General features: G+C 40.9%; 2 protein-coding genes and 1 pseudogene across 8 annotated transcripts; 1 reads left to right on the plus strand and 2 right to left on the minus strand.

Moving 5' to 3' along the window:
- Positions 1-19232: 19232 nt before the first annotated feature.
- Positions 19233-33364, minus strand: LOC311602037 (non-histone chromosomal protein HMG-17-like; the record flags this gene model as incomplete). The annotated part of the gene is made up of 2 exons (XM_084789745.1): positions 19233-19478; positions 33287-33364. The coding sequence occupies 2 exons, from the start codon at positions 33362-33364 to the stop codon at positions 19236-19238; spliced, it is 321 nt and encodes a 106-aa protein (XP_084645871.1). The 3' UTR covers positions 19233-19235.
- Positions 32449-184372, plus strand: KLF8 (KLF transcription factor 8). 6 transcript variants are annotated; one of them, XM_084791097.1, is made up of 7 exons: positions 32449-32546; positions 32946-33052; positions 162369-162442; positions 172424-172982; positions 174869-174980; positions 175621-175760; positions 183094-184372. In XM_084791097.1, exons 3-7 carry the CDS (start codon positions 162371-162373, stop codon positions 183273-183275), a joined length of 1065 nt encoding a protein of 354 aa, XP_084647223.1. In that variant the 5' UTR covers positions 32449-32546; positions 32946-33052; positions 162369-162370; the 3' UTR covers positions 183276-184372. The 6 variants fall into 6 exon arrangements, with proteins under 6 accessions (XP_084647223.1, XP_084647224.1, XP_084647222.1 ...); XM_084791098.1 differs by having other exon boundaries at positions 32450-32468; XM_084791095.1 differs by lacking the exons at positions 32449-32546; positions 32946-33052 and adding exons at positions 149576-149706; positions 150159-150404.
- Positions 159948-160441, minus strand: LOC311602682 (cytochrome c, somatic-like; annotated as a pseudogene). Its single transcript has one exon. The product of its transcript is annotated as a cytochrome c, somatic-like (transcript).
- Positions 184373-288358: the final 103986 nt, after the last annotated feature.

Below are 288358 nucleotides of genomic sequence, written 5' to 3' on the forward strand. Positions count from 1 at the left end.
TGAGTTCGAGGCCAGCCTGGTCTACAAAGCAAGTCTAGGACCGCTAAGGCTACACAGAGAAACCCTTTCTCAAAGAAAGAAAAAGAAAGAAAGAAAGATAAAAAAAGAAATTTTTTTCAAATTGTGTTTACTGAATAAATACCGATTTTTGTTATTATTCTCTTAGCACTAAGCTACAAAAAAGTATTTATATAACATTTACATTGTATTAGCTATAATGAGTCTAGAATTAAGGATTGCCTAGTGGTTAAGAGTGCTTGCTGCTTTTCCAGAGAACTCTACTTTGGTTCTCAGCACCAACACTGCGCACTTCACAACTGCTTGTAACTCCAATTTCAAGAGATCCATACTTCTGGCCTTCTCTGGCACCTGCACACAATACACACACACACACACACACACACACACACACACACACACACGTTTATAGTTACTTTTTATTTTTTGCTAGATGAATTGCTCATTTAGATGTGTAGTAAACATTTTCTTTTACTACCAGTAATCATTTACTGGATGCAGAAAATATCCTCTAAACCTCATATACCTCTAAACCTTGTTATACAAGTATTTTCCATCTGTTGTATGGCTATTTTCTTCTCACTCCAACCTTGCATCCTGGAAGAAAGAAGGAGCTATGTAAAAATCAAGAACCTGGGGCTGCAGTGATGACTCAATGGTCAAAAGTATTTGTCTTCTTGTAGAAGATCCAGGTTTGACTCCTAGCTCCCACATGGTGGCTCGCAACCACCTATAATCCCAGTCCCAGGGGATCTGATGCTCTCTTATAGTCTTTGTAGGTACTGCATGCACACGGTGCACAGACATATATGCATGGACATAAAAATAAAGAAATGAATTCTTTCTTAACATAACAGAAACCTAAAGAGAGTAAGCAGGCTCACCTAGCTCAGAAAAGTTACCCGATTCAGAAGGTGTAAATTACTACTTTGAAGGAAGAGCCTCTTTGGTGGAGAACATTCCAAGTTATACTGAAAGCTCAAAGGACACCGATTTGTGAATTATCAGCCATGCTAGGATGGGGTTTTTGGTGATTCAGCTGCCTTTGGGTCACCTATAGTTCTGTGAGTAACCCTTCCTCATTCTTCTGTAAGTAACCTCAACGTGTTTACTGTTCACCTATTTAGTCTAGGTGGGGGCATGTTTCTTTGGTCTCAATTCTCTATCTGGGATGAATAGCTTTTTGCTCATGTTTCCCCAGGGAAATTCACCCAGCAACACTCTTCCTTCCACATACCCCTCCCCACAATGTAGGACTAATGAAAGAGAGGATTACACTTGCTGTAAATTCGAGAAGGCAGATTCCTTAAAAGGGAGCAATCGTGTCACAGTTTTCTCTGAGACTGAAACATTCCATCCTGCAGGAAACTCCTTTAATACAGAAGGTAAGCAACTCAAAATAGCTTCAGGAAGCCCAGGACACTGGCCAGATTTACTAGGAACCTCCATTTCAGAGTAAGCAATAAAAGCCAAGAGCCCTTCCTCAGATGCAGCAGAGCCCAGCTGCAAAGACTCTCAGACAACAAAGCTGCAAAGAGACTGTGAGACCAGACCAGCTGCCTGAAAGAAGAAAGAAGCGCCGAGCTGCCTGAAAGATGTTTAGACTAACTGAGGCTCCTGGGAGGGACACATCCCAATCTGGTCATCTGCCTGCAGGCTGTGCAATGTGCTCCATTCTTCCAGCTTTCTTGAATGGTCCCTCCTTCTGGGATGGGCTTTGTGGATGCAGCTGCCTTTGAGTCATTTCTGCTCCTGTAAGTAACCTCTCACCAATACTCCTATAAGCAAGCCCAATAAAACTTGTTGGTTTACTAAGCTTGGACTTTTGTAGTACCCATACTTTGGTCTGTCATGTGTTCCCACTCTGGGGTGATGAGTAGATGTGTGTTGCATCTCTCCAGGAGAAGTCGTTACCCAACAGAAGCTAAGAAGAATTTACCCTTCACATGACTTTTGTTAAGGAAAGAAAAAGATAGCATCAAGGCCACAAGCGTTCACATCTGAAGGGAGAGAGAGCGCGAGCCTTCAGGTCAGAAGCAGAGATGTTGTGGGAGCAATAACCACCAAGGATAGTGTGCAATAAGGTCCTGAAAGAAAAGATCCTTCGCTTCCCACCAATTGGGAGAGTTAACATCAGTGCACAGTGCAATGGCGTTTTAAGGGGAAATAGAATGACCTTTCTTTTGCGAAGAACAAAGGGTGTATCTTGCTTTCACAGGTTCGGGGGCGGGGCGGGAGGGAGGCGTTCCATGCCACCTGGCCTAGTCTGTGTGCCGGGAAAGTACTGATAAGAGAAAGCTACAATTGGGTCTGGACAGTGGGAAGAGAGACAGGCCTTGCCTGCAGCTGTGAAATGGAGGGAGGGAACTAGGCTCTGTGAGAGCGTCAAGGTCCTAGCAGACAGCAGGGGCCAATGCCTGATTTCTGGGAGGGAAGAACAGCTAGAGTGGGAGTTCTCAACCTTCCTACTGCTGCAACCGCTTAATACAGTTACTCATAAAATGATTTTTATTATTTTATTTTTGGTTTTTCTTTCTTTCTTTCTTTCTTTTTTCTTTTTTCTTTTTCTTGGTTTTTCGAGACAGGGTCTCTCTGTGTAGCCTTGGCTGTCCTAGACTAGCTTTGTAGACCAGGCTGGCCTTGAACTCACAGTGATCCGCCTGCCTCTGCCTCCTGAGTGCTGGGATTAAAGGTGTGCGCCACCACTGCCGGCAGTTATTTTTGTTGCTACTTAAGAACTGTAACTGTGCTACTGTTATGAATTGTGATGTAAATCTGTGGTTTGTGATAGTCTTGGGCCGCCCTTTTAAAAGGGTCATTGGATCCCAGAGGGATTGCTATGCACAGCTTGAAAACTACTGGGCTAGAGCATCTAGAATGTACTGGTGGTGGCGGCCTAGGCCTAGCGAAGATTATGTAGGTAAGACAACTCTGAGCTGAAATCCCATGGTTTAGCTCAAAGCTATGCATTTCCATTTCCTGCTTTATCTGCTTAGCTTAGACAACGTTACATGTCTCAAGGAAATGCTAACTGGAGCTGTCTGCATGTTATAGCATGATGTTCTTCAAATGAAATCTTTTTTTTTTAATGCTTTAGTGTGGGGATGTCAGATCCCTTGGTACTGGAATTACAGACAGTTGTGAGCTGCCATGTGGGTGCTGGGAATTGAACCAGGGTCCTTTGAAAGAGCCGATGGTGCTCTTAACCACTGAGCCATCTCTCCAGCCCCATGAAATGAAATCTTATCACATACCAGGCTCTAATGAATTTCTCATTTCATTTTTTTTTCTCAAAGATTTTTTTGCTCTAGCACATGCACTGCAGGCCGTTGCTCCTTCCCCAAGCTGCTCTCTCAGTTCTTGGTTTTTTGTTTTGTTCTGTTTTGTTGGTTGTTGTTTTTTGAGACAGGGTTTCTCTGTGTAGCCTTGGCTGTCCTGGACTCGCTCTGTAGACCAGGCTGGCCTCAAACTCACGGCGATTCACCTGCCTCTGCTTCCTGGGATTAAAGGCGTGTGCCACCACTGTCAGGCTTTTCAGTTTTTTCTTACTGATGTTGTTCTCACGGTCTCTTGAAAAAATTTGCCCCGGGGCACTGGGATGGAGTGTTGGCCTAGTTTTTTTGATGTTGACTAAAAAGCCAACTGGGGAGGAAAGGCTTTACAGCTCATCACAGAGGGAAGTCAAGGCAGGAAGCTGGGGCAGACACTCAAGCAGATACCCAAGAGGAATGGTGCTAAATTACTGGCTTGTTCCTCCTGGTTTGATCAGATAAGATTCCTTTCTCTTGGGACTCTGGGCCACCTTCCCAAAGGTGTCACCGCCCACAGTGGGCTGGGCCTTTCTATGCAAATCTTTAAGAAAATGCCTCCACAGACATGCTAATAGGCCAATATAATGGATGTGATTTCTCAATTGAAATTTCCTCTTCCCAGCTGGATGTGGTGGCCCACGCCTTTAATCCCAGCACTCGGTAGGTAGGCAGATCTCTGTGAGTTTGAAGCCAGCCTGGTCTACAAAGAGAGTTTCAAGACAGCCAAGGCTACACAGAGAAACCCTGTCTCCAAAAACAAAAAAAAAGAAAAGAAAAAGAAAAGAATGAAACTTCCTCTTCCCAAGTGACTCTAGTTGACAAAAACTAAGTAGCACAGGTCTTGAATTTGATAACACTGGGATCAGCAAGGCGCCTAAGACCACACGAAACCTTAATGTCTCTTTAGAAATGGCTGTCATCTTTGAAATACTCCCATGTAGACAGAAGGAGCTTTGACGCTAAAGCATAAATCCCTTATCAGCAGATTGTCAGACCCCATGAAAAATGGACTTTCTCTTTGAGTCCTTGAATTTTCCTTGATTCCTTTAACATGCCGTCAGTAATTTGACTTATTTACCCCAGGAATGAATGGTATCATCACTGAAGTGACTATCATCAGGGGCTGCGGAACATCTGAGGCTCCCCATTTCACTTCATGCGGTCTCTGTGTTTATGTCATCTGTGTCCTCTTAACTCCAGAAGCCTCACTGACTACAATCCTTGTGTATAGCATACAGGGCTCTAATGTTTGGTCCTGCTTCATGCCCGTTGCCTTTAATGAAATGCTCTTGCCTTGAATTTAACATTCTGTATCACAGGCTGATCTTCCTGTGTGCACTCACTGTGAACATGCCTCTTCTCCATTCCCCGTTTCTTTTCTTAACATAAAGTAAAGGCTAGATTTTTATTTCATGTTAATTTTTGGTAAATATTTAAGAATGGGCTATTAAGTCGGGCGTGGTGGCGCACGCCTTTAATCCCAGCACTCGGGAGGCAGAGGCAGGCAGATCCCTGTGAGTTCGAGGCCAGCCTGGTCTACAAAGCGAGTCCAGGACAGCCAAGGCTACACAGAGAGACCCTGTCTTGAAAAACCAAAAAAAAAAAAAAAAAAAAAAAGAATGGGCTATTGAATGAAATAAATTATTTAATTATTTTTTCAAACAAATTAACCTCCATGAAGCCTATACCAAATGAAACAGACACTGATTGTTTGTGGCAGTAACTATTTTTATAAATGTAGCAATTTTATTCCAGTGTTTAATATTTGTCAGTCCTATGATAGAAATGTGACTTTTGTTTTGTTTTGTTTTTCAAGACAGGGTTTCTCTGGGTAACCTTGGCTGTCCTGGACTCACTCTGTAAACCAAGCTGGCCTTGAACTGACAGCGATCCACCTGCCTCTACCTCTGCTGGGATTATAGGCGAGCACCACCACATCCTGCTATGAAACCCAACATTTTATTATGAATGAAAAAAAAAGAAATAAAAAGGAAAGGAAAGGACTGCCCCTAGATATGGTGGAGGAGAAAGTTTATTGTAGATAAAAGGGGCCCATGGGCAGAGACATCTGGGAAGAACCCAAAGTGGTCATGACCCTGAACCATGTGAGGAGTGGAGAGAGAGCAAGGGAGAGAGGGAAAGGAGAACCCAGGTGCAGCAGCCTAGAGGTCAAAGGTACAAAATGGATGGATAACCAAAATGTTTGGGTTATATAGAGAAGAACCTCTGGGGGAAGGGTAGCCCAACCTCTATGCAGGAGAGTTCCAGGTAGAAGGTTGGGGGATAGGGGTTGGGGGCTGGGGGTATATGCCAGCCATGCACTGTATTAGGTTGAGATTGAGGGATGCTGGGAGAACCTGGAGGCCTGGTCCTCTTTGATATATTAAATAGGTGCCTCAGCTTTTTGTCCCAGGTTTGAAACTTAACACCTTGTCCTCTTAATTTGGTTTGCCTCTGACAGGCACAAAAGGAAGGCTAGCTTTTTTTTAATTTTGTTTTTTTTTTAATTGCCCATATATTTAAAACTCTTCATTTGCTGACCCTTGGGGAATTTTAAGGATATCTTCCCCCCACCTCCCGCCCCAGACAGGGTTTCTCTGTGTAGCCTTGCCTGTCCTGGACTCCCTTTGGAGACCAGGCTGCCCTTGAACTCACAGCGATCCATGTGTTTATTTCTAAGTATTTTGGTTTCAATACTATTGTAAATGAAATTATCTTTTTTAGACCTAAAACATCTTTTTTATTAAAACTTTTTTATTTTTTCACATATACATTTATATTATTACACATATATACAATAAACTACCTATACCAAGAAGAACCATGACACAATCAGAAATTATATAAATGCTACATTCTTAGTGTTTTGTCTATTTGTATTTGGCAGCCTTGAAAAAAAATCTTTCCTATCTTGGTGCATCTAAAATTCTGAATGTAAATCAATATCTATCATATCTCATCATTATCATCTTAAAGCATCTATTTAGACCTAAAAACATCTTAACCCCTAAACAACTAAGCTTAATTGTAAAACTAAACTATCTGGTCTTTAACCCCATCAGAAACTTGAGAAGGAATAAAATTGATTACCTGAGTATGCAAGAAGTGCAGGTGAAATTATTATTTTTTTGTTTTTGTTTTTATTTTTCTTGTTTTCCTTCTTCTGTCAGCTGCCAAGCATTTTTTTTTCCGAGACAGGGTTTCTCTGTGTAGCCTTGGCTGTCCTCGACTTGCTTTGTAGACCAGGCTGGCCTCCAACTCATAGGGATCCGCCTGCCTCTGCCTCCTGAGTGCTGGGATTAAAGGCATGTGCCACCACCACCCAGCAAAATTATTATCTTAAATGATCATTTTTTTCATTGCTGTATTGAAATACAACTAAGTTTGTATTAATTTGTGTATTGCAATTTGCTAAACTTTTATTGCATCTTTAGGGGTTTTTACATATAAATCACTTCTGCAAAAATTTTCCTTTCCCAGTTCCATGTTCCCTGTCTTGCCTAATTGCTCCAGCTGGCTCCTAGTGCCATATTGAACAGAAGTGGTGAGAAAGGGTTCCCTTGACACGAGGTTTTAGTCTTTACCACTGAAGTCTTACACAGCCTTTGCTGAGTTTCAGTACTTTCCTCCCTTTCCCAGTTTTCCTCATAAATGTATGGTAATTTTTTTCCATTGCTTTTCCCTCTATCATTTGGAAAAAACACACAACGTTACATTCCCTCCCCCCTTTATTCTATTCATATGATGTGTATCATCGATTTCTGCATAGTGAACAATTTATGTCTACTGGGAATAGATCTCAGTTGGCGCATAATATTTTTTCCCTGTATGTATGTATACATACCATGAGTGTATGGTGCCTGAGGAGGCCGGAAGACGGGGTCCAAGCTCATGGAACTGTACTACGGATGTTTGTGAACTGGTGTACGATGGTGTGGGTGCTGGGAACCAAACTCAGGGACTCTTCAAAAACAAGTGCTCTAACCCTATGAGCCAGGCATTCCTCTAGCCCCAGCATTCAATCTTAAATGCCTGGTAGAATTCAACAGTGAGGCTGTCTAATTCTGAGTTTTCCTTGGTGCAGATGTATTAATACTGATGAAACCTTTTAATTTTTTTAAAAAAACATTTATTTATTATTTATATAGTATTCTGCCTGCAGGCCAGAAGAGGGTACCAGATCTCATTATAGATGGCTGTGAGCCACCATGTGGTTGCTGGGAATTGAACTCAGGCCCTCTGGAGGAACAGTCAGTGCTCTTAACCTCTGAGCCGTCTCTCCAGCCTCTTTTTAATGTTTTTTTTATTTAAATAATTTTTTAACTTTTATTTTTAATTATGTCTATGCATGTGTCTGTTTGGGAGTATGGGCACCTGAGTGAAGTTGTGTGTGGAGACCAAAAGAGGCTGATAGTTCCCTGGAGCTGGAGTTATACGCATTTGTGAGCCAACCAGTGACTTGAGTCCTAGAAACTAAACTGTCTCTGCACTAGTACTATACACTCTTAACTCCTGGGCTATCTCTCCATTCCCACTAATGGAACCTTCTTACTAGTTCTAGGATTATTCCCATTTCTTCCTCTCTTTCTTAAACTTTATTTCTGTTCTGGCTCCTACAATCCTCTCTCTCCTCTTTTCTGTGGGTTTCCCCTAGCTCTGCCTAATGTTTGACTGTGGGTCTGTGCATCTGCTCCCATCAGCTGACAGAGGAAGCTTCTCTGGTGACAACTGGCTTAGGCACAGATATACCTAGGATAGAAGAATACCATTACAAATCATTTCATTGGCGCTCTCTCTCTCTCTCTCTCTCTCTCTCTCTCTCTCTCTCTCTCTGTGTGTGTGTGTGTGTGTGTGTGTGTGTGTGTGTGTGTGTGTGTGTATGATGTTTGATTCTACCCTAGATCTCTGAGGCATCCAGCTTCTGATTCTTGGCAATCCAAGCAGTATGGGGTGTGGGCTTCCTTTTGTGGGTTGGGTCTCAAGTTGAACCAGTCATTGGTTGGCCATTCCCATTGCCCCAGCACATCTGGCAAGCAGGACATATATGGGTTGTGGCTGGCTTGGTGTCCCAGTCCCAGTGGTGCTGGAAACCTTGCCTGGTAACAGGAGATGGCCAGTTCAGGCTGCATATCTTCTGTTAGTAGAAGTCTTCCCTAAGGAGGTTACCCTCGTAGGTTCCAGGAAGTTTCCACTGCACTAGGTTTCCATATCACCCTCTAAATGCCTCCCAGCCCAGTTGTCTCACTCTGTCCCTCCCTCACCCCTCCTAGCCCCAGTGCAGCAAAAAAAAAATCTATTCTATTTCTCCTTCCCAGGGAGAACCATCCACTACCACCCCATTGGCTTTGATCCCTCCTTGTTACTTAGCCTCTCTGGATCGTAGCAAGATTTATCCTTTACTTTACAGCTAATATCCACCTTTAAGTGGGTACATACCATGTGTGACTTCCTGGGTCTGGGTTGCACTCTGATTTTTACTGCAGGCATTTAAAGGTCTAAACTACCCTGGAGGACTGGATTGAGGGCCTGGTGAAATGGCTCAGCAGTTAAAAGCCAGCATTGCTTTTGCAGAGGACCCAGGTTCCATTTCCCAGCATCCACAGTAGTTTACAGCTATCTGTTACTCCAGTTCCAATCTGACTTCCTCATTTGACCTCTGTGGCTACCAGACACACAAGCATGCACATAAAATAAAAATTAAAAAAAACCAAATATATCCCTAAAACATTGCTTCTAGAATTGCATTTATCCCACAAGTACTGGTATGTGGGTTTTTATTTTAAAGTCTCTCCCAAGTTCTTTGATGAGAAGAGCAGTGAGCTGAAGACCGGCCACTGTAGGGATCCATTATGGGCTAGATGAGGGTGAGGACATCCTGGACTGCCATCAGTACGGAGATTAGTGTAGAACTGTGGCAGAAGAACCTGAAGCTAAGATCCTGCAAGGACACCCAAAGTGAATAGCTTGAAAAGGCACCAGGCTTGCCACTGTTCAGTCAACAGCAATATGGTAATGGAAGAAGTGTGTTGAACTCAGCCCAGACAACAAACCAAACCAACCCTGACAATCTGACTCATCCTTGGAAGAGACTATCCAGTTACAAAGCACAAGAATAGATAGGTGGTCGGTCCCCAAGTCTCCCTAAATTATAAAATGAATTAGTTTTACATGGGGGAAAAACATGTTGGACTCTATTAAGTATCATACTAAGTGTAAACAAATTATTTTCATCTGCCCAGAATGGCTATCATCAAGAAAACAAGCAGCAGACAAAACGTCAGTTTCTGTGTGAATGTAAATCAGTCCAGCCACTCTGAAAATCCATGTAAGAGTGTCTCACAAAGCTAAAAATTCAACTACAATATGCCATGTGTATACTATTCCTGGGAATATACCCAAAGATACTACACAGACAACTGCACATTTATGTTTACTGCTGGACTTTTCTAACCAGTACTAAGATTTGAGCTAGCATATTCATATATATGTAAATATATTTGCATATTTCTGATAAGGAAGATTGACTTTTGCACTTTTGCAAGAAAATGAATGGAAAAAAACTAGATTCACAAAGAAAAGTATTTATAAGTATTTGGTGATATTGATTGTATGCTTAAATTGTTAAGATTTCCTGATAGAAAACGCCAGCACTGAGAGCCAGACTCAGTGGCATATGCCTGTAATCCCAGCACTCAGGAGGCAGAGGCAGTTGGATTGCTGTGAGTTCAAGGCCGGCTTGGTCTACAAAGAGAGTCCAGGACAGTCAGGGCTACACAGAGAAACCCTGTCCTTGAAAAAAAAAATACAGTATATGAATTTTGTTTTGTTTTGTTTTTCAAGACAGGGTCTCTCTGTGTTAGCTTTGGCCATCCTGGGCTCGCTTTATAGTTCAGGCCAACCTGGAACTCACAACGATCCGCCTGCCTCTGCCTCCCAAGAGCTGGGATTAAAGGTGTGCACTACCATGCCCAGCAACATCTCCAAATGACAGTCTCCTCTTATTATTACCAGCAGAGATTTGGGAGGGAGCAGATCAAAATGGAAAGTGTGGCAATAGATCATTTTCTGGATATACCGGTCCCTCATTAGGTACTAGTGTCATTGCCTTGCCTCTTTGGCTTTTGTCCCAACATCCGATGCTTTTGTATGAGTGCAGACATGAGTCTGCCAGTTAGGGTACAAGGTAGGGAGTAATTTCTTTATCTGGCTACTCCTATGAAGATCCTCTATCATCATCATTACAATTGTCTCCAAGTCCTTCTCACTCTCCATAGCCAGTCTCCAATGTGGGCAGTTTACTGCAGCTAGTGCTACCTCTCATGTTTTTCATGTGTTTCAGACTTCACTTCCTCGTTCAGTCTGAGCTCTTTTATCCTCAGACTTCCAGATAAATGTTTAGTAGGCAATACAAATATCAAAAAAGGCATATCAGTATTTATTTTGCGTAATACTAAAACAACAGCATTTCATTTTAAGTATTGGTAAAATATATAAGGTGGTGGGTGAATCCAACATTCAGTATATTTACAACTAAATTGGTTGTATTAAGCATGAAACAAAATATTAAATATGCATTCTTTTTTTTTTTTTTTTGGTTTTTCGAGACAGGGTTTCCCTGTGTAGCGTTGGCTATGCTAGACTTGCTTTGTAGACCAGGCTGGCCTGGCTAAATATGCATTCTATTTATTTATTTATTTATTTATTTATTTATTTATTTATTTATTATGTATACAGTGCTCTGCCTGCATGTACACCTGCAGGGCAGAAGAGGGCATCAGATCACATTATAGATGGTTGTGAGCCACCATGTGGTTGCTGGGAATTGAACTCATGACCTCTGGAAGAGCAGTCAGTGCTCTTAACCGCTGAGCCATCCATCTCTCCAGCCCTAAATATGCATTCTTATTCAAACAAATTATTAATATAAAATTTGAAAAGAACTGGGATTTAGGGGTCATCTCTGGGACAAACTAGAAACCTAGGACAAGGGAAACTCCCAGGAATCTATGAGGGTGACCCTAGCTAAGACTCCTACCAATGGGGGATAGGAAATCTGAATCAGCCATCTCCTGTAAGAAGGCAAGATTTCCAATGGAGGGATGGGGACACCAACACAGCCACAAAACCCTTGACCTACAATTTGACCTACCTATAAGAAGTTCAGGAAAAAGCACGGCATGGTGGCGCACGCCTTTAATCCCAGCATTAGGGAAGCAGAGGTAGGCAGTCACTGTGAGTTCGAGGCCAGCCTGGTCTACAGAGCAAGTCCAGGACAGCCAAGCCTACACAGAGAAACCCTGTCTCAAAAAAAGAAAAAAGAAGTTCAGGAATAAAACCGGGTGTGGTGGGGCACGCCTTTAATCCCAGCACTCGGGAGGCAGAGGCAGGCAGATTGCTGTGAGTTTAAGGCCAGCCTGGTCTACAGAGTGAGTCCAGGACAGCCAGGGATACATACAAAGAAACCCTGTCTTAAAAAATAAAAGATCAGGAATAAAAGTGGGGCAGAAATTGAGGGAATGTCAAACCAATGACTGGCTCAACCTGAGACCCACACCATGAGAGAGAGCCAACCCCTGACACTATTAATGATACTCTGCTATACTTGTAGACAGGAGGCTAGCATAGCTGTCCTCTGGGAGGCTTCACCCTACAGCTGATGGAAACAGATGCAGAGAATCACAGCCAAACATTAGGCAGAACTCTGGGAAATCTTGTGGAAGAGGGAGAGGAAGAATTGAAGGAGCCAGAGAGAACAAAGACGCCACAAGAAAACATACAAAATCAACTAGCCTGGGTCCATAGGAGCTCACACAGGAACTAGTCCCTCTGCACATGTGTAACAGATGTGCAGCTCAGCCTGCATGTGGGTCCCCTAACAACTAGAGCAGGGGTTGTTTCTGTCTCTGCTGCTGACCTTTGGATCCCTTCCCCCTAACTGGGCTGCCTTGTGTAGCCTCAATAGGAAAAAATGAATCTAATCTTACTGCAACTTGATATGCCAAGGCAGGTTGATATCCATGGAGCCTTCTTCTTCTCTGAGGAGAAGGGGGCCTGGGAGGTGAGATGGAGGGACTGGGAGGAAAGGATGGAGGGGAAACTGTGATTGCAATGTAAAGTAAATAAATTAATAAAAAAGTAAAAAGACAACATATTATTTTGACATAATGAGCTTATGAAAAATTAAGCAAGCTGGGCATGGTGGCGCATGCCTTTAATCCCAGCGCTCGGGAGGCAGAGGCAAGTAAGTTCCAGGCCAGCCTGGCCTACAAAGTGAGTCCAGGACAGTCAAGGCTACACAGAGAAACCCTGTTTCAGAAAAAAAAAAGAAAGAGAGAAAAAGAAAAATTAAGCAATCTTAAATAATTGTGACAAGTCAATAGTAGAATAAACTTGATATTTAAAATGGGTGAATTTTGCTGTATGGTGGCACACGCCTTTAATCCCAGCACTTGGGAGGCAGAAGCAGGCAGATCACTGTGAGTTCAAGGCCAGCCTGATCTATAAAGCAAGCCCAGGACAGCCAAGGTAACAGAGAGAAACCTTGTCTCAAAAAAAAAAAAAAAAAAAAAAAAAAGAAAGAAAGAAAGATAGAAAAAAAATAAATGGGTGAATTTTAAAGCAATTTTAGTGAACTATTTTTAATAAAGAAAACCTGAAATGTAGAACTATATATCATATTCATGACTGAGACAATGTAATATAACAACAATATTAATTATCTCTCAAATTATTTGTAAATTTAATGAAATTTCAATAAAACGTTCTTATAAATAATGGAAAGTTAAGCTGGGTGTGATGGCACAGGCCTTTAATCCCAGCATTCGGGAGGTAGAGGCAGGCAGGTCTCTGTGAGTTCAAGCCAGCCTGGTCTACAAAGTAAGTCTGGGACAGCCAGAGCTATTACACAGAGAAACCCTGTCTCGAACAACAACAAAAACAAAAAGAAAACCCAAATTAATAATAATAATAATAATAATAATAATAATAATAATAATAATAATAATAGCTTGGAAAGCAATAAATCAACCTTGCGTATCCATTAGAGAATATTTATAAGCAGTTTGCCAACTGGTACACCCATCTGGCTATGTTATGAAAAAGTTTTCAGCTTTACTATACTCAGAAATACATGTAGTTCAAGCTACATGGAGGGATAATGCCAGCATGATGGCAGAATAGGAGGTCTCCTGCTTATCTTCCCCCGAGAGCAGCAGTAATGTCACAGACTTCCATGGACAAAGTGCCTTTTGAGAGTTTTTTAATTGAAGTAGGCATTTCTGGTATCTTTGTAGCACCCATGACCTAGCAGATGTCTTTTGAGAGAAGAGAAATCTAGCCCAGATGACAGGCTCATTAACTGCTGTCCACTCTCCAGACGCAGAAATAGCTATACTGTGGATTGAGTTTTTCCCATTGGGCCTTAGTTCTTCTATGAGAAGTATCTGCCAAGGCACCTGGTAGAAGCTATGCTTATTTATGCCTTAAGTGACAGGCACATAAATCTCAGTCCTAGCAATCACCTTGAATATTGACTCCAGTGTCTGTGATCTGCAATCTGAGAGGATCCCTGTCCATACAAGAACCCAGATGAAGCAGGGCAGTGGTGGCGCACACCTTTAACCCCAGCACTTGGGAGGCAGAAGCAGGCAGATCTCTGTGAGTTCAAGGCCAGCCTGGTCTACAAAGCGAGTCAAGGACAGCCAGGGCTACACAGAGAGACCCTGTCTCGAAAAAAAAAATCTTTAAGTTTATAAATAGGAACTCTGACATAAGTTTGTATTCTAGAAAGACAACTTATTTGGGGAGAATGTTTTATTATATATTTATTTGTGTGTGTGTGTGTGTGTGTGTGTGTGTGTGTGTGTGTGTGTGTGTACTGATGTGACTATAGGTGCCTGCAAAGGCCAGAGGCATCGAATCTGCTGGAGCTGGACTTGCATTTGGTTGTGATTTGCCTGATGTGGGTGCTGGGAACTGAACTCAGGTCTTCAGAAAAGCTGAAAGGGCCTTAAACTTCTGAGCCATCTCTCTAGCCCTAGGAAGACAAATCTCCTGAGTTATTTACAGCTTTAACTATTTAGGATTCTACTGTCGGTAATGTTCTGTATTGTATTCAATAAAGATCAGCTAAGAGAGATTGCTGATAATATGATTGTCTTCAAAATAGAAAAATATTGTATTTGATATTATCCAAAAATTATATTTGAAGCACAAAATTATTGTATCATATTCAAGGTTATGAATGTTCAGTTCTTGCGCACAATATTTCTCACTTTACTTCCCTCAGAGCAGATGCATAGACGTGGCAGAGCTGAAAAGACAAGGGTTATCTGTATTCAAGGCTCATTTCACATTGTCAAATGGGCCTTGCTGTTACTACTGTCTGTAAACAAGCAAAATCTCCCATGCCTTAGTTCTTTAAATAAACAAAACAAAACCAAACCAAACTTTAATCAACAGGTCAGCACTGGAATCTGGAAGTCATGTCAGGATGCCTAACTGAGTGAGATGAGCAGAAATACAGACAGAATCGGCACAATCAACTAAATGCCTATTCCTTGAAACTGGAAGATGTCTGATTATTTTGGTCATTGATGTTAAATGCGAAGAAAAAAAAACTTCATACCGGGTGGTCTTGGTGGAGCATGTCTTTAATTCCAGCATTTCTTTAATCTCTGGAGGCAGAGCCAGGCAAATCTCTGTGAGTTCCATGCCAGCCTAGTTTATAGAGTGAGTTCCAGGAAAGCCAACGCTACACACAAAAAGCCTGTCTCACAAAAAAACAAAAAAGAAAAGAAAAGAAAAGAAAAGAAAAGAAAAGAAAAGAAAAAAAACCAACACATCTTAAAGTCTAGTTCGTTCTCTAGTAGATTCTAAAGGTAAAGAAGCTGAAATGGAGCCGGACGTGGTGGCACACGCCTGTAATCCCAGCACTCGGAGGCAGAGGCAGGTGGATCACTGTCAGTTCGAGGCCAGCCTGGTCTACAAAGCAAGTTGAGGACAGCCAGGGCTACACAGAGCAACCCTGTCTCCAAAAAACAAGAACAAAACCAACCAACCAAACAAAAAAACCCTATCAGATATAATTCCAAATTGTCTTGCAGCATAATGGCATTTATGACCACTATACCATAACAAGTATTAAACATGAAAGACCCTGGGTGGCTGAACATTTACATTACGTATAGACCAGGCTGGCCTGGAATTCACAGTAATCACCCTGCCACTGCTTGCTGCCCAAGTGCTGGAATTACAGGTGTGCACCACCACTTGACTCCATTATTTTATGTTTTGTTCACGATCATATTTGATCCTCTCATCAAGTTCCTCACAAATCATAAAATTTGGGATATATGTACATTTATTTGAAAAGATCTCAAAATGTATCATTTCTTTTTCTTTCTTGTTTTGTTTTGTTTGAGACAGGGTATAACTTTGCTGTCCTGGACTGGCTTTATAGACCAGGCTGGCCTTCAATTCACATCAATTTGCCTGCCTCTCCCTCCCGAGTGCTGGGATTAAAAGTGTGCACCACTACAACCTGGCCTATGTATGTTTCTAAATGATGATGATGATGATGACGATGACGACGACGAGGACGACATAATATTTGGTGATCTGAGATATCCTTATATATATTTGTGAGGATCAGAGGAACTCTTGAGCAATTGTGTAGCTGCTCTTCCCAAGGACCCAGGTTACATTCCCAGTGCCACATGCAGATGGTACAGTGATATTCATGCAGGCAAAACATCCATCTACAAGAATGAAAACAAAATATAGTCTGAAAAAAAGGCTGGGATTGAGGTATGCCAAGGCTGATTCTTTTTGATAACAGGCCTGGCTGATGCTCCAAACCCCCCTCCCCCCACCAAATGGAAAATTTCCTCCCAGATCATTTAGCTATCAGAGAAACTTGTCTGGGTAGATTGGAAGGAAAACTGACTGCCACCACTGCTTTGGTGGAGACACAATTACAGGTTGGACACATAGAAAGCTCCACTCCAGTAGTTCTTAGAACACCCCAAGCTTCATCAGAGAAAAGAAGATTAAGGAAATGTAGGCAGATACTTGGTTTAAGAGCTCTAAACAAAGTCACGCAGGCAATGGGATCCCTACAGCCAGGACTGTTGTCATCTGTTGCTAGACCATCACGTTTATAGTTGATTTAAAGGGTGGACTTTTCACCATTCTGCTACATGCTGACATCTTGGCAATGTCGGCTTTACCTTTCTCTTGCCTAGCTCTTCCAATGGAATGCTCTTTCCCAGGGTATGAAAAACAGCCCGGCTACGTGTCAGGAATTTGTTACCAAGGCTATCAGGCCCATCCATATGAGGTAAAATCCCTAAGGCTTGCATTATCCCTTATATGGATAATATTCTAATCAGCCATCTGGACTCTTCTTAATTGAAGTCAGTCACTTTTGTCTACCTCAGAAAACAGTCTTTGGGCCTACGGTCTTAAAATTGCTTTAGAGGAAGCTCAAGAGACGTTTTACCAATATTAGGTAAAATTATAGAGGAGTGAACTGCACACCCTCAGAAAGCTAAAAATGTATAAGTATTGTCTCAAAACTTAATGATTTTCACATACTGTTGAGTGCTCTTAATTGGCTCAAAGCCTCACTTAACCTTACTACTCAATAATCTTCTCCACTTTTCCAGCCTTTAAGAGGAGCTGCTAGGCTGGGTGGTGGTGGCGCATGCCTTTAATCCCAGTACTCGAGAGGCAGAGGCAGGTGGATCTCTGTGAGTTCGAGGCCAGCCTGGTCTACAAAGTGAGTCCAGGACAGCCAGGGTTACACAGACAAACCCTGTCTTGAAAAAAAACAAAAAGAAAAAAAAAGACGCTAAGAAGAAATATCCCTTCTGAGTAGAGGATGGCTCTACTAGAGTGACAGTGACCATGTCCAATAATACAGAGATGGAATCTGGCAGTGCCTCTTTCATCAGTAATCCTGAAACTACCTACCCATGACCCCTCACGGGTACTCTGGCAACTTTATGGTGCTTGGGAATGGTTACATTTGAGATTTTCCTCCCACCAGGAGTTTGAATACTTATTATGATTTGGTGGCAAAATTAATCTCAAAGGGACACAAAAGCACTACAGAATGCTAAGGAGCAGACACAATTGTCCAATACTTAGGAGCTCAGCAGCATTGGCTCTGGCAACAGTCTACCACCTGCTGATGTTCTTTGGCTCATTACCCTGGTCAGGACTTACTTCTTGCCTCCTGCCATCCAAGATATTGCACCGAGCATCCAGACATTGTGTTTGTTTTTTTCCCCCCAAGGTCAAATAGTCTCAATCCCTTGCTTTGGCTAAAACTGTCTTTTTGTTTGTTTGTTTTTCGAGACAAGGTTTCTCTGTGTAGCCCTGGCTGTCCTGGACTCACTTTGTAGACCAGGCTGGCCTCGAACTCACAGTGATCTGCCTGTCTCTGCCTCCCAAGTGCTGAGATTAAAGGCATGCACCACCATGCCCAGCTGGCTAAAACTATCTTTATAGATGCTTCTGGCAATGGCATAGTTGCCTATTTACCACTCCTTTTTTTTTCAAGACAGGGTCTCTGTGTGGCCTTGGCTGTCCTGAACTCTCTTTGTAGACCAGGCTGGCCTCGAACTCACAGAGATCCACTTGCCCCTGTCTCCCAAGTGCTGGGATTAAAGGCGTGCACTACTGTGCCCAACTTACCTACCACTCTTACTCAGGTTCTAAAGTGCAACCACCATCCTATGCCTCACTTCAGTGACAAGAACTCCTTGTAGTTTTTATAGTTTTAGAAGGTCTGGCCTTTTGCCTCCATCAGCATTTACAGTGACAGCTCCTGTGCAGTAGGAGTAATACAAGCCTTGGAGACAAGTATAATGATCAATAGTGATACCAGCTTTTCCTTAGGACCCAGGAACTCATGTCATCACTGGAGTCCTTGCTTTGTTGGCCATATCCATTCACACTTGTGTTTCCCTGGGCATTGGCTGAAGGTCATGCGCTAGCTGGTGCTTCAGTATCACGGAGTATGCACTGCTCCCCTGCTGCTCCAAAGCCTGACTTCATCAAAGCCCACACAAGTCATCCTGTTCTGTACCATCCAAACTCCTCTTTTTGCAACAAGGAACTTTCCATCTCCAGAGAATGAGCTAGGCAATACTTAAGCATGGCACCCACTATGGTCTTTTCATGCATGGTGCTGTGAACTCCAGAAGGTTATGCTGCAGTGCTCTGTGGCAGAAGGATGTTTCTCATGCCTCCTCCTTTGGGAAAAGTGAAATGTGTGCATGTTTCTGCTAAGACTTATGCCCGTTTTGTTTACGACTCTGCTCACACAGGGGAGGAGGCTACAGCACATATCCTTGCTCATTACCTTACCGAATTTGCCTTCACGAATCTTCCCCAGTGCCTTCTGATGGCTGGTGCTCTATTTGGGAGATGTCCCAGGGAGGCCTGGCCCTTTGTTAAGGGAAAGGAGGAGTGGATCTGGGGGAGAGGGGAGAGGGTGAGGAGGGACTGGGAGGAGAGAAGGGAGGAGAAAGTGTGGTCAGGATGTAACATATGAGATTAGAATAAATTAAAAAGAAGAGGAGGAGGAGGTGGAGGAAGGCAATGCTCCTACTTATAACTGCATTTAAAAACGTTTGTGTCCAACATAAAATGGCTCCAAACATGGGCATTCCTTAAAACCCTCAGGGAAGCCAGATGTGGTGGTACATGCCTTTAATCCCAGCACTCGGGAGGCAGAGGCAGGGGGATCTGTGCGAGTTCGAGGCCAGCCTGGTCTACAAAACGATTCTAGAACAGCCAAGGCTACACAAAGAAACACTGTCTCACAAAACAAACAAAAAAAAGTATTTCAAACTGTACAGTCACCAGAAATACACAGTTATCAAAAATGCACACATATCACTTGGCATCTCCAGCACCTTCGGCTTCCTGCGCCTGGTCTGTTTTGGCGTCTCCATTTTCTGCAGGATTATTCGCATCCTTACCAGCATCAGCTTTCCCCTTCTTCCCCTTGGGTACCTTCTCTCCCTTCTTAGGCTTGGGCTCTGGCTCTGGAGGAGCACGTTTAGCAGACATCCCTGCAGATCTTCTCTGTGACTCCTCCTTCAGCTTGGCTTTATCTCCTTTAGCACCGCCTTCAGCCTGATTACAGTGGGAGAGCAGAGGAGAGATCTAAAGGCCTGGGGTTGGGAAATAACCCAGGAGCTATACTTCTGATGTGTCTGGTAATTATACTCATGCAGGTCAAGAAGGAAGCCTACTGGACCTACATCCCCGGGCCACTGTTTTGCTTTCTTCTTTTTCCTTCCTTCCTTCCTTCCTCCTCTCCCTCCCTCTTCTTTCTTTCTTTCTTTCTTTCTTTCTTTCTTTCTTTCTCTCTCTTTCTTTCAACAGGGTTTCTCTGTATAGTCTTAGCTGTCTTAGACTCACTTTGTAGAACAGGCTGGCCTCGAACTCACAGAGATCTGTTTGACTGCCTCCTGAGTGCTGAGATTAGAGATGTGCGCCACCACAGCTGCTTGCCACTGCTTTTCATTAAGTGGTTTGATCACATTTTCCCATACCGAATGACTCTTTCCGTTTTGAGGGAAGCCCTCTAATCACCTGGGCTCCATTTAATTATTCAGGGTGGGGTGCAGCCTTGAAATTTGGACAGAATTTGATATATCACAAGGATTACCAATACATACATATGACAGCAGCTCCTGATAATGAGAGCAGACTATATTTTGGAATTAGCTGAGTGTTTGCATCCACAATAATGATAGATAGCACAGATGTGGCCCAATTATGTCAGCATATCCTAGCAACCCAAAAGGCCTATGATCACGTTGTTTCTCTTGCTAATATTGTAAAAACGATCTTTGAGGAGTTTCAAGGCTCCCTCCCTTTAACTTGTTAAAATATTCTTTTTGTTTTTCTTGGGCACAGTGGCTGGTATGCTCTTCCTTCTTATTATCCTTACAGTGTGGTGTCAAGCATTGCATTCAGCTGCACTGGACTAATATGAAGCTTGATCCTGAACAACTAAGGATGGGAGATGTGGGGAGTGCAGGAAGCCCTGAGTTTACATGTGTTGTTAATATGAACACAGTCATGTCAAGGACCCCAGTGCCTCGGACCCATGGAAATGACATCAGTGAAATGGTGTTCAGTTACCAATGCTGACAGGTACAGAAAGCATCAACAGCAGCTTGGTCCTCATGCTGCCAGGTGTTTACAGCCTGAGACTTCAGCACTGAGAGACATTAACCCCCTCCTCATTCTGCTGTGCATAATAGGTGCACTGAGTCTGGGTTGTGCAGTGGATATCTATCAAAGCCAGCATAGTTCATCTGATCCCAGCTCTCTGTACGTATTTCTGTTGTTTCTTCATTGTGTCCTTTCTTCTCTCCCTCGCTGTCCCAGACATATTTCGAGGTCCTAGCTGTGCAGGACCTGGCATATATTCATATATTTACTTCTTGCAGCCACTATATGAATAGACATTGTTACTGAATATTTATATATATTGGATATATAGAGAGAGAGCGAGAGATAAGACACAGGCATGAGACAAATGCCTCTTCCATGACATTTAGAAAAACAATGATTTATTGTGCCTGAAATATAGGGCAAAGGGGAGCCCTAGGAAGATAGAGTTGAGGACTTACTGCCTTTCCTCCTTTATGAAAGGATCAAGTAACTGGGAGTCAAAAAAGAAGAGCCGGATTTCAAAACTATCGGAAGTGAGTTCAGGGAAATGACTCAGCAGATAAAAGCACTGGCTTGAAAGCCTAGCAACCTGAATATGAGATCCAAAACTCACATGAGAGTAGGAGAGAACCAATTATACAAATATATCCTCTGGCCTCCATAGGCACACCATGAAACACATCATCGTCATTGGCATCGTCCTCATCATCATAAATTTTATGTTAAAGTATTGGAGGTGAAGTCAAAATGACTTAGTAACTCACTGATTGCTCTCTCGTGAGACCGAGAGAGTACCCTGGATGGTACATACAGGTTTAAAGCAACTGAGTAATATAAGGCCTGGGTAGAGCTATGAAGGCCAGGAAAAAAGCGTGAAGTCAAGGAAATTAAGATGCGACAATAAACACATGAAGCAATGACTACCTGAAACCATGGATTGAGTGAGCTCTCCAGAGGCAACGGTGTAAAGAAAACATCATGCTAAAAGGACAGATGGAGAGGTTGTCAGCCAAGTGTGCCACACGGGACATTTTAACGTGTGCGTTGGGAGCAAGTTTTTAACCGTTCTGAATCTGTTTCCATATGCTTAAAGGAGACACAATAAGACTACCCACCCCTTTTCTTCAAGAGACCACACTCAAGATAATGCACGATTCCTTGTTGGAATTCACGTGAATTAATTACAGAGTTCTTTAGCTGCAGTGCTACTGCCAGCCACTCTTCGGCAGTATTGGCTCCAAGAGTTTGTTAAGAACATGGACTGTAGCCAGGCATGGTGGCGCACACCTTTAATCCCAGCACTCCGGAGGCAGAGGCAGGTAGATTGCTGTGAGTTTGAGGCCAGCCTGGTCTACAAAGTGGGTCTAGGACAGCCAAGGCTACACAGAGAAACCCTGTCTCGAAACAAACAAACAAACAGCATAGGAGCCAGGCATGGTGGCACACAGCTTTAACATCAGCACTCATGGGGCAGAGGCAGGTGGTAAGTAGTTTTCTGTGAGTTCAAGGCCAGCCTGGTCTACAAAGTGAGTCAAGGCAGCCAAGGCTATTACACAGAAAAAAACCATCACAACAAACCAACTCCCACCACAAAAAAGCACAGATTGTGCTGCTGATGGTATGCAGTTCTTCACAGGGTTTATTTGCTAATTACTCTGCTGTCTACTGTAACATTAATGATTTCTTCTCCCACTCCCCCCCTAACCCCCAAGACAGGTTTCTCTGTGTAGCCTTGGCTGTCCTGGACTCACTTTGTAGACCAGGCTGGCCTCGAACTCACAGACATCTGCCTGTCTCTGCCTCTGAGTGTTGGGATTAAAGCCGTGCACCACCATTCCCTGCTATGTTAATGATTTTTTTGCCATAAAAATATTTCTTAAAGCTGGGCGTGGTGGCGCACACCTTTAATCCCAGCACTCAGGAGGCAGAGGCAGGTAGATCTTTATGAGTTCGGGGCCAACCTGGTCTACACGGCGAGTCCAGGACAGCCAAGCCTACATAGAGAAACCCTGTCTCGATATACCCCCTCCCCCAAAATATTTCTTACCCGGCGGTGGTGGCACATGCCTTTAACTCCAGCACTTGGGAGGCAGAGGTTTCTTCTTATAGGTTTCTAGGACCCTCTGGATCCTTCTATTTCCCCATTCTCCCATGCTTCTCTCACCTAGAATCCCAATAGGATGTCCTCCCCTCTGTCCCACTTTCCTGGTAAGTGAAGACTTTCATGGGACATATCCCTTGGGCTAGTGTCCAGATATAAGTGAGTATATACCATTTGACTCTGCTTCTGGGTTAACTCACTCATTATGATCATTTCTACTTCATTGCTGGTGGGAATGCAAACTAGTACAGCCACTTTGGAAATCTATTTGGTGCTATATCAGAAAATTGGGAATAGGGCTTCCTCAAGACCCAGCTATTCAACTCCTTGGAATATACCCAGAAGATGCTCCAGCACACAACAGGGACATATGCTCAACCATGTTCATAGCAGCCTTATTCATAATAGCCAGAACATGGAAACAGCCTAAGTGTCCCTCAGTAGAAGAATGGATAAAGAAACTGTGGTACATATACACTATGGAATACTACTCAGCTATTAAAAAACAAGGAATTCCCAAATTTTGTGACATAATTACTTCTTAAAGCAACATCTGTCCTTAAAAATATAGCAGCAGGCTGCCAGGCGATGATGGCGCTCGCTTTTAATCCCAGCACTTGGGAAGCAGAGGCAGGTGGATTGCTGTGAGTTTGAGGCCAGACTGGTCTACAAAGTGAGTCCAGGACAGCCAATGCTTCACAGAGAAACTTTGTCTCGAAAAACCAAAAAAAAAAAAAAAAAAGCAGCACGCAAATAAAACTTATATCTTAGATTGCTTCCAGTTCAAAGTATAAACATGTATCATTTTTCACATTTTTCAAATCATATTTTAGGCAGTTTAACTCAAAATACATAAACAGTAACAGAAATTTATTCACCGTTATTAATTAAATGGAAAACTCCAATTTAAAAAAATTACTCGTGGGTCAGACATGGTGGCACACGCCTTTAATCCCAGCACTCAGGAGGCAGAGGCAGGTGGATCACTGTGAGTTTGAGGCCCATCTGTCTACAAAGTGAGTACAGGACAGCCAAGGCTACACAGAGAGACCCTGTCTCGAGAAACCAAAAAACCAAAAAGAAAAAAAAATTACTTGTATGAAGCACACATAAAAAATGAAAAGTCAAGTTTACTTTTTTTTTTTTTTTTTTTTTTTGGTTTTTGAGACAGGGTTTCTCTGTGTAGCCTTGACTGTCCGGGACTCTCTTTGTAGTCCAGGCTGGCCTTGAACTCACAGCGATCCGCCTGCCTCTGCCTCCCGGGTGCTGGGATTAAAGGCATAGGCCACCACGCCTGGCAAGTTTACTTTTTTTTGTTTGTGTCTTTTGGTTTGGTTTTTCGAGACAGGGTTTCTCTTGTAGTCCTGGCTGTCCTGGACTCGCTTTGTAGACCAGCCTGGCCTCCAACTCACAGAGATTGGCCTGCCTTTGCCTCCCAGTGCTGGGATTGAAGGTGTGTGCCTCCTTGGCTAAGTAAAGTTTACTTAATGGCAACAATTTAGTATCTGTTAATCAGTGACAGGCTGTGAAAATGCCTTTATCTAGAGTACTGAAGAGAAGAAACATCCTGCTACTTTGCACACTTGAATAGCTGCAAGGATCAGCACTACAATCTTGAATGATATTCTTAGCAAACAAAAAGTTTATCAGATTTGCCCTTTCAAATGCCTAACACAAGTCAATAATTGTTCGCAGCTCTCCTCAGATCCTTTTTTCCTAGGTAGCTGACAATGGGTGTCCTAATCAATTCTGTAAGGCTGCCTCTAGACAAGGAGCCTCCCCAGCAGAAGGGCTTGTTTGATCTTTCTCTGGCATAGCACTCCATCACAGATGTATGTGGCGTTGACTCATTCCTTAGATGTGGTCCATAGCCAGAAGTGTCCATGGTATGCTATTACTGATTACTATTGCCGGGTTGGGGTTTTTGGTGGTGGTGTTGTTTTTGGTTTTTTGAGACAGAGTTTCTCTGTGTATCCTTGGCTGTCCTGGACTTGATTTGTACAACAGGCTGGCCTCGAACTCACAGTGATCTGCCTGACTCTGCCTCCCAAGTACTGGGATTATAGGTGTGTGTCACCATACCTGGCCTATTGCTGGTTTTTTGTTGCCTTTTTTTTTTCTGGGTAGAATTTTGAAAATAATGTATCATCAGTAATATTATTTTTCTAGAATTGGTTTTCTCTGAAAGCTACCTACTACGTTCTCAGCAGTTTATTCATTTAAGCGTGTTTTTCTAAAGCTTTTTAACCATTGAAGATCTGTGCTTGCTTAAAATTTAACTTTTGGATGGGGTGGTGGCGGCGGCGGTGCATGCCTTTCATCTCAGCACTTGGGAGGCAGAGGCCGGTGGATCTTTGTGAGTTCGAGGCCAGCTGGGACTACAGAGCAAGTTCCAGGGCAGCCAGAGCTGTTACAGAGAAACCACGTCTCAAAAAACAAGCAAACAAACAAACAAAATTAACTTCTGGAGTTTGCAATCCTGGCATCTGAAAAAACTAACCTTTAATTCTGTATTGCTCAGGATGAAGTAAAAATGGCACCAATGTTTAGAACTCTTTGGGAATTGGACTTGGAACGTCATGTGTGCAAGGTAAGCTCTCTTCCAGAGCTGTAGTATTTCATATATTTGATTTTTGCTTCAGCACTAACATTTGCTTTTAATGTAGAATCACATTGTTTCAAATCTTTTCTTTCTTTTTTTTCAAGACAAGATTTCTCTGTGTAGCTTTGGCTGTCCTGGACTCGCTTTGTAGACCAGGCTGGCCTCGAACTCACAGCGATCCGCCTGCCTCTGCCTCCCTGAGTGCTGGGATCAAAGGCCTGTGCCACCATGCCTAGCTCAAATCTTATCTATAGTAACTATAATACCAAAAAAAAAAATACCACCAAGATCATTCCCAGAAGTCACAAGGTACACAAATCACAGGATACAGACAAAGAACAAAGGTATAGTATCTGTGTTTACCAGTCTTAGTGGAGTGACTGTGTGCAATAGTTTGTTTTTCCTTTAGGCCCTGATTTTGAGATTTAGGTTCTTGGATTCTTTTTTGTTTTGTCTGTCTGTTTTTCTCTTTTTCTTGCTTTCTTTCTTTCGTTTTGTTGTTGTTGTTGTTCTTTTGATTTGTTTTTTTGTGACAGGGTTTTCTCTGTGTAGCCTTGGGTGTCCTAGACCTTACTCTGTAGACCAGGTTGGCCTCCAACTCAGAGATCCTCCTGCATGTGCCTCCTGAGAGTGATACCACACTCTGCTTTTTTAAAGTTTTCAATGGGAGAAGATTCTATTATTGCAAATTTCATGCCTAACAATTTATATGCTGCTGTGTTAATTTTCACAAGTCAAATTTGCATGCAGTGCAACTTTGCTGTTCAGCTGTGGTAACTTTTTTTTTCATAATTTTTTTCAAGACAGGGTTTCTCTGTGTTTCCTTTGCTGTCCTGGCCTTGCTTTGTAGACCAGGATGGCCTCAAATTTACAGAGATCTGGCTGCCTCTGCCTCCTAGGTTAAAGGCATGTGCCACCACAGCCGGCTTTTATAATTTTTAAAAAAGATTTATTTATTTATTATGTATGTAATGTTCTACCTGCATGTATGCCTGCAGGCCAGAAGGGGCTACCAGGTTTCATTATAGATGGCTGTGAACCACCATGTGGTTGCTGGAAATTGAACTCAAGAACTCTGGAAGAGCAGTCACTGCTGTTAACCTCTGAACTATCTCTCCAGCCCCGTGGTAACTTTTATCACAAGAAATCATTGACAATTGTTGCCTGAGTTAACATTCACCAGGTGGTAAACGTTCACAAAGGCCATTTCAGCTCCTTCTCTCAAGCACTGCAGAAATGGTAGGTGTTTGGAAGAAGAGGCAGTTTGAGAAGTTTACGGCCTGTGAAAATAGCTGACATTTATGAATTCTTCATTTGAAATTACCTGAATTTCTACCCCACTTTTTAAATTAAGAACAATATTTCTACATTCTTCATTCTATATTCCCATCTAGTGGCCACATAGGCAACTGCCTGCAATTGAATTTTCTCTTGATTATATTTAAGTTATAGCCAGGCAGTGGTGGCGCACGCCTTTAATCCCAGCACTTGGGGGGCAGAGGCAAGCGGATCACTGTGAGTTCGAGGCCAGCCTGGTCTACAGAGTGAGTCTAGGACATCCAAGGCTACACAGAGAAACCCTGTATCAAAAAAAATTAAGTTATTTATTTACACCCTTATCCTAGCTCCCCTTCCCTTGTCTCCTCCCAGTCCATTAATTTCATCTCTCTCCCCGCAGCCCCCCTCCTCCCTTCCACCTCAGAAAAGGCAAGGCCTAATTATCAACCAGTCTCAGCATTATTATCTCCATTTTAAAGATGAGGAAAGTTGAGACTCAGTGACGTTAAGTAATGTGCCTAGGACTGCATAGTTGCTACAGAATAGAAAGGAACTGTGTTAAAATTGTTTACTTCATGTACTAGTCAGAATTCTCTAAAGGAACAGTATGGCTAGAAATTCATTTATTAGATTGGCTTACAGGATGTGGTCAAGGCAGTCCAACAGCAGCTGCCTCACACTGGAAAAGGCCTCAGCAGTTGTTCAGGCTGTGAGGCTGGGTGTCTCAGCAGTTCTAATCTGGTAGTGAAGGCCCAGAGGATTTCTAGAGAGCTGATAGTCTTCAGTCTATGTTGAAATCTTGAAGAAGTTGGTTCTAAAATTGTTGAAGGAATGTCACAGCAACAAGACAGATGTACTTGCCAGCAAGTGCAAGGACAAGCAGGCAAAAACCAATTTCCTTCTTCAATGTCCTTTTTATCTGGGCTGCCACTAGAAAGTGTAGACCAAATTTAGGGCAGGCCTCCCTAGTTCAAATAATCTGATTAAGAAAACTGCAAGCCAGGCGGTGGTAGCGCACACCTGTAATCCCAGCACTTGGGAGGCAGAGGCAGGCGGATTGCTGTGAGTTTGAGGCCAGCCTGGTCTACAAAGTGAGTCCAAGACAGCCAAGGCTACACAGAGAGACCCTGTCTCGAAAAACAAAAACAAAACAAAACAAAAAAAACCAAAACAAAAGCAACAACAAATAAAACAATTGGTGTTTTTTTTTAATGTCAAGAGCTATCAGAGGTCTCTATTTTTTTCTACAAGAAATGCTTTGTAGCCAAAGTCTCTACCCCCCCCCCCCTTTTTTTTTCGAGACAGGTTTCTCTGTGTAGCCTTGGCTGTTCTTGACTCGCTTTGTAGACCCCGCTGGCCTCGAACTCACAGCGATCTGCCTGCTTCTACCTCCCAAGTGCTGGGAATAAAGGCGTGCACCACTATGCCCAGTTAAGTCTCTACCTATGTAACTTAGGCTATACATAGAGAAGCCTGATAATAACATTATTTTCCTCCATATTCTTTTCTTTCTTTCTTTCTTTCTTTCTTTCTTTCTTTCTTTCTTTCTTTCTTTTTTCGAGACAGGGTATCTCTGTGTACCCCTGGCTGTCCTGGACTCACTTTGTAGACCAGGCTGGCCTCGAACTCATAGCGATCTGCCTGCCTCTGCCTCCCGAGTGCTGGGATTAAAGGCCTGTGCCACCACCGCCCAGCTTCGTTCCATATTTCTGTGTTACATGGCTAGTAAATGAGATTCCGGGCACCTAGAGATTTTCTTACAAATACAAACCCAGTCTTTTTTCTGAATGAAAACAATGAAATAAGAGCACATTACTCCTAAAGTACAAGATTTTTAATGTATCTCTGTATTAGTCACCAAAATGTTTGAAGTAAGGAAAGGGAAGAGTCCAGGCTGAAAATGGCTGGCAGACTGAGAGCAGACTAATAGCCTGGGCCAAGAGGCCAAGATAGTGTAGCCAAAATGGCTGGATTATATAGGAGTCAGGTTTGGGGAAGGGAAGTGAAAGACCAGCCTCTGGAAGGGAGAGGTTTAGTGTAGGGGGCGGGGTGAGAAGTTCTGGGAGGAGCCACAGGTACTGAGTGAGACTGGGAGAGCTGGGAGGAGCCACAGGTACTGAGTGATGCTAAGAGAACTGTCTGGCTCCACTTTGATATGTTACTAGCCACCTCAGTTAGCCATTTGCCTCAGGTATCTGAGACCTAACACTTTCCACTATAGCACAGCTGCCTTTCACATTGATCGGGGATCTATTTTTGTGTTTGCTACATGACTAAATGGAGTACCATATATAGTCAGTTCAACATGCCAAATCTCTGTATTAATCACTGCAAAGTGTTTGAAGATAAACAAGATATAGGCCAAACTCCTAAGGAGCTTATTAATAAGGCAGCATCTAAATATCTATAGTCGAAAACGTTGGAAAGTAAAGGAAGATCAGAAAAATCAGGATTTGAATTAGTCTGGGGCTACTAAATTGGCAAGAGAGAACTTCATTTTTCATTCATTCTTTTTGTTTGTTTTGCTTTTTTCGAAACAGGGTTTCTCTGTGTAGCCCTGGCTGTCCTGGACTCACTTTGTAGACCAGGCTGGTCTTGAACTCACAGAGATCTGCCTGCCTCTGCCTCCCGAATACTGGGATTAAGGGCGTGCGCCACCACATCTAGCCCTCAACTTGCCTTTCTTATCCTTTAGACTTTCTGTGTAGATACTTTACCCTCGGGTTAATTTAGGGTTAATTGGTAGAAGCTGTGGTTTGCTAGAGGCGTGCTTTTGGGTTGTCTTTTAGGATTTGCAGCTGGTAGCTGATTACTCACTTAAGGTTCCTAATAGTCCCAAGGAACACAGTTTTGTTTTATTTTTGTTGGTGGTGGTTTTTTTTCCGAGACAGGGACTCTCTGTGTAGCCTTGGCTGTCCTGGACTCGCACTGTAGGCCAGGCTGGTCTTGAACTCACAGCGATCCACCTGCCTCTGCCTCCCAAGTGCTGGGATTAAAAGTGTGTGCTACCACCGCCCAGCAGTTTGTTTGTTTTGAAACTTAGACCCATCTAAATATTACTTTGTAATCAGATTATATTTTTTCACACCCCTAGTATGTATTCATTTCATTGTAAAGCCTCACAATGACTTACCTGCTGCTATTATTATTATTATTATAGTTATTTTCAGATGAGAATATAGAAGCTCTGGGAGGTTGGATTACTTGTCCAAACCACAACACAGAAGAAATGTTACAGCTGGGATATGAACTTTGGTAGTAGGGCTGTGAAGACAAATACTTTTCCATTGTATTTCTTTTTTTTCCCCCTATACAAGGTTTCCCTTTGTAGTCCTGGCTGTCCTGGACTCACTTTGTAGACCAGGCTGGCCTCAAACTCACTGTGATCTGCTTGGCTCTGTCTCCCAAATGCTGGGATTAAAGGCATATGCCACCACCACCCCGCTCCCATTGTATTTCTTAAGTAAACTTGTAGTTAAGTATGATATTAGGAAGAACAAACAAGCCAACTTGCTGAATGTTAATTTGTCAGAGATGATAGGAAAACAAATAGTTGGACATGGTGGCATATGCCTTTAATCCCAGCACTCGGGAGGCAGAGGCAGGCAGATTGATGTGAGTTCGAGGCCAGCCTGCCCTACAAAACAAGTTCAGGACAGCTAAGATTACACAGAGAAACCTGTCTTGGGGGAAAAAAAGAATGGCCAATAAAGGTCATTAGGTATGTACAAGATGGACTTTTTAAGAGAATTTATAAACACTGACCTTGATGCAAGGTTAGCAAGGGCACCCACATTCCTTCACCAGTACAAGGGCATAAGGCTTGTTAGTCTCAATAAAAATAGTATTCTAAGAGCAAACACCCTGTATTTAAGACTTTACCTTGGCAGCCAGGCTTGGTAGCCTCCGCCTTTAATCCCAGCACTTGGGAGGCAGAGGCAGGCAGATAGTTGTGAGTTCGAGGCCAGCCTGGTCCATAAAGTTAGTTCAGGATAGCCAAGGCTACACAGAGAAACTCTGTCTCAAAAAAAAAAAAAAGACTTTACCCTGGTTGGGCAGTGGTGGCACATGTGGCAGAGGCAGGCAGGCAAAGCTACACACAGAGAAACCATGTCTCGAAAAATCAAAAAAAGAAAAAAACAAAAAACAAAAAAACACCTTACCTTGGGCTAACCTTAAGGTTAATTGGTAATAGCTGTGGCATGCTATCACTGTGCTTTGGGGTTGTCTTTTAGGATTTGCCGGTTCAAATATCAGTTTGTCATTTATTAAGCCATTATCAACAGGTTCACAGTTGCTCAGCCATCATATGTTGTGAACAGTATTATTTTGCTTACAGATGTTACTAGGCCCGAGCCGGGCATGGTGGCACAAGCCTTTAACCCCAGCACTCAGGAGGCAGAGGCAGGCGGATCACTGTGAGTTCAAGGACAGCCTGGTCTACAAAGCAAGTCTCGGACAGCCAAGGCTACACGGAGAAACCTTGTCTCAAAAAACCAACCCCCCCCCCCAAAAAAAAACCAAAACCCAAAACAAAACAAAACAAAACAAAACCAAAAAAACCCCAGATGTTACCAGGCCCAAGTCTCCAGGCCATGAATGCCTTGAATGTTAGCTAGTCTTCATCTAGTTTGCTATTATAAACTTTCAATGTACCTGGCCAAATTAAGGGTGTTTGGTCAACTCTCTTAGAAGAATGAATTAGCAGAGCAGGTGGTGGTCACATCTTTAATCCCAGCACTTAGGAGGCAGTGGCCATGTTGAAGGCCAGGTTGGTCCTACAGAGCGAGTTCCAGGACAGCAAAGGGCAACCCTGTTTCTAATAATAATAACTATAATAAATAAGCATAGATAAATACCCAATACATCTTCTAAGACACTGCCCATAATATTTTTAAACAAATTGGCTTCACACTATGTGGCAGCCACTATTCGGTATGCTAAGGATGGGTAAGTCCCTGCTGTCACCGAGCTGCTGCTGGTACAAACGTGCAAATCCCATTCATTGGAATTGTGATAAGAAGATGGGATTAGGTCCCACTTTATTGTCCTGTGTTCTGTGAGTTACTCTCGGCTGTCAGGTCAGAAAAAGGTTCTTTTGAGTTTCGTAGGATTGAGAGTTCACTACGGATAGAAACAAACAGAAAGGTAACACAGGCCAAAGCATGAGACTGATCTTAGCATACTGAACTAAAAAACGCCGGCGTGCCTATACCACCGCTTTGAACACCGTTACTTATAAATTAAGGAGGTGGGGAGGGATGGATCTTGCTTCCGGTAGAATTTGGATTCTAAATGCAACGGGAATTGAAGATTAAATAAAAAAAATATTACCTCTTGTTCAGATTTGCTATTTAAATCTGCCGCGTTTAGTTGAGAGACGGCAGTGGGCCAGAGCCTCAGAAGTAGTGGCATTGGTGAGAGGTGGTTGGCTCCCGGTCATAATTTGAAGATGGAGACAAAAAGATTTTGAAGAACTGAAAGTGACCTGGGAGGGTAAAAGGGTCAAAGTTGGCTCCAAGGTCTTTTGTCCTGAAACCAGGTGGTATCACGAACTGAAACGGAGACTAGCAGCAAGCATAATTTCTGGTGGGTCACTGTGGACTTCCACTTTATGCCAGCGGCATTGGGGCCTTCGTGGTCCTCTGACTTTGGAGTTGCCTGTTTGTCGAGTGGGGTGATGGCACTGGAAAGCTTTTTATAGCTTGTTAAAGGTTATCACACAGATGCCTGGGACTCACTACTGTCTCTTTTTCCATTCTAATCAGAAATCTGGAGACTCACAAGGATGAAAGGTGAAGGCAGGCAGAACTGGAGAAGCCCCAATGCCAGGAGAGCATTTAAGCCCCTTCAGTGCACGAGAGTGGGCGGTGCCAAGGAGGGCGTTACAGGAACTTTCTTGGAGTTCTGGCTGGTTAAGGAAGAGCTTTCACCAGAAACAAAGTTAAGAGCCCGGGTAGGGTGTGGTGGGTCTGGGCCTGGCTTGGCCGGAAGGAGTTTGGGTCGGGTAGAGTGGGCAAGCTTCAGGACTGAGGTAGGTAGGGGAGGCATTCACTAGGGACTAACCCCAGCTTCGTAAACCCAACAAAAAGGTCCGAGGCATTGTTAAAAAGGCTCCAGGATTCTGTCCGCCCATCAAAGAGGGAGAAAAGCCAAGTTGTGTGATGCAGCTTTAAAGGGGCTGGTGATTGACAGAATGTGTAGCAGTGGATGGGGTGGAGCCGCTGGGTGGGGTCTGGGACAAGCAGCTGGGAGAAACCAAAAGGGAGAAACAAGAAAACCATTGCCCCTGATATCGCTACGGCTGGGCGAGGGACGCTAGTGCGAATGAGGGGAAAGGAGGGTTTTAGATTTTTACCACCACTCCCGCCACTGGCTAACTCCCTCACACCCTTAAGATTAGTAATATCGAGTGTACCGGCATCTCCCTAAGTCTCCCCAGGCTCCGTTGGTGGCGCGAGGCAGCGAGGACCCCGTGTGCGCGCTGGCCCTGGCAGGGGCTGCAAGGAGAGGATGCCTTCGGAGGCGCGGAACCCCAAAGTAAGTCCCTTCCATTTTGCCGGGCCAGCACCTCGCCTTTGGCTGCCCTCCCGGGGTCTCGGCAGGGGGGGGGGGCGGGGACGTGGCCGCTTTTCTGCTAGAGCCTCACTCCAGGAGGAAAGAAGGGTGGGGCAGGGTGGAGTAGGGTGGAGGAGAGGGGTGGAGGGTGGTGCTCTCGCGCCCAGAGCACCCACGCGGCCAGCCCCTGCGCACTGAAGCGTGTTGTGTGTTTACAGCGTCTATTTCCACTCCCGGAGTTACAGCTTCGCCACCACCCTTCTGGCATTCTTTCTTTTTGTCACACTCCAGCATCCCTATCAGGTTGCTAGAAACCTCTAGCTTCGAGCTGGGAGGGCTCCATCTTGCCTGGCTCCTTAAAGAGACAGTGCACATTTTTTAAAAACCCAGGGGACCTCTATTCGTGGGCTAGAAATTCAGTTTCAAGAAGAATATCAGCGTCTTACCTTGTTATAACACTACCTGTTTATTGGAAGGAATTTACACGCAGATGACAGCCCTTTCCTCCCCCGGGTTACCCTTCAAACTTGGTTCTAACATCCAGTGGATTTTTAGGAGGTGCAATGTGTGGGCTTTGATGCCACTACGCACATTAGCTAGCCACAGAGTCAGTTGTCACTGCAGTTTTAGCTGAAGGGTAACATTTGCATCCAGAGACAACATGACAGTGTAGATGATTTGAGCAAATTAATTCGTTCTACAGATATTTAATGCCAACTTCATTGCCTGTGGCTGATTTTGCTGCGGGACAATGTGTGTAAAAGCTCAAGGCCCCTGCAAAATGTTGCTTCTGACCCCTTTCTTAGCTGATTGGTGGCCAAGATCTCCTCCCGGGATATGGAAAGGAATGTTGAATTTGATTCCAACATTTGCCAAGCACTTCGAACGTACACACTTCTAGTTCACATATTATTTTCTTTCCATCGGGGCTCGGAATCCATAGACTGACATCAAAGGAACTGGAAGCTTTTCGGGCTGGAAAACACATAACCAGTCAAAATGGCTTGTAAAGTGGCTGTGGTGGTGCATGCCTGTTGTCTCAGTGCTCAGGAAGCAGAGGCAGGTGGATAGTTCAAGGCCAGCCTGGTCTACATAGTGAAATCCAGGACAGCCAGGGCTACTTAATAAGACCCTGTCTCAAAATGGGGGCAAAAAAGGCTTTGGGCCAGGCCTGGTGTCGCCCGCCTTTAATCCCAGCACTAAGGAGGCAGAGGCAGGTGGATCGCTGTGAGTTCGAGGCCAGCCTGGTCTACAGAGTGAGTCCAGGACAGCCAAGGCTACACAGAGAAACCATGTCTCGGAAAAACAAAAAACAAAAAACCAAAAAAATCCAAAACCAACCAACCAAACAAAAAAGAGATCAGGACAGAATCCTTCGGTAGCTAAGGCTATCTTGAATGCTCGGGTGTCTGGTCCGGTCCATTGAGCTCTCTCCCATTAGATAAAGAAGAGTTGATAGAGCAAAGATTCATGAGAAAAGGCTTCTATGGACCAGTGGCATATTTTACATGTGCCTCTCTTTGTTTCTGCTTAGGGAGGGTGGTGAGATTGTGGATGAAACTTAATGACGGCTCCACAGAGCACAGAGATGAATTGTTTGAGGTTTTAGTGCTATGATTTTACCATGAAACACTCCGGGTGGGTGATGGGATGACCGTGTTCCCATGGGTCTGCAGTCCACCAGCTACCTGCCCCAAGGATTCAATGTAAAGTACAGAGTGGCTTTCTTCTTTAATATCTGGGGTTCCACTGCATCTCCTGGACCAGTTCTCATCCAGGCGAGGGGACTGTTCTAGGTTCAGTGGCAACACTTGAAAGCAAAACACAGCCCTCTATTCTGTGTCTCCTCTGTAGCTCTTCTAAACTTCAAACCAGTCTTATTCCAATCAGCCCATATTATTGACTGGGGGGCGGCAATTCAGATTTTTTAAAGAGGCTCAACGTTCCCCCTCCCCACCCCTGTGGCCTTCTGAAAACAAAGGGAAACACATATTCAACAGAAACACTCCTGGTTGTTGAGTCAAAAAGCCACTTGTACATGCCATACCTACCCTCGAATGAAGGGTGGGGAAGGACTTTTGTTGATTCCACATCCAGTATTCCACCTTTGCTATTCCCGTCATTTGTTAGGGCCCCACTATATTTCTGTTTTAACATTTGCTTGCCTCTTGGTGTCGATGTTGGTTAGATTATCTTTGTGTGGAATTTCTGGTTCTATATGTGAGAATTAAGGAACTCTGAGCTATTATATTGTTGTTGAAATATGTTTATTGCCTTCAGAAGACAAGGAAAATGGTATGAACCTACTAAGAAGTACTCAAGGAAAGGGTAGGCTTTTTCTCCAAGTGTTGTTTTTTAAATACCAATATTGAGCCGAGCGGTGGTGGGGCACGCCTTTAATCCCAGCATTCTGGGAGGCAGAGGCAGGTGGATCACTGTGAGAGTGAGGCCAGCCTGGTCTACAAATCGAGTCTAGGACAGCCAAGTCTACACAGAAAAACCCTGTCTCGAAAAACGAAACAAAAAATTAATTAATTAAAAAATACCACTATTGCCTAATAATTGTCTATTATCAGGCTTATAATTATTATTATTATTACAGCAATATAGCCCATCAGCAATCAATCAAGACACAGACACTTGTTATATTTTAAAATAGCCTTAGTTAACCTGGGGCAAGGCAGATATTAATCCTCTATAATCTACTTCCCATAATGGGGCAGGTATGGGATCCCTGCCGGAATCCCAGGCCATCTGCTTCTAATAACTTCTATCAAGCTACCTCCCATCCATAATCCCAAATACTTGCTAATGTTCTTCATCTGGGCCCACTCTCCATCCACGCTGGCCATGTGCTTCTCTTTTATCTAACCCATGGCAGCCTTCTTCTCTTCTCTCCTCCTGGGGCCTCTCTTCTTCCCAAGCTTCTCTCTGTCTCTCAGCTCGGGAACCTTAGCCACACCTATCTCATTTGCCCTGCCCCGGTGCTTTGGCTTTTTATTAATTAGCATCAAAATACATCAGACCATCCCCCAATATCCAAGGGTTTTAAGTGGCTTCTACACAGCACTTTGATTTATTTGGTGTCATTTTGCTTCCTAGAATTTTCATTTATGACAAGGAAACGTGGTTTCATGAGAGAGAATTGCAAAAACCAAACAAAATACTTTGGGGGATCTCTGCCTTGGCTGTCTCTTCCTCCCTCTCCCTTCCTCCCTCCTTCCCCCTTCCCCTCCTTCCCTCTTTAATCCCCTCCTTCCCTCTCTGGCCCTCTCTCCCTTTGACCCTGTTTCTGCCTCCTTTTGTTTCTGTAATTCTGTAGAACTAGTTCTAACCCTCAAATTGCCTGTTGGAATGCCCAGACTTTCCTATACTAGAAAACTTTGGACAGCTTTGGTTAAATCCTGTTCTGGTTCTTTTATTTATTTATTTATTTATTTATTTGTTTGTTTGTTATTTTGGATTTTTTAAGATGGGCTTCTCTGTGTTAGCCTTGGCTGTCCTGGACTCATGTTGTAGGCCAGGCTGGCCTCGAACTCACAGCAATCCGCCTGCCTCTGCCTCCCGAATGCTGGGATTTACAGGCGTATGCCACCACGCCCGGCTCCTGTTCTGGTTCTTATTCAGCCCCCAGGAGGAGAAAGCTGCCAAAGAGTCACTTTTAATGGAAAATTATATTGTATCATGATAGTCATTTAACAAATACATGCTAAGAATCTTCTCTGTACCGCTGTACTATATTGGAGGGTGAGGGGTGCTCTTGAAGGGGATCAGCAACAAAGCTAAGTGTTGAGTGAAGAGCTAAATTAGTAGGAAGACAGTATGACATGTTAGAGAGGACTAAATACAGACTATTCAAGAAAGGCCTCCTTAACATGGTACAGAAAAAAACGTACCTCATGAAAATAGGGAGATGGCCATAAGGATTATTTGAGAAGGGTGTTCTGCTTGCTGTGTTCCAGGAATAGCAACCGTGAGAGCAAATACCTGCTAACCCAGAACTTTTGAAACTGAAGGACAGCAATTTCGAGGCTAGGTATATAATAAGGCTGTCTAAGAAAGAAAGGGAGGGAGGGGGAGAGAGGGAGAAAGGGCAAGCATCACCGGACGGATGTGAGGTAAAGGAGATAGAGGAAGTTAGGATTATATGTAAATATTTTGGCTTTTATTCTGAAGGGGTTAGAATGCATTTTTCCTGTTCTTTGATATTGTAATTTCCTTTTTAAATTTTTATTTTATTTTATTTTATTTTATGTGCATAGATGTGAGAGTGTTAGATCCCCTGGAACTGGAGTTAAAGACAGTTGTAAGCTGCCATGTGGGTGCTGGGAATTGAACCTGTGTCCTCTAGAAGAGCAGCCAGTGCTCTTAGCCTCTGAGCCATTTCTCCAACCCAGTAATTTTCTTTTCTTTCTTTGTTTTTTGTTTTTTTGTTTGTCTGTTTTGTTTTTCAAGACAGGGTTTTTCTGTGTAGCCCTGGCTGTCCTGGCCTCGAATTTACATCAATCCAACTGCCTCTGCCTCCCAGAGTGCTGGGATTAAAGGTGTGCATCACCATGCCCGGATTCTTTTCTTTTTCTTTTTCTTTTTCCTTTTTTGGTGTTTCGAGTCAGGGTTTCTCTGTGTAGCCTTGGCTGCCCTGGACTCACTTTGTAGACCAGCCTGGCCTCAAACTCACAACAGTCGGCCTGCCTCTTCCTCCCAAGTGCTGAGATTAAATAAAGGCTTGTGCCACCAATGCCCAGCTCTTTTTGGTTTTTAATTGAAATAGAGCTACATCACTTCACCTGTCCTGTTCTTTTCTTCTTTCCAGTCCCTCCCACGTACCATCTCTAACCCCTCCCACAAATTGATAGCATCTTTTTCTTTTTTTAAAAATAATTTATTTAATTTTACTTTAGTGTGAAGGTGTTGTCATTGGAACTGGTATTACAGACAGTTGTGAGCTGACATGTGGTGGCTGAGAATTGAACCCGGGTCCTTTGGAAGAGCAGACAGTGCTCTTAACCACTGAGCCATCTCTCCAGCCCCCGCATCTTTTTCTTTGATTATTCCTGTTACATACAATATGTATGTGTATGCACAAATGCATAAATACAGCCAGCTGAGTACATTCTTTGTTGCTCATATGTAAAGTATGCATTTTGTGAAGAAAACCATCACCAAGCATTTAAAATTCTACTCCACTAAAGAGTGTTCAGCTGAGCCGGGCATAGTGGCACACGCCTTTAATTCCAGCACTTGAGAGGCACAGGCAGGGGCTCGCTGTGAGTTCGAGGCCAGCCTGGTCTAAAAAGCGAGTCCAGGACAGCCAAGGCTACACAGAGAAACTCTGTCTCGAAAAACCAAAATACATAAATAAATAAAAATAAACAAAAATATAGCCGGGCATGGTGGCACACGCCTTTAATCTCAGTACTCGGGAAGCAGAGGCAGGTAGATTGCTGTGAGTTCGAGGCCAGCCTGGTCTACAGTGTGAGTTCAGGACCAAGAAACCCTGTCTCGAAAAACCTCAAAAAAAAAAAAAAAAGAGTGTTCAACTGTTCATCTTGACAAAGTTAGGGTAGATTGTCATGGGTTTTTGGCTGCAATGCTCCTTGTAGAACATCTTAGGAATGCCTTCGCTGTGTTGTTCTTGCCAGCTAGTCCTTAATTTCCTAGTGGCTGTTATTAACATAATTATCTGACGATAGCTTCAAACACATGTGAAAATACTTAACTACAAATGGCTCCAGTGCATTTTAACAACAACAAAAAAATCACCATAAACTTATTAGCACTAAGAAAATTCTTAAGTTTAATTACAAAAGTGTCACGGATTTTATAGTGCTATTTATCATGAAAACATAAAGAATTTGCTTGGAAATCTTTTTAAGCGTTCAGTGCTGCCAGCAAATTATTTCTTTTAAGTTAGTTGTTCAATGTTTAATGTACTTTTCCTCAAGTCTTCTCTTTTTTTTTCCTTTTGGTTTTTCGAGACAGGGTTTCTCTGTGTAACCCTGGCTGTCCTGGATTCCCTTTGTATACCAGGCTGGCCTCAAACTCACAGAGATCTGCCTGCCTCTGCCTCCAGAGTGCTGGAATTAAAGGCGTGCGCCACAACTGCCTGGCTTCCTTAAGTCTTCTAAGTAGAAGCTTCAAATTTAGATATATCTCCAGCCTCAGGGAAACTCAGAAAGAGAGTAGGAGAAGAAAGGGGATTAAAAGAGACAGGGGGCCTGCACAAACTGTTGCACCAATCAATGACAATGCATGCAGTAAACTATACCCCCGGTCAGATCTAGCCGATGGATAGCTCATTCTCCACAGTTCTGGGGAGAGCAGGGACTGCCTCTGACATGAACTCTGGTGCTGGCCCTGCCATTTTGCTCACTTCCTCTTGGTGAGGAGGCAGGGAGCACACAGAGGAAAGGGAAGCAGGCTATCCAGATGAGACCTGATAGGCTGTGGTCCTATGGTGGGAGAGGAGGTCTCCTTCTGTCAGAGGTCTAGGGGAGGGGAATAGGGTGAAAGAGGGAGGGGGGTAGGAACGGGAAAATACAAGTGAGAGGATAATATTTGGGATGTAATCGGAATAAATTACAATAAATTTTTTAAAACTACACTTAAAAAAAGAAAAATTTAAAGGGGGGGGGAAGGGGGGCAGAAAGGACCAGAGTTCAGAGAGGAAAATGTAACAAGACAGTTTTATCATCTCCATTTTATAATTTGAAAGTTCCATAGCTTTTAGGCCTTGAAAATCCCTTCTCATTGTAGGTACACTTTAGGGGTAAGGTAGGTGTGTATGTTGGATGGCTGTGTGTTCAATATGCACGGAGGACTTTGTTTCTTTCCTAAATAATTCTGAATTGGCCTAATAGTGGACTCACTTGAAGAATATTTTCAGAAAATTTGGATACATTTGCCTCTCTGCAAAGATTCAGGTTAGGTTATTGGGGAGTGGCCCAAAAGAAGGAATTTTTTTTTTTTTTTTTTTTTTTTTTGCTTTTCTAGGACAGGGTCTCTCTGTGTTAGCCTTGGCTGTCCTGGACTCACTTTGTAGACCAAGCTGGCCTCGAACTCAAAGAGATCCACCTGCTTCTGCCTCCCAGTGCTGGGAATAAAGGCATGTACCACATGCCCGGTGAGAAGGGATTTTAAAACTAGTCTTCAGGTGATTCTAATGTGTAAGCAAGGCTGCCCAGCACTGTCTTAGACCTGAGGTTACTCTAGTGTGATAGCCAGGTCAGGCAGAAGCAATCTCATTACCTGAAAACCTTTAAGAATGTCAAATTTCAGCACCCGCCTTTAATCCCAGCAGTCAGGGAGGAAGAAGCAGGTGGATCCATGAGTTCGAGGCCAGCCTGGCCTACAAAGCGTGTTCCAGGACCTCCAGGGCTTCACTGTGTCTTGAACAACCAGGAAAAAAAAAGTCCAATTTCGGGCCATGCCTTAGAGGACCTGTTTCAGAAACTTTTAGGGGTGGAGCCTAGTAATATGAATTTGAACAAGCCATCCTGGTGGCTCATTGCTTTACGATTTGGAGGCTCTCAAACCTTTGTTCGAACATACTTGAGGAAACAATACTCTCTATGCTTGTATGTGAAAGGAAGGAAAGATGTGCTGGTTCCCATCCCATGTCAGAATCTCATTTCTATGACACCCCCGCCCCCCCAGTGTTTGTATTGCATGTATCATATGGCCACCATTTTTATTGTCTTTGTTGTTGTTATTGTGTCAGTTTTTTGAGACAGGGTTTCTCTGTGAACCCTTTGCTGTCGTAGACTCTCTTTGTAAACCAGGCTGGCCTTGAACTCACAGCGATTTGCCTGCCTCTGCCTCCTGAGTGCTGGGATTAAAGGCATGCGCTACTGCACTGAGTTTAGCCACCTTTCTTTTAGCTTAAACATTCTGTTTGCCGTGCGTTATTTTATTTAATCTTCACATTAACTCTGTAAGAAAGACACTGTTATCATCTCCAGTTCACAGATGAGACACAGGAAAGTAAACTACTAAAGACCATGCAGTTAGTTAGTGGAAGATTTATTTTCTCTTCTGGATCTTATGGGATTTTTGTTCTAGCAACTGATGTCCTCCTGTTCTGTCTTCTTCACCTTTTCTTCTTTTGTTCTCCCATCCATCCATCCATCCAGGCCTATATGGTATACTGCCATGTACCAGACTCTCTCTTAAGCACTTTAGAGGCATCAGTGCACACACTGGTCACAACAATTCCTCAAAATGGGAGCTATAATTTTTCCTGTTTTATAACTGGAGCACAAGAGAACCAAGCAACTTGCCCAAATTTTCAGAGCTTGTAAATGGCAGAGACATCTGGTGCACAGTGTGCCAAGTCTGTACACTGCTTTCTTACAGTGCCTTATCTTCTGTGGTAGTTTCGATGAGAAATAGGTATGCCCCAGGGGCTTGGGTTTTTGTACACCTGGCCTCCAGTTAGTAGCACTGTTCGGAGGTTGTGGACCTTTTAGGAAATGGACCCTTGTTAGAGGAAGTCCATCATGGGGAGCAGGCTCTGGGTGTTTATAGCCTCACCATACTCTCTGTTCACTCTCTGCTTAGTGCTGTGGTTCAAGATGTGAACTTGGAGCTTGCTCCTCCAACCACCATGCCTGCCACTTGCTGCCATGTTTCCTTACTGTGATGGACTCTGATCCTTCTGGAACCATAATCCTAAATAAACTCTCTCTGCTATAAATTGCCCTGCTCATGATGTTCTGGGACAGAACAGGATAGTAACTAACACATCTTTTCAGTGCATACTTTCCCGGTCTTAAGCAATCTTTCTTTGATCACATACAGATTAACACCCACTTTTTCTTGGCTTTCAATTTAAATCCTTACTGAAACTGCTCTTACCAATTACTAAAGGCTCTATCCTGCCTACTTAATGGTTACATTCAGTGTTGCAGATGATCCTGTCTTTAGAGCCTCCACTTCATTGTCTTTCATGTCAGTATTATTTCTTGGATTACCACTTGCCTGGTTGCTCTTTGCACTCTCTTCTCTTGCTACTGTAGAACCCTTAAACGTTTCTACTGCCACTTGTATGATGATATCTGTCTGCATGGCAAGTCTCTATTTTCAAATGGAATGTTTCTCCTGAGCCTAGACCATCCATCTGTTAACTGGACGGGCATTTCAGCATCTAACATGTGGTATGTCTAACACCCTTTATATATCATCAAACCTTCTATTTCTTTTTTTTTTAATCCTTTGATCAACAGTGACCTAACAGAGTCACTCACCACTTTCTTTTACAATTATGTTTAATTTTGAAAATCTTATCTAACCTGGCTTATTAAAAACAGTTCCTTTGTTGTCGTTCTCTCTGCCTCCAGGTTAGATATGATGGTCTAGGCTCAGGAGAAACATTCCAATACTTTTGTGTGGGGGGTTCGAGACAGGGTTTCTCTCTGTAGCCTTGGCTGTCCTGGACTCACTTTGTAGACCAGGCTGGCCTCGAACTCATAGAGTTCCACCTGTCTCTGCCTCCCGAGTGCTCTAAAACATTTTGGAGTCTACACATTCTCTTATGGGTAGAGTTGTAGACTCCAAGATGTGTTGGAACCCTAACTTTTTTTTTTAACTGAGACAATAAAGTTAAAATTAGGTCATCAGGACAGAGCCTAATTTAATGACTACAAGCATTATAGGATGAGAAATTTGGACACAAAACTCACATGGTGGAGCTAAGTGAAAAGACAAACAGTGAAGACAGTTCTACCTAATCCTCCCACATAGTCCTCAGAAGAATCCCCCTTTCTGTCGATTTCAGATTGCTTGTCTGTAGAACTGTAAGACAATGCATTTCTACTGTTAAAATAGTGTGTGGTGCTTTCTTATGGTAGTCCTGATAAATTAGAATGGAGACCAGTCTGTTCTAGAAATTAGACCACTTCTGAGATTTTTAAACCTTTCCTGTCCAATATTCAGAATCTTTTAGAGCTGCCCTGTCATAAAAGGATTAAATTCATGCCTCTTAATAAAACACTTCTGTTCTGTCTACCAGCTGTTATGTATATAGCCTGTGATTTTCCTTTCTTACAGGAGTCCTATTAAACTTATTGATATTGCTTGGTTAGGCCATTTTTTTTTCACAAATTCCATTCCTTAGTTTATGGTAGTCCTTTTATCTCAAATGTTTCTCATGGGCTAGGAGTGTACCTCTATGATGGAGGGAGTGCTTTGTGAGTATGAGCATAGTCCTGTGTTCCCACTCCAGCACTGCAAACATTTAAAAAGTCCTCTCCTCCATAACATTTTCTACTTCACCCCACTCTTTCATCTCAGTTTTCTCTTTTTGGCAAACTCCTCGGTATATCACAATACTCAACTTAAATTCTATGAAGTCTAGCTGGATGTTGAAGTATATGAAGGACTTGGATAGCCAGGTCAAGGGAAAGGTATATACCAATTGGAAAGAACAGAACCTACTTTTTTATGGTCCTCAGTTATTCTTTTTATTTTTTTAATTTGTTTATTGAAAAATGAAATCATTCATATTACATCTCATTTGCTATCCCATCCCATGCATCCTCCCATTCCTCCCTCCCTCCCACTTTCACCCCATTCCCCTTCCCTATGACTGTGACAGAGGGGGACCTCCTCCCGCTGAATATGATGCTAACGTATCAAGTCTCTTCTTGGTAGCCTACTATCCTTCCTCTGAGTGCCATCGGGCCTCCCCATCAAGAGGACGTGGTCAAATATGGGGAACCAGAGTTTGTGTGAAAGTCAGTCTCCAGTCTCCACTTAATTGTGGAGAATGTCCTGTCCATTGGCTAGATCTGGGTAGGGATTTGATGATGACTGCACGTATTGTCCTTGGTTGGTGCCATAGATTGAGCAGAACCCCTGGGCCCAGATCCTCCCATCATAGTGTTCTTCTTGTAGGTTTCTAGGACCCTCTGGATCCATCTATTTCCCTATCTCCTATATTTCTCTCACCTAGAGTCCCAATAGGATGTCCTCATCTTTCCTGGTAAGTGAAGACTTTCATGGGACATGCCCCTTGGGCTAGTGTCCAGTTATAAGTGAGTATATACCATTTGACTCTTTTTGCTTCTGGATTAGCTCACTCATTATGATCATTTCTAGTTCCATCCATTTGTCCACAAATTTCAGGAATTCCTTGTTTTTAATAGCTGAGTAGTATTCCATAGTGTAAATGTACCACAGTTTCTTTATCCATTCTTCTACTGAGGGACACTTAGGCTGTTTCTGGCTATTATGTTCTGGCTATTATGAATAAGGCAGCTATGAACATGGTTGAGCATATGTCCCTGTTGTATGCTGGAACATTTTCTGGGTATATTCCAAGGAGTGGCATAGCTGGTCTTGAGGAAGCCCTATTCCTAGTTTTCTGAAATATAGCGCCAGACAGATTTCCAAAGCGGCTGCACTAGTCTGCATTCCCACCAGCGATGAAGGAGTAAGAACAGAACTTATAAACAAAGGCGGCAATAAGAATAACTATACTATGAAAGGATGTTGGAGTAGAATTAGACAAGGAGAGAGTTTAAGAACTTCCTTCTACTGGTGATAATACATGTGAAGCAAAACAGCTGCTGGAGAAAAAGAGCACAGGGTTTTTTTTTTCTCTATAGTATTTCAGGGAAATGGCTGAGCTTCAAAGAGCATTGCTGATGCTCAATTGAGCCTAATCCTGACTCATTAATCATCTATATTTTATCATATAGAAATCTGGACTGTCTCTTTGTAAAATTTCAATTAATTTTGAATTTGAATTATATATGAAGACATAAAATTATTCATATTTATCCAGTATCAAGTGTTATATTAAATACATCTAGCACTTACTGTTTTTAAAAAAAGATAAATATATCTGGCTCTTCAAATCATGATCATTTTATGGTGACTCTATTCAAAATCCTTTCTACTAGACTTTAGAAATAACTAGTAGATGATTTTTGTTTATACTCACTCTAATGTGCAATGATATACTCAAAGTACTTACTCTTAGCTAATTACTACTGCGTAGTCATTAATAAGCCATGCTCCATCCTTTCCTCCTCCTTACCTACCCTAGCCTCTGGGAACTAACATTGAATGCTCAGCTTATATAGCATTAACTCTTTTAGATTCTACTTTCAAGTGCATGCTTAATATTGCTTGGCTTAGTTCATTTAATGCAACATCCTATAGACTCTTGCATGTTGCCACATATGCAGCATTTCATTCTTTGTAATGACTAAATAATTTCTTTTTAGGTATACATGCCACATTTTCTTTATCCATTCATTGGTTACTGTAGACTCAGTTTGTTTTCATTTCATAGATAATGACTTTGTACTACAATGAACGTAGGAATATGGAAGTCTTTTTGGAATGTTGGATTTAATCTCCTTTTAGTTTCTGGTCAGTAATGCTATTGCTGGATTATATGGGAGTTCCATTTAAAGAAGTTGAACCTCTATGACATTTATTCCTTTAGCTCATTCATTTCATTCATTCATTCATTTATTCATTCAGCGTATACCAGAACCCTGTTTAGTCAGTCTTTGCTACAGCTTACAGTAAGACTCTAGTTTTCATCAGATCTCCTCAGATGGGAGACAGACAATCCTCTAGCATTTCTTGTTTATTTATTTTATGCTGGAGACCATGTTAAGCTCTTTGCATCCTTTTCAATTAAATTTGCAATACAATTATACTCATCTTTTAGATAAGGATGTCACATGAAGGTTAGAAATTGTGGCAATTTCAAGAGTGGAATCCTGGCCAATGTGCCTAGTGAGCAGATCATTAATATGAGCAGGTAAGATGTAGGTATGTATTACTCAGGGAATGCAGGGTAAGAGAAGACCCTGCTACAGAAAATAATGCTTAAATCTTAAAGAAAAGGAGGATTTTTCAAGATCTGTGAATTAAGGAATGGCATTGTACAACAGATAGAAAAGATACATGTACTGGAATAGAGACCCTAATGTGCTCAGGCAGTGGTATTTCTTTTTTTTTTGTCCCCTCCCCCACAATAGTATTTAAGTATGACATGTAAACTATGGCAAGAAGACACAAACAGTAGGTATCCCAAAGCCATAAATAAAACAAGCCCCCCCTTTCCCCCCAAGACAGGGTTTACTGTGTGTAGCCCTGACTGTCCTGGACTCACTTTGTAGACCAGGCTGGCCTCAAACTCACAAAGATCCACCTGCTTCTGCCTCCCTGAGTGCTGGGATTAAAGGCGGGCGCCACCACGCCTGGCTAATCCCCCTATTTTTACAGATACAATACTAAGGGTACTTTATTCTTAAGATATTCTTCATCATTGAAAACTTTTGCATAAAGCAGTTACTTGTAGCACAGAGATTAAAGGTATCCTTGATACTGAGGAGTTATACCAGAGACCTGAAAAATTACTGAAGTTAGGTAGTACTCAGAAATCTGAGGATTAACAGGAGTCTCCAAAGGGATGATGTCAGTGCATTGTGGGAGACTGTATTACTAGCAATGGTATTCATTATGATTGGCACAGTTGCACTGACTGCTAGTACCTCCACTAATACAGTGAATATACCTATTACTGTTTTCAGAGCTGAGTTTGTTATTATTACTTGAGAAATAAGGAAGTCCCACCACCCCAGAACTTGGACAACAATCATAAAGAAACTGGGAAGACTCTCCTAATAATTGACAGAGTTTGAATTTAAACTCAAGTAGTTTGCTTCCATAATCGACAATTTTAGTCAGGGTCAATCATTGATGATTATTTTTGTTGTTATATATTTTAGATAGTCATTAAGACTGAAAAGGAGGGCTGGTTGTGTTGGAGCATGCCTTTAATCCCAGCACTCAGGAGGCAGAGGCAGGTGGATCGCTGTGAGTTCGAGGCCAGCCTGGTCTACAAAGTGAGTCCAGGGCAGCCAAGGCTACACAAAGAAACCCTGTCTTGAAAAACAAAACAAAACAAAAAACAAATAGGAAGTTGTGGAGTTCTGGAGTGGTGGCATTCCCCTGTCTCTGGCTCTTGGCCCATCATGAATAAGTGCTGTCTTCTATCATACCATGATGGACTGACAGCTCTGAGACCATGAGCCAAGATAAAGCTTTCCCTCTAATAGTGGAAATGGGGTAGGTACTAACATTTTAACTCACTCAAGTAAACTGAATATTACTTAAACCAAGGAAAAGCCAGATTACATGAAAAGAAATGGGAAACTGATGGGAATCCAAGATTTCTTATGAATCTTAGATATTTCTCCTTTATAACGCTCTTGATAGCCTCTCTCTTAGAAAGTCATAGTCCCGGGGGTGGAGAAATGGCTCAGTGGTTAAAGGCACTGACTGCTCTTCCAGAGGACCCTGGTTCAAATCCCAGCACCCACATGACAGCTCACAACTGTCTGTAACTCCAAGATCTGACACTCTCACATAGCATGCAGGCGAAACACCAATGCACGTAAAATAAAGGTAAATAAATTTAAAAGAAATAAAGATTTCTTTATATAAAGATTTCTTTAAATAAAAATGTCATAGCACCTAATGGGCAAGAGATAGTAGCTTCTTTGTCTGCTGAGTTCACCTTATAGATGTTATGGTTCAGTTACATAGAAGACACTGGATGTCATCATTCTGATATGCCTGGCTTCGAGCAGCTCTGGACTGCTGTGTGGTCCCTAGGGCCCACACCTGTGCTAACCAGCGAGGAGTTTTCAGGGGATAATTTCCCCATTCTCTGTTATTCTGTTATAGCAACAGAAAGCAGATGAAACTTAAGTCTGTAGCATAGACCATTCCATCAGTGAATTATAGACTCTTTTATTTTCAACTCTTTCTCTTGTTCTTTCCTATTGAAACATACTTGGAATTCGCCTACTGTATGCCTTCCAATCTCAAAGTAGACATCCTGACCACTGCATTCTTTCCCTCAGTGGCACAGTAAAAATTCGGAGGTATTTGTTGTTTCTGTCAAACTCGTTCAGCGTACTTTCAGACCGGACACTTTAATTTGCTGATGAACCCTGTGTAGTCCTTCATCTAGCCTTTACTTCACCTGGATGTGCTCTAACCTTAGTGCATCTAACCTCCACAGTTCTGCCAGTAATGCAAGTTGAGTCCGGAGATATGGGCTGGAACCTGGAGAAGCTCTCCTTTTTAATGTCTGAGTATTACAGATGCCGCTGATTAGACCACAGACTGTGTCCTAAGGACAGAGCAAAGATCATTTCATCAAATGTTTTCTCTACAGGTCAAGGGATTGCTATTTAAATCCGTTAAATGACTTTCTTTCTCAGGGTCATAGAAATAGAGACAGAATCCAACTTCAATCAAATAACTATTTCTCTTGGTGTATTTTATATTCTTTGCTTATGATGATTTCTTGAGGCAGATCCTTGATTTTGAATTGCTTTTTATGTCTTACCTTAGCCTCTGGAAGTACAGTTGGAGGAGCTTTAGTATGTCTTGGTTGAACACAGTTTTGTTTTGTTAAATTATTACTTTATTTACTTTCAAATTTCCTTATAAATAGATTTAAGTCAATTTCATTGAACATGTGTGACAACTGCTTTATGAAAGCTTTAAATAACTTAGAAGGCAACTTATTTATTTATTTGGTTTTTTGAGACAGGGTTTCTCTGTGTAGCCTTGGCTGTCCTGGACTCACTTTGTAGACCAGGCTGGCCTTGAGCTCACAGCGATCCACCTGCCTCTGCCTCCTGAGTGCTGGAATTAAAAGTGTGCGCCACCACACCCAGCTAGAAGGAAATTTATTACGTTACTTGCATGCTCTTTATTGGTCTAAAAGGAGAAATGAGGCTGATTCAAGTATTTGGACATAAGATTCATAGTTGCTGATGAGGGAGAGGTAAAAATGTTTACAATGCGCTCTCACTTAACTCACGCCTACTCTATCCGAATGAGGTTGAGCTCCTCACGTCCCAGTGCATAGAGGTAGCAATGGACAATTTAGATGAAGTAGAAAACCCATGGAGATCTACAGATCCATCTTTCCAACTATTTCTTGCCAGGCTCTTGCACTCAGAATACCTACAAGTTGATGAACTTATTTGCGATTCTATGATAGCCCAGGGATCTGACATTTGAGAGCCTGCAAACTCCTCCTCAGCATCTTGGGAATCTACCACTTGAGTTCTACCCTTTCAGCTGCGCCGTGGAGCACGTGACTGTGCTTATAATGCCCAGTGGGAGCTTTACTATCCTTCCAACTTTCTCTTCTTTTTAAAAGTGCATTTGGGACAGTTGTGTTAAATTTGTCCCTTTTGACTCTGCCAGTGAATGTAAAATATAATATTCAGGACTGGGCAGGGTTAACCTCGGGGATCTAATTTTGTATTTCAACCTCTGCTAGTCAGAAACCGTATATTCATGTAGTGGGAAAAAATATTCCAGCAAAACAGCCTCTTGTTGAGTAGTCAAGGGTCAGAGCAGCACAAGCGTCTGAATGGCCAGTATTGTTTTTATTCCTCCTCTGTGTAAATGTTATTTTGTTGAATCTACTTAATACAAACCTACAAAATATCATTTCCTATGTTAGGAATAAGTAAATATAGAATCACCAAAGTTAACTAAATTGCTCTCTCTCTCTCTTCTCTCTTCTCTTCTCTCTTCTCTCTTCTTGTCTCTCTTGTCTCTCTCTCTCTCTCTCTCTCTCTCTCTCTCTCTGTCTCTCTCTCTCTCTCTCTCTCTCTCTCTCTCTCTGTCTCTCTCTCTCTCTCTCTCTCTCTCTCACACACACACACACACACACACACACATGAGTAGTACATTAAATGATAGGCCATGCTACTTTTATGCACCGAAGTTAGCAAAGTGGCAGATTCAGCTGTGATAGGCCTCTTTTATACGTATTTGCCAGTTATTTACTCATTGCCTTCTCACTGCTTTACAGTGAGTGAAAATTAGATCATACAACTAACTATAGGAGCCTCTGGACTCCCATAACATTAGGCTCAGTTATCTAGGAATATCTTAGTCGTGTCTGCCCTCAGTGCCTACAATGGAAGAGAATACCAGAAAATACTTGCTGAGTGAAGTAGTGAGTGCACAGGTGATTGAATCAATCCAGTTTTGGGGAATTACCTACCCAGCTTGTAACTTTTTGGTAGGTTGTATATTGTCTTACACGTCTCTTGTCAACGCTATATAAATTATTTAATCGTCTACATGTCGTATGAATTCAGATATTGTTATCCAGACTTTTAAAGATATATCACATATAAATAAATATACCTGGTTTCCTCATGCTGTACAAATCATACCACAAATGCTATCTTTTTTTGTTTTAAGACAAGGTTTCTCTGTGTAGCCTAGGCTGTCCTAGACTCACTTTGTAGACCAGGCTGGCCTTGAACTCACAGACATCTGCCTGCCTCTGCCTCCTGAGTGCTGGGATTAAAGGCGTGCGTCACTACTGCCAGGCTCACAAATGCTATCGTAAGCTCCATCCATACTAGCGAACTTGACCTCCTAACTTTCTAATGGAACACATTCTTTCGTGCCTTTTGTACTTCAGCTGTGCCTAAATGACCCGTTTCTCTGAATACAGTACAAGTAGAAGGTACGGGGTAGAGCCTGAGGAGAGACTATCGGTGTCCGTAGAGTGGGTGGCTTGAAACAAAAGTTCGTGTTCGTAACTTTGTAATATAAAAACTTGGCATCAACATGCTGCTAAGGCCTGAGGCCCACACAGACCTCTATGCTCAGATCCTTCCTGGGCTTTTTTTCCAGCTTCTTCTACCCCTATGTATTTCTTAGCTTATAAGACTATAACTGATGTCTCTACTTTTTCATTTGTATGTTATGTTTCTCTCTTTCTCCATGTGTCATCTTTTTGTAAGGGCGTGATCATATTGAGCCCATATGACTCTACCTTAATCACCTTCCTCTTGATTTTATCCACAAAGACATTGTTTTCAAGTAAGGTCCCATTGGAAAGTACTGACTTCAACATATCAATAACTTATTTTGAGGGATACAGTTCAACCTGTAAAGGCATGTCCTCTGTTCTCTGAAATTTATGTCCCCCATATGGGAAAATACTTTCAACTTGTCCTAGTATTCTCAAAGATCTTAACCCAGTCCAACCACCAGTTCTAAGTCTAAAACGTCAACTAGATAAAATCAATACAAAAGTCCTAAGTTTCATCTGTCATTCATTTCAGTAAGATATGGTTGGTTGAGAGCTTCCTCCAGGGGCGGAATTCTTTCTCATTTGCAGACTTGTAAAACCTAGAAGAAAGCTAGGACCAGGACAAAACAGGCCTTGTCATTCCAAAATTCTTCAAACTAAAAGGGATCATAGGGTCAGAGCAGGTCAAGGAACATCATATTAGAGGTCAAAGCCTGAGAATAACCTGTGGTGTGTTTTCTTTCCCCTTAGTTTCGTAGCTTTGCCCTCCCAGCCAATAGGACGGTGACCCTGCTTTCCCGACTTAATGGAAATTATGTGTTTGGCCCAGGCCTATGTAGTCACACCTTGGCTCTTCACCCCCCCTCTTTCATTTCTGTTCTTCTCTGTTCCTTTAAATCAAGGCTAATAATGGTTCTGTTGACATGGAATTCTCATAAACCTGTTGGCCATCTATATATATTCTGCATATCCTTCTGTTTACACTGAAGGATACATGACTATTACATATTTATTTAGCTTATTGTTTGTTTCCCACTGGTGACTACCCCTTCATGAGGGCTGTACAGTCTGTTTGTTAGTATTCAATGTTGTTTTCCCCAGAGCTTGAAATGATACATAGCCCATTGTGAGCATTTACTGTTTGTTTATGCAGTGAATGCACACAGTGGAAGAGGGTTCTTCTGGAGCATTAATTTGATGATAGTTTTTTCCCCAGACAGGGTTTCTCAGTGTAACAGCCTTGGCTGTCCCGCTCTCGCTCTGTAGACCAGGCTGGCCTCGAACTCACAGCAATCCACCTGCCTCTGCTGGAATTAAAGGTGTGTGCTGCCACGCCCGGCCTGATGATAGGTTTTTTTTTTTTTTAAAAATCACACATCCTTATATTTATTGATTTCTTTTTGTTTTCTGTGTGAGTGTTTGTTTGCATGTATGTCTACATACCCAGTGCATGCCTGGAAGCCAGAAGAAGATATATTAAATTCCCCTGGAACTGGAGTTACAGGTGGTTGTAAGCTGCCATATGGGTGTTCGGAGCTGACTCCTGGTCCTCTGGAAGAGCAGCAAGGGAGGGCTCTTAACCCCTGAGCTGTGCTTGAGATATCTTATAGCACCAAATAAGCAAGGGAGGCTCAAGTGAAAGAAAGCATGTGTAGAAATCAGTTCTTTTGTTTGTCTAGTGGGACAGAGTGGCTTCAGCCTCTGCCATTATGTCAGTGACTGGTAGGACCATTCAATTGATGGTTGTATTATAGAGTTTCTAATTAAGAAACCACCTACCAGGTGTGGTGGTGTACACCTTTAATCCCAGCACTCAGGAAGCAGAAGCAGACGGATCTCTGAGTTTGAGGCCAGCCTGGTCTACAAAGCGAGTCCAGCACAAGCAAGGCTGTTACATAGAGAAACCCTGTCTTGAAACCACCCCCCACCAAAAAAAAAAAGTAAAAAGAGAAAGAAACCATGGTCCTCTTCCTCAAGGAGCTAAGAATTAAGAATTTGGTGCAGAGAGAGGGATGCATTTCACTTGTTTTTGAAAGAGGTGTGGATATTGGCCAGAGAAAAACAGTTAAGGGATGATAAATGTAAGGGTGTGGGTAGAAACCAAGAAAAGCAGTGGCATGCTATAGCATCACTATAAATACCCTCACAGTGTAGTATACTATCTTAATCAACAAGAGCAGCAGCGATTGCACCATCTGTTGCATTTACTACATGCCAGGCACTGTGCCAGGCAGTAGGGTAAGAATGGAGATGGCTTAATGTGTCCTGTGAAGATATTTATGGTCCACTTGGGTGGGTGAGGCCCATAAGGAAATAGTTACAGCAGGCCAAGTGCTAAATGCCCAACGTGAAGGGAGCCGACATATGATGCTCCAGGAACTCCAGGTTCAAGATGAGGGATCAGAGTGACGATGGTTGGAAATACACTTCAAGGACATTTAAAGGCTTGAGTTAAACTTTGAAGATGAAATTTTTGTCAAGGAAGCAAGTAGGAGAAGAACAGTTTTTGTGGGGACCAGGAGTGTTCAGAAGTTAACATGTCCATGAGGCCTAAAAGCACGCCTGCCTGTTTTAATACCACACTCTTGGTGCCTAATGCATGACTGGCCACATAAGAGAGAGTTGCTAAGCCGGGCGTGGTGGCGCACACCTTTACTCCCAGCGCTTGGGAGGCAGAGGCAGGTGGATCACTGTGAGTTCAAGGCCAGCCTGGTCTACAAAGTGAGTCTAGGACAGTCAAGGCTACACAGAGAGACCCTGTCTCGAAAAACCAAAAAAAAAAAAAAGAGGGGGGCGCTGAGAGGGAGTTGTTGCTAGTATTTTTGGTCACAGTGTGACATCTCTGAATTGAGAACTCAGGTTGAAGAACACAGTCTGCATAAGTGAGCACTTAGAAATAAGGGTTGGGTGTAGGAAATGTTTTGTATAGAATGCTCTTATCGGCAACTCCCTTAAGGGCACTCCTTTTACAAAGCCTGTGAGTCTGAGGAAACATTAGAGGAGCGGAGGGAGTACCCAGGAACTCAGTGAAGACTGTCTTTGTAAATGCATAGCATCTGTGATCTGTCTGTGCTTCTTATCCTTCTGTTTACACAGATGCTCAGTTTCATGTTTTTCAGAGAGAGACCAATTGCTTCCTTTGTATATAGGGGTTAAAAGTTGGGGTCAGAGTCTGGGCTTTATAGCCAAGGTAGCCTGTAGCCTGATCCAACCTCTTAAAAGTACCTCCTTCTTCTGAACAGTGGTGGCACATGCCTTTAATCCCAGCACTCGGGAGGCAGAGGCTGGCAGATTTCTGTGAGTTCAAGGCCAGCCGGGTCTACAAAGCGAGTCCAGGACAGCCAGGGATACACAGAGAAACCCTGTCTCAAAACACAAAAATAAAAACAACAAAAATGCTCCCTTCTACTATTAGTATAGCCAAGGTATCTGTCCCAAATTGGATTTAAATAAAAAGAATATTTTTTTCCAGGTTACAGGTTTCTCTTTTTACTTCTTTTTAAAACTATATCACATCATTCTATTATAGTGTTGTTTTGTGTTTTTGTTTTTCGAGACAGGGTTCCTCTGTAGCCTTGGCTGTCCTAGACTCTGTTTTGTAGTTCAGGTTGGCCTCAAATTCATGTCAATCTGATTGGTCTGCCTGCCTTTGCCTCCTGAGTGCTGGGATTAAAGGCATGCGCCATTATGCCTGGCAAATATTCTAGTGTTCTTTAATATATAAATTGTATTGCTATAACATAAAGTAAAATATTGTCTGAAGAAAGAACATTTTAATAACTTCAACTTTCGTGCTATGCTTTAGGATTAAGAGGCCCTTTGTTCTCCTTTTTATGACTTGATGGCTAACAAGGCCAGATCTTACCCAAATTGGAATTGTGGCTTACTTAAACCTCCTCAGACTGGGTCAGAGCCTCAGCTATACAGATGAGCAAGTGTTAAAATGAATATGAATTCCAGGGAGAATAAAAGCTGACGTTCAGGGAGGGTTAGGCTCACACACTGATGTACTGAGCAGACACTCTAACAGATTGGATGAACATGCAGATTATAGGCTAAGGGCTTCAGCCAATACTCTGTGAATACAGAAAAGTGATATGTGATATTATTATCTAAATTAAAACTTTCATTTGAAGTTCCCGGAGGCGTCAGCTAATGGACTGTTTTCTGTCCAGTTCAGAAATACATGCTACATTTAGTTTTCATTTTGTCACTTAATTTGGGATTGTCTGATGTTATCTCTCGATCATATTGAGATTGTGGATTGTGGGGCAGAATAACACAGATATGATAGACAGGCCCGTATTTTCATGTCATTTCAGAAAGCATGTGATATGCACCTGATATTACTGGAGATGTTACCCTGGATCACTTGGTTAAGGTTGGGTGTCAGTTTCTACACAGTTTTCTCTTTACCATCAGAATAAATCTAGTTCACTGCTCTAAATCTGGTCCACAGGGTAGCTGCAACATTATCTGGGAGTTTGCTTGAAATATGTAACATTAGACCTACCAAAGACCTACAGAATCAGGATTGAAAAGTTGACAAAATCCTCTTCTTTCTGTACATTAAGATTTGAGCCTTAGCCAGGTGTGGTGGCGCACGCCTCTAATCCCAGCACTCAGGAGGCAGAGGCAGGTGGATCGCTGTGAGTTTGAGGCCAACCTGGTCTACAAAGTGAGTCCAGGACAGCCGAGGCTACACATTGAGACTCTGTCTCAAACAACAACAACAACAGATTTGAGCCTTATCTAGAGAATACACACGTGCACCTTTCCAGCTTCAGTGTAACAGGGCAAGACAATATAAACCATCTAAATCTCAGGAGAAAACATAATTCTGTTATTTTGATAGTGTATATAGGCATACTAAACAATGAACTAGAGCCATGTGGATAAACTGGTATACACACACACACACACACACACACACACACACACACACACACACATGCATACACTCATGCATGCACGCACTCACAAATGAAAAGATACTATTCAGTGGGCTGATCCAAAGCACATGTACAATGCATTATTTTTCTGAAAAGGAGCTGAAATAAACATAGTAATGGGTTATAATTTGACACAATTTTAAGGCAGTTATGTGGGTTTTCATTCCTTAGTTTTTATACATTTTCAGGTGACTTACATATGATTGAATGCAAAATAGTGTATACAGGAGTAACCAGACAAAAAGTACCCTTCCTTTCAGAGAACTTTTGTTCTAGTGGTAGGAGACTTACATGAATCCATCTCTATCTGTCTCTCTATTTTTGTCTTACAATTACAATTATAACTGTTGAAAGCAGCAGTGGGTTTGTATGTCTGCCACAGTGAGCAACCGTGCCTTATTTCTGCATCTTAGGTGCTCAATACTTGCTGAGCTGAATCACATCAAAATGATTATGTTTACAGTATAGTTAAGAAAGTGTAGCAACAATTGGTATCATGTGGCAACATTGCCATTGACCTTTCATCTCACTGCTTTATAAGTGTTTTTTTTAATTAATTGATTAGGTGTGTGTTTGCCAGAGTACACCTTATGGGAGTTGGTTCCCTCTTCCCATCCTATGGACCCTGGATGTTAAATGCATGTTGTCAGGCTTGGCAGCAAGTGCCTTTACCCACTGAGCCTTCTCTTCCTTATTTTCAGAGGTTCATCTTTCCTCCTCCTCCTCCTCCTCCTCCTCTTCCTCCTCCTCCTCCTCTTCTTCCTCCCCCCTCTCTTCCTCCTCCTTCTTGTTTTTTTGTTTTTTGAGACAGGGTTTTTCTGTGTAACCCTGGCTGTCCTGGAACTCACTCTGTAGACTAGGCTGTCATCTAACTCACAGAGATCCAACTGCCTCTGCCTCTGAAATACTGGGATTAAAGGCATGCACTTACCACTGCCTGGCCTCATCCTGTATTCTATAGAGACAGTTCAAGATTATCTGCCATAGATATGGATTAGGAATTTCTGAAGTTCCTAGGAAGTGGAACAAAATTGCAATTACTATTGCCAAGTCAATTAAAGCAATATCTTTTGGCTTAGTTTGTGTTAAAAAAAAAAAGATTGTGGCAGGTTTATGGGGATATATAAAGCTTTGAAAGAAAGAAAGGAAATTATAACTATAACATGCTTGTTTTTATTTCCTGGCTCATAGAGGAAGCTTCAAGAAGTTCTGAATCTGGAGAGCTAACGAAAGTGAAAGTGGTGTGTGATATCCTTTAGAAACACCTTGAGAGTGGTTTAATGTGATGAAAGTGAGGCCCTGAGCCCCAGCCATTCTGATGTGACTGGTGTCAGGTAGTGTGGGAACTGTGCTTGTGTTAAGCCACTCCAGTGATTTAGCCCTGCAGCTGAAGTTGAAAGTCATTGCTGTAGAGTCATGTTTCTGTGAGGACCCCAAGTGACTTATTAGGTTATAGTCAGTCCTTCTTTCATTGTAAATAATAATAGTCAGTTGATTTTTGTCCAGGACATGCAATCTCTTTACTAGTGTGAAACACTCCCGTAAATAACAAAATTACTGTCACAACTCAAAGGCATTCATTATGTAGGCAATATTGACAGCGGTTATGTTAATCTTATATTGTTGCTGTCACGAATTACTACAAACCTAATACTTTAAACCAGCACAAATTTATTTTATTATAGTTCTCAAAGTTAGAAGAAGGCTTAAGATAAAGGCGTCAACAGGATTGCCCTTTGTGAAAACTTGAGTGCAAATCCCGTTTGCCATTTCCAGCTTCTAAAGGCTTTGTGTTCTTCAGATGAAAGGCTGCCTTACTCTTCTCACACTTTCTTCTCTGACCCCTGCCTTCCACTTAGAAGTAGCCTGTGATTACATTGGGCCCACTAGAATAATCTTATATACTAGCCTAATCTCCTATTTCTTAAGCGCTTCTACAAAGTTCCTTTGGCTATGTACAATAACAAACATGTTCCAGGGACTAGAGTGTGGGATGATGATGATTTTGATTGGTTTTTCAAGACAGGGTCTCTCTGTGTAGCCTTGGCTATCCTGGACTCACTTTGTAGACCAGGCTGGCCTCGAACTCACAGCGATCTGCTTGCCTCTGTCTCCCGAGTGCTGGCGTTAAAGACCCAGTCTGGCTGGGTGTGCGATTATTTAAGGATTCTCATTGACCAGGGTTAATGATGGTAGTACTACTAATACTACTATATTTAATATTTTTCCATGTTCTCTAAACTATGACACAAACACAATAATGTGTTTACAAAGTAATTGTAGGTCAAGGCGTGTTATGAACGTGTTAACACAGTTTAAGCTTAGGAGATAGGTGCAGTTATCTACAAAAGGGACTGGTTCAAAATCACGTAACAACTGAGTGGTAAAGTTAGATTTCAGGCTCCGATATATGTTCTAATGACAGTGTGTGACTCCTTTCCCTAGAAACCCTGACTTCTAGAGTTTCGCTGTTTATTCAGTAGATATGATAGTTGTTTAAGTGCACACCAAAATACCTTGATACATCAGTAAGTAAGACAATGCTGCTGATGTCAAGAGATTCAGATTCTTGAGGAGGATACTTGAATAAGCGTACAAAACAAAGTTAGTGATAAGTGCTGCACAGCAAATTAACGCGATTCAGAGTATACAAAATGGCAGGAGGTGTGGGGTTACCACTGAGCTATTTATTATAAACAAAGTGGCCAGAGATTGGTGTACATAATTTGCTGAAAGATCAGTCTCGAGTGCCATAGTCCTGAAGGCTGAACTCCTGATATTTTTCATGTCTAAGATCTTGAAAATCACAGTCTGGAAAGATTAAAATGCTGAATGTTAAAATGCTAAAAACAGGAATCCCCAAAGTGATGGTTCACGTGAAAAATAAAAAGCTACAGGATGGCACCAAACAGAATTCTGGGGTATTAGCCATGCACTACAGTAATAAAGGATGGATTATGTGGGTGCATTGGTATTCACTGTAGCCGACAACAAGTCTCTGGAAACCTTTCTTCTGCCCGAAGAAGCCAGGAAAGTGACTGACTTGATGATAATCGAGTGCGTGGTAGATTAAGATGACACACAGCACTGTTGCTGTTCAGTCATCAAAGCTGTTTTATCAAGTGTGTGGTTTGTGTATAAGAACATGCATGATGGATGTCTGTAAATTCACAACTGTACGGTCAGGGCACCATTGCTTCTATCACTTAACATATTTTAAGATTCATCTTGCTTATTACTGAATATTATTGCTTTGTATGTGACAGGCATTTTGTACATGGAGGTCTCGTTATAAAATTGTTCTGTGCGTTCCCTATTACTTTTTCCTATCTCCATCTTTTAAAAGTTTGATGATACATAAAGCTGGGCATACCACTGGAGATAATATGTGATATTGTAATGCATTGTTTCAAAAAAGAGTCACTGGTATTTTAACATGTTATTTGTCTCTGTTATTTAAAGAAATGAGTTCTTTTCTTTTTTTAATTGAGCTATACATGTATTTTATGAAATGATTATCAAAATTAAGTTAGTTAAAATCTGTGTCGTCTGTGGTTTGGAGAGATGGCTCATTGGTTAAAAGCACATGTGGCTCTTGGAGAGGACCCAAATTCAGCCCATAGTACCCCTGTTGGATAGCCCACAACTGCCTCTCACTCCATCTCCAAGGGACTTCACACCCTCTTGCTCTTTCAGGCACCCATGCACATGCACAGACCCACACTCAGGTACACATACGTAAAATTAAAAATGGTTTTCCAAACCTCCGGCTCCTCGCATCCACTATCCTACTGCTCATTGTCCACACAAAAACACCTCAATTGGAATAAAAGATAGTTTTCAGCTTGCCCTGAATACTGTTGATCAGCCTATTAACACTTTAGTGAAGTAACAACAATAATAATCATAGTAACAAAAACAATAAAGTAATTCACAAATCAAGATTTTTAAAAAATTAAAGCTAGGTCAGCACATCCAATAGGCAGGTTACATCAAAGTGAGTGTCTGCTCTAGGCCTCAGATTCTATCTGGTTGCCTTATTAACCTTGGGGTTGATGAAAGTTAAGTGTCTGTTTTTACATTTCAGAAAGGATTTGACTGATGGTCACAAGGCTATTGGGTCAAACACAGAAGTAGGCAATAAATGGCTATTAAGGGGCTAAAGATAGCCCAAGATAATTTGGCTCCAGCCCTGAAGCATTAACCTCACCAGAGTTACAGAAGTTCTTCTAATCAGGTAGTCTTGTAAAAATTTTCGCATAGGACTGGCTTTTCCCCTCTAGGAACTTCAGTTCATATTGCTTTTGTGTATTCAACTTTATAGATTCTATACATGAGATCATGCAGTATTTGTACCAGGTCTTTTTAAATTTAGTATAGTGTCTGCTAGGTTCATCCATGTAGCAACTTACAGGTTTTCCTCCTCCTCCTCCTCCTCCTCCTCCTCCTCCTCCTCCTCCTCTTCCTCCTCCTCCTCTCCTTTCCTCTTCTTCTTCTTCTTTTTTGCTTTTTTTGAGACAGGGTTTCTCTGTGTAATAGCCTTGGCTATCCTGGAACTCTCGTATAGACCAGGCTGGACTCAAACTCATAACACTCCTCCTGTATCTGCCTCCCTACTTCTGGGAGTGTGCCACCATGCCCTGCGGTGTTTGTATCAGTGTCTATGCACCTGCCATATCTATTTATTTGTTGATTGATACTTGGATTGATTCCATATGAATCAAATGAATAGTATTATAACAGAGACAGGAGTGTACCTATTTCTTTAGGGCCCTCAGCTCAATTTCTGAGAATGTCTAACCAGAAGTAGAGTGGATGACTGACATAGTAATTCCATTTTTATTTTATTTTATTTTTTTGAAAACGCTCCAAACTGTTTCATGTAAGGGCTATACCAATTAAAATTTGTATCAGTGGTAAATACTTGTTCCTACCTGACCTCCATCCTTGCAGAAATAACCCTTCCATCTTTTGGCTACTAGCCATTCTAAAAAGAGTGAGGCTCTGGGTATGTTGGTTCAAGGCTTAAAGAAATGCTGCAAGTTCAAAGCCAGCAAAGTGGTCCTCATAGAAAGCCAGCCAGGTCTACAGAGCAAGACCTTATCTCAAAAAACCAAAATGAATTAAAAGAAATACTGTGAGGTTATGTTTCGTTGTACTTTTGAGTTATATTTGCCTAGTATGTCTTCTTTTGAAAGATGTTTATTCAAGTCGTTTGGCCATTTTTAATTTGGTTATGTATATTTTGTTTGCATTCCTTAAATACTTTTGGTAGTAACCCCTCAGTAGAAGTGTGGCTTACATCTCTTCCATTTTGTAGGTATTTATTCACAGCAATAATTGTTTCCTTGTTTTTGCAAAAGCATTTTTGGTGCCTTGAATTTTTTAATGTTTGCTTGTGTTACATGTGCCCTTAGTGACATCAGAAAGAGTGCTCTCCTGTGCACTGAGATTAAAGGCATGTTCTGGTCCTCCTGTCCTTGTATGTTCACATCTTTCTCAAAATTAGGGAAGTTGAGCCAGGCCTGGTGGCACATGCCTGTAATCCCAGCACTCGGGAAGCAGATGCAACTGGATCTCTGTGAGTTTGAGGCCAGCCTGGTCTACAAAGTGAGCCCAGGACAGCCAAAAGGCTATGCAGAGAAATCCTGTCTCAAAACCTCCCCCCCAAAAAAGGAAAGTTGTCTGCTGTTATTTCTTTATTTACCTTTTCTCCACTTTTTACTTTATCTTCTCCTGCAAATACCCCAGAATATAGATATTTGTTTTTTTCCTTGTATCCTAAATATTTTTTTTTCTCGAGACAGGGTTTCTCTGTGTAGTATCCTAAATCTTAAGGCTGTTTTATTTATTTATTTTTGTTTTGTTTTGGCTTTTCAAGACAGAGTTTCTCTGTGTAGCCTTGGCTGTCCTAGACTCACTTTGTAGACCAGGCTGGCCTGGAACTCAAAGTGATCCGCCTGCCTCTGCCTCCTGAGTGCTGAGATTAAAGGTGTGTGCCACCATGCCCGGCTTTCTTTTTGTTTTATAATAACTTTATTGAATTTGTTCTTTGACAAAGTACGTTCTGATTACCGCCACCCTGTCTCTCATGCCCGTTCCATTCTTACCCTGTCTTCTTACTAGTCCTTTTTCTGCTTTCTTTTTATTTGCCAGATTGGTATTTCAATATGTCTACCAGCTTTAGGGGAAGGTCTGTCTTCTTCTACTTGATAGTCTCTTGTGGAGGCTTTAAACTGGGATCCTTCTGCCTTTGCTTCCTTCAGCAAATCCTACTGTATGCACCACCACAATCAGCTGAACTGTAATTTTTAAATTTGACTTATTGGTGGGGCATGGTGGTGCACACCTTTAATCCCAGCACTTGGGAGGCAAAGGCAGGTAGATCGCTGTGAGTACAAGGCCAGCCTGGTCTACAAAGTGAGTCCAGGACAGCCAGGGCTACACAGAAAGACCCTGTCCCAAAAAAAGCCAATTTTTTTGACTTATTAATCTCTTTTTAATGAGATTTGTGTGGTCTTTTTTGTTGTTGAGTATCTTGTTCCTTCTATTCATTATTCTCTTACTTTTCTCCAGTATATATTTGTATTCTTGAATACCATTAACCTTTTTATATAATTCTTTTAAATTCAATTTTATGAAGTTTCTTTTTTTGTATTTTATTTATCTTTCTGACCATCTTCATATTTCCTACGTAGTGGCCTCAGGTTATCTGTAATCCAGGCTGGCTTCCAACTGTTGATCCTCTTTATATCATCCTCCTAAATTCTGGGATTACAAGTATAAGCCATCACTACTGGCTTGCTTTAAATTCCCTTTTTATTTTTTCTTTTTGGTATTAATTCCCATTTACTGCAACAAGCAGCTTCTCTGGTGAGGGCTGTGTGAGGTACTGATCTATGGGTCTAGCAACAGGTCATTAGGAGCCATTTTATTGTTGAATTCCTTTGGCTCCTTTAAATTCCTTACCATGTTTTTCGTTGAGCTCTGTTCTTCCTCCTCCCCCTCCCCCTCCCCTCCCCCCTCCTCCTCTTCTTATTTTGGTTTTTCAAGACAAGGTTTCTCTGCTACACAGGCTGGTCTTGAACACACAGAGATCCACCTGTCTTTGCCTCCCCAGTGCTGAGATTAAAGGCATGTGCCACCATACCCTGGCTGGGCTCCTGTTTCTTGAGAGTTTGTTTTCTTTTGGAAATGTGTTATTTCACTGTTTCCCATTTCTTGTGCTACTGTGTTGAAATTTGCATATCTGGTGAATCAATTGTAAAGGAGTCTTTGTAGAATTGCTTTTCTCTGAAGGTGTATATTGAGGTGTTAATTTGGTATGAGTGTTACCAGACATATTTCAACTCAAAACCAAAAGGACTGTTTTGGCTCACACTTTTGGAGATTTGAATCCGTTATTGTTTGGCTCCTGCTTTGGAATTGTGACAGGGTATGGGAGCCATTACTCTGTGATCGAGTCAGTGACAGTGCTTATGTCATGCCCAGTGTTCAAAATTGAGGAAAAGAAGTGGGGTATCCTGGCCACTTTGATGTCTACTTGAAAGAAGGTAAAGTCATGTGGGAAGAGGAGACCTCAATTAAGAAAATTCTCCCGAGCCAGGCAGAAGTGGCAAATGCCTTTAATCCCAGCACTTGGGAGGCAGAGGCAGACAGATCGTTGTGAGTTCTAGGCCAGCCTAGTCTACAAAATGAGTCTAGGACAGCTAGGGCTATTACACAGAGAAACCCTGTCTCAAAAAACCAAACTAAACAAAAAGCAAAAAAAGAAGAAGAGAAAATTCTCCCATCATATTGGCCTGTAGGCAAGCCTGTGGTGCATTCTCATAATTAGTGATTGATGTGAGAGGTCCCAGCTCACTGGGGGTGGGTGGTAGCACTCTGGGCAGGTAGTCTTGGGGTGTATAAGAAAGCAGGCTGAACAAACTTTATGGAGCAAGCCTGGAAGCCACACTCCTCCATGGTTTTGGCTTCCTTTCCTATGCCAGGTTTCTTTGTTGACTTCCTGCCTGGACTTTGTTTAATAATGGACCATGTGATATGGAAGTGAATGTAAATGATATGTAAGATGAAATAAAGCCTTTCCTTCTCAAATTTCTTTTGTTTGTGGTGGTGTTTGTTTGTTTGATTTTGGTTTTTCCAGACTGGGTTTCTCTCTGTAGCCTTAGCTGTCTTGGACTCTGTGTAGACCAGGCTGGCCTTAAACTCACAGAAATCCACCTGCCTCTGATTCTCAAGTGGTGGGGTTAAAGGTGTGTGCCACCACACCCAGCTTGGTCAAGTGCTGTTTTATCATATCAATAGGAACCCTAAACTAAAGCTGGCCAGGGGCGGCCCATGCCTTTATTCCCAGCAGTCTTCAAGGCCAGCCAGGACAACCAAGGGTACACAGAGAAACCATGTCTTGAAAAACTAATAAAAAAATAAAAGAAAGAAAGTAACCCCAAACTAAGATATGACTTCACATTTTGCTTTGAGGGCATAATTCCCAATGCCCTAAAGATCATTCCCCTCTATTTATTATTTCATGATCTTTTGACACCTCTCAGTAGTCTTGAATTGGGAACAAAACTTCTCTCTGTTTTTTTTTTTTTTTTTTTTTTTTTTTTGGTTTTTCGAGACAGGGTTTCTCTGTGTAGCCCTTTCTGTCCTAGACTCACTTTGTAGACCAGACTGGCCTCGAACTTGCAGTGATCCACCTGCCTCTGCCTCCCAAGTGCTGGGATCAAAGGCATGAGCCACCACGCCCAGCGGGAACAAAACTTTTAACACATAAACCTTTTGGGGCACCTAGGTTCAAAGTATTATAGAATGCAATGTTCCATTTGATTCCAGCTCAGCACTGTAGTGCAGTGGTCCTATAGGTTCTTTGCCTGTCACTAGTAACTACAGGGAGAGTGTATTGTGTTGCTGAGCCATAGAGCTGCTACCTTCTTGGGACCTGCACATGTGGGGACATTCTTGTGACTTGGGAATTTGTAGGATAGAAGACAGAAGTTATCATAATATGCCTTCTGTATGTGACCACAGTAGGAATTCAAACAAGGGTCATTTCCTAGGTCACACTCCTAGAGTGACTGCTGATGTTTTCCAGTTCCTCTGGCCCTTACAACCTCTGTAGTTGATATAAGACTAAAGCATCTGCCCTCAGACCAGGTAGTAACATAGTCCCACACAGTGATTGGGACTCTGATAATAGTGGGTCCTGTGGTGTTCGAATCCTAGCTCTTGACATCAAGACCTTTGCATTTTTTATTCCCTCTATATACCATGATGCATGCCCACTTGTCAACCTTCTTCTTCTTTTAAATGTTGTAATTGTGAAAATTCACATTTTATTTATCTCCTTGGGTAAGTATAGTCACATTGCTCAGTTAAGAGAGAGCACGAAGTAGCCAAACTCTTGTTTTATCCACATCTGACCACTCAGTTATCCTCTTCCACATAGGTCATCACTTTTTCTTCTACATACTTTCAGAGGCATCTACATCATACGTGTTATACAAGTGGTAATCTAATACACACATGCTTCTGTAGACTGTCTTGTGTTAACAATGTAACTTTGAGATGCACACAAATAGTCCCCCTTTCTATCCCCTTCCGCACTTCCTCTCTCCCCTCATTTGCTGGCCTTCAGCTTTTACCCCGACTTTTGTTGACAAGACATTCCTTTCTCACATAATATATCCTGATTATGGTTTCCTGTCCCTCTGCTCACCCCAGTTCCTCCCCACCTCCTGTCATCAAGATCTGCATCCTTTTTGTTTCTCTTTAGAAAAAAAAATACAGAGTCAGGCAGTGGTAGTACATGGCTTTAATCCCAGCATTTGGGAGGCAGAGGCAGGTGGATTGCTGTGAGTTTGAGACCAGCCTGGACTACAGAGTGTTCAAGGACAGCCAGGGCTACACAGAGAAACCCTGTCTAGAAAAAAAAAAGAAGAAATAAAAAGGAAAAGAAAACAAACAGGCTTCTTTTGGGGGGGGGCGGTTTCTGAGACAGGGTCTCTCTGTTAGCGTTGGCTGTCCTGGACTCGCTTTATAGACTAGGCTGGCCTCGAACTCACAGAGATCCGCCTGCCTCCGCCTCCTGAGTGCTGGGATTAAAGGTGTGCGCCACCATGCCTGGCAACAAACAGGCTTCTAAGAAATACTAAAATATTAACCAAATAAAATATAATAAGGTAAAACAAAAGCTATAACAGAAGAAAAGAAAGGCACAAGAATCATAGACCTACTTATTTGCACACTGAGGAGTTCCATAAAATTACTAAACTGGAAGCCATGATACATGCACAGAGGACCTAGTGTAGACCCCTGCAGGACCTGTGCGTGCTGCTTCAGTCTCTGTCTTTCCATGTGAGCTTTGCTTATGGTGATTTAGAGGGCCTTCTTCTCCTGGTGTCCTCCAACCTCTGTGGCCCTTATACCCTTTCTACCTTCTTTTCTGTGGAGTCCCTGAGCTCTGAGGGGAGGGATTTGATTGAGACATCCCATTTAGAGCTATGTGTTCCAAGGTGTGTCTCTGTCTCTGTCTCTCTGTCTCTCTCTCTCTCTCTGTTTCTCTCTCTCTCTCTGTCTCTCTCTCTCTCTCTCTCTCTCTCTCTCTCTCTCTCTCTCTCTCTCTCTTTCTCTCACTGTCTCTCTGTCTATAATCTGGCAGTAGGTCTTTTTGTTTGTTCCCACCTGCTGCAGGAGGAAACTTCTCTGATGATGGCTGAATACAGTACTGATCCATGAGTATAGCAGAATACCATTAGGAATCATTTCATCGCTACCTTTTCCCCCCCAAGACCAGTAGTATTTGGTTTTACCCTATGTCTTTGTGCTGTCTAGTATCTGGTTCTTGGTCACTCAAGCAGTGTTGGGTATGGGGTATGGGTTCTATCTCATGGACTGGGCCTTGGGTCAGATCAGATATTGTTTCCTCCCACAAGCTTTGGTCCACCATTGCCCTAGCATATCTTGCAGACAGGGCAACCATTGTACATCAAAGGGTTTGTGGCTGGTTTGGTGTTTATGCTTCTCATTTGGCTGTGTGCACAGATACTTCTTGCAACAAAGATGCTTGAAGTAGGGGTGAAGGCTCTACTTAGGCACCAATGCAGCATCTCTATGTGTAGGTGTTGTCTTCAGCAATGGAGCCTTGCTGTCTGTTTGCGGAGAACAACCTATAGCCTGGGCAACAGCCTGGGTTGTTTGGGGATTCATGTGGGAATTCTTTGGCCTCAATTTGGAGGGAAGATCTCTATGATCCACTGGAGATGACTGTAGAGGCAAAAGAGGCTGCAGCAGAGCTGTGGAGGATGCTGTAGTATTAGATTTGGAGGAGCAGAGGTGATGATCTATAGTCAGCCTACTTGTTTCCCTGGCCAGAGCGGCCTGTGGGTTTCGAGTTGTATTTTCTAGAGCTGGGCCCTGGGATAAAGAAATGAGTTGTGGGAGGGAGGTTAGTAGGGGAAGTTAGGTGGAATGCACTGGCGATTGAAGATGGAGGGTGGGAGGCCCCAACAGAAGGTCTGCTGCAATGCAGGGGTTGCGACTGAGGGGATTGGATTTCGAGGATCAGAAGGAAAGGTGAAGATTTGGGGTTAGCCTACCTCTTTCCCTGACCAGAGTGGCCTGTGGGTTCCCAGGGACTCAACCTTCTTTTTAAAATTTTAATAAATTGGTGTGATTATGATAATTTCATATTTGTATACCATGTAACTTATAGACAGGGTTTCTCTGTGTAGCCTTGGCTGTCCTGGACTTGTTTTGTAGACCAGGCTGGCCTCGAACTCACAGCGATCCACCTGCCTCTGCTTCCCAAGTGCTGGGTTTAAAGGTATGCAACACCGTGCCTGGCTCAAATGTTATTTCTTTCTTTTTCTGTTTCTTTTTCTTTTCTTTCTTTGTTTTTGTTTTTTGAGACAGGGCTTCTCTGTGCTAGCCTTGGCTGTCCTGGACTCGCTTTGTAGACCAAGCTGGCCTCAAACCCACAGCTATCCGTCTGCCTCTGCCTCCTGAGTGCTGGGATTAAAGGTGTGAGCCATCACACCCGCCTCTCAAATGTTATTTCTTGATGAAACTGTTTCATATACTCAGAATAGATCAACTTTTTCTGTTGTCAAGACTCATTGATGTTTGTACTTCATACTTCTAGTAGAGATAATATTGAAGTTATGCTGTTTTAATCATTAACTTCTTCAGTAAAATATATTCCATAAGAACAAGGATTATTTATATTATAATTTCAACAAGTCATTATTAAAAAATAAATTTTGTAAACAGCGTTTACTCCAATAATATTGACTGGTTAATTGAGTTGAAATCCTGAAGCATCTGGGGGTTTAATCCATTTTAGTGTGTGTGTGTGTGTGTGTGTGTGTGTTTATTTAGAATCAACTTTAATTGTTCTCCCACCTTATTCACTGAGGCAAGCTCTCTTAATCAAACCAAGTTCTTGTTGACATGTAGACTTCTTAGCTTGTTTAGGGAATCCCCTGTCTCACCTTCTTAGGCTGGAGTTTTGGCAGGCTACCATGCTCTCCTGGCTTCTTTATTGGTTCTGGGAATCCAAACTCTAGGCTTCAAGTTTTTTTTTTTTTTTGTGCGAACTCTGGACTACTTGGCCATTTCCACTGCTCGGCTCCTGAGTTTTGATAAGAAATAAGAACTTAAATACTTGTATAGTGGGGCCGAGGGGAAGGCTGTCTTGGTAAAGTACTTGTATACCAACATAAGTACCTGGGGTTGGATCCCCTGAACACGCATAAATAGCCTGTAATCCTAGACAGAAAGATATCTGGGGCTTCCTTGCCAGCCCTGTCTGCTGAAATCATTGAGCCCAGGTTCAGGGAGACTTTGTCAAAAAAATAAGACTGAGAAATAATAATTAAGAGAGACACCCAGTTTGACCTGTAACTTATACACACACATGTGCACGCAGGTACAGGCATGCACACACACACACACACACACACACACACACACACACACACACACATACACACACACTTACACCCCACATGTGCACATATGCACACACAAGCAGACATTTGCTTAATGAATGGACAAGTCAATACATAAAGGATAAGTTTATGTTCTAAAGTACTCTGTTTTGCATTCGTTTTAGCCCCCCCCCACCAGTAACCTCAATTATATTTTCCACTATAGCTTTGAAGAATCCATAAGATGATTAGTCTAATTAATGAAATTAATTTTCTTTTCTGATATCTAATTGTTATTTCTACATAATAGCTGTGTGAGTTGGAGGCTAGCCTGGTCTACAAAGTGAGTCTAGGGCAGCCAAGGCTACACAGAAACCCTGTCTCAAAAAGAAGAAGAAGAAGAAGGAGGAGGAGGAGGAGGAGGAGGAGGAGGAGGAGGAGGAGGAAGGGGAAGAAGAAGAAGAGGAAGAAGAGGAAGAAGAAGAAGAAGAAGAAGAAGAAGAAGAAGAAGAACAACAACAACAACAACAACAACAACAACAACAACAACCAAACAAACAAACAACAACATATATGAGATAACTAAGCAATATTCTATGACTATAGGAAATACACAAACAGACATGGTGTATGGTGATGTGTTATCATTACAAAACACTACACAGAATGATAAAGGACCACATTTCTGATTAGATATTGATGATTTGCATTTCTAGCTAGTTTTAAGGTGCACTCTTTATTCCTTTTCCTAGTGACTAATTTTAACAAGTTGTTAAACCCATTGATACAATTTCTTTCTGTCATTCACTTATCAAATGCTTCACCACCACCCTTATAATTTGTCTTTCCTTTTACTTCTCTTTATTCCTTATAGTCTTAAAATAATTCTCTGTGACAGAAGGACAAAAAAATTCTCAGAATAGCAGGTGGGAAGAACCTTTAATGTTAATTGGTTTATACAATTGAGTTTGTGCAGCTTTTCTTTCTACTCATGTTTTGCTTATCTTGTTCTGAATAACACCAAAACATGTTCTTTCTGTTACCTTATTATTATTAGTTTTGTATTTCTTGGTAGATTAGGGGGCTTATCCTTTCTCCTCCTTTGAGCCAGGTGTGGAGATGTAGCTCCAGTTTCTTTTATTAGTGAAAAGAAAAGGAAAACATCTGCATTAAAAAGAAAGGAAGACTGTGATAATTTATAAAAAAAACATGTTTACTAATGTATATCCAACTGATTCACACGTTTTAAGTGCTCAAGAAGTGCTGTATAGTATTACTTGGATCGTGATCACTCTGATTATACCTATGCTAGTCCTATCAAATAACATAAGGCCAACTCTTCCTGGGTCATTTGTAGAGAGTTTCATATTGTAACTACATATAAAGTTCCAAGTAAGGGATAGGGAAGTTATCACACAGGCATTATCATTTCTGAAGCATAATACCAAATGATAGTGGTATTCTTAGACCTGATAGGGCATATATAGAGAATGATGCCTATGAAGCTCAGAATGAATACCGACATCTATTAGTGGCCACAGCCCAGAGTGGAGAGAGAGTTGAGATGCTCTGGGGGGCAGACTAGAAGATACTGATAGTCATGATTCTATGTATAGAAAACAATTTATGAAGTAGTTGTGGTATGGACAAATCACCTGTGTGCGCCCCTAAAGATTTCACTGGGAAGGTGTACATGTTGGTCTACAAATAAATTTATTCACTATATTGATGGCTTTTACATCACAGGGACAAACCCGACAGAAACAACATAAGGGAGGAAAGGTTGATTTAGGGTCAAAGGAAATGAGGCGTGGTGGCAAGAACAGGGAAGTGCATAGTCCCTGGAGTGTGTGTGTGTGTGTGGGGGGGGTAGACAGTGTAGATAGTGTCATATGATGGCAGAGAGGCCAGGATTAGAAATATTACTGGGCTCTAATTCTTAGAGCGTACTACTAGTGACCTACTTTTACCAGCATGGCCCTACCTGAAGCTCCCACAGATCCTTCCCATATCACCTGCAGACAGGGAACAAGTATCCAGGCATAACCCTTCAGGGGACATTTCAGATCCAAGATGTAGCACCTACATTGTTTCAGGATTACATTAGTGATCTCAACAGAAGCTGCTCTGATGAAGGCTTCCCTCCATTTTTATTCTGCATATACTTGTCTTTCTTTCTGGAATTATGAGGTACTCGTCATTAGATATATTATTAAAAAGTACTTTAACTCACTGTTGCGAAGGGTCAAGGGCATCACTGGCATCTATGTGGCAGTGGTGAACACTTCATAGAAAATAGAATCACCATGACAGTAATTGTATGCACGTGGAGTGGAAAGCATCACACGGAAAGACAGGAAGCCAAAGCAAGGAGGAGGAACCAGGCTTTTTTTTTTAAATCACTGCTGAGAACTATTTCAGGTTCATAAGAGCTACTTCCTTTCAAGAATTGTGTCTCCACTGACCTAATCAGGTTTCACTAGGCTCTGCATCATAAAGATCCTACCACCACCTCTTAACATAACCATGGTGGAAATCAAGCTTTGTTTTTCTTCTTTATATTTTTTTCTTTCTTTCTTCCTTCCTTCCTTCCTTCCTTCCTTCCTTCCTCCCTCCCTCCCTCCCTCCCTCCCTCCCTCCCTTCCTTCCTTTCCTCCTCCTCCTCCTCCTCCTCCTTCTTTTTTTTAGTTTTTAGAGACAGGGTTTCTCTGTGTAACAGCCCTGGCTGTCCTGGGCTCGCTTTGTAGACCAGGCTGGCCTCAAACTCATACCGATCCACCTGCCTCTGCCTCCCGAGTGCTGGGATTACAGGCATGTGCCACGATGCCCAGTGAGTATGAAAACCTTAAGGTACATAAATGAAAATATGTTACACATGCTAATCATAATCTTTTTCCTACACACATTGTGGCTTCTGGAATGTAGCCACATTAATATATAAAAAGCTAAGTCATTCCTCTGTATATAGTTGTTTAGCTATGCTATATTTTATTTTCTTATTATAGATAATAGTTTGTAAATTTTCTCTTGTAGATAGAGCATTTAAGATTTCAAAAATGTACGCTAATCAATTAAAAAATACAAATGAAAACAAGGTGAAATATCATTTCACAGCCATTAAAATAGCCTCTTAGGAATATTGTAAACAAGTAAAAAAAATTATTATTGTTGACTCAAAAAATAGCCTTTAGGAATATAACATAGATAACCAAATGTTGATGATGATACAGAGGAAAGGGTATGTTGATAAATTAGAGGTGGGAGAGTAAATTACAATAGCCATCATGGAAACTATATCCTTAAAGAATTTTTTTTCTGAGACAAGGTTTCTCTGTGTTGACTTGGCTGTCCTGGACTCACGCTATAGACCAGGCTGTCCTCGAACTCACAGAGATCCACCTGCATCTGCCTCCCAAGTGCAGGGATTAAATCCTTAAAGAATTTAATATAGAGCCACATATTATGGTACATATGTTCTAGAAGCTACCATAGTAATTTAGAGTTGTTTTTTAAACTACCAATTTATCTTCTTGTATTATAATTTGATTTTAAAAATAGTGATTCCCAGCACTTGGGAGGCAGAGACAGATGGATCTCTGTGAGTTTGCGGCCATCCTAGTCTACAAAGCGAGTCCAGGACAGCCAAGGCTACACAGAGAAACCCTGTCTTGAAAAACCAAAAAAGAAAAAAGTAGTGATTTTTAGTTAACTAGCCCATAGGGCTGATAGAACATGCCATCTATTTGCTATTGAGATGAAAAAAATAACAGGAAATGATAAAGTCTCACATTTAATACTATATCTACATACATTCACAAGTGTTTTGCATTAATTAAGTTTTTTGAGAATGAGATTGCTGGTATCAGACTGAGGTGGAGACTCGGGAGCTCCACAAGCCCATAACAATAGCAAAAGTGTTATATCCCTTTGTCAAGCTGCTGTGCTAAGAACAGCAGAGGAAGCAGGTGGATGTGCGAAACAGGCTAGCAGCAAGTCCAGTGAGACACAGGCCTGGCAGGGCTTTGCCTGAGGTCAGCACTGAGCTAGTGGCAAAGGATAGGGCTTCAGAGGCTGCCAAGGTAGCTCTGCCATTGCTGCCTTGACCACCAGACATCCAGCAGCAATTTTTCCACAGAATAAATGGAGTCTCAGATGATCATGGTGGAGGAATGATGTGAACATGAGAGAGTAAGCCAACCAACCTTTATTTTCACAAATCATATATTTACAAACCTTAGGTAGTAGGGAGGGGTTTGTGGGTGAATGTGTCTTATTCACTAGGGCTAGAGGTGCCAGGATACTTGATTAAATGTAGCGGTACAGTAGTACCTCTTTGCATGATCCTATCACAAGAAGGAGAACACAGTACTTAATTATCCAGTGGGTGGGGGAAGAACTTCTAGGTATGATTAAAGGTCATTTGCTGAAGACTAAGATCTCCTTAGCATAGGATGGGGTATTTCCAGGAATCCCCAGATGCTTGCTGAACAGGTTTTTATCAGTATAGGGTTGGACCTGTAATATTACCTGCTAGCTATGTGATACTCCTTAGAATTTCTAGTGGGACCCTGCTGAGTAAAAGGGGATTCTACTGAGAAAGGGAGTACTATCACTGTATACCGGAGCTCAGAGGCTCTCTGTAAGCACCAGACTTTGACCTCTCCAGCAGAGCCCCACAGTGGACTATGGATTAGTAATGTTGGTAATGGTAATGCTTGTGTTGTATATTTGCTAGTGGATGGTTGAGTTTTTAGAGGTATTAGTGAATATTAGTGTTATAACTGTTTAGGTTTTTATAGATCCTGGATCTTTATTGCCTGGATCAAACTAGAACTCCCCATATAGGGCAAGCTGGCCTCAGATTTGTCAGCTGCTTGCCTCAGTTTACCATGTGCTGGGATGACAGGTATATGCCACTGTAATCAGAATTGCTGCAATAACCTTTAAGTGGAATGGGTATTTGCCCCAGAGTTAGATATTGAACCTTTATTTAGTTCTCTCTTGAGTTCAAGGTAAATGAAAGAGGATTTATTTATGTACTTTATGTGGATGACTATGGGTGCTAGGTGTCAAACCTGGATCCATTGGAAGAACAACCAGTACTCTTAACTTCTAAACCATATCTACAGTCACAGAAAGAATTTTTTGTTTTTGTTTTTGTTTTTGTTTTTGTTTTTGAAACAGAATCTCTCTGTGTAGCCTTGGCTGTCCTGGACTCACTTTGTAGACTAGACTGACCTTGAACTCACAGCGATCCACCTGCCTCTGCTTCCTGAGTGCTGGGACAGAAAGATTTTTTTTAACAACTAACAAAGGCAAGTGAAAACAGTGTTTATTCTGAGTGAAAGAATAGAATCCTACTTGTGTTTTTGCTTTATTCCTATCCCCACTATTATTATTCTGTCTTAAATAGATTTTGAACTGTTTATTTGATTTTATTCATTTTAATTTCTATGTTACTAACTACAAGTAAAACTGTGCTGCTTAGAGGAGAGAAAGAAACCAGTCTTTAACATAGCTCTTGGTTGCTGTGATGCTAAAGGCTTCATGTTACGTCTGCTTGTTATTTGAGTGTTTTTCTTATATCAAAAGCCACATTAGACAGAGTTCTGCAGGGTAGCATCAGCAGTAGAATATTTATTTATACAATATGTAGTATATATTATATGTGTTCAAGTTTGTTAGATTGCCTTGCATGATAGGCTGGGTAGTCCCATGGCTGTTTGCACATTGGGGAGTAAAATAGCTTTAGCTCTAAGTCTTGGAAGCTCTTTGGAAAGCTGGTAGAGATCAGTTCACATTGGAAGGCCAAGGCAGCTGTACTCTGATAGCAGCAGAAGATGGCAGTAGTGGTTATAATTTCATGCACTCGTGAAGAGGAACTGTCAGAAAGGCAGCAATTTTTCGCTCAGACTTTTCATTCAGAAGTGATGTCAACTTTCAGGGTAGCCCTTACTCTCATAGGTAGCCTTCCCTGAAATGTCCTCACAGAGTCTTGGAGGTTGATTCTAAATCCTCTTAAGTTGACAATTAAGACAAACAATCACAAAAGGAAAATACAACAAGTAATTAATCTGAATTATGATGATATTTGCACCAAATTTAGTGATTTGACATTCATAGGAACTTACATTGTCTAAGTCTCTAGGAAGGAAAACAAATGGAGCTATCTATTTAAATATATATGCAGTATATGTTACTTTATTATGTGTGCATTATCTATATGTAGAGAGAGACACCTAGACCACAGGAAATGATCATTTTAATATATATTTTTATTGAAAATATTATTTTTCATATAATATATTCTAATCACAGTTTTTCTTCTCCTCCAATTCTTTCCAGATCCTTTGTACTTTTCCACCCACTGAACTCCATACCCCCTTTTCTCTCTCTCTTTAGAAAACAGTCAAACAAACAAGCCATAATGAAAAAATTTAAAAACACAAGAAGCACACAGACACACATGTGCGTACACATACACCTACAAACTATAAAACACAAAATTACTGTAATATACAAGCAAAAGACCAGTAAGGTAAATATATACACAAGTAATAGTAGTACTAATAGTAGCAGTAGTAGTAGCAGTAGGAGGAGAGGAGGAGGAGGCGGCGGCGGCGGCATGGTGGCTGGTGACTCTAATCCCAGTACCTGAGAGGCAGAGGCAAGTGGGTCTCTGTGAGTTTGAGGCCAGCCTGGGCTATGAAGAGAGTTCCAGGACAGCCAGAACTACTACTACACAGAGAAGCTCTGTCTCCAAAAAACAAAAACCAAGCAAGCCAAAAAAACCCAAAAAACATTAGGAGCTGAGGTAAACAGGGTAAGGATAAGAATTGATATTGTAATAGCCGTGAAAAAAAAAAAACTAAGGTAGGAAATTTATCTAATGGGAGGGGAAATTTGGGGTACTGTTAAAACCCATAGGTTTTAGAGATTATTGAAGCTATGACATGTTATAGTTAAGAAGTAAAGAGAGGAGGAAGGAGGGTAGGTGTGGTGGTTTGAAAGAAAATAGCCCCATAGGCTTATAGGAGTTGTACTATTTGGAGTAGATATGGCCTTGTCTCTGTGTCTGTCTGTGTGTCTCTCTGCATCTGTCTCTGTTTCTCTCTGTGTCTCTCTGTCTGTCTGTCTGTCTCTGTCTGTCTGTCTGTCTGTCTGTGTCTCTCTCTCTGTCTCCCTGTCTGTCTCTGTCTGTCTGTCTGTCTGTCTCTGTCTCTGCCTGTCTGTCTCTGTCTCTGTCTCTGTCTCTGTCTCTGTCTCTGTCCGTCCCTCCCTCCCTCCCTCCCTCCCTCCCTCCCTCCCTCCCTCCCTCTCTCTCTCTCTCTCTCTCTCTCTCTCTCCTGCTTGCAGATCCAGATGTAGAATTCTCAGGCTCTTTCTTCAGCACCATGTCTGCCTGTGTGCTGCCATGGTGATAATGGACTAAAGCTCTGAACCTGTAAGCCAGCCCTGACTAAATGCTTTTCTTTATAAGAGTTGCCATGGGCATGGTGTCTCTTCACGGCAATAGAAATTCTAAGGCAGTAGAGATGAGAGAGAGGAAAAGAGGTAGGAATGAGAGGGAAAGAATGTGAGTAGAAGCAGGCTGGTGGTGGCGCACGGTAAACAGAATTTTAAAGGTATACTCCCAGCACTCGGGAGGCAAAGGCAGGCAGATCTCTGTGAGTTCGAGGTCAGCCTGGTCTACAAAGTGAGTCCAGGACAGCCAGGGCTACACAGAGAAACCCTGTCTTGACCAAATAAAAAAGAAAGAAAGAGAGAAAGAAAGAAAAAAAAAAGAATGTGAATAGAGTTGAATAGTAGATACTGCACAATAGACTGGTTTGAGAAATACGGAGTACAATAGTAAAATGTAACCTAGTAATATACAGACTAAAACAAGACCGTTATGAGATCCTCATGCAAGAATGGGAGTAAAAAAACAATTTAAATGATAAAACGTTAACAAGAAAAATAAGACAAAGTACAATAAAGTACATTAAAGTACAGTGACTACATTGCTTGATATTATTTGGTGGAATGCATTTTGAATCTCCCCCATGATGGTTCCAGAGGGCACTGATGATGAAGGTATAATTTGTAATTGTAATTCAAGCCTGGAAGATCAGATTTGGGTTCTTTATTGCCCCAGCGGAGTTGTGATGGTTAGCCTCTGGACTTCCCTTTTGGCACAGCTGTGCTAGGTTGAGCAGTGTCGTTCTCAGGTCCCATGTTAGTGCTGTCTGGATCACTGCCGTGTTAGAGAAGGGAGCATGAACACCCTAGCTGACCTCAATAGCAGTCTTTTTATTTGGTTTTTCGAGACTTGGTTTCTCTGTGTAGCCCTGGCTGTCCTCGACAACTTTGTAGACCAGGCTGGCCTTGAACTCACAGCGATGTGCCTGCCTCTGCCTCCCTGAGTGCTGGGAATCATAGGTATGTGCCACCACACCCTCCTCTCAGTAGTAATCTTAGCAGGAGGTCTTCATAGATCTTGCAGTATCTCACTTTGGCCACATCTTCCCCAGCCAGGATGGATTTCTGTGCTTTTTTCCCTAGGGATGTGTGTAGGGCCCTTGGTTTCACTCCCATCTTGGATCTGTAGGAACGCTTCCCTGGGTGTTCTATGGTGCCTTTGTGTGTGATGGGGCTTACGACCTTAGCCATATGGTACCTATTGATCTCAGGCAATCTCTTTTCTGTGCTTCAAATTCTTCAGTTTCCAGGCCTTGCTGATAGTTATGTGTTTATTCTTTGCTCTTTCCTGCGTGTCTGAGGGGAGGCATTTCCCTAGGTTCCCTTTGACCTCAGTGGAGTCACTTGGTGCTGATTTGTAGCCATTCATGCCTGCTTCCCCATGGAGATCTCTTAGCATGCAATTTTAAGAAAAAAAATGGATTTACAGAAAAATCAATCATGTTTGTTCCACTCCAGTTGCCTCTGTCATTTACATCTTGCATTACTGTTTAATATTTATTTCAAGTACTGAACCAATAAAATGATACCAGTATTGAGCCAGTGTTAATAACTAAACTACTTATATAGATTTGTAAGTATTGGTAAACACATACTATTGAGTTTTCACCATTCTAGCATCTTCCAGAATAGATCCATACCTGAAAAACTTCTGGTTTTCCTTCTTTATTTTCTCTCATTCTTCTTCCACCCATGGTAACATTAATCATTACTGTGCACTGTGAACTTGCCATGTTTGTATGACAACTGGTATTGCCCATCAGAAAGCCCATATAATATATAGTATATGTGTATATTGTATATATATCTTAGGATGAGTACAAGGTAGAGATATGAGAAAAAATGGAGAGAGAAAAGGGTGTGTGTAGTTTATGTACAGATACAACTTACAAGTTATAGGAATTTGTAAACCTGTATTTAGGAAGGTCTCTCTTCTACCCATGCGTGTGATAATTGTAGACGTGACTGTCTTCTCACTAGCTACCTTTAAAAAACAGCATAACATTTGCTCTTCATATATTTTTTTCCCACTTTCCTCTTTTCTTTATTTTTAGGATGGCCTTGAGTCTTGGTAGCAGGGAAAGAGGTCAGTGGCAGACTGAGGGAGGAGGAAGTAGGGACGGCTTGAGGGTAACGGCTGTAGGTTTTAGGTAGTCCGTGTGATCACTTAGTGTCCCCAAGCAGGCAAACCAAGCCCTCTTTGCAGTTAACCTTAGAGGCCTTTATGGAATGGAGGCCCAGGAGGCCCAGAACCCTCTGCTGGGATGTCCAGAATCTTCAAGAGAGGCAGAAGGAGGCCCTTCCAAGACTGGAGGGGCTGCCGCAGCCTGCAGTCTCCTTCTACCCCATTGTCTTCTACCTTGACCATTGCACTTGCAGCCTTTGACCTTGAATCGGCTCTCAGCCAGACAGTGATCTCACCTGGAGCCAAGGATGTTTTTACCAGCCCCAGGCAATCCTGAACGTCCAGGGCATTTTCTTCCTCCCCTTTTAAACGTCATCTCAAAATGGAACTTATTGTGTCGGGCCAGCTAATCCCTTGCTCCTCCAGGAGTGCTTGCTAAGGGGTCTGCTGAATGGTACTGCAGTACTAGTCCTAGTTATGTCCAATATGTCCGAGGTATCTGGGCATCTGGGTGGGCGAGGTCTTCCCCAACCTCCCACTGCATGTATATGATGTACTTAGGAAAGCCAGATAACATGTTTGTTGCAATGAGCCTGGTCTGTTCCTAATCTCTCTGCTGGATGAATTTCGCCATAATGTGGCCAGTTATAGCTCCTGTGGGCGCAGAGTCTGGTGGGGTCACTGAGGTCTATAGAGTATGCCACAGTTTGGAGGATCTGGATCTGGTCTACATACATGTCCAGCATGAGGAGCCACGAGCTGGTCATTTTCTTAGTCTCCACCATGGTCTTTATGTCACTCAGGCAAGTCAAGTGCTCTAACATGTCCATGGGCAGTACCATATCAGTGGATGTCCATATTGTGTAGGCTCAGCTGCTTGCATAGCCTCTGTAGCTGGTACTTGCTGAGGTTATGGATGCTATCACAGTTCTCTCCCTGCAGCAATTGGAAGCCCATAATGAGCTGGCGATTCTCCAGCACTGATTTGTCACAGGTCGGATCTTACTCTTTCTATTGCTTTTTATCTTTATTTTTTATTACTTGCGTGGGTATTTTGCCTACATGTATGTCTATGCACCACATGCATATCTGGTGCCTGCAGAGGGCATTGGATTCCCTGGAACGGGAGTTACAGATGGTTGTGAGCTGCTATGTAGGTGCTGGGAATTGAACCCCGGTCCTCTGGAAGAGCAGCCAGTGCTCTTAACTACTGAGCCATCTCTCCAGGCTTCTTCACGTTGTAAAGGAAGGGTGGGAGCCTCTAACAGCTGTTGTTTGCTGTGTGTTTTTGTCATTTCTGGAAACTGTTCCTGCTTTGATTCTGTATTCTTACAGAATGAAAAAAGCATCATTAACATTAATAATATACAGCTGTATATGGCAGTTAATCTTGTAACTGCAATGGAAAAATTTGTACCAGATTATGTAAATGTGACCAAATCTTGGCAGACAGACCATTTTTATATACAACTCCATCCCTGGAGATGGACCCCTACTACCTCTCTTGGAGATTGTATCTTTTTTTTTTTAAAGATTTATTTATTATGTATACAGTACGCATTAGATCACATTATAGATGGTTGTGAGCCACCATGTGGTTGCTGGGAATTGAACTCAGGACCTCTGGAAGCGCAGTCAGTGCCCTTAACCGCTGAGCCATCTCTCCAGCACCCCGGAGATTGTATCTTTATTAAACCCATGGTTGATATTTTTCTTTTTTTTTCTTCTTCTTCTTCTTCTTTTTTTTTTTTTTTGTTCAGACAGAGTACTAACAACAACATCTGGGCATGAAATATACTGCTTTCCTAGCAAATTGATCACTGTCAATTTTTAAGGTTATCTTGATTGACATTCATCTGTTGTATTGTTCTTTTTTTTTTCACAATCAGTATCATTCTGGACTTCTACGTGCACTAAATAAAAGGGATTTCTAAGGTAGAATTTTTCGTTGATTTTGAGAATTTCATGCATATTTATGATCAAATATGATTATATTCACCCTCATTCCTTTTCTCCAACTTCCCCCCTACCCCCCCATCTCTGAACTTCGTGTCTTTTTTTTTTTTATAATCCCCTGACTCCAGTCAGTGCTTCCCATATGTGTATAGATTTGAGTCAACTCCATAGAGCATGAAAAACCATGTGGGACCACATAGGGGATCATGGGAAACATACTAGCAGCCACATCCTTACAAAAGAATGAGTCTCCTTCGCTCAGCAACTATCCACTGCCAAGAGCCTCTCAGATAAAGAATGGGGCCTGGAGATCCTCTGCCCCATATATTCAAGAGTGTTGCATGGTTTGATCTCTGGTATGGGCCTTGTATGGTAACAAAAGCTGCTGTGGGCTTATGATTGCGATAGCCATGTCACGTCCACATTCCTCCCTTATCCTCTTTTGCATTCTTTCTGCTTCCTCTTCTGTGATGTTCCCCGAGGCTTCTTATGTTTAGGGCAATTAGATGTCTGGTTTAGGGCAGAACATTCAGTCTCTTATTCTTAGCACTGTAAACAGAATTTTAAAGGTATAAACCCAGCACTCGGGGAGGCAGAGGCAGGCAGATCTCTGTGAGCTCTAGGCCAGCCTTGTCTACAAATGAGTCCAGGATAGCCAGGGCTACACAGTGAAACCCTCTCTCGGAAAAAAAAAAAAACGAAATGAATTTTAAAGACAATTGCACATTTTCAGCTGAAGGTGCTATTTAAAAGGATATCACTTTTATTTAGAGAAGATAGTAATAGTTGAAATATTCTGAATGAGACGGTAGTGGTAGTGGTGGCCACAGGAATGTACTTTTATTCCCAGCACTCAAGCGACAGAGGCAGGTGTTCCAGGCCAGCCTTCTGGTCTACAGAGTAAGTTCCAGGACAGCCAGAGCTATGCAGAGAAACCCTGTCTCAAAAACACAAAAAAGAAAAAAGAAAGAAACAGAAAAGAAATATCGTGAATGGCTGATTATATATAAAGCATGCTAAGGAATTTTGTGTTTTGAAGCAGTATGTTATATCACTTTGAGACATGTGTAGAATAGGAGGGAGGAGAGGAAGAGACAGAGAGAGACAGAGAGACATAGAATAGTAGTGTGTAGTGTGATTTATCTTGTAAGCCTGGCCCTTTTTTTTTTCAATTTATCTATTTATTTTGAGTTCATAATATATCATTTCCCCACTCCTTTCCTTCTTCTAAGCCCACCCATATATTTTCTTTTTTTATTAATTTATTAATTTATTCATATTACATCTCAATTATTAGCCCTTCCCTTGTTTCCTCCTATCCCTCCCTCCCACTTCCCCCCTTCTCCCCTCCCCTATGTCTGTGATTGAGGGAGACCTCCTCCCCCTATATATGCTCTTAGAGTATCAAGTCTCTTCTTGGTAACTTGCTATCCTTCCTCTGAGTGCCGCCAGGCCTCCCCATCCAGGGGACGTGGTAAGCCTGGCCCTTTAAAGGATCCCCAGTTACTAGTCAACTGGCCCTTCAAGAATTCTTAGCTCTTACAACTACTTGACCCTGTGATCTTCAGTGTTGGTGGTTTCTTGAATTTGTAGGAATGGGAGAGGATATAAAAGAAGCCAACTGTGCCAGGCATGGTGGCACACGCCTTTAATCCCACTACTGGGGAGGCAAAGCAGGCAGATCTCTGTGAGTTCCAGGGCAGCCTCATCTACAAAGCGAGTCCAGGACAGCCAGGGCTACACAGAGAAACCCTGTCTTGAAAAACAAACAAACAGACAAAAAGCCAGCTGAGCTGGCATAATGGTACTCATCTGAAATCCCAGCACTTGGGAGGCAGAGGCAGGTGGATCTCTGTGAGTTCAAGGCCAGCCTCGTCTACAAAGAGCATCCAGGACTACCCAGGGCTCTGTGGAACAGAGAAACCCTGTCTCAAAAAACCTAAATAAATAAATAAATAAATAAATAAATAAATAACCCAGCTGAGGCTGAGAGGAAGGGTTGGGGCTAACAGAACGAGAAGAGAAGGCAGTTGGCAGAGAAGATATTGGTAGGGGACGGTTGAGCTAGGAGAAGCTGAGCTGAGTAAATAGGCTAGAACAGTTTTTATTGCTTGGAGCGGCTCCTTTTGGGAAAGCTGGGAGAAGGGATTGTTTAAACACAATGTTGAGAAACACAATGATGGAGTAACAGTTGAGAGCAACGTTTGGAGGAGCTGGGCTGGAAACTGGGAAGGAGGGCTGGCAGGGAGTTAAGAGACCTGATTACTGTTCTAAAATAGCTAGCCCCTTTACGTTAGTGGGAGTGTCTTTGATTGTTGAACTGAAAAAGTAGGGCCTAAACTATGGTAGTAGACCACGGTGGAAGATATAAATGAGGCAAAATAGTATCAACAAGGTTGAGTAGCTAATTGTGGGCAAGAAGGAAGTGAAGATGCTAAGCTTTTACCCTGGACAGTGGGAGAATGGTGCAAAGTACCAAATGAACAGCAGCTCTTAGTGTATGACTAAGACATTTAGTCGCAGAGTGTATATGATGCAGTGTTCTGCAGTGTTCAGCTAGACGGCCCATGTTAATAAATATATAAAATAGTATTTCACTTTATTAAACACATTTACTCTGTTCCAGAAATAAAAGACCTCTGCCTCATGTCTCTTACCTGGAAATATAACTGGCCTCCTGCCCCTGCTGTCACCATTCCAGGAACACAGGGTACTTTCCTGTATCACAGCACCCTTGTAAATATTGTTTCCTTTCTCCCAAATAGAGCCTTTCTGGAGTCAGAATATGTAGGTTCAGCTGGGGTGCCATTTTTTTATTATTGCAAAGAGAAAGTGAGAGTACAAGAAATTATACATGCACAGCTGTATTGAATTTCCTAAACTGAACATGCGTCCGTAAACCACATCAGAGGAAACAGAAAATGACTGGCCTGTCAAAAGTCCCCACTACCCTCTATTAACTGCTGTACCCCAAAGGAAACCACTATGCAGATTTCTAGCATCATACATTAGTACTGTCTGTTTACATATATCATCTAAATGGAACCATCTGGTATGTACTCATTTATATTTAGCTTATTTCTCTCAACTTCATATGATGTATCAATGCTGTTGTATGCAGCAGTGGTTTGCTTCTTTTACATTGGTTTATAGGATTGCATTGTATTTATTTTCATATTATCACAAATTTCCATTGTACATCTATACCATAATTTAGTTATTATTGCCAATTTCATGGATATGTGAGCTATGTGAAGTTTTGGTTATTAATGATGCTGTATGATTTTATATTTTAATAGATAGTTTTTGTTGCAAGCACACGTATTTCTCTTGGGTATATATAGAAGAATTGAATTGTGTTACAGGTTACTCATGTGTTTATTAGTTAGTGCTGCCTCATACATCTCTCGTGTGGCTTTATTCATTCTCTTTTTTTTCCCTAGGTGAAAAACTATTTCTCTCATTTACATTTCTGGTAAAAGACAGAGATTTCAGAATACTGTTTCATGTTCAGAAACACAAAGTTTTGAAATGTTATTTAATAGGTGAATGAGTGCACTGGCTGATTTCGTGTCAACTTGACACCAAGTAGCATCATCAGAAGGAAAGGAGCCTCAGTTGAGGAAATGCCTCCGTGAGACCCAGCTATAAGGCATTTTTTCAACTGGTGATCGAAGAGGGGTGCCCCAGCCTATTGCATGCATGGGTGGTGCCATCCCTGGGCTGCTAGTCCTAGTTTCTATTAGAAAGCATGCTGAGCAAGCCAGTAAGCAACACTCCCTCCAGGACTTTGACTTATTGGAGTTTCTGTTCTGACTACCTTCAGTGATGAATAATAATGTGGAAGTGTAAGCCAAATAAACCCTTTCTTCCCCAACTTGCTTTTTGGTCATGGTGTTTCCTCACAGCAGTAGAAACTCTAAGACAGTGAAAGTGTGGAATCCAACATCATATATGTACCTGAGTTTATGGTCACCCCACCTTGGTACTGACTTTGACCAAGTGAATGCTTTGTACATGTTCAGGATAGTCCTCAGCACACACTTTTGTCACCTTACTCAGGACATTAAGAGTTGGGTATTAAGCCGGGCACACACCTGTAATCCCAGGACTTGGGAGGCAGAGGTAGGTGGATTTCTGTGAATTTGAGATTAGACTGGTCTACAGAGTGAGTTCCAGGATAGCCAGGGGTACACAGACAAACCTCAAGGATTTTTAGGTCCCAAAGATCTATGAAGAGGAATATGGAGTCAAATAATGGAGACTAGTAAAACTTCAAAGCAGGAGTTGTTATTAGAATAAACCTAAAGAATAAAACCTCACATAAAATATGTGAATTTAAGAATGTTGCAACTTGCTTATCATCAATGAAAATGTTGGAGCAAGCAGCTGTGTAGAATGTCTCCCATTATATATACACTATATATATATATATATTTCCATTATATATATATTATATTCATATATATACACACACATATATATTAGAATACTAGACTAAAAAGTCATAATAGATGTTTTTAGTATACTAGGAGTTAGCCTGAGGCTTGCAAAAATCCATGGAACATCTATTAAGGAAAGCATCTTTTGGTAAGAGCAGTGAGTTTGTAATTATAATTCGTCTCATTCCCATTTCTCTCCTCCAGCTGCTTTCAGTGAAAGCAGAAATCTGGCAGCCACTAGCAAGGGAAGAATAGGGCTGTCAGTTCTCTACAGTCCCATTTCCAGAAAATTGTCATTATGTAACTTTTGTGGCAGCCCTTTGGAAAGCCTCATGTGCAAATGTGTCTTTTATTGGTCTGACTGAGATCTTCTTCATGTTTAATACGCTATACCCAGGGAAATTTGTCAAAAGAACCAGAGAAAGATTTATCACGGACACCCAAGGTGATATATTCAGTATTCAATTAAAGAATAGGTTAACAAAAAATACTTAACAGGACAATTTGGGGAAAGTGATGTCTACAGGAATATTAATGAGTATGCAATACTCATATAATACATTTACATAACAAAAGATGAGGGAGGGAATTGGGATTTATAGCAGTGAAGTTGTCATAAATTAGTGAATTTATTTAAAAAAATAAAAGAAAGGAATTAAGATGATATGTTGCAAGTTATTTAAGATAAATGAAGTCAATAATAGAAGAACACAAAGACATACAATGTAAAAAATGGCATGAACCCCTCTGAAAAGGGTTTTGACAAAAATCAACATCCCTTTATGATAAGTCATGAGGAGACTAAGACTAGAAGGAGCATAGCTCAGCACAGCAGAGGATGTGTGTGTGTGTGTGTGTGTGTGTATGTGTGTCTGTGTGTGTGTGTGTGTGTCTGTGTGTGTGTGTGTGTGTGTCTGTGTGTCTATGTGTGTGTGTGACAGACCTTCCTAAAGACTATTAAAAGACATGCTAAGAAAGATAGCGGAAAAATCATCCTACTTATAATTGCCCAAAGCAACTGTGCAAAGCAAAAAATAACAGCTCTTGATCACAAATGAAAGACCTCTACAATGGAAGATTTAAAACCTTAAGGAAAGAAATTGAAGACGACACTAGAACAGGGGTTCTCAGTCTTCCTCATGCTTTGACCCTTTAATACAGTTCCTCATGTTGTGGTGACCCCACCCCTAAAATTGTATTTGTTGCTACTTCATAACTGTAATTTTGCTACTGTTATGAATTTTACTGTAAATATCTGATATGCAGGATAACTGACATGTGACCCCAGAAGGGTTGTGACCCACAGGAAGAGAACTGCTGCAGTAGAAGATGAAAAAATTTTTATTAGAAATATTAATACTGTGAAAATAGCTCTACTACCAATGCTCATCTATAGATTGAAAACAATCCCGTCAAAACTCCAATGGTAGTCTGTGTAGAAATGAACAAAACAATCTTAAAATTCACATGGAAACTAAAGGGATCCTTACCAATAAGATAAGTATAGTGCTTGGAATATCATGGTAACTTCTTTCAAGTTGCACTATTAAAATGAAATAACAAAGAGAACGTGGTGCTAGCACAAAACCAGACATAGTCAGTGGAATGGAATAGAGAACTCAGATAGAAACTCATACCACTGTAGCCATATGTTCTGAAACTTTCATTTATTTGTTTTTTTTTTAATTTTAAAAAATGATTTATTTTTATTTTGTGTGCATTGTTATTTTGTCTGCATTGTGTGGCATGTATGTCTGCGTGAGGGTGCTGGATTCCCTGGAACTGGAGTTACAGACAGCTGTGAACTGCCATGTGAGTGCTGGGTGTTGAACCTGGGTCCTCTGGAAGAACGGCCGGTGCTCCCAAGTACTGAACCAGCTCTCCAGCCCTTATTCTTTTATAGTTTTATGGCTATATAATTACTTTCATTGTATTTCAATCCTTTATCCTCTTTTCTCTACTCCCTCCCAGAGAATTCCTCCTTGCTAAGAAGCTTTCCCGCCACTTGTCATATGTTGTTGGTCACCCACTGTATTTAATTAGGGTTGCTTGTATGAACATGGTGGCAGTTACTTGAACAAGAGTGACTTCTAGACACTGTAGCACTGAGAAATGTGGCTTCCCCTGCCTCAGCAACCACGAGCTACCCATAGCTCCTCAGGAAGAGGTCAGGCCTAATGAGCCCCTCATTCATGATTCTTTATATCTCTTTGACACAATGTTGAAGTGTGTGTGTGTGTGTGTGTGTGTGTGTGTGTGTGTGTGCGTGTGCATGTGCGCGTGCGCACATGTGCTCACATAGATCTCTCCAGGTATTATTATGCAGTGTAATATATTACTAAAATTTTAATAATTTTTATTTAATTAAATACAACTATATAATTTTCCTTATTGTTAGATGTATATAAGTAAATAAGTATATAAATACAACCTGCTGACTATGTTTAGTGTTGTGTGTATATATGTATCATTTTAGTGCTGACCACTTGGGATTGGATAATCATTTAGGGTGGCCTATTCTAGGGAAGACTAATTCTCCCTCTCTGAGTAGTCTTTAATTACCTGTACCTCTTCATCTAGGGATGGAGGAACTGTGCAATTTCTCCCATCCACAGTGGCATGTCAATTGATGTGGTCATTGGTCAGGTCTTACTTAAGCAGGCATGTTGTTGAGATTTCATGCCATATCTAGAAAACACAGTCTTATGGAAGGCATCCTGGTCATCTGACTCTTTTTTTTTTTTTTTTTTTTTTTTGGTTTTTTCGAGACAGGGTTTCTCTGTGTAGTCTTGGCTGTCCTAGACTCGCTTTGTAGTCTAGGCTGGCCTCGAACTCACAGCGATGGTCATCTGACTCTTAATCCTCTTTTTGCCCCCTCCTCTGGAATGTTACCTGAGCCATAGGTATAGGAGTTGTGTTGTTGTAGATGTAATAAGTCTATCTGGGCACTCAACAATCACTTGCTCTCAGCATTTGGACTAGTTATGGTTTTCGGTGGTCTTCAACTGCTACAAAAATAAGCTTCTTTTATGAGGGGTGAAAGATATACTTATCTGTGCTTCTAAGGATAAGTATTTAGCTGGGCAGTGGTGGTGCATGCCTATAATCCCAGCACTCAGAAGGCAGGGGCAGGGGCATCTCTGTGAGTTCAAGGCCAGCCTGGTCTACAAAGAGAGTCCAGGACAGCCAGGACAGGGAGAAACCCTGTCTCGAAAAACAACAAAAAAATGACAAAAATAGGCTCTCCTCTGAGATCTATTCCCTAATAGCCGTGGGTTGTTGGTTAGTTTTCCAGTGCCAGATAGGATTTCCCTCCTGTTGAGTGGGCCTTAAGCCCAAGCAGTCAGCTGTTGGTAACAGTCAAGAGATGAGTGCCACTATTGCACCCGCCTCTTAGGGATATCTTTCCATGCTGATCATTGTTGTGTTTCATAGCTATTATAGCTGGGTAGGACCTCTCCATCACTTTTCCTCCCTTGATAGCTTGCATTGCTAGTCCTCAGGGAGGGTATTATTGGGTCAGATCCACCTAGATTGCTCCATGTCGTGTGTCCAAAGTGTGTGGTTTCTTCAGCAACAGGGACTTGCCTTCAGCTTCTGGGAGACAACCAATGCAATAGCAATAGTATATATTGTTCTGGGAGTCTCTTGGACTCCCCTGTCCAAAAACTTGAAAGGCGGTTTTCTATGCCTGGAACTGGGACTTGTTACTCTATAGCTCTCGAGGAGAGTATTGCCACCTGAAATGGTGTAACTGTATTTAAAACTCCCTCCCTCCCTCTCTCTCTCTCTCTCTCTCTCTCTCTCTCTCTCTCTCTCTCTCTCTCTCTCTCTCTCTCTCAATGTATTACTAGATTTATTATATGTAATCATAAGTGAATATCTTATGACTTCTTTTTTTAATTATTTATTTTTATTTTATGTGCCTTGGTGTTTGCCTGCATGTGCCTGTATGAGGCTGTCAGATCCCCTGGAACCAGAGTTAAACAGTTGTGAGCTGCCATTTGGGTGCTAGGAATTGAACCTAGATCCTCTGCAAGAACAGCCAGTGCTTTTAATCCCTGAGCTATCTTTCCAGCCCCCATATTATGACTTTTTAAGGTAGTTTCATCATCTTTGGCATTATTTATTCTTCCTACCTCTCCATCTGTATTAATCTTCCATTCTCCCCAAATAAAATTTCCCTCCTTGCTTTCCCATATCCTCCAGCATATCACTTGTATCCTGTCATTCCCCTCCCTCGCCTGCTCCACAGTATCTTTTTATTTTCCGGCTTTATGTGGTTATTCTGGGTTATATATACCCTCAGATGAGGAATTAGAAGGAGGAACTGCAGATGAGAAGAAACATGGTGTCTGTCTTTCTCAGTGTCACTTATCTCAATATAGTATTTTCTAGTTCTGTACATTTACCTGAAATTTTCATGATGTCCTTTTTTCTTTACAGCTCAATAGCACTCTGTTATGTCTATGCACCACATTTTCCTTATCTGTTCATCTGTTGAAGGACATTAGGTTGCTGTAAATAGAGCAGCAGTCACCATTGCTGAGCAAGTATCTGTGGAGTAAGGCGTTGAGGTTTTCGGGCATATGCCATAGAGTGATATAACTTGGCCACATGGTACATTTATTTTTAGCTTTCTGAGGATTCTCCATACTGATTTCCAGAGTGGCTGCATCAGTTAGCATTTCCAACAACAATGAATGAGGGTTCCCTTTTCCCCATGCCCTTGCCGGCATTTATTTTCAGTTATTTTGTTAGTTTGAGTTATTCTGGCCTGAGTAAGATAAAATCTCAAAGATATTTCAATTTGCACTTCGCTAATTACTAAGGATGATGAAAATTTCTTGTTTTTTTTTTTTTTTGCCACATTATTGACCTGAATCCCAATTTTTAATTTGGTTGTTTGTTTCCTTTATTTTTATTTCAGAGAGTGTGTGTGTGTGTGTGTGTGTGTGTGTGTGTGTGTGTGTGTGTGTGTGTGTTCCTTATATTTTCTTGTAATCTTCTGTCTGATGTATAGCTGCCAAAGATTCTCTCTTACTCTGTAGGATTCTTCTTAACTACAATGATTGTTTTCTTTTAGTTTCATGAGTCCCACTTGTCAATTGTTGGCCTTAATTCTTGGGCAGATAGAAAACTAGAAAGTCTTACCCTGTTAGAAAGCAGGAAATCAGCTGTATATTCACTCTTCCCTAGCCCCTGTAAAGGAGAAGGGATTTCTTCTACTAGTTTCAATATTTTAAGTCTAATGTTGAGGCTTTTGGAGTTGATACTGCCTTTTCTCTAATATATGTGTTTTTTTTTTTAAGTCAGGGTTCTCTAGAGTGAAAGAACTTATATAATGAACCTTTATTTGCAGAATGACTTACAGGCTTCAGTCTAGATAATCCAACAATGGCTATCTGTGAATCGACAGTCCAAGTATTCAGTAGTTGCTCAGTCCACAGCGCTGGGCGTCTCCACTGGTCTTCAGTATACTGAAGTAGTAGGCTGTAATGCTAGTGAAGGAAAGGACTTGTTAGTCCATTAGGGCAGTTAGTCCGTTAGGGCAGAGGGCAAACTGACAAAGAGCAAAGGCTTCCTTTTGTATATCTTTATATAGACTTCCAGCAGAAGGCGAAGTCTAGATTAAGGTTGGTCTTCCCACCTCAAAAAATCTGAATTCAAGATCCAAGATCCAGATTAGAAGTGGATTTTTCTACTTCACATTAAGCAAAAACCCCTCACAGGTGTGCCCTCAATTTTTGATTTCTATTTCCAGATATAATCACGTTGACAACCAACAGTAGCCATCACACTTGTCAACTATCATATGGCTGTGATCTTTCAATTTGTTTCATTGGCTACCATGTCTGTTTCTGTGCCAATTCCATACTGCTTAAAAAAAAAAAACTATGACTCTATAATATATCTTGAAATCTGGAATGGTATCTTTCCAGAATTTTTCTTTTTGTTCAGGATTCCTTTGGGTATCCATATTTTTGTGTAGATTTGTATGAATTTTAGAAGTAGTTTTTTTCCTATTTCTGTGAAGAATGGTGGGGGATTTTGATTGGGACTGCATTCAATCTGTTTTGGTAGAACAATCATTTTCACAATATAAATAAATTCTATTAACCCATAACAATGAGAGATCTTTCCATTTCCTAGTGTTTTCATCAATCTTTGTCTTCAGAGAGCTAAAATTTTTATTGTAGAAAAATTTCACTTCCTTGGTTAGGTTTATCCCTAACGAATTTGTTTTCTGTGAGGCTATTGTGAATGGCAGTGTGTCTGTGATCTCTTAGAGAGTCCTTCTAGTTGGTGTATAGGAAGTCTGCTGAATTTTTAAAAATTGACATTTTGTACCGAGCCCTTTGCTAAAATGGTTGATTATTTCTAGGCGTTTTCTGGTAGATTGTTAATTTTTGTAGACGATTTTTCATTTCTGGTAAAACTATTTCCTGTTTTCTTGTATAGCTATTGCGAATGTAGCTGCTTTTGAAGCTTTTATTTCTGATAATCCTTTATTAACATATAACAATGTTAGTGACCTTTTATTTTCATTTTTGATAGAGTTTCACTGTGTAGCTCAGGCCGACTTTGAACTCACATCAGCCCAATCAATTTGAATTTATTAAGTTAGCCATAACTGTGTATCTTTGTTATTTTTATATTGATATAGGGAAATTAAGTACCATACTTCAATAATCACCAGACTACAACAATACTAGACAGTCCTGATGAGAATTTCTCTGCACTTCAACTATCTAGCAAATTACTTGTGTTGAACACTATAAAGTACTTCCTGAAGCTATTAAAACAAGGAAATCCCGAAATTTGTGGACAAATGGATGGAACTAGAAATGATCGTACTGAGTGAGTTAACCCAGAAGCAGAAAGAGTCAAATGGTATAAACTCACTTATAATTGGGCACTAGCCCAAAAGGCATGTCCCATGAAAGTCTTCACTTACCAGGAAAGTGGGACAAAGGGAAGGACATCCTACTGAGACTCTAGGTAAGACAAATATAGGAGATGGGGAAATAGAAGGATCCAGAGGGTCCTAGGAACCTACAAGAAGAACATCGTGACGGGTGGATCGGGGCTCAGGGGGATCTGCTCAAACTATTGCACTCACCAAGGACAATACAAGTAGTAAACATCGAACCCCTACTCTGATGTACCCAATGGACGGGACATTCTCCACAGTGATGTGGAGAGTGGGAACTGACTATGACATGAACTCTGGTGCCCCATGTTTGACTACCTCCCCTTGGTGGGGAGGCCTGGTGGCACTCAGAGAAAGAATAAGCAGGCTACCAAGATGAGACTTGATAGTCTATGACCATATAGTAGGGGAGGAGGTCCCCCTCCATCATAGACCTAGGGGAGGGGAATAGGGTGAAAGCGGGAGGGAGGGAGGAATGGGAGGATGCACATGATCGGATAACAATTGAATTGTAATCTGAATAAATTAATAAAATAAAATTTTAAAAAATACTTCCTTAGTGATAGTAGAGGTGAGCTTTTAGTGATTTCAGCCATCTGGCTCCTTTTCAGTCCTCAAGCTGATTACCCAGCATTGGCAGCTTCTTCCCTATTTCTGTCCATTATTCACTTTCTTACAGTTTTCTGGAAGGCCAAGTCACCAAATAGTCACTGCCAATAATCAATGACTACATTCCCTAGTTGTCTTATGTAGTCAGTCCTCACAGTCATGGTAATCAGTGACTACATATATTACTGGGTTTGAAGGAGCATTTGAAAGTTTAATGGGTATGAAAAGATTCATATTCATGTTTTTAATGGTAATATTATCATATCTTGTCTTTTGTTTACTTGATTTTGTGCTTGGCAGTGATTTTGTGTGTGTGTGTGTTTGTGTGTACATATGTATTAAATGATTGAATATGCCAGCAATATTTTGTGGCATACGTCAAAATGATCATTAAAAATAATCCATCTGTATGCCAACTAAAGTTAGCTCACGTATCACCACTGACATACATGTCAGATTTGGCAATACTTAAGACACAGCAATTTTTATTCCTTAATTAATTAATACAAAATAATTTATTGTGTTTACTTTGTCTTAAGTAGTGTTTGTGCTAGTTGTACAGTACCCAGAAATTACGTCCCCTGTAGAGATTGTGTAATGTGAGTGAAGGAAGGAAACACATTTACAACATAATTTTCATATGTGATTAGATACTATTATACACCCACACTCACACAGACACACACACACACACACACACACAGAGTCACACACAATCAGGGTGGTAGGTTTAAAAGTAATGATGATAAAGAACAATCTCTTAGCTATGATAGTTATGCAAAACTGAGATGAAGATATTCTAAGAAAGAAGAGCAGAGAAGAAGGCCCTGAAGTAGAAATGAAAGAGAATATGTGACAAAGACCCAAGTCACTGGAGCATAGTGAATGAAGGAACATATTCTAGCTAGGAGGAGTCGATTTTGATGAAGTAGTATGTTAGACAGGATTAGGCTTTTAAAGCAAAACTCACCACCTAGTCTTGCTTCAGTTACAAGTACTGGATAGTAATTACCAAGGGATAACATAAGCTGATCTAATTCTTTTTGTCTTTTCTTCTTTCCATATGTATATCTAATGTGTGTATGCACACAGGTACATGTAGAGTGGTCCAAAGTCAAATGTAAGTCTGGCATTTACATGTGTTCTGGAGTTCCAAACTCCAATCCCCTTGCTCATTTAAAAACTGAGCCACCGTGTAAATGTACCACTATTTCTTTATCCATTCTTCTACTGAGGGGACACTTAGGCTGTTTCCGTGTTCTGGCTATATATGACCATGTCCCCTGGATGGGGAGGCCTGGTGGCACTCAGAGGAAGGATAGCAGGCTACCAAGAAGAGACTTGATACCCTATGAGCATATACAGGGGGAGGAAGTCCCCCTCAGGCACAGTCATAGGGGAGGGGAGTAGGGGGGAATGGGAGGGAGGGAGGAATGGGAGGATACAAAGGATGGAATAACAATTGAGATGTAATATGAATAAATTAATAAAATATTTTTTTAAAAAACTGAGTCACCTCCTCAGCCCCTGGTAGTTTTAAAGGTCTGTCTGGGTGTTCCACAGGGAATGAAATGTAGTGGAACTGAAAGATAAATTGAGGATCTGGAGTAGGTAAGAAATGAAGGTAGCCTAGAGTAAGCTAATCACCATGGAGATTCGGGAGACAGAGTTGTCACCATTTCATGACTGGTCGGATATGGATAGGGTCAGAGGGAAAGGAAGAGAAGAATTGAATGGCTCCACAAACTTAGATTTAAAGTTTTGTATAGTGGCTGCAGAGATGGATCAGTGCTTAAGAGTAACTGTTGGTCTTGTTAAGGACCAGTTTTGATTCCCAGCACCTGCGTGGCATCTCACAATGTCTGTAATTCTAGTTCCAAGAGAGCTGATGCCTTCTTCAGAACTCTGTGGGCACCAGGCACTTGTGCGCATGAGTACATGCAGGCACAAAGCACTTGTACACATAAAAGAAACGAATCTTTCTGTGGGGAAATGGAGGAGCAGTGGATCTGAGGGAGAGGGGATTGAGAGGAGTAGAGGGAGGGAGTGGTCAGGATGTATTATATGAGGGGAGAATAAAAGTAAACAAATTTGTTTAAATCAAAATTTCTATAAATGTGGACTTTTATATATGCATGTTTTTATGTGTATATTTGTAGGTCATAAAACAAAGGATCATGAGAGGGAGGAAAAGGTGAAAACCAGGGTAATGGAATACAGGGTAATGGAATACAGTACATGAAATAGGAAAGAAGGAGGATCTAACTGAAGAAATAAGCCAGCTGGAGATGTGCGGGAGGAGCACAGGAGATGACAGAAGGGAAGGAGTGTGAATGAGAACAAGACATGATAACACATGTGTATGAAGATGACATGATAAATTCCAACTTTGTATGCTAACCTAAAAAAAAAAAACCAACTGGCTCTGTAGTTCTAATCTGTGTACATAACAAGATGATGATGTTAATTATTAAAAGCTGCAAGTGAGCACTGCCAAGTTACTTATAAAGGTGAACTTATCAGAATCCCATCAGACTACTCCGCAGAAAGCCTAAGGGCCAAGAAAGCATGGGGTATATTGCAAGCCTGAGTGCATATCATTGCTAATCATGGTTACTCTGTCCAACAGATATTATCCTTTACAGTAAACTGAGAAGCAAAGACTCTCCAAGATAAGCACCAACTAGAGCAAGTTATGATGAGCACTAAAGCAGCATTTCATAAGATTACTGGGAAAAAGTCATCCAGACAAAGACATTCACAACTACCGAAGTAACAATGCTCACTGAATTCAACAACCTATTAAAAATATCATATACCATAATTAACGTAGTTTTGCTCCAGGGTTGCAAGGAGAGTCCAAAGTGTAGAAATCAATAAACATAGTCTAGCGCATAACTATGGGCTATATAAAGCCCATATAATTTTGATAGATGCAGAAACTGAATTTGAGAAAATTCAATATTCCTTCATGATAAAAGGTCTGAAAAAATCAAGAATAGTCATGCCCAATATACTAAAGGCTATATACTGCAAAACCCTGGCAAAGGTTGTAATGAATGTAATGAATGGGGAAAAAACCATTTCTGCCAGATTCATGAACAAAATATGTCCACTCTTCACCACTCTTGCTCAATGTAGGACTTGAAATCATAGCCAGAACGCCAAGGCAGGGAAAATGAAAGAAAAGGAATACATGTAGAAAAGGAAGAATCCAAATTAGTCCCATTTGTAAATTGTATGGTTATCATTTTAAAGCCCCAAAGTGTACCCAAGAAATCTTTTAGATCTGATAAGCATATTTAGCAAAATAGTGGATTTGATTGGGTTGTTTCCTCCTCCTCCTCCTCCTCCTCCTCCTCCTCCTCCTCCTCCTCCTCCTCCTCCTCCTCCTTCTCTTCCTCGGGTTTTCAAGACAGGGTTTCTCAGTTTTAGCCCTGGCTGTCTTGGATTAATTTAATAGACCAGGCTGGCCTTGAACTCACAGAGATCCGCCTGCCTCTGCCTCTGAGTTCTGGGATTAAAGGTCCAGCTCTGGGTTGTCTTCTTAATGTTTAGTTTCTTGATCTCTCTCTCTCTCTCTCTCTCTCTCTCTCTCTCTCTCTCTCTCTCTCTCTCTCTCTCTCTCCCTCCCTCCCTCCCTCCCTCCCTCCCTCCCTCCCTCCCTCCCTCCCTCCCTCTCTTGGTTTTTTGAGACATGGTCTCTATGTAACTGTCGCTGTCATGGAACTCTGTATATAGGCCAGACTGGCCTCAAACTCATAAACGGATTAAAGTTATTTCAGACAGGACATCAGGTTATAATTATTCTACTCTGAACTTCACCTTGGGTTTTCTCTTAGGTCAAGGATTTTCAGGGTGTCCCAAGGGTAGGACTCCATCATCAGCATATTGGTGTACAGTAAATCCCCTTTTGGAGTCTGGTTTCTGGGTGGCCATCTGTTGTCCAGCTCTACTACCACGTGGATTTTCCAAAAGTGTTGTCAACTTTTTTCTAAGTTAGCACATATCTCACATAAAAAGGGAGCGAATAAAGAATCTAGTCTTTTAAAAAAGTTGCTTGGGTTCTTTGCATAGGCTAGATACGAGTCCTTTGTTTCATGTAAAGCTGGCAAAAAAAAAAAAAATTACTCCTAATCTGTAGGCTGCCTTTTGAGTGGTAGTTCCCATTACTGTATAGAAACCTTTTAATCTCATGAGGCCCATTTGTTGGTTATTGGCATTATTTCCTGAGTGGTCAGAATCCTATTCAGAAAGCCCTTGTCTATACCTATCTCTGGATGTATAGTGTGCTTTTTACTCTGGCAGCTTCAGAGTTTAAGGTCTTATATAAAGTTCCTTGATCTACTTGGAACTGATACTTTGTGGAAGGTGAGAGATGAGGATCTAATGTCATTCTTCTACATGAGCATCCTCACTTTTTCCCAGCACTGCTTATCTAAGATGGTGGATTTCCTCCAATATGTATTTTTGGCATCTTTGTTTAAAAAAAAACTGGTGGCAGTAGTTTCCTGGCCTTTTATTTGAGTCCCTTATGCTGTTTTATTGCCCTGTACCTGTTTTGGGGCCAGAACCATGTTGTTTTTATTTAAATGAACCTTTAGTATAAGTTGTAATCGTGGATGGTGATATTTCCAATGGTGTTTTTCTTTTTTTTTTTTTTTATTTTTTTTTAATACATTTTTATTAATTTATACATATTACATCTCAGTTGTTAGCCCATCCCATGTATCCTCCCATCCCTCCCTTCCTCCCACTTCCCCCCCCTACTCCCCTCCCCTATGTCTGTGTCTGAGGGGGATCTCCTCCCCCTGAATATGCTCATACGGTATCAAGTCTCTCCTTGGTGACCTATTATCTTTCCTCTGAGTGCCACCAGGCATCTCCATCCAAGGGACATGATCAAATATGGAGCACCAGAGTTTGTGTGAGAGTTAGATCTTCTTCTCCACTCAACAGTGGAGAATGTCCATCGGCTAGTCCGGGTAGGGGTTCAAGGTTTTTACTGCCTATTTTTTCCTTGGCTGTTGCCACAGTTTGCGGAGGACCCCAGGGCCCAGACTCGCCTGTAGTTTTCCAGGACCCACTGGATCCTTCCATTTCCTCTTTCTCCCAGGCTTCTCACACCTAAAGTTTCAATAGGATGTCCTCCCCTCTTACCCATTATTCTGGTAGGTACAGTTTTTCATGGGGACGTACACCTTGGGCTAGTGTCTCGATATAAGTGAGTATATACCATTTAGCTCTTTTTGCTTCTGTGTGAACTCACTCATTATGACAATTTCTAGTTCAATCCATTTGTCCACAAATTTTGGAAATTCCTTGTTTTTAATAGCTGAGTAGTATTCCATAGTGTAAATGTACCACAGTTTCTTTATCCATTCTTCTGTTCCAATGGTGTTTTTCTTGTTCAGGATTGTCTTGGCTGTCTGAAATCTTTTGTGCTTCCACATTAATTTCATGTTTTTTCCTCTATTTCTGTGAAGACTTGTCATTGAATTTTTATTGGAGTTGTATCCAATCTATGGATTACTTTTGGTAGAATGTCCCTTTTTACAATTTTGAGTTTTGTAATCCATGAACATGGGCGGTTTTTCTGTCTTTTTGTGCATTCCTCAGTTTCTTTAGTCTTTTAAAGTTTTCATTGTCGAGGTCTTTCTCTTCCATCATCAGTTTTACTCTGAGGTATTTTGTTTTTGCTGTTATAAATGGACTAGTTCCCCTGATTCTTTTTTTCAGTGTGTTTGTTATTGGTGTGTAGGAAGAATACCGATTTTTATGGCAGTTTTGCATGCTGCCACTTTGCTGGAAGTGTTTATTAGATCTAAGTGTTTTCTGGTGGAGTCTTTACTGTCTCATATACAAGGTCGTGTCATCTGCAAACAAGGATACTTTTTTCCTTTCCTATTCACAGTTCTTTAATTTACTTCTGTTGTCTTACTGCTTGAGTTTAGGCTTAGAGTGCTATATTTTATAAATAAGAGTGCAGATAGTGGAACCATTTTCTTGTTCCCAATTTTAGTGGGAATGGTTTGAGATTTCCCACTTAGTATAATTTTATTGCATATACCACTTATTGAATATACCATTTGTTATGTTGCAATGTTTCAAATATGCTTCTTCTGTTCTGAGTTTCTTCAGGACTTTTTTGTTTTGTTTTGTTTTGTTTTTTGAGACAGGGTTTCTCTCTGTAGCCTTGGCTGTCCTGGACTCACTTTGTAGACCAGGCTGAGACATGTGCCACCAGACCCGGCTTCTTTGGGACTTTCAACATGAAAGGATGTTGGATTTGCTCGAAATCCTTTCTCTGTATCTATTAAGATAACCACTGTGATTTCTGTTGTTGAGTCCTTTTATAGCACTTTATAATTTATAACACTTATTGGTCATGTCCCTCCACTTGCTCACTGAGTTTGTGCAGCTGGCCTCATAGCCTGGGATTCCGCTTGCCAGTGTTCATGGTGGCTTAGCCTGTAGCATGGTGCCAGTGTCCATCTCTCTAACTGCTCCTGTCCCCCTTTCTCTTGCTTCTCCCATCCTTCCTGTCCATTTTATGGCTTCTTAGCAAGAAGGAGTACAAGTCGGCCTCTCCAATGTCTATTTCACCATTCCTTCATGTCTGGAGTAAGCCCAACTCTATCATGGTAATGATGTGTTTGGTGTGTCTTTGAAGTTGGTTCACAAGTATGTTGTTGAGAATGTTTTGCAAGTATGTTCACCTGAGAAATTGGTTTCTAATTTTCATTTTTTTGTGTGTGTTATGCTTTTACCTGATTTTGTTATCAGACCAATACTATTTTTATTTCTAAAAGCTTGGTAATGTTTCTTCATTTTCCATTTTATGGAATAATTTTAAAAGCATTGGTCTTGGTTCTTTGAACATCTGATGAGATTCACTGATCAATCATTCTGGGCCTGAACCTTTTTACTTGGGAGATTTTGAATTAATGTTTACGTCTCACAGCTTGCTATAGAGTTCTTTACATTTTAATCTCACCTTGACATAATTCTGGTAGGTCATATGCATTTAGAAATATGTCCATTTGTTTTAGATATTTCAATTTAGTAGAATATACATTTTGACTAAGACCTAATGATCTTATGTATTGTAATGGTATCTATTGTAATGGTTCCATTTTATATTTTGCTCTTTCCTCTCTTTCGGTTAGCTAAGTGTTTCTCAATCTTGCTTCTCTTTTGAAAGAATTAACTATTCATTTCATTAATTTTTATATTCCTCATTTAGTTTTGTTGTTATGAATGGAATATTGAGTAGAATATTGGATTAAGTAGAATATTTTTTATGAAATTGCACCTGTGTTCACTGCATATATGTTTAAACTGTAATAGACTCTCGATGGATTGTTCCCTTAATCACTGGTAAGTGACTTTCTCTTTTCTCACTAGTTTTGTTTGGATGTATGTTTTATCAGATATTAGTACAGCTTGTTTCCTAGTTCCTTTTTCCTGAAACACCTTTTCCCGTCCTTTTTCCTAAGGTAGTATATCTTTTGGGGTGAGGTGCATGTTTTGGGGACAGTACATAGATGGCTCCTGGATTTTGATGTAGTCTGCTTTTCTGTATCTTTTGATTGAGGAACTGAGACCATTAATATTAAGATTATATAAAATATGTTTATATATATTTATAATATAAAAATAGTAGATTCCTGGTTTTGTTTTCTTGATTCTGTGATGTCCACCTCCTCTTCCTTTCATGCTTAATTATTATTCTTTCCTGTGGGCTCAGTGATGGAATTACTTTTCTCTTCTGTTTGAAGAATTAATTCTTCAGTATAGCTGGTTAGTAGTCATAAATTCATTTAATCTATTTTTGTCATACAAAGTTTTTACTTTTCCTTGAATTATGACAAATAGTTTTGCTGATTTTTGAGTATAGTAGCCTGGGTCCGCACTTGTGTTTCAGAACCTGAAATATACAGCATTCCAAGCCACTCTGGCTTTTAAAGTTACAATTCAATAATCTGATGCTAATAATCTGATGTTAATAATCTGATGTTAATATGATGTTTCTCACTTACTACTTTCAATATACTCTTTGTTTGTTTGTTTGTTTTGTTTTGTTTTTCGAGACAGGGTTTCTCTGTGTAGCCTTAGCTGTCCTGAACTCGCTTTGTAGACCAGACTGGCCTCAAACTCACAGCCTGCCTCTGCCTCCCAAGTGCTGGGAATAAAGGTATGCGCCACCACCGCCTGGATAATATATTCTTATTTATTATATATATTTAGTGTTTTAATTATACTATGACTAGTGGAGGTTCTTGCCTGTTTAGTTCCCTAGATGCTTTTTATATCTGAATTAGCATCTCTTGTCCTATCTTTGGGACATTTTCAGTTCTGTCTGTTTTCTTTTTATTGCTAATTTGTTTTTTCCACATTAATTATTTGAAAATTTGTACAATGTGTTTTCATCATATTTATTCCCCTTCCTCCCCAACTCATGCCAGATTCATGCTGCCTTCTCAATCTTCCAAACTTTGTGTTGTCTTTTTAAAAACATATCAAGTTCATTTTGTGATGTCTCTGTAGCTTTTAACGTAGCGTGATCTACTCACCAGAGGCCACGTTCTTGAATAAAACTGACTCTCCTTCTTCTAGCAACTATTAATTAACAAAACATCCTCAGTGAGGTATGTGACTTCATGCCCACTTCCGTTCTCCGTGCTGGGGTTTTCTTTTGGCTCGACCTTTCATAGGTCTTGTGTATACCGTCATAGCTGCCGTGAGTTCATTTGTGCAATTGCTTGGCTGTGTCAAAAAACACTGCTTGTAGTCATCTGCCAGCCCTGGCTCTTTTTTTGTTTTTTGTTTGTTCGAGACAGGGTTTCTCTGTGTATCCTTGACTGTCTTGAACCCACTTTGTAGACCAGGCTGGCCTCAAACTCACAGCGATCCACCTTCCTCTGCTTCTTGAGTGCTAGGATTAATGGCATGCACCACCACTGCCCGGCTTCCGCCCCTGGCTCGTATATGCTTTCTCCTTCCTCTTCTGAAATGATTGCTTAGGCTTGGGAGGAAGGACTGTAATATAGATGTCCCATTTGGTGCTAAATAATCTATAGTCTCTTATTTTCTACACCTTCACTCATTGTGGATCTCAGCACCTACTATAAGAAGAAGCTTCTTCTATGACTATTGAAAAATTCATCTATCTATGGGTATAAAAATGTTAAGTCATCAAGAGTTGATTTAATACTATGTCCATCTAACAGAATAATGGTAATAATTTCTCCTTCTAGAGCCTATGACCTGACTAGCCATAGGTTCTTGGCCCTGTTAACAGTACCAGGTATGGATTTCATCCTTTGGAATAGGACTTAAACACAATCAGAAAGTAGTTGGTTACTTCTGTGATGTTTATGCTATCGTTGCACCAGTGAGCAGGCTATGCCAAGACAGAAATTATTGTTGCTCACAGGATTCACCGCTAAGTAAGACTGAGTATTACTTTTCAAGTCTGATAACACATGTATGAAAGTTAGCCAGTGGAGAAGAATCTTCTATTTGAGTGCCACCTTGACTTCAACTTCTTTCTGTTCTATGATTCAAGCATGTGGTGCCTTTAGCAATCAGGTCTTTTTTTTTTTTTAATTATTTTTTAAATTTGTTTATTTAGATCTCGATTGTAGCCCCCTCTTTCCTCAACTCCTGATCCCCCCTCCCTTCCTCTCCCCCCCCCTCTCCCCTAGTCCTCAGAAAGGGGAAGCTCTTCTCCCTTAACCTCTGACTTCAGCCTATCAAGTCTCATCTGCACTGCCTGTGTCCTCTTCCTCTGTGGCCTGGCAAGGCTGCCCCACCAGCAGGAAGTGATCAGTGATTGGGTTACAGAGTCCATGTCCAAAGTAGTCCCTACTCACCATATTATGGGACCCACAAGGAGACAGTGCTGCCTATTTACTACATCTGAGCAGGGGGTTTAGGTCCACATCTCACATGGTCCTTGGTTGATGTATCAGTCTCTGTATTGTATTTTGGTTATCCTGTATATTGTAGCTAATATCCACTTATAAGTGAGTATATACCATGTGTGTCTTTCTGGGTCTGGGTTACCTCACTCAGGATGATCTTTTCTACTTCCATCCATTTGCCTGCAAAATTCAAGGTTCCTTTGTTTCTTTTTCTTTTTGGCTTTTCGAGACAGGGTCTCTCTGTGTAGCCTTGGCTGTCCTGGATTCACTTTGTAGACCAGACTGGCCTCAAACTCAAAGCAATCCCCCTGCCTCTGCCTCCCGAGTGCTGGGATTAAAAGGTGTGCACCATCACATCTGGCTTAAATTTTTCTTTTTCTTTTTCTTTTTCTTGTCTTTCTTTCTTTTTTCTTTTTCTTTCTTTCTTTCTTTCTTTCCTTTTTTTTTGTGTGTGTGTGTGTGGTTTTTGAGATTCCTTTGTTTCTAATAGCTGAGTGGTATTCCAGTGAGTAAATGTACCATAGTTTCTTTATCCATTCTTTGGTTGAGGGACATCTAGGTTGTTTTCAGATAGTGACTATTATGAATAAAGCTGCTATGAACATAGTTGAGCAAATGTCCTCGTTGTGTGGTAGAGCATCTTTTGGGCGTATACCCAGAAGTGGTATAGCATCCCAATGACACGCCTCCTCTGACAAGACCACACCCACTTCAACAAGGCCACACTTTTTAATTCTTCCTAAACAGTCCACCAGGTAGGAGCTAACCATTTAAGTATATGTGGGGGCATTCTTCCCAGTACTTATAGGTAATATATACTGTAAAAAAAATAATAAAGGGTCAGTCTTTATCCCTTCTTTTCCCTGAGAGCTGTTCCATTAGTTCTCACCTCACAAAATGATGAAGCACGCTGAGTACATATGAATTTATAATACTGGGGGCATCTAGCTAGCTCAGCAGTAACATGGGGGCAGTGCACAGCGTGAAGACACTTTGGCAGTCTGAGCCAAAGTATTTTGTCAGTGTGATCCTGGCTGTGCACCTAAGCACACACACATGTTGTAATGTCTGGCAGAGGCAGGTGTGAGAATATAGAGCAAATGAGGAATTCTGACATGAGGGCTAGTTCTATTGCAGTACTGTACCTGTGTGAGAGAAAAAAAAATATAGTCTGAGAATTGGTGAATGAAAAGTAACTATCCTTATATCTCCTCAGTTAGGGGCTGATTCCTCCTCATTAATGAACTTCCTGTTCTGCCGCGAATCAATATTATACCCAGAGGTTCAGAAATTGCAATTTAGATCCTGGTCAAGTGGCTAATGACTGTAATCCTGGCTAATTGGGAGGGGAAAGTAGCAGGAGGACTGCAACTTGAAGGCTACCTGAGATTTACTGAGTGAGTTTCAGGCTATCCTGAGCAACACAGTGAGACCCTGGCTCAAAATAATAGAAGTGGTTTGGGGGTATAGCTCAGTGGTAAGAGTACTTAACTGTTCCAGCATTCTGGAAGGCAGAGGCAGGTGGATCTCTGTGTGTTCGAAGCCAGCCTGGTCTACAGAGTGAGTCCAGGACAGCCAAGACTGTTATAGAGAAACCCTATCTTGAAAAATAGAGAGAGAGAGAAGGGAGGGGGGCAGGCAGGCAGGCAGGCAGACAGACAGACAGACAGACAGACAGACACACACACACACACACACACACACACACACACACACACACACACAGAAGTTAGCTAGGTTCAGTCTTAAGTATTGTGGAGTGGGGAAGTTACCAAATATAGCTATGTGTCAGTGTAGAAGTTAAGAACTGGGGACATGGACCTCTGTTAAGGATCAGTAGTTAAAAGCACTGCTGGATGGCTGCTCTTCTAGAGGACCTAGGTCTGATCCCCAGTACCCACATGGTGGCTAACAGCCATCTATAACTGTAGTTCCAGGGAATTAGATGCCCTGTTTAGCCTCCACGGGCCCTGCATGTACGTGGTGCAGACACTTAAATGCATAAAAAATAAAAAATAAAATGTGAAAATTTTTATGTAGCACATTTAAGGCTTATGGTCCGTTTAAATGTCAGTTTGTGACAAATTGCAAGCAACTGAGTAGGGAGCCTTACCTGATGAAGTAGGAGTGCCCTCATTGCCTTGACTGATGTGGGATGACCCAGCTGGGCATTAGGCAGCACCTTCAGGTAGCAGTTCAGATAAACAGGGTACTGCAGAAGGCAGAGCATTTCCACCTGTTGTTTGCTTGGACTTTCCCCCTTGGTAGGAAGTTAATTCCCCCTGTTGCTGCTGTTGCTGATTCCTTGAAAGATTGTAGAACCAGCGTTTCTTTTCTTTTGCCCCCCCCCTCTCTCTCTCCCAGGTTTTTCAAGGCAGCGTTTCTCTGTGTAGCCTTGGCTGTCCTGACTCACTTTGTAGACAAGGCTGGCCTGGAACTCACAGCGATCCAACTGCTTCTGCCTCCCGAGTGCTGGGATTAAAGGCATATGTCATTCTTTGTGAATTTTATTGTATTTTATTGTATTTTTGGTTTTTCGAGACAGGGTTTCTCTGTGTAGCCTTGGCTGTCCTGTACTCACTGTGTAGACCAGGCTGGCCTCGAACTCACAGAGATCTGCCTGCCTCTGCCTCCCGATTAAAGGCATGCACCACCACGCCTGGCAGAACCAGCGTTTTCTAAGATTTTGTTGATCAGGGTCCTGCAGTTACACAGGAAGCTTTTACGCTTCTGTGCTAGATTAGGATTGCTAAAGCACCCAGCCTTGTGGACTGAGCAGCTACCATTTACCCAACCCCCACAAGGGAGAGACAGCCTAGATACATAGAGTGGGGGTAGAGAGGGAGAGATATTCCATCAGTGTAATGTGGATTTTTATCCCTCAACTTTGAAGCAGCATAGTGTTATAAAAATCTGTATATATTTTGGTGTACAGTGTGATGTACTGATATGCATATTTCTATATATAAATGTAATTCCCCCAGCCAAGCTAATTACCATAAGACACATAACATAGTTAGTATTTAATATGTATGTGTATGCTAAAAAAAACATTTGTGATCTACTCTCTTAGGAAATTGCATGTAAACAGTACAGTAGTATTAACAAATATTCCTAATGCTACTATTAGCTTGCCAGAAGTAGAGAGGCAAATTTTGGCTAAGTATCTGGTGTGTGCCATAGCCTGTGGATATTTTATGAGAGTTTTGTTTTGTTTGGGGGGGGGGTCCTTTTATAGGAAAAGCTACTTGGCTAGAATTTTGATTTCTCGGTGAGCTGCGTGATTTTGTGAGGATAACGCTGCCTAGAGAGGGCTATAGTCCAGTTCAGAGGGAACGAGCATTTGGCACTCAACTCCCAGAAGCCCTTCCACGTTGCTCATTATTCCCCTCAAATGCATTTGAGTTGAAGGACTGTACTGGGGCTGAGGTTGCTCTGGAGTAGAATGTTGGTGTGCAGTGGGCAAGAATTCGAAATATTCTGGTTTTAATATACTTTACAGTTCAGATGCATAATGTGTCGGAATTTGTATTTTCCACTTTTGTGGGATGGAATAACATGCTTTAGTAAATTTGGTAAATTCCTAGAATTGGTTCTTGTTTGTTAGTTTGTTTTTTTGAGACAGGGTTTCTTGGTGTAGCCCTGGCTGTCCTGGAACTGACTCCATCGGCCAGGCTGGCTTCGAACTCACAGAGATCTGCTTACCTCTCCCTCCTGAATGCTAGGACTAAAGGCTTGCGCCACCACTGTCCAGTCCTTCTTGATCACCTATAGCTCCTCATGTCCTAAAGTTCTTAGACAAGTGTAACTCTCACCCTCATTAAAGAAACTTCTCTTTGCAACGGACAGAGCATATTACTGAAGACTATAACCAGACAGAATACAGAGAACAAGCTACTAACATATGAGAAACACTTCTTTTTATTTTATTCTTTTCTTTTATAAATTTATTCTTATTACATTTCAATGGTTATCCCCTCCCTTGTATCCTCCCATTCCTCCCTCCCTCCCATTTTCCCCTTACTCCCCTCCCCTATGACTGTTCCTGAGGGGGATTTCCTCCCCCTGTATATGCTCATAGGGTATCGAGTCTCTTCTTGGTTATTTTATTCTTAAAATATATTTATTTTACTTGTTTTTATTAATTCTTTGAAATTTTATATGTGTTTCAATCGTATTGACCTCCCCCAATTCCTCCCACATCCATACCTTTCCTTGCTGCCCACCCAATTTTTTTGTCTACTGGTGTTTTTGTTTGTTTGTTTGTTTTTGTCACATCTAATTTCTGATGTCCATATATTCCTGGTTGTGTGGTCTCTAACTGAACTGTAGTCAGTGTGCCGGGGGCAACATTCTTGAAGAAAATTGACTCTGCTTCTCCTAATGGCTGTCAGTTGCTAACAGATCATCCACTAGAGGTAGGACTTCATGTCTGCCTTCCCTCTCCGTGCTGACATCTGGTCTGGCTTGTGCTTACATGGGGCTTATGTCACAGTCACAGAGAGTTCATATGTACAGCTGTGCTACTGCCTCTGGAAAACAGTTTCTTTGTAGTCATCCACCTCTGACTCTTGCCATCTTTCTGCCCCATCTTCCTCTATGATCCCTGAGCCTTGGGAAGAAGGGATTGCATTCAGGCCTGAGCACTCCTTAGTCACGTATTCTCTGCATCTGTGGATCTCTCTGTTTATCACTATGTACTGCTAATAGAAGCTTCTCTGATGAGGATTGAAAAGTGAGCGATGCATATTGATAAGTCATTAGGAGTTGGCTTAATCTATGTTAATTTAGCAGGATAATAGTAGTAAGTTTTTCCCCCCTAGGGCCTATGACCTGCCTTGGCACAGATTCTTAGCCCTTTTAACAGTGACAAGTTTTGAGATCATCCCGTGGCACAGCCTTTAAATCTAATTGGAAAGTTCTTCTTTATTTCCATAGTATTCATGTCTCTATTGCACTTGTGAGTATGTCTGACCAGGCCAGATGTTACTGTAGTTCATATGGTTCATAGCTGGGTAAAGAGAGATGTTTCTCTTTCTCTCCCAGTAGTGTGCATGGCAACTTCCAACACTATGAAAGCTACCCAGTAGGGCTGGAGTTTGCAGGTGAGTGCCAGCTTGATATCTCCATGCTCTGTGACTTGGTGGCTTCAGCAATAGGGTGTTACTGTCAAGTTTTTTGTGGGCAATCAATTAGAAAGGGTATATATGTACAAGAGACTTATAGTAACTGAACTTAGTTTATCCTGTTACAAAGAAGTTTTTGATGTATCTTGAATATGTATTTATTTGTTTGTGTATTTATTTTTTTATTTTTATTTTTTTTATTTTTTGGTTTTTCGAGACAGGGTTTCTCTGTGTAGCCTTGGCTGTCCTGGACTCACTTTGTAGACCAGGCTGGCCTCGAACTCACAGCGATCCACCTGCCTCTGCCTCCTGAGTGCTGGGATTATAGGCGTGTGCCACCACGCCCGGCTTTGTTTGTGTATTTATCTCTCAGCTTTCATCTCTTGTATATTAAGCACAGTGCTCAGAGCCTCATAGACAGATGGAGTAAGAGAAAGATGTAGAAATTGTCAAATGGGAAGAAATTCCAAATGGTGGGTATAAAAGCAGGTTGAGCATAACTGTGTTTTGCGGGACACAGGAGTTAGTCTTTGAGGGCTACTCCCGCCAGAGCCCTAGGATCACAGAACATTTGTGCTAGTTTAAGAGTCTTGTGTATGAAGCAGGAGGAAGTCAGAGACTAGTTCACTTCCCACAGAGCCTCCTGCCACAGTCCACCTTGACCAAAGGCTTTGGGTTTCTGTTGTTGAAAAGTGAAGCGGGGAGGAGTGGGGGCCACCTTAGAAGGCCTGGGTTCCTCATTCAATATCTCACCTTGGCTCTGTGTCACTTAATGTCTGAATAACTTTCATCAGTGTTTTTCAACCATACCAATGTTATCAGTATTGTTGATGATGGCATCTTTTTAAATGGTCAGATGGTGTTGTCAAGTAATGCAAATAAGATCATCTTTGAAAAAAAATGAGGTTTAATGAATTAGTAGCCTGCAATCTAAGGGAAACAATATACTTTCTTTTTTCTTTTTTTTTTTTTTGGTTTTTTGAGACAGGGTTTCTCTGTGCAGCCTTGGCTGTCCTGGACTCACTTTGTAGACCAGGCTGGCCTCGAACTCACAGAGATCCACCTGCCTCTGCCTCCCAAGTGTTGGGATTAAAGACGTGCACCACCACACCCAGCTAAACACTTGCTGTCTGTTTTGTTTTCTTTTTGTTTTTTGAGACAGGGTTGGTTGTCCTGGACTTGCTTTGTAGACCAGGCTGACATCGAACTCACAGCAATCCACTTGCCTCTGTCTCCCAAGGGCTGGGATTAAAGGCGTGCGCCACCACGCCAGACAATATACTTTCGATGCAAATACAACTTCATGTTTTGTAGCCCTCATATCTCTCTACCTATTTTCAGCCTCCCTCCCTCTTAAAAGAGTACCTTTCAGAGTTATTTCAGGCAGTGTGCAAGGCATCTGTGTGTCCTGATATTTGTATGAAGGCCCGAGAAAATAGCCCCCCCCTTTTATGTGACCTTTCCCCAGTCTCTCCATATATAGTGTCTCTGAATATGTTTCTGTAGTCCCTTGGGTTATTGTATGATATGAGATACCAGCTCCAGAAAAATACCTTTGGTCATCTCTTCCTGTGTTTCTCCACTATCTACAGCGAGCTGCTTCTCCCCTTGGGTTAAAGTCAGACAAAAAGAATCTAGTCCACCACTGTCCCCATGATGGCCAGGGCGTGATGGGCTTTGGAAGACAAGTTTCCAAGTGAAGGTTAGGGCTTGACCTTTGTTATATTTTCTCAAGGACCTCCTCTGGGTTCCAGAGTTGTGTGAGCCTAGCATGAACCACATTGAAGGAAAGCAGTCCATTTAGACCTCTCACATGTAAGGTTACTTGCTCAAGTCTGTAAAGTAGAAAAGGCACAGAGGCATAAAGGGGAAAGGAAGAAAAGAGAGTCAGACAAAACGAAGTGAAGTTTTTTTTTTTTTAATGGAACCAAAAGGAAAAGCAAATGGCTCTGAGAGAGGGCAGGGCTGCCTTGTCTGTCTGTCTGTTCTTTGTGGGTAGTTGAGGCTTTCAGTTTTCATGTGGCTATAATTCTGTTTGTCCTCAACATTTGGTTCTCCTAACCTAGACCTTCTATCCCCAAAGACCGAGCAGTAGAATTGTGACGGCCCGTGTGATGGTTCTGCTGTAGTTAGCTTTCAGAGGCAGTCTAGGCAGAGGATTTGTAGAGAAGAGCCACATGCCCTATGTTGGCTGTATTTTAGAGTTAGCTGGAGACTTGCTGTTCTAGTCAGGGCCTGATAGTTTTTGAATAGTGCAATAGCACCTACGTAGTTTTGAGGTCCGTTTAGTAGTTCATCAAAAAGCAGGTAGTACCTGGCCTCAAGTGGGAGGATCCCATCTGAAGAAAATAACTTTTTTTTTTATTCTGAGACAAGGTCTCTCTGTGTAGCCCTGGCTGTCCCGGACTCACTCTGTAGACCAGGCTGGCCTCGAACTCACAGCGATCCCCCTGCCTCTGCCTCCTGAGTGCTGGGATTAAAGGCATGTGCCACCATACCAAGGCAAAAAACCATTTTTTAACTGAGTGGGAACTAGCGGAAATATTTTTAGAGGTGTGGTTTTGTTTTGTTTGACAGTGTTTATTCCAGCCCAGCCTGGCTTCATACATTATATAGCCAAGGCTGGCCATGAACTCCAGGTCCTCCTGTTTTTATTTCTGAAGTGCTGAGATTGGCCATATACCTCCCCTCAAGAGAAGAGAAATATCTTTTTGTTTTGTTTTTTTTGTGTGTGTGTTTGTTTTTCGAGACAGGGTTTCTCTGTGTAGCCTTGACTGTCCTGGACTCGCTTTGTAGACCAGGCTGGCCTCGAACTCACAGTGATCCACCTGGCTCTGCCTCCCGAGTGCTGGGATTAAAGGCGTGCGCCTCCACCACCCGGCGAGTAGAAATATCTTGATGTGTGCTTTTATTATGCAGTCTTTGTACTTAGGTAATACTCAGTGGACAGTTATAGCTTGAGTAAAAGTTGATCATTTTTATAACTCCTAAGATTGTCATTGATTGACTATTTTCTGTATCTTGTCAGCTAAAGTGTTGATAATGCCACAAAGGTTTATAGCTCCCTTGCAGGAAATTAATAATATTGGTTGTGTAGTGTACTCTGTCATATGGCTATGGGACAAATGAGAAAAAAACCCTCAGTTAGGGTTCATTGATCTTCTGAAAAGGTAGGACTAACGTACAAAAAAGACAACAAAATGTGAAAAGGTTATTCTTGGAAGTAAACATACTAAATTGAAAAAGTTGGAGACTAAAAAATTGAAGTCTGAGTTCCAAATCTGCCTCTACTTTTATCAGCTGAATGCTTTGGGACGAGTGAATTAGTCATAGAGGATGAGATTTATGGTGTGCTATTGGATACAATTTGCTAGACTTGTGTTGAAAATTGGAGCATCTGTGTTCAATGTGAATATTGTTGTATAGCTTTTCTTTTGTTGTTCTTGTATCCTTACCTGGTTTTGGTATCAATGCAATGCTAGTCTCAAGTTAACCTGAAATCTAAACATATGACCTGAAGCTATGACGGAAACCTTTGAAAACATCTTAGGATATTTGTATAGCCAATGACATTTTTAAAAAATATAACCCCTAAAGAATAGGACACAAAAAAATAAACTAGACAAATAATATATACCGAACTAAGGGGAAGAAAACCGTGCTCAGAAAATGAAATACTTGAATGAGAAGAGCTTATAGAATAAAAAATATTTGACATTTATCTACATGACAAATATTAATGTTATCCAGAATATATAAAGGTCTCAGAAAGGTAGTAAGAATAAAGCACTCAATAATACAACTTTAAAAGGGCAAATTGGGCTGAGGGGGATGGCTCAGTTATTAAGTGCACTCTTTGCTATTTCAGTGGATCCAGGCTTGGTTCCCAGCACCCATATGGTGGTTCACAACATCTGTAATTCCAGTTCCATGGGATCTAATGTCCTCTTCTGGCTGCTGTGGACACCAAGCATGCACATGGTACACAGACATTCATTTAGGCAAAACACCCATACACATAAAGTAATTTTTTTGCTGTAAATCGAAACTTCTTTGATAATGGATGGTAGCAACACTTATCTGTGTGTAGCAGGCTAGACTGAGAATGTAGGACGAAATGAGGATGGTTTAGCAAAGTGATTGTATTGTAAATGGACAAAGTATTTGAATAGGTCCTTCTCGAGAGATACAATGGCCATGAGGCATAGGGAAACAGGCGATGATGGCATCTTTAGTCATCAGGAAAGTAAAAAAACAAACAACAATGAGGTTATAAAGAAACAAATTCTGGTGAGAATGTGGAAGAAAGAGCTTTGATGCAGTGCTGATGGGAATGTAAATGAGTATAACCATTAGGAAGATCAGTATGGAAGTTCCTCAAATGAAAAAAACAAACAAACAAAAGAAGAAAAATAATTATACCAAATGAACAAAGTAAACCCACTTCTGGGTATACACACTAAGCAATTGTAATCAACTTACCAAAGAGATAATTCAAGACCCATGTCTGTTGTAGGTACTATTTAGAATAGTTAGGATGGAGAATCAGCCCTGTGTCTGTTAACAGAATAATAAAGAAAATATGGTGTGCATCTGTCTGTCTGTCTGCCTCTCTGTCTAATGGGTTTTATTTTCTTTAAGGAAAATGAAATCATGTCATTTGCACCAAAATGGATGAAATTTCAGGACATTATGTCAAGTAAGACAGTCACAGAATGACAAGTTCTGCATATTTTCACTCATATGTTAAAGTTAAAAGAAAAAAAAAGCCATCCTGATGTAGAGTAGTAATTAGCAGAGATTGGAGAGACTAAGTGTGGGTAAAGAGAGGCTGGATTTGGTCAATGCATACATGTTTTGTACCATCCCACTGAACCCTATTAGCATGCATGATTAATACATACTAGTAAGAATAAAATATACTTAAAAATAAAATATGAAAGTAGTTTTCAGTCCCTCATCTCATCTGCTTTTCCGGACTTCCTTCCCTTCTTTACTTTTCTTCCACTGGCAGTTATAATGCCCTAATCTACCCATCTTCCTGCGTTCTCATCTCCCAACCCAGCAGCCACATATATTTGATAAGTGAATATGTCTAAGAGAAGCAAGAGGCTATGTATGAGTATACTGCTCTCCTGACATCTCAGAGTTGGAAGAGCACATGGCTTCTGTAATGAGAAGACCAACAGAACCAGCTTACCTGGGCCCAGAGGGGCTTGAAGAGACTGAAGCACCAACCAAGGACCATACATGGACTTGACCTATAGAGCCCTAGACAGATGTAGGGGATGGGCAGCTCAGGCTTCATGTGGGGCCTTTAGTAAGGGAAACAGGGGCTATCTCTGACATGGACTCTGTTGCCTGCTTTTTTGTTTGGTTTGGTTTTGTTTTTCGAGACAGGGTTTCTCTGTGTAGCCTTGGCTGTCCTGGATTAACTTTGTAGACCAAGCTGGCCTCGAACTCACAGCGATCCGCCTGCCTCTGCCTCCCCGAGTGCTGGGATTAAAGGTTTGTGCCACCACTGCCTGGCGTTGCCTGCTTTTTGATCACTCTTCCCTGGCAGAGCTACCTTGCCAGGCCACAGGGGAAGATGAACTCAGTCCTGATGCAGCATGATGATCTAGGGAGGGTGGGTGTGGCTCCCCTTTTCTGAGGAATGGGGGGGGGGAGAGAGGGAGGGTGGGACTGGGAGGAGAGGAGGGAGGGGCTACAACCAGGATGTAAAGTGAATAAATTAAATAAATTAATAAAAAAGAGCTCTTCACTTTGCTTTTTAAAAAAACATACTCTTTTTTTATTTCCTAAATGTTCTTGCCAAGTGTATTTGGCAGAGAGCCAGTACAATCCTCTTAATTTACAAAAAGAATCACAAATCATGGTTAGTCATGACCTAAAATTGATGAAAACTAGAAACAACCTCTGGCTTCTTTAATGATATAATTCCTCTATCACATGGAAGCAAGAAATTTGGGGAGAGGCCAGTAGTAAGCCTATAAGAAGAAATTGAGTTAAGTTTGGGATGGTGGGGCAGGCCTGTAATCCCTTGAGTCTGAAGCCAGCCTGAGCTATATAATGATACTGAGGATAGCCTGGGCTACAGTGTGAGACCTGCCTCAAAAACAAATTGGCCAGCAAGATGGCTTAGCAGATGAAGGCACTTGCCACCTAGGCTGATGCCCCAGATTCAATCCCTGGGAGTCAACATGGTAGGAGAGTACAGACTTCTACAGATTATTCCTTGACTTCCATATACATCCCCCCTTCCAGTACAATAAAAAGGCAAACAAGAAGAACATTGGCTAAGTGAAGGGAATGGTGAAGAGCCTTGTTAGTAATAGAGGAATGATGAGGTCTCACTCATATTTTCCAAAGTAAGACTCTTTGAAGTATCATTGTGCATATTAGGAGAGTAAATATGAGCTGAATATCTTGGCTGAGGCCATTCAACTTAAGCCTGGGCAACTTCAGCGCCCTCTCTAAGCCACTAGACTATATTAGCTTTCTACCTGAAGACTGTAAATTATTCATCAGTTTTATACCATGTAATACCTGAAACATAGTGCTTTCCACACCTGCCTCCATAAGCCATAAAACATTGTAGTGTCTCCAGGGAGAGGTCAGAGTGTTCTTCATCACTGTCCAGGTATTCCCCTGGAGCAGTCGCGTCGTACATTAGCGCCTGTGGGCTCAGATTCATGGACAGTAGAGTCATTCTGGGTGAAGAAAGATGACATGATAAGGTTTTCTGCCTTTTGTTTTGAGTCTTCACTGTTATTGAGCTCAGAGAAAATGATGCTCTTGTTCTTGCTGCCCCTTTCCGAGTCAGGGAACACTGTTAATGAACATCAGAAGTCAGAGGAAGTTCAGCTGTATAGTTCATTCATAAGTGGAAATACACTGGAGCATCTCTTCAGAAGCCTCTTTAGGTTTTTGAGACAGGGTTTCTCTGTGGAGTCCTGACTGTCCTGGGCTCACTTTGTAGACCAGGCTGGCCTCGAACTCACAGAGATCTGCCTGCTTCTGCTTCCTCAAGTGCTGGGATTAAAGGCGTGCGCCGTTACGCCTGACTCAGAAGCCTCTTTTTATACAAAGTGGGTTTTAGGCTAGCAGTCAAGTGAGCAGACTGCAGTGAGAAGAAGGCTGCTGAAAGATCCCTGGAGGCACAGTAGGCTAAGCATCTGGCCAGCTTTCTTGATGCCTTCATTACAGTAGTAAGGAAGGATATGATGGTAACTTCTGTTTGTTTGTTTTCTGAGACAGAGCTTCTCTGTGCAGCTCTGGCTGTCCTGGAACTCACTCTGGAGACCAGAGTGGCCTCAAACTCTGCCTTCTAGGTCCTGGGATTAAAGGTGTGCACCACCATGACCCAATTGATAGTAACTTTTTTTTTTAAACCTACAATTTGTAAGAAGTGTAAAGTACAAGAAGCGATGCTCTAGTCTGTAGGAGCTTTTAACAATGGATGGATTTGGGTCATGGAGTTTGTAATGACTGGTACTCTAGGAGGTATAAATAAACATGCAAACTTGTGGTTGTAGGAAAGAAAACGAGACCCGTTTGTGTTTACTCATTCGTGTCACTTGTCTTGTTTTTAGCTTGGCTAAGCACACAATTCAAGATGCCAGGGTTAGCACCAACCTACTCCTCTTACCTTCCCATGGAACTGCAATGTACTTTTACTCAGTCATCAGAGCAATCGCTGTCATCTACAATAAGAAATACATCAACAAAATGAGTATACACAATAAAACAAATATTGGCCGGGCGGTGGTGGCACACACCTTTAATCCCAGCACTCGGGAGGCAGAGGCAGGCGGATCGCTGTGAGTTCGAGGCCAGCCTGGTCTACAGAGTGAATCCACGGCAGCCAAGGCTACACAGAGAAACCCTGTCTCAAAAAACAACAAAACAAAACAAAAAACAATAAAACAAATATTAGACTGAATCCCTTCTCACTGCCGTGAACCTACAAGAGCTGTCCAGTGTGTCATTTTCTCTCCCCCACAGAATTATAGCGGTACCTTAATGAGCCTCGGCTCTTCTATCTTTGTTCCTAACACATTAGCTAGAGTGATCCTGTTATACCTGAATTTTTGATAACGTATCGCTTTTCCTCACAAACCTCTCTAATATTTTCCTCTCTGACCTCAACTGAAAGTCAGCATGCTTACCATGGTACACAACAGTTCTCATATTTTTCTCCCTTCTGACACCACCTTCTACCTTTAACCCATTCGCTGCCTGTACTCAACCCACTTGAACTTCAGACCTGGCTTTTTTTTTTAATTCTTGAATCCTCTTCTAATAGGCACATAACTTCATGTCTCCTGTGCTTGCCATCCCAGAGTGCTCTGTTTAATATGTACGCCATGTCTCATACATTCCTCATCAGACTCATTCTTACCTTCTCTGGAATATTATATGTTGGTTATTGTCCATTTTCTCTGACTAAAATGAGAGCCATAGGGAATTCTGTTACATGCAGGTGTGCCTCTGCTTCTGAAAAAGGTGAATTAAAGCTGACTGCCTGGTATGTCTTAACCCCCCCCCCCCCAATGCTAATTTCATGAGTAAAAACATCTCATTAGAGTAACACTTGCATTTATTAGTAATACATTACATATGTTTTCTTTTTTCTTTCTTTTTTTAGTTTTTTGTTTGTTTTTTGAGACAGGGTTTCTCTTGTACTCCTGGGTGTCCTAGACTTGTTTTGTGGACCAGGCTGGCCTCGAACTCACAGAGATCACCTGCCTCTGCCTCCCAAGTGCTGGGATTAAAGGCATGCACCTCCACTACACTCGGCTCTTTTCTTTTTTAAATTAAAGTTTTTATTGATTCTTTGTGAATTTCACATTATGCACCCCAATCCCACACATCTTCCCATCGCCCCTTATCCACCCTCTGCCCCTGCAACCTCCCCAAAAGAAAAGAAAGCACTCCCCCCAAAACAAAACAAAACAAAAATCTCTCCATAAAAGGGGCTGTGTGTTAAGGTGTGTCACACAGTATACTCTTTTGCCCCAACAGCTTTACTTGAAAATGTTCCTTGGGATGAGTCATTGGTCTGTTTCCAAGGCTTCTGGCTTCTGCCGCATTATCAACACTGGATCATCCCAGGGGCTCCATTGTTGCCCTGTGTCATGGAGATCTCACCGCTTTGATCTGCAGGACCAGCCCCTTCTTATGCTTGCTACAGCAGTTCATATATGGGGTGTGTATCTTGGGGTGGGCCAGCTCAGACCCTTGTTATGGTTTGTTAATTTGCTCTTTTTGAACTATAAGCCTTCGTCTGTGCCTTTCCATTGAAAAGGTTTGTGTGGCCGTCAGTCACTGATGACTTCCAAGTTAGTGTAGCAAAAGATAATCTTAGTCATTCCATTTCTGTGAAGTCATTTTCCTTATGTGGCACCCAAATTCTTATCATTCTCTTGTTTTCTCCCTTTAACCTCTGATCTCGTCCAACAGTCGCCTTTGCTAAATCACACATATTTTATTTACCTCTAAACTTTGGAGTCAATCTTTTATCTGTTCTATATGCATCCACTTTTAATGTCATCTAATACTATGACTTTCCAGGACTGTACATTCTTCCTTTTTATACACTCAGCTAGAAACCATACGCCTAAAAATCATAATTTTTCTATCTACTGCCTGCTTGATTCTTGTTTTCTTTGCCTTATCACCAGACCTGTAAACCTGTAGTCTTAAACATTTGACATGACAGTTCCATTCTTTTATTTCTTGAAGACAAACACCTCAAGTCTGTCTGTCTTTCTTTCTTTCTTTCTTTCTTTCTTTCTTTCTCTTGTTTGTTTGTTTGTTTGTTTGTTTTAGCAATCAAAGAAAGTGTTCACCGAAAGTGAGGAAGGACAAGCGTCCTGCTGCAGACACACAGAGAAAATGACCTTTTGTAAAGCAGAAGGGCACTTGGGAAGCTGACAGATCCAGTCTCTTCTTGAGGGCTGTGTTTTCTAAGTCTCTGAAAAGCTTTCCTCCCCTAAATTAGGGCTGGTCAGCTTGAAGAAGAGATAGGATGGTTGGTGTTGTGTAATATGCCCTGAGCCAGACGCAACTTGTTGAGCCAGTCCATCAGCAGGGGCTTGCTGGCAGGAGACAGAAACCTACAAAGCCTTTCTTTTAAGCTGCCCCCAGGAAGGCCAGGAAGAAGCCAGTCACCTTGGAAATGTGCTGCCTTTATTACTTAGTTATGGCCCCTCTTCCTGTTTTTCTGCCTACCAGGGAGTCTGTCTTAACTCCTTAGTCTCCTATTCTCCCTTCTCAGATGTCATCCTGATTGCTATCAGGGAGTTGGGTGGTGCTGATTGCTCTTAAATGCTTCACATTGTCTAGGGGGAAAGGGCTGGAGGGCAGCAGTCAGAGATGGGCAAACAGGGCTTGGTCTAAGGGGCTATGATAAAACATACCCAATGGTGATGATCCAGAACATAAGCTAGCCATGTGGTGGCAATGTCTATCTTTGAAGCTTACAGTCTAAGGGAAGTATCATCTGTGACATAGAGAAAGTGAGACGGTCATTAAGAGCAGTTAGAAAAATAGCTGGGACAGGTCTGCCCTTAATTGAGAAAGAGAGAATAGGCAGGAAAAGCATGCAGAGAATCCTTGGCAGGCTCTGTCATAGGTATCAAGGAGACTGATAATTTCTGTGCTAAAACTGTAAGGTTTAAGATGTACACCATGGAGGAAGCCATTTGTCTGGTTCAAGAGTTCAAGGAGCTTTTTTATTAGCCAATTTAAGTTCTGAAGTCAGCCATCAAGTTTATTCTACTGTAACCTCATGGGGGAACACTAAGAGGCAAAGTTAATGTGGAAAGTTACTCAATATCATGGTTAACATAAGTTTGGTTTAATAAGGTGAGGCATAATTGTGTAGCTGCTTGGACTGTGTAACAGAACCTTTGTATCAGAATCCTGTAGGAGGCCTATAGGCAGCGCCTTCCTAGCAAGAGATGCCTCGGCCCATGTGCCAGCTGTAACGTCCAGAGGAGGGAGGGATACAGTAGAGACCAAACCTGAACGGAATCCAGATTTTCTTTTTTTTGAAGTTACAAACCAGTCAAAGCATCTAATTGACCAATGTAAAGGGGAAATAGCTGTTTCTTCTTCTTCTTCTTTTTTTTTAAAGAATTGTCCAGCAGTGTCCCAAGGACATCATTTTGCTTTCGTGAATATTTTTCCAAACTTATGAGTTTAATAAGGTATCTGGCAGCCTCCTTTAATCAGGGAACAGGATTGGTTAGGATGTAGGAAGTGGTGTGATAGCTGTGAGGACTGCTCTTTTAGAGAGACGTAATGTTGTCAGGAAGAGATTAATTAGTGGGAAATAATTGTCCAGATAACATGTCATCCGGTTACGTGCACTTTCTAAGGACTGTTAAGGAAACATACCGATCATTTCAATCCTGCTTATCCTTTCCTGACAGGTAGTTAAGAGCCTGTAGGTAGGCTGGGCGTAGTGTCACACACATGCCTGTAATCCCCAGCACCCAGGAAGCAGAGGCAGGCGGATCTTTGTGAGTTTGAAGCCAGCCTGGTCTACAAAGCGAGTCCAAGACAGCCAAGGCTACACAGAGAAACCCTTTTTCCAAAAAACAAACAAACAAACAACAGCAACAAAAGAGCATGTAGGTAACTAAGATTAACTTTTTTTTTTTTAACTGTCAGTGCCAGTTGAAGGTCTGGACCTAAGGGGTCTCTTGTCACTTGTGCTTGGGAGGAACCTCTTTGGCTCCTCTAATCTCTTTCTTGTCAGTTTGGTTTTTTTGTGTTTTGGTTTTTCAAGACACAGCGATCGGCCTGCCTCTGCCTCCCAAGTGCTGGGATTACAGACGTGTGCCAGTTTGCCAGGCTTCTTTCTTGTCAGGTAATGCACCTGTGTGAGGATTAGTCTTTGTGGAGGGATTTTTTCCCCCTCGGTGTTGATCCTCTTCTTTGTGCACTGTTCACTGGTTAGTGTCTGCTCAGGAATGTTTCCTCTGAACTACTGAACAGGTGACTTCCTGTAGTTACAGGACATTTTGAAAGATGCCCCATAGTTCCCCGGGGACTTAGTTGATCTTGGAGACATAAGGGTAAAGTTATATGGTATTTGCCTTTTGTTTATTTTTTTATTTTTGGTTTTTGTTTTTTCAAGACCGGGGTTTCTGTGTGTAATAGCCCCGGCTGTCCTGGACTCACTTTGTAGACCAGGCTGCTCTGGAACTCACAGCTATCCCTCTGCCTCCCTGGGGGGCATTTGTCTTTTGTTCTGTTTTGTTTTGTTTTTCAAGATAGGGTTTTCTCTGTGTAGCTCTGGCTGTCATGGAACTTGCTCTGTAAACCAGTCTGGCTTTGAACTCAGAGAGAGGCATTTTTCTTTTTTTAAAAAAACATAAAACATTAGCAAAGACGGAAGTCACATGACATCTTGATAAGGAACCTTAGCTGAGCCACATGGTTGCTTTCTTTCAAAGTGAGCCCAGGTTCCTGATAAGGTGAGCCTACCATCTCCTGTCAGGCTCGCATCCCTGTGGGATTCCCATATCTCACAGTTTGATGTGGACTTTTACACTTTACACCCTTTTTCTTTCTTCTTTCCTTCTTTTTTTTTTTTTTTTTTTTTTTTTTTTTTGGTGAGACAGGGTTCTCTGTATAGCTCTACTGTTCTGGACTCACTTTGTAGACCAGGCTGGCCTCCTCGAACCCACAGAGATCTGCCTGCCTCTGCCTCCCAAGTGCTGGGATTAATACAACCCTTTCTTTCAAAAGACACTTTAGTTAGGTATGTGTGGATATAGAGGTCTATGGCCTCAGCAAGTAGACCCCCAAAAGCAAAATAAACAAGAAGAAATGATTCCATAGTTTTGTCTTAGAGTAGCTATCCTCAGTGTGAGGTCCCTCATTTAGCTTCTAGAGGAAGAGGAAAGAAATTTAACTGCGATCCAACTTTAGTTCAAAACAGTAGTGGGCTTCTCTCCCTCACAGGGCTACAGATAGGAGATAAGGGCACTTAGAAAAATCCAAAGGTCTGTTTGAGTCCAGGTAGAGAGGAGAGTCTCCAGATCTCCTTCTGGCACCCAGATCAGGTTTCGCTCTGACCAGAGTGAGGCTACATTGCTCTGGAGGCAAGCTTAGTAAGGAGTATAGCTTTAGTATCTGATCACGGGTCTCTAGTCACCAGTTTAGCTAGCTTCCTGGGGGTATCCAGACATCAGAGTTAAAAGGTCTGAGGAGACTTATCCTTGTTAGAAAAAAAGAAAATAGAATTACCAATCTCTTTTCAGAATGGGAGAAGGGTGCAGGCAGTTTTAAGGACACACCCTCTTTTCTTTTCAAGGTTGACCTGATTTCTTACCTTAATGAATTGGTAGCCCTCATACTATCCAGGGGGGCTTTGATTGGGTTTGCTTTCTCTGCTTTTTAAAGAATTAAGAGGCAAAAAGAAGAGGTAGCAGACAGAGTCAGCAGTTGAAGAAAGGCACTTACTGAGGGGAGGAAGTGCGTACATGCCATGGCACATAGAGAAAGCCACCTTCTGCAGAGCATAAGAGGGACTTAGGAAGGGGAAAAATCCTGAAGTCTTTCTAGAAAGTTTCTGTAATGCCCTGCATGCGATCAGAAAACAGATCAAGCACATCTCACTTCTGAATCCGACCCTCATCACTTATATTGATTGCTGTTTACCTGCGTTAATGCAGTAACCGACTTAATGCTCTCCTTACTTGCCTCTGCCTAAATCATTCCCTTTATGACATTGATCAAATATGGTTGCTTTTCTCTGTGAAACCCCTGTCAATAGGTCTCATATATCTCAGTTAAGGTTGTGTTTTCACGACGTATAAGGTAGTATGCACTCTGGCCTTCTAACCTCCCTTTACTGCTGCTATTCCTGCATTTCCGAGTTCTTGTACTTGAGTCCTATTTTTTCTTCCTCCTTTTTATCCTGGATGGTTTTAGACATATTTCCCCTCAAGTCTTAGCTGTTCCTTATCTGTAGAACTTTGCCCCAAAATCTTCCTGTGCATTTTACTGGATTCTTTCCTCCAAATGTGTGCTCAAAAGTAAATTCCCTTTTAAGGCTCGTTCTTCGTTCTAGCTGTGTACTGTCTTAAGAAGTTTTCTGGTGAAGGTTTTTTGGTATCATGTCTGTAATGGCATTTCATCTCTAAATAGAGATGATTTGATTTTTGTCTTTTCTTGTTTGTGTCCTTTTGCTTTCCCGTTCTTGCCTTGTTCCTTCAGCTTCAAGCACTATGCTGAACCAAGTGGCCATAGTAGACAGGCCTGTCTCATTTGATGAGATTTTTTTTCAGTTTCTCCACATTTAGAGGGGGCTTTTCCAGTTTAACAGATTTTTAAAAATAGTTCTTTATAATATCCTGAAAATAATTTTAACAATTCATACACACAAAATAATAAAAAATTTTAAACTTTAAAAACATCTTAGAACTAAATTTATGAGAGATTTCTATATCCATAATTAATATTCAAAAATTTGTCCTACATGACAAATCAGGAAATCAGTCTTATAGATTAGTATAAAAATGAAGAAATAAACTTAACTAGGGAGGTAAGAGGACCTCTATAGTGACAATTATAAACTACCCAGGAAAGAAATATATACTAGAAAACGGAAAGACTGCATGTTTGTGAATCCATAAAATTAACATTGACTAATCCATAGGATTAACTGACTGTACTATCAAAAGTCATGTACAGATACAGTGTACTACCCATGAAAATACTAGTGACATTTTGTTTGTTTGTTTTTGAGATGGGGTTTCTCTGTGTAGCCTTGGCTGTCCTAGACTCCCTTTGTAGACCAGGCTGGCCTTGAACTCACAGCGATGCATCTGCCTCTGCCTCTCGAGTGCTGGGATTAAAGGTGTGTGCCACCACACCCAGCCTGTTTGGAGGTTTTTAAGATGCAATATGAATTTTAGAATGCCTTTAGCTTTATGAAATATGCTAATTAGAATTTTGATGGGAACTGCATTGAATTGTACATTGCTTTGCAATATGATGTTTATCAATATTGTTTCTTCCAGTTAATAACAACAGTATCTTGCATTGTGTTGGAGAGCTATTTAATTTTTTGCACATATTTTATAATTTCATCGTAGAGACTTTTTCTTTAATCTCTTCAGTTAAATTTATTCCTACTCCTAGTTAGTATATTATTTATTTATTGGTTTGTTTTTATAGAATTTCCTTTATAGTCTAAAACTCTACTGCTATTTATATATTAAATTCCCGTTCTCCACTTCTGTATTGTTTTAGGAATTTTTTTTTTAACTGACAATGCTTTCGACCTCAGGGAGCCATGACAGCCTCCTCTCTTTTATAATTAATTAATTAATTAACATCCCAATTACAGCTCCTCCTTCTTCCTTCTTCCTCTCCTGCCAGTCCCTCCCTCTCCCCTCCTCTCCCCCTCCCCCACCATTTTCTAGTATTCCTTTTCTCCTTAATAAAGAGGAGGCCTCCCATGGATATTAGCCCAAGGCTAGACAAGGCAGCCCAGTTAGGGGGAAGGGATCCAAAGGCAGGCAACAGACTCATATTGCTTTGCCTCTTGATGATTGTGTTTCTACACTGGCCTTTAACCATCTGGGTTTTGTGGTTATTATGGATTTCTTTGCTGATTGCTGAGTTTATCTTTGATTGATGTGTGTGTGTGTGTGTGTGTGTGTGTGTGTGTGTGTGTTATTGTTGTTTTGTTTTTGATGTTTTTTCTCCTTGGTTTCTGTTTCCTTCCTGTCTTCTGACCTGAGTGGCCTGGGGTTCTGGTCATTATGTAGTCTTCTGGTCTAGTAGGGTAACTATGGGTTGGTGGGGTTTTTTTTTAGCCTGCATGGCCTCTGGGGTTTTGAGTGCTAATCTTGCCCTGGGGTCCTTAGTACTAGTGTGGCCTGGAATCCCTAATGATGGTGAGCCTCCAGGAAAACAGGCAGAGTTGTGGGGTTGAAAATGGAGTCCAGGAGGTGGGTTGACATTTTAAGGCTGTTGAGTGTGTTGTAAGAAGAGATGGTGGCCACAGGCTTGGGGGCAAGGTCTTTGGTGCCAGCAGGCCTCCAAGAAACCAGGTAGAGTTGTGGGTGCAGTTTAACACTGCTGGGTTTCCTTTCAGGGGAGTTGGTAGGAAAGGTCCTAGTGGAGAGGGAGACCCTTACCTGGCGTCACTGGTGCTGGTTGGCCTCCAGAAAGCAGGTAGAGTTGTGGGGCCAGAAATAGAGCACAGGATTTGGTGGGGAGTTTTGTTGGGTGGGCTTTCAGGCAAGTTAGTGGGCCGTTTTAAGACATTTTATTCATTTCTATGGTTAAAAGACATTTAACCATTACTATGTGTTTGGGGTACCTCATGTGCTGTGGCACATGTATGGAGACCGGAGGACAACTTTGTGGAGTTGGTTCTTCCCTTTGATCTTCATATGAGTTCTAAAAGATCATACTCTCATTGTTGGGGTTGTGTGACAGTGGTCTTTACCTAGCAAGCCATTGTATTGACCCTCCTGTACTAATTCTAATGGTTTAGTAGTATTTTCTTGATTTCTTTTCTTTTCTTTTCTTTTTTTCTTTTCTTTTCTTTTTTTTTTTTTTTTTTTTGAGACAGGGTCTCTCTGTGTTAGCCTTGGCTGTCCTGGACTCGCTCTGTAGACCAGGCTGGCCTCGAACTCACAGCGATCGCCTGCCTCTGCCTCCCGAGTGCTGGAATTAAAGGCATGTGCCACCACGCCCGGCTTATTTTCTTGACTTCTATACGATCATGTCGTGTGTGAACACTGACAGTTTTCCTTCTTTTCTAACCTGATGTACTTTATTTATTTCTCTTTCCTACTTGTTCTGCCTAGAGCTTCAAACACCATGATGAGTAAGTGTTGGAAGCATATGTGCTTGTTTTGGTTCAGATGTCTCAGAGAGAGTTTTCCTCTGTTTCTCACTTAGCATAATGTTCACTCTTGCCTGTCTATAAGTGGCCTTTATTATGCTAAACTATGTTCATAGTTTGATCATAAAGGGATGCTGAATTTCATCGCATGCTTTTTGTTATGAGTTAAGGTGATCATATGATATTTTTATTCTTCCTTTTGTTGCATCACATACATTTAATTCACACATATTATATTAACCATTGCATTCCTGTGAACTTAGGGAATTATCATTTTGTGGACTGATTTCATTTACAAGGTTTTTTTTTCGAGACAGGGTTTCTCTGTGTAGCCTTGGCTGTCCTGGACTCACTTTGTAGACCAGGCTGGCCTCAAACTCACAGTGATCCACCTGCCTCTGCCTTCCGAGTGCTGGGATTAAAGGCGTGCGCCACCACGCCCGGCTCTACAAGTTTTTTTTAAGGGGGGGTTTCAAGACAGGGTTTCTCTGTGTAGCCTCGGCTGTCTTGGACTCGCTTTGTAGACTAGGCTGACCTCAAACTCAAGAGATCTGCCTGCCTCTGCTTCCCGAGTGCTGGGATTAAAGGCGTGCGCCACCATACCAGGCTCGTTTACAAGTGGTTTGTTGAAGATTTTAGTGTTTATGTTCACTAAGAATAAACTATGAAGTGTGCAGATCACTCCACTGCTCAGCCCTCAGCAGAGAAGTTTTTTCGTATAGTAGATGGCCATTAACACCCATAACTAGGCAACATGAAGACAGTGTGAGACCTTGGAGCACTGAGCTCTGAATGGATGTGGGGATCACATTTGTTATCTCAAGGGTTAGAGGTCTATGTGGGAGACGAGGCGGAAATATTGTAAGAGCCACAGGTGGTAGTGAACTCTGAGGAAACAGTATCTTCCAAACACAGCAGGCAACTGATGCACTATGAACTCACAGAGCCTGTCAGAGCATGGAGAAGACATTCCCAAATTCAAGCCAGACAAAAAAATCTCAGCACAGAGAAAGGGGAAGTAGGCACAAAGTCCCACTCCTAACCAAGATGCCGTTTCCAATCACTGCCTGTTGAGAGAGGAAAAATTCAGTCTCTCCACTGGAGTGATACTGAATAGATAACGGCACTCCAGGTCAGGCCTCATGCTCACTCCTAGCTGACCAACACAGAACAGAATCCATGACTTTTTGTGTGCTTTTTGTTTGTTTGTGTTATAGTTTGGTGTATTTATTTGTATTTTTGTATTTTTATTTTTATTTATTTTTTTGTCTTCTTGGTCTTTGGTGTGTTTTGGGAGAGAGAAAGAATGTGAAGTCTGCTGGGTAGATCTGGCAGGATTTGTAGGAAGGAAAAGGATGTGATCAAATATATAAGAAGGAATCAAAATGTAAAAGTACTATTAGGTTATAACACTCATTGTATTCTTATCTGATTTTGGTAGGAAGCTAGTATTAGCCTTGCGGAATGTGTTTGGAAGAATTTCTCTTAAGGGAAGTATCTTTAGGAAAATGTATATTATTTCTTCTAATAAACATTTAATAGAACTTACTAGTGGTCCTCTCTGGTCCTGAGTTTCTCGAGTGGGAGACTTTTTATTGCTGATTGACTTTTATTTCTTGCTGCTAGCCTGTTTAGTTTTCTGGTTTTCCCTCTTATAACTTTGGTAGTGTTTCTGTTTCTGTGACTCTTTCCATTTTTAAGTTACCAAAATTTGGATATTTCTGTGATAGTCTCTAAGGAGATTATTTTGCACCCCTCTTGTCAGTTGTAATCTTTTCCTGTATTTGCGCCTTCTCCCCTTTTCTCTATTTCAAGGTTGGTTGAATTATTTTTTTTTTCTTAAGCAGATCTTTGCTTCTTTGATCTTAAAAAGAAACCACAACAAAAACATGGTTTTAATTATTTCAGCTATTCTTTAATTTAAAAAACTGTTGCTTTTAAAATTCTTTCTGTTTCTGTCCATTGTTTTTTCCAAAGAAAATTATTTTTCATATACTTGTACAGTATTAAAAATCATTTTCATATTATTCATTTCTAAGTTTTCTTTTTGCAATCTGAAAAATAGTGGTATAATTTCATTTTGAAAAAATATTGTTGGTAGGGCCAGGCAGTGGTGGTGCACACCTTTAATCCCAGCACTTGGGAGGCAGAGGCAGGCAGATCTCTGTGAGTTTGAGGCCAGCCTGGTCTACAAAGTGAGTCCAGAACAGCCAAGGCTACACAGAGAAACCCTGTCTTGGAAAACCAAAAACCAAAACAAAACAAAAAGCTTGTTGGTAGCCGGGCGTGGTGGGGCATGCTTGTAATCCCAGCACTTGGGGAGGCAGAGACAGGGGGATCTCTGTGAGTTGGAGCCCAGCCTGGTCTACAAAGTGACTCCAGGACAGCCAAGGCTACACAGAGAAACCCTGTCTCAAAAACAAAACAAAACAAAACAAAACAAAATAACCAAAAACAACAAAAACAAAACAAAACAAAAGTAAAGTTAAAAAACAGATTCCCCAGGCAGTGGTAGCACACGCCTTTAGCCCCACTACTTGGGAAGCAGAGGCAGGTGGATCTCCATAAGTTCGAGGCCAGCCTGGTCTACAAAGCGAGTCCAGGATAGCCACGGCTACACAGAGAAACCCTGTCTCAAAAAAACCAAACCAAAAAAAAAAAAAAAAAAAAAAAAAAAGAAAGAAAAAAGAAAAAAAAAAGATTCAAAACACATTGCAGGATAAGATAAATAAGTCACTTAATCACCAAGTAAAGGTGTAAGGGAGAGAGAAAGGCAGTACAATGAAACATGAAGACAACTGACGTGATTGTTGAATTAAGGCAATGATTGCCTTGAATGGAAATAAATTCAGTGCTTTAAATCAAGGACATTGTAACGGAAACAAGTTCAAAACTACTCAAAAGTAATTCACTTGTTCTGCAGAACAATAATCCTCGGAGCCCCAGACTCCAACTCCTCATATCAGACACAGAGCAAGATTTTAAAACCTTGGTTGGAGCCGGGTGTCGTGGCACATGCTGGGAATCAAGAAAATCTCAAAAATACAAGAATGACTCTTACTTACAGTCATACCAAGTCCATTTTGCTGTATATTTTTAGCTTATCTGTCTGTAAGCTTGTATAGTACAGCTCATGAACCATGTTATTTACTAAAGAAAAGAACTTCAGGTATATATAAGCGTACCAAATGATCCCTTTTAATCTTTTACGTAATCTGAGAGATGTAACTTCAAAACCTACCGAAATTGAGTATATATAGCTAGTAACAAGACAGTTAAATGAAATTTTGTTTTGAGAAGCCCACACTTTCTCTTAAGAAATTCTGTTGTTTCCTTAAGCCAGTCTCCTTCCCCTGCCTCTTTCTCTGCTTATGCTTAAGCCTATATTAAAACTTTTTTCTTTTCTTTTCTTTTTTTTTTTTTTTGGTTTTTTGAGACAGGGTTTCTCTGTGTAGCCTTGACTGTCCTGGACTCGCTTTGTAGACCAGGCTGGCCTCAAACTCACAGCGATCCACCTGCCTCTACCTCCCGAGTGCTGGGATTAAAGGCGTGCGCCACCACGCCCGGCTTAAAACTTTTTTCTTAGGTTTGAGGTGCACACCTATGTAGTCTAGCAGAGCTAATTATGAAATATCAATAAAGACTTTCTCTCAAGGACTCTGTTTAACAGGAAAGTTTAACACATGGTATATGTTATGAATTTGAGAAGATGGAGCCAGGTGGCACGTGAGCATCATCCTACAGACAAACCAAGTGGACCAAGAACATATGCAGCGAACAAGCAGAAAGAGAGTGAAGGGAGTGAACTTGTTAGGAAGGTGACCTAACATGTTTACCACTGTACATAATTGCTATTTTGCTTCATAGGGACAAGTCTTAGGAAAGTTGGGATGACAGTAAGAAGTTTCTTTAATTGTACTGTAGATGTTAACAAGGCTAACTTTTCTGAGACTGGCCATCCTGTTCCATTTGCTAGTGCTATTAAAGGGGTTTTTTGAAGGGTTGGTTAGTCTATAACCCTGAGGTAGTAGAACTGTGAGAATAACCTGAAGAGTCAGGATAGGGACTCACATAAGAATATTAGACCAGGTCTTCACAGTGGCTAAAGGAACCTGGAGTATTTACTGACATTCAAAGAATATTTTTAAATGAACTATCAAAAATAATGTACATAAACATAGTATGTTTTAAATGTTTACACTAAACAGTAAAATAGTTGTATATGTGAGTATATGCACACATCTGTGTATGGGCAAATACACCTGGGCTTGCTCAGAGGCCAGAAGAGAATGTTGGATACACTGGAGCTGGTGATATGAGCGTTTTCATACTAGTAAGATGGGAAAAAACAGGATCCATTCTTCTACTGCATCCAAGAAGTGCACTTTAACATCAAGGATAGGTATAACTTCAGGGTTAAATGTTGGAAAAGATATTTCAAGCAAATGGACCCAAGAAACAAGCTGGTGTAGTCATTTTAATATCTAACAAAATAGAACTGAAACCAAAACTAATCAGAAGAGATAGGGAAGGACACTACATACTCATTAAAGGAGAAATATACCAAGAGGACAGTGCAAAAAGAAAGGCGCCTAAGTGTGTAAAAGAGTACTACCACTGCTTAAATCATATATTGACCCTCACACACTGCTAGTGGGAGATAGTGTAACAAGGTCTGCACGGAGCTGCACCAGGTCCTTTGTGAACCTGTAATGGCTTCCAGTTTACTGTTTTTATGGGATTCCTAAGCCTGTGAATGAGGGGATTCTCCATTTCTTGTGCCTTTTCTTGGACTCTTTTCCTTCAATTTGTTCTGTCCAATTCCAGTGTGTTAAGATTTTGTTTTATTTTATTATTATCCCTTAGAAGCCTGTTTGTTTTCTAATGAGAGACAGAAAGGGAGGAGATCCTGATGGGAGGGCAGGTGGTGAAGAACTTGGAAGAATGGAGGGAGGGGAATCTGCAACCAGGGTATGTGAGGAAAAAAAAAACATCTATTTTCATTAAAAGGTTAAGAAAAAATAGGGCTGGGTGTGGTGGTGCACGCCTTTAATTTCAGCACTCGGGAGGCAGAGGCAGGTGGATCGCTGTGAGTTTGAGGCCAGCCTGGTCTACAAGTGAGTCCAGGACAGCCAAGGCTACACAGAGAAACCCTGGCTTGAAAAAACCATTAAATAAATAAATAAATTAATTAAAATAGTAAATAAGCCTTGAGGAACAAGTCAGTAAGTAGTGTTCTTCCTTTAGCTTCTGCTTTAGTTCCTGCCTCCAGGTTCCTGCCCTGCCTTCCCTTCATGATGGGTGTAACCTGAAAATCTTAACCTGCAATACCCTCCCCCCCATCTGTCGCTCCCACCCACCATGCCCCTCCACCCCCCGCCGCTGTGGCCGCCAATGTTGGAGAGATTACTATTCTAGATCTTAAAATATATTATAGATAGATATATAATAATAAAAACCACTCTGGTACTGGCACACAAATAGACATGTAAGCCAATGAAACAAAATTGAAGACCCAAATACGAGTACACAAAACTTCAGCCATTGAGTATTTGATCCAATAAAGAACCCAGGGAAGAGAAGGCATGTTTAACAAACAGTTCTGGGAGAACTGCATGTCTGCACACAGGAGAATAAAATGAGACTTGTATTTATCATCTTGCATAAAACTAACACAAAATGGGTCAAAGACCTAAATTTGAAACCTGAAAGACTGCTAAAAGAAAAGATAGGCAGTATCCTACGTGGTGTGTGTGTGTGTGTGTGTGTGTGTGTGTGTGTGTGTGTGTGTGTGAATGCATTTGCCCAGAAAGTAAAAGTAAAAATTGACAAATGGTGTTTCATAAAACTAAAAAGCTTCGGCACAAGTAAAGAGTCAGTCAAGGAGATAGGAAGCCTACAGACTGGGGAAGAATCTTTGCTAGCTGTATATCTGACAGAGGATTAATATCCAGAATATATAAAAAAATTTCAAAAAACAAATTGTCAAAAAAAAAAAAAACCCCAAACCCCAAATACCTACTCAAAAAAAAAAAAAATGGGCCTGGGACTTGAGAAGAACAATGCCTAAGAAATATCTCCCAAAGTATTCATGGTCCCTTGATATGGTGGTTTGAATAGAAATGGCCCCCATAGGTTCAAATATTTGAACCTTGTTCTTTAGGGAGTGGCACTACTTGAGAGAGATTAAGATTTGTGGCATTGTTGGAGAGGGTGTGGCCTTGTTGGAAGAAGTGAGTTTGTGTGTTGGGGGGAGGGGTGGACTCTTGGGTTTCCGAAGCCCATGCTGGGCCTGCCGCCTGCAGTTCGAGATGTAGAACTCTCCCTCGTGCACCATGATGTCTGCTCAGTGCTGCCATGCTCCCCGCCATGATGACAATGGACTAAACCTCTGCACTCTAAGCCTGCCCCAGTTACATGCTTTCCTTTATAAGGACTGCTGTACTCAGGGTGTCTGCTCACAGCAGTAGAACAATGACTAAGACACGAGGTATTAAGGAAATGAAAATTAAAATAACTCAAAATAACTCGGGGATTTCATCTTATTCCAGTCACAATGGCAAAGATCAACAAAACAGGGCAGACGGTAAATGCTGGAGGGAATGTGGAGAAAGACGAACCTTCCTTCACTCTTGGTAGGATTGCAGTTTAGTCTGTCCACTCTGAAAAATCAGTGTGGAGAATTGTCAAAGACCTAACCCTAACTCTACCATACGACTGAGCTCTCCCACCCTTCGGCAATGCCAAAAGGTTTTGACATCATGCTTCATGGATACTTGTTTATTCCTGTAGCTAGGGAATGGAAACAACATCAATGTCCTTTAACTGACAAATGGACAATGAAAATATGCTACATAAGGAATACTATTCAGCTGTCAGGAAAAATTAAATCATGGACACGGAAAGTAAATGGATAGATCTAGAAAAGATCATATTGAAGGAATTAGCCCAGACCCAGAAATGTTCTCTAGTAGCTGAGGCTCCGAGTTCTAAATATTCAGATGTGAGGACATACGCTAGAGCAACTACAAAAATCAGGGGAGCAAAAAAGAGACCATTGCTGGGGTAGGGACTTGGGGAAGCAATGGAGAGTAGAATAGGAGGGTACAAGTGATTTGATGATGAAAATGAGAACACCGAGGAGGGAGGACCTAATTAGGGAGGATCGAGGGAAGGAAGTAAAGAGGAAGGAAGGAGCACAGCTTTAAAAAAACAGAAGACCTAGAAAACACACAAACACACACACACACACACACACACACACACACACACACATACACACACGTACGTACGTAAATGTAAATATATAGTTTAAATGGAATTTTCCCATCTGCTCCCCGCCAAGAGCAAAAGACCATTTAACAAAAAGCTCAACACCAGACCTTTTGAGTTGTTGTGCAGGGTTGCCCAAGAGACTTCCAAAATATTGCATGCTATTGCTGTTTCCCTTAGTTGTCCCCCAGATGTGGAATGTAAGTTTCTATTGCTGAAAACACCATCCACTTAAGACACAGACTCCAGAAACCCCTAAACTGGAACAGACTCAAAAGCCTGTTCTCTGATTACTAGCTTTTGAGGTACCAGAAAGTGTCATCAGAATTCTAAAGGAAGGAAGCAACCAACACTCCTACCTTGTTATAACACCTATGAAATATATTAAGGACCATCAGGATGTAATAGTTAAGGGTGCAGTAGTGGCATTCATACCAGTGGCAGGAACCAGCAAAAGGGAAATCGTGTCCGGCACTGGAAACTTAGCCAGCTACCTAGGGCAGGTGAAGTCACGGATCTTGGAGGAGAACCCACAACACCACTTTACTAAGCCAGTACAATGCCTAGCTATATTACCGTCTAAGCATTTGCCCTTTTTTCCTGCCTTAGCTACTTTACTATTGTTATGCTAAGATCCCATGACCAAGGCAACTTATCGAAGAAAGCATTTAGTAGAGCCGCACAGTTTCAGAGGGTGAGTTTATGAGACTTTTGGCAGGGAGCATAACATCAGGTAAACAGGCATGGTGTTGGAGCAATACCTGAGATCTTTTTTTTTTTTTTGAGACAGGGTCTCTCTGTGTAGCCTTGACTATCCTGGACTCACTTTGTAGACCAGGCTGGCCTCGACCTCACAGCGATCTGCCTGCCTCTGCCTTCTGAGTCCTGGGAATAAAGGCGTGGGCTACCACCGCCCAGCTAGGCTAGTACCTGAGATCTTACATTTGACACACAGTCACAAGGCAGAGAGAGCTAACAGTGAATGGCTTGGGCTTCTGAAACCAGGCCACATCTTTTATTCCTTCTCAAATACTCAGGACTAAGCATTCAAGTATACAAGGCTAAGGGGGTATTCACATTCAAACTATGATATTCTAGTCTCTGGCCCCTGTAAGCTTGTGGCCATGTCCTAATACAAAATGCATTTAAAACAACCTGAAAAGTCCCTGTAGTCTTTCACAGTCTCAACATAGTTGAAAAGTCCAAAATTAAAAGTCTTAAGGCAATCTCCTAATTGTAACTCCCTATAAAATAAACCAAGCAAATTGCGTACTTCCAACATACAATGGCAAAGAATATACATTACCATTCTAAAAGAGAGGAAAGGGGGTATAGTGAGGAAATAGTGGACGAAAGTGTAATTAAAACACAGCAGGGCAAACTCCAAATCCTGTAATTCTTAGGTCAGATGTCAAAGGTCTTAGATGGCTGTCTCCTTCTATTTGTGCTGATTGCGGCACACTTCTCTCTCTTGGGCTGGCATCTCCAACATCTTGCATTCTCTAACGCAACCCATGCTTCACCTCCCACAAGGGCCTCCCTGGCCTCAGAGGCTCTCCTTAATCTCAGAGGAAGATCCCAAAACCTTTGCACCCCCATATCCTTCACCAGAACCAGGTGGCTGATGTTGCCAAATTCTGCTGCCTGCCTGAGGTGGACTCTGGCCCCCTCCTTGAACTGCATTTGCACAAGCTTTTCATTTGTTGGCTCTGTAAGAACAGATAACTCCTCAGGCCTTTTGTTTTTGACAAATTGGAGGATTAGCTGGGTGGGGTCTCTCCCAGAGAGCACCACTCCCTTAATTCCATTTCTCTTTATCTATTTTAGCAGAGACCATGGGTTCCGCATTAAACTTTCCACTCTCTTTTTCTCTTTAAATTATACCTTCTGTATTCCTTTTGGGAAACTTGCATAAGGATGTAAGGTCTCAGCTACCTCTCCAGTGCCCTGCCTGAGCCATAGGCTTATATATTGAATGCTTAGTCCCCAGTTGGTAAAAGTGTTTGGGAAGGATCAGAGGATGAGTCTTGTTGGCGGTGTGTCACATGGGTGGGCTTTTGAACCTCAGTCATAGTTAGCTTGCTGACTCATGCTTTTGAATCAGATTTAAGTCCTCAGCTACTGCTCCAGCACCATGCCTACAGCTCGCTGCCAAAACCGTGATAATTCCGGCCTCTAAGAAGCCCTCCGAAACTGTTAAGTTCCCCCAAATTCTTCCTTCTGGAAGCTGCCTTGGTCATGATGTCTGCACAGCAATAGGAAAAATAAACTAAGACATACTCTCTGCTAAGCGTAATCTTCACTCCTCAATCGAAGAAACTTCTCTTTACACTAGATGAAGACCGTTACAGAGAACCACAACCAATTAAAATACCCAGTTGTGGAGCCCAGCCCTAATTGATACATCTGCAACACAACTCCTGTACCTCAGGGAGTATTGTAGAAGATGGAGAAGAAAGATTTTAAGAGATAGAGGAACAGGGTGTTTGCTGTGAGAGGTGTTTGCTCACCAACATGACTATTTAAACATGAGTTGAACAAGGACAACAATAGTAGACATGTTAAAGTGGATGGGCACAATCCCATGAGGTATCAACCATATACAAAGAACTACAAGCAGTTAAAGGATGCTGAGACAGGGAGATATAGTCTTCTCCAAAAAAAGAGCACACCAATTGGTTATTCAATATCAAGTGGTCAGCCCTGAGAACATAAATGTAAGTACCATTATACAGTTGAGCAGATTATTCTTATGTATTTAGGAACACACACACACACACACACACACACACACACACACACACACACACACGTATATAACAGCAATTAACGAAATAAAAGAGGCTGTGAAATTGATATAGAAGCAAGGAGGGGTACATTGGAGGACTTGGAGAGGGGAAAGGGAAAAGAGAAATGATGTAATTATAATATCAAAAGGTAAAATACATAATTTTTTTAAATTATGAAATTCAAGAAAAATACATATTTACTTTTACATTTTCATAGTGAACTGTAGAAGATGTAACCTAATTATAGATTCCACGTTTGAATTTAAGTGATAAAGAACTCTTTAGTGGTACAATTTTGCAATAAGGGCATAAGTCTAACTTTGATGTATTTTGTGAGTATGAGGCCTTGACCATGTTATTTTTCAGTCTCTCCCTATGATAGGCTAGGACAGAATCCAGTATCATTAAACATATGATTGGTGGCCAGTTATCAGAGCTATGCTAGCAAGAAGGGTCAATTTATCAGATGTTCTATGTAGACAAACACAGTCTCAAAACTCTAGGTGTCAGCAACTAAAAATGGGCTTTAACTAAAGGTACCAGATTTAGTTTATAGCACTCATTAAAAAACAAAACAAAATGAAAAAAACAAAAAAAACAAAAAAACAAAAAAACAAAACCTGGGCCTGGTGGTGTAGGCCTTTTATTCTAGGTACTTGGTAGACAGGAGACTTGCAATTTTACTGCCTGCCTGAGATACAGAGTAAATTCATTGCCAGTGCAGGCAAGTAAGAGAGCCTGTGTCTCAAAATGAAAACAAAAACAATAACAAAACAAAAACTAGAGCATGAAAAGTACAGACATGCAAACAAAAATCGGGCAAGGCTGGAGCTATAGCTCAGTAATAGCGCGCTTGTTGAGCACACACAACTTCATAGGTTTGATTCCCAGGGACACACACAGAATTACATGCCAAAATGGGCAAAAACCATGAGCGGGAGGAGGCTGCAATCCAGGGATATTCTGAAGAGATGAAGACCAGCAGTATAGGTGGCCACTGATGTCCTTCTTCTGCCAGAAGCCCTTTCCTCCCATTTCACCCCATTCTTGCCTTTCTCCTCTACCACCTAACTCAAAATTGGTGAAAAGTTGAGGCTGACTAAATAGTGACGGACATTAAGGATGACGTGCATATATAATCTACAAAGTACTTTTGTTATAAAAATGGGAGCAACTTTAAGGATGACTTCGTGGATTAAATAAATGCATAGTATGCTTAGCATAACATTCAATTCATTTTAGCTGCTTCTTATTCTTCTTATTATTAATTCTGTTATTATTATCCTGTTGTGTCCTTCAGAGCTATTTTTGTCTTTAGTCATTTATCACTAGGTCTTAGTGTAAACTATGAATTTCAGTGTTGTAGTGGGAAGTAAATGGAGTATATAGTATATAGTGTGTTATTATGGTAGCCATTATTTTTAGCTGCTTCTGTGAAAAAGAATGCTTTACAATTAATGATGGAAATAATTCCTTGCTATGGATACCAACAAAAAGTAGTTGTGTATACGACAATAGCTTTTAACAGCCATAGAGCACAGTAACAGAATGCATGTTCTCATGGTCCCACAGTACTGCAAGTGTGGTCTCTGGACTAGAAACAGCAGCATTTCCTGGAAACATGCTAGAAATGAAAACATTTGGGGTCCTTGCAGTAATCTACTATCAGAATAATGCTGCTAACACCCCACAATCTGGATTTTAGGAAGACATTCAGATAAGTCTCTGTGCTGAAGTGTGAGGTCCATGATCCGGAGGTTTAAAAACTGTCACTAAATAGTTTTTTAATGTAATTTATTTATTTTTAATGTGCACTGATGTTTTGATGTTTTGCCTGCCTGTATGTCTGTGTCAGAGTGTCTAGTCCCTTGGTGCCCCTTGAGATACAGACAGTTGTAAGCTGCCATGTGGGTGCTGGGACTTGAACCTGCATTCTATGGAAGAGCACTCAGTGCTTTTAACTACTGAGCCATCTCTCCAGCCCTGTCACTAAATCTTAGTTCTGCATGAGATACTTATTTTTCACAAAGAGATGTTATTTACAAAAAAATTTTAGCTTATGTAATTTGTTCATGTTTCATGTAGAAATTTGTATACTATGGTGCTCTCCTCCTCCTCCTCCTCCTCCTCCTCCTCCTCCTCTTCCTCCTCCCTCTCCTCTTCTTTTCTTTTTAGGTTTTTTGAGACAGGGTTTCTCTGTGTAAAAAAAACTGGCTGTCCTGGACGAGCTTTTGTAGACCAGGCTTGACTTGAACTCACAGAGATCTTCCTTCCTCTGCCTCCCGAGTGCTGAGATTAAAGGCATGCGCCATGCTCTTTTTAAAATAAAATAATCTATTTTATTATTTTTAAACAAAATATAATATAAAACCATCACTTCAATGTTGGACAAGGCAAACTAACAAAAGGTAAAGAGTTTCAAGAGAAGACACAAGAATGAGAGACCCAGCCAGGCTTTGGTGGCGCACGCCTTTAATCCCAGCACTTGGGAGGCAGAGGCAGGTGGATTGCTGTGAGTTCGAGGCCAGCCTGGTCTGCCAAAGGGAGTCCAGGACAGCCAAAGCTACACAGAGAAACCCTGTCTCAAAAAACCAAAAAGAAAAGAAAAGAATAAGTAAATATAATAAAAATATTTAAAAAAAAAGAATGAGAGACCCACTTGTTTATACATTCAGGAATCCCATAAAAACACTACACTCGAGCCAAAATATATACACAGAGGGCCTGGTGGAGACCCACATAGGCCCTGTGCATGCTGCCTCAGCCTCTGTGACGTCATATGAACTTTGCTCATGTTGCTTTAGAGGGCCTTGTTCTCCTGGTGTCCTCCATCCCCTCTGGCTCTTACCGTCTTTCTGCCTCCTCTTCCCTGAGTTGCCCTGAGCTCTGAGGGGAAGGGATTTGATGGATTTCTGTGATCCAAGAGCTGTGTGTGTGTGTCTGTGTGTGTGTGTCTGTTTCTGTGTGTGTGTGTGTGTGTGTGTGTGTGTGTGTGTGTGTGTCTGTTTCTCTCTCTCTCTCTCTCTGTGTATGTGTCTGTCTGGCTGTCTGTCTAATGTATGGTTGTGGGTCTATGTTTGTTCCCATTTGCTGAGGAGGAAGTTTCTCTGATGATGGCTCAATAAGGTATTGGTTTATGACTATAGAAGAATATCATTAGGAGTCATTTTATTGTAAACTTCTTTTTATTAGACCAGTAGTATTTTGTTTTACCCTAGGTCTCTAATCTCTAAGGCTATGTAACCTCTGGTTCTTCTTGGTCACCCAAGTAGTGTTGGGTATGGGTTCCATCGCGTGGAGTGGCCCTTAAATCAAACCAGACATTGGTTGGTTACTCTCACAAGCTTTGGGCCACCATTGCCCTCGCATATTTTTCAGGCAGGACAGATTGTAGGCCAAAGGTTTTGCAGCTCGGTTGGTATTTGCAATTCTTTTTTGGTAGCTTGCAGAATACCTTCTCACAGGACAGGACAACAGAACATGTGGGTGAAGGTTAAAGTTGGATGCAGGCACCAGCTAGATTCTCCATGTTCCATGAGGTTCAGTGAGTTGTGCAGGTGTTATCTTCAGCAGTGAGGCATTCCTGTCAGTTTGTGGAGAGCAACAATCTTGGCAATGAAGTCAAATGCTTTGTTGTGTTTGTTTTGTTTTGTTGGTTTTTCGAGACAGAGTTTCTCTGTGTAGTCCTGGCTGTCCTGGACTGGCTTTGTAGACCAGGCTGGCCTGGAACTCACAGAGATCCACCTGCCTCTGCCTCCTGAGTGCTGGGATTAAAGGCATGTGCCACCACCGCCTGGCCCAAGTGCTTTTAGTTCACTTGTAACCCTTATATTTTAATTTTTAGGAATTATTTTTATTATTTTAAGTGTGTGGGTAAATGCAGGTGACCATAGAGGTCAGATGTGTCAGATCCCCCTGAGGTGGAATTATAAATGGTTACCTGATATGGAATCTGGAAACCAAACTCAGGTCCTATATAAGAGCAGTACAGCCAGTCGTGGTGGTCCACACCTTTAATCCCAGCACTTGGGGGGCAGAGGCAGGTGGATCGCTGTGAATTTGAGGCCAGCCTGGTCTACAAAGTGAGTCCAGGACAGCCAAGGCTACACAGAGAAACCCTGTCTTGAAAAAAAAGACCAAAAAACAAAAGAAAAAAAGAGCAGTACTTACTCTTATGCACAGTCATCTCTGTACAAGGTTACAATTCAGACAGTTATCTGAAAAAGGAATCTGGATTTTTTGGCTTTAAAAAAACAATGTACTGATTTATGTCTTCGGTAAAAATAATGTCAGTTAAATTATATCTTCTTATTGTACATAATAAGCCATAGTGATCATTTTATGCAGAAAAGCACATGCTTCTCTGGCATGCTAAAATGGGAGCGGTAACACTGTGGAATTACAGGGATTCTTTTAAGAAATCTCTACATTGAAAACGTTCTGTACTAAATGCCTCTTGGGTCACTATGAAAAAAATGCCTCTTGCTTTGTTTTTATTTTGTCCTTCAGTACAGGAATCACTCCCATTCTGTCATTCCAGCACAGCACAATCAAGGACAGATAATGGGCTTGCAAAAAGAATTGTCATTTTGAAAAATGTGTATAAATTTAAAAGTTTCTTATTTGATAGGAAGTACCTATGTCTGAGGATCCTATAGCACATCCTGATTTCTTTTTTTTTTTTAAACAGGAAGTTTCAAGTGAAACATTTATTCCTATGCTATATTCATCTTGGGTTTTTTTTTTTTAAGTTTTTTTTGACAAAAGTTTCTCTGTGTTATCTTGGCAGTTCTAGGCTCGTTTTGTAGACCAGGATGGACTCGAACTCATGGTGATCCACCTGCCTCTGCCTCCCAAGTGCTAGGATTAAAGGTGTGCGCCACCACTGCCCAGCTGTCCTGATTTCTTTGAATCAAAATACAATAAAGTAATACAAGTGGGCAAGGTGGCGCATGCCTATAATCCTAGCTGGGGAGGCTGAAAAAGAGAGTTTCAGGCCAGCCTGGGATGCATAGTGATATCTGCTTATAAAAACAATACAAGCAGTCAAGACTAGTGGAGTGGTGATTACAAGGAATCTGGGAAAATTTTACTTCCTCATGTCTCAGTTTTTACTCTGTAGTGACAATGGTGTTTACAGGGTTCTGGTAAGGATTGTTGTACTATTTGTAAACTGATTTAAGTGGTAGGCACATAACAGGAACCCAATTCAAATTAGAACTATTGTTATTATAGAACTTTAGACTGGTTTCTTTTTGAAAAATAATTTATTTACCTTTATTTTATGTACATTGGTGTTTAGCTTGTGTGTATGTCTGTGTGAGAGTTTCAGCTCTTAGAGTTACAGACAGTTGTGAACCGCCATGTGGTTGCTGGGAATTGAACCTGGGTCCTCTGGGAGAGCAGACAGTGTTCTTAACTGCTGAGCTATCTCTCCAGCACCAACTGATTTCATCCTCAAGTTCTTTCCCTAGTTCTCATTTTTGAGAAAGGAAGCATCTACAAGTGACCCTATTCCCATCAAAACATCATCCAAATATCATCAGGAAACTTTGTTGATCAGAGAAGTTAAAGATAAAGGTGGGGAGCTGGGCATAGTGGTGCACACCTGTAATCCCAGCACTCGGGACGCAGAGACAGGCAGATTTCTGTGAGTTCAAGGCCAGCCTGGTCTACAAAGCAAATCCAGGACAGTCTGGACTACACAGAGAGACCCTGTCTCAAAAAACAAACAAACAAACAAACAAAAAGATGAAGGTGAGGCATAATAAGTTTGAGATCACACTGGGTTTCACAAGGAGCCCCTTTCTAAAAACAAAACAGATGACCATGACATTTTTAAAAAATTGATGAATCGGTTATTAGTCAGTGAAATTAACAAATATTTATTACATCCATGAGTAAATCTAAGCTAGATACTGCCATCTTACAATGAGGTCTCCTGGGAGAAGCAGTCGTAGACTAGAACATCACACAGATGCATGGTGTGCCCAATTAGAAATTGTGATTATTGCTGCTAAGGAAAATTGATTTGGACCTTGTAAATGTGGAAGAGCATTTTGCCAAGATTTGTGTACTTTGGCTCACAAAGCAGTGTCTTATCATGGCGCAAATGATGGTTGAAGAAATCAGGGAGAAAAGCACTGGTCATTTCTGAAAGGAAGGCCTTTCTTTCTTTCTTTCTTTCTTTCTTTCTTTCTTTCTTTTTTTTTTTTTTTTTGAGACAGGGTTTCTCTGTGTAGCCGTGGCTATCCTGGACTCCCTTTGTAAACCAGACTGGCCTCAAAGTCACAGCAATCCATCTGCCTCTGCCTCCCCAAGTGCTGGGATTAAAGGTGTGCGCCACCACGCCGGCTCCTGAAGTCCTTTCTTATAGCTCCTACTTAATGACATTAGTTTCTGTCTAGAGACAGACACTTGAGAAATTTGTGACTTCGATGGCTGCAGTTCAAGAGGGCAAATGTCAGGAAAGGCAATTAGGAGAGAGTAAAGATTGCTTTACATCTATTTATTGTGTATATGTGTGTGCATGTGAAAACATAAAATTTACCACAATCTGTGCTACCTACAAAGATAGCTTATAGCCAGGCGTAGTGGTGCATGCCTTTAATCCCAGCACTCGGGAGGCAGAGGCAGGAGGAACAGTGTAAGTTCGAGGCCAGCCTGGTCTACAAAGGGAGTCCATACATGTACTTTTGTATCTTAGTTTTAACTCAACACTATTTAATATTTTATGTAGCCATAACTGTATTGAGAAACTAAATTTCCTTTCCTTTTCTCCCTCCCTTCTTTCCTTTCCTTTTTTTTTTTTCAGTTATGGGGGATTAAACCTGGGACTTGGTTTCTCAAAGTGAAGCAAGCCTATTCCCACTGAACTATATTCCTTTGTGGTTTTGTTTTGAGACAAGCACTTGCCCTGCAGCTAAGACTGGACTGCAGTTTGTGATTTTTCTGCCTGTTGAGTATCTGTGGTTATAGGTATGCCCCACTTTGCATAGGTAAAAGCACAAATTCTGATGTCTTTGTATTATATCTTTTATGCTGGTGTAAAAAATATCACATAGTGGCTAATTTACAGTGAGAGTTTATGTCTCATTGTGCTGAAAGCTGGTATGTGTAAGATCAAGGATCTTATACGATCTTGTAAGGGCTATTTTTCTGTTTCCGAGGTGATACCTTGTTGCTGTTGCTGGCCTTCTAGAAGGGGTGAGCATTGTCTTCCCACTGCCAGAGGGATGGAAAGAGAGAGGGGCAAAGCCTTTTGATAAGAGTACTAATAGCTTCTCAAGGGCCCTCCCTCGTCATACCACCACCTTGAGAATTAAGGTTCCACTGTATGAGCTTTGGAGAGAGGGCACACAAAATCTGACTGGCAGCGTATTATGCGGGCATCCTGCAATTTACTTACCTAATATCTTACTGTGGAGCACGGACTCTGTCCCATTTATAACTAAGTGCGGAGTAATCTTCCTTTGTCTTTATTTCTGTTTTTCTGTTAATAGACTTTCTTCTTGCACTTAATTACCTGGTAAACTAATATGCTAAAGCCTCTTGGTTTCTGTGAGATGGCATCGCTGATTCAGGAGTCTATAATTTGTCGTAACTAGCTGAGATAGCAGATAGCAAAGAGTGTGGAAATGATGTTAACAGAAGTGGATTGAGCCATTAGGAATGACAAAGGAAAGAAGGTGAGGCAGTTGAATGATCGTAAATGGAAAACGTAGTCCTGTCTGTGTTTCTCTAGAGTGGAGTCTCAGGACCAATAAAGTGTAATTGAGTTCAACACAAAATACAGGTTGTGAGTCCTTTACCTAAGTGCTTGGGAAAAGAAATGTTTTAGATTTCAAGTTTTTTTTCCCCCTGATTTTGAAATATTTATACATTTATACAATAATATATCTTGGTGTGTGGGTTTCATGCTTAAACATGAAACTTATTCTTGTCTCATCATTTTACATATTATTTAGTGAAGATATTTTTGCATTTATATTTATTTAAGGCGTGGGAATTGTGTGTGCATGTGTGAAATTTCCACACCTGGAAATCAGGGAAGCCATCGTGAGAGTTCTGCCTATGACTGTTCACCATGCATGTGAGTTCTGGGCATCACATTCAGTTCATCAGGTGTGTCATCAGCACATCTTACCAGCTCTAGTGTAACTATGGTTCAACTGTAATACTGTGAGGGCAGCTGAGGAAAGTTTTCACTTGTGCTATCTAAGCACTCAAAATGCATCAGAATTTGGATCATTTTAGATTTCCAGGTTAGAGATTTTTTGCCTGTAATAGCAAAATGTACTAGTACTCACTCTGTACCAGCTACATGTATTGTTACCTTATCTTCTCAGTGTCCTATTTGGCAGCTTTTTTTCATTATCCTCATCTTATGAATAAGGAAACTAAGACCCAGTAGTTTTATCTAAGTTGTCCAGTGCCACACAGCTCCTGAGTGATGAAGGCAGTGCTAATATGCAGACATGTAGCTCTAATTTGTAATTATTACACTGTACCAACTTTCACTGGGCATTTGCCACGGTACAGGCACTGTATTCAGAAATGAAGACATGAAGATAATTGAACTATGGTGATTAAACTCCTGATATCAAGGACCTAATATTCAAATGAGTAAGATTGAACATAAAAGATAAATTTAATAAAATGCAGTGTCCCCTACAAGAGAAGTATGCACCATGATATAAGAGCTAAAAAGAAAGCCTTTTAGGGGCCAGGCGGTGGTCCCAGCACTCAGGAGGCAGAGGCAGGCAGATCTCTGTGAGTTCAAGGCCAGCCTGGTCTACAAAGGGAGTCCAGGACAGCCAGGGCTGCTCCATAGAGAAACCCTGTCTCCAAAAACCAAACCAAGCCAAACAAAACAAAACCCTGGGTTCAGTGTTAAACAACATGCTCTATTAGCAGTTCTGCCATGGCTACAGGAGAAACAGACAAGTTTGATTTTTATTTGTAGATTAGGGTGTTAACACCCTCTAAACCAAGATGTCTATCCAATAAATGAATTGTTGAATTGGGTTAGTTAGAGTCACGCTGTCTTGCTAATGAACAATTATGTTTGAGTTACTTTCCTAACTTGGAACATTATCTGTAGCATTATTTACTTATTATCTTTAAATGAACTGGCATACTTTAATAAAAATAAAGTTCTACAAAAATAGCAGGACTGAAAATGGAAAGCCATTTTATTTTCCGCAAATAGAAGGTAGCCAGAAAAATAAAAACACACTATGGGAAAATATTTATCTGTGTGCCACCCAAAATGATCCTTCATGCCAGTATTGGTATATGTGGCACATGTTGAAAATACACTGAAATAATAGCATGGGGCCTTTTTCATTCCAACACTCTGTAACTAGGGTGAGCAATTCTTTCGAGGATTTGTGCCTCCCACGTGTTATTTTCAGCATCTTTGTGCCTATTTACTCCACTTGGCCACACAGCCCTGACCATTTCAGTTGGGTGGTTCTACCATGTAAACAGGTGTATCCCCATGGCATACTAATTAGAGCCTTGTCCCTGATCAAACCATTTATCTCATCTTAGGAAGTGAATTGCTGCTGCTAATCAGCCTGCCACCCTCATTTAAATTCATTGCTGTACTGACTTGAGGGAGTAATGCCCTGTCATTGTCACTCCCTGTCAGACTGCCTTAACTATATTTGTGGTATCGACTGGAGGGATCAGAACTACTACAACACAAGGCTATTTGGTGACGTGAAGAATGAAGGAAATAAGGGATCAAAAGTCAGTACTTTTCATAGTGTGTGTTAAGGAAGATTTCGAGAACGCACCATTGGCATAACCCCCTTCTGAGTTTCCATTTTAATTTCTGAGAGAAGTGATAGACTTCTCTGGTCTCCAGAGTAAGGGTCAATTTCTTAGTTGTTTGGGGACAATGAGCAATAGACCATACAGTTCTATAGGGATGTGATAACTGCTTATTGTGCCTTTGGGGACCTAGCACTCCTGGATTAGGTCAGTGATAAAGAAATCCCTGTCCTATTTATAAATTTCCTTAGATAATTTTATATGCTTATTTGTTTACATGAAAGCAGGAATCCATCTTATACTGACTTGGGAATATGGGAACATTCTAGGGACGGGGCCAAGGCTATTACCCCTTTCCTATAGGTGAGGCTGAGGCTCCCAGTCTTTCTGGTTTGACTTGGTTGCTGACTGTAAAGACTCTTCCTTCTTCCAATTTATGGGTGTGGTAACTTCTGTAATCTGGGTGCTGTGAAAAATCCATGGGAGCCCGAACTTCTTATCCTAACATATCTACCACCACCACCACCACCACCACCACCACCACCACCACCACCAATAACAACAATAACTACTACCAATTACCACCACCACCACCCACCACTACAGCTAATCAGGCTTTTTACTCATGAAGTTAGTAGCCTAAAGCACAACTAAATTTATAGGAGTTTGTAGGCCTGCTAGAGCTTGCCTGCCGTGGTATAATGCCCAGAAGATTTCCAATTCTGGCCACATGCTCCTGGCCCACTGGACTTTTCTAAGGTGAGCTTAATTGTGCCTCTGGGCGTCTTAAAGCAAACAGTTGGTTACTGTTTTTATAAATTGGTATGTTTATGTGCAAAAGGATAGGAAATAGAAAGAATACTGGCCGTTGCTTCAGCTTCTATGGCCAGAGAGGAGACTCAAAGTTCAGAGGTTCCACTGTTAAGAGTGCTACTAGTTAACCTTTGAGTTTCCTTTGTGCCAAGACAGTGCTTTGAAGGCTGTAATCTCACCTGAGCTGAGGTAGGTTTTTTTTTTTCAGGGACTGATTGCTGATCGAAATCTGGAAACTTGAAGCGGGAAAAAGCGGGCTGATTCCTCCCATTCTGGGAAAGAAGCCCTAAAACTTAAATTCACTAGTCACTGCAAAGCCTCCTCTGTGTCTTATTTAATCTCTTTGACAGTTCTGTGAAACAAATACTAACAGAATCTCTGTAAAAAAAAAAAAAGAAAGAAAGAAAGAAAGAAAGAAAAAAGAAAAGAAAAAAAAAGAAATCCGTATAGAAACTGCTGTCTAGGGACATGGAAAGCTTTGCTCAACTTTGCACAGCTTATAAACCAAAACTCCCTCCCAGTTTTCCACGTCTGGTCTTCTCAGCTACGCAGACAGGCTTCATCCACGTGTCTTTGGAATTCTTTGCTGCCAGTAACCTTAGTGTTGTCCTCTAAGACGTGGGAGGAACTCAACACTGGTTCAACACTAGCAGGAAGGCAAAAGGTCTCCTTCTAGCTGAGCTTCCAGGGAGACTTCCCACTAGGGAACTGCAGAGCAAAAAAAAAAAAAAGTCCCCACCTGGTCTGAGCTATGCACTGCTTTGGGCAATATTTTTGTTTGTCTCAGGAACAACAGTGACAGAAGAGGGCAGCTTTTTCAGTATATGTTCTACGTGATACCCCTCCTTGTCTCCAGGCTGTTCTACCCTGCTGGGTCCCAGAATCCTGTCCCTTGTCTTGTTTCCACCCTTCCCTGATCACCTTAGGCCCTTTTTCTGCCATGCATTCTCCTCAGCCTGAGCTTTTCAAGTATTTGAAAACTGTTGTTGTTGTTCTAGTGGGAACAGGGAGGGTGGACGCCTCCTCCTGAGGCTTTCCCTCTTCTTCTCCCTCTAGCCATCCTTCTGGGCTCCACCCTGGTAGTTTGTTGGCTGGCATTTGGGAGGAGGAAGAGAAGCAGGAGAAGGATGAGAAGGAAGGGCAGGAAAGAGCAGCATCTTCTGAGACCTGGGTGTCTGTAGGCTTCCTTTCAGTTCAGCATGGAATTTAACTCTAACCTTCCCGGCTTCTTTACACGTGTAGAAGAGAGTAGAAGGTTTGTTTCTGCAAGCACTCAGTCTGCCTTGTGCTTCAGATGCAATGGAAGAGGCAGATGCAATGGAAGAGGTTGAAGATCTTGCAGGTTACTATTTATTTCTTAAGCCGCCTAAGAAAAAGGGAGCCTGTGGTGCTTCCTCGAAGGAAGAAACATTACAACATCTGGTCCTTCATGTCTGTCCCCTTACAACCTTCCATCTGACATAAAGGACATCAGCCATGCTGATTATTGATATGACAAGAGGCCAAGAACAAGGGTGGGTACGGTTCAGTGGTTGAGTGCTTGCCAAACATACACAATGCACTGGCTTCGATCCACAGTATGGAAAAATAAAGAACCAAGACAAAGACCATCAAGGAAAACGCCTATCTTTCCCATTAACTTTACCACTGTGGTGCTGGGGTACATAGTTACTTGCGAGTCACTTTGCATTCTCATTCAAGCAAGACGGATATCATGTCTAAAAACTACAAAGGAAAACTGTGGACCAATAGACAGGATTATAATGAAGTCGAGGGATCCGAAACTGGAAAATCTAGGAGAGAGTGGGTGACTTTAGTTCGTCGTGTTGTAGCATAGGTGCTCAGCATATTTCAATGGAAGAATGGCTAAGAAAGAGTCTCGAGTTTATTCACCTAATATTTAATAATTTACTTGGTTTTCCCAAAAATCTACATTTGACAATCTGATACAGTGGTTCCCATATAATGCAGTTGAGGCAGAAAAATACTAGGGTGTAAAGTAAATCAGAGAACCAGAAAAACTCTTAGCAAGAGTATAAATTATTTGATTATCTTTAAATGGACACATCTAGCCGGTGGCATATGCCTTTAATCCCAGCACTCGTGGGGTGGGGGTGGGGGGCAGAGGCAGGTGGATCTCTTTGAATTCGAGGCCAGCCTGATCTACAAAGTGAGTCTAGGACAGCCAAGGCTACACAGAGAAACTCTGTCTCAAAAAAAAAAAAAAAAGTCAAATGGACACATCTTCTGGAGCCTGCATAAACTGGACAGAGAATTTCCCCATGACTGAAGGGTACACCTAGCCTAGATAAAGAATTCTAGTGGCTATTGATGTTAAATTTTATTACAGGAATCTACCTGTCTTCATTTATTAGTTTTTGATAGAAATAGTTTTATATCTTTGAATCTAAAAATCTTCCATCATTACTGAAGATAGCCTTGCACTAGTGAAATATCCACCACCCCCTGCCTTTTTTTTCTTGGTTTTTCAAGACAGGGTTTCTCTCTGTAGCCCTGGCTGTCCTGGACTTGCTTTGTAGACCAGGCTAGCCTCAAACTCACAGCGATCCGCCTGCCTCTGCCTCCCTGAGTGCTGGGAGGCGTGCGCCACCATGCCTGGCTTTGAAATATCCTTTTTAAAAAAGCAATAGTCTCCATATTTTATACACGAAGAGCAGGATTCAAGGGACAAAGTGACCATTTAAAAATATGTAGAATTGTATGTACATTGTATGTCTCTCTCCTAATAAGGGCGGGGGTGTAGGCAGTGATGGAAATATGGTATAGAGAGATAGCAAGGCACTTATAAAAACCCCTACGCTAGGGATATTCTTTCACATAGCAGGTGCATGTGCCTGGTGTTTAATCTTTGTCCCTTGGTTTCTACATATAGGAATGACAGTGATACTACTTACCTGTACCACTGCCACTGTCAGAATGATTCCATGGGGCTTAGAACAGAGCTCAGGACATACTTACTGCTCAGTAACTATTAATGATTCTGATACCTAGCATCTATATTATAGACACACTAACTAACACTTGATGCCTAACCTCCAGGACTTTCTAGTGTAGTAACAAGGAGACGTAGCTAAGACAACACATAGGTGCCTAGTGGTGCAGAAGGAAATGTTCAGTTCTTGCTGAATGAGTTAAATAGGGAGAGCAGATGACCTTTGCCTGGTCCTTTAAGAAAAGGTGGGCACAGGGTTTAAGCCACTTCAGAATGAGAAGGTAAGGTGTCTCGTGAGCCAGACGTTGGAAAAAGCCTAGGATTATCAGGGATTTCGAATCTGGGTAAGATCTAGTAGAACAGCAAAAACCCTGCTGCTTGAGATACAGGCAAGGGCAAAATCATCACAAAAGGTTACAGGAGTCTGAGGTGTTGCCTTGGACGGTTGGGTTGTTGGTAAACTACCAGGGGAAGAAGAGATTATTTGGGGACAGAAGAAAAAAATGAGATGTTTCAAACATATCTGAGCAGAAACAACAGTTAAGCAAATGGACATACATGCTGGGCACATACTGATCTGTGACCCTCAGTTTTCTTATTCTTTTTTTTTTTTTTTAAAGAAGCTGTGAGTGACACTGCATGCCTCTAAACCTAGAACCAAGGAGGCTGAGGCAGGAGACTGGTGAGTTTGAGAGACAGCCTAGACTACATTAGTTTGAGTTCTAAAGACTACTTCCCATCTCAAACAAACAAACAACATCAAAAAATGAGCTACGTACTCAGCTGACTGGTAGAGTGCTTACTTAGAATACACTAGGCCCTGAATTCAATCCTCAGTACTCCCAGACGGGGCATAAAATATAGTGCTACCTACTGTTCAGAGTTGTTATCAGGAATAAAGGAAAACTGATGACTATAATGGTACCTGTCTGAGTGAACTGCCCATATGAGATGCTGAATACATGGAACATATTATTTCTCTGGCTTGGCTGCTCTCTCTCATCCTATCTTTTGTTTCTTTTCTCTCTTTTGCCTTCCCTTTAACAGAATTGTGGTAGGGAAGAGACACTGGAAGGTGGCTGTGGTTGTCTGTGACTTCCTGGGTTTCCATTAAAATGAACTACAGAAGGACTTTAAGGCAAGGGCAAGAAAATGCTGGAAACGTGGCTTCTATTCTATGGGTTCAGTTCTTCAGGGATGTTAGCCAATGCTTGGCTGAGAGGCGGTCTCAGGAGGTTGAGAACTCTATTCTTAGAGAGCTGGTAGCTGGGAGACTCAGAAAGCCTTTCTGAACTCTCCCTACCAGGGCCACAGGGTGTTAGCAATTCAGGTTCAACTCTGCTTTTAGCCACCTTCTTCTCTATCCTCACCTTCTCTTATCTATTGCTAGAAAATTCACCCAGCTCCAATCTCCTTTCCTCTTAAGCATCATCCCTAAAAAGACACTGTGACCCCTCTGTCCTTGCTACTGCCACACGTTGCCATGGAGAACTGGGAGGGTAAAAATCCGCTTACAGTTAGCATTTTTTCTGGCACTCTCCATCCCTTTCTTCCTAGACATCCCTTACTCCTCACCACACCCTTTTCATCTTCCTCTGGAGAGCTTAAATCCCGGAGGATAGGTGACCAACTAGTGTGCCTGAAAACCTGTGTCAGGGACTAAAGATGCACTGAGATGGATTTCAGTCGTACCTGCTGCTGCAGGAGGCCCACAGAGACGGCCGCCACGGGCGGGCGAGGCCAGCTCCCAGCGCCTAGGTCTCGCCCCACCCCCTCCCCTGTCCCCCGCCTTTTCTGCCTTACAGATCTCCACCCCCTCCTACTCCACTCCCCCCTAGCGGCAACTTGTCCCTTTTAAGGAACTCCACCCTAGGTGGAGTCCTCGTGGTAGTCGCACCTCTCTTGTGGGCCTAGTTCTGTCAGAGAAAGAGCTAAAGCACTCCACCTACTCAGGTTGCCTGGCGGGCGCGCAGGCTGTGAGCTCACGGGCTGGGTGTACCAGTGGAGCAGCCAGGTACCACCGAGAAGTCTCTCAGGCGCGGTCCCGCGGGAGTGCCTCCCACTCAGGTAGAAGCCCCTGCCCTGGGCCGGTGTTTTCCTATATGTTTCGACCAACCCTGGCGTTTTTTTTTTCAACCTTTCTTTTTAGGAAGGCGCCTGGTGTGCAGCGCTAACCTCTGTGTGGAGGGGCTCCTCTGGCGCTCTCTTCCTTGTGGGTCTTGACTGACTCCTTCTGGTCTCAACTTTGCGTTCAAGTCGTGCTCTGAGCTTCGGGAGCTTTGCCGAAACCCCGCCCCGCCTCACTAGGCGAGGGTGTGAGGAGTTCTGAGGTGGGTGGAGAATAGGCTTGGCCGGAACTGAATCGGTTGAGGTAAAAGGGGAACGCAGGAGCTTCAGCGCTCGCCACTTCGCTCTGGAGAAGCAGCTGTATTTTTAGCACCGCGAAGGCTGCAGTGGGAGGATTCTTTTTAGGAAGTCGGGGCTTGGATGCTTAAAAGCTTTGTTTCCCTTGTTTCCAGGGTGGCCCAGCTGGGTCTGAATTGATTTCGTTCCTTTTTCGTGTTCCCCATCCTTTTCCAAGCTGGAGAAAACGGGGAGGTGGGGGATTAAGAAAGCGAAGGCTAAAGCGCGTTACCAGGCGCGCTGTCAGACATGGGCGGGTGCAAGGGGAACAGCTGTCTTGAGATCAGCTCTGGAGTACGAGTCTCCGGGAGGACTGCAAGAGCTCCGGACACTTCAGGAGTCCTCAGCTAGAGACGCGGGCGGTAAGTGACTCGGTCCTCCTCCGCTCTCCTGTCCTCAATCTAGGTTCCAACACCCCCCCCCCCACCGGCTGCTGCCGCCGCCGCTGCTGCCGCCACCGCCGTCGCCGCTGCCGCTGCCGTCGCCACCGCCAACCGCACACACCCACTTGGCTTTGGGTTTTAGCAGTGAAGTGAGATGGGGGGGCGTGTGAACGGAAGGGGTAAGAACATTATGTGGAATTAAATTAAACTCAGTGGAAAACGAGTTCTCTTAAGGATTCTGAAAAGAGACTAAGAGGAGAGGGGCAATTCAGGGGGCTTTGGGGGAAGAATTAGAAGGAGACAGGAATGGATAGATTTGTCTAGGTCAGTTTGTCCTGTTTCCAGTGCTACGGGTCTTCCTTAAGTGGTAAGGTTTGTTTTAACCCCGTGCGTCCAAAGTCTCAGCGAGAGGGGAGAGGGTTTGGAAGAACAGTAATCCCACTTACGTCACCCCCCTTTCTCCCCCCCCCAAGCAGTAGCAGGTACCTTGAGATGCTTCTAAAAGGGGGGGGGGGGAGAACCGGCGGTGAAGAGTTAGTCGGGTGCCTGGCCTATTAGTACTGACGGTAAGACCCCTTCTGCCAAGGAGCTGCATAGGGCGTGCCAGCTTAGGGCTGAGCTTGGTTGCTGGAGGAAGCCAAAGCATAGCCCTGGCTAGGCTCTTTAAGATGTGGCCAAGAGGTTAATTCGTGTAGATGGAAGATCAGCCGGAATTGCTGTGATTACCAGCACAAAAGGACTTCCTTAGCCACAAGGTGAAGCTTTTTGTACTTTGTTGACCCTAACAATCTTGTAGAAACTCAATCGCGTCCTAACAGGTGGCCAGGGGGACGATACTTCATTTTCTCTAATATTGTTGGTATTGCAAAAACAATTTATAAAGTACTTGTACGCTCTTAATCTAATAGTGACGGAGAAAAGAGAGGAAAAAAAAGAATCATCTGTAAATTTGGGTTTTAAACTAGAGATAGTTGGTTTGCGGTAATAAAAAGATCTACTTTGAAACCCTCCTGCCGCCACTAGTTGTGTGCCGGTGCTGATGTTCTGCTCCTCTGCAGGATTCATGTTAAAAATTCTTACTCAGAAAATATATGTGGCATGGGCTGCTGCTACTTGTCTGTTTTTCATTTTCTTTAGTTTTTTCTCTGGAGTGCTGCGGGTAGACTCAGTGTTTTGCTCTCCTTAAAGAACGTTCCCGCCGGAGGGAAAGAGGACCTGTGCGGGCCGAACAGCTTGCGCAAAGACAGGCTGGAATACATGTCCTATTTGTTTGCGATTTAACATTGTTCCTACTGGATTTTATCAGCTGCAAAAGAAAGGGCCACTAATCTGCTAAACTTCTGATTCTTTGGTTAGTTTAACTAAGCTGATGAAGCCCACAGGACCTTTGGACAGCAAATCAATGATTCATAAATGACTCCCATCCTCTTCAAAGTTTAGGGGGGTGGGTAACCCTTATGAGAGAGGCATTAATTCTTGGAAACTGTTGATGAGACAGGCTAGGCAGTGTCCTCAGGTTAGCTTAGAGGACAGATCGCTAAGAAAATGCAGGAAGGGTGCAAATCTAACTTCACATGTGTAAGTTACCAGTGTAACGACGCAGTCCGTTCTCAAGGCCACTTTCACAGCATTAGAATGCTATGGAACTGTCTTGCTTTCAGAGCACATGGGAACGAAAATTGGTGGGAGAAAATGATCAGGATGGCCACCTTCATTTTTCTAGTATATGCATTTCAGATATGAGACTCTTGATGGTTCTGCTGTTGGGGTGTTTTTTGTTTTTTATTGCCAAGGTACCAAGACTAGTTTTTTTTTTTTTTTTGGTTTTCCGAGACAGGGTTTCTCTGTGTATTCTTAGCTGTCCTGGACTCACTTTGTAGACCAGGCTGGCCTCGAACTCACAGTGATCCACTGGCCTCTGCCTCCCGAGTGCTGGGATTAAAGGCGTGTGCCACCATGCCCGGCCCAAGACTAGTTATTATTAGTGTTTCTAGAATGTCTGTTTCTTATGTGAGGAGGTGGAGATCGGCTACTCATCCTTTTTTTTTTTAAAAAACTCTGGCACAGGCTTTCTTTTTTCTTTTTTCTTTTTCTTTTTTTGGTTTTTCCGAGACAAGGTTTCTCTCTGTAGCCTTGACTGTCCTGGACTCACTTTGTAGACCAGGCTAGCCTCGAACTCACAGCAACCCTCCTGCCTCTGCTTCCCGAGTGCTGGGGTTAAAGGTGTGCGTCTCCACTGCCTGGCTTGCACAGGCTTATTAATGTTTGATACATTTAGGTGTTTTATGTATTTTTCTTTTTATTTATGTGTTTTTGTATGTGGCTGGATGGGTGAATGCTGCTCGTGTAAAGAAGCCAGAATTACCGGTAATTGTGAGCTGCTGGAAGTGGATGCTAAGAACTGAACCTGGGTCCTCTGGAAGAGCAGGAAGCACTCAACTTTGAGCCATCTCTCTACCCCAATACATTTATATGTTTACCTTCCTTTTGAGTCACTTGCTCTTTATGAGCCCACTTAAATTGTTGAATGAAGGAAAAACAGCCTTGGGATACAGAATTCATTTAGCGTATTGACATACTGGATGTTAGGCACGGAGGAAAAAAAGGTGCAGCTTAAAATACACACACATACACACACACACACACACACATTTGTACATTGAAGGATCTGGTATATTATTGGAACTTTAAAAAAATGGTAACAAAGAAAAAATGGTGACAAGGTCTTATTATGTAGTCAGGTTGCCCTTGAACTCTCAATCCTCCTGCCTCAGCCTCCTGAATGCTAGAATTATAGGCACGAACCATTGTAACAAGTGAGAAGTTTTTAAAGCTCATTTTCTGTTTGAATTTTTTTCTTTATCCTCCTACTGTATTCTTATTCTTATTTAAGTCCTACTGATGTTCCTGCCCTCCACAACAGATCTTCCTTATATCCTCAGCTATTGTTCAGACTCTCAGCTCTTAGATGTTCTTCTGTAAGACAAATAAACTCTTATAATATGCTTGATTTTTATGTGGTTCCTGGGCAGTATTTATAGTATTCCGTCCATCATTCGGCCCTACTTAAAAGTCATTACTTTGAGCCGGGCATGGTGGCTGTAATGTCAGCTCTCAGGAGGCAGAGGCAGGTGGATCTCTGTGAGTTCGAGGCCAGACTGGTCTACAAAGTGAGTCCAGGACAGCCAGGGTTACACAGAGAAAATCTTTGTCTCAAAAAAGACAAAAAGAAAAAAAAAAGTCAATACTATGAAACTTCCCTTCCTTTTGTCTCCATAAATACTGGTTTGAAGCACCACATCACTGTTCCTGAATTTTCTGGAAACTTTACTACCTTCTGCTGCATTTTTCGTTGTGTTCATAACTGTGTCCTTTTTGAGACTGAGGGCTACTTGATGACACTCAATATTATTGTCTCATAGTCCTTACCTAAATCACCTTTCCCTTATAAACACTTGGTATATATTTTTGTGAGGCCTTATTATCTTGGGTCTTACTCCCCCCCCCCAGACAGGGTTTCTCTGTGTAGCCTTGCCTGTCCTGAAACTTGCTCTGTAGACCAGGCTAGCCATGGAACTCAGAGATCACCTGACTCTGCCTCCTGAGTGCTGGGATTAAAGGCATGCGCCAACACCCTATCTAAGCTCTTATTCCAAACTGCCATATTTTTGGTAAGTGAAAAGAAACCTGATTGGTGTGATTGGCCTAAGTGATCATCCATTATGGTTACAATTGAAATACAAGGAGAGAATGAATGCCATCTCTTTATCCGAAAGTCAACGTGAGACCACATTTGATTTTCTTTCTGGCTTATGTATGGATATTATTTATTTAGGCTTTATAAGTAGAAGTTAGATTTCTGATCTGTTAACCCCAACTTAACTTTATCACCTAGCCTCTTTCCTTATTTCTAAAGTGATATGCTTCTTCTTGACTATAAATAATGTATTTAAGTGCAGGGTCTCACCAATTATGTTGTTTTGAGTGCTTTGTTTTACTTTTTTTTAAAAAAAGATTTATTTATTATTTATTACGTATACAGTGCACATTAGATCACATTATAGATGGTTGTGAGCCACCGTGTGCTTGCTGGGAATTGAACTCAGGACCTCTGGAAGAGCAGTCAGTGCTCTTAACTGCTGAGCCATCTTTCCAGCCCCTGTTCTACTTTTTAATGTTGTGTATCTGCAGGGGAGAAATACAAATTATTGGGCAGCAAGTTAGTGGTAAATCTTCAGAACACTCTAGATGCTCTATAAAATATACAAAAAGATGTTATCTGTGTATTTAGGCTTTTAAAAAGTACAATTTTTATGTTGTTAGGAATCGAATTCAGGGTCTTGCATATGCTTAAGTAAGGTTCTATCACTGAAACTTAGCCCATGAGAGTTTGAAGGTACAGTGATGTAACTCTAGTATCTTCTTAAGATTTTCTGATCTGCCTGGCGGTACCTGCAGTGAAGGCGGAGGCTACACATGCCTTTGATTCCAGTACCTGGGAGACAGCAGTAAGTAGATCTCTGTGTTCGAGGACAACATGATCTATAGAGAAAGTTCCAGGAAAGCCAAAGTTACACAGAGAAACCCTGACTTGAGAAACAAATAGAGATACCGTATTTTTTGGACTATAAGACACACCTGACCATAAGATGCACTCAGTTTTTAGAGCAATAAAACAAGAAAAACAGTAAAAACAGAAATTGGACCATAAGGCACACCCTAATTTCCCCCCACTCTTGGTGGGAAATGTGTCTTATGGTCTGAAAAATACAGTATTTCAAACCACTAACAGTTTGGCATTTTGTTGTAACTACCACCTTACCATTTTAATGTTCTCCTCAGTGAATTAGAGATTGCAGTAGAAACTACTTGATTGAATGGCATTGAGAAACATACTGCTTTAATGTTGTAAAAACACTTTAGCCGGGCGTGGTGGCGCATGCCTTTAATCCCAGCACTTGGGAGGCAGAGGCAGGTGGATTGCTGTGAGTTCGAGGCCAGCCTAGACTACAAAGTGAGTCCAGAACAGTCAAGGCTACACAGAGAAACCCTGTCTCGGAAAACCAAAAAAAAAAAAAAAAAAAAAAAAAAACCCCAAAATAAAACACTTTAAAAACTTATGAAAGTATAGCAAGCAGTGAGAAAATGTAGTTGTATCTCTAATGTCTTATGCACAAAAAACTAAGCTTTTCCTTCTTTCTCAGTTTCCTCATCCACCTAGTTGGCAAAATATTTTCCTGCCTGTCTGTTTCCTAACATCTTTCCTTTTATCCTAAAAAGTACTACAACCTTAATTTAGGCCAGAGGTTTAAATAATTAGCCTATATACCAATTATAGCTCTCATAAATGCTTTGTTTTCCCTAAAAAATTTAAACTCTCATTTAGCAGATTGTTTATTTTGCTTTTCCTTATTGGTTATATTTTAAATTGGTAACATTCCATATGGCTCAAGACCCAGCATAAACAAAAAGCTATACAGTGAAAATTCTCTCTTGTCCGTTAACCACTTGTCCTTCTTCACTGAAGGCAGCTGAAGTTAATAGTTTACTATGATTCGTTGTGGAGATTTCGAATATATCAAATAATGAATATACACACGTATACACTGTTTAACTTTTTTCCTTTGCTTTATTATTTTTTATCTGGTTTCATTTTGTTTTTATGCATTTAATTAAAATATAATTATATTATTTCCCCTTTCTCTACATGTATATTTGCCTTTTTATCCCTTAATATTTTAAATTTATTTTTGAGATTGTAATTTTTTTTTTCAAAACAGGGTTTCTCTGTGTAGCCCTGGCTGTCCTAGACTTGCTCTGAAGACCAGGCTGGCCTCACACTCATAGAGATCCACCTGCCTCTACCTCCCGAATGCTGTGATTATAGGCGTGCAACACTGCGCCCAGCCTTGAGATTGTAATTTAATTATAGTTTCCCTTCCCTTTTATATATAAATAGTAACATATTCTGCATATTGTTCTACTGTTTGCTTTACCTATTTAAAAATATACTTTGGAGATATTTCCCTATAGGTTCATAAAAATGCTTCATTGTTCTGTTTGTATAATTTTTGCTGTATGGTTAAGGACTGATTTATTTAGCCAGTCTTCTATTGATCAACACTTAGGGTATTTGCAAATGTCTATAGTATTTTTAATAGGAATGAAAACTCTTTAGTATATGTAGGGCTGTTAAAACAAAATCCCACTAACTGGATGCTTTAAACAACAGAAGTTCTGATTTTTTAGTTCCAGAGGCTAGACTTTAGGGATGGGGTCTCAGCATAGTCAGATGTGCTGCGCAGGCTGCTTACCTCCCTTCTTTGCTGTGTAAGTGAAGAGACAGAGAAGTCTCTTGTTTCTTCTTAAGGGATTAATCTTCTGTGATTAGTGTACTACCTGTATGACCTCATTTACTTTTAATTATTTCCGTGAAGACCATATCTCCAAATAGTCACCTCAAGAGTGAGGGCTTTTATATACAGATGGAGGGGGGCGGGAATCAAGCCACTTTGCCTAATCTCAGACTCTTAAAAATTGGCTGTTTGTCAACATTTTAAAGTTGGATTTCATTTAAAATCTAAGTTCCATTTTCTTTTCAATAATTAGATGATAGGAAAGGGTTAGATTTTATATGATATTGCAGAGCAGTGAGTCTGCAGCTGTGGCCTTTCTTTTTCTTTTCTTTCTTTTGGTTTTTTTGAGACAGGGTCTCTCTGTGTAGCCTTGACTGTCCTGGACTCACTTTGTAGACCAGGCTGGCCTTGAACTCACAGAGATCCACCTGACTCTGCCTCCCAAGTGCTGGGATTAAAGGCATGCACCACTACACCTGGCTCGTTCTTTTTCTCAACAGATTCTTAAGTGCTGTGTGCTAATTGTGATTGCTGCACATTTTGTCTTATGATTAATACCACAGTCAGTTGTACACTTTTTTTTGGTCAGTTGTACTCTTACTCTCTTTGTCAATAACAGAGCTTGTTGTGAAGGTATGAAAGTACCTCCATTATTATTTTCAACTTTACCAAACTATTCCAAAGTGCAGGGTTGTAGTATTTTTTTCATTTAAAAAGATTTTTTGAGAATTTTATACATGTATATAATGAAATATTATCATATCTGCCTCTCATTTCCCCCATTCCAACTTTACTTCATTTGTTTCCCCCCTCCCAAATTCATTTTCTCCTCCTTTTTGCTTTTTATAAGTAACCTTCTGAGCCTATTTAGTGCTACTTGTACACATGTGCATGGATGTGGAGCCACCTACTGGAGGGAGCATATGCAACCTAACTGATGGCCACACCCCCAAAGACAACAATAGGTTCTTAGCTAGAGGCGGAGCCTTGTGGGCTTCTCCATTCGTGCTGGACTTTTGCAGGTCCTGTGCCTGTAAGCACAGTTTCTGGGAGCTCCTGAAGAGTGAACCATGCCATGTTTAGAAGAAAGCATTCAAGTATTTTTAGGTAGAAAAAGAGCTTCTGTATTGAGCATCATACCTGGATTCAGATCCTGGCTCAGTCGTTTCCATTTGACGTGGCTTTAGCGTGTCTCGATCTCTCTGCTCCTCTATTTCCTTGTATGTATATGGCATCAACAGTAGCACCTGTTTTATTCGTGTATAAAAGAAAAGGAGGCTTGAAATCACCATGGGGGTGGGGGTGGGGGGTGGGGGGAGGACAACATGGATGAGAACACTGGAGGCTGTGCTACCGTGCTCCCTGCATGGCTGGGGACTGTACAGGTGATATTGCAGGATGTGAACCCCCAGAATTGTTAAGCTAAATTGATAAGTGGCTTAGACCTTTACAGTGTGACTGTATTTTTGTACCTTTTGTGATTTGTTTTTCCAACGGAAGCACCCAGATTAAAGAAGTAATCCTTAAAATTTACATGGAGATTTTATAATTGCATCATGCAAAGTGTGTGTTGTTATGCTTTATCTTGTTGACAACCATATAAGGGACAGGGTTAAGCTCACATATCTGTGTTTTGCACACAAGAAAATCCAGGTGTAGAAAGGATCAGTGATTCTCCTGGAGTCACCCAGCTCTTTTCTGGCATATTTTGTCACTTGTCTCTTCATTTCTTCACAGTGTTTTACTACTTGAAACTTGGACGCCTGCCTTACGTTAATAGCGTAATACTCAGTCTCATTTTCTCACAGTAACATTTACCCATGGTGTAGATTGTCAGCCTTCAGTAGTTTTGTATTGACATCGCTCTTCTTGAATCCCTGTTTTTACCTTCCTCCATGGCACTTTCTTTTTTGGGGGGGAGAGGGTGTCTTTCTGTTTGTTTGTTTGTTTTGAGACAGGGTTTCTCTGTGTAGCCCTGACTGGCCTGGAACTCATTCTGTAGACCAGGCTGGCCTCGAACTCACAGCGATCCGCCTGCCTCTGCCTCCTGAGTGCTGGGATTAAAGGCGTGCACCACCACACCAGGCCCTTTTGGGTCATTTTCTACATTGATGATCTCAGAGGGTAAGCTACTGCATCTCCCCCTGCCTCTCTCTCTCTCTCTCTGACACTTTTCTTATTTTTAAGATGGCTATGTGAGGCCTCAGCACTAAGTAAATAAAGGAAACAGTACTACTTACATTATAGTTGCCAGGATTAAATGAGCCAATCACAGAAGAGCAGTGCACTAGCTGAGGCTCTAGCTCAGTGCTACAGTACTTGCCTCGCATGTGTAAGGCCCTGACTTTGTCCTCAGCACTGCAGCACTCTCAGAAAGCAAATAAGCAAAAGAAAACCAAACCAAGAAGAAGTACGCAGCACTCAGTTTATACTGTTGTGACTGCTCTGTGCTGCTCCACCATCATTTCATTAGCACCATGCTATTGTTAAACAGTGAGCCTGAGTGATTTGCTAAACCCCCTTTCCAGCACTAACATTACTCTCTCTAGCCTTACAAGACATATAATGAAATGACGTGGAAAAAGGGAAAGGAAGAGAATATTTTCTGTGCTAAGTGTTGGTAAACACTGTATGCTTATTTACTTAAGTCTTACAATACTCCGTGGGCTGATGCTATTACTGTTGTCATAAGAAGCTCAAAAATCCTTGCCCAACCGATTGTTACTGTTAGAAAGTTTTGACCTGGTAGTGGTGGCACTTGTATATAATCTTAGCACTTCATAAGCCACGGCAGGGGGCATTGTTATGAGTTCCAGGCTAACTTGGGCAACAACATAGTGAGAGCCCATTCCCCCCCCCAAAAGGGTGCAGTAGGAAGAGGGTTGCTAACATATTTGGAGCCAAGATATAGCAACATAGAAAAATAAACAACAAATTTAAAATCAATTATTTTGTCTATTGGATATCAGGAAATGAGGAAACTTTTCCTAGTTGAAAAGCAGTAATATACAAAGCCGCTTACTTTGGGAATAAAAGGAAAACTTCTGAGACATCATCAGAATTTAGAGGGTTTTTTTTGTTTTTGTTTTTGTTTTTTTTTTTTTACTATAAGTCAGTTTTACTTGAATCAGGACTGTCCAACAAAAACATCGTTAGCCATTCATGATCTCAATTTGGGGGTATGAATTAAATTACGGTGTACATTAAAAGCCATGAGACAACTGTTTTGTAATAAATAAGGCAGTGGAATTACTCATTGGTAGCCTTTTTAAGATAAGCTATTAGGTCTGCCTTCTCTCCCTTCTTCTTAATTCCCGCGAAAATCATCTTTGTTCCAGGGATGTACTTTTTGGGATTCTCCAAATACTCCATCAGGGTGTCCTCTCCCCAGGTGATGCCTTTTGTTCTTGTTGGCATCTGTGTAGGAAAATCCAGCGGCCTGACCTGTCTTCCGCCCAAACAATCCATGGAGATTTGGTCCGGTCTTATGCTTGCCTCCCTTTTCCACAGTGTGGCACTGGGCACACTTCTGAACAAAAATCTTCTTGCCTTTCTCGACATCACCCATTTTTAAAAATTCGCTCCGGGCTAGTAGACACCACACACGTTACGACCCGAACACCGACGTCCCGCTCTCTCAGAATTGAGAGAATTTTGACAGGTGAAACTGTTGTCTTCAATTTCATTTGAAACTTCAGAGGCAATACTAGGCCTACCACTACCACCTTGGACTCCAGGCAAGTCAAGCATATGGGCACAAAGAAAATGCAGCAGAGTATTAATCTTAGAGTTAGATGTCTATGAGTCACATTGCATAACTTGAAAAGGTGTTTTGCTTTATCCAACTCTACTTGTCCATCTAGACTTACAGGATTTTACATTATCCTTTGCGGAGCCCTAGTATTATTCTATACAGCCTCCAAGGCTTAGAGTCGTGGAGGAAAATACATACTAAGGAATAAGAACAATTAGGGCCAAATGTCAGAAAACTTCAGAATTTAAGCTCTTAACACACTCACCTAGATGCCTAAGAACATTGTCTGAAATCATGGTAGATGTTCAACAAAGCCGGGCGTGGTGGCATACACCTTTAATCCCAGCACTCGGGAGGAGGCAGAGGCAGGTGGATCACTGGGAGTTCGAGACCATCCTGCCATCCTGGTCTACAAAGTGAGTCCAGGACAGCTGGGGATACACACACAGAGAAACCCTGTCTCAAAAAAGAAAGAAAGAAAGAAAGAAAGAAAGAAAGAAAGAAAGAAAGAAAAGAAAAGAAAGGATGTTCAACAAATTTCTGAATGTTTATCATGATACCAACAGAAAAGGAGCAAGGAGTAAGTATGGTATTTTATGCTTATAATCCCTATGCTTGGGAGGGTAAGGTAGGAGGAGGATTGCTTGTGTTTGAGACCAGGTTGAGCTGCAGTGGTTTTCCTAGAGCATCCTAGACCACAGTGCAAACCACCGTCTTACTCTTACAGAAGAAAAGGGGAGCAAAGAAGGGATGGGGGAGGGCTTTTTATTAAGAAGAAGAAGAATTGAGAAAATGTAGGAAAGCATAAAATAAAATTGAAGAGGTCATGTGTGAAACACACAAGTGGTGCAGTTAACATGAAGGAAGAGGTGTTAGAAGGGATAGCTAAGAGTTTTCCAATTCCCAAGTTGGGAAAAAAGTGTGATGCCAGAAAAAAAAAAAGTTAGGTCAGGTAATTCTCTTATACTCCAGAGGGGGGCACTCAAGAGCTTGATTGGTCACTGCCAGGAAAACTTGCAGGGGTGTTGAAGAATTTGCTTTTCTTCCTTTGCATCCATAGTGTCCTTGAGTTGCCTTCATTTCTAGTAAGGACACATTACAAGTCATCTACTGCCTGCTCTTCAGTTCCTATGGGTTAAGCCAATGCGGGGTTGAGGAAGCACAAGTGTAGTCTGAAATCCGACTAGCTAATTTGTAGGCGAGCTGTAGATTTGGCTTTCTTTCCTTAGCCTCGATTTTTCTCTCTAGTGGAACTGAACTGTGGGTAAATGAAACGAAACCTGTTGCAGAGGAAAACATGAGGTCCTTTTTATGGGATGACTGATGGCTCAGGGTATTTGAATGAAGCTATTAACACCATCTCTTCATAAGAGGAGCAGCTATATAGAGAGGAAGATGAGAACTGTGTTTAACCATGCTTGGTCTATAGGTTTGGCTTTGTACATACATTACTTGGGTAAATACCCTTGTAGTAGTTTCAGAGTCCTTTGCAAAAACAAGTGGAGCAGGAATGGACAGTTTTTGAAACTGTAGAACTAGGTTTATAATCGCCGAAATAGGACACGTTGGAGAGGCTGGAAGAAAAGGATTCACTTACACGAAAGAAGGGAGGTGTTTATATGGGAAGGTGGCCACTAGTGTTGGGGACAAGTGACACTCTTTTCTATGAGTAGATTAGCTTAGAGTCTTTTAATGACTTTCTAGTCTAAAGTTAGTCTGAAAAAGTGTTTATAGAGGACACACAGGCGAAACTTAGGTTTACATGTCATACTCTGTGCCTGTAATGGGGTCAGTATTGTTCTAATAGCTGTTTTTCCCTTGTATCTTTTCTAGGCATGGATCGACTCATAAACCCCCTGGGAGTTCAGATTAAGTCAGAAAGTGATTCAATGCAGGGATTCAAACAGGTGAGCGTTGTGTGAACATTGTTGAAATGAAGCCTCATTGTCAAATGCCATGTATGGGAAGGGAGAAGGGCTAAGGGAAGGTAGCTTTTCCAGAAGTATTTGAGTGACCGGGTGTGAGTTTCAAGGAAGGAGTCAACCTGGCCTTGCAGAAGCAGCTTCCTATTGTTCCCAACGTGTTCGGTGAGGAACTACGACCATTTATTTAGCACTGTCTCATATTTCAGGTTTGTTTATTACATTTCTTCAGGAGCCTTGTCAAACCATGTATTAGAGCTCTCTAAGAAAACATCCTATTAACTCTATTTCCCTGTTAACTGTTCTAGGGAGAACCTGGCTAATGCACGATTTTTAGTGTGTGTGTGTGTGTGTGTGTGTGTGTGTGTGTGTGTGTAGGAAGACATATATAAATAATTTTAAAGAAATTGCCTTTTCTCATTATAGAGGTATGGTAAGTCCAAAACCGGATGGACTAGATAAGCCGAGTACAGAGTTCCTTAATTTATGAGTCACATATGTCACATATATGCTGTGTGCGTCTGTGCGTCTGTGTACTTCATTTTCTTGACGTCACTCCTCATTATATAGCTCTTGTTGGCCTGGCACTCAGAATGCAGACCAGCATGGCCTGGAAATTGGGATAATGTTTCTGCTTCTTCCTATCAAGTTTTGTAATTGCAGGTCTATATCACAATGCCCAGCTAATGAGTGCTATTCTTAATCAGTGAGGGATTGGTCTGTGGCATGTAATTGGATTTAAGTTACGTATGTATTTGGATGAGACTCCTCTGTGATGTTTTAATGATGTTACATTTAATTCAATATCTTGTTTACCTTTGTAGCTGATGCCATTTAGAAACTATTAGTACATCAAAAACTTGCTAGTTGTTGCAAAGATATTCCTGGAGCTTGTCATAGTAATATAAAATAATACTAAAAGGAAGCTTTCTAACTCAGGACATACATGCTGCTCTCCATTTTCTGGATTTATGTAGTCATAACCTAATACAAAGGAGCATTTGGCTGGCGTACCTTGTTTCTAGTTTCTGCTTATTTTCTTGAAGTGGAATCTGTTGGTTGAAACTTGTGTCTTATTATGTCATATATATATCTCTTCCCATGTACATCCTTTGACTGTTAACATCTTACACATTTTCTCTCTCTCTCTCTCTCTCTCTCTCTCTCTCTCTCTCTCTCTCTCTCACACACACACACACACACACACACACACACACACACACACATACACACACACACACACACCATTTTACTTTTGAAAGTAAGCTGCATCAACAATCTTTCCCCTCAATAGCTAGTTATCACTTGCAAATAATCACACTCTCCTATAAAACTCAATCAGAACTACCACATCCGCAAATGAACAGTATTTCCATACTGATAACTAATGGGGACACACACATACACACACATTTCAGAGAGATTTTCAATGGCATATGTTTCTTAAACTTCTTTTTATTTACCGGGACTGTGGCTAAGTAAATGTCTAATCTCCACCACATTTAGGAGCCCAGATTTCAATTTTGTCTCTTCTATAAAATGTTCCCTGACAGTTTAATGCCCATAAACCCCTAGTACACTCATACTCCTGGAATAGTAATTTATTTCTATCAGTCATTCACACAGTTCCACGCATTTCTTGTTCTGGATTGTCAGCAGCAGCATGGAAATACCTCACATCTTGTTGTTGATGATTTTCATCTCCTAAATTGACAGTGACTATCTTCAGTTATTATTATGTCACTTATAGCTAACATTTCTTTCTTGTTTTTTTCCCCTCTTTTAAGATGTATTTTTTTAGTTGGGCATGGTGGCGCACGCCTTTAATCCTAGCACTTGGGAGGCAGAGGCAAGCATATCTCTGTGAGTTCAAGGCCAGCCTGGTCTACAAAGAGAGTCCAGGAGAGCCAGGGATACATAGAGAAACCCTGTCTCGGGGCGGGGGGGGGGGGAGGAAGTTATATATTCTTCTACGAACGTAAAAATGTGTCTTTATGTGGCTGTGCACACTTGAGTGCAGGAGCCCATTGAGGCCAGAGGTATTGATCCTCTCAGAGCTGGAGTTAACAGGTGGTTGTGGGCTGCCCAGTGTGAGTAATAAGATAACAGAAATCCATTCTTTAAGAATCCTTAAAAAGCCTGGCAAGCAGACTCCTGAGTTCCAGGCCAGCCTAGTCTACAAAGTGGGTCCAGGATAGTCAAGACTACATAGAGAGACCCTGTCTCAAAAAACAAAACAAAACAAAACAAAAAAGAATCCTAGAGGTGGGGCTTGGAGAGATATTTCAGAGGTCAACAGCACTGGCTGTTGTTCCAAAGGTCCTGATTTCACTTCCCAGCAACCACATGGTGGCTCACAACCATCTATAATGAAATCTGGTGCCCTCTTCTGGCAGGAGGGGGACATGCAGGCAGAACATTGTATAACTAATACAATAAACAAGTCTTAAAAAAGAATCCTAGAGGCAGAAATCTCAAAGCAAGTTGTTTCGCTGTCCTGGACTGCATGCCAGAGAATAGGTTCCTTGCCTTTCACACATGGGATAGATACAGGCATTCCTTGGCTTGTGGCCCTGTCACTCTGGTATCTGACCATGTGTTCACATCACCTTATGTTGTGGCTCCTATAAAGATACTGACCACTAAATTCCACCCCATAGGTAATCTAGAATGGTTGGTTTTAGGTCCATAATTCTGATTGGTAGTGCTGGCGGACACCTTTAATCCCAGCAGTCAGGAGGCAGAGGCAGGTGGATCTCTGTGAGTTCAAGGCCAGCCTGGTCTACAAAGTGAGTTCCAGAATAGCCAGGGCTACACAGAGAAACCCTGTAATTCTATCTGCAATAATCCTTTTTCCAAATTAGTGGTGTTTATTGATCCTGGGTACTAGGATATGGGCAAATCCTTTTTGGGTGGCCATTCTTCAGTTTCATATGCTGCTTTTGTAATACATAATATAATAAGCATTCAGTTCTTAAAATAATTTTTGCTGATGTATCATTAAAAGCAGTCATACATTAAAAAGAAATTATTTTCTCATTCTTTTCTTTCTTCAGTTTCAAGCTAGATACTAATATTTCCATGCTACATAGTAAACAAATACCTAGAATTTATCTATGCATATATCTATGCATATATATAGTCTATGCTTTCGTCTCTTTTTGTTTTTGTTTTTGTTTTGTTTTTTTTTTTGTTTTGTTTTTTGTTTTTTTGGGACAGGCTCTTGGCATGTAGTCTGGGTTAGGCTGGAACTGAACATCTTCCAGCCTCAGCCCTCTGAGTTCTGGGATTATATATGTATGCATTTCTGATATTCTTTTTTGCAGGGAGGGTGTTTTTTGTTAGTGTTCTAGTGTCTTAAGTTTGTCTCGTTCATTAGTTTGAATAAAGAATTGTCTGATAGTGCTTTAATTTCTAATGCTGTTGAGATGGTAGGGGATATAAGATTCAAAATTCCCTAGGTTTAGATTAAATTTAGCTTTTTAATAATACTCATCTTCATCCATTTTTCTCTAATACTGAAACACATCATGGAATTACTGGAGAAGGGTTGGAATTTCAGAGGGTTAAACTGGCTTTTCGATCAAAATAATGAATGTGCATAATATATGTGTACGCACACACAAGTGCACCGAGGCATGAAAATGATTAGTCTAAACCCAGAGCAAAGCTAGAAGAGACCTGTGTACAAAAACAGCTTTTATCTTTCTCTTGGGGAGGAGCCTGGGTTTTTATCTTGTTACCATGACAACACTCCTTCCTCGCCTTTCTACTTACTGCGCTGCCTGCAGTATTTTGTTCTTTCATTTTCTTTCTTGTCTTGCCTTCCTGCTTTAAAGCTCCCCATCAGAGCTATTTCAAATATAGGAAAAGTAACAGTTTAGTTTTCCTCACTTGATTTCCTTTACTCTCCTTAAGCCAAAGCTGTCTTCATTAGATGTTCAAGAGCTTAGATATTTATGAAAGTGACCACTTTTTCCTTGATTTCTTTGTAGAAGTGCCTTTCTCCATGGTCTCTGGTAATTTGTCAATAAGGAACTTAAGAAAAATGCAGACTCAAATACTCGTAAGAAAAGAAAAAAACACCTGATTAGGATGCTGGGCATTTAAAGAAGACTATGGGAAGTAAAAACATCTTTCAAACCATTCCCAAGTTTCTGGACTTTCTGCATTCATACTTCTTCACAGAATCCAAAATCCTGGAAAGCTGTAGCCTCAAGCTCAAAATAACAAGTACAGAGCTTAGCCATTCTCTCTCTCTCTGAAGACTGGTTAATTATTGACCAGAAAACACTCAAAACCTAAAACTGACCCACAATATTGAAGAAGGAAAAAGGCGAGTTAAGGAGAAAACTCTCCTAGCAGAGCTTTATGTTAATTTTCCCAGGAGCTCTCAAACCTGTAGTTACTGTATTCAATGAAGAATAGAATGTGGAGCCAATCCTTACTCATCCCTGTGAGTCACCCAGACTCTAAGGCTGTAAACGCATTCCTTACATCGTTCCTCTTTAGAATCTCCGACTATAGCATGCTCTGTAGAACAAGAAAATAAAGGAGGTAGTGCATGGGGTTTTGTTGTTGTTTATTTTTGTTTTCTTTAACAATGGTAATTGTTTTATATAAAATATAGGATAAATCATACTGCCTATCAAGATTTTTTTTTACTAAAGTTACTTTGACCATATTTTTAAAGTAACCAATGATACAGTCAAGCAAAAGCATTGCTTATGCTTGTGAATAAATGTGGACTGATTATGTTTAAGCCAAGAAGAAAAGTAGGAAGGGCCTTGACAGCTGCTCTCAAGTGAAGCACATTTTCTTTCTTTTTTAATATTTTAAATCTCTGTTTAAAAAAGATTTATTTATACAGTATTCAGCCCGCAATTGAGCTAACATGCCAGAAGAGGGCACCAGATCACATTCTAAATGGCTGTGAGCCACCATGTGGCCAGGGAATTAACTCAGGACCTTCGGAAGAACAACCAGTGTGCTCTTAACCTCTGAGCCATCTCTCCAGCCCTGTGTAGGACATTTTATTAAGGCGCTTGCACACGTAAGCATTGACACCCAGGAAATACTTGCTATAGGCCAGTTAATTTTCATATAACAAATACACATGAAATCAGTATGTCCAGATGGGAAAATGTGATGATAGTCTTTGAGGAAGCTATAAAAACACTAAGATCTAAAGAACCACCTTCCAACATTTGTTTCAAAGCCTCATGGCAGTGGCAAGAGAGAGCAATGATTTAAGTACCATCACCAGACAGTTTTGGTGAAAAACTAACAAGCCACAAAGCAGCCTTGGTCTATAGAAGCACAACCCAGGATGGATAGTTTGAACAGGACCTATAACATTATCTCTCATCAAAGCAATAAGCATATACTCGTTTCTCTACTTCTTCGTTCAGTTTCCATCCTGGCTATTCTTGACTGTTCTTAGTAAACCGGAGTTACAGTCGACAGAGTAGCAGCTCAGTGCAAGCCCTCGTGCTGGCAGGGTTTTTGTCGGCAGCACTCTTTTTCGAGAAATGGCCTTGGCAAGTGAGGACATTTACAAAATAATCTTTGTTTTGTATTGAAGACTCCGAGTTTTGGGTTCCTTAGAATTCTAGGCCTAAAAAAAACCCATTACAAGTTTTAACTAGGTACTCCCGTGCTGCGTCTGTTTATACATCAGCACAAGTGATCTTAGTATAGAAAATATTAGATGTCAGGCTGAGGTTGGTAATAGTGTACACTGGTCCTGCAGAGGGTCCTGAGTTCAGTTCCCAGCACCCCTCCCCCCGTATCAGCCAACTCATAATCATCTGTAACTCTGGGTCCAGGGAATTCAATTTCACAGTGCTCCTCTTCCTATGCTTTCTTCCGTGGTTTCATAAGCATCTAATGCTATCTGTCAGCTCAGGTGTGGATTAACCCTTTGAGAAAGGGGTCAGTAAAAGCCTGTTGGCAGGAGCAGGTGTGGAGTCCGCTGAAGATGAGAGGGATGAAATTATCAAGAAGTGCTTTAATGGGCAGTTAGGACCATTTGGTGCTCACATAGAGGACTTAGGTTCAGATCCCAGGACCTGGCTTCCACAGACATCTAGACTCAACGTGCACATACCTACACATGCATACATAATTAAAGATAAAAGTAAATCTTTTTAAGAAAAACAATAGCAAAAATAAGAAAAGGTTACATTGAACAACTTAAGCTTCTATTGTAGCTCCTTTCTCAGCATCATCAAAAGTCATGGTAAGAAAAAAAAACCCCTCTGGAAATGGATAGCCTTCCTATTCTGCTTATAGATTGTTTTGGTTCTACTTCTTGTACCAGTGAATGAAGCCAGTCAGGCAGAGACAAGTGGGAATGTGGGGGGGCGGGGGAAATGGTAGCTTAAATCAAGTTGAGAGATTCCAAGTTTAGTAAAGCCACATTTAGTAGAACAGTTATTTTTTTAAAGTGTGTGTGTGTGTGTGTGTGTGTACGTGTGTGTACGTGTGTGCTCGTGCATGCTCCTTTGTATGAACACCATGAGTGTGCATGTGCCCCCTCCCCAGGCTAGAAGATGACGTTGGATCTCCTGGAACTGGAATTATTACAAGTAGTTGTGAGCCACCGGCTGTGGGTGCTGGGCACTCACCCTAAATCCTCTGCATGAGCACCAAGTGCTCTTAGCCACTGACCCATCTCTCTGGCTCCACTAAAGCACTTCTTCATAATCCACCACTCTAGTCTTCACCTGACTCCACACCTGCTCCTGCTAACAGGATTTTCCTGACACCCCCCCCCTTTTTTACACAGGGGCTTAATCCACACCCGAGTTATGGATAGCATTAGACGCTTATGAAATGATAGAAGAATGCATGTGGAGAAGCACAAAGAAAAAAAAATTTTTAAAATTAACCCAAGCTGAGAAGGGAGGCTTGCAAGTCAAGAAATGTCTCAGCAAGCAGACGATAAGCAGATGGCAGTCTGCCTGAGTTCTGGAGGTTGAGTGTAGGGTTTTTTTTTCCCCCTGTGCCCTTACTCAATCCCAGAATGTACTTGCGGGTGGAGGGAGTCTTTAAATGAGGTCACAGCAAGAAGACACTACCTCTCCATATTTCTAAGCCCTTTCAGAATCCAGGTCCTTATTTTCTCCCATCACTTTTTAAAATAGTTACTACTAAATACCATCATCATGCCTTATATTTATTTATTTATATTAGTTTTTCGAGACAGGGTTTCTCTGTGTAGCCCTGGCTGTCCTGGGCTCACTTTGTAGACCAGGCTGGCCTTGAACTCACAAAGATCCGCTTGCCTCTGCCTCCTGAGTGCTGGGATTAAAGGCGTGCGGCACCACTGCCCAGAAAGGCAAATCTTATTGAAGCAGTTTTGCCTATGTCCCTCTACTCTTCTGTTACCCAGTCTTTTTTTGAACCCACTTTTTCTTTCTTTCCAAATATAGAACTGAAGACTGCCTCAGTTTTATATCAAGTATGCATTTTGAACATCTCTTGTAGTTTAAAACTTCCATCACTCATGTTGTCAGAGACTAAAGGCTTGCTCTGATTATTGGCTGAAGTGACACCGCCATCTCCAAGACCATTTTCCTTTCTTTCTTTTGTTTTGTTTTTTGGTGGAGTGGGCATTGGGTTTTTTTTGTTGTTGTTGTTTTGGTTTGGTTTTTTTGGTTTTTCGAGACAGGGTTTCACTGTGTAGCCTTAGCTGTCCTGGATTCACTTTGTAGATCAGGCAGGCCTCGAACTCACAATGATTCACATGCCTCTGCCTCCCGAGTGCTGGGATTAAAGACATGTGACCACGCCCAGCTCCAAGACCATTTTCATTGTTTATGTTGCTTGCTTGTTGTTGATTGAATTTTTGAAAATATTTTCATTAGGTTGGGAGTTTATATGTTTATATTTCTTATTCAATGACCATCTATAAGAATTTTTTAATGTCTTATAACTGATGAATTTAAAACACAGTTCATACTTATTAATATGGTGCCATATAATGTTTGTATATCTGTGTACATTGAATAATGTGCAGCTTATATTACACATAGTCATTTCCTCAACCATCATTTTATCATGACAATTTCCAAAATCCTTTCTTCTGTTGCTTTAATTGTTATCTATTTGTATGTATGTGAGCCTGCATGAGTACACGTGCATACAGTGGGTTTGGAAGCAGAAGAGAGAGAATGTTGGTGCCCCTGAAAGTGAAATTACAGGTGCCTCTGAGCTGCCATGTGAGTGCTAGGAACTGAAACCAGGTCTTCTGCTGTAGCAGTAAGCATTCTTAATGGGTGACCCATCTCTCCAGCCCGGTGTAGTATGGAGCCACAGTATATGCTATGTGATATATTCCAGGGTTCTTTGCTTTAGCAACCACAGCCAGTTCCTATCCATCATTCTTTGCCCTCTCGTCTTCCTGCCATTGTCCCTAAGCTCTGGTAGTCATTTTTTTTTTCTGTTCCCAACCTGTATAAATTGAGCTTTTATAACATTCCCCACATGAATGGGATCGTGTGATACTTATCTTTCTGTGCCTCCATTATTTTATTTGAAATAAAGATCTTGGCTGGGGGTAGTGGCGCACGCCTTTCATCCCAGCACTTGGGAGGCAGAAGTAGGCGGATCTTTGTGAGTTTGAGGGCAGCTTGGTCTACAAAGTGAGTTACAGGACAGCCAGGGCTACACAGAAAAACCCTATCTTGAAAAAAATTAATGAAGATCACCAATTCTCTCTATGTTGAATTAATGTCAGGATTGTATTCCTTTTGAGAATGAATAACGTTCCATTTATTATATGTAGCATGTTTTCTTTATCCTTTTATCAATTGCTAGACAGATTTCATCCATGTCTTGGCTATTGTGATCGGAATTGAAGTGACCATGGGAATACAGATATATCTCTGTGTCTTTCTGTGTTTGTGTCTCTGTCTCTCTGTCTCTGTGCATGTGTACATGCATGTAGAAGTGTGTATGTGTGTGTGTGTGTGCAGATGCCTGCCTGCCATTTTGAGACCAAGTGTTACTGTGTATCCCAGGCTGGCCTCAGACTCATGACCCTCTCACCTCAGCCTCGCCCACTTCGGCCTCTCCCTCCTCAGCTTCCCAATTGATGAGATTGCGATATATGCATTTATTTTGTTTTCACTGTTCCACACTTTAGAAATGAACAAATTTTAACTTTGCGTATAAAGTCAACCGACTTCCCTGCATCACATTCCCTGCATGTATCATCTGCTAGCATCCCATTGTGAATAAGAGTGTTAGTCTTCCTTCTTTCTCGCCTATTAATTCTCTGACTCATCTAAAATGTCACCTTCCCCTTAAAGCCTTCCTCTAGATAGAGCAAATCACTGAAGCCCCTCCCCCACCCGTGACTTGGCTTTTGCTAGGCAAGTGATGTACCGCTGTGCTACATCCACGTCCTTGTTTGTTTCTCTGAGGCTTTTGTTCCTATGTCAAATCACTTATTTTGGCGTGACTTATAAGCTACTCATAATATCTCAGCAGTACAGTTGTTAGTATGTACTTCTTAGCTGTGTCTTATTCATAAATGCTGTCATTGGACTCAGCACAGTACTTTTGTAGGAAGATTGTGTAAAAGTTCTTTTCTCTTTTTTCTTTCTTTTTCCTCTTCCTCCTCCTCCTCCTCCTCGTCCTCCTCCTTCTCCGCTTCCTCCTCCAAGAGCTATTTTCTAAGTGGATATCCTTTTATTGGATTTTTCAAGTTAAAATTGAATTTCATTTTACGTCTATAACTGTGAAAAATTAGGTAAAGGATTCTTATCAACTGTATGATACTGCAGTATCACGATTTAACACGGGTGCTTTCCTTTTTATTCTTTAATGTGTTACTGTCTCGCTTCTTTCAACATCATGTACTTTTTCCACGAGAGTAGAGACATCTTTCTTTCATTGTTTCCATGTCTTTTTAGAGTACTAATGGTGGCTGTCTCCCATCGTAATTGTTTATTTTAGGTCACTGGCCCTGCTCAGATCAGAAATCCCCCTGTGGTAGCAGACAGAAGAACAATGACCTCACCACTCCTGGATGCCAACTCAATGGAGAACCCAGTCCTGTTCAATGATATCAAGATTGAGCCGCCAGAAGAGCTCCTGGCTAGTGATTTCAACATGCCGCAGGTGGAGCCAGTCGATCTCTCCCTTCACAAGCCAAAGGCTCCTCTCCAGCCTGCTAGCATGCTGCAAGCTCCAATACGGCCTCCCAAGCCACCGAGTGCAGCCCAGGCCATTGTGGTGTCTACTTCACCTGACACAGGCACTTCAGCAGCCATTCCTACTGTTCTCACTCCAGGCTCTATCCTGGCCTCCTCTCAGGGTACAGGTGGCCAGCCGATTCTCCATGTGATCCACACTATTCCCTCAGTCGGTTTGCCAAATAAGATGGGTGGACTAAAGACAATCCCGCTGGTGGTTCAGTCTTTGCCTATGGTCTATACCAGTTTGCCTGCAGATGGGAGCCCTGCAGCTATTACTGTGCCACTCATTGGAGGAGACGGCAAAAATGCTGGATCAGGTGAGCACGGGCCTCACTGCTTTCTAGAGTCACTTGCCTTCAGATACCCTCCCCCCTTTGAGTCACTCTATCTTGTCTCCTTTCACCTTGTCCAGTTCTGAGGGACACTGTTTCAAAGGAGTATTGTTTTAATCATCATTGGTTTTTAAAAATATTTATTTATTTATTTATTAATATGTATACAGTGCTCTGCCTGCATGTACACTTGCAGGCCAGAAGAGGGCATCAGATCACATCATAGATGGTTGTGAGCCACTATGTGATTGCTCGGAATTGAACTCAGGACCTTTGGAAGAGCAGCCAGTGCTCTTAACTGCTGAGAAATCTCTCCAGCCCCTTAATCATCATTGTTAGAGTGGTTTTAAAATGACTTCTATATAAGGCTTAAGTAGATATAATGAGCCTTGTGTCTTGGCACATATCAGCACTGGAGAGGCTGGGGCCGGAGGACTAATCCTAGGCTAGCCTTGCACTATGGAGACCCTGTCATAAAAGAACATATAGTTCATCTCCTTTAGACCGTGTTCCTCAAACAGGGATTCATATTCATGAGTGAATTATTATGTATCTTCCTAGACTCCTTATATATTATTATCTCGTAGTAACTAAGTTAAAACATTATGTTTAAATTATTGCTGTTTGAAAGGAGAATGCAAAATGTGAATACTGAATTAAATTTACAAACAAACAAAATGTCACACACCCTAAGACAAGGTCTGTCCCTGGGACTTCCTAGATTATTGTGTTCCTTTTTTCTGTGCCGATAGGTAGAAATGCTTTGGTAGAAAACTCAACATTTGTATCACTACCATACTTAGCCAAGCTTAGCTCTGGTCTCTCGCCAAACCTTTCTTGTTCTTTATATCAAAGTCTATGCAATATAGTCACGTTTTCTGTGCAGCCCGTTATTTGACATCTGTAACCTTCCTTTTTAAGGTTTTATTGCTTTCAAAAATTTGATTTGATTTCAAGAGGGTGAGGACATTTTTCCGAACTGAGTTGTTTCACCACGGATCAGACTAGGTTGAAAATTTGCTTGGAAGAATTTCGTGTGCTCTTTATGTTTTGTAGTGCTGGTAGTCGAACTTAGCCATCTCACACATATTAAACCAGCACTCTACTACTGAACTACATAACCCGAGCCTTTTTAAAATTTAAAACAAAACAAAGCAAAACACGCCTTAAAAAAAAATTGAGATAAAGTTTCAGAAATTTGCTCAAACTGGCTTAAGCATGATGCCCAAGTAGACACTGCACTTGTGCTTCTCCTGCGTTAGCCTCTTGAGTAACTGGGTTACGGGCCTGTGCCACCAGGCTCATTTAACGTTTGGCGTGATTTCAGAATTCAGAAGGTGTAAATTAAGCCCTGTGTTTCATTGTTTTCGACAGTTCCCTTTCCAGAACTACATTTATTTTCGTTCACAATCAGATATTATAATAGAAATTATGTTGCTTCTGGCATGGCTTGAAATGTTTGTCACCACTGTATATATGATATTACAATCAACTTTTAGTGTCATAATCATTGTGGTGGTCCTAGGAATTCTCTCAAGACATTTGGGGAACTGTTGAGAGACTTCAGTGGCCCCAGAATACATTGAACCTGTCTTTTCTGCAGACCTTTTGCCAGGAGCTAGAGGCAGAGAGATGGATTGGGTCCTAGGGAAATTGACATTCTGGTGATGCAAGAAGAGTCCTTTCTACCCATCTTTCAAAGTCACCTGTCCCCTTCCTATGCTGAAAAAAAAATGTTTAGAAGTTACTGTCTTCATATTCTTTCTTTTTAAATGATTTTCTATCTTACGTATACTTCTCAATATGGGCCAAACGTAATTGTCAAGCTGCATACGTCCTGGTTCTACAGTACTCCCTTTCTTTGTTTTTAGTCAAAGTTGACCCCACCTCCATGTCTCCACTGGAGTTTCCAAGTGACAGTGAGGAGAGTGCAATTGAGAGTGGATCTTCAGCCTTACAGAGTCTGCAGGGATTTCAACATGAGTAAGTACTTAAAGTGTGTGTGCGCGCGTGTGTGCGTGCGTGCACACATGCCAAGCATATATATACATGCATGTGTGCATGTACACAGGTAGAATTAACAGAACACAACAGTAAACTTTTGAAGAAAGGAAGATACAAGCGAACTGCTTTCTTCAAGAACTATATGAGTGTGTGTACATACATGTTCATGCATGTTAAGTTACATTCTAATTGTATATCATGAATTCTATCCTTGAAAAAATATCTTTTAATTTCTTATCAATTATAGTTTTGTACTATTTTCTCTATAAGTTTAAAATAGCCTGGTCTTCTGATCCTGAAACAAATGGGAAGTAATTAGCTTGCATTGAGCAAACATTTTATATGAAGAAAAACCGCATTTTGTTAAGCACAAGAATGGCACTTGTTGGAATGAAATGTTCTTACTGTTTGACAATGGAGCTCCTCAAGGAGAAATGAACCACCTTCAGTGCTTTCTCAGGGAGCTGCATTTCCTAAGCAGAACAGCCTGGTTGAAAGAGTTGCTTACATTGGTCCAACTCTTTCTTCTCTTGGGCAGCTAGCGTTACATTTGCATAAATGATAAAATGCCATGAGATAGCACCACTGTAGTTGGTCTTATCTTTCTTTCTTTGCTTAGACCAGCAACAATGGCCCAAATGCATGGAGAAGAGTCTCTTGACTTAAAGAGAAGACGGATTCACCAGTGTGACTTTGCAGGCTGCAGCAAAGTGTACACCAAAAGCTCTCACCTGAAAGCTCACCGCAGAATCCATACAGGTCTGCTCCCCACCACCCCTGACCACCACCCTCCTTGCCCCTGCCACTGTTCCAGCTCTAACACACCCTCACATACACAGATACTGTGAGAGAGGAGGCTAGGGTGAGAGAGAAAAACTATAAGGCAGAAAAGATCACTTGTGAGTTTTGCCCCATGTGTTGTTTTTATCCTAAAACCATTTTTTCGTAAAAAAACAGTCTAGCAAAACAGAAAGCCTGGTAACTTCCAAGTAAGTATGCTACTGCACCTAGTTTGGCAGTGCTAGGTATTAAACCCACGGCATCATGTGTGATAAGCAAGTACTCTACCAACCGATGTACATCACCAGCCCCTTAGACTTTTGTTTTCTTTTTAACACAGGGTCTTGTGTAGCCATGTCTGACTTCAATCTTGCTATGTAGCTGAGGCTGTCCTTGAACTTCTGGCACTTTTTATCTCTACTTCCCTTGGGGTTTTTTTGTTTTTATTTTTTATTTTTTGTTTTTTGTTTTTTGTTTTTGTTTTTTGCTTTTTTTTTTTAAAGGAATCTCCACCCTGTCTTCTATGTACTAGTTTACTTTTCTACCAACAGTACATAAGGAATCTTTTTCTCCTCCATAGTCTTCTCAACACCTGTGTTTTATTTGTTTGTTTGTTTATTATAATAACCACTTTGGCCAGGCTGAGGTTGAATCTCAATATAGGGTTTTTTTTTTTTTACAATTTATTTATTATATATACAATGTTTTGCCTGAATGTACATCTGCAAGCCAGAAGAGGGCACCAACATGTGGTTGCTGGGAATTGAACTCAGAACCTTTGGAATAGCAGCCAATGCTCTTAACCTCTGAGCCATCTCTCCAGCCCTATAGATTTCCTTTGTGCATCTGTAATGACTAAAACCTAAGCATTTTTCATGTATTTACTAGAACATTTGTATTTTTTCTTTTTTCTTCTTTTTTTTGTAGTTTTTGTTTTGTTTTGTTTTCTTTTTTTTTTTTTTTTTTTGATATAGGGTTTTTCTGTGTAGCCTTGGCTGTCCTAGACTCGCTTTGTAAACCAGGTTGACCTCGAACTCATAGCCATCCGCCTGCCTCTGCCTCCTATAGATGGTTGGGAGCCACCATGTGGTTGCTGGGAATTGAACTCAGGACCTCTAGAAGAGCAGCCAGTGCTCTCAACCTCTGAGCCATCTCTCCAGCCCCATCCAGTGCTCTTAACCTGTGAGCCATCTCTCCAGCCCATTTCTTCTTTCCAATAGTGTATGTTCACATCCTTTTCCCATTTAGTGAGTGAATTACTCATGTGCTGTTAACTTTTTTGAGTTCTTTCTATCTTTTGGATGTTAATCCCCCATCCCATGAATAACTAGTGAAGATTTTTTTCTTTCATTCTTGTCTTGTTAACTGTTTTCTTTATTCTGCAGGTGCATTTTAATTTATCACCCCAGATCTTTGGTTCTGATTTTATTTTCTGAGTTATTAGGGTCATTTTGAGGAATTTGTTGCTTATGCCTACATCTTGAAGGTCTTCAAATATTTTCTTCTAATAGTTTGAAAATTCAGTTACAGCCTAAGTTTCTATACCATTTTGAGTTTTGTTTAGTGAGAAATAGGGATATATTTTCAATGTTTTACATGTGGATATCCAGTTTGCCATGCACAATGATCAACAAGGATGATTTTTCCTCAATATATGCATTAGACACTTCTTTTTGAAACACTTTATTTATTTTTATTTTATGTGCATTTGTGTTTTGCCTGCCTGTATGTCTGTGTGAGGGTGTTAGATCTTGGAGTTACAGTTACAATTGTGAGCCGCCATGTGGTTGCTGGGAATTGAACCCTGGTCCTCTGGAAGAGCAGTCAGTGTTCTTAACCACTGAGCAATCTCTCCAGCCCCCATTAGACACTTCCTTATCATTGTAACTAAATGTTTGAGCAAACTGACTTTAAAGAGGAAAGATTGCTTTTGGTTCTTGGGTTCAGAGGTTTTGGTCTGTTGCCACCTGCCTCCGTGACTTCTGGAGAAACAGAGCATCATGGTGGAACAAAGCGCCTCACCTCATACAAGAGACACAGAAAGAAAACAAGAAAGGTCATGGACACGATATACCTTCTGAGTCATGCTCCCACTGATCTACTTGCTCTACACAGGCCCTGCCTTGTACTTTCTATCACTTAGGAATAATATAGTTTTAAGAGCATGGATTGATCATAACCCTCATAATCCGGTTACCTTATGCATTACCAGCTGGGAACAAGCAATGGATACATAACCTTTTGTTGATATTCTATACCAAAAATAATAGTATTCTGGGGGAGGTTTCGAGACAGGGCTTCTCTGTGTAGCCTTGGCTGTCCTGGATTCACTTTGTAGACCAGGCTGGCCTCGAACTCACAGCGATCCATCTGCCTCTGCCTCCCAAGTGCTGGGATTAAAGGCGTGCGCCACCACGCCCGGCAATAATGGTATGTTTTTTTTGCTTTTGTCAAGGATCAGCTGACTATAAATGTGTACTTTATTTCTGGGCTCTTTATTCTAGTCTATTGGTCTTTGTGTCTGATTTTATACCAGTACTGTGTTGGGTTTTTTTTTTGTTACTACTGCTCTGTAGTATGTTTTGAAGTCAAATATTATAATACCTTCAGCATTACACATTTTGCTTACGATTGCTTTGGCTATTTCAGTCTTTTGTGCTTCCATATAAATGTCAAGATTTTCTTTTTTTTTTGAAGAATGTCATTGGAATTGTGCTAGGGATTACATTTAATATGTAGATTGCTTTCAGATTTCTGATCATTTTATAATAGTTACATGACCACTGCAAGAAACTGGGGGGTCTATCCATGTCAGAGTGTCCACAGTTTTTTTGTTTTTAGTGTTTTGTAGTTTTCATCTTTTGGGCTTCTAACTCCTTGCCTAGATTTATCACAGGATAATCTTAGACACTTGGGATGGGGGTTGTTTTTCTAGTTCTTACTCCAAGAATTACATTTATTGATTTATTTTGTGTAGGGGTAGGCACACACGCCACTTGCATGTGGATGGACTTCAGAGGACAGATTGCAGGAGCTAGTTCTCGCTTTCCACAACATGGGTTTTGGGGACTGAACTCAAGTTGTCATGCTCAGTGGCAAGTACCTTTACCCACTGAGCCATCTTAGTAGTCTCAGTGTCTGTCTGTCTGTCTGTCTGTCTGTCTGTCTGTCTCTCCCTCCCTCCCTCCCTCCCTTCCTTTGTTTCTTTGTTTTCTTTGCTTCTTTGTTTCTTTCTTCCTTCTTTTTTGTCTTGCCTTATTGCCACTCATAACGTTTCAAGCACTGTATTTAAGAGGAGTGTGCCTTGTAGACATCTGTGTCCTGTTTTTATAGTACAAGAAGTGCTTTCTGTTTCCACTCATTCAGTATTATGCTGGTTATAGGTTCGCTATGTATAGCCTTTATCATGTTGAGATGGGATCCCCCTGTTCCTAGTTTCTTCAAGGCTTATATGTTGAACTGTATCAGAGTCCTGTCCCACATGTATTGAGATTATCCTGAGATATTTACCTTTGATCCTATTTGTGTACTGTGTTACATTACATTATTCATTTTTGTACACTCACCCATCCTGGCTTATTATTTTTATATGCTGTTTAACTCAGTTTGAAAATAATTTACTGGGGATTTTTGTGTCTGTGTTCACAAGGCTGTTGACCTGTAGTTTGCTTGCTTTTTTTTTTCTTTTTGATGTGTCCTCATTATATTTTGGTGTCTAGCTAGATAACACTGACCTTAGCTTGAACACAAGCTTCTCTATCCATAGTAAAAAGGAAAGATCTCAAAACTAGGAAGATCTCAAAACTAGAAAGACTTTTCCCTGAGTGCTCTAGCAGTGAGCCCAGACTGCCACATGGTGGCACTACTTTAACAAGTCAGTTCTTCATTTGGGTGTAGTGAAAATAAGAACTCCTAGGAGAAACCCTTGAGCAATTACCATAGAGTCTATACATTGCAAACTATTGGAAAGTGTGGAGATGGGCTACTACTATATGGAATAAAAGTAAAAAGAAAACTCTCATTTGCATTCCCTACATTTTCTACAGTCCCATTTTCCTTTCTAGATTTTTTTTTTTTTTTTTTTTTTTTTGGTTTTTTGAGACAGGGTCTCTCTGTGTTAGCCTTGGCCGTCCTGGACTCGCTTTGTAGACCAGGCTGGCCTCGAACTCACAGCGATCCGCCTGCCTCTGCCTCCCGAGTGCTGGGATTAAAGGCATGCACCACCACGCCTGGCTCCTTTTTAGATTTTTAATAAACTAGAACCTTCCAGCCTTTTCCCTTTTGTTTGGTGAGAGAAATAGACAGGCAGTCCTGCCTAACCTAGAGTTCACTATGTAGGCCAAGATGGCTTTGAACTCAGAGAGCTCCCTGTCTCTGCCTTACGCATCAGGGAATAAAGGTGTGTGCCACTACCCCAGGGTATCTTTAGTCTTCATACATTCAGTTGTACGTCCTTCTTCTTAGGGGCTAATGTAGGAATTTCTGAATAGTGAAAATGATCAGTGACTAACGTTTTTAATCGACCAAACAGTTTTCTGGTACAGATCCCAACCTGTGAGTCCGGCTGGACTCCATTCTGTTTTCCATAATCTAACAGCTATACAATTAATTAGCGAATAATTGAGAGATTTAGTACATGTCCAGCAAAAAGGTAAAAGAAAAGATGCAATCTAAATGCAAAAACATCAATGAATGCCTTGGAAATGTTATAATGGGGGAAGGGGGGATAGAAGAACAAAGACTGTTAGACTCCTAATTCACTTTGTGTCTGTGTTATTGCTTGTCTCTGATTATAAAATACATACTCATTATAGTAGATGAGAAACAGAGATGCACATTAAGGCAAAAATAAATATTACTGTGATTTATGACCTACACTTAATCAAGTTAATATTTATTTGTTCATATAGTGTATTTCCTTTGATTAAAAAAATTAGGCAGGCAGTGGTGGTGCACACCTTAGGTCCCAGCACTCGGGAGACAGAGGCAAGTGGGTCTGACTTCAAGTCTAGCCTAGTCTACAGAGTGAGTTCCAGGATAGCCAGGGCTGTTACACAGAGAAACCTTGTCTATTAAAAAAAATAGATTTATTTGTTTTTATTTTATGTATATAATATTTCACCTGTATGTGTTTCTGTATACCATGTACATGTCTGGTGCCACAGAGGCCAGAAGAAGGCTTCAGGTCCCCTGGAACTGCGGTTACTGACAAGGTTGAGTCACCATGTGGGTGCTGGGAATTGAGCATGGGTCCTTGCAAGAGCAGTCAGTGCTCTGAATCACTGAGCCATCTCCTCAGCTCCAATTAATTACCTTTTACAACAAAATCTCACTTAGATTTTATTTAGCTTCAAATTCTTGACTTTCCCACCTCAGTTTCTTTAGTACTAGGATTACGCATGTTCACTACCACTCCTGGCTTATTTTTTGTTCTAATATATATGCTACATACCATATATATTATGAACATGTATATATACACATATACATAATGATTTTAAAGTAGTCAAGCAGTACAAAGGTTGTTTTTTTTTAAAGGCCTCCTACCATCCTTCACTTTTCTCATTGTTAATATTTTTTCTATAAAGTCCCTCTCAGTGTGTTGATTGACTTTATCCTGAGTATACAGACATATAACATGTGAGTCATGCATTTAATGGAGTTGCACTGTGGTAACTCTTCCTGTACTACTTTTTCCCCATTTTTCTTTCCTGAGCATGCATGTCTCATATACAGTCCAGCTAGGACCTTAAGATTCTGAGCATGGAGCTGTTTCAAATACTTGGGCTTGACAACTCTCCTTATTCCTTTCATTACACAGAAGCAAGCTTTTGCTGAGGGCTCTTTCCATTGAATCATGTGTTCCTATTGTCCACGGCTTTGTTTCAGCTTGTTCATTAGGATGTATCAGCTGAGAGAATATAATTAGAATAGTACGGTAGAGTGGAAAGTGGGAACAACCTCGATTTGTGTTACAATTTGCATGTAAAATTCCGCCTACGGGCTCGTGTGTTTGAAAACTTGGTCCCCAGCTGGTTGTGTTGTTTGGGGGGAAGTTGTGGAGTTTTTGGCAGTTGGAGCTTGGCTGGTAGGAAGCAAATCTCTGGGAGGCAGGCTTATAGCCCAGCGCCATTTCCTATCCTCTTTCTGCTTCCTGATCTGGGAGCCACGCTCCTGACAAAATGGAACCTTTGCCACCATGTCTACTTTGCCAGAATAGATTTTATTCCCTCAAACCGTGAGCCGAAATTTAAGTCCTTTCTTCCCTAGCTTACTTCTTGCCAGGAACTAATACAGTTCAGATTTCAATTTGTACTGCTTACTAGCAATCTGGGTTGTCTCTTGTTTTTTCTTTTGTTTGTTTGTTTGTTTGTTTTTTGAGACAAGGTTTCTCTGTGTAGCCTTAGCTGTCCTCAACTGGCTTTGTAGACCAGTCCTTGCCCTCACAGAGATCTGCCTGCTTCTGCCTTCCTGAGCACTGAGATTAAAGGTATGTGCTACCACAACTGGCTTTTTGTTTTGTTGTTGTTTTTTTCTTCTGAGACTGTGCCTCACCATATATATAGTCTTGCATAGCCTGGGACTCACTATGTAGACTAGCCTGGCCTCAAACCTGCACTGTTTCTCCTGCCTCTCCTTCTTGAGTGCTAAGGTTACAAATATACTTTCCCTCCAGGCATTGGAGGCCAGCCTGGTCTACAAAGTGAGTCCAGGACAGCCAAGGCTACACAGAGAGACCTTGTCTCAAAACCAAAACCAAAAAAAAAAAAAAAAAAAAAAAGAAAAGAAAGAAAAAAAAAACAAATATGCTTTCCAGTGTCTGGCCTCTGCTATCTACCTTGGGAGATATTTTTGCCTCTGTTTAGAGTTGAGAAACTAGACGTGGCCAGGGGAAAGAGATTATTTGATGTATGCTTAGTGTGGTAAAGGCAGAACTCAAAGACTCTTTGGGAGAGCCCATGTTCTGTTCGCACTACTGTCTCTAGAACGTCTGCAAGGAGCAGTGTGTAGATAGGTAGATTTTTAAAGTTTCTTATCGCACATACAAAAAACACCCAGTAAGTATGTGAAGTAATGCATATGCTAATTAGCTATATTTAACCAGTCTCATAGTGTGCGCATTTCCTGAAACTTGAAGATAAGCAATACAATGTTTTTACTTATCAAACTAATTAATTAAAAAGATAAATGCGAACATGCCTTCTTACTTTTTGACTAAAGCTTTGATATAAATATAAATGAGGTCTTCTGCTATTTGTCTGGTGGCCAGGCATTTCCTGATTACCTTCACTTTGTCCTGTTCCCCCTGCAGGAGAGAAGCCTTACAAATGTACCTGGGATGGCTGCTCCTGGAAATTTGCTCGCTCGGATGAGCTCACTCGCCATTTCCGTAAGCACACGGGCATCAAGCCCTTCCGGTGCACAGACTGCAACCGCAGTTTTTCTCGATCTGACCACTTGTCCCTACACCGCCGGCGTCATGACACCATGTGAATATCCCAGGCCACAGCAGACACGCTGCACTGGTCTCCTGAGTGTATGCTGAAGTCAAGACTGTGTTTGCCTCTTTGACTACAATTTGCCCTGTGATTGGGGATAGAACAGCGTACTGAGCCAGGTTGATGAGACCGGAGAAAAAGTTAGCTTGTCTCCCATGCGGCTCTTCATATTCCACTTTCACCTCTCCACTGTCCAGACTTCAGTTTTCTCAACCTCTTCCCGGGTTGAATTCTAGTGCGGCGCCCATGGCTGCCCTTGCTGATCCCTCATGCTATATTATAGACATTTTTTCCTACGATAACAAACAAAAAACAGGAATCAAACTCAAGGCTGTGAACAGACATCCGCTGCTCCACCCACACACACTTTTTTTCTTGTTTTCTAAAATTTGATTCATATATGTATATATATATATATAATATACATATATATATATTAACCAATACTTAAAGTCACTTAACAATGTCCTCAGATGAGGGATTTTTTTTTCAAAGTTGTAACTACAAGGGGCATAGCAGTGGAGTTGATTGGTCAGATTTCCAGAGAACTGAGTCTGAAATCCAGAATCTCATGCTACCCCTGAGGGCTTTGTAGATCCAGTTTTCCTTGTTCTCCGCACTTTGGTTAACAGACAGTGCCAGCCCTCCTTTTTGAAGTCCATCAAAAGAAATGAAGGGATTTTCTTGACCTCCTATTCCTCCTCAAGTTCCTTTATAATTAAAGGACTTACGGCACAATTTCATTCGTTTTTTTTTTTTTTAAGCTTAAGTTTGGACAAATAGTTCAAAGCACAGAAAGAGAGATCTGTAGGGAGAAGTATTCTAGGAAAATATGTTGAGCAGTGACAGGAAAAGCAGGCCAGGGAGGACCCTGTGAGCAGTTAACTTGGCTAAGGTATCAGAACTGCTGTTAATCCCAAACCTCATCCAGAGGGCAGCCTTTTGAAACAGCGCTTTCGATGGGCTACACTGTACTGTTTATTCTTTTGTTTACATAAAGCAACCGTTCAGCGTATTACCTGAGGAGACATTGCACACTGAGCACGTTATAGAGAGGTGAGGGGTTGCACTAAAGGAATTTTGTTTACTTCATGCCATTGCTGGCGCTCATTCTTCTGTTTTTAGTGGGACGGAAAAGGTTTTTCTTTCTGACGTTGACACGCAAAAAGCATTTTTAATGTTTTACAACTGCTTACCAGTACCCAAGCCATTTATTTTAGGCATAACAGCAGGATGCATAATACACATTTGGCTGCCCAGTCAGACTGTTCATAATATTCTCTGGGGCATAAAACCCTCTGTTCCTGGCCCTGGACCTCAGATCTACCTCCTCGTGGCATATTTCCTCTCCTGGGGAAAAGGAGAGGGGCTTTGTATCAGTAGGATTGAACACAGCCTCTTGCCTAAAGGTTGACTTCTAACTAAACTTTTTTCTTGGCAGATATTCAAAAGGTCTGTCTTGAACACTTTAGGTTACTACCTCCTGTGGCTGTACTTTCTAACTAAATCCTAGAATTCTACCATCCAGAAGGGGTCCTGTCTACTTCTACCCATCCCTCACATTTTACAGATGAGGCAAATACGGGTCAGATTCTTTCTCCAGATATTTCCTTGAGGCCTTATAGACCTGTATACTCCTTCTCCCAGGGATCACACTAGTAAACCAAATTAAAGAAAGAAGTTAAACGATTGGTTGCAATATTTGTCCAATTTTATCTGTTTTCCTTCAGAGAACTTTAGACATTCAAAATTCATATGTAGTTGGTGACAAAGTGAGTAGGATGTGCTCATGGGCCTTAACATCAGGCACACAGTGTTTCTATTCTCGTTCTTTGATCATTCCAGTTTTTTTTTAATTTGCCTTGTTTCAAGTTTCCGTGTCTTTCCAGACCATAAATTGTCCATAAATGAAGGCCTACTTGTACTTTTCAAGATGACATATGTTTTACTTTTGTCATTTTGATAAGAGAATTTTTCTGACCCGGAGTGTACAAGTTCCAAGCTGTATACTAATTAAAAAAGCATTAATATAGATACCTAGGGCCAGTCTATTAATGGGGACCACAGTGTAAGACAGATTGATAAATGTATATTCCTACCATGCATGAGCTTAAGCTTATAATTGAGTAGTTGGTACAATATTGTAGAACAGAGTCCAAAGGGTTACCTACTGTTTTCCCACTTTGGATCCTAATATTTGTTTTCCAGAGTTCAGAATTGGCATGTGCCCTTTAGACTTCAGGATATTGAGACATATATTTACAATATTTACCTTGAGACATATATTTCTAAATGAGCACTATCAAATTATAGTACTCATAAGAGTGATCAAATGAGGATCACAGATATTGATGTTCCTAGCATCTCTGAGCCTTTATTCAAATATGTTTCTGCAGAGTCATAGTGGGCTTTGCAAATGCTTTGTTCATTGTCTTTAGTCAAGAAACAATGCTAACCCCATTCTCCTTGTTCTTCTTTCTTTTTTTGTTTTTTTTCAAGACAGGGTTTCTCTGTGTGGCCTTGGCTGTCCTGGAATCGCTTTGTAGACCAGACTGGCCTCAAACTCACAGAGATCTGCCTGCCTCTGCCTCCCGAGCGCTGGGATTAAAGGTGTCTGCCACCACACCCAGTATTCTTTTTTCCAAAAATGGTAAAATCTTTCCAATTCCAAACATCTTCTTTAAAAATGTGTGATGCTTCAGAGAAGTTTGTAGAGTAAATGAATTCAAATGCAGTACAGTGCAGAGTTGGTGCACTAAAAGCACGTATACGAGTTTGCTAGGAATAGCAAGGAAATAGAAATGCATCTTCCTTGGGTAGCATCTGAGGTTTAACTATGTTTAATGGGCTTACAACAGCAGAAGACTGTTAGTGTCACATTTGCCTAGGATATGGAAATTGCATAGGGATCGATAATATGCAGGAATGTATTGGAGTGGAATTTCTCCTTCTGTAGACATTTGGCAGCTGAACATGACTATTGATTATTGCCATTGTAGAATGTAGGAAATGTCAATTGGCTTGATGGATTAGTGGCTTTCCTTATGTACAGAACACAATGTTGGTAGAAAGATTTTCTTTTTACATGAGCTTTCCATTTTGGAACTCTTGTTTTTAGATTTTTTTTTTTTCAGGACGAAACTGTGACAGTAGAACAGAGTTCCTGTTCACTCCATAGCTTACATTAGTATGGTACACTTGTTGTAGTGAACAATATTGATAAATTACTATTAACTGCAGTCAATGCTTTATTCAGACTACCTTTGTTTTTTCTCTGCTGTTCATTCTTCTGTTTTACCTACCATCTCCTTCAAAATACATTGTATTAATCACAGCTCCTATTGTCCTCCTCCTTGGGACAGCTTATCGGACTTCCTTGTTCTCAAGGACCTTGGGAGTATGTTTTTCAGTTGGAATTTATTTGATATTTTTCTCATGGAAAAAAAAAACTAGGTTAATGGATTTGGGCCCGAACAACCATACAAGTGGTTAGTATTTTCATAACATTGTATTTCTTCATGCTATCCTTAGTCACATGGCTGAGACAGTGTATATGTGATGCCTCCCATGTGCCCTTTTTCCTATCATAATACTGCACTCTTTGGAAGGAAGTTACTATGTTCAACCCACACATATGAAAATGGTGAGTTATGCACTATGTCCTTCAGAGTGAGGGTCTACATAAATTCTTTGGAATTCTTCTGCATGGGAGCTTTGCCTCCTCCCATTTAATTTATTTACATAATTATTTATATCAGCATGGACTCATTGATATTTATTTTATAGTTTATTTTATAATCCAAGTCAACTTTTATTTTGTGGCCCAAATTGTAGCTTTGACTGTTAGGAGCCCTTTTGAATTGATCCTTAAGTCTTTTTTACATACTCCATCATGTTTTTCAGCATGTGGTTAATTTTTGGTGTCCCAAGATGATCCAGGCTCATCTTTCTTTGATTTTGTGGAGGGTAATTCTGTAATCAGTCATTTCTTCAATGAGTCCTAATGGTTTTTACTGAAGAACTGTATCAGAAACCCAGATCTGGGCACTATATATGTTTGCTATCTTGGGGATATTACTTCTTCAAGGCCTTCTCAGCCAGTAGAACAAAGAAATATATGCATATATTAAGTTTTATATAGATATATATGCACCTGTCTATAAACATTTCCATATGTAATCTGTTTGTAAGTTTGTTTTCCTCAACTTTTAGTTATCTGCATAGCTTTCCTTTCGAACAGCAAGAACCGTAGCTCCACCTTCTGCCATTTATTAATTGTTGAAATCCAGTTTATATACATATTAACAGTGTCTTAAGTGTTATCCTGTATGCCCATGAGAAAAATCAGCCAACTAGAACCCGGTGCTTATGTACATGATAGTAACATTTTTAGAACTTCAACAACTCTTCAGGACAGAATAATCTATAAGATTCTTGAATTTGAGATAATCTGTTTTCTCAATTCTGTCCTAGTCCCCAAATGCTTTCTCATCAACGAACCAAACCATTAGTGATTGGCCTAACCTTGAATAAGCCAAGGGAACTTGCTGATGTTCCATAGTATGTTAATTCCTATCTAAGGGGTCGTTGAGGAAGCAGCTGCATGGGCCTAATGTAAAGAAACACTTAGCACTGTCTTTTTCTCTACTAAATATGGATCTCTGACAACTGGGTGGTACCCTGATTTGCCTCTCTTCTGTGTTTTCCCCAGTTTGAAGGCAAGTCACATCACCTCTCTGTGCCTCTATTAACCCATCTAAAAATGGGGATCCACATATCTACCTCACAGGAAGTGTTGTGAGGCTTCTTATTAATAGATGTTTAAAAAAATGATGCGTGATCTCTACATGAGCAAGAAAGTATTATAATCATTGCTATGGTGAGAATTAGAGTACCCTATATTTATCCAATGGGAAAGGAGATTAGCCCCATCGTTAGTCAACAGCCAAATTCAAGTCAATAAGAAAGACAATGAAGAGCGCCACTGGAAGCAATATTATTTGTTCTGGTCCCTTCATTTCCCATATGTCCTCTAACTGTTTCCAGACTTGAAACATATTAGGACCTAAAATAATAGGAGGCAAAGGACATGTTAGTTTTGAAATTATATATATATATATTTTTCTCCCTTTCTTATTCTGGTTGGACTGCATTACATATGACTTTGTCAGAAGCACAAAGAAAATTTCTCAAAGCTTTTTCAGTCTTTGGTCAGTTCCGTTTCATCACTTAAAATTTCTCTCTCTGCGTGTCCTGTACATTGAACAGTAAAAGGTAGGAGGGGAGTGGGTGGGATGGTTGGGTTGGGAGTGGACTGGAAGACAGTGGAAATTATGTAGGTGTTTTTTCAAACACTGTTACTCATTTTCCATTTCTTTTTTTCCTGGTGGTGGGTCGGGGGCAAGGGAAGAGATACTATTTTGTTAAGAGAGTCTCCTTCCCTTCCAGTAGATGTTTCCTAGGGTCAGTACAAATAGCTGTGTTGGGTATTACTTTTATACCTATGTTGTATACAGTGCTGTTTTCATTGTATTCCTGAAGCAAATGGGAAGGAAGTCCCGAGTGATGTTCATCCCTGTTTTTGACAGGGGGTCACACCAGGAGAGCAGTACTAGAAACTGACTTTTTTTTTTGTGGTGGGGAAAGGAGCCTGCAGTGAAGGGATTTATTTGCTTTTTGTCATTATTTGAAGAAATTATAAAATAGTATATGATGTATTAGTCTCTATAACTTTTCTGTTTGTGCCTCCTTCTTTTAGTGCTTTAGAGCAGCACCTGTTTTCACTCTATTTTGTACTTGTTCCTGTTCAGAGGTATGCTGTTGAGCAATCTCTCATATACAAGTCTGTCGTGTACCTGAAGATTCTGGAGAATTGCCTCAGTCAGCCTCGCCACCCAGAGGTTACTATGCTGTAGCTCAGTGGGGCTCTCCCATTGCAGCTTCCGGGCAGGGTGTGTGCTTGAGTACTAAGCAATCTTGTTCTGTTTGAATTCTGTACTTTTTTAATAATAAAAATATTTTAAACCAGAAACCATTTGGGTCGTGTATTCAATTTGTCTTCTCATTCTGTTTCCTCACCGTGAAGCAAGTCACTTATTTTCTTTTCGAAACTGACTAAAAAAAGTTGTTGCCTGGTGGTGGCACACACCTCCCAGCCCTCGGGAGGCAGAGACAGCCTGGTCTACAGAGTGAGTTTCAGGACAGCTAGGGCTATACAGAGAAACCTGATTTGAAAAACAAAACAAAACAAATAGCCTTGTGTAGCAACAAAGGAAGCCAGACTGTCTCAAGCAATGATTGTTTTCTGTTTAAGCACATGCAGCTCTTGCTCATATAATCAGCCATAACCATGACTAGCACTTGATGGAGATTGATTGTATGCTGTATTTTTCTATTTCCTATATAGGATCCCACAAGATTGGGGAGGGGGTGGTGCTAATCACACTCAATTACCTAGGTTTTCATATCCAGGCCTGTTCCCTTTGCCATTTTAGGTTTTTAGGGGACAGTAAATAGGTAAAGGAAGGTATTGGGACAACTTTAAACTCTAAAGACATCGCAGTACAGTAGTAGTTCTGAGCAGACCCATTGGAAGACATCTCATCCAAAACTCTGGTAGTCCAGAGAAACATTAGGAGAAAAGTAAAAGGAGGGAAATCGAGGCCAGAGGTTGGAAAGCCAAATTAAAAGTGGCTGTTCCCAGGGCTATCAGAATGAGGGTTTCACTACAAAGCTTCAAAGTAACAACCAGCCAAGCTTACAGATTGCTCAGCAGCATTTATTTTGTGAGATGAAAACAATATTATGAAAGTTCCATTTAAAAAGAGTTTTATAAAATGAAGTTGGGCAGTCATTAAGGAAGCAGGCCCTTGGGGATGCTGAGTACCTCCACCTACTCATGTCACCCACCTGTAATGACCAAAATGAGTGACAATTATTCTGTGCCTGCTGGCTTAACACACATGGCAAATGATTACCAGACAGTTTCCTTATGTGCAGTTCCATTTGGTGTATATGGTCTTTTCCTGCCAACTAGTAGTCCTGTCAGGCCATTTCTTAAGATCCAGTAGCTCCCACCAATATAAGCACTCACTTTTCCCACCTTCACAACACTGATTCAGAGTCAACTGAACCTGTGCTCCCCAAATGGAAATCTCTAAGGCCTCAAGTGAAGATTTTTACCTTTCCCAGTTTCTGCATTGAGATTGATTGTTATTACATTGTCGGGGTGGATCAGAGGTGACTCATCACTGACACCAGTACCTACAGGAGCCCTCTTGTGTCTCTCTCTCTCTCTCTCTCTCTCTCTCTCTCTCTCTCTCTCTCTCTCTCTCTCTCTCTCTCTCTCTCTCTCTCTCCCCCTCCCTCCCTCCCTCCCTCCCTCCCTTCCTCTGTTTAAAGTCTTTGTGTCTTTTATTGCTGGGAAATGGCCAGTTGATGTGTCTTAAGAGAAACGTTTTCCATCTAGATAAGTAATCAAAACTTTGGCAAAGAGTGAATACAATTTCTATCTTTAATTGAAGGGATAGATTCCTCCCACGTGTATTCACTCTTCAGATGGAGAACACATTTATCACTCAGACCTACGGAAGCCACCACATACTCTGAACGCACAGTGTTCCCCTTCCTAAGAAGTGACCTGCATCCTGTTTCAATGGTTATCATGTCATTCACTCCTCTCATTTAAAAAATATTTTTATTTTTTAAGTTATAATTGCCTCATTTGAAATTATAATATAATTACATTTCCCCCTTTCTTTTTCTTCCTCTAAACTCTTTCATATATTCTTCGTTTCTCACTTTCAAACTTAGGGCCTAATTTCTGTTAGCTATTATTACATACATATATTAGGAATATATATATTCCTAAATACACAAATACAATCTGCTCAGGCCACATAGTCTTATTTGTGTGTATATGATGTCAGGGCTGACCACTTGGTATTGGATAACCAACTGGTATATTGGTCCCTGAAGAAGACTGTTTCTCCCACTCAGCGTTCCTTACTTGCCTGTAGTTCTTTGTCTATGGTTTGAGGCTTCATGGCCTTCCCTGGCCTTCCCCTGCCCTTCACGTTAGCATGTTCACAACTCTGCATTTTGATTGGCTGTGGTTTTCTGCAATGGTCTTTCTCTGTTGCAGAGAGAATTTTTTTTCCCTTGGTGAAGGGTCAGGACTACACTTAACTTGTAGGAATACATTTTTAGAGTTCTGAGGGCTCATGCTGGTTTAGAAAAGTGGCAGTTGTAGGTTCTCCTCCAGGATCCATGACATCACTTGCCCAGGGTAGTTGCCGAGGTTTCCAGTATCAGGCATGATTTCCCTATTGCTCAGCGGGTGTGAAGTCCAGGTAGAGAGCTGTTGGTTATTCGCAAGGTATGTGTGCCACTGCTGACTACTTAGTGGTAATGGTGCTGTGCTGACATTGTGGGTCATGGGAGTCGCAGCTGGGTCGAACTGTTGGTTCTATCCATCCTTTGGAAACTTCCATGGCTCCTTCTTTTCCGGTGAGAGCTAGTCCTCCAGGAGGAGGCTTTCAGGTCAGTGCCAGCCCAGGGGTTCCATCCTAGTGATCTGCTTATAAGTAGATAGGTTAAGTGCTCATAAGTTAGATAGAGTAAGTACTTATAAGTTCAGTGCTTATTGGTAGATAAGTACTTATCTACTCCAAATATATTATCCCTTTCAGAGTATGGAGTTCCCCTTACACTGAGGTATTTGGGTTTTCCTTACACTGTTTCAAACTTAAATGTAAAAATAGTTAAAGAAACACAACTTTTGGTGAAATGTTACCTTCAATGTCTTTTGATGTCCATTTGTAAGAATTTCTCTAAGAGTATCTAGGGAAGGTAGTCCTGGTACATAGGACATTTGCTTTTTAAGCTTACCGTGGCAATGGAAAATACTTTTCTTTTTTCTTTTTTCTTTTCCCAAGATAGGGTTTCTCTCTGCTATCTTGGCTGTCCTGGACTCACTTTGTAGACCAGGCTGGCCTCAAACTCACAGGGATCCATCCACCTGCCTCTGCCTCCTGAGTGCTGGGATTAAACGCTTGCGCCACCACGCCTGGCTGCAAAATACTTTTCAATGCAATTGCAGCAATTTATTTTTCTACTTATAATGTGTGAGGTTTTTAACCACAGCTATGATAATATATGTTATCATTTGTTTTGTTTTCTTTTAAGGGATTGCTGAAAACAGAAAGCCATAAGGACTAGTTTATGTATAGATAACATGACATTAATATAGTTATCTGATATGAGTCAGCTATAACACAGCTGACACTGGACACCTGGGGTGTGGGGGGCACTGTGTGTCAGTACCAATTGGCTGACACTGAATGTCTACGGACCCCCAAAGTAAACCATGATATGTTGGCTGAGTTCCACCTTTTGTGATTATATATAAAATATGGCCTGTGGTCAGACACATGAGACTTTGCTTTTGCCAGCCTCCCTGTATTTCTCTACAGGGATGTGCACAGGACCTCTGTGCCAGTCTCTATGTGTGCTTATGTCCACCTGTGTGCAGCCTGTGTATACCTAGGTGCCTGCTAGTATCTGCCTACATAATGGATGTCTTAGCACTCTTTGACTCACCAAGTTATCTTCAACCTCCTGACCTCATTTTCCTGTCATTGAAGCATGGCCCTCACAATAGCAGGATTAGGAGACGTTGGCTCCGAGCTTGCCTTCCCTATTAGTTTCATTGTTTTTCTTTTAAACTAGAAAACGTATCCTTACGTTTTCTCCAAAGTGTATTTTATTTTAATTTTTTTTCATGAGACTAAGAATGTAGAAAAGGGATCCTTGTGTTCTCATGCTAGGTAAGATCTAATGCCTACCAAAATGAATGTCCTTAAGTTTTGTTTGATCAATGTGATGGTATGAAAAATATGCCAATGGTGGCTTCTATTAGCATTTCCTTAATTGCCAATGAAATTTATTTCTCAGTTACTTTGTGGTGTCTTCTATTAAAGTATCTGTGGATGACTGCTCCCAGATCTCTGCTTCTAAGATAGAAGTACTTATTCTCAAATTACTGGGAACATCAGTGGGAGGTACATGTGATACCGTATGTTTTGGTAGGGTATATATGCACAGTCTAGAATCACCTGAGAAGAGAGTCTTAATTGAGGAGACCACAAGACTGTGTTGGCCTGTGAGCATGTCTGTTGGAGATTGTCTTGATTGGTAATTGACCCGGCCCACTGTGGAGTAGCAGCCTTCCCTGGCCTGAGTCCTGAACTGTATAAAAATGAAGAAAGCTAGCCAGCACATATATCCCTTTCCCTCTGCTCTTGATTGCAGATGAGCTGTAAGTGGCTGCTTGAGTTCGTGCCTTAACTTCCCCTAAGTAACAGACCATAACCTCGTGCCGGGAAGTGAATAAACTCTTTTCTCTCCTTTGATGTTTTGGTCAGAGTATTTGTCACAGCAACAGAAAAGAAACTAGAACAGCACATCTCAATGAATTCTCCAAAGCATCATTACTCAAAGGTACATGCCCTTCTCACAGTTAGCTTGTATCCAGTAGCTGATGCATGTGGGTATAAAAGGTGACACCCTTTCTCCAATTAGAGGCAATTTCAGAGAGTGCTATTGGAGCTTCAGAACTTGCTGGATTTGTCTGAATCCTTTGCTGTGATTATATGGAAAGTCTTCATTGCCTTCTGTGCTGTTGTTTCTACTTTCCTATAGATTTTCATTATGACAACATATCTCAATAATATCTTTTATATTTATTATTGTTCTAAAACAACTGCAATTACACTTTTCAAATTTAGACACAGATTCCACCTAGAACTAATTTTTACATAAGATGAGATGTAGGGATCCTTTATAATGATAAAGGATTATTCTACATGGAAAAACATTTTGTTTTAACACGGTTCCCACTGAAAAATGTCACTTCTGTTACAGTAAGGAGTGGAAGTCTCTATGCCAGGAGCTCCATTTCTGTTCTGACGACACATATACTATTATCCATAATATCTGTATAATAAAAGTTGCACCAGGTGAGAAAAATTTTATATGTTTTCATTCTTTAAGTCATTGATTTGGTGATTTATATTGTCAGTGTTTTAGTATTGAGCTGTGTTTCTCTTTGTAGGATGAATTCATTTTAACTGCAGTTTATAAATAAATACCGTTATACACCTTGTAGTTTTCCACTTCAGTCTTCATTGGTTTGTTTTCTTTTTTGTCTTTCTTTTCTTTTTTAAAGAGATTTAGTTCTTTTTATATGCATTGGTGTTCTGCATTCATGTCTGCATGAGGGTGGCAGATCATCTGAAATTGGAGTCACAGATGGGTGCTAGGATTTGAACTTGGCTCCCCTGGAAGAACAACCAGTACTTGTAACCTCTGATCCATCTCTCCAGCTACTCTTTTATTTTTATTTTTATTTTTTTATTTTTATTTTTTGGTTTTTCAACACAGGGTTTCTCTGTGTAGCCTTGGCTTTCCTGGATTTGCGTTGTAGACCAGGCTGGCCTCGAACTCAGAGATCCGCCCACCTCTGCTTCCTGAGTGCTGGGATTAAAGGCGTGCGCCACCATGCCCAGTCAGCTTCTCTTTTCTTTTTCCTTTTCCTTTTTTTTTTTAAGATTCTTGCTAGGCAGTGGTGGCGCACACCTTTGATCCCAGCACTCAGGAGGCAAAGGCAGGTGAATCTCAAGGCCAGCCTGGTATACAGAGTGAGTTTAGGATAGCCAGGGCTAGGGGAGGGGAATAGGGTGAAAGTGGGAGGGAGGGAGGAATGGGAGGATACAAGTGATGGGATAACAATTGAGTTGTAATCTGAATAAATTAATTAAATAATAAATATTTTTTACAGTGTGGTGAGCATAGTCAGCAGCAGTGTATAATGCATTCTAAAACTGCTAAGAATAAATTTCCGATGTTCTCACCAGGGCGGGAGAGATTGCTCAGAGGTTAAGAGCACTGGTTGCTCTTCCAGGGGTCCTGAATTCAATTCCCAGCAACCGCATGGTGGCTCACAACATTCGTAATGGTATATAATTCCCTCTTCTGGTGTGCATGAAGACCAAGCACTCATACACACAAATAAATCTTTAAAAAATGTTCTCACCATAAAAATGATTTGAAGTGGCACATATATTAATAAAGTTCATTAATTATTATGTTGTATTTATAAATCGTAGTATGACTTTGTGCCTTATGCCTTATGCATATGGTCTTATTTTATAGGACAGGCTGGTCTCAAATTTCCAATCCTCCTGCCTCAGCATCTATACTACTGGGATTGCATGGGTGCATCAACATACCTGCCCCTGCTCCCTCCCTCTCTCCCTTTCTTCTTCTGCTTCTTTCCCTCTCTCCTTTCTGTGTGTAAAATCATTGTTTCACTATGTAACCCTGGCTGACCCCCAATTCTATCCTCATGTGTGTTGTAATTATAGTTATGTACCACCACACCCAGCTCTTTTTAATTGGGACACGTTCATTTATCTTTATGGAGTATGTTATGGTAATCCAATGCATGTACACAATGTACAAATCAGGTCAAAGGTAAAGGAGAGTTTGGTAGGTCTGCACACACCTACACACACACACACAAACACACACACACTCATACATAAAAAGTTAAGTAATCAGATCAAGACAATAAGCATTTTATCCCAAACAATAACTTCTTCTGTTGTGGATTCTGAACACTTCTCTGTCTAGTCATTTTGTGATACATTATATATTTGAACCTGTTTTTACCCTATGGTGTTAAGAGAAGTATCAAAAGTAGTTCCTGCACTCACACTATGCTTCAGTGCCCTATATTGCACTTCTTTCCACACATTCACCCACCTTCTTAGTCTCAACTAACCACTATTTGTCTTCTATTATTAGATTTCAAAAACGATTAAGAACACATAGTATTTGTTCTGTGTCTGGCTTTTTTCCCTTACCGTAAAGATCTCGTTTCCCACATGACTCAAAAGAACAGAATTTCTTTCTTTGTAATCTGAATTTGCCAAAGGATATGTGGGAAAATTCTGTATTTAAGATATTGAAAATAGTGCTTCATTAAAAATTGGAATGCAAGCTGGGCATGGTGGCGCGCGCCTTTAATCCCAGCATTTGGGAGGCAGAGGCAGGTGGATCTCTGTGAGTTTGAGGTCAGCCTAGTCTACAAAGCGAGTCCAGGACAGCCAGGGCAGTTTCACAGAGAAACCCTGTCTCAAAAAACAAAAACAAAACAAAACAAAACAAAAAAATGGGAATACAGCCAGGCTCGTTGGTGCATGCCTGTAATTCCAGCACTCGGGGAGGCAGAGGCAGGTGGTTCTCTGTGAGTTCAAGGCCAGCCTGGTCTACAAAGATCATGTTAAATAATCTCTTTAATATATAAAAATACTTTTTTTGAGACAGGGTATCTCTGTGTCTGTCCTAGACTCAATTTTTTTTGAGACAGGGTCTCTCTGTGTAGCCTTGACTGTCCTGGACTTGCTTTGTAGACCAGGCTGGCCTTGAACTCACAGGGATTGGCCTGCCTCTGCCTCCCGAGTGCTGGGATTACAGGCATGTGCCACCACTCACAGCCGAAAACACTTTTAGATAAAGTATTTTATTGAGAATGTTTGCATCTGTGTTTATTAGGGAGATTGACCTGTGGCTTTCTTGTTTGATGTATCATTATTTATTTAGTTTTGATGCCAGGGCAATACTGCCCTAATAAAAAAGAAATTGGAAGTATTCCTTCCTCTTCTCTTCTGTAGAACAGAAGTACCATTGAATTTGTAGAATTCTGCAGTGACTCCATCTTGCCCTGAACAAGTTTTAGTTGAACACTTATTACTGCTCCAATCTCTTGCTCGAGATAAATCTGTTTAAATTATTTTATCTTGTTTGAATTATGGTAGGTCATATGCATTTATAGACTCCTCCATTTCTTTTAGATTTCCCAATTTAGTGGAACAGAGGTGTTTATGGAATGTCCTTATCATTTCCTGAACTTCATATGTTGCCATGCCTCCCTTTTTATCTCCAATTTTATTAATGTGGATTAATTTTATTAATTTGGTTTCTCTGTCTTTATTTCTTTTGGATAATTTGCTTATGGGGTTATCAGTCTTGTTTATCTTTTCAAAGAATGGACTGTTTGTTACACTGACTTTTTTCATTTTTATTTCATTAATTTCTGCTCTGATCTTAATTATTTCCTCCTGTCTACTGTTTTGAGGGTATGGTTTGTTCTTGTTTTTCTAAGGTTCATAATTATGCTCTTTAGAGATCTTATACTTTTTTAATGTAATAATTTCAGTGTTTAAACTAACCTTAATTGTCCCTTGTGAGTTTTGATATATTATGTGTTTTCATTGAATTCTTGAGTCCAGTTTACAAGAATTTGACTGAGAACTTTTGCTTCTGAGTTCACAGGGGAAGCGGTACATAGTTCTATTTGTTGTTAGGTCTTTCTCTGGCTTTAGTACTGGGTAACACTTGCCTTGTTTGGTGGTTTTGTGGTATTCCTCTGTCTTCTATTTTATGAAACAGTTTGAGGAGCATTGATGTTATCTCTGTTTTAAGACTTGGTGGAATTTGGCAGTGAATTCCTCTGGTCCTGGGATTTTCTTAAAACCAGATATATAAGCTGGATGTGGTGGGGCACACCTTTAATCCCAGCACTCGGAAGGCAGAGGCAGATGGATCTTTGTCCAGAACAGCTAAGGCTACACAGAGAAACCCTGTCTCAAAAAGCAAAGACAAACAAACACACACACATACACACACACACACACACATATACACACACATACATACACACACATACACACACACACACATACACACACACACACTTTCCCCTTCTATTTTCTATCTCCCATGTTACCATCCCAACTTTCTTTCACATTCATAGCCTTTTTTTTCCCTTTAATTGTTGTTACATGTGGGGGAGTATACTGGGAGATATTTTATTAGTGATTCAAAAATCTTTGATGTGTTTACATTGATTATATAATCTTTGTTTAAAACTGGCAGTTAATACTTATCCATGAAATTATCCATTTTGTATAGACTATTAAGTTATTTTAGAATATAAGTTTTCAAAGTATTCCTTAATGAATTCTGGATATCATAGTAACTTGTTATAACTTTTCCTCTATGATCTCAATTTTTTTTCCATTTTTTTGTTTGTTGTTTTTCTCTGTAACAGCCCTGGCTGTCCTAGAGTTCACTCCGTATACCAGGCTGGCCTCAAACTCAGATATCTGCCTGCCTCTGCCTCTGTGCTCTGGGATTAAAGACAGGCCACCACACACCTGGCCCTCACCTCCAATTTTATTACTTTTTTCCTCTTTTTTCTTTGTGTTAATTGACTAAGGGTTTGTCAGTCTTCTTAGTTCTTTCAAACAACCAATTCTTTAATTCTATGCCCTATTTGTTTAGACTCCATATCATGAATTTCTGCCATGTTCTTTAGTACGTTTTTTAGATTTTGGATTGCTCTTATTTGTTAGACTTTGAGGTACATCATTATTTTTCCTGCGATCAGTATGATTTTTCAGTGTAAGCACTCATACCTATAATCTGGTTTTATCACAACGATTCTAGTAAGGCATGCTATCATTTTCATTTCATTCCAAGCATTTAAAAATTTCTTCCTGTTGTTTCCTGTTTCTTTTTTCTTTCTTTCTTTCTTTCTTTTTTCCCCCAAGACAGAGTTTCTCTGTGTAGCCCTGGATGTCCTGGACTCGCTTTGTAGGCCAGGCTGGCCTTGAACTCAGAGTGATCCACCTGCCTCTGCCTCCCTAGTGCTGGGATTACAGGCATGTGCCACCATGCCTGGCTCTTCCTGCTTTTTTCAGTGACTAACTGGTCATTTGAGGGTGTATTGGTCAGTCTTTATCTATTTGTCTAGTTTCTATAGGTTTGGGTTTTTTTTTTTTTGCTTCTGTTTTTGTTGTTGTTGTTTGTTTCTGGTTTTATTGCACCATGAACTCAAAATCTTGAAAGGCACACAAAATTAGCTAATTTCTTTGCCATCTAGTAAAACTTCTAAATGGTAAATATTCAAAAAAACATAAATAAGTTTAATAAAATGTATATGCCTGCCTGAAAAACCTTGGATTCAAAGGTGAAAGTATTTACATAAAGGTAAAATGTGAGAACAACAAAAGCTAAGGATAGTTCACTTTCTCTTCTGCACAGGTAGATACAATGAATCTTATCACAATAGGAGGACATAGCCGGGTGTGGTGGTGAAGGCCTTTAATCCCAGCACTTGGGAGGCAGAGGCAGGCAGATCCCTGTGAGTTCGAGGCCAGCCTGGTCTATAAAGCGAGTCCAGGACAGCCAAAACAAAACAAAAACAAAATAGGGAGGACATTGAAAGATTCACATTGAAAGAAATGGTCACAGGGAAAACAAAGCATAAAATTGCGTATTTGACTTCCATCCTTCCATTCAGTTTTCCAATCTTTGCTTTAGTCTAGGTTGAGGATTCTACTTATGTCTGTTTTTGTTTGTGAGTTCCAAGAACCTTTAGGAAATCATTTGGTGTAAGTATCAAACATATATGAGACTGACTAGTCAATTGATCACGCGTAGCCAGACACTAATGGATCTGGGGAATTAATTTGACAGGATATAAAGGGTGAGGGGTCTTAAAGTAGGATCCCTGAGAAGAAAACAAATTTCAGAAGAAGAATGGCACAACAGAGTTAACTTTATAGCTCTATCGTGAACTGAACTTTTTTCAAGAAGCCACATCTGTGTGGAAGATCCTGACAATTGATTAACTTGCTAGACCTTCATGATTTGTGGAGAGATGGAATGTTACAGATCAGGAGCCAAATCATCTCGCTCAGTCCCCAGAATGGCCATTTATTCCCGGCCTTTATATCTGATTTAACTTTGTGACTTAGGTGAAACTTTTGGAATGCATTGTTAAACTTAACAGACCACTAGTTTCCACCAACCCTAAAGCTCAAGCGGTTACAAGATTGCATCTGCAACCCACAGCACAGACCTTTCTGCTCTGTTGTAATCCACATGCCTGGCGTTTTCACCTGTGTGCTTGGTAAATGCACTGAATTTTTCTTTTGTTTTTTGTGTGTTTTTTTTTTTATTTTGAGAACAGAGATTCATGTAACTTTTTCTACAATGGATGTCATTCAATGTATTCTAATTCTTTGTTTCTGGACCACTGGCGAAGTGGGTGTTGGATCCACTGGAGCTGTGTGGTCAGAATCCTTTTTGAGGCTTCAGAATTATGACAGTGGAGGCACTGCAATGAATTGAATTTACACAATGTGGTAGAAACCTCAGAGTCAAGGGATGGAAAAGAGCATTCTAAATAAACAGAAGCAGAGATGCTGGGAGTCACTGTTCTATTATCATGTATAGATTTCAAAACGAAATCTGTGCAAAAACGGATCAGGAGAGATGGCATAGAAGTAGAAAGTGTTTACCACCCTTCCAGAGGACTGGACTGCAGTTTCTCAGACGCATGTCAGGTGGCTCAGTTCACAACTGCCTGGAACTTCCACTTCAGCAGATCCAATGCCTTCTTCTGGCCTCCATGCACGTGTCCCCAAGTCACATGCACATACGTACATTCAGAGACCTGCATTTACACATATTTAAAGGCTATTCATCCCTTTTAAAAAATTAGTTCAAACAAGACACAGAGGAAACAATCCTGGAAAGGAAAATCAAAAAGTGTAAATATGTACACATTGAATACCAGTGCTCACAGCTTCAGAAAGCAAACAATGCTGAGTGGAAAGAGACACCCTAACCTCAAGACAGTAAGAGTGCTGCAGTACCCCCTCTCAGTAATAAACATGTTGTCTTAGGGTTTCTAATACTGCCACGAAACACCAAGGCTAAAACAACTTGGGAAGGAAAGGGTTTATTTCAGCGTACACTTCTGCACTACGGTCCTTCCCTGTGGAATGTCAGAGCAGGAACTCCTAGAGGTTAAAACCGAAGCAAGCGTCGTGGAGGGGTGCCCTTTACTTGAGTGGTCTTCATGACTTGCTTATCCTGCTTCCGTCTAGAACCCAGGACCACCAGCCCAGGGATGGTACCACCCACAGTGAGTAGGGAATTAAGATGGCCTTTTCCCGGATCCCAGCACTCAGGAGGCAGAGGCAGTTGGATTTCTGAGTTTGAGGCCTGACTAGTCTCTACAAAGTGAGTCCAGGACAGCCAGGTCTACAGAGAACTCCCGTCTCAAAAGAGATTACAATTTCCCAAATGACTCTAACCAGTGCTTCTCAACGTTTTTTAAAAAATAATTTATTTAATTTCATTTTATGTGCATTAGTATGAAGGTATCAGAGTAACCGGAGTTACAGACAATTGTGAGCTGCCATGTGGGTGCTGGGAATTGAACCCTGGTCCTTTGGAAGAGCAGGCGGTGCTCTTGACCACTGAGCCATCTCTAATACTGTGACCCTTTAAAACAGTTCTTCATAGCCGGGCATGGTGGCGCACGCCTTTAATCCCCACACAGGCAGAGATATGTGAGTTCGAGGCCAGCCTGGTCTACATAAAGACAGTCAGCCAGGACTACAAGAGAAACCCTGTCTCGGAAAACAAATAAACCCCCCAAAACCAGTTCTTCATGTTGTGGTGATCCCTAAGCATACAATCATTTTTGTTGCTGCTTTGTAACTGTAATTTTGTTGCTATAAGGAGTCGTAATGTAAATATCTAATATGCTACCTCTGTGAAAGGGTCCGTAGCCCCCAAGTGGTCGCGACCCACCAGTTGAGAACCAGTGTTGTAACTGGTGTTAAGGTGACATAAAACTATTCAGCTCCAGCTCGGGATCAGTGTTGAAAGGTTGAGCAGGCCTTTGCAAATGGGTAGGAGGCGTGATCTGTTGGGTTCGGACTGGAAGCCAAGAAAACTCACTTCAGAGACAGATGCTTAAAATGCAAGCTTTTCCTATGCGGGCAGGGAGGCGGCAAGTTGCGGGTCTGAACCAGTCCGGGAAGGGAGATTGCACAACATTCTTAAAGGATGGAACACAAAGCAAGGGGGAGTCTGGTGACTGGCCCTATCAAAGTCACCTGCTTTCAGGACCCTTTGAATCAGCTCTTTGCAGTCCTGGACTCTGACCAGAATTTTAAGATAAGGGAACAAAGGGGAAGGCAAGCTGCACAAAGTTAAATAAGTCAAGACAGGCAACACATTTACAACTTGAAAAATAAAAAAATTAAAAAAGGCTGGGAGGTGTGTGGCCCACTCCTGTAATCCCAGCCCTCAGGGAGGCAGAGGCAGGCTGTGAGTTCTGGGAGAACTATGAATTCTCGAGGCCAGCCTGGTCTACAGCCTGAGTCCAGGACTCTGTGTATGGAGAAACCCTGTCTCAAAAAGCCAAAAAAAGAAAAAAGAAAACTAGAGAATCGTTTGAGTTAAATAATCAAAGATGAAACAGACCAAACCTGACAGAATAGTCTTCTTAGTAGCCCTGGAACTTTCTCTAAAAGTAGATGACATCATGGAACATAATGCAAGTTTTCTGTTGTTTGTTTTTGTTTTTTGAGACAGGGTCTCTCTGTGTAGCCCTGGCTGTCGTGGAACTCCTTTTGAAGACCAGGCTGACCTTGAACTCACAGAGATCCACCTGCCTCTGCCTCCCGAGTGCTGGGATTAAAGGCATGCGCCACCACACCCAGCCTGGCAACGCAAGTTTTAACCAATAGAGGAAAATTGAAATAATGTCTTGTCTTCTGAGTACAACGAAATAAAACTAGAGAGCCACTGTAAGAGAAACTGCAGATCATGCACAGGCTTGTAGAGGGTGAATGAAAACACAATTGACAAATCAGAAGGGAAATCAAAAACTTAGCTTCACATGAAATTGAAAATACAAGAAACAAAGCCTGTGGGATGTGGCGCAAGCACGCCAAAAAAAAAAAAAAAAGTTTATCCCTACAAGTGCCTGCATTTTAAACATGAGATGGAGGGGAGATTGGGGCAAAAATTAATGAAATGAAAACAATACAAAGAATCAGTGAACCAAAGAATTCATTCTTTAAAAAGATAAACAAGTTTGACAAGCGCCTAGCCAAACTAACAAAATGATAGGACCCAAATTAATAAAATTAGAAATGAAAGTGACATTAAAATGGAAGCTTCTGAAATCAAGAAAACCATTAGGATTTGCCTTAAAATCCTATATTCCAAAAAAAATTAAACCGAAAAAGTTAATGAACTTTTAGTTGCAATTCTAACCCATGACAAGGTAAACAATTGAAACCGATCCATAATAAGCAATGGCATTGAATTAAAAAAAAAAACTCAATTAAAAACTGTCTACCGGAGCCAGATTCTTTTAAACAAAGCCATTATTGTGCTAATACCAAAATTAGATAAAAGTGCAAAAATAAAAAAGGTCACAGATCTCTATCAATAGATAGATACATAATCCAAATGTAGTTCATATATACAATGGGATTTTATTCCATCATAAAGAAAAATGAAATTTGGAATACATTATATTGAGGTAACACAGGCTTAGACAGGATGATACATATTTTCTTACAGGTACGCCCTAGCATACCTATGTGAAATATGTGAATACAAGTGGGAATAAATCTGGGGAAAGGCCAGGAAACTAGGAAGACAAGCCCATGTGGTTGAAAAGAAAAAGAAGCTCTGAAGGGAGGGATAAGGAGAAGACAATAGGACAAAGTGAAAGCCTAAAGCAGAGAATGGGGCCGGGAGATGAGGAGAATCAGCCCAATAGAAACTCGTACTAGAAAAAGAAAAGTGAGCTGGGCATGGTGGCGCACGCCTTTAATCCCAGCACTCAGGAAGCAGAGGCAGGTGGATCGCTGTGAGTTCGAGACCAGACTGTCTACAAAGTGAGTCCAGGACAGCCAAGGCTACACAGAGAAACCTTGTCATGAACAAAACAAAACAAAACAAAAGCAAAGAAAGAAAGAAAAAGGAAAGTGTAAGCCAGTCTCTGATGAACACTAACGCAAAAATTCTCAAATACTTAATTACTGAATACTCAAAAATACCAAATCACATGGTCATAGATGCAGAAAAGATTTGTGGTAAAATTCAATATTTTTTGTTTTGTTTGGTTTGGTTTTTAATGATTAAAAAGCCTTGGAGAAACCAGGGATAGAAAGAAGTATCTCTATAAAGGTTGTGAGTTACCTATAGTTAACTGAATGAGCGTATATTCACTACAAAGCAGACCATGACATGGTTGCCCACTGTTAAAAGTGAACTGCGGGGGCCAGGAGGTGGCGCTCGCCTTTAATCCCAGCACTCAGGAGGCAGAGGCAGGCGGATAGGATCGCTGTAAATTCCAGACCAGTCTGGTCTACAAAGTGAGTCCAGGACAGCCAAGGCTACACAGAGAAACCCTGTCTCGAAAAAACAAAAACAAAAACAAAAAACAAAAAACAAGGCTCCATACATAAGTATTGAACGGGAATGGAGACGGTAGGTGTTAGTAATCAGGCAGCGATGCAGTCACCACTAAAGGTCCTGATGACGGTAGGAAAACAGGCAGCACCACAGCCACTCCAGAAGCATGTTGGCGGAAACACGTCACGAAACCCACACCCTGTCCCCTCTTCTCCGCCTCTCCCGCGAGACTCAGGCGCCCTAAGCCACGTGTGCACCTTCTGCGCATGCGTTTGTGCTTCCTGCACACGGTTAGATGGTTTACAAAGATAACCCCTCCCATTTCCTCCCTCCCCCCTCTCCTCCCCTCCCTCCCACCCTCCCTCTCTCTCTGGCCCTTCTCTCTCCCCTCACCCTCTTCCCTCGGGTATCTCCAGATACTGTCTATGCATTCCCTAATAAATCTCTTAAGTGGATCTCCTGCACGGAGGGATTCTATTCCTTGGCTGTCCTGGATTCGCTTTGTAGACCAGGCTGGGTCGAACTCACAGCGATCAGCCTGCTTCTGCCTCCCTAATGCTGGGATTAAAGGTGTGAGCCACCACGCCCGGCTTTTTTCTTTTCTTTTTTTCCGAGACAGGGTTTCTCTGTGTAGCCCTGGCTGTCCTGGACTTGCTTTGTAGACCAGGCTGGCCTCAAACTTACAGCGATCCGCCTGCCTTGCCCATCTCCACCCAACCATCAGCAGCTTTCTTACATGCAAATAAGCACACTGTGAGAAAAAATCAGGCCATTCCCATTCAGAAAAGCCTCAAGAAAATCCTGACGCCAGGGCGCGGTGGCGCATGCCTGTAATCCCAGCACTCAGGAGGCAGAGGATGACTGGGTTCCAGGCCAGCCTGGTCTACAGAGTGAGTCCAGGCCAGCCAGAGTGACACAGAGAAACCCTGTCTTGAAAAACAAAACAACACATCCTGAGATAAACTCGAGCAAGTAAGGTATAAAACCATGGCATGCACAAGTTAGTATAAGTTCTACATAGTATGTGGGCACAACTGAGATGAAAAAATCTAAGGTTTAGAGGGACAAAGCAGGCAGTGTAGTCAGTGTTAGCTCTGGCCACCATTTTGAAAAGTTCTGGCAGTTTCCAGATACGTGCTCAGGATTCCAAGGTTAAAGTGACTTTTCCCCCTAGATTCCTGCCACTAGCCCTGCTGCAGGCTTCCTCCTAATGGCTGGCCATAGAGATGTTATCAATCACCTGACATTCTTTCGCTCAGGACTCACCATTCCTTATCAGTCCTGACAAACAAAAGCCCATTTTAGGGCCTAAAAGTAACTCTTCAACCTCCTTTCCTGCCCCTTCGCCTTTTTCTCCCTTATCTCTCAGCTTGAATGTGGATGGCAGGCTCCGAGTCTCAGGGGGAACCCCCTCTGCAGGTGTTTGCCCCCAAATAAAAGCCTGCCGTTTTTTTTTTTTTAATTAATTAACTTTTGTTCAAACAACTTCCTACACTATATTTTGATCACACTCTCCCCTCCACCCAGATCCTCACTATGCGCCCAATTTACACTAAGTAGTGTGTTTCCTGGTCTCTCTGACCTTACAAACAGTTGGGAGAAATGAAGGAATGATTCAAAGCAACTATAACTGTCCTTGCAGGAATAAAAAAAAAAAAAAAAAACCAAAAGAGCCATTTGTGCCCTTCCCTTTGGTAGTGGACTATTGCTACAGCAAACTAACTCCAAGAAACTGGAATTTTCCCATGTGTCTGCTGGGAGAAGAAAAGGCCTGGGAGCCTGGTGCTAACCAGAAGAGGAGCTTATCTGCACAAAAAAGATTTCACACAGTGCTGACTCTTCAGGTCAGTTTACTTAAGAGATTAGAACTGAGACAGTGGTGATGGGTGGGTGGGCCATACTGGAACTGCTCAGGTATGCTCTGGCCCTCTATTTAAATGTAAAACCTCATGTTAGCACCCTCAAGATAAGTTAGGGATGGGAGAAATCACTGGAGCTTTTTGTTCCTCCCAAAATGGCTCCATAAATATATCTCCCTTTTCTGCTTTAAAATGGCCCATGTTTCTTTAATGGTACTGTGAGCCTGTTTATTAGGGAGGCTGCCAGAGCCAGGCTTTGATCCTAACTCTGGGAAGACAATGAATGGTAAGGCGTATGGCATTTGAGTTAGTGTTGACTTCCATTAAAGAGACAGCCATTACAGAGAGTCAGTGCATTTTTGACATTCAGATACAACTAGGATAAATCCTTCAGTTGTTAAGAATTAAAAAAAATCATCAGCTTTTTGGTCTTTTGGCTAAATTATATCATAGAAGATATAATGAAATAATAATATTTGCATATATGAATATGCTATAAGACATCTGGTAAGATATAATGAAGTAAACATGTGGATATGTGTGGACATGTGCATGAATTCATTTCTGTGGGAACTTGGGCGATTTTTAACTGTTAATTTAGAAATGTTAAATGTCCTTTTGGTCAGACAGAAACACATTTGAAGTCTAGATCCAGTTCCAAAGCCACAGTGACAAAACATAGGGAAAAGTAGAGTTCTGAAACTGAAAGGGAGATTTAACAAAAGAGGTGGTAGAGAAAAATTAGTATCAGAAGACACACAGTGTACAAGACAAGCTACATTTCTATCACAGTTTTGTCTATGGAGATCCCCACCTATGCAGCGTGTTTTACATATGTGTGCACATATGTATATATCATATGAAGACTAAAATATTTATGATTTTGGAATAAATTCAAAAAGTTACTGCAAATTTTTCCTATAGACATCTATATTCTCTCTGGGTATTATGAATATATTAATGTTTAAGGCTTACAATTATGACTTCTGTGGGACCCAGGCGTGGTGGCACATGCCTGTAATCCCAGCACTCGGGAGGCAGAAGCAGGCTGATCTCTGTGAGATGGAGGCCAGCCTGGTCTACAAAGGGAGTTCCAGGTCAGCCAGAGAAACTGTCTCGAAAAACCAAAACAACAAAACAAAACAAACTTATGACTTCTTTGGTTTAAAGATGATAAAACGCTGCTTTAATTTTCTTCCTTGAGAATGTCATGCTTGTATATCATGAAATATTCATTTATCTCCCAATTCCCCCCCTCAAGCTCACCCTCAGATATCTCATGCACTCTACTTCCCAACTTCATTTCCTCATACTATTCCTCCTCTTTCTCTTCTTCTTCTTCTTTTTTTTTAATAACTCAGAAACTTAGTGTTTCTTATATATTCACAGGTATGTGGCCATCCACTGAAATATGAGCAATCTTACTTACAGTGTCTAAATCCCCAAAGAAGAATGATCGTCTGTCTCCCACAGGCTATCAGCTGTCAATATCTCCTCAGTCAGGGGCTTGCTTCCCAATCAATACAGGAGTTTTGGCTGACTTGTGTCAGTAACCACAGCTACTATGAGTCCATGAGTTCAACAGAGGTCCAGAAGGCAGCATTTCACAGCACACCTCCGCCTTTTCCGACTCCTCTGTTCTTTCTTCATTCAAGGTGTTCCCCCAATATTTGGTGGTAGGGGGATTGATAAATACAGGCACAAGAGCCAGGCACGGTGGCACACGCCAGTAATCCCAGCACTCAGGAGGCAGAGGCAGCAGATTTGATATGAGTTTGAGGCTAGCCTGGTCTACAAAATGAGTCCAGGACAGCCAGGGTTATACAGAGAAACCCTGTCTCAAAGAAATAAAAGAGTGGGTTTGAAATGTTTGGGTGGGTTAAATGGGCATTTGGGCAACATGGCTTCCCTTTGGCATGTTTAATTGTGGTGTTTAATGGGCATCCTTGCAGTTTATCATGGTGCTTTTAAGATAAAATTCTCTTCTAATGATGACCTGAATTCTGACACTCTAGGAGAATCAGCAGAACCTAAAGGCTTTTATTTGGAATTGACATTCTCTATTATAATTAATTTGGGGGGGGGGAATGTTACTGGAAAAGAAAGAAAAGATGTTCAATTTTAAACAATAAAAGTGTACATGCATAGAGTCTCACCAGCACAACTGGTCTTCATGGGGGATCTGGTCATGAAGGGAGCCTGTCAGAGGAAGAAGTCTGTGAGGTGGCCAGGAAGCCTGTCTCCCAAGTGCCAGGTACGAACCATCTGCGTGGTGATAAAGTGGTTCTGTTTACTCAGTGCCATTGTCCAGAGAATAATAGTCACAGAAGCCTTTTAATGCTGTAAGATAGAGCTAAGATCAGATGGGATTTTTCTTTCTTTTCTTAAAATGGGACTTTATCAGCAAGGCGCGGTGCGGTGGGCCACACCTTTAATCCTAGCACTCAAAGAGGCTGAGGTAGGCAGTCCAGGACAGCCAAGGCTACACAGAAACCCTTTCTCAAATAACAAAAAAAGGGGGGACTTATTCATAAATGATTACTGGATAGCCTGGTGAAGTTCAAAGCTTTTTGATATATAAAATGTTATAGTTAGAGCTACTCTATCAACAAGCAAAGTGGAACAAACACGTGTCTGGATGGATAGTATACAATTTTTGACTGTGTTGTAAATACATCATGGCATATATGAGGAAACCTGCCCCAACAAAGGGATGTAAAAGACTTTTTAAAAGAAAGAATTCAAACTGGGCGTGGTGGTGCACAACTTTGATCCCAGCACTTGGGGAGACAGATCTCTGTGAGTTCGAGGCCAGCCTGGTCTGCAAAGGGAATCCAAAACAGTCAAGGCTACACGGAGAAACCTTGTCTCAGAAAAAACAAAAACAAAACAAAACAGAATTTACATGAGATGGAGTGAAGTAGAGAAGATGGGCAGAGTTTACTTCAGTGTGGAAGATAGCATACCTTCAGATGGTGAGAGTGAATGCACAGTGCTCAAAGAGACCATTGTGAACACCTACATTTTACCCAGGCTTCATGCTATTTCTAAGTTCTTGGGTACAAGCAGCTTTCTTGAGGGTCATTTTCCTGTGCAAGTGATTGATGGAGCCATCTAGATAGACTCTTACAGAAAGGACAATGGTTCATCCTTTTTTTTTTTCTTTTACCAGAAAGCCTCCTGCTAGGTAATAATTTAACAAGATTTTGGACTTTTGCAAGCAAAGTCAGAGAGTTATCAGTTACTGACCATAGGGCAACCCAAGATAGCGTGACTCCTCCGGAGTCCGGAGATAAGATGCAGACCCCATTCTCCTGACTGACTCAGAACCGGACAGTTTCAGCCCTTGGCTTAGTGTGCTGTTGATTATGAAGGAGGGGCCCGTTCCAATGTCCACTAATCCTGATAATACCTAACTAGCTCCCAAACAGTGTTACATACTATGCTAGGGCTTATTAGGGATGCCTTGCTTCCCAATAAAAAAAACAAGGCACTTCTACTAGGATAGATTAACTAATTTAAAGTCCACGTCACCAGAACAGACACTTTGCTCAAGGAGCTCAAGAATCGCCCTAATGCCGGACTCTAGATAGGTCTATAGTAATTTTGGCTTGTGAGGCAGAAAAGCATCTCTCTCTGAAACTCGTCTCCATGTTGTGTATAATATGGCCAGGCCTATTGAGGTTCCTACAACACAAATAGACTTCATTTCATTGTACTGAAAAACTTGCTAATGAGAGCTACAATAAAATCTCAAAAAGGTATGCCAATAAGTGTTGTTAATGTAATGTACTAAATAAACTCTAAAGCTAGATCTGGACATTTCTTACTACCAAAGGGGCGGAGGAATGGCATTTTTAGAAACTATAAAGGACTAAGATGAGTTTGCCTTTTGACAAAGAGTGCAATATTAAAAGGATATTTTACAAATACATGTAAGATTACATGGCAACCTTTAAACATTACTTTTTTGTTTGAGACAAAGTCACCCAGAAATATACATAATTCACGCCAATATGATTGACTAAAGGTATGTAAAGTGCCATGTAAATTATGTATAATCTGGAAAATGAAATCCTTGACATACATGCTCTCAAAGTAAACACTAACTTGTCATGTAAGAGGATTCTGCAACATTGTTTGTCTGTGCTTTTCCAACCAGTGTTCATCAAAAAATCACCTAGTAACTCTGGGAAACCTAATTCCTTTTGGATGAAAGAATAATATGACTTTTCATTTGTCTTTGAGAAGCACATAGTTAATGCTTAAAGTAAAGGCCTGGGCAGAACATTCTGGGTGAGGAGATAGGGGTCTTATCTCCCTTGATATTTACATTTCAAAGAGATTCCTCTGGAACACTTAATTAAAACTTTCTTGGGCAAAAGGAAGCCAATAAAAAATTTTACATATACATCAAAGGGACAGATTTACAAATACTAGGTAAATATCTCAAGGAGATGCTTCAAGATGGGAGAGTGAGCATTTCTTTTTGGAAGAAGAAAACTTTTTTTGTTTTTACAATAATCATTTTTAAATATTGGAAAGGCTGTTGTGTGGAATAAAATAAACTTCCACTAAAGAGCATTAAAGGAAAAATGCTGTTAAAAATTAGAAGACAAGTCAACTCATTATCTCTCCCCAAATTAATAATCTTCATCTTGGTGTGTCAGAGACTTAGGGTATCACCCAATCTGGTTTTGTAGGTTCCTTACCTTGGAAGAGCAGAGGCTGCAATGGGTAAAACATACAAGTGAAGCGATAACTAAGTATTTTATCCTGAAAATAAAAACTGTAAAGCAGAATATAAGGAAAAAGCGTTCTCTGTCCTTGCCCTCTCACCCCCACTCCCTATACCTAATGCCGACCCTGGTTCCCCTCCCTACATCCTCTTCCACCCAGTTTCCTCTTTCAAGCATTTCCTCTGTCTATTCTATTTCCTCTTCTCAGTGAGATTCATGCATCGTCCCATTGAGCCCTCCTTGTTACTTAGCTTCTTTGGGTTTGTGAATTTTAGTGTGTTTATCTTGTAATATATGGCTAAAATCCACTTATAAGTGAGTACATGCTATGTGTATCTTTCTGGGTCTGGGTTATCTCACTTAGGATGATCATTTCTAGTTCTATCCATTTGCCTGAAAATTTTAAGATTTCCTTGTTTTTAATAACTGAGTAAGGCCGGGTGTGGTGGCGCACGCCTTTAATCCCAGCACTCGGGAGGCAAAGGCAGGCAGATCGCTGTGAGTTCGAGGCCAGCCTGGTCTACAAAGTGAGTCCAGGACATCCAAGGCTATGCAGAGAGACCCTGTCTCGAAAAACCAAAAATAAAATAAAAATAAAAATAAAAAATAAAAAATAAAAATAACTGAGTAGTAGTCCATTGTGTAAATGTACCACAGTTTCTTTATCCATTCTTCCATTGAGGAACATCTAGGTTGTTTCCAGATTCTGACTATTACAAATATAGCTTCTATGAACATAGTCAAGCAAATGTCCTTGTTCTTTGGTGGAGCATCTTTAGGGTATATGCCCAGGAGTGGTATGGGTGATTCTTGAGGTAGCACTAGTCCCAGTTTTCTGAGAAAGTGCCAGGTTGATTTCCACAGTGGTTGTACACTCCAGCAGCAGATTGAAACGGATGCAGAAACCCACAGCCAAACATTAGGTGGAGCTCAGAGTATCTTATGGAAGAGTGAGGAGAAGGATAGAGGGGCCCCAGAAAGGATAAGAACTCCACAAGAAAACCAACAGACACAACTAACCTAGGCCCACGGGGGGTTGGGGTGGGGTTTGGGGGCTTACAGAGACCGAAGCGCCAACCAAAGAGCATGCATGGGCTGGACTGAGGACCCCTACACATACAGTCTTCATGCAGGTCCCCTAGCAAGTGGCGTGGGGGCTATGTCTGACATGGACTCTGTTGCCTGCTTTTGGATCCCTTATCCCTAGCTGGGTGGCCTTGTCAGTCTTCAGTGGAAGAGGATGAACTTAGTCCTGTTGTGACTCGATGTGGCAGGGTTAGTTGGTATGGGGGGGGCGGGTTGCCCTGTTTCTAAAGAGAAGAGGAAGGGGCAAAGGGGGAAGAGGGTGAGAGGGAGGGACCAAGAAGAGAGAAGGAAAGGGCTGTGATCGCGATGTAAAGTCAATAAATAAATACATTTTAGAAAGAATAAAAAGCCAAATTTGGCCCATAATCCCAGGACTTGGGAGACAGAGGCATGCGGATCTCTGTGAGTTCGAGGCCAGCCTAGTCTACAACTCGAGTCTAAGACAGCCAAGGCTACACAGAGAAACCTTGTCTTGAAAAAAAGAAGCCAAATTTGGAAGACATCCAATTAAATAACTTCTACAGGGGGACAGACTTATTACTGCTATCTCTGACCAAGTGAGGTAGAAGTTATCTCCCTACAGGAAGAAAGGGAAGGGTCCAAGGTGGACCATGAACTATTAATCAGTTAGCCCAATAGCAAAAAAAAAAAAAAAAGACTCAATTAATAGTCTACAGAGTAAGGCAAATGGCTTGGCAGACCCTGTGGATAAAGATGAGTACCACTCAGATTTCATACTCTTCCTTTCCAGATTGTTTTTTACCATTTGGGTTCTAGAATCTAGTCTCTGGGGGACATGGCACCATTAGTAATCCCATTTTATTTATTCAGCTCCTCTGATTGGATGAGTAACACATGGTTACCTTTCTGGTTGAGCTGAGGAATTCTGCACAGGGTGTGTGGTGCCTCATTGGCTTAGCTTGTGGTCCCCTCAAGGAATGAGAAACCGTCACGAGGAGTGCCTTTGTGTCCCCGTGAGCTAGGCAGCACAGTGGTAGCTGTCTTGGAACTTTAAGGAGGAGTCTTTCTCACGTTCCTTTATAAATGTACATTTTCTCTGCTCATTCCTTGTCCATGTTTTCTTGTTCATGTTGAGCATGGACAGGAAGCCCAGAAACAATTTGCTCAGGGTAGCTTTGGTGACCATAATGACCTGCGTCCTACTTCCCTGTGAAGCTCAACAGGAGCCAAGGGTGACTGCATCCTTGTTTAAAAAAGAAGAAGAAAAAGAAGAAGAAGAAGAAGAAGAAGAAGAAGAAGAAGAAGAAGAAGAAGAAGAAGAACCAGGACTGGACTACTGGCAAACTGGAAAGTTTTAATAAAGAATAAAACCCGGGGAATGGAACCACAATGTGTGAACTATCAGAGAACTGTTTTTTTGTTGTTGTTGTTTTGTTTTGTTTTTGAGACAGGGTTTGTCTGTGTAGCCTTGGCTGTCCTGGACTCACTTTGTAGACCAGGCTGGCCTCGAACTCACAGCGATCTGCCCGCCTCTGCCTCCCGAGTGCTGGGATTAAAGGTGTGCGCTAATCACCATCTCCCCTAGGCAAACGGGGGCCTTTTGTATGAGTTAGAAGTTATTTAGCCTTGCCCTCAGGGGAGCTTACTCTCTGCTCAGTAAAATGTATATTTTTTTTTCTTCCTGAAACTGCCTATATGAGGTGAGGTGCCACGTTTCATTAAGAATTAGGGCCGGCATGGTGGCACACGCCTTTATTCTCAGCACTTGCGAAGGCAGAGGCAGGCGGATGACTGTGAGTTTGAGGCCAGCCTTGTCTAAGCGAGTCCAGGACAGCCAAAGCTAACACAGAGAGACCCTGTCTAGAAAAACCAAAACCAAACCAAACCAAACCAAACCAAACCAAACCAAACCAAAAACAAAACAAAAAACAAATAAACAAAAAAAGTCCCCCAAACCAAACCAAACCAAACCAAACCAAACCAAACCAAAACGCCAAACAAACCAAGAATTAGGGTCCTCGAGTCATTGAAATGAACATCTGTAAGCAAACAAGTGTGGACAAGAGTGTACTGTGGGACACATTGTGACACACTATAGCTTCCACAAGATTTTTTTTTCTCGGTGGTGGTGGGGGCGAGTTGCAAGGGTGAAGGGCCTGTAAAAGGGGAGGGGGAGATGGGTGGGATTGGGTTGCATGATGTAAAATTCACAAAGAACCAATAAAAAGTGTTTTTTTAAAAAAGATTAGGATCTAATTGTGTAAGACATCATAAGACACCAGGTCAGAGCCGGGCGTAGTAGCGCACCCCTTTAATCCCAGCACTCGGGAGGCAGAGGCAGGCGGATTGCTGTGAGTTCGAGGCCAGCCTGGTCTACAAAGCGAGTCCAGGACAGCCAAGGCTACACAGAGAAACCCTGTCTCAAAAGACAAAAAAAAAAAAAAAAAAAAAAGACACTAGGTCAGGCTCCAGTTACTGCCTGACTGAAGAGTAGGGGATTTTTTTTTTTTTTAGTTCATGTCTTTTGTCTCTGTAAATATCATGGATAAAAACAGTGTCTTCAGAATCTCTTGGTTTTTAGCTCCTCTTGAATGGTTGCCACAAATGACTCCATTTTTTGTCATTGGCATTCAGAAAGGGTCTTTCTATGTACCCAAAGCTGGCCCCAAACTCCGAGTCTTCCTGCTTCAGCCTTCCAGTGTTGTAACTATGAGCATGTGTCACATCCAGTGTGAGTTCATTCAAGCCTGTCAAGCTCTTCCTTTATTTTGGAAGGATTTTCTGCTAAGGCATTGCTGACTATATATAAGTATGTTTTAGACTCTTTCATTTACTAGGGTAAATTACATCAGGATTGGAAATAATGACAGATGTCAAGGACTTAGTGGCAATAAAACCCTCTCTCTCTCTCTCTCTCCCTCTCTCCCTCCCTCTCTATCTCTCTCTCTCTCTTTGGTTTTTTGAGACAAGGTTTCTCCTGTGTAGCCTTGGCTGTCCTGGACTCACTTTGTAGCCCAGGCTGGCCTCGAACTCAAAGAGATCCACCCGCCTCTGCTACCCTGAGTGCTGGGATTAAAGGCGTGCGCCACCACATCTGGCTGCAATAAAACTCTTGATCGACAAATTCAAACAACTAAAAGTTCTAGATTCTAGAAAGAGTAACTCTGATGACAAGCTTATTTAGAATCCCCTTTGAATTTAATTTTTGTCTGTTCTATATGTGATGTCCTAATGTGACAAGAGAAAAGGGCCTGGATAAAGTTCCTATTCTAAAATATGAAAGAGGCCATTTGGCCAAAAAAAAAAAAAAAAAAAAAAAAAAAAGCCGGGCGTGGTGGCGCACGCCTGTAATCCCAGTACTTGGGAGGCAGAAGCAGGTGGATCACTGTGAGTTCGAGGCCAGCCTGGTCTACAGCCAAGGCTAACACAGAGAGACCTTGTCTCAAAATACAACAACAACAACGAAAAAAAAAAAACTGGAAACATTTATTCACCCGGGCTATATGCAACAAGTAGTCCATGTGTAAGAAAGGACCTACATACAGACAGGGGACACAGGTGAGGGCTCCAGAAGTGACTGATAAAGAAAGGGCCACGAGGCTTGGCTACTAGGATTTTTGAGCCTATTCCTTTCCCCAGCTTACTAGCTCCCTCCCATTCTCCAGTCTCTCTCTCTCTCTCTCTCTCTCTCTCTCTCTCTCTCTCTCTCTCTCTCTCTCTCTCTCTCTCTCTCCTATCTCATAACTTATCATGCATCCCAGGTACAATTCTTTTTTTTTGTTCTTTTTATTTTATCTAGCAAAATAAGAGGACGTTTATTATTGTGAGAAGGGCAAGGGAGAGAGGGAGAGAAGATATAGTCTGAGTGAACCATGAGAGAGGCGGGCAAGCGTACAAAGTGGGAGACAGACAGAGAATTATGGGTATGCACATAGGGACACGCAGAGAGAATGCAAGGGAGAAAGAAAGAGGCGGGGGGGGGGGGGAGGGAGGGGGGATGGAAGGGGGAAATGGAAGGACATGTACAGGAAGTACATACGCATGTGCATGTGCAGAAGGTGCACACGTGGCTTAGGGGGCCTGAGTCCTACAGGGGAGAGGGAGAAGGAGAAAGGGGCGGGGTATGGGGTGGTGGGGAGTGGTGACATGTTTCCGCCAACATACTTCTGGAGTGGCTTTGGTGCTGCCTGTTTTCCCACTGTCATCAGGACCTTTAGGAGTGACTGCATCGCTGCCTGATTATTAACATCCACTATCTCCATTTCCATTCATTACTATGTATGGAGTCTTGTTTGTTTGTTTTTTTGTTTGTTTGTTTTTCCAGACAGGGTTTCTCTGTGTAGCCTTGGCTGTCTTGGACTCACTTTGTAGACCATGCTGGCCTTGAACTCACAGAGATCTGCCTGCCTCTGCCTCCCGAGTGCTGGGATTAAAGGCGTGCGCCACCACGCCCAGCCATAACTGTAATTTTGCTACTGTTAAGAATAATAATGTAGCTGGGCATAGTGGCGTACTCCTTTAATCCCAGCACTCAGGAGGCAGAGGCAGGCGGATCTCTGTGAGTTCGAGGCCATCCTGGTCTACAAAGTGAGTCCAGGACAGCCAAGGCTACACAGAGAGACCCTGTCTCGAAAAAAAGCAAAAACAAAAATTTACTGTTATGAAGTAGCAACAAAAATAATTTTATGGCTGAGGGTCACCAGAACATGGGGATCTTTATTAAAGGGGCGCAGCCTTAGGTGGGTTGAGAACCACTGTCCTATATGAAGCTTCTGGGGACTGAACTCAGGTGGCCAGCCTTGTGTGCAAAGTGCCTTTACTCTCTGAGCCATCTCACAGGCCCTCCTGGGACAATTATTTGTCCTTGGAAAGAAGAACATGGAGACTTCAGTCACATGCCCTCTAAACTCTAACTCAGGCCTGAAATAGTAGCATCTCAAAAATAAATTGTTAGGTAATTTTGTTAGAGCTTGAACTTCTGAAAAATGTCAACAAATAATAGTTACAGAGGCTTACAAGGAAAACAGAAAATATAACCAACAAGAGCACACACTTTAAAAAAGTACTATTTGAAAAATAATTACTTGTTACAGTCACTTTTCATCAATTTGATTGTGGCTGCTATAGAAGTGAATCAGGACTGTGGCTGACAAAAGACTTAGAATCACCAGGGTTAGAATTTTGCAGAAAGCTTAACAATGGGTAAAGCAACGTGATCCATGTTTGCATTGTATATAGTTACTTAGGGGTAGTAGTAATGGCTGATAGCATTGTGTGGTGATGGACAGCCTATCCTAACTCTGTTCTTACTTAAAGAATTACATTCAAATTAATGTTTTGGTTAAAGAATGGCATAAGTTTTCTATAGTATATTATGTTTATACATAAAACCTCACTTAATATTGTGTTCTAAGAATAAACAAAATGGGGCTAAGGCTCTCTTAGTCTCTTACTTACCTCCTTTCTCTCTTCCCCTGTCCCTGTCTCTGTCTCTCTGGGCTACCCCTCCTCCCTTTCCTTCTTTCCCCATGCTCATTTAATAAACCTCATATAATCTTAGAAAACTGGGGCTAGAGCACTTGGTTAAGGGCACTTGCTGCCAAACCTAATTACTGGGTTCAATTCCAGAAAGCTCAGTAGCTGAAAGATGGAATCTCCAAGTTTTCTCCTGACTTCTACATACATGCCCCATCAGTAAAGAAATGTAAAAATGTTTTAAAAGAATAAACAAAAACTATTTTAAAAAACAAAGTAGAATGTATTGTTTGTAGGCACACTCCTCGGGCTACCAATTATCTTTTTCAAATCATTAGTGGGCATTGCTTTGAGTGCATTGTGGTACAGCATGCCTAATTATCTTTTCTTAAAGAGGATACCAATGATACAATTAAGGATATGTGAACACAAGCTTGGAAAAGGTTATCACCACTAACAATTCTAGTTAGGAAGATGCCAGTTGGGCAAAACATTCTAAGTTTTCTATTCTAGCAGCTTAATTACTCAGGGAGTATCCACACATTCAACATACAAAGAATCACAGAACAATTGCCACATAACACATAGAAGGTGCATATGTGTGTGTGTGTGTGTGTGTGTGTGTGTGTGTGTGTGTCTGTGTGTGTGTGTTTAGCTTCTACTTTGAAACAAAGTTGAGAACCCTAGGTTTGGGCCTGGTGTGGTGGTGCACACCTTTAATCCCAGCACTTGAGAGGTATTAGGCAGGCGGGATTTCTGTAAATTCAAGGCCAGCCTGGTCTGCAAATCGAGTCCAGGACATCCAGGACTACAAAAGAAACCCTGTCTCAAAAAAACAAAACAAAACAAACAAACAAAATCCTAGGCTTGGTAAAATAATATGTCTACAACATGGGCAAAAACTAAAATCTTCAGATTTCTCACAAATTTGAGGGTCATTGAAAATTCCTGCAAATAGACTCATTTTCTGATATGTAAGTGTACCTCATATATACAATAACAAAATACTTCTTTAGCCAAAGCATAGAAAGTTTTTTTTTTTTGGTTTTTTTGTTTTGTTTTGTTTTGTTTTGTTTTGTTTTGTTTTTGGTTTTTTGAGACACGGTCTCTCTGTGTAGCCTTGGCTGTCCTACAAAGTATAGAAAGTTATCCTGGGGTTTTAATAGTCAATGTGGTGGTTTGAGTAAAAATGTTCTCCCATAGGTTCTGTATTTGAATGTTTAGTCACCAGGAAGTGGCACAATTTGAGAAAGATTGCAGCCTCATGGTGGTGGCACACGCCTTTTATCCCAGCACTAAGGAGGCAGAGGCGGGCAGATCGCTGTGAGCTCAGAGAAGGATTAGGAGGTGTGGCCTTATTGGAGTAGGTGTGACCTTGTTGGAGGGAGTGTGTCACTTGGGGTGGGCTGCGAAGTTTCAAAAGCTCATGCTAAGCGCAGAATCTCTCTGCTTACGGATCTGGATGTAGAACTCTCAGCTACCTTTCCAACACCATGTTTGCTACACGCCGCCATGCTCCTCACCATGACAATAATGGACAAAACCTCTGAAACTGTACGTCAGCCTCAATTAAATGTTTTCCCTTATAGCAGTTGTCTTGGTCATGATGTCTCTTCACAGCAATAGAACACTGACTGACTCTAACACACAGATTTTCAAATGGCAAGCCAACCTAAATGGTACTGTTTATAAGGACCAGAGATGTAAAAAGATGTTCACTGACTACTTTATGATAATGCTCCAGATACAATACCCATTATGTAAGTGATGTCAGCTGTTCACTTTGTGTGTATTCAACTTCTGTCTGCAATTCTGAAAACGTTTACATAATATTGAAGTAAGATTTAGACACACAACTACTGCATTTCTTTTTACAAATAGTCAGAAACTTGACAGTATTTGATTCACTTCAAAATATCAATTGCTTCTAAAGTGGTCAGTTAAAAAACCCTAGTACAGAACTCTTGCTGCCCTTCCAGAAAGCCTGAGTTCAGTTTCCAGAACCCATGTGGTCTGTAATTCCAACTCCAGGATGCTACCATCTTCCTCTGGACTCTGGGCACCCCTCCACACATGGCATGAATTCACACAAGTCCCCACACACATACACATAAATAAAATAAAAATAAGTCTTTTAAAAGCCCACGTTGTCAGGTGGTGGTGGCACAGACCTTTAATCCCAGCACTCGGGAGGCAGAGGCAAGTGGATTACTATGAGTTTGAGGCCAGCCTGGTCTATAAAGTGAGTCCAGGACAGCCAAGGGTACACAGAGAAACCCTGTCTCAAAAAAAAAAAAGAAATATATTTTAAAAATCCACTTTAAGGAGGCTGGAGAGATGGCTCAGAGGTTAAGAGCACTGACTGTTCTTCCAAAGGTCCTGAGTTCAATTCCCAGCAACCACATGGTGGCTCACAACCATCTTTAATGAGATCTGGTGCCCTCTGTACATGCAGATAGAGCATTGTATACATAATAAATAAATACATCTTTTTAAAAAATCCACTTTAATTCAAGCACACAGGAATCTTGACTTCTTTAAGACTCAAATTCCTGCCAGGTGGAAGTGGCGCACACCTTTAATCCCAGCACTCTGGGAGGCAGAGGCAGGTGGATCTCTGTGAGTTCAAGGACAGCCTGGTTTACAGAGACAGTTCCAGGCCAGCCAGGGCTATAGAGAAACCCTGGCTCCAATAAAGCAAAAAGATTAGCCTAAGGATATTTATATCCAGCTGAGTGTGGGAGCACACCTTCAATCCCAGCACTCTGGGAGACAGAGGCAGGCAGATCTCTGTGAGTTCAAGGCCAGCCTGGTCTACAGAGAGAGTCCAGGACAGCCAGGGCTACACAGAGAAACCCTGTCTCAAGGCAAACAAAGCAAAACAAACAACTACAAAAAAAAAACAAAACAAAAAACAAGACTTGGATTCCTAAATAGTCAGAATCCTGAGAAAAGCAGCAGAAGCCAAAAGCAATTATCCTAATCAGACATAAAATATTGTTCTCAAACCCAATTCTTTTTTGTAAATGTTGCTAAGAGCAGAACAATATTATGTTCTCTTTTTTAAAAAATATTTTTATTCGATGTACATTGGTGTTTTGGCTGCATGTATGTCTGTGTGAGAGTGTTGGATCCCCTGGAGCAGGAGTTACAGGCAGTTGTGAGCTGCCATGTAGGTGATTGGAATTGAACCAGGGTCCTCTGGAAGATCAGTCAGTGCTCTTAACCACTGAGCCATCTCTTTAGCCCCCAGAAGAATATTTTCAAGAAAGCTTTAATAAGAGGGAATTAGCTTCTAGTTTTACATTTGCATATTCTTTTGTTTTGTTTTTCGAGACAGGGTTTCTCTGTGTAACAGCCCTGGCTGACCTGGACTCGATTTGTAGACCAGGATAGCTTCAAACTCACAGAGACCCACCTGGGCTAGGGTTAAAGGCATGAGCCACCATGCCTGGTTTAGAAGATTTTTAAAAAATCTTTCATTTATTAGAGCTCTGTTGAAATTGTTGATCTCTTCTTGGTTTAACTTTGGTGATCTGGCTGAATCTAGATTTCATACAATTCTTTGAGTTTTCACACTTAATGGAGTACAAGTTTATGTAAGTATTTCCTTACATTATTCTGAATTTTGGTGGGGTCTATTGTAACGTTTCCCTGTTAATTTCTGATTCTGTTAATTTAGGTCCTTTCTTTCTTTTGGTTAGTTGGGCCTAGAGTCTGTCAATTTTGTTTATCTTTTCAAAGAACCAACTTTCAGGCATGTTGATACTCTCTATTGTTTTCTTTGTTTCTATTTTATTGCATTGATTTTTGCTCTATTTTTAAATTATTTCTTGCTGTTGACTGGGTTCAGGTTTGTTTTGCTCTAATTTTCCAAATTTTTAAATTGCATCATTAAGCCATTTATTTATGCTTAATTTTTAAAATGTAGGCACTTAGAGGTCTAAATTTCCCTCATAGAATTGCTTTTAATGTGTCCCAGAGGTTTTATTGTGGTGAGTTTTCCATTTAATTTTGTTCCAGGAAGCTTTTTCTCTCTTGCTTGCTTTTTTTTTTTTTATTCATTCACCATCTAGTAATGAGTTGTTTAATTTTTATGAGTTTGTGTATTTACTAGAGGCATTTGTGGTTGTCAGTTTTGATTTTTATTGTATTGTAGTCAAATAGGATACAAAGAGTAACTTCAATCTTTTTGAATTTGTAAAGATGTGTTTTGAGCCCCAGGATGTGGCCCATTTTAGAATAGTTTCCTTGTGCTGCTGAATGTGTACTCCTTGGCGTTTGGGTAGAATATCCTATAAATAACTGTTAAGTCCGTTTGATGGATGGTGTCCTCAGAGTCTGATGTTTCTCTGTTTCTTCCCCCAAATGGCCTTGCTATTGGAGAACATGGAGTATTTAAATCAACTAATATTAATGTGTTGATGCAATGTTTATCTTTAAATCCAGTAGTAGATTTTTATGGAGTTGAGGTCATGAGCCTTTGATGCACATACATTTTCTTCATTAATTGTTCCCTTCATTAGAATGAAAAGCCATTCTTCATTTCTGTTGTTGAGTTTTAATTTGAAGTCCATTTATTCAGATAGCAATGCCTACTTGCTTCCTGGTCCCATTTGATTGGAGTACTTTCTCCCAACCTTTTACCTTAACATGATGCCTAACTTTAAGGCTGAATTTGCTGTAGAGAACAGAAATATGTATTCTGTTTCTTAATTCATTCAGCTAGCTTGTATTTTTTATTTTTTTGTATTTTGAGACAGGGTTTCTCTGTGTAGCCTTGGCTGTCCTGGACTCACTCTGTATATTAGGCTGGCCTCGAACTCACAGTGATCCACCTGCCTCTGCCTCCCAAGTGTTGGGATTAAATGCTTGCGCCACCACCACCCAGCTATCTTTTAAATGGAGGAGTGAGGCTATTGATAGTAAAAGTTATTGTTGAACAATGTGTGTTGATTGCAGCTATTTTATTTTTGTTGTTTTCTTTTCATTCTTTCTTTTTCATTTCCCTGTTGTGTTCTTAGTTATACTTTGTATTCTGGTAATTATAGATCCCTTCCCCCTACGTTCTCATGGCTATGCTTATTATCTTCAGTCCAAACTGTTGCTTCCCATATTCTGTTTAGTGTTGGTTTGCTGGGCATAAATTGTTTTTGAAAGGCTGTTTGGATCATGGACTGTTTTTCTTCATCTTTAATCTATAGTAGAGAGTTTTCCTGGGTATAAAGGCAGTTTCAGTCTTTTTGAACTTGGAATGCATTGCTCCAGGTTCTTCTGGCTTTCAAAGTTTCTACTGAGAAATCAGCTGTTATTCTGATGGGTTCTTCTTTATATGTGACTTGAGTTTTCCTTTTGCACCTTTCAGTGCCTTTTCTTTGTTCTGTACACTTAATTTCTTAACTATGGTATGTTGAGGCAAGTTTCTTTTCTGGTTCTGCCCATTCAATGTTTTATGTGCTTCTTGTATGGGTGTGTGTTTCCTTAATTTATGGCAGTTTTCTTCTATGAAAAAAGTAGTATCAACTACCATAAACATACTAATTACTTGATGCATAAATATATCTCATATATTTGATAGACTTATTTAAAATTGTTAACCAATTTTAACCTGTACTCATATGAACATGCCCATGCATTCGATGACCTCCACATAATAAAAAAGTAATAAATATTTCAACCTAAACAGAAATTAAATTGAGTCTTGATTCTGATTTTGAAAAGCCTTACAAGATGAACAGGAAGCATAAAGAATTAAATTATTGTCTTTTAAAAGATAGCCCTTTTGTAAATGTTACTGAAAGTGGATCAATATTCTACAAAGATTTAATTGCTTTGAATAGTAAGCATTAGAAACAACCCTTATAGACAATATCTTGGTCAATCTAATTGTACATAATATTTTTACATTATTTGCTTTTTTATAAGCCTCATATACATCTATATCCTTACTCCAGGCAAATTATGAGTGCCATGTATAGATGTAAGCAGTGTATAGTCATTGAAAATGCACTTTATCTGAAAATCATTAAAAAAACGACTGAACAGACTTTTTAATGCCATTTTCATCATCTTGCATCTGCCAGAGACTTATTTATATGGCGTTATATTATACATTTCATAAAGTTACTTTCTGATATAAATATAAATATTGACTCATGATTCAAGTTACTCAGTACTCTAAATCTGACATTTTCTCTTTTTGAGCACTGCTGATTTTCTCTTGAGAATTTTATAATATGTCAACATGTCAAATTAGATATTAAATTAAATACTCTCATAACACTATGATGAAATATTTACTAGCAATAAATTAATTTTGAATAATGACTTTTCATTGTAATAGTAAAAGTAGTCCACCTAACCACTGAATAAATGTAAATGTATTTCATATATTGAAAATCTCAGAAACCATACAAAAAGTATCTCTAAGAAAGTGACAGTAGTAGGTTCTCATCCAAGGTCCATGACTACATTAGCCCCTGGATAGTTAGCTATGTTTCTGCTACCAAGCATGATTTCCATCTTGTTGAGTGGATTGTAAGTCCAATTAGAGAGCTTTTGGTTACTAACAAGGTATATGTGCCACTATTGCACTCTTAGGATTATCCTGCTATGCTGGTTTTGTTGTGGTTTATAGGCATCATAACTATGCAGTCCTATAGGTTGCTTTCCTCCCTTGGAAGGAAATAAATTTGTTCATTTTGTCAGTTCTCATCCCCTTGAGAACCCAGATTAATAAAAAACCTAAATTTCAAAGAAAAAGAAAATGATTTTAGTATAGATATGTTTTATCCTATATGTTGGGAATACTTGCACTAAAATATATTTGTTGTTTCCCTGAAGTGTTACAGTTATTTTTATAAAATTGTGTTTGGAGACGGGTATGGTGGTGCACACCTTTAATTCCAGCACTTGGGAGGCAGAGGCAGGGAGATTGCTGTGAGTTCAAAGACAGGCTGATCTACAAAGGGAGTCCAGGAGAGCCAGGACTGGTTCTTGTTTTTGTTTTTTGTTTGTTTGTTTGGTTTTTCTAGACAGGGTTTCTCTGTGTAGCCTTGGCTGTCCTGGACTCACTTTGTAGACCAGGCTGGCCTCAAACTCACAGCCATCTGCCTGCCTCTGCCTACCAAGTGCTGGGATTAAGGGTGTGTGCCACCCCACCCGGGTCTGATTTCTCTGTTTAAATACTCCTTGTTTGCTAATATGGCTAACTTGTACTTTTTTTGTGTCTGAAAGAGTGAGGATGTAGAAAAGAAAAAATTTTATAATCTTCTAATAAATTACAAATGAGCCAAATTGGTCTCTGCTGCTCCTAGACAGAGAATGTCCCTTTGCTTTTTGCACTCACAGCGATCTGCCTGCCTAATCTTAATTGAAACACAACACCTGGTCTTCTGTGTTTGCAGCTGGTGTTAGTGTCATGCCATTCTGGCTACTATTAAATCTAACACCTGCCTAACAGGCGGATTCGGGGAACTGACTCTCATAATTCCTTTTTTTGGTTGTTTGGTTTTTTGTTGTTGTTGTTGTTGTTGTTGCTGATTTTTGTTTTGTTTTTGTTTTTGTTTTTTAAGACCGGGTTGTCTGTGTAGACTCGGCTGGGATTAAAAGCCTGCTCCATCACTGGCTGGCTCTCATGATTCTTCCTTGTGTCTTTCCACCTTTTTGTCCTCACTGCCTCTGATCCTATCCAGCTTAAAGTCATGGGCTGTTTCTCAGAACATCCTGTGAAGGCTATCTGAAGAAAGAGTGAAGAGTGTCATTATTAAATCTCACGAATTTAGACCCTCTTGTTAATAGTTTGCATAATCTGGTCCAAGGAGATGGCTCTGGTGAAAGTGCCTGCGGAGCAAGCAAGGGGGATCTGAATTTAAATCCCAAGAATCTCAGTAAAGGCTGGGTGGTCATGGCTGCTCCTGTGTAATTCTGCCCTCAGATGATGAAGGCAGAGGAAGCTGCCTAGCAAGGCTAGCCATTTCAACGTGCTCTGCGTTTGGCTGAGACACCCTGCTTCAGTGAATAAAGGACAAGGGGGGTGGAATATTCCCAACATCAATTGTAGGCCTCCACATGCATGTACCGATGCATACAACATGTGCAAAAGCATCCGTACACACCTGATGACTTAGAACAGGCCTGTAATGAATTTAACTGCTATACTGTGTATAGCAAAATTTTGTTAGGCACAAACATTACATTGCTGCAAGTATAGGTGGTTAACAAAGTATGGAAAGAGCATGGTTTTCAAGCCTTTAGAAAAATAACATCCATATACAGAGTAGAAATGCTTGCTGGTCAGATACCAATGTATCTCTATAAGCCCAGTCACTTTTTTTTTCAATCTCTTTAAGATACCAGATGTGTCCCTAGTTCAAACTACCTTTAAAAAACAAAACAAAACAAAACAAAAACCTCTGTTAAAATTAGAGAGGTTGAACTATTTCAAGTAATCAAGAAGTCTGGTTTTGTTTGTAAAAACAGACACTGCCAAAGCTTCTCCAGAGCTTTCCCTATTGCCCATGAAAGTAACTCCATTCTGCACGACCACCAGAGCCTTTCACCCAGACTGACAAGGAAATGAATACTCTTGCCCAGGTGAGGCAATTACTCAAATTGCTCTGATAAAATCCAGCACGTCAGCAGCCAGGAGTTCATACCTTGAAGGTAGGCTTGGAGAGGCGTGTCAAAGGTTTGCTTCACAGGGACACAAGCCCTAGCTCCTAGGTAGCAGCTGCAAACATGCTTCTAGGCTAGAAGGTAAGGATGACTTAACTCTGTAATTACCTTCCTTATTTGGACAAAAAGTATAATTTAAGTAGTGCCTGAAGACTCAAGGAAATGGGCTTGATTTTATGAATTCCAATAAGGCATTTAGAGAGTCATTTATATGGCACTATTTTTGTATAAAACGTCTGCATGTTGGATGTTAGATTTGTCTCTCTGTTTGCTTTTAATTTAGTTAAATTATTAAAACACCATAGAGTAACATTTGTTTTGTGGTCTAATAACAGCACGGTGTACAGCCTAGAGTAAAACATTTGTTCTAGAAGCCAAAATCATTTTCAGTTTCTTTGACGCTTTTCCCGGCTGTTTTTCTCCCTCTTGCTCACCATGTCCTCAGTAGAGCCCTGTTTCTGTCTTTTCCTTTTATGACACACACAGGCTAGGGAAAAAAACCCTCCCTCTGACCAAGTGTTGGGGAATCCAGAATGGAATTACATGAAGGTGTGATGACAGTTAAAATGACTCACCTTTTTTTCATCCCTAAAGATGGGGGGTGGGGAGAGGACAGTAAAAGTAATTTACACAAAAACCATTAGACACTAAACAACCTCAAAGCACTGAAAGAAAGCATTTTTCTTCTAGTGTACAAATTGTTTTTCTTTTCTTTTTCAGTAAATTTTCTGGTGGGTTTTTTGTTTGTTTGTTTGTTGGTTTTTGGTTTTTGGTTTGGGTTTTTTTTATTTGTTTGTTTTTGTTTTGGGTTTTGTTGTTGTTGTTGTTGGGTTGGTTTTTTTTTCAAGACAGGGTTTCTCTGTGTAGACTTGGCTGTCCTGGACTCTCTTTGTAGACCAGGCTGGCCTCAAACTTACAGAGATCTGCCTGCCTATGCCTCCTGCGTGCTGGGATTAAAGACATGTGCCACTGCTGCCTGGCTGGGTTTTTTGCTTGTTTGTTTTGTTTTGGTTTTTCTTTTCTTTTTTAAATTTAAGTGATTTACTCAGATTACATCTCAATTGTTATCCCCTCACTTGTATCTTCCCATTTCCCTTCCCTCCCATTTTCACCCTATTCCCCTCCCCTAAGTCTGTGACAGAAGGGGACCTCCTCCCCCACTATATGGTCACAGCCTATCAGATCTCTTCCTGGTAGCCTGCTTACCCTTCCTCTGAGTGACACCAGGTCTCCCCACCAAGGGGAAGTAGTAAAATGGGGGAGGGGCACCAGAGTTCATGTTCAACTGAGTCAGTCCCTGTTCTCCACACAATTTTGGAGAATGTGGTGTCCATTGGCTAGATTTAGATAGGGGTTCTAGGTTTACTGCATGCATTGTCCTTGGTACAGTAGTTTGAGCTGACCCGCCTGGGTCCAGATCCACTAACCTTAATGGTCTTCTTGTAGGTTTTTAGGACCCTCTGGATCCTTCTATTTCCCCATTCTTCCTTATCTCTCTCACCTAGAGTCCCAATAGGAAGTCCCAGTATCCGTTCCAATCTCCGGTTAAGGGAAGACTTTCAGGGGACATCTCTGTTGGGCTAGTGTCCAATTATAAGTGAGTATATCCTGTCCATTGGGTAGATTTGGGTAGGGGTTCGAAGTTTACTGCATGTATTGTCCTTGGCTGGTGCCATAGTTTGAGCAGGACCCTTGGGCCCAGATCCGCCTGTCATAATGCTATTCTTGTAGGTTTCTAGAACCCTCTGGATCCTTCTATTTCCCCATTCTCCCATGCTTCTCTCACCTAGAGTCCCAAACAGGATGTCCTCCCCTCTGTCCCACTTTCCTGATAAGTGAAGACATTCATGGGACATGCTCCTTGGGCTAGTGTCCAGATATAATTCTTCACAGTTGAGTGGAGAGTGGGGTCTGACTTTCACATGAACTCTGGTGCCCCATATTTGACTACGTCCCCAGGATGGGGAGGCCTGGTGGTACTCAGAGGAAGGATGGCAGGCTACCAAGAAGAGACTTGATACCCTATGAGCATATACAGGGGAAGAGGTCCCCCTCAGTCACAGTCATAGGGGAGGGGAGTAAGGGGAAGTGGGAGGGAGGGAGGAATGGGAGGATACAAGGGATGGGCTAACAATTGAGATGTAATATGAATAAATTAATAAAATATATTAAAAATAAGTGAGTATATGCCATGTGTATCTTTTTGGGTCTGTGTTAACTCACTTAGGATGATCATTTCTAGTTCCATCCATTTGCCTGCAAATTTTGGGATTTCCTTGTTTTTAATAGCTGAGTAGCATTCCATTGTGTAAATGTATCACAGTTTCTTTATCCATTCTTCAACTGAGGGACATCTAGGTTGTTTCCAGGTTCTGGCTATTAGAAATAAGGCTGCTAGGGACATGGCTGGTTTGGTTTTTCAAGACAGGCTTTCTCTTTGTAGCCCTGGCTATCCTGGAACTCATTCAGTAGACTGGGCTAGCCTTGAACTCACAGAGATCCTCCTGCCTCTGCCTCCCCCACTGTTGGACAGGCATGCCACCATGCCTGGGAGAGACACCTTGAGGGAATTCTTCAGAGGCATATCAGTTCTGCTAAACTGTTTGGCCTATTGCACAATGTGTGATAGGCTTTGAAGAGTGCTTCCCTGTGACAGGCTTCTGGGGCTCTGCCCAGCCATTTGAAGTTCTGTTGAGCAGTGTGTAACAGAATCAGGAGTGTTGAGATATCTATTATAATTCATAAAATCATAGAAATCTCTTTTAGTATTTTGCTGACCTCTAAAGAAAATTCTAGCTGATTAGCCTCCCATAGGCTTGCATATATGAATGTTTGGTCTGTTTTTGGTGGAACTGTTTGGGAAGGATTATGGGATGTGGCCTTGTTGGAAGAGGGGTGTTACTGGGGGTGGGCTTTAAGGTTTAAAAAGCTTGTGCCTTTCTCTTTCTCTGTCTTGTGAGTCAGATATAAGCTATCAGCTATTACTCCAGCCTCACGCCTACCTGATGCTATGATGGGTCATGGACTCTAATCCTCTGGAACCATGTCCCCAAATTAAATGCTTTCTTTTATAAGTTGCTTTAGTCATGGCATCTGTTCAAAGCAACAGAAAAGCAAGTAAGACCCCCTCCTTCCTGTCCTCCATTCAAGACTCTCCAGAATCTTAGTCCTGCTGCAGCCTCCCAGCCTGAGCCCCTCCTCTATGCCTAAGCCCCTCCTCCCTGTCTGAGCCCTTCCTCTCTGCCTGAGCCCCTCCTCCCAGCCTGAGCCCCTCCTCTATGCCTGAGCCCCTCCTCCCTGCCTGAGTCCTTCCTCTCTGTCTGAGCCCTGCCTTCCTGTCCACTACTATTTGACGTTTTTGGTGTGGACTCTTAGTTCCTTCCCAATACCCCCTTTAGTCTTTGCTTCTAGCCCACCTCTATCAATTCAGGACTAGGCGCCTTGGTGTGCATCCAGGGGTCTTTTAGTTATTTCCCATTGCCCTCTAAGCTTTTCCTTATAACCCATATCCATTCCTTCATGGTTCTTCACTGACCTACAGAACAACTCTTTACCATGGACAAAACAAGTCATCACAGTTGGCTTAGACTCAGGGACCACACAGCTGCAAAATTTGGGTGAAATTGGGAGAATTGGGAAAATTGGGAGAATGGACTACAGCAGCCAAAGAACAGAATGTCCACTCAACAAAGATGAGACCAGATATCTCCACCAAGAACCACTTCAAACATCATAACTTCAGATGCCGAGATCCAAGTTTAAAACCAACAACATGAACAACCAAGACCGTACGCCTCCTCGAGAAGCCAGCAACATTATTGTAATAGACTTCGAGAAAAGCAATGCATCAGAAGCACAAGACTTAAAGATAGCAATTATGCGTATGTTCATAGGCTATGTATAAATGCCCTAATGAAGACTGTGGGAAAATCCAAACAATTGAACAAAATAAGGTTTAAAAAAACTCAAGACATTAAAGTAGGAGGAGACTGAAAAATAACTTGGTCAAGGCCTCACACTCACAAAATATATCAAAGTTAGACTTATGTCCTTATTGCAAAATTGTACCACTAAAGAATTCATCATTCAGCCAGGCAGTAGTGGTACATGCCTGTAATCCCAGCACTCAAGAGGCAGGTGGATGTATGTGAGTTTAAGACCAGCCTGGTCTACAAAGTGAGTCCAGGATAGCCAAGGCTACACAGAGAAACCCTGTCTTGAAAAAAAATAGAGTCGGTGGGGAGAAAGAAAGAGAAATATGGGATCCTATGAAAGACCAAACCTATGCATAATAGGTATAGAGGAAGTGAAAAAAAGAGGTCAAAGGCACGGAAAACATTTTAAATAAAATCATAGAATAAAATTTCTCCAATCTAAAGAAGGATATTTCTTTCAAGGTGCCAGGAGAATATAGAATACCAAATAAACAGAACCAGAAACTCCCCACAACACATAATAATTGAAATACTAAATGTACACAATAAGAAAAGATGTTAAGAGCTGAAAGGGTAAAAGGCAAGTCACATATAAAGGTGGACCCGTTAGAATAACATTTGACTTTTCAGAGGAGACTCTGAAAGGCAGAAAAGACTGGATGGTTGTTCTACAAACTCTAATAGACCATAGATGCAAGGCCAGACCACTGTACCCAACACAACTATTGATCACAATTGCTAGAGAAAGAAAAATATTTCACAATAAGATCAAATGTCCACTAGTAGGCATTAAAAGGGAAACTTTAATATGAAGAGAACTTTAACTACATTCAAGAGGACATAAGGAATATGTAAACCCAGAGGAGTTAATTTTAAAAAGGGGCTGAAAACCATTCTACCACAACAAGGAAACCAAGAATTAATAAACACTCCTCATTAATAACTCTCAGTGTCAATGGTCTCAATTCCCCAATAAAAAGACATAGAGTATCAGATTGGAATAGAAAAGAGATCCATCTTTCCTCTGCCTCTAAGAAAGCCACCTCGTCAAGGGTAAAAGGATGGGAACAGGTCTAAGCAAGTGGACCCCAAAACAAAAGATGTGTAGCTACTTTAATGTATGTCAAAATCGACTTCAAATTGAAATCAATCAGAAGAGATAAGGAGGGATGCAATATACTCATTAAAGAAAGAAAATCCACCAAGAAGATATTACAATAAAAGAAACACTACAGCTAAAATTACACACTGATGCTCACACAGTGATAGTGAATGACTCCATTATCCCACTCTTGCCAGTAGACTAATCATCAGACAAAACTAAACTGAGGAAGACTGAATTAAATGACATCATAAATCAAACAGACGTTTACAGAACATTCCACCCAAACAAGAAAGACTACACTTTCTTCTCAGAAACCCATGGAGCTTTCTTCAAAATTGACCACATATTGAGACACAAAGCAGGTAGGTCCTAGCAGATACAAAAAAAATTTTTTTTAAATAATAGCACCCTGTGTTCTATCTGACCACCATGGATTAAACCTGAGTATTAACAACAATAGAAACAGCAGAAAGTATGCAAAATCACTGAAGCTGAGCAACTCACTACCCAGTGAACAATAAATAGATCAAGGCAGAAATCAAGAAGAAAACAAAAAGGTTTCAGAATTGAATGAAAAGGTAGCGTATTCAAACTTATGGGACACAATGAGACAGGGTTCCTCTGTGTAGCCTTGGCTGTTCTGAACTCTCTCTGTAGACCAGGCTGGCCTCGAACTCATAGCTATCTGCCTCTGCCTTCCTTGAGTGCCAGGAGTATCACCGTGTCCAGCTCCAATGAAGGTAGTTCTAAGAGGCAAGTTTATAGCACTAAATATCTACATTAAAAAAACAAACAACAACAAAAACAAAGAAACAACTAGAGACTAGATAGCTCATGAATCTGTTTGTTTGTTTTGGGGTTTTGAGGCAGGGTTTCTGTGGGTAGCCTCGGCTGTCCTGGACTCGCTTTGTAGACCAGGCTGGCCTCGAACTCACATCAAGACACCTGCCTTTGCCTCTGGAGTACTGGGACTAAAGGCCTGTGCCACCATGCCTGGCTTAGTTAATGAATCTTACGGGAAAACCTACTACTATTTTTTCCTAACGAAACAACAGTAAATGACTTACAATGACATATTGCTGTACTCATAAATCAGAGCATTCTTCCATCGTTAGCAGAGAAGTTTCTTCTTGCAACAGATGATAATTAACACAAAGATTCACAACTGGAGCAAGCGCAAACAGACTGAGAGACTTTGGAGCACTGAGTTCTCAATGGGATGTCTTTGTCAAACACTTCCCCTTGAGGCTAAGGGATGTACCCAGAAGGGGAAGCAGAAAGACTTTAAGAGCCAGAGCTGATGGATGACTCCCAAGGAATCAGTGTCTTCCAGGCACAAGAGGACTGGTGCTCATCTGAACTCAGAGACTGGCAGCCTGCTCAGGGCCCGGATAGACTCAAAACAGACAACAATCTCAGCACTGAGACAGTGAAGAGGACAGAAAGTCTCACCCTTTAACCAAGAAGCTGTTTGTTTTGTTTTGTTTTTTCGAGACAAAGTTTCTCTGTGTAGCCTTGGCTGTCCTGGACTCACTTTGTAGACCAGGCTGGCCTGGAGCTCACAGAGATCTGCCTGCCTCTGCCTCCTGAGTGCTGGGATTAAAGGCGTGCGCCACCACCGCTTGGCTCCAAGCTGTTTGTAATTGATACCTGTTGAGAAAGGGAGAAGAAGTTTTCTTCAATGGAATGTCATTGGATATATCACCCACACTCCAGACAGGCCCTGGGCCTATGGGTAGTTAGCTAACGCAGAGTAGACTCCATGTTTTCTTGGCACCGTTTGCATTATTTGGGCACTTTTTACCTTTTTAGTGTATTTGTTTTGGTTTTAATTTTTGTTTTTATTCTTTTTCAGGAGAGGGAGAGAGAGAGAATGAAGTTGGATGCATAGGGAGGTAGGGAGGAATTGGGGAGGGGAAAGAATATGATAAAGTATATTGTATTACAAATTAAATAAATGTAAAAAAAGAAAAAAAGGTCAGCTAAAATGTAGGGATTTGACAGTTAACTGTAGAAGTTAGTTAATCACTGCTTGATTAGTGTTTCCCCAAGGCTTTACCTCACGCAAGTCTTTTTAAACTTTCAGCTAATTAAAGTATTAGTTTGAAATCTGCTTCCCGATGGAATGATTTAAATGTATTGCTTTCTAATATTGACTCTGAAAACAGAGACTAGGAGGAACACTTGCTATAGGATTTACAAAAGAGATGACTTAAAAGGTAATTAAACTGTGAAATTCTATACTCACTACACCTCTACATTTATAAACGGTTTTTGCCAAGAAAACTTCAAGTGTAAATCTAAAAAATTAATTTTAGGACTGTCCTGTATGTACAGATACTTTCATATGATTTCTGGACTTTGATCCACATGAAATATACCTATATTTTGTCAATTTTGAGTGGATTAATTTTGTTATTTGGATAATTGCTAATAGGTAATATATTTTGTTATAAATAATAGTATAAAATTGAAAGTTTAATATCTTACTTGGTGTGTGTGCATCATAAAATTATCAGGAGAGAGCCAGTATCATTCACACAAAGGTAATGCTAAATTTAGAGTCTCTGTTGGGCATTAAATTCAATAGTTATATATGGAAAATGTTCTTATTGTATTCACCATATAATGCTATGTAATTCTGATGAATATAACATGATACAAATGTTGTTGGAAATTTTATTTACTCTTATAGTTTTCAAATTTATTTTTAAAGAATATTATACTTAAGGCTGTAAATACTGCCCATAATTTGAACTATAGACTTCTAAGATTTATAAAAGAAAATCTTAAAAGTTTTATGTGTTGACCATAAGTAAACTGCTATTTATGAGACTTTTTGTTCTTTTATAGTCAAATCAACTGGACTTCCTTATACTGTTGATTCAGTGAAAACAAAAAGGGTAATATTAAGAGACAAAAATGTAATGTTTTGCTTTTGCTATTAATTTTGTCAGATTTTTAACAGGCTTGGGCTCATTCTACGTTCTGTTCAGGCTACAACTGTTACTGACTTTATACAGGCACCGTGCAAGTGAGTTACACAAGGCACTAGGTGCTAAGTCTGTTTTATAGACCTTGCCACTAATTTCAAAACTTTTGAAAAAGCGTATTCAAAATTTAAACTGATCTGAGGGATTTTATGAGGTCCTATTATAATGTACCAGTACGAGACTAGCACCAGTTCTTGTGTCTGAAGCAGTAACTCTGTGTTTAGCAGCTTAGTCTGCTCGCAGGAACACCTACAAAAAAAAAAAAAAGGAATTGGCTTAAAGGACAAGATTTCATATTTTGTTTTGAGAAATGTTTGGGTTTTGCTAATCCTGTCAGACTTTTGACTACATAGGAAACTGTCTTTTTAAAAGCCTCGGTTCCAACCTAAAACCAGAGACATTAAATCGGTTAGAGGAAGAAGTGGGGAAGAGCCTGGAACACATTGGCACAGGAGACAACTTCCTGAACAGAACACCAACAGCCCAGGCCTTAAGGTCAACAATTAACCAATGGGACCTCATGAGGCTGAGAAGCTTCTGTAAGGCAGGAGACACTGTCAGTAGAACCAAGCGACAGCCTACAGACTGGGAAAAGATCTTCACCAACCCTACATCTGACAAAGGTCTAATATCCAAAATATGTAAAGAACTCAAGAAATTAAACACCACCAAACCAAATAACCCAATTGAGAAATGGGTCTCAGAACTAAATAGAGAATTCTCAACAGAGGAATATCAAATGGCTGAGAAACACTTAAAGAATTGCTCGTCCTCGTTAATCATCAGGGAAATGCAAATCAAAACAACACTGAGATTCCATCTTTCACCCATCAGAATGGCTAAGATCAAAAACTCAAGTGGTACCACATGTGGGCGAGGATGTGGAGAGAGAAGAACACTCCTTCATTGCTGGTGGGAATGCAAACTTGTACAACCACTTTGGAAATCTATCTGGTACTATCTCAGAAAACTGGGAATAGGGCTTCCTCAAGACCCAGCTGTTCCACTCCTTGGAATATACCCAGAAGATGCCCTACCACACAACAGGGACATATGCTCAACCATGTTCATAGCTGCCTTTATTCATAATAGCCAGAACATGGAAACAGCCTACGTGTCCCTCAGTAGAAGAATGGATAAAGAAACTGTGGTACATTTACACTATGGAATACTACTCAGCTATTAAAAACAAGGAATTCCCGAAATTTGTGGATAAATGGATTGAACTAGAAATTATCATAATGAGGGAGTTCACCCAGAAGCAAAAAAAGACAAAAGTATATACTCACTTATATCGAGACACTAGTCCAAGGGGTATGTCCCATGAAAAATTTTACTTACCAGGAAAGTGGGTCAAAGGGGAGGGCATCCTATTGGGATTCTAGGTGAGAGAAGCATGGGAGAATGGGGAAATAGAAGGATCCAGAGGGTCCTGGAAACCTACAAGAAGAACCTTATGACAAGCTGATCTGGGTTTTGGGGTCCTGCTCAAACTATGGCACCAGTCAAGGAAAATATAGGCAGTAAATTTCGACCCCCTACCCAGACCTAGCCGACGGACAGGACATTCTCCACAGTTGAATGGCGAGTGAGGTCTGACTTTCATACAAACTCTGGAGGCCCATTTCTGACAACGTCCCCTGGATGGGGAGGCCTGGTGGCACTCAGAGGAAGGATAGCAGGCTACCAAAAAGAGACTTGATACCCTATGAGCATATACAGGGGGAGGAGGTCCCCCTCAGTCACAGTCATAGGGGAGGGGAGTAAGGGGAAAGCGGGAGGGAGGGAGGAATGGGAGGATACAAGGGATGGGATAACAATTGAGATGTAATATGAATAAATTAATAAAAGAAAAAAAGCCAAGGTTCATTTAATGCCTATTAGTGTTGTCTTTTATATGGTCACTTTTATTTGTTTGTTTGTTTGCTTGTTTATTTATTTATTTATTTATTTCAAGACAAGGTCTCTCTGTGTTAGCCTTGGCTGTCCTGGACTTGCTTTGTAGACCAGGCTGGCCTCAAACTCACAGCGATCTGCCTGTATGTGGCCACTTTAGAGGCAACTATTTTCAAGTGATGCTGGTATATCTAATACCCTATGCATCTGTGACTAGAAATATTTGGAACAGTGTGTCTGTGCTTTCTATATGATGCAGAAGTTTGAAGAATAAGGACATAAAATTTTAACACCAGCAAAATAACTAGTGAGTGTTCTGTTTCTTGTAATAAACATTTATATCTCGGCTGTGGCCTATAAAATGGCCAATGAGATATTTGTGACATTTGTTTTTTATTTGTTTGTTTGTTTGTTTTGTTTTTTGTGAGAGAGTCTCTCTGTGTAGCCTTGGCTGTCCTGGACTCACTTTGTAGACCAGGCTGGCCTCGAACTCACAGCCATCTGCCTGCCTCTGCCTCCCAAGTGCTGGGACTAAAGGCGTGCACCACCACACCTAGCTCATTTTGCTATGTTTAATCAGTCCCATTATGATGAGAAATCTGCCATTGGGATGCCATGCTAGTTAAACCCTTGGCCTACACCTATTGCCTTGATGGGCTATTTGACTATTATACATAAGAGACACCTGCAAATCAGATACTGCATCTTTGTAGTAACTATCATTGTTCCCTAATTCTTCAGGATATCTAAAATTTTAATTTTGGTTAGTGCTTTGGACCTATTATCTTATTAAGGCAAAAACCTGAATTTGGCTTCCAAAGTAGAAGCTGGATTACATGGAAATGACTGGTGTATAGTTCTCTGTGCTGATGCTAATTGGTACTGGCTCTTTTATGTGATTTTTTTCTTGCATTGTGTATGTTTTCTAAGATTAAAAAAGCATAACAGATTTTAGGGATATTAACGTTTCCCAGGTTTGTGTTCATGTGTGTTTGATTGTATACTGACTGTTCTCTTTAAACAAAGGCAATTGAAATGATAACAAGATATAAATTATTCAATGGACAGGGACAGGGACAGGGACCTTGAAAATGAGCAGTTCTGATTCTTGTCTTTGGCCAAAAATGGCAGAAATGCTCCAGACAGAGACACTGATTCATGCTCAGGTTTTGGTTCTGTCCTGGCCAGGGGGCAGGCATGCCAGAAATGTTCTATCTAGAGGTATTGGTGTGTGTCAGAACCCCCAAGCCAGCACTTGGATGGAAAGAAACAGACCTCTTGTAGAGGTGTGTGTGTGGGCGACAAGTAGACTGACCTCCTACCTCACCTCCGTTTCTGCGTCACTCCTATGAAAAGCCCCTAGATGAGCATCTCCATGGCAACACATATCTTGTGACTCACTCTTGCTTAACAGCTCTGTCTGCTTCCTGTGTCTTAAACTGTCACCTATGAACCTATAATAAATTCCTTTCTGAAAACTCATCCTTTCTGTAGCCCAGAAAATTCTGTTTTCAAATCCCCAAGACAAAAGCCTAGAGCTACTGACTCGGCGCAATTTTTGTGCGAGATTCAGGCATTCTAAATCTTGTGTTAAGCCCACATAAGACTGGAGAGCCTCTGTCCCACTCAAAGACCCAGCGTTAGCCCTGCTCCAATTAGCTGAGCCACAATATTGTGCTTGTCTCGAAGAGCATCCTAATAATGAAAGGTGTTGGCCATCGTCTCCTAAAGCATATAAGGAATATTTGATTTTCGAACTAGCTTTTGAAATGTTTTCTGTTTAAGTGTTTAAACTGTTGTCACTTTTTGGGGGGCAGGGTATAGAGCTTTAAAACTGTGGTCTGTTCATATTCTGAAGAAATATGACTTCTGACAAAAGAAACTGAGCAGCATTTTTGAGATGACAGGACATCATCCACAAACAGAAGTAAAGTACCAGAGTTGCCTGCCAGGCAGGCACGACACCAAGAGGCACTCCTTAAATGTTGTCATGAAGGGTTTTTGTTTTTTAAGAAATTACATTTATGTTTCATTTCCTTTTATGTTTGTGTGTCTGTGTGTGTGCATGTGCATATGTGTGTGTGTACCACATGTGTGCAGGTGCCCACAAATGATGTTGGGGCTGGGAACTAAACTTAGCTCATCAGGATGAACAGCAAGCACTCTTAACTTCTTGAGCCATCTCTCCACGCCAAGTCATAAAGTATTTTACAGGCACTCCTGACACCTATCCTTTACCTGCTTTCTAAAATGTGCTGTCTGATCAGACCAACTGGGATAGATCTCGTCCTGGTGACAAAGGACACTCAAGATCAAAGCATCAGATGGCTACTCGGTAATTTGTTTAGACACTATTATTGATAGACAAGAGGGGAAGTTATCAGAATTGAAATAAAGTCAAGCTGGGTGTGGCAGCAATTACCTATGATTCAATCCCCTGGGTGGCTGTAACAGGAAGATTCTAAGTCGGAGGCTAGCATGGGCTTCATAGGAAGTCTTTGTCTCAAACCAACAACAAAATGTCATTTCTTCCAGGTGTTGCAAGAGTAACTAGAGCTTTATAGAGGTTATAATGAAATCTCATGCATGGCTAACTAACACTAACTGGATGTGATCTAACCTTGATTCCTACTTATGTTCTGCTTATGGTATTTGTTGCAGCCACAAGCATATTTCTCCTCAGTATTGAGGTGTAAAAATAAAGCATAGGGGAATATAACCAATGGCAGAACACATGTGCCCTTCTCTTTGACTATTATTGTACTGGGTACAAGAAAAGGTTGAATCCTGGTGCAAGCTGGAAGAGGTTGCTAGTCTTCTGGAAAGAAAGACTGCAGCTGAGAAAATGCTGTTTCAGTGCAGGCTGGGACCATGTCTTCCCAGGACTGCTTAGGTACGAATGCTTCTCTCTCTCAATCCAAACTTAAACGTCTTAACAGGACTCCGAAGATCGAGTCAAGGATCAAAGGATCTCTTAGTTCCTCTTCACAGTATAGTTATATTGAATAAATCTCCAGTTTCTGCTTTTCAGGATTACTTTGTCTCTTTATGACCTATGGAGGATGGTTGGGTGAGCCTGACTTCTTAGGGTAGACAGGGCCCAAGCTCTGACCCTAAGATATCTGGTAGCATCTTCATACAGACATGTCATGTCATATTTGTCTTCTTCCCTCATTGCTCACTGCTGACCTACCTGTCTGTCTTTTTGTTACTCCTTCTCTCTTCCTATATTTTTCTCTTTCTGTTTTCATACATTCTGTGCCTTGTCTAGTCTCCCCCCACCTCACCCCCTTAAGATCCTTTCTTCCCATGTTATGACCACCTTTCTTTTGGGGGGGGAGGTTTGAGATAGTGTTTCTCTGTGTAACCACTGCCTGGCATGGCCCCCTTTCTTATTTCATTGCACACACGCACACACACACACACACACACACACACACACACACACACACACATATTTACTAAGCAATATACAAAGTTTAAAAATGTTTGAGTATATACACACTATATATATACACATATGTATACATACACATTCAATATGTGTATGCATATATGTGTATATACATACGTATATGTATAGTATTGTTTTTGTTTCTGGCTAACCCTGACTAATACAGTGGCCTAGCATGTGGTCTTTGTTTTGAAAAGTTTCTGTCAGCAAAAGAGAATAAAGTTTATTTAATGACTTCTGTCTGTAGATATTGTTTAGGTTCACTTCACCTATGGTGGAATCTGTTTTTGATTTTCAGTTTGAGTGATTTATTCAAAGAAGGTATTAAAGTCTTGAAATAACTCACTTTTATTGTATCAGAATCTGCTTTTCCTGTCTTAGAAATTGGGAGCCCTATCATTCAGTGCATATATATTTAGAATTGTTATATTTTTTAAAAAATTACAAATTTTATTTGATTGATAATTTCATATATGAGTACTGCATTTACACCATTTTCTTCCTCTGGTTCTTCCTTCCTCTTACTCCCATGTGTCTCTCACTCCTTATGAAATTCATGGCCTCTTTATTGTTTAATTATAAATTGTTTTATGTCTGTAAATGTATGTATGGGTATAAGTTCATAAACATCACATGTTGTGATTCACTCACTGTTGCTCAGATGTGTTTAGGGCTGACCTGTTGGGACTGGCTAACCTATCCGAGGGCTTGTCCCTAGAGAAGACTAATTCTCCCTCTCTCTCAGCATCCATTGATTTTCTATAACTTCTCCTAGAGTGAACCCTTGTGAGAATCCCCACACCCATGCCAGCACATCAATTGCTGTTGCTATTTTTTAAGGCTTGCTTAGGTAACCTTATTTTTGAGATTTCCTGGGTACAATCTCCCTGTCATCTCTAGAAGACGCCATCTGCAACAGATGTCACATCCTGATTCCTCCGGCTTTTACAATCTATCTTCCTCTTGCAATGTGCCTGAGCCTTATGTGAGCATTTTAACCAGGTGTGGCCTTCTTTAATGTTCTCTCTCTCTCTCTCTCTCTCTCTCTCTCTCTCTCTCTCTCTCTCTCACACACACACACACACACACACACACACACACACACACACACACACACACACAAAAGCTTCCTTGGTGATGGACAAGAGCTACAGTTTCTGTTGTATGTAAATGAGTAATTAGAGTACAGTTTAATGAAGTGACAATGGTAGGCTTTCTTCCAGGCTCTCACCAGTCCATGGCCAGTGAACTAAGTTTACAGTACCTGACATGACTTCCTTCTTATTGAGTGACTAGGCTTTAAGTCCAATCAGATAGCTGCTGGTTCCCCACCTCCACTCCCAGTATTTAAGTGTAACTATCACATCTTTTGGAATATCTTGTCATTCTGGTCATTGTTGTTGTTGTCAGTTCTGATTGCTTTTCTCCCTTGGCAGCTTAGAGAGCTCCTTCTGGTACTATGAGAGCTAAAGGAGGCTTTCAGGTCAACACCAGCTTGATTCCTTCAAGTCCACTATCTGGAGGGTATTGTGTCCCCAGCAATAGTCTCTGAGGGGCAATACGGTAGGTAATCAGGACAATGGCAATAATCTCTATTGCACTGGGTTGTCCTGTACTCCCCTCGCCAGCAACTTGAAGGTTTCCCATGCCTGGCACTAGGGATTTTTATTAGATAGTCTTTGTTTCTTAGGGGAATAGTGTCACTCTGTATGACACAAATTAACTTAAATTATCTATCTGTCTATCATCTGTCATCTCTATGTGTGTAGATATCAGATGTGTAGCTTGCAAAGATTTTCTTTTATTCTACGGGCTTCCTCTTCACTGTATTGACAGTTTCCAGTGTTGCACAGAAGGCTGTCAATGTCATAAGATCCCACTTACCGATTGTTGGTCTTACTTACTGAAATACAGGAATCCTATTCAGAGCAGCCTTAGCCATCCCTGTAAGCTGAAGCATAGCCTCTACTTAATCCTCCAGCAGCTTCAGGGTACTAAGTCTTATGTTGAGGTCTTTGATCCATTTGGAGGTGAGTTTTGTGCAGGGTGAGAGATAAGAGCCCCATTTCAATATTTTTGTGAATAGAAAACCAGGTTTGCCTGCACCATTTGTCAAAGATGCTGTCTTTTCTACAACTTATTTTTTTACACTTTTACCAAAAGTCAGGTATCTATCTATCTATCTATCTATCTATCTATCTATCTATCTATCTATCTATCGTGATTTTAATATAATTATACTTCCCCCTTCCCTTTCTCCCAGTGACCCTTCCCATGTACTTACGCCCTCGCTCTCTCTCAAATTCAGGGCCTTTTAATCTTTCCTCCGTGTAAATCCATAGAAATTTAATCATTTATATCCATATAAATACAATATAATATATTCCTAAATACATAAATACAACCTGCTCAGTCCATTGCCTTTATATATATATAATCCCACTGATAACCAATTGGAGGGTGCTTTTCCCTCAGGAAGTCCATATCTCTTGCTTTCAGAATTCCCTAGTAACCCACAGTTTTTTTTTTCCATGTTAGCATCTCTATTAGTATTGTTATTCTTTAGGCAGCCATGTTGGTGAGGCTTCACTGAAGCCTCTCTGACATTTCTAGGAGACACAGTCTCATAGCGTATTTCCTGCTCCTCTGCCCCTTACAATCATTGTGACCCATTTACTCCGTATTCCCTGAGCCTTAGGTGCAGTAAATGTGTTGTAGATGAATCACTGGGACTGGACCTAATATGATCGCTTGCTCACTGCATTTGAATGGGTATGGTTTTCTGTAACGATCTCTGTTGCAAAGAAAGTTTCTTTGCTGAGGGGTTAGAGATACACTTATCTACTGGTATAAGTGCCCCTTCCCCGACCCTGCAAAAGCTTGTATTGTGACTTCTGATACCAAGAAAGCTAGTGCTCCAAGAAGAGACTTTTAGGTCAGATCCACCTTGGATTCATGGTATCATGTGTCCAAAGTGTATGGTGTCTTCAGCTTTCAATCTTTGTGATGCAACAAACTATAACAGAAACTCAGTATAATGTTCTGAGAGACTCTTGGACAACCTTGATCAATAATTCAAAAGGGCCTTCTTGTGGCTTGTGTTGGCTATTTGTTTCTTTTCTTTTCTTTTTAGTCTATGGCTCTTAGAGAGAATATTGCCATCCCAGATAGAAAATTTTCATTTAAACTACGTACATATACACAGAGTTATATGTATTATATGCAATTTTAGGTAGCGAGATAAAACTATGATCCGTTATGATTGCCTGTGGAGGTCAGAAAAGGGTATTGTACCCTCTGCAACTGGAGGTACAGATGTTTGTGAGCCACCATGTGGGTACTGGGAATAGAAGCCAAGAGTTAACCCTCTCCTAGCTGGTTCCCTCCTCCGCTGCTTCTAATGTGGTTCTCCATGCCTGGATGCCCTACCTTGAGTCAGCTGGGGTCTGATCTTCACTGTGTCTGTCCCGTACACCACTGTGGAACTCTGCAACCTGGGAGGACTGCTCTTCCTCTAAGACCAAGGCTTTCACCCTGAGTTTTGGAAATCTTGGGTAGTTTATGCCCGCCCCAGGTCAGCTCTGGATTCTGCTGGTCTGAGTTTGGGGACTCATGGCCTGTGCGTTTCTGCCCTGCTTTGGCCTCCTTCATGTACCCATGATTTCTAGTGGCACAAGGTCCGCTCTGGGTTTTGTGATGTAGGTAGAGAGAAGAACAAACTTCCCTCTCAGGACGGCCTTCATTGTGTCCCATAGAGTTTGATGTGCTGTGTTTTCATTTCCATTCAGTTCTAGGAATTGTTTATTTCCTTCTTGATGTCCTTAGTGAGTCACCCATCATTCAACACTATGTTGTTGAATCTCCTTGAGTTTTTGTCCTTCTTTAGGTTTAAAAAAAAAATCTAAATCTAAATCATTGTAGTCAGGTAGAGTACAAGCTGTTTTTCAATTTTCCCTTATTTGTTGAGCCTTGCTTTCTGACCTAATATATGATCTATTTTGGAGAATCTTCCATGGGCTGCTGAGAAGAATACATGTTCTTAAGTGCATGGATGGAATGTTCTGTAGATTTATGTGAGGCCTATTTGATTTATGATATCTCTACACTCCGGTTTTTCCATTTATTTTTTATTGTTGAGATTAGAGTATTGAAGTCACCCACTATTACTGTGGTGGAGTTCATCTGTGACTTTATATCCAGTGTTACTTGTGGTTTGAAAGTGGGTGTGTCTGTGTCAATACTCTTGGTGGACTGTTCCCTTATTATGTGAAGTGGCCTTCTTTAAATTCTTTTAACTAGTTTTGATTTGCAGTCTTGTCAGGTATGAAAATATTTCCACCTGATTGTTTCATTGTTGCATGGTGCTTGGAATACCTTTTCCATCCATTTACCCTAAGGTCATGGACATTAGTGATGGGAAGGTGTACTTTTAAGAGGTGCAAAAGATGAATCATGTTTTGTAAGCCACTCTGATAATCTCTGTCTTTTTATTAGAGGACTAGACACTATGAATATTCATAGTTATTATCGAAAGGATGTACATTAATGGCCATCATTTCATTGATTTCTTTGTGTGTGTATTTTCTGATGCTCCCCCATTTTTGAGTAGCTGTCTTGGTGTTTATTTTCCCTTTGTAGCCTCTTCTGTGTTTTTATCCTTTTCTTTAGTCTAAGGCTGAAACATTCTTTCCAACTTCTTCTGTAGATATATGACTTGGAGACTATAAATTCTTTTAGTCTGATGTCATCATGGGCTGTCTCTATTATTCCTTGAATTATGAGAGTTTCACTGGATATAATAATCCAGTGTTAGCAGTTACAGTATTTCAAAACTTGCAATAAATGTTTTCAGGCCCTTCTGTCTTTAAAAGGTTCAATTGAATAATCAGCTCTCAAGATGATTGACTTGCCTTTACATGTGTCTTGGCCCTTCCCTCTTGAAGCTTTCAGTATATTTTAAAATATGTAACAATAGTTTAACAAATAACATAATTATACATAATAAAATTATATGTACATATAGCTATAATATGGTTTGGGGAGTTTCCTTCTTATTATTTAAATAATTTACTCAGATTGCATCTCAATTGTTATCCCTTCACTTGTATCTTCCCATTCCCCCTCCCTCCCTCTTTCACCCTATTACTCTCCCCTAGGTCTGTGACAGAAGGGGACCTCTTCCCCCACCATATGATTACAGCCTATCAGGTCTCATGTTGGTAGCCTGCTTACCTTTCTTCTGAATTCCACCAGGTCTCCCCACCATAGGGAAGTGGTAAAATATGAGGCACCAGAGTTCATGTCAGAGGCAGACCCTGCTCTCCACACAACCATTGGCTAGATCTGAATAGGGGGTCTAGATTTTCTGCATGCATTGTCCTTTTTTGGTACAGTAATTTGAGCTGACCCCCCTGGGTCCAGATGCGCCAACCTTGATGGTCTTCTTGTAAGGGGAGTTTCTTTTCTGGTTTTGTCTGTTTAGTATTGTGTAAGCCTCTTATAAATGGATGGGCGTCTTTTTCTTTAGATTTGGGAAATTTTATTCTATGATTTTTATTGAAAATCTTCTCTATGTCTTTGCCATGGACTTCTTCTAGGCCATAATTTCTAGATTTGGGCTTTCATTTCAAATAGAACACTGGAGAATGCTTTCTTCATTTTTAAAATATTGTTGACATTGACTGAATGATGCAATACCTCTTCCTTGTCTTTAAGTCCTGATATTCTGTCTTCATCATGATCATTATGTGGCTGAAGCTTTTCACTGATATATTTATTTGACTAATTGCTCATTTCCAGCTTTATTTCAGTTTGGCTTTCTTCAGTATTTTTAATCTCTTTATTGACTTCTATTTTAAAGTCCTGAATTGGCTTCCTTAGTTCATTCATTTGTTTGTCTTTTTTTATTGGAACATATTCATGAGTTCTATGAACATATTTTTAATCAGTCTTTTGAATTCTTTGTTTATAATTTTATCTATGTAATTCTCATTGCAGGGCATTACTGTGGGATTTGTCATTTTTTGAGGAGACATGTCTTGGATTTTTTTTTTTTTTTGAGACAGGGTTTCTCTGTGTAACAGCCTGGGCTGTCTTGGAATCGCTTTATAGACCAGGCTGTCCTCGAACTCACAGTGATCCACCTTCTTCTGCTCCTCGAGTGCTGGGATTAAAGGTGTGCGCCACCACTGCCCAGCTGAATTTTATATTGCTTTTGTTTCTCCATTGTGGGTTGTCCATCTAGGGTCATTTTCTTGATATTTTTCTTTCTTTTATCTTATTTGTAGCCGTTTTTTTTTTCTTTTAGTGACAGTATTTACAAAGGTCAGGAGAGGACTAACTTATAGTTGAGTTGAGGTGTCACTTTCCTCCTCTGCTAGACAGGAACCCAATATTTATCCCTAGTCTGTCCCAGCAGTGAGGTACCTGTCCACAAAAACACTTACTATCTAGGGGGCAATACACTGTGAAAATGAATAACAGTGGTCTATGCAATATTCACCCCTAAGTTACCAATAGTCTTACAGGGTACAGAAGTACCAATACTATTTTTTGAACTAAAATAGTGTTTGTTATGTACATGTCTTAAAATAGTGGGGAAAGCCTGGTGAGAATTAGTGATTCATGTTTTGTTGAAAGAAAAATGAAGGGGAGAAGATTTTTGTAGGTGTATTAAGATGAAGGACTGTCATAAATGTCTTTTCTGGCGAGCTAGAAGATACTGTATCCTAACAATTAATGTAGAAAAATTCTGGTAGTTTTATGAAAGAATAACCAAGTATGATAAGGAACTAAACTGTTGAAACTTGAAGTAAAAAGCCTAACACAAAATGCCTTACCCCAAAAGTCCCCAATATAGCCAAGTTCTATGTACAGACAGGCAAGCTGATAACTATATCTATTTACACACACACACACACACACACACACACACACACACACACACACACACCTTGTAACCAGAGTTATAAGATATTGTTGTGAATTTTTGCCTTAGTGTGGTCCTGTGGTTCCTTCCAGCCCCAGAATTGTCCTTTGTGACTGTTTACTTGGGTCAGGGAGAAAGCTAGTATGCCCTTTATGTGCTGGTAAAGCACATTTACATGCACAGTTACATGCCTCCTTGCAGATTGATCTTCCTAAGGTCTGTACAAGCCCTCTCTGGGCTTGGGGTACTCAGGTGATACACTCCCAGGCTTGTCTCCACCTCAGCCACTTAGTGTCACTCCTTGTGTTTGGGTACCATACCCTGAGTTACTCTTGACCCATTCCTTGCCTCTACTTCTGTTTGCTGTGAGTGCCAGTGGCTGGGCATGCTACCTTGGGTGACCACTGGCTCACTCCCCACGTTTACCACCACTTGGTGTCCCTTTGTTAATTTTTAATGCTCTCTTTGCAGTACATTGAATTTTTGGTTTTGTTTGTTTTTGGTTTTGTTTTATGTTTTTCGAGACAGGGTTTCTCTGTGTAGCCCTGGCTGTCCTGGACTCACTTTGTAGATCAGGTTGGCCTCAAACTCACTGCGATCTGCTTGCCTCTACCTCCTGGTGCTGAGTGTTGGGATTAAAGGCATGGGCCACCACGCCTGGCTAGTATATTGAATTTTTATTGCTTTGATTCTTCTCTTTCACTGGGTCACACTAAGGCGTCTTCTAGTTTGCCATATTACCTGGAAATCTCCTGACAAACCATTAAGAAAAACAATTGGAAGAAAGGAAATTAATAGATAAAAGAAAATATACATTCATGTTTACTGAAGCATTATTCACAATATTTAATATGTGAAACCAACTTTGTCTACTGATGGAAGAGTAGATAAGAAAATTAAATATTTAAAAAGAAGGAAAGTTTTAAAACAAACCTTATTAACTTAGAGAACACTGTTTAGCAACATAAACTAGGTATAGAAACAGTAATGAAGATGCACAGTTGTAGAGCAAAGTTGAAGAAAAACCACTTATTGAGTGCTTCCTATACAAACATATGAGCAGTTTGTATGTATATATGAATATAGACATAGCCACTCTAAGCTTTACAGCAGATATATGAAGTATATAATATTCAATTGATTTTTACAGAGTTAAAAGTTGGAATCTAGTCAAGTTCCCAGAAAAAAAAAAGTCAAGGTAAGGGTAGAAACTTATTAACCTAATTTCTCCTGTAGCTTACTAAATAGCCAGAATATTGCTTTTGCCTCTTCCTTCTCTGATAGGAAAGCACTCTTCCCATGACTGTACTGTCCACTACTCTTAGATGTTTTTATGACCTGTATATGAGCAAGTAGTTTGACTCTAGCTGGAAAGTTATTAAAGGGAATGATGTGAGCAGTCCTCTTTTATTTGTAAAAGGAGATAAAAAAAAAAAACAAATTAACTCTCCCTTGGCTACAAAGTGAAATCCAAATTCAATGTTCTCTTTCAGCCTTCCCTGGCAGATAATGGAATGAATTTCACAGAATGTTCCAGGTTGATGTTTTTCAGAGAACATTTCAGTCCAATTTGAGTGTACGCTGCTCCTTCTTCATATGTTCATGTTTCTGTTAAGGTAAGTGCTCTTGTCATACGTTTCAGGCAAATCACAAGGACTATTTGAATCTATTGCCTAGCCCAGCCTTCAAGAAATGCTCGATTTTGTGCCTTGATGTTCTGAATCTGTTTCCAGTGCAGCTCAGATAGGCACCCTGGTCTTCCTGTCCCGTGCTTCATCAAGTCATATCACTGAAGTCATGTAATAGGTCAGGCATCACCATGCTCTGCGGACAAGGAGAACCTCAGTCTGAAATTCTAAAGCAGGCCGCTCCACAGTGTTGTGGTTTATAACCTACTCTGTAATGATAACAATAAGAAAAAATGCTTGCTACCATCACTAAAGCAATAAAACAACAGTGTGCACAGAACCCGTATTGAGCAAAGTTTGGTCTTGGACCCCTAAAGTCAATAACCTGGCTTTATTTTTGCTTCTCATGGCTAGAATCTGTCACTCAGATTATGATACTAGTGGTGTGCTCTTCAACAGAGGGAAAGTGATGTCTTTTACTTTACTTCTCTTCTATGCTAGAATTTACCTTCATCTAGTCATCTTTCAGTTTCCTTGTCATGGCAATAACTGTTGCTTGTTATGTTATTTTGATACGGTGCTCTGTCTAATTGTATTATCTTTATCCAATTGTCTTTTACTTTTTTCATTTATAATAGTTTTTTGTTAATTCTTTCAGAATTTCATACAATATATTTTGAACACATTCACCATAACTCTTCTGCCTATTTCCTTCCAGACTCTTCCCCACTTTCTTACCCCCAAAAGATTTTAATTTTAAAACTTAGTTAATTTTTTATCTTTGATGTGTGAGTTTGATTATAGGTTTGCTCTGGTTTCTGAAAATAATTTTTGTAAAGATTTATTTATTTATTATTATTTGTACAGTGCTCTGCCTGCATGTACACCTGTGTGCCAGAAGAGGACATTTGATCGCATTATAGATGGTTGTAGCCCATCATGTGGTTGCTGGGAATTGAACTCAGGACCTCTGGAAGAGAAGACAGTGCTCTTAACTTCTGAGCCATCTCTCCAGCCCCCCTAGAAAATACTTTTTGAAATTAAAAGATATTTACATAATTTCTTATTTTCTTTTTCTTCTCCCAAACTCCCCTCATGTATCTCACCCCTCCCCCCATTTCTCTCTCTCAAATTCATGGCCTTTTACTTGTTAATATTGTACACACATGCACGCGCACACACACACACTTATACAACCTGCTCAATCCATATAATGGTCCTGTATGTGTATGATTTAAAGGATGATCACTTGGTATTAGATCACCAATTGGAGGCTCTTTACTTGGGAAGATTATCTTTCTCCTCAGCATTCTTTAATTGTCCATAGCTCTTTTCTAGGGGTGGGGTCTTGTGAGATATCTCCCTTGCACATTGGCATTTATTTTGTTACTGTCCTCGTTCAAGTCTTTAGACAGCCAAGTCATTGAGACTTCAGAGATGTAGCTTCCCTATCATTTCTAGTTTCACAGCAGACAACCTATTTCTCTGGATCTGACAATCTTCCTGCTCCTTCTTCTTTGATGTTTCCTGAACTTTGGGCGCTGCGTTATAGATGGATCATTTTTAGTTAGAGACCACGTGATCACTTGTTCTCTCCATTTTCATCACTTGTGGTTTTCTGTATGTTTCAAAGTTGAAGGAACTACAATTCTCTGTGACTATAAGGATATATATATTTAAAAGGAAGCTAGGAAATAATACTGGTTTAGTGAAGTGACAGGTTTATGTTCTCCACCAAGATCTATGACCTCACCAGGCCAGGTTTCCATCACCAGGAATGATTTCCTTATTGTTGAGTGGGACTTAAGTCCAGTGTCTTAAGGTATTGGTTACCACTGAGACATGAGTGTCACTATTGCACCCTTAGGGTTATTTTGCTATGCTAGTTGCTGTTGTAGTTCATTGGTGTCATAACTGAGTAGGACTATTGGTTGCTTTTATCCCTTCCAAGATCACATAGTATCTTCTGGTTCCATGCTCATATACTTTTAGATGTGGGGTTATCTGCTGGAGGATGGCCAGTCTACCAAGAGCCACACCCTGAAACAAAACTGACTCTTCTACCACCAGAACCCATCTGTCCATAGCTTTATAATTTGAGTGGGAATACAAAAATGACCTCCTCTACTACTCATTGTGTATTTCCAGAAAGAGTGAGGACAAGCAGGCAAAAAGCAAAAGCTTCCTTCTTCCATGTTCTTTTATGTGGCCTGTCACCAGAAGATGTGGCCCAGATTTAGGACACATTGTTTCTTCCCAAATGACCCAGATTTCAGATAGATCTTCTCTCCTCAAATGATCTAATCAAGACAAGTCCTTCCCAGGTGTGCCTAGTTTGGCTTTTAGTTAATTCCAGATGTAGTCAAGTTGACAACCAAGAATAGCCATCATGAATCTACTCCTTTATTTGACACACAATCATAGCTCCTTATGTCATGATTAATTTCCAAATGAGAACAAGGTGATCATAATTCTATCTAACATTATATAAGTATCCCAGAAAGAAGTGAAAACACTACCATCCCACATATAATTGTAAACACATTATATATTTTAGAATAGGTAATGTTCCATGTGAGATATTTTTTAGTCTCCCAGCTTAAATATAATAACAACTGCTGCTGGGTGTGGTGGCACTTTTAATCCCAGCACTCGGGAGGCAGAGGCAGATGGATCTTTCTGAGTTCAAGGTCAGCCTGGTCTACAAAGTGAGTCTAGTACAGCCAAGGCTACACAGAGAAACCCTGTCTCGAAACAAACAAACAAACAAACAAACAAACAAACTGCTATTATCTTGGCTGACATTACATTACATGATAAAGAAAGAGGAAAGACAACAAAATCATCTATTAATATATGTGTATATATTCACAAAACATGTTCTTAACAAAATACAACAGAAACACTCGTGTCAATTATAATTTTCATTTCTGCAGCTGGTCACATGGCCTTAGATGGTATTTACAATTACACCCCTCTACTACCTATTCTGTATTTCCTCTACTCTCAGTGAGTGCCTCAGCAGGTCTTGGTTCTTTTTCTGGAGGAGTGACCCATAAACATAAGATCAGGACTGATGGAGGCAAAGAGGAACTAAAGGACAGAAGACAAGCATTTCCAGAAGCAGAATTGTTCTTTGGTCAGAGAACTGAAGGGCCTCAGTCTCATGGTGGACATGAAACTATGCAAATGTGGCATGGAGACCTCGGGGCTTCATAGGACAGGAGATTAACTTTGAGGATGGAAGAGCCAGTTGCCCTGCAGTCTGGAAGTGGTAGATACCGGTGGGTTTGGTGTGTGGGTCTTCTTATCAGAAGCTTCCATGGATGTTAGCAGTTAAGCCAACTTTTCTGTTCAGAGAGCTTCTAAGTCCACCTGAGGCTTATAAGTCATTAATTCTTCTACACCTTCATTCCTGAAGGGTCTGTGCCATTTGTCATCCTGCCTTGGTTAGGGTGCTTTAATTTCCCATTGACTTTAACCACAGGACATAGTAGCACCAAGAGACTTCCTAAAGGATCTCCTACACTCCAGACATCATCCTTCCTTCCTCCAGTGTGGAGAAGCAATCCAGTTTCCCCGTGGTAATCTGGACCAATCACCCTCCTAACACTCTTGTGATTCCTTCCTTAGCCTGTTGGCTTAAGGGCATCAGAAGCCCACAGCGGCCAGGGGGAGGCCTGAGCCTCCAGGTCAATGGAATGTTTGTTGTGGCTCCCGGCAGGAGTGTGTGTCATTGTGAGAAAAACTACCATATATATATATTGCATGCTGATACAAAGCATACACTGCCTTCTGGAGAATCCTGTCCCAGCCCTCCAGGCTGCTGCCACCTAATTGTCACTGTAACTATGTCTTCAAAAGGCCATTCCATCTTTCTGTCAGGCCAGCAGCTTCAGGATGGTGGGGGAACATGGTAAGGCCAGTGGAGTCCATGACTGTGGGCCCAATGTTGGACTTCTCTGCTGTGGAGTGAGTTCCTTGGTCAGAAGCAATCCTGTGTGGAATACCATGACAGTGGACAAAGACATTCTATAAGCCCATGGATGGTGGCTTTGGCAGAAGCATTATGACAGGAAAGGCAAGTCCACAATCAGAATAAAGTGCTGTCCTTTCCATGGAGGAGGTGGTCCAATGTATCCAACCTGCCACCAGGTCACTGCCTGGTCACCCCAGGAATGGTGCCATGTCAGGGGCTCTGTGATGAGTTTCTGCTGCTGAGGAAATAGGAGGGAGGGAGAGCCTAGGAAGCATTGCAGCAACAGTTCCTAGCTTCACACCTCATCACTGCCATCCAAATCTGCTGATTTCTGGGATGAAAACTCCTGCCTGCTTTTCTTTTATGCTGCTCCATCTGCAATAACACGTTCCTACAAAATCTCAATGCCAGTGGTCTACCAAAAGTTTCCCTCTGCTGGTGACCACTTCATTATATTTCATATTCTGATTTTAATCTTTTCATTTGTTTCATGGCATTCGATGAATCACTATCAGACGAGAAATGAAGATTTACTCACTCGCCTTGAAACAAAGTGCTTTTATTTAATTTGTTTAAAACATTGAATAAGGCTTTGGGACATGGCTCACCAGTTAAAGTGTTTGCTACACCAGTAAGAGAATCAGAGTTAGGATCCAGAACCAATGACCTGCCTGGAGTTCCAACCCTGGAAGGTAGAGACATGGGGAACAAAATGACGAAGGACACTATGCATACCTGTGAGCTCTGGGCTTGATTGTGAGGTCATGCCCAGGTGATTATTGTGGAAGAGAAACTGAGAAATAGTCTCAACATCAAACTTGGGCCTTCACACACATACGCACATTCACACATGTAGTTACCTTAAAGCAAGACAACTGTTTTGACTTGGTAGTCTAGATTTGTGCCCTTTATATGATCAGTTATTGGACAAATACATACTGAGTACTCATGGCTGGCTGGTCTATGCTTCAAGATTAGAATTCTGTCCACAAGGAGTTATGAAATGATGACTAGATGAATAGAGGTGATGAACATGTAAACAGATATATTTGCTATGTAGAAGATGAAAAAAATCACACTAGAGGAAACAAGATGCCAGTGGTTGTTGCAGGTAATAGAGGTACCAAGAAATGACTCTAGGCCAGTGGTGCTCAAGCTTTCTAATGCTGCAACCCTTTAATACAGCTCCTCATGCTGTGGTGAACCCCAATCATAAAACTATTTTCATTGCTACTTCATAACTGTAATTTTGCTACTGTTATGAATCACAATGAGGATATTTAATATGAGATCCTAAAGGGGTTGCAACCCAGAGGTTGAGAATCAAGCGATGGAATCCTTTAATGGAGGAACTTACCTACTTGATGCCATCTCACTTTACTGTAAAGAAGGAAATAAGTGCTGTTGTTCTAGAATATATAAAGAACTAAAAAAAAAAAAAGCCAAGGAATGAATTTAAAAATGAATGATCTAGATGAATGTTTGAATGGATATACAGGAAACCATTAATTCTGGACGACCATCAGGAGTGGGAGAAGAAAATATTTCCAGTATACATATTCATAAGTCAAGCCTTTTCTAACCACTTTTTATGATCTCTCTCCTCATTTGCTTTATTTTTTATTATACTCTTCATAACATGTCAATATATTATATTTGACTCTGCCAGTTGTTGTTTTTGTTATCAAAACTAAGAAGAATGTTCTTTATTGGCTTAGACTAGCATCTGCAACAGTGCTGATACTAAATGAATACTATTGAATTAATGGATAATTTTAATTGGCTAAACAGTTCATCATATATCTAAACACAAGCATGCTCTACTTCTGTAAAAGTGAGCAATAGAGACCCATAGGAGAAGAAATAAAGAGATACTCAAGAAATAAGATACCTAACAAAAAAGGAAATACTATACAATGTGTGGCATGATGATGAGAGAGTGTATTATCTAAGAAATGAGTTATTGAAAGCATATTAGGCTGTTATTATGCACCAGGCAGTGCTTTAGATGCCATGATATATTTTGGTGAGCAAAGCAAAGCTGCTGCTCTCATGAGCATCTGGAGAGTTATTTGCATGTGGCAATTCCTAAGAAAAATATTTAAGCAATAGTGGTTACCATTTAGAACTATGAACAGGGAATTGGGAGAAATTTGGTAATTTCATTCTCATTATTTACCATCCCTATTATGTAGGACAGACACATTTTTTATCTTTTAAAATGGAAGGCTTTTATTATAACCCAAATAGGAAACTTGGAAAGAATGGCAAATTTTCACTCTCCCCTATTTCCTCACTCATTGCTTGAAACTACCAGCTCCTTATGATCCATATTCTGATCTTCTCATAAATAGCCTCATACATCCAATTTCACAGTCCTCTTTATTCACCATTAGGAAAAATGCTAAATAGCACCACCATTTTGATGGCTAAATAATGTGCTGTCTCAATGGGTTCACTAAGCTTAACAAGTGTTAACTTAGTCTTCCTTTTGGTTGTTGTTGTTTTGAGACATGTTATGTAGCCCAAGCTAACCTTGAACCTGCATTGGAGTGAATTATTTCTTGGTGTCCACTGATAGAAAAAGAGAGGAGTACATGTATCTCTTTAGAGTATTTCTTTTGGGGGGGGGCAGGCAAGCCAACTTACATTTTTGGTCAGATAAACAGAAAAGGATCTCCTCCTCCTCTTCTTCCTCCTCTGCCTCCTCCTCCTCCTTACTTGTTTTTTGAGACAGGGGTAACAGTTCTGGCTGTCTTGGAACTTGCTCTGTAGTCCTTCTTCTGCCTCCCAAGTGCTGGGATTCCAGGCTTGTCCTTGCATCTGATCACTGTAGTCAGGCAGATGAATTATACTATCAAATTATTTAAGCTTGGAGACTGTATGTATGATAGAATCCAATGTGGATTTCCCACTGGTATTTTTTGTTTGTTTATTTGTTTTGAGACAGGGTCTCTCTGTGTAGCCTTGGCTGTCCTGGATTCGCTTCTTAGACCAAGCTGGCCTCGAACTCACAGCAATCTGCCTGCCTCTGCCTCCCAAGTGCTGGGATTAAAGGCTTGCGCCACCACGCCCAGCTCCCACTGGTATTTTAACAGACATTATTAGTACATAGTCGGACTGAAATTATTGCTAATCAAGAAAGCTGCTTCTGAGCCGGGCGTCCAGGACAGCCAGGGCTACAGAGAGAAACTCTGTCTCAAAAGACCAAAACAAAAAACAAACAAACAAAACAACAAAAAAAGGAAGAAAGCTGCTTCTGGTACACTGTTCAGACTCTTTTGCCTCATTAACATTCAGACTTATCCAGTATCCTCTTTGACTAGAAGTGCTCTTCCATGGACTATTCTTGGGCCATGCTGGGGAGGGATGGGGTGGGTTCGTGGTTGGGGACTGGTCCTCTGGTTTCCATCTTGTGCTGTTCCCAGAGGGCTCCAGGTACACAGGGTCATGGGAAGAGACAACAGATCAATGACAAGTGATTGACTTGGCTGGCCTCGAACTCACAGAGATCCACCTGCTTCTGCCTCCTAAGGCTGGGATCACAGGCATCTGGCACCATGCCTAGCCTCTAAAAATGGACTATTTTAAATGATTAAGTTAGATTTTTTTGCAAAGAGCATTTTATTCAATTAATTTATTTCTTCACACATAACTGATAAGTTAGATTTTAAAAAATTCTCTTCCAATGAAATATTTAAAAATTTAGATAGTAACATTCTTCTTCATAACAAATTTTGGAAAATTATTTCATGAATTTTAAATCAAGTATGTATAACATGAAATGAATTTTAGGAGGTAAGTTCCAGTATTTTCTTTCTTTCTTTCTTTCTTTCTTTCTTTTTTCATTTTTTTTTTCAGTTTTTAGTTTTTTGAGACGGGCTTTCTCTGTGTAGCAGCCCTGACTGTCCTAAACTAATTTTGTAGACCAGGCTGGCCTTGAACTCACAGTGATCAGCCTGCCTCTGCCTCCCAAGTGCTGGGATTACAGGCATGTTCCACCATCCCCGGCAATGTTCCAATATTTCTTTCTTTCTTTTCTGTGTAAAAACCCTTGCTGTTCTAAACTTGTTTTGTAGACCAGTTTGGCCTCAAACCCACAGAGATCCGCCTGCCTCTGCCTCCCAAGCACTGGGATTTTCAACAACATAATATACATATGCAAAAGATAATAATTTTGCTGTTTGTCTATTTTTACTGTTATTAAAGTCCTGTAACAACTGGGGAAAATATTTGTGTACTTTAATCTGACTACCATAGTATTGAAACTATGACCCTGTGAAACTGGAATTCCCCTAGGAATCTCATGCTGGGAGAAGGAAAAGGCCTAGTACAAGCCAGCGCCAGAAATTTGCCTCTAAGGAAGGCATTTCACACAGTGCTGACAAACTGGTCAGACCACCTTTCTGCAGAGACTGGAGCTTAGGAAGTGATAGGTCAGTGATGGGCTGGGCCAGCCCTTCCCTAGGACTGCTCTGATGTGCATAGGCCTGGCGGTCTCTGTAAACGTTATCTCACTTTAGGATCACAAGGATGGACGGATGGGAGGGCATGGTTTAATCACTCCGTCTCCCCCCTCCCCCCAAGTGTAGCCACATTACATAAAGCTTCTTTTTCTGCTTTTTGGCTTTGGTTGGGGGAGGGGGCTGTTTTGTTTTGTTACTATTAATTTCCTGCTTTTAATTGGCTTCTCAAGGATGGATGGCCAGAATTGGCTTCTGGGGGTATAGACTGTGACTCTGAGTTTCGTAACAGTAAGTCCAAGAAGAGTTGTTCAAATGTTAAAAAAGGACACCCGCAGTGTTCCAGTAGTTTCATCTTATGTGTGAAAATAGTCAAGAGAGGGCAGGTAAGGTAGAGACGTACTCTTAGGCAGCATGGGAGTGATCCGCATCTTTTGGATCCATCAGAGGAAGATGACTTTTCTTGCCATGTGGCTTATAATTGTTCCCAGAAATCTCAACTGTCTATTTTTCTTTTACTATTCCTGAGGCATACAATCTATGTATTTATCTGTAGAACTGATGGAGCTACAATACTATAGTTTTCACAAAATAACTTTAATGATACTAAGTTGCAGACTAACAAATGTTCTGATTTTCAAGTTCTCTAGACTATGCTCCCAATGGTAAGTTGCATTAGTGCAGTCTGGATTTTTCACATGTAAACACATCTTTATGGTTGCCTGTTGAAAGCAGAGGGCTTGAACAAACCGTCTGAAGATCTACATTAAATTCTACATCAAATTATTCTTGGGACTGAACAGTAATAAACAGAATGCTTTTAACTTTTATTAGTTCTATCCTTATAAATTGCCTCTAAAATATGTAATTAAGTTCTTTTATTTACTTTAAAACAATATGCTGCCTTTGCCTTCTATACTTTATAAAACAGCAAGTCATTCTTGTGTAGACAAAAGCATATCACGTGGAATAGAGGATGGCCTCAGTGGCCCTCTCCCGTCTTTGTTTATTTCAACTGTTGCTTGCAGCCCTCCACTAAGGCTGCTTTATATGTTGGCTTCTAATGCATGGCATGAATCAGTTATGTGATTTAGGATTTAGTGGTCATCTTATGACCTGCGGGCTTCCCAAGACTTTGGCTCTCTTCTCTATAACAATAACACGGAATTAGCCCTGACAGGCACAGAGTCTGTCTTCTCCCTGTGTGTCTTTCTATCACCATTTTTGACTTCCGCATGATGTTTAATATGGTTTTAATATCTTCTGATAGGATCGTATACTATAAAGCACACAGTTCTACACAGAAAAAAAATTCTTTAGTTAAGCTTTTATCATATGTACCATTTTCTGTCCTCTGCCCACCTCACTTTCTTTTTTCTTTTCTTTTTTTTTTTAGTGTGAAGCCCCCAGAGCTGGCTTTGAAAGCCCTATCTTCTAGATAGAATTGAATCTGTCAAAAACCAAAATGAATGTTAATAAAGAACCGGCTCCTTAAGTCCCTTGCAATAAAGGATAGTAATTTGCATTAAATTCAAAACTAGAAAGCACTTCCGGAGATTTGCTGAATCATAAAGGATATGATAGTCAAATACTGAGATTAGAAAGTGGGTATTTTCCACATCTAATAATCCTTTGATTAACAGCCTGGATGTGTGGAGGAGCACACTGTTCCGGTCAAGGAAAATGTCTTGCAATCAGTTCAGCCCTAGAACTAGCTGCTCAAATCATGTGCAAATTAATTTTGGGGGCGGTGTGTCTATGTCTGTGCGCGTGCATGTGTGCAGGCACGCGCAGATTCTTAATTTTATTTCAATTGATGTGACAAGATGAAAGAATTGATTTCATTTTGTCATTTTTGCTAAGGCTTGTGTTATATCCTGAAATGTAATCTATTATCAAGAGTATTTCTGAGCGGCTGAGAATGTACTGGCTGCAGCCTTTGAACAGAATGTTTTACTAAAGTCTGTTAGGTTTATTGGATCTGTCATGGATTTATCTCTGCTGTTTCTTTGTTGATTCGTTTTTCGTGGATGAACTCCCTATTGGTAAGAATAGAGTATTGTAGTCTGTCATAACCATTATGACTGCTACCTGTTGCTCTGTGACCAGTAAATCTTGTTTCATTAAGCCAGCTACATTGGCATTTGGTGCATATATCTTTAGAGTTGTTATATTCCTTCTTGGTGGAATGGTGTCTTATTTAAAACATCGTGCTATATTTTATACCAGGTGATTTGATTCCAGCACATATTTGGATTCTGTTCAGTTTGTGAAAACTTGGTCTGGGAGGTGAGATTCTTTCAGGCTGCAAAGAATCAAGTCTTATTTTAAATTCAATATGGCAGTCTGAATTGTTTCCTTGAAGGAGCTGAAAAAGTTCACCAGACCTATTTTTTGAAAAATGTAAACTAATTCCTGCTATCTTGTTATTTTACTTATATTTTTTTATTTTCTGGGTTGCTTTGCATTGTATATACTCTTTTTTCTCTCCTATTCATTTCCTAATATTGCTGTTTTGTTAAAATAGAAGTGTCTGATTCTTAATTCTCATTTATGTATCTATTGTCTTTTTATTATTAGCATATGTTCATTATATATAACTGTTTCATTATATTTTCAGACACGTATATACTGACATATATATGTATGTATATGAAATCACATTAATTTCCTGTTACACTTTGTTCCTCCTCACTCCTGCTGGTCCCCTTCTGGAATGCTAGCTTTGGGGACACAAATAGTTTAAGTTTATGCTTATCTTGAAACATATTTTTCCTTTAATACTGAAAGATAACGTTGCTGTTTGTAATAATCTTGATTGACAGCCATTCTCTATCATGTCTTGAAATCAATCAGTCCATTGTTCTCTAGGCTTGTAGCATGTAAAACACCGGAAGTTATAGTCCAATACTGATGAGATTTTTTTTTCCATAAGTAACTTGTAACTTGTGAGAGTTGACTTCAATTGTCAATTTGACTGGGCGAAGACACATTGAACAGATTAATGAGATAAGTCAGGGATCTTCCAGGGATGATTGACTGAGGTATCAAAACTCACCCTGAATTTGGGCAATACTATCACATGGGCAGAGGTCCCACACTGACTAGAAAATACACTGGCCTTGAACTCACAAGCCATTTGCCCCATCCTCTTCAGCTCACTGAAGAGGTGTGTGCCACCACCACTGCTTGTCTATCTAATTTAAAATTTTCATCTTTGTCTTTTTATTTCAGGACTTTAATGTTTCGAATCTTGGGATGTATTTATTTGTCTTTATTTTGTCTATGTTTACTTTTGAAAAATCTTTCTATTTATTTTTAGAAGAATGTGGTCAGTTTGTAGTTTTTAATCCTAGAAAGCCTCTTCAATTTGAATCACCTTTGCCTTCCTTCTGCATCCTGTATGCTAGCTAGGACAGTAAGATATATTGATATATTCTTCATGCCAACAATTTTTCTGTCATCTCCACTTTACTCCTGAATCCAATGAGTGTTTTGCTCCCCTTATTTTGTTTTTCTCTCATATAGGAATATATATATATATATATATATATATATATATATATATATAATTTATGTGCCTTTGCTGAGTTTTTTATTAATTCTTTGAGAGTTTCATATGACATGTTTTCATCCTATTCGCTCCTTCCTCCACTCTTCATAGACCCACTCCCGATTCCCTAACCACCCAACTTTGTCACCTATTTTTTTCAGGTTGTGCCCCCCAAAAGTTCTTGGCTTTGTGGGCTTCATCTTTACTCTTAAAGATAACAATCTCACCAGGTGGTGGTGGTGGCGGCAGCTGCGGCACATGCCTTTAATCCCAGCACTTGGGAGGCAGAGGCAGGCAGACCTCTGTGAGTTCCAGGCCAGCCTGGTCTACAAAGTGAGTCCAGGACAGCCAAGGGTACACAGAGAAACCCTGTTTTATCCCCTTTCTCTCCCGCAAACAAAAGAAAACTATCCCCTCCCAGCTGCTAACAATTGCTAATAAATAGATTCAATGGGATGTTGTGTCCAACTCCACTCTCCATGCTAGGATTCTGTCTTGTTTTGGCTTGCAAAATTTTTCTGAGTTTTAATTTTTGTTTGTTTCAGAAGAAACTGTAAACAATTGTAAACAAACAACCAAACAAAAGCACTGGTTGTGATAACTACTTCAATACTGTTTTCAGATAATTCCAATATCTGATTCATTTCATAGTTGGTACTTTTGTTATCCAAATTGTAAACTGTTGTGGTCTTATTTTTGCATGAAAATCATTTTATGTTATATCCTAGATATTTTAGATATTGTTAGGATTTATATTCATCTTTTTTGGGTTTTGTTTTAGATAGTCTTGATATGCAAGAATGGGTCTTCTGGATTTACTATGTAGAACAGGCCACCTGTCCTGCTACCTCTGCCTACCGCTTCCAAGAATCACATGTGGATTGCCACAATTGCTGCCTCAGGACCCACATCACTGTTAATCTTTTTTGTCTGTTTTGGTTTTTGTACATAGGTCCCTCATCTAGGCACAGGATGAAGGCTAGGTAAATACGTAAAAATGCATGTTATCTTTTCTTTTGCACCTTAGATTCCATTACAGCAAATGTGGAATAATGACTCACCCTTCCTTAATGCTGACTAAGGAGAAGTTTAGCTCTTTTCTCAGCTCTTTTAACATTCTCTTAAACTGGGTCACAGAGTCACACATTATCTCTACATAGGTATGTAAACTGTCATTACTAGAATCAGCTGCCTTCAGATGGTAGGTAAAACACTAACCACTACCTTACTGTATGATGGGTGCAGGAAGAAAGTGGACTACTCACTAGCCTTGCCTTCTATCCCCTATTAGTCAAAGCTTCCCACTTTTTGGTTCCAAATGGAGATGGCGACTCAGTTTCCTACACAGTTCAGTGACACCAAAGGAAGAGAGAAATGAAGGACCTACTAAGCCCATCCCCAGTCATCCTAAGCAGAGTGGAAAGTTTGACATGCCAAGTGATGATCCATGCCTCCAGCTCACCTACGTCAATGGCGAATGCTTGTTTATTTCCTATTGGAGCCTGCTCTACAAAGGGTGGAAAGAAATTGAATGGCAACCAGTTCAACTTCAGGGAGCTTTGTTCTGGCTCATTTGTGCCAATAAAAATGAAGGATCAAGTCTGTGGTAGTTGATTTTGATTTTCAACCTCAATGTATTTAAGAGACGTCTAAAGTATTAGTACAGCACATGTTGTGGCATACCTATGAGAGTGTTTCCAGAGAGGTTTAAATGAGGAGGGAAGACCTACCCCAAATGTGAGTGACATTATCACACAGGCTGGGATCTTGAATTGAGCAAACAGGAGGAAGCCAGGTGACTATTCAGTCATCGCTTTCTGAGTGGTGACTACAGATCTTACGTGTCAGGAGCCTCATATTCCCACTTCCATGCCTTCAGTTCTGAAAATGCTTTTGCTAAATGTTTTGTCACAGAAACGAGAAAAGCAATTAATACAAAGTCTTTGGTACAGCACTCTGCCAATGAGTGCCGCCTGCTTGTACTGGGCAAACAATCTGATATTTTCTATGCTTATATACACGAACTCTGCTCTTAATTGTGTCACCTTCTGCTTTGAGTATGCTAAAGAGATAGAAGATAAACTTACTTGGTCCCCAAATGCCCCCTGGAGTGGGAGTCAGAGTCACACCATCTGGTTCTTTGATGAAAGGACGGGAATCAGCCTCCCACTGTTGAGAGGAAGAGAGACATGTAGATATTGGATGATGGAGGAAAGTGGGTATTTGGTTTTGTTTTGGCTTTTTTTTTTTTTGAGACAGAGTTTCTCTGTAGCCCTGGCTGTCCCAGACTCACTTTGTAGACCAGGCTGGCCTCGAACTCACAGTGATCCACCTGCCTCTGCCTCCCGAGTGCTGGGATTAAGTCGTGCACCATCTCACTTGGCTTGTTTTTTGTTTTGTTTTGTTTTTAAAGACTTTATGGTCTGTTAGATGACCCTTTCACTCTTTTCTCACATATGTGCCTGGGTCAGGGTGGGAGTCAGGATATTCTTAGAGGTGTTGTTTCTGTCTGTTAGTTTCTCTGTCTGTCTGTGTCTGTGTCTGTCTGTCTGTCTGTCTGTCTGTCTGTCTGTCTGTCTCTCTCTCTCTCTCTCTCTCTCTCTCTCTCTCTCTCTCTCTCTCTCTGTGTGTGTGTGTGTGTGTGTGTGTGTGTGTGTGTACCAGTCTGTGTATGGAGTATGAACCGTATGGAATATGCTATCGATATGGACAGACGAAGTCCTGTCTGGGATGTATGAATTTCAGGTTTCACAAACCCTGAAGTCCTGTCTATCCTATCTAGGATAAAGTCTTCTTTCCACTGTTTGTAGAATTATAATCTCTTTTTTCTGTATTATTTCTATTTTGTCATTTTCAAGCCTTCCCCCCCCCACCCTGAGACAGGGTTTTTCTGTGTAGCCCTGGCTGTCCTAGACTCACTTTGTAGACCAGGCTGACCTTGAATTCAAACAGATCCACCGGCCTCTGCCTCCTGAGTGCTGGGATTACAGGTGTGTGCCACCACAACTGGCTCTTTTGTTCTTTTCTTTTTTAAAAAATTTATTTAATTTTAATTTATGTGTGTTGGTGCAGGGGGGTAAGATCCTAGAGTTACAGACAGAAGAGCAGGGAGTACTCTTAACCCCTGAGCCATCTCTCCAGCCCCTTTTTGTCATTTTCAAACCAAGAGATCTAAGTTCTAAAAGGGAGGCCGTGGGACAGCTATGGCTGAGTGAAGACATGCACAGAGGAGGGCAAAGCTGTTTTATAAACCTACTTGAGAAATGCTGCAGCATTAGAAACTTTGAGAAACACTTGAGTTCCTAGAGAGCAGTGTCTCCAGAAAAAGGGAAACCTTTGAGCAAAGTTTGCAGCAAAATCTGGATTTCAAATGCCAAGGAGGCAAATCCGATGGTAATAGAGGATTTAGAGTAGAGTGGAAAGGAAAATGCAGACAAAATGGAATAGTAGATCTGTTGTTAACAACATGGGGGTCATGCGAAGTCTGTTGGACAGAGTTTAACTTGCTGACCGGGAATTATGGTGATTAAGCTCAGTCTCCAGTACAAATCTCTACACTAGCGTTCAAACTCTATCTTCCTCAAATCCTAGCGTTAAGACTTTTGTCCAAGATACTTGTCTGCGCTTTTGTCTCTCTAGCTGTAAAATGGGAATAATGAAAACATCTCTTTCAAAGAGTTGTTAGGGTTCTATGAGATGATGAATAAAAGAATTAGCCATCCCCCCATACATACCATGCTCAATATATAGTAGAATGAATTTTCCATTAATAATCAGTTCTGAGACTGTCCTCCAGAGGCCGGCTGGGAAGTTGTGAAAGAGCTGTGAGGTTTGCTAAGATGACCTTTGTGTGTTTACCCAGCAAGCAGTGCATTTTTTTGAAGGAAGATCTTTCTCAATTCTTTCCAGGCCAGGCAGCCTAGTGGAATTTTCATTACATTGGTTAGTTTCAACCAGAATTGAGGTGCAAGGGGAAGGTATTGGGGATAGTACTGGCTTCCATATACCAAGTGATTTTTTTTCTTTCATGGAAAGTGAAAAAAAAATGAGGAAACCATGCAGACATTAAAGGAAGAACCAGTATTTGTTTATTGGATACACTATCATTTAATTATCATGACATCTCTATGAGAGAGGTACTTTTTTGTTTGTTTTCGGTTTGTTTGTTTTTGTTTTTGAGACAGGGTTTCTCTGTGTAGCCTTAGCTGTCCTGGAACTCTCTTTGTAGACCAGGCCAGGCTGGCCTTGAACTCACAAAGATCTGCCTGCCTTTGCCTCTTGAGTGCTGGGATTAAAGGCGTGAGCCACCACCACCAGGCCTGAGAGAGGGACAGTTATTGGCACCAATTTTTAGATGAAATTCAGAGGAGAATTTAAGGGACTTATAAGTTACCTCTTTAGGAAAATGACATTTTCAAAAAAAATTCTATTAGCATTTCTTTTTGTGATGTTTGGATGTTATAATCTCTTCAATTTCTCCCTTAAAATCATCTATGATAAAAGAAAAAGCAACACATTTAAGATTTAGAGAAAAAAAAAACCCAGATTTAGAGAGACGAAAATTATTAGAAGTCTTCTTGAATGCTTGCTATGTGCTAGGCTCTCTCCTAAATACTGGTCATATAGTAGAGTACAAAATAGTGACCATACACAAGTGAAAAACCATACCATAACATTTGTTTAGCTAACAACGAAACCTTGAGATACCTTGATGATAAACGATGGACTGAGGTTTTTTTCCTTAAATTTTGAGGTTATTTAACTATATTCTCCCTTCTCTTTCCTTCCTAGAATTCTCCCATGTACCTTCCTAGTTTTCCTTCAAATTCATAGCCTTTTTTCAATAATTGTTATTGCATGCATGTATATGTGCATATATATGTATATAATATATATTCCTAAATATAATCCAGTCTTTATGATACTTGTACATATATTTTCAAGGCTGACCATTTGGCACTGGGCAGCAAATTGGTGTGCTCTTTCCTGGAGACGGCCACCTCTCTCTCTTCCAGCTTTCCTCAGTTTGGATTGAGTTTTGATTTAGCTAGAGTAGAGGCATAATAGCCAGGCAGAAGTTGTAGCTTGGCAACCGCGGCCACTGTTCTTTCATCACTAGCGGATGCCTAGAGGTTTTTTTTTTAAGGGAAGATTTTGAAAGCTGAAGTTCATTTAAGGGAGTCTAGTCAAAGCATGGAAACTGAGGGTGGGTGTGAGGAGAGCTGTTGGAATTAGGCAAAGGAGAAATTGTGAATGTGTCTGGAAACAGAGGCTGAGACACAGCGTTTACTCTACCCACTGCATGGATCAGAAATCCAAATGGGATCTCAGAAAACAGTGTTGCATTTCTCTTCAAGGTTCAAAGCCATGCATGATGCAACCCTGGAATTCTGAGGCAGGAGAATTGTGAGTTCAAGGTGGACTGATCCCCCCCCCTCTGTCTCTCTCTCTCTCTCTGTTTCTCTCTGTCTCTGTCTGCCTTTGTTTCTGTCTCTGTCTGTCTCCCCCCCTCTCTCTGTCTCTCTTTGTCTCTCTCTGTCTCTCTCTCTCTCTCTCTCTCTCTCTCTCTCTCTCTCTCTCTTCCTCTCTCTCTCTCTCTCTCTCTCTCTCTCTCTCTCTCTCTCTCTCTCTCCATGTATTATTCATTCAGCCTAGGAGAAAACAAAGTGAGCGTGAATTTAATTTTATGAATCATAAATATACACACAAATTGTTCTAGAATCTCAGCCATGTAAGTTAAAGGCAAACAACGGTGAAACCTAGTCAAGTCCCATGACAAATAGGGCAGGAGAAAACAAAATGTTCTTTCCTGGTTGTTAATACCTTAGAGAAATGAAAGAAAAGGAACCTGGGAGAACTCGACCAGGCACACAATTTATTGCCCTTGAGAACATTGCTGCAGATCAAGTGCATTGCTGCGGGTAATATTCTTGAAGTCCGCAGAACTCCGGCATTACAAATAATAGTCTAATCTCTACTTCTGAACTTACTGTTACAGAAACCAGGGGATGGCTTTTAACCTGGCCCAGCAGCTTTCAAAATTGCTAGTGTGGGCTGGAAAGATAGACAAATGGTTAGAATACTTTCTGCCCTTGCAATGGGCCTGAGCTTGTTTCTCAGGACCAGCATGGTGGCCCACAGTAGTCTACAATTCCAGTTCCAGGGGATCTGATGCCCTTTTCTGCCCTTCATGGCACCAAATATACAGGGGATGCCACACCCCAGCACATGCCACATGCCACACATACACACATACAGTCAAACAAAACATTCATTAAAACCAAACCAAATAAATCTTGCCAGGTGAAGTAACGCATACCTTTTGTCTCAGGACTTTGTGGGTAGAGGTATGTGCATCTCTGTGAGTTTGAGGACATCTTGGTCTACATAGCAAGTTCTTGTCCAGCTAGGACTACATAGCAAGCCCCTGTCTAAAAAATCTAACCAGTGTCCTTGTCTGACACACACCAATAAGAGAGGGTTGTGAGTATTTAAAATGATCTGAAAATTTAAAGTTATATCCATATGATCAGACATAAAGAGATAACTATATAGAAACCAGGTTTTTTTTTTTTTGCAACCTACAATCACTCTAGTTTGTACGTTGAAAGAGTAAGAGGAGCAATTAGGAGTCATTGGGATACGTCAAGCATAGGCAAGTTAAAGATTTTGATAATATGCCAGGCATAGTGGCACATGACTTTAATCCCAGCACTTGGGAGGCAGAGGCAGGTGGATCCCAGTAAATTCGAGATCAGCCTGGTTTCCAAAAAGAAGCCAGGGCAGTCAGGGCTATTACACAGAGAAGCCGTGTTTTGAAAAACAAGCAAACAAAAGAGTTGCTTATACACAATCACTTTTAAAGATTTGCTCTCTCTCTCTCTCTCTCTCTCTCTCTCTCTCTCTCTCTCTCTCTCTCTCTCTCTGTGTGTGTGTGTGTGTGTGTGCGCGCGCGCGCAAGCGCCTGCGTGGGCGCGTGTATGAGCGCAGGTGCCAGTGGAGGACAGTAGCTGTCAGATCTCTTGGACCTAGAATTATAGAGGGTTCTGAGATCCCAGTTATGGACGGTGGATACCAAACTCATGTTCTCTGCAAGAGCAAGTGTGAGGTGAGATTCGGAGGCTCGTGTTGGGTGTTAATGTCCTTGGCTCTCAGAAACTTATTTGGTTTCCAGGAAATTCATTGTGTTGATATAAGAAAAACAACTTCTTACACCTCATTTCAAGCCCTCATTAGGAATGAATCACTCTCTTTACCCCCCAAAATCTAAGACACCATCCTGCTTCCTTATGATTACGCATGTGAGCATGCAGGTACACACACACATATACACACAAATTTAATAAAGAGGCTAGAGTAATTTCCTAGGACAGTTAATCTTGTTTTTAATAAATATGAGGTCTACTTCATATTTTAAACTTGTTGTCTATATTGTGGCATAGGTTCTTGGGTTACGTACATATTAAATTTAAAAAATGACAAGGAGATACGATCCATGGTCCAGGTGGAATGGTATTACTGAAAGCCTATATGGGCTTCTTCACTAATTACATTTAAATAAACTGGCCCTGCTAGTGAGGCAACAAATAAGTCTTAGAGTGACAATTTGTCTTTGATTTGTAGACTTCTCTGGCTTTTTGAATGTTCCCATTTTCAAGCTTAAAGCTAGAACTGTTAAAATAACCATACCATGTCTCAGGACTTCAGCAGCTTGACCCCTGACTTTCCTGACTGTTCATAATGATAATTGTTTTTACTCTACATTTTGTTGTTTAAAATATAATGTAAAGAATGAAATAGTCACATAGAAAATAATCGCAAGCTGGTTTGGTGGCTTTTGTTTGTCTATTTGATTTTGTCTTTCTGGTTTTGTTTGTTTCTTGAGACCGAGCCTCATGTATTTTCCAGGTTGGCATTATTCATGATGGAGCAGAGGATGGCCTCAAACTTGAGATCATTCTGCCTGTTTCCTGGGTTGAGATTATAGGCATACCCCTTGGGCCTGTAAATCCTAAACAGCAATGGTGGTATCAAACTCTGAATTCATTGGAATGATAATTTACTAATTCATTTAGTTATTCCACCATGGTGCAAAGTTTACTATTTCATTCTTTATCCTTTGCTAGGTTCTGCAAGTATAAAGATAAACTAAATAATACTGAGCTTCAAGACATCTACAGTCTAAGAGACAAGGAAGTTAAGCCCACAAAGATGGGCAATAAAGAGAGACAGGGAGAAAACCTAAATGGCAAATGAGAGGCAAATAACACTTTGCAGGTCTCCAGTGTTCAGAATGTGCACAGCTAGATCCCAGGTGCTTAAGGATGTGCATGACCGAGCGACTTCATTGAAATTCAATATTGGAAAAGAGAGAGTTGGAGAGGTTTAGAAACTCTGGTTATCATAAAGTAGGATGAGAGAGTACAGCACAGTCACAGCTGGCAACAGGATGGTGGAGGGGAGAGTAATAGAAAGTAGGAGGAGGGGCAGAGAGAAATTGTCATGGCAATAGAAAGAGAACAGAAAAGCAGTGTGAACCTAGCTGATCTGGGAGCTCCATGGTAGGCTAGCTCTTGAAAACACTTGTGTTTCTCAACACAGAAGCATAGGGCTGTAATAAAGAACCAACTTGGAAACTCAGGTCTGACTTTTCTACTTTGAAAAAGTCCCTGATGCAATTAGAAATATTGGAGAGTGAAGCCTTCTTTCCCTTTCAGACTGGAAGCTTCAGTATCCAGGTAAAGGAGGTCAGAAACAGAGCAGGGATATGTGATTGCACATAGGTCATGGGAGCTGATATATGCCGAAACTGTCAGCTCTCTCTCTATCCAGTACTGTCTGGTAAGCGGCCTTCAGTGGCTTTCCTGGGTGATGGAGGAGCAGAGATTAAGAGCAGAGCTCAGCATCAGTTGGGCTCTGGGAAAACAATGAACTCTAGATGAGGTAACTTTGCATTCCGCATTACTTTGTTCTCTGGCCCTAAACCACTCTAGCTGACCAGCTGGCAACTACATAAAGAGAACAAGAGATTAATAGCTCTCATCCCTTGCTGGCTCCAAGAGATGAATAGTTCAAGAAAACAGAAAGCAGCACAGATTGGTGTAAGAAGTTTATACCCGTGGGTAAACTCAAGTACCTCAGCAGAGACTACATAGTAGGCTAGCTATGTATTTTCTTGTGTATGGTGTGTGTGTGTTCTTTTATATTCATATATTCACAACATTCCTTAATCATATATTATGACCTTTAATTTCCATTATTTTGATTTCCTGTTTGTTTTTTTTGTTTGTTTGTTTTTTTGGTTTAATGTGTATAGGTGTTCTGCCTGCATGAGTCCACCTTCATGAAGTGCTGGTAGAAATGGGGTTGGACGCTCTTGGCCTGGAGCTACAGACAGGTTGTACACTGTCATGTGGGTGGTGGCAATTATCTGCAAGAACACCTAGTTCTCTTAGCCACTGAGCCGTCTCTCAGCACCCCTCCACCCCCGTTTCAGTTTAAAAAAAAAAATTAAGGTTTTTCTTTTGTTTCCTGTTTTACATTTGCTTCTGTATTTTTTCTTTTTAATCATATTTTAAAAGAATTTGGTTTGGGGCTGGAGAGATGGCTCAGTGATTAACGGCACTGGCTGCTTTTTCAGATGACCTGGGTTCAATTCCCAGCAACCCCACAGTGGCTCACTTTTACCTGTATCTCCTGTTCCAGGGGCTACCCTCTTCTGATTTCCACAGGGACCAGTCTGTTTTCTAGATGTGGCAAACAGACTACAGGTAAGGCAAAACATACGTATGATGCAAGTAAGGAAAGATATGAAATTTTAAAACAAATCTTAAAAAAAACCAAATGATTTTGGTTTACTTAACAATGAGCAGCATAGCAAGTTATCCCTTGCAGTGTGATAGTAGCATGCATAGATTGGCAGTAACGAGGAGCGGAGCAAACTCATGCCTGGGACAGGAAACGTTACCAACTACCCAGAGCTAGTGAGGGGAATAGATGTTGGAGGAGAGCCCACTACTGCCACTTTACTAGACCCACATAATCCCAAACACCATTCTAAATATTTGTCTTTATGCCCACAGAGACGTATAGCTCTCACTCCTTATCCAAGAAGCTTCTCAACAGCAAGCTGAAACAATTACAGAAAACTGCAACCTGCTAAAATGCAGAGAACAACTGAGCATGTGGTGCCTCACCCCAGTTGATACATCCACAACACAATGGCCGCATCTAAGACTCAGAGGATACTGAGAAAGAAGAGGTGGAAAGATCTTAAGACCCAGAGGACTGAGAAGTCTGCTGGGTAATTAAGTCTCCTAGAAATGACAGAGAAGCTATACCCATTATACCATAACAATATGGCTTCCCAAACAAGACCCAAGCAACGACCACACTAATCGACATGCTAATGTGGAAAGGGCAAATCTCAAGGGGCTCCATACCTAAACAAAGAACTATAGACAGCTAATAATCCTCAGAAATCAGCTGCCTTATTAATTTTCCAATACCAAGTGCTTAACCCTGAAATCAACAATAAATGGACTCAGCAGGATGAACACACACGAGCACACACATACACACACACACACACACACACACACACACACACACACACACTTACAGAAACCACAAATTTGAAAGGGGTGGGCATGGAAGGCCTGGAGGGAGAGGACATGGAGGAGTTGGAGGAAGAAAAGGGAAGGAGGGAAGTGATGTTATAATTTTAATTAAAATAAAAAATATTAATAAGACACAAATTATGGTTTATATTATTTTTGCACTCACTGTGCCTGATGCTATTAGTCTTAGGTTGAGGATGCCATGGTGCTTGGTTTTTAATTTATTTTTATATCTTGTTTACTGTTATTTGCTGTTGTTTTTGTTTTCAAGCCAGTTTCTCTGTGTAATCCTCGGCTGTCCTATAACTTGCTCTGTAGACCAGACTGGCCTTGGATTCAGAGATTTCTTGGATTAAAGGTGTGCACCACCACCACCACTAGGCTTTGTTTACTTATTTTTCCATGGTGCTGGGGACCGAGGACAATACCCTAAGCATGTTGCATAGGCAATCTGCCAGTTCAACTTGCTCTGCACACAACCCATTTCTGTTCAAACTTCAGTGAATACTTTAAATCAAAGAATTGGGGAAATTAAAAACATAGCTAGCTGATGACTAAGCCCAAAATAGGTATGTCTAGTTTAAGCCAATCCTGTGTATCTATCCCTATAGCAACAACAAGGCATCATTGAAAGTAGTTTGAAATTTTTTTTATTGTAGTACACTGGAAAATAAAGAATAAATGGGCTAGACCTCTAGAGGACCAAAACTGAACTAAAAGACTGTAAAAATGCATACATATAGCAATCAAGTAGTGTAACTGAAACAATAACACAAACTATACAAAGACCTTTATATAGACTCATCCCTGAATTCTACCAGACCTTTAAAGAAAACTGCTACCAATGTTCTTTAAAGAATACAAGAAAAGGGGCTAGAGAGATGTCTCAGTGGTTAAGAGCATTGGCTATACTTCCTAGAGGGCCTGGATTCAATTCCTAGCACCAACATGGCAGCTCACAACTGTCTGCAACTACAGTTCAATGGATCTGACACCTTCATACTGACATACATGTAAGTGAAATATCAAATGTATATAAAAGATCAATTATTTTTTAAAAAGAACATAAGAAAATATATAAAGAACACAACAAAAATATAAGCCAACATCCTTGATTAATATAGATGCAAAAATGCTCAAGAAAATACTTGCAAACTGAGTTAAAAAACACAATAAAAAGATCATACTCTATGAGCAAGATCTTTTCATTCTAGGATGAAAGGCTGGATTAACATAAAAGGCAGTAAACACAATATAGAACAGAAATAGAATCAATGACAAACATACCATTACCATGGCAATAGGTAAGGAAAAGTCATTGAAAAATTTTTTATACTATTTGTTATAAAATCCCAAAAGAGTAGGAAAAGAAGAATTGTACTCCAACAATTTTAAAGGCTGTGTAAAACAGGTTCATACCCCCAAAATACACTGAATGAGGGGGAAAATAAAAGCCCTTTCTCTGAAGCTAGGTAGAGGCAAGGTTGTTATTTTGACCACTTTTGTTTCATGTGGTGCTATAATCAGATCAATAAATCAAGATAAAGAAATATAAAGGGAGAAATAGCAAAGTTAGTAAATAAATCGTCCCTATCTTCCCATAATATGTTATGTTTAGAAGTTCGCGAAAACTCCCCCAAAAGACTTTTGACCTGACAAATTCAGTAAGACAAAGGGTGCTGTGATTTTTCTATTGCTGTGATAAAAACACCATGGCCAAAGCAGCTTATTCAAGGAAGATTTTTATTCTGGGGTTACAGTTCTAGAGGGAAAAGAGTTCATTACCATTATTGCCAGGAGCATGGCAGCAGGCAGGTACAGAATGGATCAGCAGCTGAGAGCTTACATCTTGCTCCACAAGTAGGAGGTGGGGGTGGGCTGGAGAAACTGAGGGAGAGAGTCTGGGAGAGACCAAAAATGGCAAGAGTCTATGGTGTCAAAGGCCTTCCGCCTAGCCTCGTGACACTCCTTATCTAACAAGGCCACACCTAATCTGTCCCAGAGAACTCCACCAACTAAAGGACAAAGGATTATAACATGAGCCTATGGGAGCCATTCCCCTTCAATCCACCACATTAGAACATTAACATAAAACATAAAAGTTGTACCTTTTCTATATACTGATACTGAATTCACTGAGAAATAAATTAGAAAAATAATACAAATCACAATACAAAAATAAAACACTTTGGTTTAAATGTAACCAAGGAGGTAAAAGACTTCTACAGTGAAAAGTATATTAAAAAAAAAATCAAAGAGGGAAACTCAGGAAGACAGCAGGAGAGGGACTTACTGCCTATATTTCTGGACCGCCAGGATTAGTATAGTTAAAATGGTCATATGGCAAAAATTGATTTTTAGATTTAATGGAACCTTCATGGTGGTACATGTCTGTCATCTTAGCCTAAACTAAGTGCAAGTTTCATACCATTATAAACCATAAAGCCAGACTTTCTATCAAGCAAAATGACACAAATAAATGTTCTAATATTTCCACAGAACTAGAATAAACAGCCTCACATTCAAATGAAAGCTCAAATAGTCCAAAATGGTCCCAATATTTAAAAAAGCAATGATAGGGGCTGGAGAGATGGCTCAGGGGTTATAAGCACTGGCCGCTCTTCCAAAGGACTCAAGTTCAAATCCTAGCACACACACACGGCAGCTCGCAACTGTCTATAACTCCATTTCCTGAGGATCTGGCACCCTCACACACATACAAGCAGGCAGAACACCAAAAAAACAAACAAACAAAAACAAAAAACAAAAAAACCTTTGTTTAAAAAATAAAAGACCAGTGGAATGGTGGAAGAACACCAGTTGACTGCTTCAACTTCCTCAGTCATTTTCTGTTGCATGTTGTGAGTGCTCAGTTTGACAATGTTATCTCATATGTTTTGTTTGGCTTTGTTTTGTTTTGTTTTGTTTTGCTTTTATAGAAAAGCTTCACCTGTGGACACATTCTACTCTGCCCAAGGATCCTCTAGATCAGGGTCTTCAGCTGGCTGCCTGGCTGCCTTAACAGCGCTTCCTTGTTACTTTCTCCGGGATGATTCTAAGCGCCTTTTTTGGCAATGATACTTTTATGGTGTTCTTTTGCTTAAATGCTCAATTTGATGTTGCTAGCTATCTGTCTGTCATACCTCTCTTACTATTTATTCTTTTACTTTGACTGGTATACTTCATGTAACTCACTCATTCACAAGCAAATACACGAGCATCACAGGTAATTCTCCAGATTGTACAAACCAAATTAAATAATTTGTCCTAGATTAGTCACACACACACAAAAAGATACATGAAGGATTTTAATCCATGCAGTTGGATCCTATAATTTTATACTTAATGAGTACAATATTTGCCTTACAACAGGCCTGATAAATGATTAAGTGTACTAGGGAGGCATACAATCAAATAAGGTAAATAGAAATATGATGAGGAGAATTGTAAAGTGACCACTCAAGATTTCCATCCCCAACTCATTCAGGTGAACACTAGTGTAGAGTCTATGAAATTAATTATCTGCTATTTACCATCTGATCTTAATATAGAGGTTACTTTGGATTATAATCGGTTCTTAAAAGCAGAAGAGGAAGGCAGAGAGCGTAAGAGAGCAGAGGTGGAGGGAGAAGGGGAGAGAGGCGGGAAGGAGAAAAGAGAAAGAGGACAAAGGAGAGATGATGGAAGAAAGGAGAGAGGAGACAGAGAGATGGGTTTGCTTTGGTTGGCTATGGATATAGAGCAGTCAGCAAATGTACAGTGGCTACATGGGTTAAGTGTCAAGGAAAATTCTCCTGCAAAGCCTCTATGTAAGAGTGTGGACTTGATCCTTAAGCCAGCGTCGTTAATTTTGGTGCGGAGGCTGGAGAAGATAAAGTAGCTATAGAAACCAGAAATTTTGTTTTTCAAAGATGCTGAGAGTTTGGTAATATTTATTTATTTGTTTGTTTGTTTGTTTCACCTTTGAGTACTGCTTAATTTCACTCCTTAAATGGTTTCTCAGCAAGCTTGTTTCTGCTATATGAAATACTACTAATTTTGTGTCGACTTTTCACCCAGCAATTTGCCTCAGTAAAACTTGTGTTGTATCAAAAACCTCTCAATTTAAAAAGAGACTCTGATAGATTCTTCAGATTTCTCTAGATGTAAACATATTATTTGTAAACAGGACTATTCCTCCCTTCATTCTTGCATTTTGTATCTTTCTTTTTCCTGTGCAATATCTCTGCCTAGGACTTCTCTTGTTGTATTACAAAAGCAGGGTGAGAGTAGACAAGAAGGAAAAATTATATTGTAACTCATTATGTGTACATTTATTGTTAGTTAAATATATAAAATATTTAAGAAGATGAAAATATTAGCTACTCTGTTTAGATAATTATACAGTATATTATCTAATTTGTACTGTACTCTGAAAACCTTTTTTTTTTTTAATATTTGGTTTTTGGTTTTTCGAGACAGGGTTTCTCTGTGTAGCCTTGGCTGTCCTGGACTGGCCTTATAGATCTGGCTGGCCTCAAACTCACAGAGATTCATGGGTCTCTGCCTCCTGAGTGCTGGGATTAAAGGTGTGCACCATCACTGCCTGGCTTCTTGAAAACTTTTATGATCTAAATATTAATACAATTAGGATATGGGTTATAGTGAATGTAAATATGTTTTTGTTTTGATCCCAAGTATGGGATGGGGAACAGACTTGTGAGAGAGCAGGTGATGTTCATTCACTTAGAAGTCAAAACACTTCATGGGGCAGGGGCTTGGTTTTTGCCAGCTGAAACATCCCAGTACAGACTTTGAGAGGATATATATATATATATATATATCTCCACAACAGGAGGCTGGGGCCTTTTGGGTCATGGTATTGTTTGGCTGTTCATCAGGTCACTTGGAGAAGCTGCTGCTGCTCCAGGTTCCAATAGCAACTTTGATGGAATTGCTGGTCTGCTGAAATCCTGCTGACTATGCCAGGGGACTTGCTCCCAGGAACTGAATTCAACAAGGTCTACTTCTCCTGTTTCCATTAACCTCTTTTCTCTCCCATCTAGGGTAGGTGGGTTGGAAGGGAGGTATACGCATTAAAGAACCCCAAATAAAGTAGGCTTGGAAAAGATGAAGCCTACAATGGGCTCTGAGGCAGATTCTCTGACTTTGCATGGTTCTGTCATTTCTAGCTATGACCTAAGACCAGGTACTGAGCCTGTTTCTTCAGTTCCGTAATAATAATGGTGTCTTTCACATAGAGCCCATCTGAGATTTAAATGAGGTAATTTGTGTTAGAGGACTTGGAAAAAATAACATAAGAAACATTCAACACATTATCTTGAGAATTTCTGAGAAAATCCAGAAACTCATTTAAATTAAAATTACGTTGACAAGTGCTTTTTAAAAATCAACTTGTGCAGGCTTGAATAATTGCCAAATATGTCCTCTTCAAGGCTACATTTTTTTTTTCCGTAACAAGACCAGTAGCTATTTTTTATTTAATTTGGATAGTTTCCCAGGCCCTCAGAGCACTGTGAGCTGCCTATTTGGACACTATCTTCTTTCTTCTACGTGTAGCATATTTTTGTTCTGTAACAGGATCCCTCACACTCTTTGTTTTTTCATCCGCAATAGCCACTCCTTCAAGCATACATACGTATCATCAATGTACCGAATGCAGAAGTCCCACTTGTCCATTACTCTCTTCCTGTGTGTGAGACTCTAAAACCTTACAAAGTTTTCTCAACAGAGTGTCATACTCTCTGTTCATCAGTAGTACAGCACAAGAGACAGAAAACAGCCCTCCTATGTAGCACTGATTTTAAAAATATTCATACTAAAAACATATCAATATTGACTTGACAAAGTCAAGTTTTAAGCAAAAGAATATATGAATTTAGTTCTTCTAAATCAAAGAAAGATGCATAAAGAGTCTGTATATACCAAACACTACATTTTGGAATATATTAAGATAACTTTGGAAATAATATTTTATGGTAAATATTATAAATGTCAGATTGAAACTTAACTGATTTCAAACTTAACTGATTTCTTTACTTTGCTCTACTGCTAATTGACTATTTGTATTTAAATAATCTTGCTATATTGCTGAACATACATGGTACACTCAAAAGAAGTTAGACATAAGGTTTTCAGAAGAAATATTTTAAAAGTATTCCTTTTGAGAAATCACAATGCATGAACTCCTGCGACATGCAATGGGCATGAATCTTGCACACCAAAAGCTGAGTAAAGGAGGCAAATACTAAGCAGTACATACTGATTGGTTGCATTTATGTAAAATTAAAAACAGACACAACCCAATCCAGAGCATTAGAAATTAGTGTGATGTTAAAAAAGCCGGGCGAGGTGGCGCACGCCTTTAATCCCAGCACTCGGGAGGCAGAGGCAGGTGGATCGCTATGAGTTCGAGGCCAGCCTGCTCTGCAAAGTGAGTCCAGGACAACCAAGGCTACACAGAGAAACCCTGTCTCGAAAAACAAAAAAGCAACACACACACACACACACACACACACACACACACACACACACACACACCAAACAACAACAACAACAAAAGAAGTTAGTATGATGTTTATCTTTGCAGAAGGACCTAACCTACTAAGGAGCTGGCAATAATAACAATGTTGTTTCCCCGCCCCACGTGTTGGTTGCACAAATGTGCTTATTGAACTCTACACACATGTTGTATGGCAGTTTCTAACTGTGTAAGTGTCTTAGCTCAACAAATTTAAAGTTATTCCTGTCAAATGAGCAACATAGATAGTATTAATTTATACCTTCTTGATGCCAGTGTTTTAGTATTGGATTGTTGCATAGTGTCTAGCATACGCAGTTGGCTGCCGATTGCTACAATTGCCTACGAATTCTGTTCAAAGTTCCTGGATGACTCTGCTGCTGACAGTGTGTAGATCTTTGGCAAGTGACTTAACAACTCCATACCATGTTTATGTCATTTATCAGATGAAGACAATGAGTAGCTGCTAGTACATACTTGGAAGAATGTAATGAGTTAATTCCTGATCCTTACCTAATGATCACCTAGGCATCATAATTATCACTGCAATTACTATCATAACTGTCTTGCTCCGTTAAACACTTTCATGCACCAGACGTATTGTCAGATTCTCTGTGTCTCCTAGAAAGTTGTGCGTGATGCTTCCAAAATTCCGAAGCAAAGGTACAGAAAAAAAAAACAAAACTGAGATTTTTTGAATTGACAAAGTGCTGCCCTCACAACTGTTACTCATCAGAACTTGTAGAAAGAAAGAGTAATGGAACTTCGTAAAAAGTTCACATTCATATTCAGAAATTCCTGCCTCTAGGCAAAATTTCTATTTACTAAAACCCTCTGACATCCAGACATTATTCTTGCCCCCCTCACTATCATTTATTGTCTTCATTGCTTCATTCATACTTATGTAACTGAACTGTCCCAGGAAGAATTTGATTTTCTTTTTGTTTAGATGAATTACTGAAAGCCTAAATTAGCTTTTGCTCTCTTTCTCCCCTACCATGGCTATGGCATGTTATGCGACACTGTAGAGAACAGAGAGCTGTAAGGGCCAGCTTACATTTAGACAACATGGGTCAAGAAGGCCATTTCTGGATGTGGGGGACAGGTATGAATTAGCACAAAATACCTAATACCATCTGTCCCCCAAAGTAGCAAATGATGCAGTCTCGACCTCCTGCTGAGATGTAGTCAATAGGCAGCACAGTCTCCTTGTGGGTCCTATAATATAGGGAGTAGGGTCTACCTCGGACATAGACTCTGGTGACCAGTTGTTGATCACTTCCCCCTGATGGGGCTGCCTCGGCAGGCCACAGAGGAAGAGGATGCAGGCAGTCCAGATGAGACTTGACAAGCTGGGGTCAGTTGATGGGGGGTGCTCCCCCTTTCTGGGGTCTAAGGGAAGTGGGGGAAGAGGGGATGAAGGAAGAAGGGTGAGACTGGGAGGAGACAAAGGAGGGAGCTACAATTGGCATGTAAATTGAATAAATTAAAAAAAAATTTTAAGTGATACAATCTCTTACACTCCTGGCAGAATGCCACTTAGTCTGGGATTTGTATAAATGTGGCCTTGAGGCCAGAGGCCATTAGTCTTTAACTTTCGAGTTCAGAAGCCTACCTATATGTGTGTGGACCCACTTATAAGCAACCTGTGTGGGTGCACCTGTACCTGGATGCTTGCCAGCATCTGCTTAGCTTTCTGTGTGTTGGCCCGCACCTTGAATACACTATGCTGTATCTGCCTACAGCTCAGCACATCTTTAGTCTCTCTATGACCCTTAGTTCAAAGCTACAGAGCTTGGACCCTTCAGACGTATCACTTAGGAAACAGATTTTAGCTTACCTAATAAACATAAAAATTACTCATTTGTAGTATGTTGAGCAGAGCCAATAAAACCTTTAAAAATTTCAACAAACAAAAATTGGTTTTGTTGTTTTGCCTTTTAACTAGTGGGGTGCTCCCCTAATCTGGAAGCAGGTACACAATTGTATGACCTATTTGTGTTTAACCTGGTTTCTTAGAATGGCACCAGTAGACTCTTCTTTTAGATCCCCAACTGTCTCACTTCCCATTCTGCCCATGCTGTGGCCTTAGAAACCCATGTAAATGGCACTGCCATGAAAACAGTCTTTGTCACATCTTTCCTTTCATGACCTTTGGCATTCACTCCTCACCCTATTTTGCCTGTGTCATCATTATCTAATATGCTTATATTGACTAATGTATCCTGGCTGCATTTCGTCACAAAAGCTTGCTTTTTCAATTTTTTTTTAAAGTTCTTTATAGTTTTTTCCCAACAAACAAGGTTTATCTCCTCTCCCATTTTCTTTCAAATGTCTGTTTACCAGATTTTTGCTGTTTAGTTATATGCAAATATTCTGAGATATTATACATTTAACTTTTTGCCTACATATGTTGAGAGTATATAGGTTGCTATGTATTCTGTTCAGCATCACAACCTGATGAGCTTCTACCAAAACAATGTGTTATTAATTTATTAACTTCTAAGAGGAGAAAACCCCCCTGTATTCCTTATTTAATCGATGCGCTTCTTTCTAAGAAGCAATGCAAGTAAGAGACTATTTGATAAAATTATTCAGTCTTTTAGTACTGATTATAACTTTATGTAGATCATAAATGAATATAATCATCATAAATCATAGTTTATTTATGCTAATAAAATAAAAGTGATATTATTGATTGATTTCTGCCGTACCAAAGAGATTTCATTTCATTCATTTCTTTTTTATTATTGGATAGAAATTGCTTTCATGCAATATATTCTGATCACTGTTTCCTCTCCCCATCTCCTCCTAGATCTTCCCACCTCCTCACCCATCCAACTTTGTGCCTGCTTCTCTAACTCTTTAGTGTATGTGTCATGTGCTTTAACATTATTTTTTTCTGTTTTTTTTCTATTTTGCCTGTTTGTTTTCTAAAGTAAGAGACTACTATAAGTTTCCCTTTTGCTGAACCCTACATCAAGAGCTTAAAAAATGAAAAGAGATAAAGAAAACCACGTCAGGTTTTTGAGAATTCCATTGTTATGGAATTGTTGTTAACCAATAAAAATAGACGCAAATTCTTGTGCAGAGGAAGAATGACCCTCAGGCCCCAAAGGCATCAATATACTGTGCTCTTTTTGCACTAACATCGCAAGAAGGAATGAGCCACCAAAACATATAAGGAAAGGTAGGTGCTGAAGTTAGCATTGGGAGGAGTCCTATTCAGCTTCTAGCATGTCTAACCTGTAAGCAAAACCATTTTTGCTAGAAGAGCCAGCACTAGAATAGGTTTATGCCATAAATTTGGTTGTGAATCGTGGTTTACTCAGCAGCCACCCCACTGAAACCATCAAAAGTCCTTCATTTTGCATCAGTCTGATCTGAGTAATGATGTGCTGGATTCACACCATACATTTAACAGGCAAGCAATTAGCTGCCATTTTCTTGTTTAGTTTTCCTTCAGCTTCTCTTTGGTTTTTCAGGGTGACTGCATAGAGATGAACACTTGCAGTAGGTGTCACAGTGCTGTTTTTCACTGAAACTTAAATTGGTCTCCTTTCCTCTGCATCTTCACCTCTATGAAGTATCCTCTGTGGTTGCATGAGTAGACATTTGGATCTCTAAAGCAGAGGACCACAGTCTGTCTACAAGACAACCCCTGAATCTTCGTTAATTTTCCTGTGGCCCCCAAAATAATTTTTATAAACTACATGCACTTTAATGCATATTTAACTTGACACCTAACATTTGTCACATATATATTTGGTTTTTTGAGACAGAGTTTCTCCCTCTAGCCTTGGCTGTCCTGGAGTCTGTGGACTAAGCTGGCCTCGAACTCACAGAGCTCCACCTGCCTCTGCCTCCTATGCGCTGGGATTACAGGCATATGCCACCACGCCGGGCTGCCATATATATTTTTTAATTGGAAGTCTTATAATTACATTTCAAAGTAATTTGTGAGACACTATGAATGCACATATTTTGAAATAAATAAAATGTTAGATCACTTACATATACGTAACAGGCTTTTAATACGATAGCAATTTGAGATGCACATCCATCATGTTTAAAATATACCACTAGACTCCACTTGAAAAGTTGAAAGTTAGCAGGGTGTGGTGGCACATGCCTTTAATCCCAGCACTTGGGGAGGCAGAGGCAGGTGGATTGCTGTGAGTTCGAGGCCAGCCTGGTCTATAGTCTAGGATAGCCAGGGCTACACACAGAAACCCTGTCTCAAAAAACAAAAATAAAACCAACAACAAAACCCCACAAAAGTTGAAAGTTTTGTATTGTTTCTTTTGCAACTTAACTTTTCCTCCTCCAGAATTTTTCTCCTAATTATATCTAGTTTATATTTTAGTGTTTCATTAACCAATCAACTTTTATTTCTCAACTGTAACAATTATGGCTTCTAAAATTAATTTTAAGGATCAAGATGTTCTATATTAGCATTATAGTTATTGGAAGTGTGCAAGGAGCCAAAAGAATAAGATTATTACCATCTTTGAAAAATATTAAAAATAAAAAGTAAGTTTAATTAGAAATTGGAGGCCATTTTTCTAATAAATTTAACCCATTGCTAGCAGTATTTTAATGTCTTACTTTTTATGAATATAAGGTATGGAATCTGTTACTAAATAGATGGGAATATAAATACATTGTTTTTATTAAATCATATCTTTTCCTTGTTTTTTTTCCAAGCAATATGCCAAAGCCCATAAAATGATTTATCTTTCTCAATTATTTAATGATCCTATCAGTTAACAACTCAGTTTGGTCCTTCTTCAATTTTGTTCAAGGCAAATAATTGGAAATCATAGCTTTGTGAAAGGGTGTGTTATGTAGTAGAGTCATTTTGCTTTTCAATTATGTACACCAATAGATATTTCAAAAAGTCTGTTTCCCTGGGATTTTACACATGGAGGCAATGGGAGTATACTATAGTGAAACTGTGGATGTGTAACCAAAAGATGTCTTTATTTTGTAAAGTTGGGAAAGGTTAATTGCAAAAGAAGATGGCTTGCCTTAAGGCACTTATTCCGGCAGTTCAATTTTAGGAAAGAAGATATAAGAAAACTGAGTATCTAAAAATGTTTGCTTTTAAACTGTCTGTGTCCTCCTACTTTAAAAAAGACTGTGCAAATAGCTTTAGAGACTATTGCCTACCATGGTACTGCTTATACATCTACTGACTCAATTTGCTTTTCACCGTCAGCGTTAGGATTAAATTGTCTTAGTCCTAATAGCTCTCTTTTAATTCTTTACCATCCACAATCCACAAGATTCCCATAATCACTGCTTTTCCCTTAGATTTGTACCGGAGGATTTTCACTATCTGATGAGTCCTCAGATGGCAAGCTGGAGGCAAACTTATATAAAAAGCGGTGCCAGTTCCTTTCATGTCATCTAAGACTGAATGAAGAGATCTGTGTTACAGGTAAATGGTGCTTTACTATTTCCCCAATTGTGTTTGGTGCTTGCCAAGTCCTTTATTTCTGTGGTTTTCTCTACTGGTATGGATGAATGGGCTTCAGCATCCACAAACTGTGTGTACTGAAACCCGTTCCTACTGCTGTCAGGGAGGTGTATTTCTGTTGATATTTTCTTGGCAACTTGGAGTGAGGCCTTACGTTCACTGATTTCCATCGTGACACATTTCCAGTGGCAAATGTCATTAGAGTATTTAAAATTAAATAGACTTTATAGGGCTGTTCCAGAAATTCAATAGCTGTTGCTATGGATCAAATACAGGGCCTTGTGTTTGCCAGGTAAGTGCGATACCACTGGGCTATGTCACCAGACTGAGTTTTTAAAAATTTATTTTAATTTTAATTTTTTTGGTTTTTTTTCTTTTGTTTGTTTTTGAGACAGGGTCTTTCTGTGCAGCCCTGGCTGTCTTGGACTCATTCTGTAGACTAGGCTGGCCTCAAACTCACAGTGATCCTCCTGCCTCTGCCTCCCAAGTGCTGGGGTTAAAGGCGTGCGCCACCACACAAGGCCTGAGTGTTTTTAATGGCTACAGAATCTTTTACAGTCAATGTTCTGTTCTTGAAGATATCATACTTGGATGACCACTAAAATGGTAGGATTATCTTGTCTGGATATTTCTACCTTGTCTTTTTTTATAGGTCTGAATCAGACGGAAAAAAACCAGTTCTACTCATTTCTACCTTACCGTGAAATGCTTTCTTCTTTATAACCAGTCCCACACATTATTTTTATGTTAATGTTTTAAACTGAGACTTTCTCCTCTTTTTCTCCTTTCATTTCAACCTCCCATTGGTTTTGTAAATCTTGAGTGAACTGAATTCTAAATCCTTTTGGAAGGCAGTCATGAGTTCAAGTTTATTGCGTTGTTTGTAACATAGTGAGGCAGGCATTCACTTCCGCCTCGTGTTTTTTTGTTTTTTTGTTTTCCAGGTCCAGTTTACTTCAAAATCATAGACTTCTGGTGAGGAAAAGCGTGGCTATATAAAGTAAAGGAAAAACAATAGCTTTTTATCAGTATCATCTTCACTAAGAGACAGTACGTGCTCCTTAATGACATAATTATATTCCCCTTAAAGTGAATACTCCACCCTTCCAAGAAAGTGAACTAGTTATCTTCTTGGTCTTGTGCAATTTACACCAGTGCTTCATGGCTTTAGAATTTTAAGAGAGAGAGTGAAGGAAGGGAAAACAGAGGCTCCTACTAAAAGCATCAGACACTCTAAATCTTGGGGACCCAACCAGATAAGAAAATCATCCAAATAGACCAGGTAGCCATTGGCAAATCTGCATTCACACCTTATCTAAAGAATGTAGCCACTATTCACCTCCAGGCAGATTACGGCATGGTATGAACCCAATGTAACCAGATGATCTAGTTTTGAAACTGAAGTCATAAATCTCTGTTTGGGAAATTTGCCAAGTTTTAGGTGTTGGCAGGCCAAAGCCAGCCCATGAGTTGCCAGTTCATAACTTATATCCCAGAGATTAAAGTGGATATGCAACACTAGAATTTCTGGGCAGTCAAGAAAGACTGACTTGCACATTACTTATTTATATGTAAACTAAATGAACAAAGCAAAAATTATTAGAAGATTTCAGGGAGCATGAAGGCAGAACATACAACCCCCGAGCAGACTATGTACTAAGCAGATCGTATATTTGTTCTTTTATGTTACCTGATATTTTTAGATTTAATTTTGTAAATGAATCTACCAGGAGTAAATTTATTTCATTTGCCTGATTTTCCCAGAGGGATATATATCAGAGTAATTATCCTCTGTGTCTCTGTTTCTCTTTCTGTCACTGTCTGTTTGTCTGTCTGCCTGCCAATCTCTCTCTGTCTGTCTCTGTCCCTGTCTCTGTCTCTGTCTGTCTCTGTCTCTGTCTCTGTCTCTCTCTCTAGTACAGCTTTTTAGAGCATGCTTCTTAGTGCCATTGGCACTGCTAAAGAACTTGCTCTATAGAGAAACGACTGAACTGTCCTTAGATCACACAGCCATCAGTGACTGTGCTGGAGTTTTTATCCCAGTCTCATTGACTAAAATCTTGCCCTCCTTAGATAACTGTTTCTTTAGTTGTGATGAGATTCTTATTATTATATTATTACTATTGTCGTTATTTTCTGCCATGTGCATCCAAGGAGCAAAAAATTTTCTTTGAGTCCTATAGATCCACTCCAGGAACACAAGACATTCTACTAATGCCAAGATTTACTTTTCAAGGATGAGTCCATAACAATCGAAGTGTTCAGGAAAATTGTCTGAATGTTTTAGTAGACTTTCAATCTTGGTTAGCAAATTAGACTTCATAAGTTAGGCCTACTGAGCCACTTAACTTCCAGAGGAATAGGAAATTCTTGTTTCCTGCCATGGTTACTAAAAAGTAATTCAGGTAATGCCCAGGAGGAGCAGGCTTAGGCAGTCTGTGCCAACTGTGCCAAGCTCCTGTACCACATTGTCTTTCTAATGTTTGTTTATTGATTTTTGTGGTGCTGGAGATAGAACCTGGGACCTTATGTTGGCTACAGTTCAGCTCCTTTACAGTTTTATAGATGATGTGTTCCGTTTCTTTCCTATTGAATCAGATAAAATATCTTTCGAGGATCTCACAAAAAAGACAATGTGTCAGAAAGGGAAAAAGAAGGGAAAGAGCAAAGGATGGAGGGAGAGAAATATTTACCTTTTATTTCTGTGGCTTCCTTTTTAAACATCAAGATTCAATGACCAAGTGTTGCTTTCTTGTTGGTTGATTATTTGCTTTTTGCATTTCATAGCTGGCACTTCATTTACCTCCTTTATGTTTTCTCTGTTGCTTATAAAGTTACTTTAATAAGAATTTTAATTTGAGCTGGGTGTGGTGACGCACGCCTTTAATCCCAGCACTCAGGGAGGCAGAGGCCGGCAGATCTCTGTGAGTTCGAGGCCAGCCTGGTCTACAAAGTAAATCCAGGACACTCAAGGCTACACAGAGAAACCCTGTCTTGAAAAAAAGAGAGATTTTTAATTTGTACTGTCTCAAAGGCATTAAACTTTCTTTAATTTTAAGTATTTTTCCGTCCCCATTTTTGTTAATAGGATCTACCTTTAAGAGCAATTAAAGAAAGCTGGGTGCGGTGGCACAGGCCTGTGATCCCAGCACTCAGGGAGGCAGAGGCAGGCGGATCGCTGTGAGTTTGAGATCAGCCTGGTCTACAAAGCGAGTCCGGGACAGCCAGGGATACACAGAGAAACCCTGTCTTGGAAAACTGAAAAAAAAAAAAAGAGTAATTAAAGATGACCTGTGATATATTATTAAATTTCTCTTTATTCTTGGAAAACTTAAACACATTATAACCGATATGAATTGTCACTATCTAAAACCAACCATTGTTAATAGTTTGCCCCGTTTGCTTCTATTTTGGAGACAAAAAATATTTTTACAGCTTTAACTCCAATTCCGTTTAGTCATTGTCTTGAATCCTATGCCATTTCCTCTTCCTTGTTGTTTTGAGTTTAGGATGACTGCTTCTTTTATATTTATTTTCTGTTTTTTTTTTTCAGTACTAGGAATTGAACCCAGGGTTTCTTCACACACAGTAGGCATGTGCTCCATCAGTGAGCTACAGCCCAGCCCCTCTAGCTTATTTCTAATAGAATATTTAATACAAATATGAACATATCTAAACATCATAGAATGATATTTGATGGGTGCCAATTAATCATGTTTCAGATATATACTTAAAGCAAGTTCACTTTACATTGTATATTATATTAATATTAAAACTAGTATATACATTCGTATGTTTATACTAGTTCGCAGATATAATAAGCCTATGTTTTGTTCATTCTGAGATCTACTGAGGTATTTGTGACTTAATGATTTTGACATGCTGTTAAATTATCTCTTGGTTTTTGTATGGGAAAATGGTTTTCTTTGGTCAAAGGAAAATAAATAAGTGATTTTGAAATTATTTTTTCTATAATTCAAGTTTTCTTTATCAGTAATACTCCTCTTTTATTTCCCTTAATCAGTAATGAAATAGATAAACATTAATTTGTCAGTACTATTGTGTGATCATCAGTTTTTACCTAGACTCTTGTCTGAAAATATATGTATAGTTTTAAAAAATCATAAATGCAATGCATATTTTTCCATCCAATTGAAAATCTTATAAAAATAGAAAATAAGAATTATTCACAATTTCAGCTCTCACTAATAATTACCTTTATCATACTGGAGTATAGCCTTTCAGATTTATTTTCCACACATAGTCTCCAAGCTTTTTGATATTGACACCTACATGCCTGTATTGTTTCTATTTGTTTGGAAAAACGTAAATCCATAGAAAAATATAAATCCAAATACCATCTATTATTTCCTCATAACTACAGTGCATTTAATGTATGCTTTTTAGAGACACTTAATATTATGTGAACTAGCCACCATCTTTTAGACACAGGGATTATTTTATTGTATGGCAATAGCATAGTATGTTTGAGTAATCCTGTTACTCACATGTTAAAACATCAAAACGCTATGTTTTAAAAATGCTTCGCAGTTTATACATATATATATATATATATCATATACATGTCTGTTGAACTGATTATTGGGCATTTCTAAACAAAGGTGCAGATATTTAAAATGTCCATTTGTATTTTCAAACTGCCCTATTAAAACAATTCATACTACAGCTAGCATGAGAGTGCATTTTCTCGGCTCCTGGTCAGCAAGGTTTAACGTCCTTTCATCTTTGCCAATCTGATAAACTCGAAGTAAAATCTCATTGTTTTTATTTGAACCCCTTTGATTAGTAGTGAGATTAATCATATTTTTAGGAGCCTGCTGGCCGCCGTTTTTCGCTTCTTTTGTAAAATGCTCGCTCCCGCCATGCCGTCCCTTCCCCCACCCGGGCGCTCGTTTTCCCTTTTTGCTTTGTCAGAGTTCTTTACTATTCATTTTTCGTCCTTTGCATGGGATCGGTTCAATTCAGGCTTTCATCCTTTCACTGCCTCCCAGATTGCGAATCCACATTCTCCATTGGTCTTTCAGCGTCTGCTAAAGAAGCTGCTTCCTTCTTCCTCCTCCCGGCCTCCTCCCATCCCCCCCCGCCCCCCCCGTCCCCCCCCCCCCCCCCCGCCTCGCCTCGCCTCGCCTCGCCCGCCTCGCCTCGGTCCCCTTGCTTTCTCTCCCAGCCGCCTCGCTTTTCCTTCTCTTCCCCCTCTCTTTGTTTATTTCTCTCTCTCTCTCTCCCTCTCTCTCTCTCTCTCCCCCCGCCCCCTCTGCAGGGTAGGAGGTTTGCGCTCGCCCGAGACTCTCGCTCCGCTGGCGCCGCGTCAGCAGGGGGCGGGGCGCGGCCGGGGGCGGGGCG

This window comes from Acomys minous, assembly GCF_964271855.1.
Source record: "Acomys minous genome assembly, chromosome: 7".
Classification (NCBI taxonomy): Eukaryota; Metazoa; Chordata; class Mammalia; order Rodentia; family Muridae; genus Acomys; species Acomys minous.

What these genes read in the sequence shown, in the direction of transcription:
- KLF8 (XM_084791097.1), top strand. Translation starts at nt 162,371, where the DNA reads ATGGATCGACTCATAAACCCCCTGGGAGTTCAGATTAAGTCAGAAAGT. An exon ending in CAATGCAGGGATTCAAACAG is followed by an intron (nt 162,443 to 172,423) that starts GTGAGCGTTGTG and finishes TGTTTATTTTAG; the next exon opens with GTCACTGGCCCTGCTCAGAT. An exon ending in CGGCAAAAATGCTGGATCAG is followed by an intron (nt 172,983 to 174,868) that starts GTGAGCACGGGC and finishes CTTTGTTTTTAG; the next exon opens with TCAAAGTTGACCCCACCTCC.